This window comes from Ursus maritimus, unplaced genomic scaffold, assembly GCF_017311325.1.
Source record: "Ursus maritimus isolate PB19 unplaced genomic scaffold, ASM1731132v1 scaffold_12, whole genome shotgun sequence".
In the NCBI taxonomy this organism is placed as follows: domain Eukaryota; kingdom Metazoa; phylum Chordata; class Mammalia; order Carnivora; family Ursidae; genus Ursus; species Ursus maritimus.
In genome coordinates, this window is record NW_024423564.1 from 68994833 (window position 1) to 69238324 (window position 243492).

The following is a 243492-nucleotide window of genomic DNA, read 5'->3' on the forward strand; positions in this document are numbered from 1 at the left end:
CCCCCCCCATCCCCTGCCCCGGGACATCTCAATGGTTTGGTGCTCTTCTTCCTTTCTTGAACCAAAAGTGACCAAGAGTAAATGGGTAAATATTTAAGGCTGACACCCACAGCAGCTAAATGACCCCCCAAATCCTGGCTCCCTCATAAACTCTGCCTTTTTTCCAGAAAAATCTTACCTACTGCTTTGCTCCTGGAATGCTCCTCAGGGTCTTTGCCTATAACGGTAAGATAATGGATGAATATAAATAAAACTACAACTTTTAGAGATGGTGGAGAGGGCCTAGTTTAGCACCCAGAATCAAGAATTAAAATTTTTATTGGTATTTGTATTACAGTTCTTTTTTTTTCAAATCATTTTATATCATTTTTTTAATTCACCAAGGACAGAAAGATAAATAGGGGGAAATGGATGGAGAACTAACATTCCCTGAGTGCCTTCTAAGAGCTGGGTTACAGGACTAAATGCCTTTACATAACCTCATTTAATCCTTAGATTAATTCTGGAGATAATGTTATCATTGTTTTATATATAAAATAGGAAACTGAGGTTGAAAGGGTTTTGCAATTTGCCCATGGAACATGGTTAACAAGTCTAGGATAGCAGGTACTCCTAGCTCTGAAAGCAAAGCCCAACCAAAATCTAATCCTGGTTTAAGAAATCATTCCTTTGTTTGTGGCTCAGTTTCTGAAACCTCAGATTTCCCATCTGAAGAAAAGGGGGGGGGGAGTAGGGTACATACTGATAATCCACTCAGCAAAGAACCACATGGGATTACAAACTGTCTCTATAAAAACACAGAGCCCTCAGAGTCTCCTTCTTGCTGTTACTGCATGGTCCTTTTTTCTTATGCTTAACATTAAGGTAGCATCTACCCGTCATGTATGTTTAGGTGTACACGTGTGGCTTGTATTGCAAAATTTTAATTAGCAACTCTTTGAGTAAATGGTTGATTGATCAATCTGGAGTTCTATGGTTATGACTATTTCTGTATCTGTAATTCATGGGATTAGGGTTGTTTGTTAGGAGGCTCTAAGTCTTTTTTTTTTTTTTTAAGATTTAATTTATTTATTTGACAGAGATAGAGACAGCCAGCGAGAGGGGGAATACAAGCAGGGGGAGTGGGAGAGGAAGAAGCAGGCTCCCAGCGGAGGAGCCTGATGTGGGTATGGGATCACGCCCTGAGCCTAAGGCAGATGCTTAACGACTGCACCACCCAGGCGCCCCGGGAGGCTCTAAGTCTTAACCCACATTTAGTCATTCATTCACAGCAGCATTTATGGTATTAGGTGTTATTCTTCCTATTAGATTATTCTTTCCTGCTGAATTGTAAGCTTCCTGAGGGCAAGAACCATTTTTGTTTTGTTCAACATTATATCCTCAGTATCTAACAGGGGCAATCTTTTAGTTGAATGCATACATGAGGATATAAAAATAAGATGAACAAACAAAATTTCTGCCCCCAAAGAGCTCACCATCTGGTAGAGGAGACTAGAGGTGGAAGGCAATTTGATGGCTGCTATAATTGGGATGACCATGTAATTTATTGGTGTGAGACAAGTCTGATAGGGAAAAGGAGCACTATTAATAATTATGCTGCGATGGTCAGTATGAACAGGGACCATCCTCAGCTGGGCAGGTTGAATGGTCACCCCAGGTATATGGGGTGTTTCATCCATTCATTTAACAAGCATCTGTTGAGAATTGTTTTGTGTGATATGTTGAAGGAACTATAAGCCACTTGATTTCCCTAGAAATTGAAGTATGAGGCATCGAGCAGCAAGAGATAATCAGGACAAGTAGAACAAATCACAAAAGACTATGTATACTAAGTTAAGGAGACTGGACTTTATCCTATAGCTGATGAGAAACCCCTAGAGGGTTTTTCAGGGGTGTGACATGGTAAGATTTCTGCTTAAAAAGCGTACTAGTTACTGGGTGAGCATGGTGGAGGTTAGACAGGAGGGTTAGGGGTTATTACAGGGGTGCCTGGGTGGCGCAGTCGTTAAGCGTCTGCCTTCGGCTCAGGGCATGATCCTGGTGCTCTGGGATCAAGCCCCATATCAGGCTCCTCCACTAGGAGCCTGCTTCTTCCTCTCCCACTCCCCCTGCTTGTGTTCCCTCTTTCGCTGGCTGTCTCTCTCTGTCAAATAAATAAATGAAAAAATCTTAAAAAAAAAAAAAAAAAGAAGTTTATTACAGGTAAGTCAGTTGGGATCTATAGGGCCTGAACCAAGGTACTGAGGCAGTGAAAGGAGAAGAGGGGACACATTACAGTGAGATCTAAAAGGTGGGATCAACAGGATTTAGGGGTGCCTGGCTGGTTCAGTCGGTAAAACATGTGACTCTTGATCTCAGGGTTTAAGTTTGAGCCCCACATTGGGTGGAGAGATTACTTTAAAAAAAAAATTAAATTAAAATAAAAGAAGACAGGGGTGCCTGGCTGGCTCAGTCAGGTAAGCCTCCAACTCTTGATTTCAGCTCAGATCTTGATCTCAGGGTCATGAGTTCAAACTCCCCCCCGCCCTTGGGCTCCACACTGGGCGTGGTGCCTACTTAAAAAAAAAAAAGACAAAGGGATTTAGCCACTTTCTGTGGTAAATGAAGCAGAAGGAAGACCCTATATAAATCTGAAATAGGATTTTATTATTTATAGGACAAGATGCTTGGGAGGGGACAGTACTTTAATGTTCATTAGTAGTAAAAGGCTTCCTCAGATCAGCTTCTAGAGTTCTCATAAATCCAGTGGACATTCTCATAGGTAGATGATACAGATAAGAAGCCCTATGTCAGTCATCACGCCAAACATTTTTAACTGCTACCATGTTCAGTGCTCTGCACTATGATGCAAGTACTTAAGAATTAGATGAAATAATGAAAATATTAAATCCACAAAATCATAGCAAAATTATATAATGTAAAATTGAATATGTAATACCTCATGAATTCACGGGTCATTGTCCAGCAACCTCAGCTATCCAAAACACAATGGGCCAGGAAATAAGCAAAAAGGGTCCCAGAATAGCCAAAATAAACATTACAAAGTCCTTGCACTAAAGTTAACACATTTTACTCCTAGGAGAATTCCTCAAGCCTTCACTCAGAGCTGATACACTCTTTCTTAGGTACAATTCTAATAAGCTTGATTATTTGGCTTTCCCATTCACAGCTGATTAAGATTGTCAAATTAAAAGGGGGCAGCCATTAAAAAGAAGGAGATAGACTTGGATGTACTGACACGCAAGATACCTAATGTGTATTGTCAAGTGGGAAGAAAAGCAAGTCGTATAACAGTGTACGTAATATGATTGGATATTTGTATGTACCCAAGTATGCACACGTATTGACAGAAATGACCTGTAGGGATATACATTAAACTGCCAACAATAGTTATGCCAGGGAGTGGGAGTGGGGATGTGGGTGAGTGGGTGGGGGGAAGCAGGAATGAACAGGGACTTCTTGCTTCAAATACTTCTGTTTGTTTGTGTTTCAGGGAACATATATTAGTTTTGTAATTTTAATATCCATTAAAAAGCATATAAAAGGAGCAAAGGGCAATGTGGTTACAGCAAGCACACTTGTAGCCAGAAGTGGTGACCAATATACAAGAAGTGAGCACAAGAACTCAAAAACCAGAAGAGGATGGAGTTCCTCCGTCTAGAGGCAGAAAGCCCTATCCCATCAGTGGCCCCAGAGGATGTCACAAATTCCAAACCAGCATAACCCTAATGCTTTCAGGGTAAGTCATCAAGGAACACATTTTGTTCTGTATATTTTACTTATGAGAGTAAGCAAGTATGTAAAAACTTAGAAAAATAAATTCCCATCCGAGACAGATTTTGATACTTTAGGAAGTAAATTTCAGTTGTCTGGAAAATATACATTCACGGAACACATCATTCCCTGAAAATGAGAAGTAAAGGAGATATTACTTTAGGTAAGAGCAGAGGTGATGAAGAGTAAGGAATGGTCCATATAAATAACATTCAACAGACACTTACTGTGCCAGACACTAAGGACACAAAGACAAATTTTAAAACAGTCCATCCCTGCCCTAGAGAAGCTTACAGTTTCAGCAGCAGAGACAAGTGAGGAGGCAGCTAGTGAGCGGGGCTGTACAATGTGAGCAGTGCTCTAATGGAGATTCTGAGTCAAGGATGGCGGGAGGCGCTCACTCTGGAGCTTCTAGGAAAGGAGGCAGGGACTCAAGGGGGTGTTCAAAAAAATAACCATTTTAAGGACACCTGGGTGGCTCTGTTGGTTAAGTGTCTGACTTTGGCTCAGGTCATGATCTCAGAGTCCTGGGATCAAGCTCATGTCTGGCTCCCTGCTCAGTGGGGAGTCTGCTTGTCTCTCTTCCTCTGCCCCTCCCCCTGCTTTTTTGCTCTCGCGCTCTCTCTCTCTCTCTCTCTCTCTCAAATAAATACATAAAATCTAAAACATTATATGGGATGACATTTAAATTATATTAAGAATGACTATATGAGGGGGGTCCTCGGTGGCTCAGTCAGTTAGGTGTTGGACTTATGATTTCAGGGTCATGAGACCAAGCCCTGCGATGGGCTCAGTGCTCAGTGTGGAGCCTGCTTGAGATTCTCTCTCTCCCTCTTCCTCTGCCTCTCCCCCACTCTCTCTCTTTCTCTCTCTCTCTCTCAAAAAAAAAAAAAAAAAAAAAAAAGGACTACTGTGGGATGACACTTAAGTTGGGCTTTGAAAGGTAAGTTTACCTAGGGAGGAGAAAAGTGAGTTTACCTAGGGAGAAAAGTGGGATGGGCACTCTAGGATGAGGGAACAGCATATGCTAAGGCAGAGAGACATGAAAGTTCTTGGTGCATTCAGATAGTGCATTTCAAACTTTTCTACAAGAAAGGGGTGATGGTGGATAGTGGTGTCTAAGGGCAAGCCTGAAGTTTATGTATCAGGTTTTATCTTGAAAAAAATTAATGGAAAATTTGCCTTCAACTCCACAAATATATTATGTTCAAATATAAAACAATGTTCTCAATGATTTATCAGCTGATAAAACTGATGCTCCGGGAAGATGCACCACGTTTGTCCAGTACTTTCTCATATCACATGTGTAACACTAAATAATCCAGGGGTTCTTATTTCTACTTTGAAAAACAAAGGCATAGAAGATACAGGGGCACACTAGAAAAGTAGATCAATAGATTGTGAAGGGTTTTGTTTGTCTGTTAAGGATCTGGGTGATGCAATATCTAGCCAACTCCTATTCATACTTCAAGCCTCCACTTAGGCCTGGTCTCTTCTGGGAAGCTGCAGTATCACCGTCCTCTCTTTTCCTCATTCTGTGTTATTGTATCATCCTATGTGTTTATCTGTCCACTTACCACATTGTGCTGGAATCATCGACTAAATTTTCAGGCACCTCCACTAGACTTTGATCTGCTTAAAAGCAGTTGTTTTGCATAGGACTTAGCACAATAGATACTAGTATCTGTTAGATTGAATTGATTTAAAGCTAAGGACAAGATTCAGGAAGCACTACCTGGCTTTCTGAGACAGGACAAGGTGCTCCTCTATACACTCCCACAGAATCGTGTGCTTACCCTGTCAAAGCTAGTATTAAACAATACTGAAACTGGCCGCTTACGTGTCTGTCTCCGGTCCGAGACTATAAGCTTCTTTTTTTTTTTTTTTTTTTAAAGATTTTATTTATTTATTCAGCAGAGATAGAGACAGCCAGGGAGAGAGGGAACACAAGCAGGGGGAGTGGGAGAGGAAGAAGCAGGCTCATAGTGGAGAAGCCTGATGTGGGGCTCGATCCCATAACGCCAGGATCACGCCCTGAGCCGAAGGCAGAAGCCTAACCGTTGTGCCACCCAGGCGCCCCCTAGACTATAAGCTTCTTAAACGGAAGGAGTGTTTGCTCACCACTGCATCCCAAACACTTAACAACACAGCAGGCGGTCGATGATTATATAGAATGAATGAATGAATGAATGAATGAATGGCCATTAAAAATTCTCATGACAGAAATGACATGATCAGATCAAGGTTCAGAAAAATAGATTTGGAGGCAATTTTAAATGTAGGCTGGAAAGGGATAAGACTGGAGACAAAGAAATTAAGAAAAAAAATGGAAAAAGAAACATGGGACATACTGGTAAAAGACTGTCCTTTCTTAATAAATGTCTTTCTAATTGGTTAATTTGATTAGATGTTTATATGTATTTTACAAGGCTGACCTCTTTGGTCTCTTAGGATTCCCTAAGGGAGGATATTCAGCTGCCTCGTTGAGGAAGCCTTCCCTAGCCCCAACCCCCACCAAGTTGGTGCCTTCATGCACATCTGGAGGTCATTGAGGGCAGTGACTACGTCTTATTCATCTTAGTATCTCCAATGCCTAGGACATGACTGCTCAATAAATGTTTGCTGAATGAATGAACACATAAATTGATCTATTAGTATACTGTACTCAAGCTCCGACCAAGACACAGAGGACCTAATGATCCCTAGTGTGCAGGTTTCTGGATACAGGAAACAGAACAAATAAAACAAGACTAGATACGGAGGTACACCTATTCCACAGGTAACACAGGGTAAATTTCTGTCTCTGACCCCTCCATCCTCATTCTGAAGAATAACTCTCATTGAGTGAAAATCAATAAAAGTCATTTTAAGGGAAGTAGGTTTAGAAAAAGGCTCTGAAGGAGGAGAAAGAAGGAGGGGAACTTCAAGTTCAACCAATTTGGGCTTTTTTTTTTTTTTATAAGAACTTGTAAGCTGCAAAAAACCTTTACAAAATAAAAAGTCTGCTTTTCTACAGTCCCTTTCAAAGGAACGCACCCTCCCAATATACAACATACAAACCAATAGTCTTTTTGAGATTCCCAGTTTTGTGACCAAAAAAGAAAAAGAAAATCCACAGCAGAAATAATAATAAATCCTCCATTTTTGAGATTGACATCAACAAGAAACTTTCTGAAGTAGCTGCGGACAGTTCTGAGACATTCAACCAATATCTATGGTGGGACTGACCCAGTAATCTCTGGCAACAAATACTGACTGCAAATTATGGACAAGGCATTAGGAAGAAGTTTTAAAAGATATTTAAAAAGGAAAGCAAGAAAGCCAGAGAGAAAGAAAAGAAAAGAGTAGAAGGACATAAGATGTATTTCCTATCCCCCAAGAAGCTTGTGGAATTGTGGTGTTAAGTGATAATCATAAGAAAATCCTATGAAAAGTTCAAGAGAAAAGTTAATATTCTCAATTACAGAAAATGCAGGGAAAAAAAATCATCAGACGAGTACCACAAACTGTTATAGATTTTCCAAGGACAGAGAGACCATCTGGGGTTGAGGTGTCCTGAAGTGTTTAGGGAGAAAGTAGGATTTAGACAGCACATTAATGGAGATAGGATTTGGATCTTGAAGAGTGGCAAACATCACAAGAAGAAAGCAAGCCCACGGCACGTCAGGGAACATTTTACTCATGACCGCACCATGAAGAGTGTCTACAATGGTAAGAGTTAAAATCTGAGATGGATCCATAGCACCGCAGTTAAGAACAACTGAAGGCGGATCTGGGTTTGAATCCTGTTTCTACCACTGAACGGTTGAGTGGCCTTTATCCTCTCCGAAGCTCAGTTTCCACCATCTTAAAATGGAGACGGTGTTAATTACACTAGCTCCTAAAGTCGACATGAAGGTGAAATGAAAGTTACTCTCCACAGATGTTGGCAAAGAAGTGCTCAGTAGGTGATAGTTCCATGCTCTCCCCCCAGAGTCGGAGTTTGTGCTCTCAAACTTCTAGAGATCGAAAAAGAATTTTTAAAATTAAAAATATAGAACAAAACAGACCTGTACAGAACAGTCAGCCTTTTTGCCTTCACGTCATCCAATAGAGTAGTGTTTTCCTTTCTGTGTTCCATTTGGAGCATGACTTTAGCGTACTTATTGTTTGATTTTGAAACATTGTTTCCGAAAAGCATTCTTCCTAAAGGCACTCTTCCTAAAAATACTCTGAATCCTGCTCACTCTGAATCCTGCTCACCTCCGTTATCATCTCCATGCTTTTCTAGACAACAGAATGCTTCTGGAGGAAAATAAGAAACCCTGTGGATTTCAGATTTGTGTTACTTGCATTTATTCATCCACTGACCTAATAAATATTTATTGAGTACCTATTTTTGAAAGATGTAAATCCATCAAGGGGAAGCCACTTCACTTCCCACCTCCTACTTGCACCTGTAATTCCCTTTCCTTGTCCTCTCCTGTTGCAGAGAGGGAAGAGCCCCTCCTGCTTTTAAAAGCTGGACCCTCCACCTGTGCTGTGGAACCCTGAATTTCATTGGAGGCCTTTGCGCTAATATTGTCTCTTTCCTGTTTCTAACCTCTTCCTCTTTGATGGTTCCTTTCTAGTCAATATTTAAACATACTCAAGTATCCCTCATTAAAAGAAACAAAAAGATAAATCCCTCTTAGTCTTTCATCCACATCCTTCTCCAGCTCTTATGCTCTCCCTCCCCTCCTTCCCAAACGTGTGTAAAGTGTTGCCCACAGACTCTGGCTTGATTTTATTAGCCACCCCTTACTCCCTAACCCCATCAATCTGGAATTTGTGCCTGCCATTCCTCAAAAACTGCCTCAGTAAGATCATCAATTTTTATTTCTCCCTTTACTTGACCATTCCCTGTTTGAAATGCTTTCTTCCTTTAACTTCTGTGACATCACACATTTCTGATTTTCTTCTCTCTTCTCTAGATGTTCCTTTTTGACCATCTTTGACAGATCTTCCTTTGTGCAACCAATAAATATTTTTCACATTCTGTTCTCATGCACGCATCTCTTCCTACTTCGGCTTTTTCCTAAGGTAAATGCATTCACTCCCACGGCCTTGTTACCATTGGCATATCTACAATTCTCAAATCTATACCTTCAGACCCACATATCCACTGCTTCCATAAGCCCTCTACCTGAATTTTCCACTGGCACCTCAAAATCAGCGTATCCAAACCTAGACTTAGCATCTTCATTCTCAAACCTGGTCCTCCTCTTGTGTTTCTCAACTCAGTACGTGCTAGTACCACCTGCTTTGAGAGTCATCTTCGGCCATTCCATCTTCACCATTCATTACAAATCAATGACTAATTTTGTCATTATACTTTCTAGATATTCTGAAAAACATCTTTTTCTCCATTTTTACCACCATCATCTCTTATCTAAGCTACTGCAACAGCCTTCTTTTAAAAAGGGCAAATCTGTTTATATCATTGTCAATGCTTATATTATGGCTGTCCATTGACCTTGGCATAAATTTCAAAATCTTTAATATGGTGTTCAAGGTCTTATATGTTCTGATCCCTGTCTGCGCTTCCAGCTTCATTCTATGTCCCTTTCCCCACTTCTCTCCTCTGCAGATATGCTCGTCTCCCATCAGTGCTTCAATGTATCATCCTCTCTCCTCTTTCACACCTATCTCTCCTCCCCTCTCCTAGCAACCTCTACCCATCACCTAACTACTCCTATTCATCTTTTCAGCTTAACTGAAAGCAGAGTTGGTTAGTTCTCCTTCTATACATTCACATTATGCCCCAGTCTTTTTTTTTTTTAAACTTTAAGCTTTAACTTTTTTTTAAAGATTTTATTTATTTATTTATTTGAGAGAGAGAGACCACGAGCAGGTGGGAGAGAGGCAGAGGGAGAGGGAGAAGCAGACTCCCCGCTGAGCAGGGAGCCTGATGTGGGGCTCGATCCCAGGATCCTGAGATCATGACCTGAGCGGAAGGCAGATGCTTAAGCCACTGAGCCACCCAGGCGCCCACACATTATGCCCCATTCTTATCCTTTCTAACACTCCTCACTTTTATATTGTCTACCTTCACTAATAGTCTATAAGCTCCAGGGGCCATACCCTCGTGCTTATTAATGTATTCTTAGTACATAGCATAGTGCCTAGCAAATAAAATATATATTAATATATTGTCTAGCACCATAGTGTCTAGGTAATAAAATACATATTAATTCTTTCATGTAGTAAGTGATAGGTCAGCTTCCCCTTATTTCTGCAAAGTCTTCCTTGACTCCTTCAAGCAGCATTGATAACTTCCATGTTAACATCACTACTATACCAAAGATACTATCTATCTCTTATTTCTCTTTGTAACCCTAGCACTTTACTTGGTGTCTGGAACAAAGTGAATGCTCAATATATGCTTATAGAATTGAACTAACAGACTTTACCAACTGGCTGGATATGAGATCTGAAGGAATACAGAAAGTCAAAGATAAACTCTGAAGTGTGGGCTAGCCTTCAACAGAAATGGAAAACTTGGTAAAGGAGGGTGGTTTAGAAAGTGAATATGCACTTCTGAGCATAGGTATTGATAGTGGTAGTGACAGAGGGGAGAATTTATACAGAAGGTCAGTAAAGCAATGGAGTCTTAAAATGGCAACATGAAGATAATTCCCAGGGTAGAAAGCAGTCTGCTGTAGCCAGGAGAGGGCTAATGGATGGGATACATTCTAATTTGCCTAAGACAATCCCAGTTTACACCTGTTATCCTAGCATAATAACTGATGGTGCTGCCCCCTTGTATGCTTAAAAGTGTCCAAATAAATTAGGGGTGCCCAGCTGGCTCAGTTGGTAGACCATGCAGCTCTTGATCTCAGGGTCTTGAGTTCAAGCCCCATGTTGGGCATAGCGCTCACTTAACAAAAAGACTCCAAATAAATTATATGACCAGCCAACCAGAAGACCACATGAATTTGGAAAAGTTAAGTGAGTTAAGGGCAAGAACATTTAGGACAAGAGCATAGCAAGAAATTAGAGTGATTTAAAGATGCAGATAGTGAAGGAATGTACTGAACTGAATGACATTTTATAAAGAGCTACGAAATGAACCAGCTAGCCACTTCTGGATGAGCAGTGTCACAAAAACCCTGATAGGTAGGCATTTTCATCCACATTTTATCTAATCAAAAATTAGATTAAATAGCCTGCTCAGAAAGTTAGCTAAAACATAGCTTAAAAAGTAAAACACAGCACCTTTTTCTTGCTCCCAGCCATCTTGGCGGCTGCCCTGGGTTGGGGCCTGCCCACACCTAAGGCAGGAAGACAGCGGCTGCAAAGAAGATGAAAAAGCCACTGGTGTCTGTCTACTCTGGGCTCCAACTCATCATGAAAAGTGGAAAGTATATGCTAGGGTACAAGCAGACTCTGAAAATGATCAGACGTGGCAAAGCAAAACTGATCATCCCTTTCCAACAACTGTCCAGCCTTGAGGAAATCTGAAATAGAGTATTGTGCCATGTTGGCCAAAACTTGTGTCCAACAGTACAGTGGCAATGCTATTGAATTGGGTTTAGAATGTGGAAAATACTGCGGAGTATGCACACTGGCTATCATTGATCCAGGTGATCCTGATATCATTAGGAGCATGCCAGAACAGACTGGTAAAAAGCAAAACACGCAAAATTCTTCTTTAATAAAACTGGCCAGAGCTTGTTAAAACAAACAAACAAACAAAAAGTACAACATAGCTAGAAAGGAAAACTAACTAAATATAAAAAAGTAATTGAAAAAAGAAGTCAAAGAAGAAAATACCTGGGAGTCACGAGAGGTCCCTTCTCTGATAACTTGTAAGCATCTGGAGTGGGAAGGGAGAAATAAGGCATTCATATGATGACTTCCCCATAAAGGAGAGCAACCACTACTACCAAGATCCTTGACTATAACTTGCAAAATTAGTGCTCACTAATGTTCCGGAGTAATGAGCTTTGTTGAAAGCCACCCTTCTTTTCCCAAGAGAGAAGTAATTCCAGGAAGCAACTTTAGTGAAATGGAAAACAGACACTTCTACCCTGGGACACACCTGACTTCAAAACCAGGTGGTAGGTAGAGAAAAATAAAAAATTCAAGGGCAAAAGGAAGTTAATCTTGGCTAAAATGGATGTCAGAGAAGATATCATTGCAATGAAAGCTAACGCAAGAAAGGGATAACCTAAGGAGAGCCTGGAAATAAATGTGTGGGAGCAAAACTTACTCCGAAAGTCAAATCGAAGCAAAGCAGTGGAGTGATCCCACAGCCACATGGGCAGAGGAGCTAAGACAAAAGGATATAAACATTTCAAGAGGATGACTTAAAGGTTCTAAGTCAGAAAACGAGTTGACACTTGTGATGATTCCTTCAAAGTGAGTGAAAATTGCATTTTAGTAGTAAATATCCTTCCGTCTTTCCCAAGAGCCAAATAAGGTGCTCTTTACTATGTAATAATAGGAGTTTCACTTTTTACTGCCTCCCTCATTGAACGGTGCCTACTGAGCAATTATACTTCAGCTATGCTGCATCTTTTCCCTTTCTCCTTTTCCCCTTCTTCTGAAGTCTAGAAAGAGATTAATGCAACAGCACATAAGCAGCGAGAATTTCACTTTAAGGCAATCAGTTTTAAGAAGCACTTCACACAGGGGCGCCTGGGTGGCACAGCGGTTAAGCGTCTGCCTTCGGCTCAGGGCGTGATCCCGGTGTTATGGGATCGAGCCCTGCATCGGGCTCCTCCACTAGGAGCCTGCTTCTTCCTCTCCCACTCCCCCTGCTTGTGTTCCCTCTCTCGCTGGCTGTCTCTATCTCTGTCAAATAAATAAATAAAATCTTAAAAAAAAAAAAAAGCACTTTGCACAAATACGCTGCATTTAAGAATGCTTTTGGTACATCTGTCTTTCCATGGGACAACCCAGCTCAGTGTGAAGAACAAGTACTATAAACCAAGAAACCAAGACTGACTAGTTGTGGAACTTAGGTAAATCATATACTTTCTCTATTATTCATTTTTTAAAGTTTATTTATTTAAGTAATCTCTATGCCCAATGTGGGGCTCGAACTTACAACCTTAAGATCAAGAGTTACATGTTCCCCCACCTGAGCCAGCCAGGTACCCCATAAAGTGAGCGGTCTTTTTTTTTTTTTTTAAAGTAACCTTGAAGCCCAATGTGGAGCTCGAAATCATGACCCCAAGATCAAGGGTCGCATGCTCTATGGACTGAGCCAGCCAGGCACCCCTCTGTTATTCTAATAGTCATTTTTCCCCTGTATATATTGCATGGTTGGTTATTGTTGTATTGTTGTTTTGGTGACAAATTCCACACAAAAGTAAGGTAGGTATTGTTAAGGAATGCCTTGTAAATATTAAATCCATTTTTAAATCATTATACAGGCAGATAAATTATTACGCTTTCTTTATTCCTTTCTTCTATTTTTTTAACAGCCTAACATTTTATTGAATAAAAGACTCATGAAACTTAAGAGTTTGAATAAATGCTGGAGGTCAAGTTAAAATTAGTATTTAAGAAATAATTCAACTTGTATGACCTCTTCTTAATTTACATATCAGTCAATCAATAAACAAACATTTGTTCAGTGCTTCCTGTGTGTCAGGAATTATGTTAGGCTGTGGAGGGGAGGGATGCAAAGTACTATATTTCACCAAACCAAAGACAGTTTGGATTATTGGACGCATCTCAATTTTCTGAGCTGTTAAAATGTGAAAAAATATGCATCTAAGAAGTGATTATATGTGGGTAAAAAACAAAGAACTTCCAAGGTGAAAAAACAGAATATATGCATAATAGGTACCAAGTGAGTGCTAGAAACAAAAAGCATCTCCAGAAGTTTAGTGCAGCAAGAAGTCCCAAGGAGCTGAGGGTGCTGAGGGAGGCGCTCTGTGTATGACACTGGCCTAGTTCTGCTAATGTATTTTCTATCGATTCTATAAAGGCATTGGCAAGAAAAGAACAAATTAAAAACTAAGATTTATACTTTCCCTCCTGAAATGTGGCAACTTTAAGTTTTGTCAAGACTTCTGAATTCTGTAATTATACCGACCTGAAACCATGATTTCTCTTGTGTTGGAAAATTCAACTTACCAACAATTATGTAAATTATGAATTAAGCAAATATGTACTTTGCTAAAATAAGAAGGAAACTTGGGGGAAATGGCCCAAATCATTTAAAATTTGAGCCTATAATAACGGATGAAATTACTTTGAGATAATAGTTTTGGCATCATTTCTATGCAGGGAGGGTGAAAATAAAAATTGTTCTCCAGTGGAAGTTCTAAACTATATCTGCATCTGTAGCTCTAGGCTCGGTTCCCGGCCACTCCTAAGTCCCTGCTTCCCCACCCCCTCGCCCCAAGCTATAACTACCCAGACCTCCAACCTCTGATTAAAGAGAACATCAGTTGACAGCACACCTAAGAATTTAATCTTAGGACCACTGTTCATTCCTCCCCTCGAAGAACTTTGATCTTCAAGCTTCTTAGCTCCCACTGCTGTCCTCTGCTGCATCTACTGTGACTAATCACCCTTCTGCATGAGAACAAATACTTGCAGGACCTTCCAGACCACAGCTGACTTTTATTAAACCTTTGTGTCCACTGTTCTCCAGGAGTCAGCGTGACTAAATCTGCTAAGCTTCGTTTCGGTTTTCATAGGTCAAAGCCCCAAACAGAATTACCTGCTCTCTTCCCAAATTTATCCTCTGTGGAACTGTCATTCCTAAAATGCTCTATACTTCCTTAAGCCTAGTGTAATCCCTTTCCTCTCTTCCTACACAAACTCTCCATTTGTCCTCTGGAATTCCAACTCCTGTACACACTCAATCATTTCCCTGAATGTTCCTTCCACTTCTGTACTTATTTAAACCTGGCCTTCTCTAGGTCACTTCCCCAGCTGCTCCCTCCGGTGAGGTCTGCTCATATTTTTCACACCTATTTAGTGTCAGGAGACCAGAATACTCCCCAGTGCTAGTCAGAGTCCACTGTCCACCGCCCTTTTGTAAAAATCCCTGCTACCCTCTCCCTGGTCGTTCACTATAGTCCACCTGCCTTCTATGTACTCATAGTTCACAGAAGATACTGGCACTTGCTTACTGTGCTCTCTTGTCCTGCAAGTCCTGCCATCATCCTAAGTGAGTTTGGAGTCCTCGTGAAAGACCCACCTAATCTCCAATGTCCTCCTCCAGTGCTACTTGATCACCTACCTCCCACAGTCACTGCCTGGACCTTGTCATTATCACCTAAAACTCCTCTACTTTCTTTATTTCTAAAATCACTAATTCTTTTCCCCTCTCCCCTAAAAATCACTAAATCTAATAGTCCACTTTCTGACCACAATCACCTATACTTCCAGCTCACTTATTACACCATCATGACTGCAATTGTCCTTCCCTTTGTTTGAAAAGATTATCGATCACTTCGCTTCCTTTCTATTACCTCCTTCCTATCTGTACTTCTCTATTCATCTAGTTCATGGTCCATCATTTCACTCACTCTTAGAATTACCCTGAACTCTCTCCTTGAGTGCACTCTTTCCTTGTCTTCTAAGACACCACACTCTCCTGGTTTCTCTTACTTGTCTGGCAGCCTTTCACAGACATTTTTACTGGCTTCTCCCTCCTCTATTACTAAACATTTAAATGTTGGAGTGTTTCAGGGATTTGTCCTAGGAGCTTTTCTTTTTTCATTCAATACCTTTTCCTTAAGTAATCACAGCTCTTCCTATGAGTTCAATTACTATCAGTATGCATATGCTTCTCAAATTCATTCCCTAATCCAGAATCAGAATTGTTTGAGTTCCAGATTGATATACCTGTTTACCTGACATCTTCAAATGAATATCTCCAAGGTATCTCTAACTCAGTGTGTTTAAAAGTAAACTCATCACTTTCCCATTAAAGCTATTCCTTCCAGAAACCTGACTCACCTTTAACATCTCTCTCTCTCACATCTCCCGTATTTAAATAATCTCCCTATATTTATTTTTTTAAAAGATTTTATTTATTTATTTGAGAGAGAGAGTGAGCATGAGAGGGGGGAGGGTCAGAGGAAGAAGCAGACTCCCTGCTGAGCAGGGAGCCGGAGGAGGGACTTGATCCTGGGACTCCAGGATCATGATCTGAGCCGAAGGTAGATATTAACCAACTGAGCCACCCAGGTGCCTGTCCCCATGTTTAAATAAGATCTGTTAATTCTATCTCCAAACTATTTCTCAAAACTTGTCTACTTTTCTCCATCTGTACCGCCACCTCTCTGGTCCAAGTCATTATCATTTTCATTCAATAGGTGTTTACTCAGTATCTACCATGTGCCATGACCTGTAAGTGCTAGAATATACAGCTGTAAAGGAGCCTCTTGCCTGGATCACTTAAATAACTGGTCACATTGAAATCCTTTTTTCACTCTATTTTCCACTTTGGAAACAAAGTTTTATTTTGCTTTTTAAATACAAATCTGATGTTGTCATCTCTTGATGTATGGATTAAACTAGATTATGCATGTGAAGGACTTAGTACCTGGCACATAATAGTCAATAAATGCTAATCAGCGGATATATGTTGAATAATGATTTTAGAATAACTGCCAGCCATTTAGAAAAACTACTTTATCCCTACCTCACTCCTTAGATCCGAAGTACGTGGGGGGAATGAAACCATACAAATACTTGAAGAAAACATGGGGAAATATTTGTATAATTTTGGAGTTGAAGAAAACCTTTCAAAACATGCCCCAAAAGTTAGAAGCCATAAAGAGAATCTAGTAACCACATGCCAATGTAAACATTCTGCATGGTGAGAAAGGCCATAAATAAGACTGGAAGACAAATAGCAAATAGTGAAAATATTTATAATACTTAATTAAAAAGAATTAATAACAAATATCTAACTAGCTCTCATAAATCAACAAGAAAATATTAACGACACTAGCAAAAGGTCAAGCTGCATAAATAGAAAATTCACAGTCTAAGATCTATAAGTGTCTAAGAGCCTAAAGAAAATGTGAATAAAACAATAAGCTATTACATTTTACCTATAGGTTGGCAAAGATTAGAAGGATTGACTATATCCCGTGTAGGTAAGGGAAATGGGCACTCACCTGCACTTTGGTGGAGCATAAATTTGAACAATCTGGAAACAGTTTGGCAATGGGGAACATAATATGAAATGTGTGTACCTCTTGATACAGTAATCCCACTTCCAGAAATTTACTTTTAAGAGATCATTTAAATGGTTCAAAAAGGTGTATGCTGAGAATGTTCACTGCATAATTAATAAAATTGGAAATAAATATTTATTGAAACAGCAATGGTCTTCGTTGGCGCTGTTCATGATACTGGGGACACAGAAATTACAAAAGAGAGATAAAATTCCTTTTCTCACGGAGTTTGCGTTCCAAGGGTTAGAAAGACATTAAACTAATAAACAAATAAGATACTTTCAAATAGTGACACATGCTTTGAAGACATAAAACCGGGTGCAAGAACGCCACAAATTAAAAAGAAAAGGTGTTTTAATATATAACAGGAGAAATTTCTCCTTATGTGAAGAGCTGTGGAATGCTGAATCTACACATGAAAAGGACATACTGTGTCACAAGGAAACCAACGAGGAACAATTAAAACCAAGATATATCCTGATTAAGTTCTTCAGCTTTCAGGATGAAGAAGGAATTCTTCAGTCATACAGGAAGAAAAAGCAGATAACTTATAAGAAGGAAGAATCAGGCTGGTCTCAGACTTCTCCACAGTGGCATTCAGTGGCTGCAAAGTTTCTAGGGAAATAAAGTGAGCCCAAGAATGTAATATCTGGTCAGGTTGTCATTTAAGTCAACAAGCCAACAACACACATTCTCAAACAAGTAAGAACTTGGGGACTAAATAATATACGATCCTTCCCGAAAAAAAACAACAACTTAAGATGAAATCAAGCCAACCAAGAGACGAATGAAAATGCTGGGGTAAAAGTAAAGCAACATTCAATGTCAGAAAAACAATCGAGCATGACTTCAAGGGTGTGAGGGGAAGCAAATGCAACCCATGAATTTTATTCTTAGTCAAGCTGTTTTTCAAGTAAGGCATACCTCGTTTTATTGTACTTCTTTTTATTGCATTTCATAGTTTTTCATAAATTGTGGCAACCCTGTATTGAACAAGTCTATTGGCACCATTTTTCCAACAGCATTTGCTCATTTTGCATCCCTACGTTATACTTTGGTAATTCTTTTTTTTTTTTTTTTAAGATTTATTTTATTTGAGAGACAGAAAGCCTGAGAAAGAGGGGCAGAAGGAGAGGGAGAGAGAATCTCAAGCAGACTTTATGCTGAGCATGGAGCCCAACGTGGGCCCAATCCCACAACCATGAGATCACAACCAGATCTGAAACCTAGAGTCAGTCACTTAACAGACTGCGCCACCCAGGTGCCTCTCATTTGGTAATTCTTATAATATTTCAAACTTTTTCATTATTATATTTATTATGGTGATCTGTGGTCAGTGATCTTTGAGGTTACTATTGTATTTGGGGCACAATGAACATGTATTATGGGGCACCATGAACTGTGCCCATATAAGATGGCAAACTTAATCCATAAATGTTTTATGTGTTTTAACTGCTCCATCATCTGGCTGTTCCCCTGGTCTCTCTTCTCTCTCCCTCTTCTTGGACCTTCCTAGTCCCTGAGACATAAAAATATTGAAATTAGGCCAGTTAATAACCCTACAGTGGCCTCTAAGTGTTTGAGTAAAAGGAGGAGCTTCACATCTCTCACTTTAAATCAAACGCTAGAAATGATTAAGCGTAGTGAGGAAGGAATGTCAAAGCTGAAATAGGTCAAAAACTAGGCCCCTTAAGCCAAATAGTTAGCCAAGTTGTGAATGCAAAAGAAAAGTTCTTGAATGAAATGAAAAGTGCTACTCTGGTGAACACATGAATGAAAAGAAAACAGAAGAGCCCTATTGCCGATATGGAAAAAGTTTGAGAGGTCTGGATAGATCAAACCAGCCACAAAACTCAAGTCAAAACCTAATCCAGAGCAAGGCCCTCACTCTCTTCAATTCTGTGAAGGCCATGAGAGGTACGGAAGCTGCAGAAGAAAAGTTAGAAGCTAGCACAGGTGGGTTCATGAGGTTGGAGGAAAGAAGCCATCTTTGTAACAAAAAAAGTGCAAGGTCAAGCAGCAGGTGCTGATGTAGAAGCTGCAGCAAGTTCTCCAGAAGATTTGGCTAAGATCATTCATGAGGACGGTTGCACTAAATAACAGATTTTCAATGTAGACAAAACAGCCTTACGTTGGAAGAAGACGTCATTTAAAACTTTCATAGCTAGAAAGAAGCCAATGCCTGGCTTCAGAGCATCAAAGGACAAGCCGACTCTCTTGCTAGGGGTTAATGCAGCTGGAAATGTCAAGTTGAAGTCAATTCTCATTTACTGTTCTGTTTGCAACATGGTTTACTGAATATTTTAGGCCCACTGTTGAGACATACTACTCAGGAAAAAAGATTCCTTTCAAAATATTGCTGCTCATTGACAATGCACCTGGTCACCCAAGAGCTCTAATGGAGATGTACAATAAGATTCATGCTGTTTTCATGCCTGCTAACGCAGCATCCATTCTGCTGCCCATGGATCAAGGAGTAATTTCAACTTTCAAACTTATTATTTAAGAAATACATTTTGTAAGGTTATAGCTGCCGTACATAAAGAGTGATTCCTCTGACAAATCTGGGCAAAGTGCACTGAAAACTTTCTCAAAAGGATTCACTATTCTAGATGCCATTAAAAACACTTGTGATACATGGGAAGAGGTCAAAATAGCAACATGAACAGCAGTTTAGAGGAAGTTGATTCCAACCCTCATGGATGACTTTGGGGGTTCAAGACTTTAGTGGAAGAAGTAGCTGCAGATGTGGTAGAAAGAGCAAGAGAACCAGAATTAGGAGGGAGCCTTGAAATGTGGCGGAATTGTTGCCATCTCATGATAAAACCTGAATGGATGAGGAGTTGCTTCCTATGGATAAACAAAGAAAGTGGTTTCTTGAGATGGGAACTTCTCCTGGTGAAGATGTTGTGAAGATTGTGGAAATGACAACAAAAGATTTAGAACATTACATAAACTTAGTTAATTAAATTTGGAAGGATTAAGTCCAATTTTGAATGAAATTCTACTGTGGGTAAAATGCTATCAAATAGCATTGCATGCTATAGGGAAACCTTTTGTGAAAGAAGGAGTCAATCAATGAGACAAACTGTCCTGTTGTCTTATTCTAAGAAATTGTCACAGCCACCCCAGCCTTGAGCAACTACCATCCTGACCAGTCAGCAGCCATCAACATCGAGGCAAGACCTTGCACCAGCAAAAAGATTATGAGTCATTAAAAGCTCAGATGATGGTTAGCATTTTTTGGCAATAAAGTATTTTTTAATTAAGGTATGTGCATTTTTTAGACACAATGTTATTGCACACTTAATAGACTACAGTATAGTATAAATATAACTTTTATATGCATTGGGAAATCAAAAATTCATTTGACTGGCTCTATTGTAACATTCGCTTTATTGTGTCCTTTGCTTTATTGGGTGGCCTGGAACCTAACCTGCGATATCTCTGAGATGTGCCTACATAACAGCAAGTCACATTCGGATGTATCCTTCCAAGTGATCCTCCAAAAGCCATACCAACACATATCCCATTAACAGCATTCGAAAATATGTTTTCTTATACCCTCATCAGTTAAAGACACTAATAATTTTTCAATTAAATAGCAGTGATACACCCCTCTCATGTAACTTTTAAAAATTATAGCAATCTTATGGAAGAGGTATATCACTACTATTTTAATTTCATTTCCTTAATTAAAATGAACTTGAACCGTTATCAAATGTTTGTGAGACATATTATTATTAGACCTATTTTCTGTAACTTTTCTAATTCATATCCTCTGCCCATTGTTCTACTGTGTTGTCTTTTCCTTATTCATTATTAGGTTTTCTTCATATATTGTGGATATTAATCCTTTCTTTATTATGTAACTTGCCAATATATGATCCTAGTCTATCATGTCTTTCAAGTTTGTTGGTAGTGTTTTTCTTTGTATAGAAGTTAAGTCTTTTACTTAGTTAAATCTTTTCCTTTATAGATTCTAGATGGTATGTCTTACTTAAAAGGAGCATTCCAATGACATGAATAAAAAAAACCTTTCTGCTGTATTTTCTCCTGCCTCATAAGTTTTATTTTTTTCACTAAGATCTTTACTTCATTATCAGATTCACATAAACTAAGATTGTCAGACTCACATAAAGAATAGAAATATTTCAATTGACTGGAATTCTTGAGACACTATCAGAGGTGCCCCATCTCAATCTGTAAATACCTGAGAAGCAGAATTAGTAAACCAGTACCCTGATGGGATTTCCAGACCTAGTAATTAAAAAGGGGGGACTATTTTCATCCAGGAGATCCAAGACGACAAGCATGCTGAGTATCTTTACTAGAGACATACGAGGGAAGAGGACTTCTCCTGGCCAGAGGAAATAAATAGCCCTGAAGCCTTGAAATGTTCAGTTTCTCCTGTTTCCAATATCTTTGTCCCATGGTCGGTGCCGGATGCGTTCAGCTAACGTTTAGCTCTGTGGCTTTCCTCTATTTTGAGTTGTATTGCAGACCACACTGAAGCTTTCTTTCCTTAGATGTGTTCATACCACTGATTAGTAATCAAGTAACCATTCCCAAGGGCCCAGGAGACCTTAGGTTCCTTTCATCACCTGCCCATTAAGTTAAATTCTCTCAGGGGCAACCTTATTTTCCTTATTTGTAAGTTCTAAGTCCTAACTACAACAGTTTTATCTGGGAAGAGAAGTCTGAATTGAAGAAAGATTGCTGAACAGTTCAAGACAGTATATAACGGAGAATTGTGTAGTACGAGAGTTATCGAAGGTTTTCACACATGGAAATGATGGAAGGGATGCAGACTGGTCGGCCAGTCACAGGGAGGTGGTTGCTGGAGCCAGGAATCCTCGGGGGACAATGAAGGTAGGGACACTAGTCGGGAGGCTGCTATAGTAATTTGGACAAGTCAGCTCCAAATTCTAGACCACAGAGTCTCTACCAAATTGCTTATCCCTTAGCCCAAAGTGAATTCAAACCTTCAGGTACTTTAAAATATGTTGCACCAAAATATTGTTTGTGATATTAACTTATTGAAAGTCTTAATTTGACTTAGCGATACCTTTCTTTGTAATGATATCAGCCATTTATAGGGGCCCACAGTGTGGCAGACATGGAAACATTTTTCTATAATCCTTTAACAACCCTATAATGATTTACAGATAAGCAAAGCAAGGTTCAGAGAGTTTTAAGACACTTGTACAAGGTTTCACAGATAGAAAATGACAGTCCAGACACCAAATAACATATCACAAATTAAGAGAAGTGAAGTTTTATCCTATCACTTTTCTGGAAAACAGTAATTATTTTTGACAAAACTCGAGCCACAGATAAGCTGAAATAGTGGTCTCCAAACTTCTTGACTGTGCGTACTTATCAGTAAAAAATATGTGTATTTATATCTAAATTACTACTATCGGCTAATATCTCAAGGTACAATACATACTTAGGGCAGAATTCATTATAATGTATGTAAATTCATATTTCAAATACTCTTCTTAATAATTTCAAATAATTTTTGCTGACTTCTTGTCAGATCTGATTAGCTTATGATTATCTGATAACCTGTCTAAGAGCTCCTACTAGAAGTAGAAGTGATTGATTGTGCTTGCATTTTTGGGTATTATTTAAAAGTCATGTTTTCTTTGTAGGAATCTTTTAAACCCTCTGTCCATTCTATGAAGATGTTTAGCTAAAACTAGTTAATATGACTAAATCCCTTAACTGGGCACACATTAACTGCAACACGTCTTAAGAACTGCTGTCAACCCCCAAGTTTATAGCAGCAATGGCCACAATAGCCAAACTATGGAAAGAACCCTGGTGTCCATCAGCAGATGAATGGATAAAGAAGATGTGGTGTATATATGCAATGGAATACTACTCAGCCATCAAAAAGAATGAGATCTTGCCATTTGCACAATGTGGATGGAACTAGATGCTAAGCGAGATAAGTCAGTCAGAGAAAGATAGTCATCATAGGCTGTCACTCATATGTGGACTTTAAGAAACAAAACAGAGGATCATAGGGGAAGGGAGGGAAAAATAAAAGACGAAATCAGAGAGGGAGACAAATCATAAGAGACTCTTAATCATAGGAAACAAACTGAGGGTTGCTGGAGGGGAGGGAGTTGGGGGCATGGGGTAACTGGGTGATGGGCATAAAGGAGGGCACGTGATGTAATGAATACTGGGTGTTATGTAAGACTGATGAATTACTGACCTCTTCCTCTGAAACTAATAATACACTATCAGTTAATTAATTGAATTTAAATTAAAACAAAACAAAACAACAAACAAAAGCAGAAACAGACCCCTAAATACAGAGAACAAACTGTTGGTTACTAGAGGGGAGGAGGCTGGGGGGATGGGCAAAATAGGTGAAGGCAAGGGGGAGATACAGCCTCCCAAATATGGAGTGATTAAGTCACAGGAATTAAAGGTACAGCATAAGGAATATAGTCCATGGCATTGTAATAGCGCTGGATGGTGTGAGGTGGTAGCTACACCTGTGATGAATGTAGCATAAGGTATAAACTTGTCCAATTCCTATGAGGTACACCTGAAACTAATGTAATGTATGTCAACTGTACATCAATAAAAAAATTCCATTATGTGTTTATAAAAGAATCTCTGTCAATCCTCCATGTTGTTGAATTCCCCACTTCCCTTTAGGATACATCGTGTCCCTTCACAAAAGGTGCACAGGTGACCTACCAAGTAGGGTGCACATGGACATCTGGGCCTTTTTGTTCACTCGCATGGTGGGTGAGCCTACTCTGTCTGGAGGGTGGGGGAGGACCAGGGTTTGGCCTGTTCATCTCAAGTCTAAGGTTCCAGAGCTTAGAAGAGTCATAGCAAGACCGTAGAACTCAGGTCTGCTCCCTCATTTTCCTTTTTGCGACCATAGGAAGAGACAGAATCTCATACAAGCTTGCTGCTAGAAAAGGCTTTTAGGGAAGCTTGTCAGAGCTCCTTGTTTTACTTTAGAGGGAGATGTGGGATGAAGTGAACAAGCCTCCCAACTCCATGGCCTGGGGCTTTCCAGGACCTGGACAAAGGTCAGGTTTCCTCACCTATTGAGCTCATCTCCAACCCCTTACCACTTTGGGTCGGGGCCAAGAACCAGGATGTACCCCCTTCCCTGGAGTGGTCACTGCTGCCTCATCCCCCTCGAGTTTCTAGGAGGCCCAGATCCTGGAGGCAGCAGGGAAGGCAGGAGGAGGCCAGCTAATTAGCAGGTCATTGTGGTTAGCCATGATAGCCACTCTCCCTCCAAAGCCTGGACAGTCAGGCAGGAGCAGAGCAGGGGTGCAGGACCTGCCCACCACACAGATGTCCTGCCCCTGGGACAGTGCCTGCAACCCCACTCCTCCTGCTCCCCTGGCTAGGCCCGTACGGTCCTCCCTCCCATTCTGGACTCCCTACCACAGGTTTCCTAGACTGTGCTCAGAAAGGCAAGAGAATAGTCACTCCCCCCACTACTCTGAGGCGTAACATCTAGTTTTGTCAAAGGGGGTGCCAGGCAGCCCCTATTCCTTAATGCACACTGAAAGGCTGTGGGTCATTAATGACCTGGAACCCAGCCCTTTCCCTTCTATGACCCTTTTTTTTTAAAGATTTTTATTTATTAATTTGTTAGAGAGAGACAGCCAGCGAGAGAGGGAACACAGCAGGGGGAGTGGGAGAGGAAGAAGCAGGCTCCCAGTGGAGGAGCCTGATGTGGGGCTCGATCCCAGAACGCCAGGATCATGCCCTAAGCCGAAGGCAGACACTTAACGACTGCGCCACCCAGGCGCCCCTTCTATGACCCTTTTGGAGATGGAATTGTCTGGACTTCACCAGGAGTCTCCTCAACACCCCACCATACATACCATTCCTGCCTAAATCTTGAATCCCTCTCCTCACCTCCCCTTCATTTTGAATGACTTAGAAATTGACTTCCAAACACCCAGTTTGGGCACCACAGCCATGCCAGGCCCTCTCAAGTCTCTTCCCAATAAGTAACATTAGCTAACCTTTAAAGAGGACTTACTAAATGCTCAACACTTTATATAGATTAACTCATTTAATCCTCACAAGTCTGTGAGGTCAACATTATAGTTATCCACATTTTATAGATGAGGAAATTAGATCACAGAGAAGCTAAAGCCCTCGCCTGAGGTCACCTCAATGGTTAATGGTGGAGCTGAAGTTTTGAACCCAAGCAATACAGATCCAGAGGTCTGCCCTTAATCACTATACTATGCACCAAGATAAATCTTATATAGGGAATTGATGTTTCCTCCACTTTTGTAAAGAATGACTTAAAGCATTAGGAAATATTGCTCTGCATCATAGAAGCTACACAAATTCAGCTTCAAGTCCCTCAGCTGCCTTCCAGTCAAATTGCTGCTGCCCCAAAGGCCTTCCTACATACAAATTCTGGAAGTGCTGCTGTAAATGCCCTTCGTTTTGCTCCTTCTTGAGACCCTTGATATCCTGTGGACACCTTCATTGGTGGTCTTGTCTGCTCTCAATGATATTCCTTTCCACTCCTCAAGGGAACACCTGCAGTGCTCACTAGCTGAATGTTTACTCCTTTTTCTGGAAGGAAGATGAAAGCGAGCAAGGAGAGCTGGGTACACAGACATCCATCAACCGGGCTTTTGATCTCTCTGCCCCGGGAAGCAGATTTCACACCCAAGCCAACTGCAACAAGTTTTACTAGTGAAGTTTCCTGTAATATCCCATCCAGTCTGGAATAGAATCTGCACCGTGGTGAGTCCCCTCAATACCATGCCCCCCAAGGGCCTAGGGCTTGCTCTGGTGTGGGTGCAGTAAGCGCTCAGCAGAGGATATGACAGGACAAGCCATCAGCTCCTGTGGAGTTTGAGCACCATCAGACCCTAAACTCAGAGTTCCTACTATGTGCAGAACCCATCATGTGTCCATACTTGTCACCACCGCCAGCACGGGAGAGAGACTTGCTGGACACCAAGGCCAGCCCTGGCCAGAATTCTGATGCAGGATCAAGTAGGGAACCTGGGCACAAGGGAAGAAACTGTCTCCTGGCTCTTAGACAAAAGGGATTCGGTGAACAGATGAGGGGGCTGCCAGGAGGGGCTGCCAGGTGGCAGCTGGAGGGAAAGAGGAGACCAGCTGTGGCAGAGGCCAGACAGCTGGCCGGCCAGAAGAAACCCTTTAGGATGGCGTTCAGGCCTGAAATGCGCCCTCGACAGGGGAAGTTATTGCGACGCCCTTGCAAATATAAAGTGCTGTACAAACACTAAATCTAAAATGGCTAATAATTTTGTTATGTTAAAGCATTCGTGTCAGGTAATTAATGTACTCATTGTGATCATTTAATTTTATGGCAGGTAGTGTAGGGCTGGACAGAAATAGGGCTCTTTGGCCCAGTCCTCTCGTTTCTCATTAGATAAGCCAGCAGCACAGTATCCCTGATCTCCTGCACCAAGGTCCTGCTTGAGGGGCTGCTGCGGGGGGCTCAGTGGTGGGACCTGGGTCTCCATGCTTCAGGGATTTCATGTGCCTTGGCCCCTGGTGCCTAGAGGCCCTAGTGCCCCCTAGTGGTGCCTGAGGTACCACTATTTCCTCAAAGGAAATTCCTAGCTGAATTCGGCAGGAAAAGAGAAAATTGTGATCTCCTAATGGAAACTTCTCCCTTGACAAGTGTGCCTCAAGGCTACCAGGTGCTACGCACAGTAAAGGGGGAACGGGTGTTGCTGTGTGGTGTTCCTTGGGGGGCCAGCAGAGCAGGTTTTGTAGCAGTTGGAGCACCTGGAAGGAACCAAGAGGCCCAGCCTTCTTGCCCCAGAAAGCCCCAAAGGGAGGCGGTTCAGGCTCCTGCCCCCAGTGCAGGCCACCATGGTGCTCTGTGGAGAGAGCAACTCTCGCTGCTCTTTGCTCAGGCTACCAAGGGTGCAGCCTGAAGCAGTGACTCCATCTTCCCTCTGCTCTCTCTATTCCTTCTCCCTGCTTCCCACCCCTCTGCCTCCTCAACATACCCTGAGCCAAGGCAACTATTCCCATTCCTTTCCCAAAACCTTTTCATAATTTCGTCCATGGGGAGCCTTTCCTGGTTAAGTAGGTTCCAAAGAAGAACCTCATCTTCTATCAGCTCCCAGTTCCAGTCTGTAAGCTACCCTGGAGTAAGGCTCAGGAGGGTGTCAGGCTGGCCTTGTCTTGCCCTGAATGAGCTCCCAATCTCAAACATGTCTACATTCACACAAATGCACAGAAAGCTATCTCCATCTCGACCTTCCCATTGATCCCTGTGTGCCGAGACGTGGTAACCAGAAGGCTTCTCCACACTGGAAATATTAAGATTGGCTTGGTTATATACTGAGTTGTAACTTAGAGAGCCCTTGAATCCTTCACTGTGGTCAATGCACACTCTTGTTTCTCTCTCTCTTCTCTTCACCTATTCTCTGCTAGACTTACCTGTCACTTCAAGAGATTGAGGATATGGCAGCCTGCTTGCCCAATAACTAATATATTTATTGCTGACCCAGAAAGGTTTGGGATATATCCTTCATAGTGGCTTTCTTTGCTAAAATCAGCAGTAGCTGCCTAAATGACCCATAAACTCCAGGTTACTTGTAACCAGGTGGGCGGGGCCACAGGGAAGACAGTGAGTCTAGCCAGTGGACCATGGTCTTGCCAGTCTCAGAATTAGTGCGTGCTAAGGCAGCTCTCTGTGTGGTAGGACCCTACCCCACTCAGCTGAAGGAAGGATATGACTACTGCTTCCAGACCTGTATTTAGCCGAGAGCTCCATGCTCATTAGCACGAGTCTCACAAAGGAAAATCACAAGGCTACTATTATTGAGGCATCACCATGTGCCAGGGACTGTAGAAAAGCACTTTATATATATTGTCTCATTTAATGCACCCAAGGTTCCTATGTCATTGGTGCCATTTATGGCTTCATTTTACAGATGCAAGAAGTAAGTGTCAGAGAGGTTAAATAGCTTATTTAAATCCTATGGTTGCTGGGGAGCAGAGCTGGGATCTGAACTCAAGCAGTCTCTGGCAAGAATCCACGTGCTAAGCCACTACTCTGTACTGCCTCCTTTCGTGTCATGTTGTCTGGGGGCACTGGCCTTCCATTCCGAAATAACTATTGTTGTCTACTCTGTGCTGGGCACTGTGCTGAGCCCTTGGGAGAGATGGACATTATATAAGAATGATTGGTTGGTTGAGGTTTCCCATTTGAAAGTCACTGTTGTAAGTTGCACTGGAGAGTCATTTGTACCGGCAAGTGAGTAACTGCCACATCGACAGCTCCTTGCTAGGAGAAGGGGCTCTGGGTGCTTCCTTCTGCAGAGATGACCATGCTTTGTTTCAAGCGACTTTACTACTCCGACCACAGCTAACTGGGTCAGGGATGGACATGTGACCCAAAGGCGGCCAATCCATTCGTTGGTCAGGAGTCCATGAAGTGGCCTAGCAAGAAATTCTGCTCAGTGGAGTTACTGACTGGGATGCGACCAAGCCAATTAGACCCTTTTCCTTGGAAAATAGAAACTCATGTTAATTATAAGTGTTAGGTGCTGCAGAAGCAAGGACAGAGTACTAAGTGACTATACTGGGGAAAGACAAGAGTGGAGATCAATGAATGCTCACTCAGAGGCAGCAATGAAAACACCTCATTTCTAGAAATGCACTGTATCCGGAACAACAATGTTCTTAGAGTTTCTATGTGCTCTGTGAAGTCTCATGGTGTCTTGACTTCCTTATTACTTTCTATGTCCTCACAATGATTCCCTATTACCAACACAATCTCGGTGTGTCCTCATGGAATTCACAATTAAGCGGGTAACATAGAGAGACGATGAAGCAATTACAGCAGAGTGTGATAAACGCAACCATGGCGGAAACCCAGGAGACTGTGAGGTCACAGAGGAGGCATCAGGAAGAGTACATCTAGCCAGAGACAGTCAGGGAGGGCTTCCTGGAGGAAGATGAATTAGACACAGTTCTCATTTTACTCAAAGCAAAAATCATCACCCTTAAAATTACCCTACATAACCTGACCCTCTAACCCCACGTTGCCTTTCTAATTTCTATTCCTGTTATTGTACTCCCCTTTGTTCACCCTATTCTAACTTCACCGGCCTTCTGGGTACTCCTGTAACACACTGGCTCCTGCCTTAGGATCTTTGCTCTTGCTCTTCTCTTTACCTGGAATGTCTCCAGATACCCATTTGTTTAACTCTCTTACTTCCTCTAAATTTTGCTGAAATCTCCTCTTCTCAATGAGGCCCACTTTGGCATCTGATTTAATACTGCATCCTGTCTGCCAACTCCTATACCCAGGCAGTACTGATCTCCTTATTCCGCTTTACTTTTTCTTTATTCCTTAGAACTTATCATACTTACCATCTTCCAACATACTAAACGATTTACTTACTTATTCATTTATGGTTTTTGCCCACCCACCCACCCCCGCCAGAATGTAAGCTCAACATGGATAGAGGTCTTATTTTGTTTATTGACTGTCATATGTTGTGTTCCCCAGAAAGCAGATTCTGAGACAAAGATTAGTATGAAAGATGTTTAGTAGACAGCTCTTGGGATCAGCACCAATAGAGGGAAGCACGATTAGGCTGAGGGAGAAGCTGAATTGTGAAGCAGTCCTAACAAGGCCTCAGCCAGTCCCATAGGAAGCCCTGGAGCTGGGATGGTCTTTCAAAATTACCCAGAGTTAGGGACAAGTGGGCTTGATCTTTATGTCCCAGTATTGATCAGTCATTGACGCAATTGCCCTTAGAAAGAGGCAGGACCTTGAGCAAAAAAGTTTTCTTCAGCTGCAGCCATCCCCCAACAAGGCTAGCCATTGAGGGCTGCTAGCAGCACTCCCAGCAACTGGCAGAATCAGCCCTTCATTCCTGAAGGGGGAACTAGGCAGCAGATCACTGCATTCACGGCAATCAACCCTGGTACTACTTGGATTCACTTTCTCATACTGGTTCTGAGAGTACCTCCTCCAGGATTTCCACAGGCCTCTCTTCCCAGGGGAAACTTAGAAGAAGAAGGTTTGAAGAATTAAATATAGACCCCACTGTTGGATCTAGTCTCACGGTCGCAGCTTATATGTATTACACTCCTCTGCTCACAATTCTAGATTCCTTTCACCCTCAGCTAGCACATCTGTTGGTCTTGGTAGTTTAACTAGTGGCATGATGCAGACTCTCACTCTTGGGGGATCTCAGACTGGTTACCATTCCCTTCTCAGGTTGGGGTTGTTGCACTTGTCCTTAGACCATCAAATTAGGAGAAGGGAGTACCAATAGATCAAGTATCAAGGGGATCACCTAGCTGTTCCCATTGTGTAACAGCAGCCCATGATCTGAGCCAATTACTTCTGCCAAGATATAGTGACTTTTCTCCTTGCCTGTTGTCCATGGCATGACGAACCTGAAGAACCCAGGCAGCAGCCATATCATATAGTTTAATGGGACTCTTGCTGTGTCTTCTTTTTTTTTTTTTTTTTTTTTTTTTAAAGATTTTATTTATTTATTCGACAGAGATAGAGACAGCCAGTGAGAGAGGGAACACAAGCAGGGGGAGTGGGAGAGGAAGAAGCAGGCTCATAGCAGAGGAGCCTGATGTGGGGCTCGATCCCATAACGCCGGGATCACGCCCTGAGCCGAAGGCAGACACTTAACTGCTGTGCCACCCAGGCGCCCCTTGCTGTGTCTTCTAACAGAAGTGTTCCCCTTCCTCTGAAGGGAATCAGCTCTTCTAAATTTGCAAAGCCCAGCATTGTATATTGCACACGTAGATCGCGGGGAGTAATTATAAATGAGGCTTTGGTTTTTGGACCCCACTGGGGACACATCTCCATATAAAGATCTTTGATTTAAAATGTATAGTGTGTCCTAGGGGGTGCCTGGGTGACTCAGTAGGTTAAGCGTCTGACTCTTGATTTTGGCTCAGGTCATGATCTCAGGGTGGTGAGCTCGAGACCCACGTCAGGCTTCGTGCTGGGCGAGGAGTCTGCTTAAGATTCTCTCTCTCCCACTCTGCCCGCTTCCCTAAAATATATATACTGTGTCCTAGAACAGAGTTTCTCAATCTTGGCACTGTTGACATTTTGGGCTGGGTAATTCTTTATTTGGGTGTGTGGGGGAGGAGGAGAGGTTGTCCTATGCATTGTAGGGTGCAAGCCCTTAGCTTCTACCTACTAGATGCCAGTAGCACTACCTCTCCTTCTCCCTTCCTCCCGTTGCAAAAATGAAAAATGTCTCCAGATATTACCCAATGCCCCCTAGAGGGCAAAACTATCCCCAGTTGAGAGCCAATATCTGAAAAGGCGGCACGTCATTCTCATAGAGTATCACCTCCTAGCTGGTCTCAGTTGTGCCTTCAAAGGGCCATTTCATTGTACAATTAGGCTAGCAGCTTCTGGGTGCCGTAGCATGTGATACAACCAATGGACCCCATGTTTTGGGCTCACTCTTGCACCTCCATTGCTGTAAAGTAGGTCCCTTGGTATGACATGGTAGGTAGTATATGAGATTTATGCAGATGGATCCAACACTCTGTAAGCCTTCATCTGGTGGTGCTGGCTAAAGCACTGTAGGCAGGAAAGGCAAACTCATAACCAGAATATTATCTATTCCTGTCAAAGTGAATTTCTACTTCTTCCAAAATGGAAAGGGCCCAAAATAATAAACTTGCCACCAACTGGCTGATTTATCTCCTCAATGGATGGTGCCATCCTGGGGACTTAGCGTTGGTCTCTGTTACTGCTAGGCTGAACATCCCACAGTGACAGTAGCTAGATCAGCCTTGGTAAATGGGAACCCATGCTATTGGGGCTGTGAGAACTTCCATCCACCCCTGCCATCATAGTTACTGCATCCATGCTTTCATCGTACTGGCACCCGGGTAACCAATGACAGAAGCTGCCTGATGTCAATGGGCTGAGTTATTTTATTCACTTGATAGTTTAGTGCCCCTTCCTTGGTGGATATTCACTGGTGGGCACTAACATGTCATACGAAGATCTTCACACTTTATGCCCATTTTCATATGTCCATTCGCTGGCTACTAGCCCAGACCTCCTCGTCTGTGATCTTTCAGTCTTGCCCCTTCCAGTCAGCACGGTCATTACCCACTGTCCGTGAGCCCATAAATATTCTCTCCTCGAATCTCTTTTCTTTCCACATAAAGTGGGTGACCAGGACTGTGCCCATTGGGAGGATTTTCCCTCACCACTGTCTTTCAGTGTAGCCACTGTCCATTTCAGCTGGTACCCACACAGTGTCAACCCATCCACAAACTAAGGTAGGGCTTTTCCCTCCTATTTCCTTGTCATAAGGAATCCCTCCATACAAGGTAGGTGTGAGCAGAGGAAAAGCACTGGTGCACCACGGGAGCCTGGGATACTGCCCTACAGCTTGCTTGTGCCCTCCATTGCTGCTTATGCTCGACCTCACATGTAGTTCTTCCATCTTAGGATGGACTGTTACTGGACCTGCCTAACCTCATGACTCAGTGGATCTTGGAACTCAGTTTTGGTGAAAGGATGAAGTTTTAGTACCTGCTTGAAAAACCATGCAGCAGCAGGGGGAGTATGGGCCCACAGAGGTTTTAAGGGATACAAAGTGGAGGTGAAGGGAGAATTAAGATGTTTTCTCTACTACTGTTTTAATTTTCTCTACTTTTTTAATACTATTAAATCCTACTCCAGCTATGTAACACTTTCTGAGAGCCAGGCACTGTACTGTCTTCACATGAACTGTTATGAATTATTAATTTAATCCCTACAACATATGAAGTGGACACTATTACTATTATTCACATTGTTATTATTCTCATTTTACAGAGGAAACTGGGACTTAGGGGGGTTAAAGAGCACAGAGTTGGTAGGTAGTGGAGCAAAGTCTGAATCCCAGGATGGTCTGGCTCCAAAGCCTAATCTTTAAATAGCCACATGATCAGCCATTCTCTTCACGCCACCTGCCTTCAGATAGAATGAGGAAAGAGGGTGCGTGTGTGCATGTGCGCGTGCGTGCGCATTCTTGTGTGTGTGCGCATTCTTGTGTGTGTGTGTGTGCGTGTGTGTGTGTGTGTGTGTGGCGGGCAGGAGAGATTTTTCTAGGTCTGGCTATGCTCTGCTATGCTGAAGAGCCTCAGGATTTTTACTAGTTCATCCATCCCTTCACCCAACAAACATTCAATGAATACCTAATTACTACAGAATAATAAGGAGTGAAGCAGATGTCTTGCCACAATACCCTTGCTACTTCCCTTAGGGAAGGTTCTCCTATACGGGGAGGGCCGCTGCCCAGGACAAGAGTGGGAAAGGGAGGGCCTCTATAGGGAAGGCTGTACTCATTGGCCCAGATAGCTGAGGGCTGGAGGAGGAGTAAGATGACTTGGCTATTTGGCCCAAAGAGGCAAACTGCTTTCCTCTGCTTCAAGAGCTACCCCTGATGGGTCTGGTCAGAAGTGTTGATGGGCTAGTCCTCAGAGTTCCTTCAGTTATAGCCTATGTGTCATCTTCCCCTTCTTGGGGATCTCAGTCCTGATGTCTCAGCAGCACCCTGTCCCACTGCATCATTAGAGTGATTACTTTCTGCCCCCTGGGCCCAAGTTTCTACCTCTTAAGTAACCAACTTGTCTGCTTGCCCCCTGTGAGCACTTTGGAGCCTCAATCCTACCCCAGCCCAGGGTTTTGTTTTTGTTTTTTTCGTTCAGCCTGGAAATATTAACTACCAAAATACTAATAATTTACATTTAGTAAGCACGTACTGTGTGCCAGGCCTTGTGCCAAAAGCTGTACAGATGACTTCATTTAATTCTGCGTCAACCCTACAACGGAGGTCCAGGCCTCCTGTTAGAAGTAGAGCAGGAGGTCAGCATGCAGAAGGGGCTCTTCTGGCCAGGACTGTGCTGCTCCTATGCCTGTCCTGCACAGTCAGACCATGACAGGACCACCACAGCACCTGGGCCCACCTAACACAATGACTGGGCCCACTGGCCTCACAGAACACCCAGTGTCCCCAGCTGAGCCCTGTGGTGGAGCACACAGGGAACACGCAGGCCTGTTCCCTTCTTGGCTCGGTTCCACTTGCCCCTACCCTTCCCGTACGGGCATCTCTGCCAGGTCAGCTCCCGTTCCCTTGGCTTCCTTTGTGCTTTTCCTGGCCTTGGCTCATGCTGTTCCTTCTGCCCAGAATCCCTCTTTTCCTTTTACTGCCTGGTAAAATCCTTATTTTTCAAGCCTTGCTTTAATGTCATCCTGACCTCCCTGCCCTCCCCTGTCAGAATTAATTGCTCCCTCCTTTTGTGTTGCTCAACAGCACTTATCACAGCGAACTGTAGTTACTTGTTTCACCACTCAGCCTGGGGGAAGGAGAGGCAGAGGCCCGTTTTGATTCACCTCCTGGTCTCCGGGGCTCAGGGGCCGCCCCGTAAGTGTTTGCTGAGGCCCACTGGGACTGGGGCAGGGGGCTGTGAAGCTTGACTGTGAAGCTGTGACCTGACTGGGATGCCCCTGGGACGAGACCTGGGTTCTCCCTGAATCCCTGCTGTCTGTCTAACCTCTTTCTAGCTAGCTGGCCCAAACCGGATTTCAGAGACTATGACAGGATCTCCCCTAAGCAGGAATATGTGTGTCTTCTCCCCCCTCCAGATGACTCCCCTTCTTCAGCGACCAGCCTGCCTGCCTCCCTCCTGGCACCCCCTCTAGACCGGTGCTCCCCACTCTCCCCATTTAGCGGCATCTGCGGATTTCATTAACTTGCTACTTAACCCCTCTCGCTCAGAGCAGCTCTGAAGATGATAAATCAGGCCCAGGGCTCATCCCTGCAGCGGCCAGCCTCTCCACGCCCCCCCTCTAACGAGGATCTGGCTGCCCCTATTCATCACTGGCTGCCCTCCCTTTCTCCTGCAGTTTCATTGCTCGTACCCCCCACGCCCCCATGCCAATGGTGTCAGTGGTGTTACAGCCCAGCCACTTCGGGTTGAATTCTGGATGTAGATTCAGGACAGACCCTGGAGCTGGTGAGCTTCCTAGGCCAGACTGCCCTTGTCCCTGGCGGGCTGTGGGCCTTGGCTTCCCTGGGTGGTGGGGGGTTAGCCCAAAGGCAGCACTCAGGGGCTGCAAGAGAGGGAGGCCCTGGCCTGGAAAAGGATGGGAGGGCTAAGGGAGCAGAGGGCTCCCTTCCTAGCTATGGGACTGCCTTTATTTCTGGGGGGGGGGGCGGTTAGAGTGGATGGACCTGACTTCTCATTCCTTCCTTTCTCCCTCAAGACCTTCCACTCCTTCCCTGCCTAGATCTTCCCAAGAGCCCTCCTTTAAATGTCCTTCTCTGTCTTGCTGCCAGTCTCCCAGGCACCCCCCTCCCCCTTCTGTCCTCTTAGAGCATGGGTGGGAGGACTGCTGCTGCAGCAACCCAGTGGCAGGGGTGCAGAGCAGCACCCAGACTATTCCCCATATAGCTCCCCCACAGTGGCAAAGCTGCCCTGGCTCTGGGACTCCTTTCTCACCCTCATCTTTCTGGCTCCCCCTCCTATTATTTCTTTAGGCTCCTCTACTTAAGCTCAATCTGTGACCCCTCTATCCTACTGCCACCTGTCACAGAGGCTGCCATTCTGCTCACTGGCTGGGTCACCTGCGCCTCAGTGGAGAGCTAGAGCTGGTCAGCAGGGTGGTTTTCCTCAACTTAGTAAAATGGCCCCTTTCCCTCCCCTCCCCCCCCAGCTGCTTCTCAAAGCCCTGCCTAAATACCATCTTTAATTTTCATTTCTCCGTATAGTTACCTTTCCCTCTCTCCCTCTGGCCCCAGGTCTCTCTTCCTGACTTCTTTCTCCTTCCCTCCCATGCCTCCTCTCCTGTTCCCTTCTCCCGTTTATAGGCATAGGTTCCCTAAAAGGGACCACCCAAAATTTGTCAGGGACCTAGCCCTTTTGTAGTTCTCATCGGGGTCCTTCTGGTTTTCTCTGCCTTTAGAGATCTCTCCTCTCTGGGCCCCTTCCTATCACCTCCATGTGCCCTCATGTGTCCCCTCCAACCCCCATTCTCACCTCATTCCAGCCTTCCCAGGGGACAGTGTCATGCCCGCCCCCCACTTCCCTCCCTACCCCTTCCCAGGCCCTGCAATGATCTCCTGTCCTCCTCTCCTTTGGCATTCTTCTTCTCAAGGGGTCAAAGCCATTGGATGTTCACTCAGCAACCCCCCCCCCCCCCCGCCAACGTGTGCTTTTGTCAGGTGCTATTTCTACAATGTCTTCATTACCTCCTAATTGGCCAAATCTCTTTTCTTTATTTTTCTTGTTAAAGACAGATTTAAAGAACGAGTTCAGTAGCTCAGCCATTTTCAGACCATCATTAATTTCCCACCTTCTTATTTATTAATGGGGCAACTTCCTTGCTGGTATTTCTTGTTCCCTGGATATCTCTGTAAAAGCCTGCCTGGCTCATGCAGCCCCTGGGACCAGCGCTAACTCACTCTGACTTTGTGCTGCCCTCAGCTGCTCTGGCGTTCCCTCCACAGCCCCCCTGCTCTTGCAGCCCTCCTTGGTCAAGACCCCTCCACCCATGCCCCCTGCATTTAGGCACAGAGCCTTCCCTCCTACACATGGAGAGGACAGAGACTCCCAGCTCTCTCCTCCACCCCTTCTCCCTTTCCACAGTGTACCAGGTTCTACTCTAAGCCAAACAAATGCATGCGTGCTGTCTCATGGACTCCTCAAGATCCTAAGAACAAAAGAACAGACTAAAGCTTGGGGAGCAGCGCTGACTTGAGCAGGGTCACTTTGTTTAGAAGGGGTTGGGCCAGGATGTGAACCCTGTTTTACCTAGTCCCATGGCTAGGGCCTCTCCTAGCCAGCCCACATCAGGGAAATCGGCAGAGAAAGGTCATGCTTAGGGTAAGTGGTGATCCAGAGGGAAATCCCGGGACCAGGAAAAGGCAGCAGCACAGTGGGAAGAGAAGTCAGTGGCCCGAGGATTAACAGGGCTGCGGTCAGCAAACAGTATTGGGTGAGTGGTCTCCTTCTTTAGGCCCTGACCTCTCTGGGTTCCACTTTCTTATCCTCCCATGCTGGTTAGCTAAAGGACTTGAGTTCTAATGGGGACATTACTAACACGTGGGAGCAGCTTTCTGGGGACTCTTTCTATGCCTCTGAAGGCTGGGTCTGGGCCCATGCTCTTTTTTGAGGCCTTTTGATTCTAGTTCTCCAGGAGCCCCAGTCCCTCTCCCCAGGTGAGGGGGTTGGTCCTGCTGCTGCCCACCAACCTCTGTCCATGCACAGATGTAGGTGAGAGTCAGTAAGCACTGGGCTCCTCTGGCAGACACAGCTTCCACCCTAGAACCCAGGCCCCAGGTCCAAGCATATGATGACTCCACCAATGGCTCCTAAACCTTCTTGAATATGAGAGATGGAGACTTCTGGTATGGTCTTGTTAAGATCTTTCCATAATCAGGAATATTCCTGTTATCCCCTAGGCTCTGAGCCCCGACTCCAGGTGAGGCCCTAGCATGAGGCCCAGTGGCTAAGGTTGTAGCTGTTTCCACATTGCCAGCAAGAGATGAGATAGTGATGAGGATAGTGACCCAAGTCGGGGTGCAGGCCTTGCCACTAAATGCCAAGTCATTGCTCTTCTCTTTGGAAAAGCAAGCTCTGGGCAGGCCCATAGCAGGATCCAGGGAAGGAAAGGGAGAGAACTCAGGGCAGAGTCATCCTTTCTGTTCAATCTGGGGCCTCAACTGGGCCTCTGGCCGCAGTAGCTGGGAGCAGCAGTGGCGCAGGGGAGGAGTCCCCTGAGGCCAAGCCCTGGGAGCCATGTTTTTACACTAAAAGACCTTGTTTCTGGTCTCCTCCTGGTCATAACCCTGCTTAATAGAGACATTAAGATGAATGATTGAAGCNNCCTCTTTCCCTGCCGCCAGAAGGAGGGGCAGCCTGGGTGACCCTGGACAGAGGGGACACTGTGTGGGATGGGGTTGCAGTAGGAGGGGATCCACAAAGCACCCCTCCAACACAGAGCCTCAGTTCTGTAGGCTGAAACCTCCTGTCCCAAAAGTGCTCCCCAAAGGCTACCTCATCCAGCAGCACTTCACTGCACTGACCTCCAAGGCTTTATCTGCCTCCCCAGCATTAGGGAGGGGCTGATGCCTGTAGGAAAAGCCATCACAGGTGGATAAGGGTGACAGTGACTTCTGTTTATACAGACTTCTGAAAGGGCTTTGATAAGCTTCTAGACACACAGGTTTTCATATTTATAAAAACAATGGCTAACAGTTACTGGGTGTTCTCCGCACGTTTCAGGGGCTGTGTTTTATATGCATTGTCATACTGATTCTTACGACAGCCTCGTGATACAGAAAGAATTATTATCCCCAATTTACAGATGAGAAGACTGAAGCTTAGAGATGTTAAGCCACTTGCCCAAGGTCACCTAGCTAATAAGTAGTAGGGCTGGGCTATGAATCCAGACAATCTAACTTCAGAGCCGGGGCTGGGAACCGCTGTCATCACACACTGCCTCTAGTCTTAAAAACTGTCATAGTCTGGGATTCGGAGGCGGGCCCAGAGGATGGGGTTTTTGTGTCAGATAGGCAATTGATTTAGAGGTCAGAGACAACTGTTAGGGATAAACAGGCTCATCTCTGGATGGGGCTGCAGAAGCGGTGGGAGCCCCAGGGAGCACCACTGAGACAGGCCTCATTTACCATGTTTATGACAGGTCTGGCAGAGGGCAGCTCAGGGAAAGCTGCCCCTTCAGAGATGCCGACACTTTTGGGCAGGAAAATGTCTTGCTTTTTGTTTTTCCCCAGCCTCCCCGTCCCCCCTCCCCCCCGCACCTAGTCCCACACTGGGCAGGCATGGAGCAAATAAATATTCAATAAACAGCTTCTAAACGATAGAGGCTACTTAAAAGCGAAGAGCCACAGCAGCCTTGGACCATTTTCAGCAGAAAGGAGAATGCTCTGTGCTTGCAGATGTGAGTGGTTGGGGGAAGGTGGCAAGGTGGGCCAGAGGGATTGCTACTCCGTGTGTGGCCTGAGGGCCAGCATCATCAGCATCACTGAGGAATTTGTTAGAAATGCAGAATCTGGGGCCTTTCCTAGACCCCATTATCACAGTTTGCATTTTAACAAGATTCCCAGGTGACTGGAATGCATGCTCAAGTTTGAGGAGCAATCCTTTAATATGGGACAGACCTAGTCATTGCTCTGCTTTAAACCCTTTGGCTCTCTATTGCCCTCGAACTCAAGTCCAAACCCATTAAGAAGGCTTACTTTAAGACTAGGCATGGTCTAACTCTTGCCTACTTCAAACTCCTCTTTCACCACTGGCTCTTGTCACACTTTCTGCTCCAATAGCACTGAGTTTCTTCCCATCCACATGGGAGCCATTTCTTTGCCTCATGGCTTTGCTCATATTATTCCCTTTGCCTGGAATGTCCTCTCCTCTTCACTCTTTTCTCACCCCCCCCCTTGGCCTGGGAAATTCCTACTCAAAAAAGACGTGACTTCGAAGCTAAACCTTTCCAGCTGTGATCAGTGCCTCTTCTTCAAACTTTCATTGCAATTGGTTTGTCTCTTTGATCACAGTTACCACTCTGAGTGACACATTTCTTTACCAGTGTCTCCCTCATTTCCGTGTAAGCTCTATGAGGGCAGAATCGGGTCTATTGTTCATGATCTTGTCCTGTGCTTTCAAGAAGCCTAGCACAAAGCAGGTATTCAAAGAGTGTTGTTGAATCTTGAAAAAGTATACACTTTGAGAAGGACGGGCTCAAACTCTTAGTTCAGCTGGGGTTGCTGGAGGAGATCCCCTGAAGCCTTCGGATGTCTCCTAAAAGCCCTACCACATTCTCAGGTCCTGTGGGGTGTGGTCAGGCAGTGCCTACAGATTAAGAATGCTGAGGGGTGCCTGGCTGGCTCAGTCAGTAGAGCATGTGACTCTCCATCTCAGGGTTGTAAGTTCAAGGCCCACATTGGATGTGGAATCTACGAAGAAGAAGAAGAAGAAGGAGGGGGTGGGGGGGAAGAGAAGGAGAAGGAGAAGGAGAAGGAGAAGGAGAAGAAGAAGAAGAAGAAGAAGAAGAAGAAGAAGAAGAAGAAGAAGAAGAAGAAGGAGAAGGAGAAGAAGAATGCTGAGCAAGACCCTGCCCCACGGATTAGTGAACTCCACACTGGGCAGGACACACAGATGTGGCTTGGGGGCTCAGAGGAGGGAAAGGAAAATGGGGATCAGGAAATGCTTCCTGAGGCAGGGCACATTTCTCAGGGGTTCAATGGTAGAGATGGAAACAGGGAAGGTACTCCTAGTTGAGAGAACACCACCAGCAAAGAAAGTCTTAAAGGCAGAGAAGTGCAAAACACCTTGAGGAGAAATAATTAGTCCTTTTGGCTTGGAAGAGAAGGGGAGGTAAAGAACTACTAGGAAATAAGGCTGGAAGTGTAGGTTGAAGCCTGAGTGTAAAGCACTTGAAGCCAAGTCAATATCAGGAAGGAGGAACTAGGAAATCACAGGGGGTTCAGCGGAAGGACGAGGCTATATTTGTCTGGGAAGGTCGAGGAAAGTGGCAGCAGTACAAGTTTATTCACTGAATCCTGGGGGGGAATATGAAGTGTAACGGGGGTCCTAGTGAGTTGGGGCTGATACTGGGCTACATCCACTGTGGGGAGTTAGGCAACATCCCCTGACTCAAACATCCATTTGAATCTACTGTTTTACATGGAGCTACAAAGCCAAACAAATACATTTGAACCAAGCCTGAACCACAAATGGACCAGGTATACACCAGCATGATTACAGTGGGGGTATGTGGACAACCCAATGGATACCATATTGTTAGAAGGGCCAGCAGAGCTTGAGAGAGAGAGGCCTAATGATAGAGGGAGGAGGCTGGCAGATGAGCCAGTTTCCACAGTAAGACTGGTGATTGAAGAGGACCATGGCTCTGGTTCAGTATGATGGTTCTTACATAAACTCACCCAATCCTGGCTACTCTCATGGTAGTAGGTATGCAGAATGAGAAGAAAAAGGACTAGTTGAATAAGTGCAAAGAGCTGTCTCTGAAACACTTAAGAGCTTCACATCCTGAGCAGGGCTTCACATCCTTGCTGAATGTAATACGGATGGATTCTTCTTACTTTGTGAAAGATGCTGTGTTCTCACACTGTCATGGTATCACGAGAATTGAGCGCATCAGGCAGAGGCATTCAAGGCCAGCATCTATGGTGCGCTTAGTGACAGAAGCCAGTGCAACACAGTAGCTTGGATGGATCCGTGGGCCCAACTGCAGCTTTTAAAAGAAACATTGCCGGGGACTGGTATTTCTACAGGAGCAGGTAGGGGCCTAGCATTAGCAAGACTGGTGTATGAGTGTTAACATAAACTCATTGGTACTGCCAGCTGGAATAGCCTTGCAACAGACAAACTACAAGGCCGTCTAGGGAATAGAAACAGAGCCACGAGGAGGCAGTAGTTTGTGAGTGGGTTTGGAAAAACTGAGGAGGCCTGGTCCGGAGGAGAGGAGACATCAGCACCACTCCAAAGGGTCCAGGGTGAATGCTGGCATCTGATCAGTGAAGGGAAGTTCTAACAGGCAATAGGAGAGAGCTGATCTTGAAGCTGAGATGGGAGCAAGCAAAAGGTGGAAGTGCTGGTAGCTGATGACCAACCTCAAGAGAAACCTGATGAAGGAAACTGGACTCACTGAGCACCTACCTTACATTGGGTGGGTACTGTGGTAGGTGCTTTCTTCGCTTTATTGGTTATGCAGGTATTATCTCCATTTCATAGTGGAGGAAACAGGCCCAGATAAGGTGACTTTGCTTATTCATCAAATATACACACTTGGAATATAAAGATGATTAAAACACAGTCCTCTTCTTTGAGGACCACAGAATACTGTGGGTGAGACAGAGGCAGGCACGAGGTACAATGACACTATGAAAAGGTTCCCCCAAGTCACAGAGTCAGTAAGTATCAGAGCCAGGATTCAATTCCTGGATTGTCTGGATCCAAACCTTAGCACCTGCCATTGCTCTAGCCGCATGGCAACAGTTGTCGGCTTAGTCAGAGTCCAAGTTCTGAGGAAGGGCAGTAGCTCTTGCTGCTGGCAGGGAATTTGTAAGAGCAAGAGAAGGGCATTGGGAATTGGGATGGGACATGTACAGGTGACCCAGCGGCAGCTCAGGTTCAGAAGAAGAGATGACAGTGGCCTCAGGGTTACCAGGTCATGGAGGCCCTCCCCTAGGAATGGACGGATTCCAGCGCCTAGAGGTGGCAGCATGTGGTTCGAGTTATGGGAGCCACTGGAGGCAAGAAACCGGGCTGGTTCTTAGAGACGCAGATTGGGACTAGAGAATGCGGGAGATCTCAAAAATCAAGCTGGGATTGAGAAGAGAGGCCATATTGGGAGCGGCTGTGGGGAAATGGGAATGAACTCAGACAATTTTGGGGCTGGAAGGAAAACTTGCCCAGTTTCTTTTTTGCTTCTGTTGAATTCAATAGATTCTGACACGATTGTCTGTCTTTTTGAAAACAACTCTTTTGCTTTAAAAACTTATCTTTTCCCTCCCCCATGAGCACCAGGTCCACAAGAGGCCTGGGGCCCCAATCTTTTCTAGGGATGCTTTGCCTCTGACTAGAGTGACTGGATAGCCCAAGCCAAGCTTCCATAGTTGGGGTGGGGCTGTGAGCCAGACCTCTGGGCCATGTGAATCACCACACTCTCTGGAACAGTGGACAAGGCAGGGAAAAGTCTGAGGACGAGAGGTGGGGAGGCTAGGACAGAGAAGAAAGAATGAAATAGCTTGGGGAAGAGAGCCTCCCTGGGCAGGTGGCTCCATTTGATTTCCGATTTAAAGGGGAGGCTTAGATGGCCAAGAAGAAAAAGGCTAATAAGAAAAATATTAAACTGCAGTGTGTGTGTCCCCAGGGACTTCCTGTTGCCATGACTGACCTCCCGGAGAGCGCCATTCGTTCCCGAGCATGGCAGCTTTATAGGCACTTGTAGGCCTGCAAAGAACACCAATTTGCTGCTGCAGTTTGTTTTGATAACTGAAACTTTCAATAAATCTATATTAAAATCAAAGGGAAAATTAACTAGGCCCCAGTGAGGGGCACGGAGATAAGGGAGCACATTACCACCCTGGCCTCAGCCACCCCACATCCATCTCTTAGTTCAGATTCAGGTCACCAGGGAGATGAATGGCTCAGGCTCATGGGGAACACCCCTGGGGAAAGCAGGGCACAGAAGGCATGGCCAGGTCTGGCTCCCACTGTTCCTGCAGCGGAGGCTGTGGGGGGCGGGGTGTGGGGGTGAGAGAGGGGGGTGGTGGTGATCATGGTGGAAAGAGGAGTTGGACAGAGGCATGGGGGAGGGGTGAGAATAATAGCAATAACAGCCAATATTTACTGAACTCTTAATGCTGGATGCTATATTTAATTCTAATAAGTAGATACTAGTATTATCTCCACTTCAGAGATGAAGAAACAGAGTCTCAGAGAGGTCTGTGGTTTGCCTGAGGTCACAGATGGAGCCAGGACCCTAACCTGAACAGGCTGTCTCCAAGCTCACACTTGTCCTAAGTGCATGATGCTGTCTTATGCAGCTTACAGGGACTGTGAATGGCAGAAACAGTGTTCCCAATTCTTAGATCAAATGGTTTCAGACCCAGTCTGGGTTCTCTCAGCTGTGCCAAGTTTGAGGGCTGTCATGCCTAAACTGTCCTTTGGTCCTGGATTCTCTACCCTTCTACTGCTGGTTAAGGTCCCAGCTTTGCTGGCCATCTGGCTTTTTCCCTTGTGGTTTCACAGGGCAGCAGAACCAACTTGGCCCTCTCTTTAATTCCTGCTCCGTGTTCACTTTAGCTCAGTTACTTAATCCATTAGGCAGGAGGCTGCCCAAGGTATATCTGTGTCTGTGTACTGGACTCAGTTTATCTGCCTCCAAAGATTCACACTTGCCCCATCTGTATCCCCACCCTGGGCCTTAGCCACTTGCTTTTTGGACAGCCCAGCACCATTACTATCATCTCATTTATGAACACATCTGGTTGTATAAGCCTTTGCGGGAGGAGGGTTAGGTTTTGACAGTGCCTCCAGTGTGCCTACTGTGGTGGGACTGCAATGGGCCTAACTTGGCCAAACCAGGGGCCATGACTTCTCTCATCACTTCTTGTCTCAGATGAACCACTGTGCTTTAGGGTGTGGGAGTTGGTACCCCCTGTGTCTACCGGAGTGGTGGAGTAATACAACCTCCTTTTCCCCTTATAAGTGATGATTCTGTATGGCCTCAATGACGGAGCAGCTAGCTGTGTTTTCTCTGAAGCTCTGGTCAACTATAATATACAAACTTATATTTTCTTCCTTTTCTTCTCTGCCTCACTTTCCTTTGCCCTCTCAACTCTTGCTGCCCTGGGATTATATTTCCCAATGAAGTTTTACCACATAAGCTTTACCTCAGGCTCTGTTTTCTAGGAAATCAGAAAACAGAGGGAATCACAACAGAGCCAAAGGCTTGAGGGAGCCAAATGCTGGGTTAGACAGCAGTGTAAGGCACCAAGTATATACTGATCTCTTAAACTGTTCTATTATTTGAATACATTTTGTCTTTGTCCAAAAAGAGCTTATATATACCACAGTCCGGTGAGGTCCTGGAAGCCGTAGGGGTGAGCTCTAGAGCACCAAGGAGGAAAGAGCACATTCTGGGGAAGTTAAGGGCACCATGGAAGGCTCCATGGAGGATACTGATGCTAGGCCTTAAAGGAAGCCTCCAATCCAGACAGTGTAGGTTGACTTCATTCTTAACAGCCAAGAAGGTTGGTTGTGCCCTATTCTTAGGCCAGACTCAGGACATATGAACGCCAGGGACAGGAGAGACCATCTCAGAGCCTCTCATTTGTCTAATTTAGTTTATCTATATACTTATTTGTTTATTGTCTGTTCTGCCTCTCCCTTCCCCTCCCCATTATAAAGGCTCCTCAAAGATACAGGTTTTGTGTGCCTTATTCACCAATGAATCCTTAGCATCAGAAACAGCGTCCAACACCTAGCAGGGGCACTATAAATATATGTTGACTGACTAATCAACTGGGATTAATGTCTAGATGACATTAACAGGACGAGGAAGTCCCAATTCCAGCCCCAAGAATCAGATAGGAAGATGTGCCATTTTACTGACCTTGGGTTAAGTGACATCTGTCCCTGCTGATGTTTATTTCCTCATCTTTCCACAAACATTTACCAGATTCCTGCTTTATATTCGGAACTGTGCTGGGTATTACTGATATACTATGAACAATACAGAAATAATGCTTACCTTAAATGAATTTACAGCCCTGGGGGAGAGACAACAAGGAAATAGACAATTATAAAACAACGCAATAAATTCTGTAGGTGCAGAGTAGAATCACCTAGCCCATTATACAGGATTAAGGAAGACATTCCCTAATATGGGTATTACCAGACATTCCCAGTCCAGGCAGGAACCATTATATTAAGGTCAGATCTCACAGAAATGGTGGGCCCAGAAACGACACCATTTTCTTATGTGAAAATATCAGATGGCAGGCAGAGGGTTTGGTGACCAAAGCTGGGCCCAGAAGATGGTTCCTGGCTGACTGGGAAGCTGTCAAAGCCATCACTGGTTTACGCAAGGCCAGGCTTTCCCACCTCAGAACCTCTTACCCATGACTTCCCAGAGCCATAAGCCAGATGAAGAAACACATCTCTGGCTTTAGCCAGAGTTCTCTCCAGATGACAGAATAGACTGTCTGCGGTAGCTCCCTATAGTTGAGGCCAGAATCCTTTCAACTCTGACGTTCCCTCTGGAGCCAACCCAAACAAGTCAGTTCCCTCTTCTGTAGGAAGACCCTTCAGAAATCTAAGGATTTTCTTTTTAGACTACAATCTGCCTCCTCTCAGCTCTCCCCAGGCTCACCTCAGAGAGTGGCTGATAATAATGACTTGTTGAATGAACAAATCCTGAGGAGTTATCTAAATATAACACGTCAGCTTATGAGCCTATACTCACCTCATGAGTATATTGGGAGATGGGAAAACGGAAGTGGGGGACCTGGGTAGCTCTAGGCCTTAGAAAGTTTTCGTTATTTAAAATATTTCTTTCCCTGCTCGGAAGGGAGCTCCCCCTTCACTTTCTTCTGAGTACGTGCCACCTCGAAACTACAAGTCCCATAAGGCCAGCCGCGGGGAGTCACCATCTTGACACACCTTAGCGCGCATGTCGGCGGGAGAGCGAGCATTTGGGGAGAAGAAGCCCCGCCCCCCTGCAGCCCATTGGTAGGAGCAGCAAGCGGCGGGCTCAGCGGTTGGCCACCGCGCCCGCCCGTCAGTCGCGTCGGCCGGGGTCAGAGTGCGCGGAGGTGAGTCGGTGTGTTGTGGACTCGTGGTGCTGGCTGCCGCTGTTGAGGCGGCCGGGAACGGGCGGTGGGGAGCGGGCGGAGCTGGCCTTGCCTCTGCTTGGCCGGCGCCGCAGTCGGCGCGGGTCGCGCCCGCCGCCGTAAACTGCCCTGAGCGCCTGCTGAGGCCGAGGGAGACGTCGGGGCCTGCACCTGGAGGGAGCCTGCCGCGCTGGCCCCGAGGAGGGGGCGTTGCCATGGCGACAGCCTCTCCCGCCGCTGACGGGGGGCGGGGGCGGCCCTGGGAAGGAGGGCTGGTCTCCTGGCCCCCTGCCCCTCCCCTTACTCTCCCCTGGACTTGGATGGGCCCGAGTTGGGGGCAACACCCTGGGGTGGGTGATGTGGAGAGGCCCCCCAGATTGGGCCCTGGTTAATGCATGCGGGGTGAGGGTCGCGGCGCGCAGTTTGTGCAGTCTGGGGTGCTAGCCCATGTGCTCACCCTGGGTGCATGATCTGAGTAACGTTCTGGCCGAGTGGGAGCGGGGCAGGGCTTTGCCAGACCGACTGGGTGGGGTGATTAAGGATGCTGACTTTTTACTTGGGATTACTAGGGAAGAGGAAGAGAGGTTTGACCACAGAGGATAGAAACTCAGCAAAGAGGTAGTAGATAGAATAACCCCATTCTTCCTTCTCCAGCACACACACGAGGTTAGCATTTTACCTCTTTGTAAATCTGTAGCAGTGGTAGTAGTGATGGTGGAAGGAGTGAATAACGGGCCTAACCTAGCTAGCCTTCTGTTTGCTTTTCCTGCAAATGTTCCAGCAACAGGTGTTCTCTTAAAACAAAAAAGCATGAACTTGGACTGAGGCTTGACTGTGAGTTCTTGCATAATGTAACTTCTCCTGGTGGACTTGGAAGGTGCTGCATGTGGCCCCTTCCTGGGGGTTTGGATTCGGCCCTTAGGGCTGGGTTTTGCAAACTGATAATGTCCATCATTGTCTCTGCGCTAGGTTTCTGGCCACCTCGATGGTATTAGCTCTTACCAGACATTTTATCATTCTCGGAGCTGAAGGGCAAAAAACCACGAATCCCATTGGCTAAAGACTATACACTCTTTGAACTATAGTAGGTTGTGATTGGCTGAATGATTTTTGATTGTAGAGTTTCTACCAGAAATTGGCTTCATCAAATTCTGCTTTATTCTGACTTTATCATACATGGCACGCCTTGTTTTAGTGGGTTCGTTCCTGGAGCTTAAGTATATTATACCTGAATCCCCTACCATTTAAAAGCCAATTTATGAACAGGGACTTGGAGTGTGACTCCACTAATGTGTGTGTCTGTGATCTTGGTTAGAAACCCACTTGGCTGCCTTTCGTCAGAGAGGTGGGGTGTGGGGGAAGGGAGCTGCCGGGAAGTGATTGATAAGGTTTCCTTTATGGATTCTGTGGTGCTTCACTGGAGCTCAGAGCACTTTGGCAACTTAAGCACTCCAAATTAAAAGCTCATTAACAATTCCTGCCCAAAGATCCTGTAAATAATCGGCTAGCTAGGTCCTAGAGCTTGGCTGAGAGCTCTCCTTCCAACTTGAAATTTCCAAATAAAAGTGCCTTTATTCGCTTTCATTTTGAAAAGTGTTTTCTTTGTGGTGGGGTAAGTCTGTGAGTGGTCTTTCCCAGGGGATCTGAGTAGCATAAAGTCTTAAATGTGTAAAGTGGTAGACAGGAATAGATTGGTTCCAAACCTGAGTGTTTTCTCTGTGCAAAGGGCATTGCTAGCTTACAAGAGTGCCTCTGCAACTTCTAGTCTTTTGGAAAATCTGAACTAGGTGATAAATACAATAGGTGTCCATTAATGCTTTGACTTAGGGTTTGGTTACGCTTTGACTTTCTTAGGACTTGAGGTAGACCTGGAAGTATACTGCAAGTGTTTAGTGGTCTGTTTGGCCATTTGCAGTATGGCCTGTGGGTTTGTGGCAACCCACCCCTCCCACAATCCTGGCCTCAGTTCCTGAGTTCTGAATATTGTCAGCCTTACCAGTGTCTCTTCCTTGACTAGGATTCTGGTGTTATCCTGAGAGACACCATTTCCTGGCCATCTTTCTTAGTCCAAGCTCAGATAATATAAATATTTAGTGTTTCTAGGAGATAACCTCCTTAGAAAGAAAAGTATGCTACTAGAGAACATGAAATTCATCATTCCAAAAATATATAGACCAGTAGCTTCTGAAAATTCTGTTTAGGCATTGTTCTTCCACATAGATAACTGTTATCCCAAAGTAGTTTGAGTTTAGGAGTTTGAGGTTTGGTGTGGTCCTTAAATTGTCTGAAATAGCAGCATTCCCCTGGGGATTTGATCCTTTATACTGAAATAGACTTGTTGCAGAGATGTGTATTTATCCACAGCATTGGGGCTTTCCAGCTCTCACAGAACCTTCAGCATCCCCAGCTGGTGGTCTTGGCATCTTCGAAGTAAGGAGAGGTGAGAATCTTGTTGCATGGTCGAGTTTGGCTTGACTTCTTTCTTATGAGTATTTGGGTTTGGAGGGTGAGGGGGTGATGGTGCAGATTGTACTACTGAAGTGTACCCAAAGTCTGTAAAGTAATGAGAATTAGAGGTAGGGTATCCATACTCTTAAGTTCTGTTATGATTTCTTTGTGGGCATTGCATGAGTTCCTACTTTAGGTTCAGGTAAGTTGAATAGAGCTGGAATAGTCCTTCATCCTGAGAAATAACACAGCTTAAGATAATAGGAAGGAACACATTGATTTGGCTTTTGATAATGCATTTGACCAAGGCCTTTGGGATCTTGGTTCGATTTGGGTTGAGAGTCACCATTGGGTGAATGGTGAATCCCAGCCTGTCTCCCATTTAACAAGGATCAGGGCTGGCTGAGAAGGCAGACTCTGATGATTAATATCCAGGATCTCAGAAGCTGTTTAATAACAAAGGGCCAGACACTTTGGTAGGACTGGAATTGTAGTGGTGAACAAGACAGCTGCTGTCTCTAATGCCACAGGGCTTATAAATTCATGGGAGAGAGAGGTAGTAAGTAAGCAGTTCTGTTACATTCTGGGAGTGCTATAATAAGGTAAGTTTAGGTGCTTTGGGAGTACTCAGAAGGGTCCACAACCTAGACTTGGAGGCTCAGAGAAGGCTTCTCAGAGGAAGGAACTGCCTCATCCAGAATTAAATGAAGACGTGAGGGACCAAGTTTGAAGGTCAGAGTTTTGTTGAGAAACTGAAGTTCAGTGTAATAAAACAGTGTACTCAGTGGGCAGGGGATTGGAGAATATGGTGAGAAACGAAGCAGGAAAAGTAAGCAGAGGCCAAGGCTTTATAAGCTCTTAGGATTGGGTTAGACTAGGTCAGCAAAAGACTAGGTCCTTTTCCTGAAGGACCAGATAGTAACTATTTAGGCTTTATGGGTCTCTATCACAACTATTCAGCTCCATTCAACTTTGCTATTACAGCACGAAAGCAGCCATAGTATGAAAATGAATGAGCGTGGGTATGTTCTAGTAAAATTTTATAAAAAACAGTGGCCAACACCTGGATCACACTATCATAAGAGCAGTAAGAAGCCATTAAAAAGTTTTAAGCTGTAGACTGATAATTAGATCTTTTTTTTAGAACGTTTGTTTTGATTTCGGCGTTAAGAATGGACTGAAGGGGACAGTACTGGAGGCAGAGACCAGTTAAGGAGCCTGTGACAATTGCATGGGTAGTATTTTATATTTACCCCTTTGAGGCAGTATTTTGACACTTAAAAATTGAGTATAACTGAATTTTAGCATAATGTATATACTGGTTATTTTTATTAATTTTCTGGCCATCGACTAGAGCTTAAAGCATGTCTACCAAAGAATTTGTTGGTAATACCAGCTCCTGTTTTACAGACTGGAAAAGATATAGGAAGGGAAAGTAGATGTAGAATGAATGAAAAGGTTTGGGGAACTCTTTTCTAATCAAAGAAGTGGAGAATAAATGGAGCCCTGGTAGGTTTGTTGGTCTTAGGGCTCATAGCTTAATGTCAATTGCTTTAAACTTTTTGAACTATACAAAGAAGGACCCGTTTTCCTAAGTTTTCTAAGGAATTGTCCTCGTTCTGTTACGTGTCCTACTCAGTCTTAACTTTCCTTGCTTGTAGCAAACTGGTGACCTTTTTCTGGTTTGGGGACTGTCCCCTCATTCACGCATGATGGTATATGCCAGGCACAGTAGCCAAAGTGTTTGTTGAGTGTCTGATGAATTGTCTTCCTCCTCCTGCAAGCCTACTTGCCTTGCTGGAGGGAAGCCTGAAGGTTTCTGATAACCTACGTTATGGTGTTTACGTAACCTCGGCAAGTGACTTACCTCTCTGAGCTTTACTTTCCCATCTGTAAAATGCAGATAGTGGGACTTAAGAGGGTTGATTAATGGATAATGAGGTAATGTTTATAAAGCTCTTAGCACGGTGTTTTAATAACTTTTTAAACTAATAGTATTTTACGAAATTAATGATTTTTTAAAAAAGCAGCCCACAATTGGGTGAGTTGGCTTTTGGCTTAGTATGTTTTGGGTCCCCACAGTTGTCATTATGGCCAAATGATAGAAACATAACCACTAGTGGTGAGAGCCAGTAGACAGAAGGAAGTTATGACTAGCGGAGGGGGCCACTCTTCATAATGGAAAATTTTCAGACATCACGAGTCCAGAAAATCAGAACTTTCTTCAGGGTAGACCTTAGCCCCAATACCATCAGTGAAGTGAATTGAGTGAGCAGCTATCCGAAAGAAATTCACCAAAGTGTGACCAGTCATTTCTCCCAGTTGGTCAGGGTCATTTATTAGTGTTGCCACCCTTGTGGCCCTACATCTTCGTAAAGTGCCTCTTGAATGTTTTTTTATTACTTTTCACCATCACTCTGGGAATGAGTCAGGTGGTATTATTGTCCCTGCTTATCCCTGTGAGGAAACTGAGGCCCACGAAGGTTAAGTGTGTTACCCAAGGTCACACTGTGAGGTACTGTCAGAGCTGGTGCAGATTTGCCTCTAGATGAAATTGTGGTAGTTTATTGCTGTGATTTCTCTTTCTTTGAGTGAGAGATGTATAGTCATTGCAGAACTGCAGACGGATGCATGCTTTGTCCAGATGTGCTAGGAGTGATTCGGGTCCCACTTTATCCGCTTGGTCCTGTTGGGTTTTAATTGATGAGTGCTTGGACCAGGGAAGCAGATTCCCTTTGGGTCATTATTTTTAGCCCCTCCTCCTTTGGGGACATTCTTGGGGGAGGCTTGAGTTACAAGAGATTGCTTTGATATGTTCAAAATTGTGCCTTGTGCCCCACAGCTACAGGTAAAATCAAAAGGCGGATAATTTATGGGAGTGTCAGAGCTGGCCGCTGGCACCTCAGGAGGCCATTAGTATGCCTGTTCAGACCCTCTGTGTCCTTGCGATTGATTCCTCTTTGCATGAGCTTGATTTGGGAAGCTGTAGATCTGTGGGTAGTGATTGGATGTGACAGTCCAAACACCGGTCCCTAAATTAATCCTTTTAATAGTATTCCACCACCAAGGCAATGTGGTGTCTCTCTCTGTCTTTAACTGGGGAGGACAGAAAGGGGTGGGCTAGGAAGAAGGAGAGAAGGAAAAAAAAGTGGCTTTGCTTGGTGCTTAGGGTCGGCTCTGTTCTAACATGTTCTGATTCCAGAGCAGTTGACATCAGGACTTTGGGCATATTCATTCAACAGACATTGATTCACACTAACTTTGTGCCTGGTCCTGTGCTGGGTGCTGGGAACACAGAAATGAATACAATGTGGTCCTTGCCTTTAAGGATCTATGTGAATCTCAGTGTTTCTCAGAGTTTTTAAACTCATGTGCTATTTAGGTGACAAAATTAATCTGATGCTTTTCTTTAATGCTACTTGAAATTTTAAAATGCATTAAAGGATCTGACACAAAACAAGTCAAAGAAATTATGCTTTTTTTACACGCACGCACACATACCTATACCTGCTATCTTATAGCCTTCTCACCTAACGCTCTGAAAATTATACTAGGAGAAATAGATTAAAATTTTACAATATAGTGAGGCAAAAAGTTATGAAATAGGAATAGAGTGTGTTACTGGATCACACTTAAGCAATTAACTTTCTAATGGAGTATCAGAGAAAGCTACTAAAAGGAAGTTTTAAGCTGCATTTTGAAGAAGGAGCTGGTGAAAATGGAAATAACATTCCAAAGCAGGGCAATAGCGTTTGCCAAGGCACCGATTTGTAAAAGGAAACATCATTTGGGGACCTGAGCAAGAACTAGTCATCACCCTGCCTCCTGCCGGTTTCTCTGCTCCTCTGGAATTGTGTTTGAGAAGAGGCTTTGAGTTTCTTGTGCTGCGGTTGTTTTAGTCCAAGGTACCCCTTCCTGTTTCTGTTTTTTTGTACCCAGGGCTGCAGTTTGTTTTTCTTGTTAAAATGTGATAAATTAGGGAAGAAATGAAATTTGGATGATTTGGACAGACTTGATCATTGCTTATGGTTGAGTTAGTTAAAGTCACACCTCAGAGGAAAAACTGAAGTTGATATGTATTTTTAGCCCTTTGGTGAATAGGGGACTCAATCAAGTGGGAGATGTGGGCTCTCAAACACAGGAGAGGAGAACAGGGCCCCGAAGAGCTGAGGACCTCTGAGGCTTAGTTGTTTCATGTGTAAAATGGGAATACTGTTCCCCATTTTGCTTGAGAGTTAGGAGGATGAAATATGTAGATCACTAATACAGTGCCTGGCTTTTTTTTTTTTAATGATTTTTTTATTATATTATGTTAGTCACCATACAGTACATCCCCGGTTTCCGATGTAAGGCTCGATGATTCATTAGTTGCGTATAACACCCAGTGCACCATGCAATACGTGCCCTCCTTACTACCCATCACCGGTCTATCACATTCCCCCACCCTCTTCCCCTCTGAGGCCCTCAGTTTGTTTCTCATAGTCCATAGTCTCTCATGTTTCATTCCCCCTTCTGATTACCCCCCCTTTCTTTATCCCTTTCTTCCCCTACTGATCAGTGCCTGGCTTCTAATTGTGTTTTCCTCTCCTCTTTCTCATGCATTAACAATAGTAGCTCCGTTCTGTTGAGTGCTTAAACTGGTACAAAGTGCTCTATATACATTGTGTGGTTGAACTGAACCCCAAAGAGATAGGTATTATTATTATAGCTGTTATTAAGAATATGTGGTAGAGGGGCTGGCTCAGTCGGTATAGCATGCAACTCTTGATCCTGGGGTCATGAGTTCAAGCCCCATGTTGGGTGTGGAGCCTACTTAAGAAAATATATATATGTGGTAGAGTCAGGATTTGAACCTAGACTTGTCTGATTCCAGTGTTTAAACATCTGGGCTGTGTAACTCCTTGTTTCTATACCAGTTCCATCTTGGAAGCAGGGGAGTGGCACATTCTTGGTACCTCTCCTCTGGGATCAGATGCTGTCTATAAGTGTGAGAGGTCCTTAAAGGGATAAGAGTACCGTACTCTGCCCTTCCTTCATTTCTGTCCTATTTATGGTGTGTTAGCAACAAACCTTTGCCCCCTCTCACGTGCGATGGGTGTCACAACTGACTTGTAGGACTTTGCAAAGAGATGTCTCCCAGCTTTGGCCCCTCGAAGGAGTTTGCCCAGACTACTGGGTGTAGTGGTAAGTTAGCAAACAGCAGGCACATCACAGTCACCTCTTTTTATGTGCTGTCTTGAGCTGCTGAGACGGCTAATTAAAGAGGAGAGTAAGCCTCCTGTGGCCTGTGATGTTGCCATCAGAATGTGGTGTTCATTAAGGTCTTTAGTGACTGTAGCTCTCCTGGTAATTTAGGGTTACCAGCTGCTTCTGATGCTGAGAATGCTCTCCCTCGCCCCACCTTGAAGCAGAAGTAGCTGTAGCTACAGGCCAAGGGAGTAACAGGTTGTAAAGAGCAGGAGAGTGTTTTGTTCAGGTGAGGACCCAGCTTTAGAGTTCCTGCTTCCACTTTACTTTGGGGCCATCAGGAAGTTGTGTAGAGAGGTTCCAGGGCATGTCAAACTTTGTTCTGCCTCAACCTCTAACTTTCAGCAGACTAGGCCGAACCCTCAGGCCCTCGGCCTGTACCGTGAGACTGCAGAGAAGCTTGGGAGGTGAGCGGTGAGGCCTGCTCCATGTGTTGGGGCTGTGGTCTGAGACCCTGGTGTGGGAGTCAGGAGCCCTGAGTTCTGTTGTTACTTGCTCTGTGAGTCTTGGGCAGTCCTTTTCTCTTCCTGGGGCTCATTTTCTGTGGCTGGCTATACTGTGTCTCCCCTTAGGTTTTCTTTCACCTTTGACAATCTGTGATTTGTGCAGAAAGTGCTCTGGCAGCAAGGATGCCTTCATTAGCTTGAAGATTATGACTTTTGAAGGCATGCAGTTTATTTAGATTTTTCCCAGGCTATTTTTAGCTGCCTAATACAGAGTCTGTGACTGAGTGGTTCCACACAGGTGTTACTATGCTCTCTGGTGATGCCTCTGTGACTTGGGTACCTGAGCCCTTGTGATACTATTGGTCAGATTGGGTCAGGGGCTTGCCCTGGGTCTGGGACCTGGGAAAGCTGCAGCTCTCTGAGGTGCTTCTAGTCGGCTGGACTCAGAGCCTGCCTCTGGTGCCATAGAATTTCTCTGGAATGTGCTCCTGCCTCGCAGTCTGGTTTTTAATGGAATGGATTGAATCCAGGGATGGTATCATCCTAAACCCTCCCCAGGGATTCCAAGTACAGTTAACCCTTGAACAACATGGGTTCGAATGCCTGGATCCACTTACATGTCGATTTTTTTTCTATATGTACAGTACAGTACTGTAAATGTATTTTCTCTTTCTTACGATTTTCTTGACATTTTCTTTTCTCTACCTTTATTGTAAGAATACAGTATATAATACATATATAAGATCTGTATTAATTGACTGTTCATGTTATTGGTAAGGCTTCTGGTCAACAGTACTATTAGTAGTTAAATTTTTGGAGAGTCAAAAGTTGTAGGTGGATTTTCCACTTTGTTTGGGGGTGGGAGTCGGTGCCCCAACCTCTGTGTTGTTCAAGGGTCAACTGTATTTGCAGTTGGGGAGATGGGGTGGGAGTAGACCCCATATTTCATGATGGCCCTCTCTTCTTTCCTATCCCCCACGTTCCCGTGGCCTGTGTATGTGGATGTTAAAGGATGGCCCCCTCCCTTTGCTCTCTCTTCCCCCCTCAGTAATGGAAGGCTATAAAATGTCTATTTACCCAAGACACCAGAATGACTCCTCTGTGGTTCCACTAATCTGGTGATTTGGTGCTTCTCTGGTCTCTCAGGTAAATACAGATTGAGGCTTTTTATAAAGGCATATTATTTCCCTCATTAAATGTGTGTTTTGGCACATGCGTTATTTACCTGACCGACAGTAATGGCTGCAGAGGAGCCATTGGTGTCTGTTGTGTAAATACTCTGCACAGAGACCATCCTCCAGGGGCTGTGGTGCAGGCCTGTTTCTCCAAATCGGGCTGGCCCCATGGCAGTCCCTATTTACCACTCCCCTGTCTCCACTGGGGGCTGGTCCTTTCATTTTGAGGAGGGAATCATTTATTTTCCTCCTTGCCATGGGCTACTTACTACCTTTAATTGCTAGGAGAAGAAGAAGGGTGTCTGAGAATAAATGTGTATAAGTCTTGGTCTCTGATGAAAGACAGTGTGCAGAAATACATAGAGTCATAAACTGTTCCTTTTGAGTTCTGCCCCTTGACTAGATACTCGAAGTCCCAACTGATGATACAAGTTATAGGCTTGGAGTCTACAAACTTGTGACTGACGTATAAAGCAGCAGTAGGAAAGGGGAATCCTGAAGAGGCCAGAGGGTGCAAGGCAGGTGGGATGCCTCTGCAGGGAGCGTAGGGCTGTTTCCTGAAAAGGCTCTAGTGGTGTCAGGAGTGCTCCATGAGGGGGCATTGAGTGGGGGCTCTTATCAAAGAGACTTGATGCTTTAAGGGCTGACTTTGGCTCTTAAGGTAGGCCGTGGGCAGTATGGAGAGATTGAACCCTCACATACTGTCTCTTGTCTCTCTCTCTCCTCCCCTACCCCTCTCTTTTAAACCACATTGCAGCATATAGATTAAAAAAATAATTTTTAGGGGCGCCTGGGTAGCGCAGTCGTTAAAGCGTCTGCCTTCGGCTCAGGGCGTGATACCGGCGTGCCGGGATCGAGTCCCACATCGGGCTCCTCCGCTGGGAGCCTGCTTCTTCCTCTCCCACTCCCCCTGCTTGTGTTCCCTCTCTCGCTGGCTGTCTCTATGTTACATAAATAAATAAAATCTTTAAAAAAAAAATAATTTTTAAAAAGTTTGGAATAGGCCAAATTTACATACAAGTTGGAATTTACAGTACAAAGAATTTTTTGTGGAACTATTTGAGAGCTAATGCTGACCTAATGCCCCATCACTCTGAATACTTCGGGTGTATTTCCTACATGCAAGGACGTTTTCTTATCCAACTGTAGTACAACCAGCAGAACCAGGAACTTGATATTGGTACCTTACCTCCTTCTAATTCTGAAACCCCATTCAAGTTTGCCGATTGTCCCAGTGACGTTTTTTGTAGCAAAATGATCTAGTTCAGAATGTGCATTGCATTTAGTTATCAAGTCCCTTTAATCTCCTTTAGATTTTGCTCAGTACAGTTTCCTTGACATTCATGACCTTGATACTTTTGAAGATTATAGGCTGGTTATTATGTAAGCTCTCCTTCAATTAGGGTTTGTTGGATATTTTCTCATGATTAGAGTTCGATTATGCATCTTTGACAGGAGTATCACAGAAATGATGCTTTCTTCTCATTGCTTCTTACCAGGTGGTGCGTGATTTTGATTTATCCGTTGTGTTCATTTTGGTCACTTGATTAAGGAGATATCTGCCGGGCTTCTCCATTGTATACTTCCTATTACGATTAATAATCATTCTGTGGGGAAATAGTTTGAAACTATTTGAGTATCCCTTGTAACTTTAATTCATTAATTAGTGTATTTTAGACTCATGGTTTTCTTTTCTATTCAATGCAATACAATCTATTAATATCATTATTTATTGTCAGTGGGAGCTCCTTCAAACTGGCTTCTATATCCTTTTGGTTAATTCCCATCATTCTTTGGGCATTTCCTTGCTTTCTGGCCCCCAAAAAAGATGTTCTAGACTCATCTTGTACTTTCCCTGCCATAGTTGTGGAATCAGTCATTTCTTCAAAAAGCTCTGGTTCTTCCACTGAAGAATGTCATTTAGAAGGCAGACGGGTGCTAGGTGTGCTCATTGCTGCTGGAGTGTTGCTGCTCCCTGGCCCTTCAATAGACAGCTAGAAAATAGGTGTGTGTGTGTGTGTGTGTGTGTGTGTGTGTGTGTATTCATACTCACAATTACGTCTACCTTTTTTTTTATGTATTATATATCAGAAACCATGAGTTCACACTGTTTTCTCCAATTTCAGCTTGACACCATGGGTTTTTTTCCTCTTTCCGTATTAATTCCATCCTGTAACAATGAGAAACCTGGTTCTCATTACCCTTAATATACGCTCTTCTTTGATCAATCCCTCTGTATGTAACCAATCTCCCATTGTTACCATTGCTCCTTCCCCCTCTTGAGTGCCTCTTTTACCCTGCGTGTGACTCCCCGCAACAGGCTTGCTGCCCGCCTCCCCATGCCCTGCACACCGCACACGGGCTCTGACATGCTGCATCACACCTTCTTGCCTCTGTACAGATGCCTTCCTTACTCTGCTTGGCCTCTAATACCCTCCACCCCCACCCCCAGACTCCTCTGCTCCCCCTACTTCAACTTGTAGATACTACCTTCCTCTGCCACAACTAATGACTTTAAAGCCATAAGATTGAATTTTTCAGGAAGGGAGGAGGAAGAGCTGCCCTGTGTTTCTTGACTTGAGTTGAACTTGGTTTTTAGAAGTAAAGGAAGTATGGAATCCAGTGATTACTGACATGTGGAGGACTGATCTCCTACTATTGTCTATTCTCAAGACTTCCTGCAAGAGAAGCTTTTTGATGTGGGTGAGATCAGTTGAGAAAGCAAGACCTGCAGGCAAGACGAGTTCTGGTCATCAATGTGTCGCTAATGGAAGGGGATAGCGCACATATAGTATGCTGTATGGGAGGCCTAGAGCATTCTGGGCATGCAAGAGATTTGGATGTTACTCTCTGAGGTTGCCTTATGCATTAATTGGTTATATAGGCCCCAGGTATGGGGGTCCAGGCTTGGCCAGGTGGGCATAGCCCAATAGAATAGTAGTAGTAATAATAGTAAGCTATATTGAGCTCCTGTGTGCCAGACAGTGCTCTTAGTGCTTTACATGTGTCCTCTCTTTCATTCTCACTTACAGAGTAAGAGCTATTGTTGTCATTTTACAGGTGAGGGATGGAAGAACAAAGCTTGCTGAAGGTGCCATGGCAAATAAGTGGCTCAGCCAGAATTCAAACCTAGAAGGCCTCTTTAATCATGATGCTTAATTGCCAATAGTATTTGGCAGATGGGGTCTGGTTGATTACATATACTGTATACGTTCTATGAATATTGACAAACATCAGGACTCTAAAAAGTCCTTATCCTCGCCTGACTTCGAGGAGTTAGAGGAGAGTTCTGAGGCCCTGAGGGACTTTGGATCCAAACTATAATGCATAATCTGAACAGACTGGTGTCTCCCATCTCAGCAAGGCTTCCAGTACTGTTCAAGGAGAGGGGGTGGTGATGTGAAGTTATTTTGGATTCTGGTTGTCAAAGGAATGTTGGCCCCTTTGGCTTTCCAAGGGATTCCATAGTGAAATCCAACCCAGCCTTTGTCTACCCTGAGCTGAGGAGTTTGGGCTGCGTTCTTGGAAATGCTGTAAAGCCATGGTGAAAGCAAGCATTGTGCTCTGTAGGATCCATGAAGAACTTAAAATACTTTTCAGTCTTAGCACCTCTGAATTCCCATGAAATCTCACTACAGGGATGGGGAAATTGAGGACCCACATGTGTCCTAGTAAATATGCAGGCAAGTTATTGTAGGTCATTCAGCGAGTTAGGGAAGAGCCAGAAGGAAAAGTGATACTTGGCATTGTACATGTCCATTCAGGTAGTAGTGACCTCATTGCCTCTGAGTGTGCTCTGGACTTCACAGGCTGCTACCGGCCTCAGCCCTGCAGGAAGAAGCCAGTGCCCGTTTGCAGCCTTTCAGAGGCAAGCTTTTGGCTCTATTAGAATGGGGCTTCGGAAGGCATAAACTATGGTCATTTCTGCATTGAGCAGTGAGATTTCTCATTTGACTTTGAGACTTTGAGGATTAAAGTTGAGGGAGTTTGAATATTGGATGTAAGAGGGGTAAAAAAGTTTCTGCTTTGTTCCTTTTTTTTTTTTAGGGAAGCCTGAATTATTTGTGAGTAAAACTTAGGCTTTGATTTTTATATTTAGTTAACCCTCTAAGGAGCAGACATTCTGCAAATTTAAAGGGAAAACTTGAAAAGTGATTTGGATTTTTTTTTTTTTTTTTTTCACATGTTCACTCAGAAAACTTTACTAGACTTTTTTTTTTTTTTTTTAAAGCAGTGCTCCCATTACTGCCACATCTGGGTTTTCTCTTTTTCTTCCCTATTTAAAAAAAGTCCCGCAGTCATTCAGGGCCTCTAGTAAGAGTGAGTCTAAAGGCAGCAAATGGGAAGGCCTGAGGCTGTTGCCAGCTGTGCTCTCCAGGCGTCATTCATTCCCCCAGGGTGCCACTTACTGGTGTGTGTGTGGGGGGGGGAGCTGGGGAATCACCAGCACATCAGGAGCAAGCTCCGCTGTGATTGGCTGCGTTCCATTTCACCTTGGGAGACGGGAGGGAGGGTATGTGGAGGTGTGCCATACAGACTGGAAAGCCAGGGACAAATGGCTTGTAATGGAGCTGAGGAGAGAATCTTTGGCACTTTCCACTGTTTGTCTGAGGCTCCTTAGCTCTCAGGACTGATTGTGCAGCTGGGTCACCTCATGTTACTTTGGGAACCTTAGCTTTTCATTAACTGTTGCCACCTGAAAAATGGCCACAGAATTTTTCTCTCTCCTCTCTTTTGAACTTTAGAGCTCCATTTAAAGATGAAGGCCAACATGGCAGGTTGTTCTGAGAATGATCTTGGAGACTCAGAGCTGTCATTATGCTGCAGGGGCCAGTATTAGGGTCTTGAACTTCAGTAATGAATACTGTTGATTTAGAAAAGGGGTCCAGAAACACCGGGGAGTGGTTCATGTTGTGTGACTATTCCTGAAGACCAGATGGAACAGGGCCACCGTGGGAGGGGAGTAACCCAGGCTCTTCTTCTTTTTTTTTTTTTTTTCTTCTTTCTTTTCTTTTCTTTCTTTTTTTTTTTTTTTAAACTTTCCTCCCCTAAGTTTTAGATGCTTCTGGATGTTCAATGCTAGCACCTTTACAGACTGGAGCAGCTCGATTTTCTTCATATTTACTTTCAAGAGCAAGAAAAGTGCTGGGCTCCCACTTATTTTCTCCCTGTGGTGTTCCGGAGTTCTGCTCCATATCCACCAGAAAACTGGCGGCCCACGGCTTTGGCGCATCCATGGCGGCAATGGTGCCCTTCCCTCCCCAGAGGTATCACTACTTTTTAGTGCTGGACTTTGAGGCCACGTGCGACAAGCCACAGATTCATCCTCAGGTAACTGTTGCATCATTGCTTCAGAAAAGGTGGGGTGGGCAAGGAGGGAGGGAGGTTAGTCTTGCTTTCTGGGTTCCAGGGGAACTTTCTCGTGTCCTCCTGGCTTTTAGCTACTCGTTGGGAATTCCTGCCTAGGAAGCTGGACTTGGTTCAGGCATGCTAGGGTAAGGTAGACCTGACAAGTCTCTGGAGAGAACTGGGCATATTGTTTCTCTCTGGTCTAAGCCGTTGGGAATCAAAATATTTCCTTCTGTCCCATCCTTCCTCTCTCCTTTCCCTTCCCTCCTTCCTTCTCCTGCTATTGCCACGTGTTATTTTAAGGAATACTGTGGTAGTCAGCCTCTAAGATGGCACTCAATGATCCTTGCCTCCTGAGATTCCTGCCCTTGGTGTTTCTCTCCCACACTGAGTCAGAGCTAGCCTTATATAACCAGTAGAATATAGAGGAAAAGACATAGTGTGATTTCTGAGGCTAAGTCATAAAAAGCACTGCGGTTTGCCTTGCTCTTTTGTTTCACGCGCTCTGGAGGAAGCCAGCTGCCGTGCATTGAGGACTGTCAAACGGCCTGTGGAGAGGCACGTGTGTACAGGAACTGAGGTTCTTAGCTAAAAATCAATACCACTTACCATTCGTGTTTCTTGGTGCTGTCTTGGAAGTGACTCTGCCAGCCCCAATGGACGACTGACTTCAACCTCAGGAGAGACCCTGAGCCAGGCTTGGTTCGCTGAGCCACTCCTGAATTCCTGGCTGGCAGAAACTTCGAGAGATAAGAAGTGATTATTGATGTTTTGAGCCACTAAGTTTGGGGATGATGTGTTTTGCAGCATTAGAGAACCTGAAGAAGTACAACTGTTGGTCTGTTGGAAAGGAAAATTTCTTTGCTTGGTTTTTTTTCCTTAGTCATCAACTGTGTCCAGAGACCTTTTACCTTTCAAGGTAGTGCTACTAGGAGGTTTGGATTAGCAGCAGAGAGGCACCTGTGCCTGGAGATGCTGGCGCGCTTAGTGTTTGTTTGGGGGGAATGATTGGGGGCTGATGCGGCAGTTCGTTGTACTGTGGGGCCCTTGAGTATGCCCGGCTCTAGGACTGTAACTCTTCCCTGTGGGCCTGGGTTATTAGGGGTGTAATTTGGGAGCAGCTTTCAATGGTAGGGAGGAGGGGGAAAAGGGGATGGTAGCATTAGGCACTTGGGAGACAGGGAGGAGTGGGGTCCATTCAAAGATAAACTGAGTTCATTTCTCATGGTTGGTTTTTTTTCCCTTGAAGAGGTTCTGTCTTTAGAATAGTAGATTGTTTTCCATAAAGCAGATACCACCACCCTTTTACCTTCTCCCTTCTCTCTTGTGTTTCCTTCACGTAGTGGTCTGTCTTTGGGAGCATTGGCATTAGGCCTGTGGAGGTTTGGGAAGACTGAAGCAGGATGAGGACAATGTCCTGAGGGAAGGACCTTTGCATAAAAGGGAATATGGCTTGGGTGCTGCCTGAGTCACTTGTACTTAGCCTCTTGCTCCTGCCCATGCTGTAGAGTCTTCTCTGCCTCCCAAAACTATTGGAGATTCTGTGCTGACTGTTCCTGGGTGGTGGGTGGGAATTTTGGTTATATAGATTCTCCTAGGTTAGGAATCAGGGATCCATATCTTAACACACCATATTATTTCCCTTACTGATGTAGATTTCAATTATTGAGTAAGCCTAGTAGGACGTGAGTCTAAAATCCAGCACATCCCGATTGCATATGATTCATCCCTCTTCTGAACTCTCATAATCACTTGGCACCTCCTTTATGGCATTTTCTACATTCTGCTTTCTGGCACGTGCCTATGTATGTTTATTTCTAAACTTTTCAGTTAGATTGTAAGCTCAGATAATTATGTAGCTCCGTTCTCTTGTCCTACAGAGGGTACTGTCAGTGTTGCTGAAGGTGAAGTCTGGTTCATGTCTCAATTTGGTCTGTCAATATCACCTTCCATCTCTCTTTCAAGGGCATTGTTGGTTTTATTTATTTATTGCAATGCTGAAGATATAATGCCATACAGATTTAAATCACTCGTATCACCAACTTCCCACCCAGACTTAGGCACCAAGGCCTTCCTGACCTAGGCTGAGGTAGGACTTCATGCCGTTTACCGGGATCTGGGCCTGATTAAAGATTATCTCCAGAATCAATGAACCCTGATGGTGTGATTCCAAGGGCACTTAAAGAATTGGCTGCCCTGGTTCATTATTAGAAAGCATTAGCTGTTGCTTTAGAGAACTCAGGAAGAAGCATTCGCTGTCTTGCTTATCTTTAAAAGGGGAATACAGATGATCTTGGAAATTATAGACCCGTTAGTTTACTGTGATTCCAGAGAAGATACTTGACCTGATCGTCAGATAATCAATCAGCAAACAGCTAGAAGAGCATAGGGTACTGAGTAATAACTTACATGGGTTTGCGAAGAAGAGCAAATCCTGTCAGATCAATCTAACTTCTTGCTGTGACATAGTGATGGATTTGGGTGGATCTGGGGTAAGTGATAAATGTAATGCATCTCTACTTCATTAAGCCTCCACAATGCTGTGATCAACAGGTAGGAAGGTGAGTTGAGGGCCAGGCAGCTCTTTTGGACTACCCATTGGATCATTCTCAGGAAGGGATGGGTAGCTCAGCAGTGATTTGAAACTTGTTTGTGGCAACTTAAAGCCTCTCTTTAAACAAACAAACAAACAAAAAACTTCTCTAAAGTTTGCAAGTAGCAGGATCCTGATAGGATTCAGAGGAATTTTGGAAGATGGATTGGAGAAGGTGTCAGTCCCACATAGGATAGTGTCCTTCCACTGAGGTTATCATAGGTCAGGTTGTCATTAGAGCCTCTGTGCTGTGTAGGTTTTCTGGTCAGCAGGGGCAGTGGGGAAATTGGAAAAGCTCAGGATAAGAGGGGAAAAAAAATCATTAGGGGCACAAAAATAGGACTTAGAAAGAAAGAGAAATTGAATATGGTTTTAGTGACACATTTCTTATTCATACTAAATAAATTCATCACATGGGAGGTAGTTGTTCCAGGGAGTATACTGATAACTTGCTCTTCATTTTAATAAGGATAAAAAAAAGAAATGAATTTAAATGGAAACAGGAAAGATTGAGCTTTGGGATTAGGATGAACTTTTAGAAGAGACGGGAAAAGGACTAGAAGATGGGCTGCTAGCTGAACCCAGCCCTCCCTAGTGCTCTCTCAGAATAGCTTAATGCTGTCCACTTGACAGAGATGCTTTATGGGCAAGGTCTGTGTGCCTCCTGGGGGTGTGCTTGGGACTGTAAATAAGCCGTCCTCCTCCCTGGCTCCCAGTTGCTTTCAATACTCAAGGCCTCTACATAGTACATTTCCGATCCTTATGGGAGTGTGCCATTACCCCTCGGGGGTGTAAGAGGCAGAAACAAGTTTGGGGCCAGGATCTGTCTGGAGGCTTGGCATGGGGTTCATTCTTCTGACCTATCTGTGGTCTTCAGAAGTCCCTGAGTCAGCTTATTGGGGCTGTCCTTAAGGAATGGCACCATGAAAACTAACAGGTGTAAGCTCTGTTGTACTTGGATGAGTAACAATATTGGTTATAAACATGGTAAGACATCTGGTATTTTCCGTTTGTCACCATTTTGGCTGTTTATTTTTGTGCTTTGTTCAGCTAGGTGAGGCTGCAGTGGTCGGGTATCAGCAGTGGGCGTCACTTCTCTGGGTTTGCACTCATCTGGATTCAGATTTGATTCAGATTAACATGGTGGATATTGGCAGCATATGAGACTTTTGTATTTGAAACCATTTTTCCACTTAAATGTTAATTTAGGTGATTTAAATTGCTTTAGAGACTCTAAGTTTGAGGAATAGGATTCCTTTCTTGCTTTAGGAATTGTTTCCTGATAGGGAAGTAGGTTTTTATCTGGCTTAAGAGGATCCTGACTCCTCTCTCCTGGCTAGCTTTGGTTTGGATGCGCATCCAATAATGGTGGTTTGACCCTGAGGCTCAGGGAGCAGCCTGAAAGCTTTGGTGGGATCTTTAATTGTCCACCTTTAACCTGGGGGCAAGTTCTCTCACCACCTCAGTGTTTAGAAAGGAACAAAGCAAATGTAAGTGAGGACAGTGAGGTAGAGGCCACAGCACTTGGGGAGAAGGAAGTGACCTCAGCTACCCGGATGGCTGGGGAGAGGGCAGCCCTGCTCTCCTTGTGGGGGAGCGAAGTCCTGGCCACTGCCTGCCGTCTGTCCCTGAGCTCCCTCTGGCCGCCCATCAGGCTCCTGGGTATGGTCTTTTCCTCACTGCTGTGCAGCAGCCCTTCTCATCTATATTCAAGTGCCCATGGCTTTGGAGAAAAATGACCTTTGGGGTTGAGGTTTTCTAGTGTTTGGTCTTTGTCCACAGGGGCCAGCTGGTCGGTCTTTCTTTCTTTCTTTCTTTCTAGAAAACCTTGAAGAAACTCCATCTGCATTTTGAGTTAGAACTATGAGTAAAGGAGTTTCTCTTTTATAGAAAATTGTCCAGATGCTGGGTTATTTTGGGAGGGTAGGGTGGAGGAAGGTTAATGGTGACAGGAGAAGGAATACTAAAGAAGAGAGGCATTTGGAGGATTTCAGTATGACTTAGAACTGGTACATCATTATTAGTCTTTTGTGAGAAGGACATTTGGGGAAACTTTACAGGAAATTGTTAAGATCCCTACAAATCAAACTATATCGACTCCCTTCTCCATTCAGGGCTGAAAGGCAGGATCCCCCTACCCTTTCTCCCCTGCCCCCAACCAATATGCACACACACATACTGCTCTTCCTATGTATTCACCTTTTCTTATCCCTGCTCTTGGTTTCTGCACCCTCCAAGTGGACGGAAAGGCAGTTCCCTAGAGAAAGAACCCACCCTTCATGCCCCATTCACTTGTCCCAGTCACAACCCCTTCGAGTAGGAGGGGTTCAGCCAGGTTTTGTATTGCGAGGACCCAGTTGTTGGCTTGTGGGCCATCTGCCTGTGGCCCCAGTCAGCCTGCACTTTTTTCTCTACAGACAGGCGAAGGCGCTGACGCTATTCTTCTAAACTGGGAAATGAAATGCAAAACCGACGTTAATGTAACATTATGGTTGAGATTAAATGCACCAAAATCAGGAAATTCAAAGTTATGCTTCCCACAGCAACTATAATTCAGCCTCATCTGGCGTGTGTAGTATTTTGTGTTAGTGCGGATGGTGTTATATGTTAAGACATTAAAGTTAACACCATAAGCAGAGCACAAAATGCTTGAGGGGGCTGAGTTATGACGACTGTGTGAGCTGTAAGTGTTCTTGCACAGGCTCCCAACTCCTGGTATAATTTTTCCCTTGCCCATCAGACCAATTATTGCCTTTTTTTAAAGTTATATTTCTGCTTTAACACAGCTCTTCTTCCAGGGTCACCGTAAATGAATTCCTCTATTGGTGGCCAGTGATGGTGGTGGGAATGGGACAGCCCACTAGGCGCTTTTGTCCTTTTTGTTGCTGCCTCCATAAAAGTGGTGCTTCCCCCTCCACCTCCAAGAGCCCCCCTCCTTCACAGACCGTTGTTTCCTGGTGGTCCCTCACAGGGATCCCCACCCCCACCCCCGTTGTCCCTTTCCTCTGACTGTCACTGTGGCTCCTCACAACTGCTCCCTGAATGGGAACAAGCATTTGCTGTGTCCGGGTCTTGGCCTTGTTGTAACTTCACATGAAAGCCGAAGGGCCCTTCTTTATTTGGAGCAGACATAGCAATGTAGAAGTAAAATATACATCCCCGGGAGTGGAGCACCGGTGCATGGTGGTGCTGCCTTATGTGTTTGGCATAGCAGAGGCATAGATCGAACTGGGTTTATTTGCTCTGTTCACACTGCTTCTCTATCTTCCCCAGGGTTTATACCTTTAAGCTGCTGTGGTGTGTAGTTAGGGCTGTGGAGTTGCCTGGGGGTGGGGACCAGGAACTTTCCTTGGGGAGCACTGGGTCATTGGTAACAAAATCACCACATAATTTAGTACAAATCAGGAAACCTCCCCCTAGCCTCTTATTATCCTGGTGGCCTCCCCAGGGCTGAGACAGCTGTTGGAATGCAGATTTTGTTAGACACTGGGCTAAGGTTGGTGGTGGGGAAGAGCTGTAAAGAATAGGGCCATTGATAAATGATGAATGAAATCAGGGACTGTAAATGAACAGTGACACTGAGCTGCCTTTTAAGGTTTTTGTTGCATACGACAAAACCAACCAAGTAAGCAAAGGAATGGGGAGGACCTCATTGTAACTACCTTCGAGGCAATGAAAAGGCCTCTTTCTATTCTTTGGATAGGAACTTCAAGCTCTGTGTTAGATGCTGGGGACATAGAAACAAGTAAGAAATGGTCCCTACCCTCAAGGAGCTCATAGTCGAGGAGGGTAGACCTACATGTAACCACTGTTAAGCATTTGATTCTATCATGTAGGTAAGTATTTGGTGCAATGGGAGCTCAAAGGAGGGGAATGATCAACCCTGCTCACAGTGTGGAGGAGGGGTCTCATAGGCTTGATGTTAGAGAAATTTAGGAGACCCAAGAGAGCCGAGTCAGCCTGTGGCCTCTCAGAATTGTTGTAGCAAGAAGGAAAGAAGGTGCTCACGGAGTAAGCCAGGATGAATTGACCTAGGTCTGAAAAACTGACCTGGATTGCAGGGTTGTTTCTGGGAGTGTTGAAAATGAAGAAGAGAGGGAATGAAGACTTTGAACCTGGCAAATATTTCACCATTTGTTTAGTAGGATTATCTCTATTGGTTATATGGTATTTCTCACATTCAAGCCAGAAGGTGGGTTTTTTAAGATTTTTAATTTGTGGGGTTTTTTCGTTTTTGGTTTTTTGGGGTTTTTGTTTTTTTTTACTTTTTGTTTTTTTTTTTTTTAAGATTTTATTTATTTATTTGACAGAGAGAGACAGCGAGAGAGGGAACACAAGCAAGGGGAGTGTGAGAGGAAGAAGCAGGCCTCCCGCTGAGCAGGGAGCCCAATGTGGGGCTTGATCCCAGGACTCTGGGATCATGACCTGAGCCGAAGGCAGATGCTTAACGGCTGAGCCACCCAGGCGCCCTGTTTTGTTTTTTTGTTTTTTTTTTTTTTGAGAGAGAGAGAGAATCCGAGCAGTAGGGAGAGGGAGAGGGAGACTCCCTGGTGAGCAGGGAGCCTGGTGTGGTCTCGATCCCAGGACCCTGGGACCATGACCTGAGCCGAAGGCAGACGCTTAATGGACTGAGCTCCCAGGAGCCCTGCAAGCTAGAAGGTCTTAGTGGGATCTGTGAAAGTATAAAGGCTCAGAGAGGTCTGAGAGAATTTTAGCTAGTAAAGTGTGGGCAAAAATGTAAGGGTCAACAAAAAAAATATGTGAGCTGAGGCCTTGAGGCCTTGCCAGGGAGAGCTAATCAGATACCCCAGCTGCTATTAAAGGTAGCATGGGGTCGGGCTACTAGGCCTTCAAGGAGAAGGAAGGGCTGGAGAATGACATGGCACCTCCCTCTGACCCCCAAAAGTACTGGCAGTTTGGATCTGTGAGACATCCCTTGGGAAGACCTACCTTCCATAGACTGGGGCGGTTTAGATCTGTCAAACAGATAAGCAACTGACTGACTAATATGAAGGGATATGATGGAAGGATTAAGGAAGAGGCAGGTGGGCCTGGGTACCAAGAGAGAATGTGCTACAGCAAAGGTGACTGGAGGGCGTCGAGGTGGGGGGTGAGTTCTTCCTCTGAGCAGCAGCAACAGGTACACAGCCATAGAAGGAAAACGAGTAGTTTAGGATGGGGTAGTGAAGTGAAATCCAAAGGAGTGTTTAGGGTAGGTCCATAGGCTTCACTTCTCCCTGCCTCCATCCTGTCTTGTTTTCCTTCTCTCCAATATTGATTACATTTCTTATTTTGTAGACTGATCTCAGTTGTTTGACGTGAGGAAACTGATATTAGGAGGTTCTTTCTCCATCTCTTTGTCTTGCTGGGGAAAAGGATCCTGCATCATTTTGATTAAGATGCTTTTGGGGTGATTATTTTTTATTCTCTTATCCTGGGTGTTCACAATACTTTAAAAAAAACCCCACAGCTATACATTTATGTGATGAGTTTTGAGCTCTAGCTGTGAAAATTGAGTCATAGCCTAAAAGCCTGAAACAAGAGTGTTCCCAGATTGACACTAGCCCCCTAGGCTGGCAGGTCTGCAGCAGAAGGGTGAGCAGGCTGGGACAGGCAGAGAAGGGTTTGTGTGTATAGAGTGCTGCCACAGGCAAAGCCCCGTTTGGTGCTGAGAGAATCAGAAAGGAGGTAAGTGGACTCTGGAGGCAGAGACAAACAACAGCAAAGCTTTTAATCTGATGCGCAGGTACCTTGAAACACGCTGCTGTTTTGGTCCTATCTCTGTATGTAGTGGCCAGTGGGCGATCTTGGTCCATGGGCAGGAAAACACATCTGTTACGTGAACAGTCCACTTCTGTTCCAGTGCTGCGGTCAGTGTCTAGTTCTAGGGAGGCCCTTCCAGCCAAGGGTTGGTCTGAAGGCTAAATGCTGGCAGAGGCTCTTGTTTGGAGATGCTGATGTTGCTGAAAGGAAAGGAGCATACAGAGTCCACAGTGAGACTGGGGGCAAAGTTGGTGAGCCGGAAGAGGAAGTGTGAAGGTGTTGTTGAATGGAATGGAAGAAACAGAAGGAGATGTTGCAAGCCAGAGTTCATGGGAATGGTGGAGAAGGTGTTCCAAGGGGTTAAAAATGGACATGGGGAACCTGATTAAGAGGCATTATTTGAAAGAGTTGTTAGTAGGTTGGACTAAGGTAGTGATGGTGGAGATGGAGAGAAGAAGTTATGTGTTGTAGCTTTTAGATGTGCTGGAAAGAAGTGAGCTTGAGAACCATGCTTTTATTTTTTATTTTTATTTTTTTAAAGATTTTTTTTTTTTTTAATTTATTCGACAGAGATAGAGACAGCCAGCGAGAGAGGGAACACAAGCAGGGGGAGTGGGAGAGGAAGAAGCAGGCTCATAGCGGAGGAGCCTGATGTGGGGCTCGATCCCAGAACGCCGGGATCACGCCCTGAGCCGAAGGCAGACGCTTAACCGCTGTGCCACCCAGGCGCCCCGAGAACCATGCTTTTAAGTAGCTGGTGGCACCTTTGGATCCTGGTGGGCCCCTGGGAGTCAGTGGTGCTAAGAGATTTGTCAAGGAGTAAAGGTGGAACTTATGGTTGTTGTAAATGGGGTGCTCCGAACTGAAGATTCCTATCAGAACCAATAAGGTGATTTCCTTAGTGGTGTTGTAAGTAGGATCTTTTTGATGAACTGTTTGGCCACTGGCTTAGGGGAGGTAGGTAGGGGTGATTAGTTAGATAAGATGATAACTGGAAAGAAAGCTTGGATTCCAAAAGCATGATAGCAACTGAGAGCCATGGCGTGAGATTGTAAGTGTTTGAAAGTGGAGTTTCAAGGAGTCTGTCTGCATTGTTCATGGGTTGTTTTTTTTCTTTCCCCAGTGCTAGCAGCATTTGAATGAAAGGCCAACTGATGGACTGAAAGGAATTGGTAGTTAGTTGGGGATGGAGGAGGTAGGCACTGAAGAATGGGATATGGAACATGCCGTTTTGATAAGGTCTACTTTCACTAGAAAGGTAAGTGACTAGAGAAACAAGGCCAGGGGTAGGCCTTAAAAGGAAGTTCATGGTGATGGTGTAGAATGTGGCAGTTGGTTGACATTGGTGAGGAATCCCCAGCTTGGTGCTTTGGGATATTTGCAGGAATTGCTGCGATCCTGTTCCAGATCTGTGGCCACAGGTAGGTCTTTCTCAAGAAGTCTTCATTGGAGAGGTATCCAGAACTGCTTTTTGATTCATTTGAACAGAGGAAGGTGTTTTTCTGGAGAGGATAGTGTGAGTGCTCTGTGGGCAGCCGATGCCCTGATCTTGGCAGTATTCTTCAAGGGAGCACACATTGTCACGAAAGAAGACCTCTTGTTGGCTCCCTAGCAGAGAGTTGCCAGCTTGCTCAATAAAGCTCGGGGATGTGACATGCCAGTTTTTCTCCCCTGGATTGTGGCAGCAAGGAGAATGAAATGTCTGATGGCAAGAGCTAGGAGTGGTTGGCAGATCTAAAGGGCTTGTTCCAGGTGCTTGAAAGTGGGCCAAATAAGGGTTTGTTCTGAGAAAGAACTAAGACTGTGGCTTGGATTTTCACTTGGTCAGTATATCTGTGATAAGGAGGTAATTTCATAGATGTTCTAGACTGCACCTTTGTTTTTCAAAGTGTGGTCCAAAAACCAGCAGCATCCTCATCATGTAGGAGCCTGTTAGAAATGCAGGATATCAGGCCCAGGGCGCCTGGGTGGCTCAGTCGTTAAGCGTCTGCCTTCGGCTCAGGGCATGATCCCGGCGTTCTGGGATCGAGCCCCACATCAGGCTCCTCCGCTGGAGGCCTGTTTCTTCCTCTCCCTCTCCCCCTGCTTGTGTTCCCTCTCTCGCTGGCTGTCTCTCTCTGTCAAATAAATAAAATCTTTAGGAAAAAAAAAAAGTATCAGGCCCTGCTCCAGCGCTAAATAGAATCTGTGATTTTTCAAGATCTTTGGGTAATTTGAAGTCTGAGAGACACTGCTCTCGTCTAGACCAATGGTTCTTAAACTTTAACAATCAGAATTGTGATCAGAATCACCTGCAGAGGTGGTTAAAACACAGATTGCTGACCCCAACCTCAGGGTTTCTGGTCCAGCGTCTGGGGTGGAGGCTAGGAATTTCTAATAAATTCCCAAGTGATGGGATGCTCCCTGTGAGGGAACATGCTTTGAGACCCACTGACCTCCCTAGCTTTTTCGTCTATAAAATAGGTCAGTGATTCCTGCCTGCCTTACAGAGATGTACAATCAGATGAGCCAATGTGTGAGAAAAGTGTTCAGTGCATTGTAGGCACGATGTCAGTTTGTGTATTGCTTGCTCCATGGTCAGTGATTTTAAAAATCTACTGTCATGCCAGCACAACTGTTTCCCTGTCCTGGCTTCTGGCCGGCAGCTTTGTACAAAGAACGGGGAATCTATGAAGCACCCCATGGAAATAAGTCTTCTGTGAAGAGACCAGCAGCCCCTTCAGGAGCAAAGCCTCCTGAAACCCAGCCAGTTTCTCTGGTCTCCTGTCCCAAGTTTCCTGACCAGAACCTCTGTCTGTGTGGGTGGGCCTGGGCCTCTCTTGATCGCCTGTTACCCCAAAGTAGTGGATCTTTAGTGCAGTATTTTCACTGATTGGGAAAATGGTCTTTGACTAACCAAGCCTCTGATTCATCTTGTGATCCTGAGCGTGTTTCATGACTTTTCCTCACCTTACTGGTTGATGAAACGAACAGTCATTGGCTGCATGTGCCCAAGTCCCAGAATGTGGACTCTGGACCTCCAGAGTGAGGAAAACTGAGGGAGAGGCTATTCTGATGAGAAGCGATATAGCATAATGGTTCAGAGCATAGACTCCAGAGCTGGACTCTGGATTTGAGCCTGGTCTCCACCACCTACTAACAGTATGACTTGCCTTGGGCAAGTTACTTGTACTCTTAATGCCTCAGTTGCCCTGTTGGCAAAAAGGGGGTTGATAATACCATGAGTCCTGTAGGACTGTTGGGAGGATGAAATAGAAGTGCTTAGAACAGTGCTTGACATGCAACAGCTATAGCAGTTAGCTCTTACTAGGAGAATTAGTACTGTAGTATTCTTAATTGTGGCATCCTTGTAAGGTATTGGGGTATAGCAGGTAGCTGGGAAGCAGGTCCTCTTTGGAAAGCATAGAGAAAGCCTTTAGGCCCTCTATCAACATAGTGGGTAGAGCTGAGGCACCACCCAGAGAGATTTTTTTTTCCTCTACTGGAATGGTAAGTTGGACTTGGAACCCTTCCATTTCCATGCCCTCCCTTCGTCCTGCCTCTGGGGGGCCTCTCCTGCTCACAACCCTGAGATTTGCTTAAATTAATTTTATGACCAATATGTATACAGGTAGCTACAAAGGAATCATTTGGTTGTTTGCTGCCCTGGAGGGTCAGCTTCACAGAGGCCACTAATATCAGCAGTTATTTACAATTGCGTATGTAAAAATGCTTGAACTGAGGCGGGTCCAGAGTCACTTGAAGGTAGACACAGGCATGCACGCTTCTGAGTGAGGATGCAGTTTTGAAAACTTTTGGTCTCCTTCATTATCGGTATTATGATTTTGTTTTTTAAATTCCGATTTCAGTAAAAGTAAATTGTAAATCATTCTGCACACTGCCCCCCACCCCCCAATAAAGAATAGCAGTGTCTATTTTCAGCCTCTTTCCTACATTTTAATTGCTTTGGGGTCTATGGGGATAGTGCAAAGGGACATGTAGGTGAAAAATCAGCCTTTTAAAGCTCCGATTTTTTTACCCTTCCTTGTCCTGAAACTTAGAGCATCGGCTCTCATCTGTCACAGTGTAAATCAGCAATTAAAACCCAAACAGCCAAATGCCAAAGATGACCCGAAGCACAAAGCAACTGACAAACAAGTCCGGACAAATCGACGGGTAATTTATAAGCTTTGCCCTAAAATCTAATTATTTGGCAATTCGAATTTGCAGCCAGCCAGGGCTCGGCAATAAATTTAACCCGCCATAAATTATTTAGGAGCAGGCTGTGGTGTAAATCAAAACCACGAGTGTTTGTTTAAGAAATAAGCTCCTTGTGCATAAAATGTCTTTTTTTATTTCCCCAAGGGAGAAACTGTTAAGCAAACCGTGCCCTGTTCGTTGCCCGGTGCAACCCTCACTTTCCCCTCTCAACTTCCCTGTGGCCAGGAGGCTCCTTGATCCCTTGAGGAAGGGCCTGCCTTTGCATGCGACTTGTAGCCAAAAACCAAGTATTTGCATAAAACTCATGTTTTTGCCATATATTGCTTTTTCTACCTTGTGGTGTGATGTCACTTTTGAATTTATCAAACCTTTCTGTGCAGGGGTGTTGCACATTTTGGAATTTTCTTCAGAGGTTGGAAGGAAGGGATTAGATTAGTTGTTACCATCTTTAAATTGAAGGAATGCCAGTTCCTAGGCTGAGAGGAGGAAGCCATGAAAATTTTTTTTGCTGATTCCCTTATTTCAGACAGGACCATAGAACCATCAGCTCAGGCAAAGGAGAATCTGTGCTTTGGAGAAAAGGTCTGTAAGAACACGATACTATTAAACCTTCTGTCCCATTGTCAAGAAATTCCAGCAGTCTAACCTAAGTCCCTTCTCCTTAAAAATCCTTTTGTTGTTGTTGTTCTATCTTCAAATATAATCTTATCACTGAAGACACTTTAGTTGAAGGGAGTTTGAACACCCTGAAAGCAGCCTACACATTTATTTCTTGTAATCTACTGGTTGTAGGTGTGAAATTTCACTTGAGATGCTATTGCACTTTTGTCCTCAGTTAATCAAGACAATCTCTGGTGTTCCTCGTTGAGCAACTAGAAAGCAGCTGTGTCTAAAACCTTTGCTCCAACTTGTACCTCTGCTCACTTAAAAAGGTAAAAGAATATTAACTTGGTGCTTCCTTTTTATCTGTCTTCCCTCCTCTTAAAAAAACAAAGAAAGGTTTGCTGCTGGCATTTTATTGAGGGAGACAACAGACATGGTCGGTTTAGAACCCTGGATACTCCAAACAATCGAAGTTCTGAGGCTTTTGTCCTGAGTTGTCAAGTTGTGGCTAGTTCCTATCCATCATTAGCAGACCAGCTTTGGGGGACTATTATGCTCTATCCTTGGACAACCTAGCAGTGCAGGTAGTTTGTGGACAGTGTAGGGTGACCAGCTGTCCCAGTTTTAGCTCTGAAAGTTCTGTGTTCCAGGAAACCCTTGGTCTGGACAGACAGAAAACTGGGATGTTGGTGGTTTGTAGCGGTTGAGGGAGGATGAGAAGCCACGTAAAGATGAGAGACAGAAAGTGCTTTGGGGTGTTCTGTGTCCGGGTTTGAATTTTGGCTCCACCACCACCTTTACCCTGTTTATCCCCTTTAGTAGATCCCTTCACCTCCCTGGTCCTGTGGAGAGCTCTGTAAAAGCAGAGGTGTTTCTGTTAGAGCCACGTGCTTGGCTTCTACCTTGCCATCTATCGGCCCCCTCAGATGTTACTCACCAGAAGCAGAGAAAGTGAGGTCTGCATGTGCGGATGGAGCTGGCTGCTGGCGATGCAGACCTGAGGCTCCTGGTTCCCACCCTCCCCGAGCTCAGCGCATAGCGCCGTCCGCATCACCACAGCTGCTGTGGAGCCTGTTTGGCAGGGGTCGTCCAGGACTTTCTGCCCGGGTAGGCCACATTCAGTGTTCTTAGAACTCGAGAGCAGCCTCTTCCTAGGAGACAGCAGACTGAGCTTCCTAAAGAGCCTTTCAGCCAGGAAGAATCCACTCTTGACCCATCAGATTCTGAAAGCTGTGAGTCCTGTTCTCTTTAAGTCTCATTTCCGCATTTGGTGTCCCAGCTCTGCCCCTCACAAGGAGTGTAACCTCGAGCAAGCAACCACTTCTTTTTGGGCCTCAGTTTGCCTGTAAAATAAGGATCATAGCGATTCCCACCTCCTGAGTTGTTAGGAGGCTTCAATGAGGTCGTTCCTCTAAAGCATCTAGCGGAGTGTCTGCCATGTAGTAAATAACAAGTGGAAGGAATGAAATGATTCCATTTTCCAGTGTCCCCGAGGGTGTTGGGGCCAGCTCCTCTCTACCCTTTGCCCAGACTCCAAACCCCTCAGACAGAGGAGCCACATCTCATTGTATTTGTCTCTGTGTCCACACCCAGCCCCTGCCTGGTAAATAGTAGGTGCTTAATAGTGTTGGTTTATGAGCTGCTGCTGCTGATATGACCTATCTTCCAGGATTAATAAGGGTAAGATAAGAAAATGTATTTGCAAGCACACTACAAGTTGAAAGTCCTAACACTCAGTATGTCCCTCCACTAGGACATTTATCATAGCGTATTGTTCATTATTTGTTCGGTATCTTCTCTGCTCACTAGTCTGCACTTCCCCAAAGCAGAGGCTCCGTCTTCTCTCTAAATCCCGCTCCAACACCGGTACGGTGCTTTGCGCCCCGTAGATGGCTGCTCAGGTAGTTTCACTGAGTGCAAATGACATACGGATGTAGGGAGTTGGGAAACTGTTCTTAGGGGAGGAAGAGAGGGCTGGTGAACACCACTGGTTCTTCTTTCCTTCCTGGTGCTACCTCTGCGCAAGCAGACATTCAGCTTCTCCTAGAAACTTCTTCCCAGGGGAATGAGGAGATTGAAGGAGGGAAAAGGAGGAGGGGCAGGAATAACAGTTTCATTATTGGAGCAACTGCCTCCAGAAGCTAGCACGTAGGCACATCTTCCTAAGCTCCCGGCTTGGAATTAATGGGACCAAACTGTAACTTGGTGTTACCCATTCTGATCCTTATGAGCTGAAAACTGTTGAAGTGTTTGACCTGCTCCGGGTACACTGGCTGCAGAATCATGCCCTGTTGGCAGAAATTAGGGTTTCTCTCCCATGAATGGGCTGTTGGGGCCGATTTTGAGGTTCTAGGCTTGGTTGGGTAATATGGGAAGGTAAGAAGTAAAATCCTTTGTGCTCTGACTCCCCGGAGGGTCTTCTGTCAGAAGCTCCTCTTTTGCATCCTCATTGGCTTAAATGAGTATGCCAGCATGCAAGATCATTGTTACAACAGCTGCTGATGGTGCTGAGAAGGGGCCCACGCAAAGTCATGTTCTGAGATGGCTCTTGAAGTCCCTCTTCTCGGTCTTGGGGAGAAGAAGGCCTGGCTGATGGGCCAGCGATCTGGAGAGGTATGTTTATGATAGGTCCAATCCACTGTGTGCCTGGCTCCCAGGCCTCGGGGATCTCCCCCCTCTTTTTGCTTAGAGCTGAGGCAGTCTTATTCTTCCTCTCTGGGAGAGTGCCACTGAGTACAGGTTAGCTCCATTTCCCTGGGGGTGAGGAAGCCAGCAGCGGGAGAGCTTGAAGGCAAGCTGCAGTGGGGAGACCCAAGGCCAAGAATGCCGACTTGGTGCTGGTCAGAGCAGGAGCTGAAGCGCTTACTGTTTTATAATAAATACTGATGAAATTCCAGATCTATAATAACATTTCAGATATCTAAAACAAACCATGTGCTTGTAAAAAAGTGGAAAGAGATCAACTTTTAGCCATAAATTCTTGGTAATAGAGGGTTTTTTTTCTATTTATGTTTGATAGATATTTTTGTTTCCAGAGGAATGTCAACTCCTAATTTCATAATGTATCATGGGCTTAAGAAAATTGAATTTAATAAAAGCCAGAGATGAATGGCATCCTTAAAGGTCCCAACACTTGTCTTTATTAGCAGGACAAACTGCAGGTCTCCAAACACTGCTTCTCTCCAAATGAAAGTTTAAATGAAAAGTACAGTTGTGTCACAGGTTAAATTTCATTGTGGGCCCAGCTAACATTGTTAGTGAGGAACTGGCTGTATTTGTTTCTTTAGACACCAGGGCAGCCAAACTCACCAGGCTGTGGAGCTCCTATTGGGGAAGTGCTGTTTCTACACAGTGGGAGAAGCAGGATACATCCGAAATTCGGGCGACTGATGGGCACTTGAGTTAGTGCTTGGAAGTCTTGGATATCTGGTTTTTCAGGGGGACCAATGTGTATTTTGTGTGTATGTGTGCCTCCGTTTAATTTTTCAGCACAAAATTGTCCTCTACGAGGTCTGCTAAGGGGTGCTTTGTAAGGAGTGCAGGAGGCCCAGGGAATTGGGGGATACATCCCACCCCCCTTCAAGTTAGGAGGAAAGGTATCACCTAATCTAAGCAAAGCCGGGGCCTCCCTGCCATGCCCCCTCTGCCTCAGCTTTGTTGCCCTTCCTATCTCTGAGGGCTTCTGTCAGCTTCCCCATTCTGGGGGATCAGCTGGGGAGACCAGGCAAGCAGAACCTTTGGATTTTTCTGTCATGAAATCTGACTGCCTTGATTTGATCTTCAGTCCTGCTTTAATGTGTTGGATAAAAATAGATGCTTTAAAAACAAGCCCCATAGTCATAGGTGTGTTTGAGGGAGAGGCTACCTGGCTGCCCTTGGGACATCAAGGAGATTGGCCGTTTGTCCTGTCTTCCCACTCGTTCATGTCCTGCATGCGGTCAAGGTGTCAACAGCTTCCGTTCTGCTGCTCCAGGCTGTCCCTGGAGAGAACCAGTTTGCCTTGATTTTAGTGATACTAGAAAGGCCCCCTCTAGAACTGGGGACCTGGGGTAGGAATGCCGCTGGAGCTGACTACTCGGGCCACGGAGTGGGCAAAGCCCCCCTTCTCTCTCCGCAGTGGAGGCCTTTTCCACATGCTAATTTTACTCAGAGGATTTTGCTTTTATTTATTTTTTTTATTATTTCCTATTTGTCTCTTCCAGATGTTTTCAGGGCAGTTTTTTTGTGTTGTAAACTAATTCCATTCATGTTTTAAAAATTTATGAAAGCGCTAATAAAAATGTCAAAGTGGTAAAAATGTTAGCTTTTCCTCTGCTTTGATTAAATTTTGCAAACTGTTTTTGAATATTAAAAAGCAATAATTTTTTTTATTCTCTCTCCTCGCTTTCCCTTTTCTCTCTGGTGCGCGTGTGCTCTCCTGCCCTCTCCCCCCTCTGGTGCATTCCTCCCTTCCCAGGAGCGATGTAGGAGGCGTGCTGCACAGCCAGTGTTCTGCAAGCCTGTTTGCACACCAGGACCTTGGTGCTGTGCATCTCTATTAAATAACGGAGACAAATTAATCTTAGAGACACCAAACAAATTGTCACTCCTCCTCCTTCTCTTCCATTACGTTCCAGTGGACTGGGAAGGGCTGGCTAAGTGATTGGGGGGAGCAGGCTGGGGGAGGGTGTACTGCCTGAAAGAAAGGTGGGAGGCAGTAGCTCCTATTACTCTTACTCAGTTTTCTTCTTCTCTTTAGTATCCCCTTTGGCTTTATTTATTATTTATCTTTTTTTTTTTTTTTTTTGAAAAACGAATGAAGAAACTCATCGGTTCTGCTTAGACTTCAAATGCAGGAGGCTGTGATTGGTCTTATGGCTGGATGTCTAGGTGACTGGAGATCCAGGCCCATCCAGGGCAGAGACCTGGGCAAGGGGAAGGGGTGGGGCTGCTTTTATGGGCTCCAGTGAACAGGCCTCTGGCAGAGAACCAGTTGGGGAAACTGGGGCAGCTTGTACTACTGTCTTCTTTCTCCTTTCTAGAGACAGTGGGGGTGGGGTGTGTGTCTAGCCCCTGCCACCTGTGAGGGTGGTTGGTAACAGTGGGAAGGTTAGGATTAGAACTGAGCGGGCACCGTTTCACTCAGTCTTGGGTCTAGCCTGCAGGAGCTAAAAACAATCCCTCATTCTTGACTCTGAGTTACTTGAAATGGTTGGTTAAAAAAATGTATTCTTCTTTTTCTGTGTCTTTGCCATTCCAGGAAATCATTGAGTTCCCCATCCTGAAGCTAAATGGTCGGACCATGGAGATTGAGTCTACCTTTCACATGTATGTCCAGCCCGTAGTCCATCCACAGCTTACTCCCTTCTGTACAGAGGTAAGGGCCCTGGAGTGGGGCAGCACGGTCTTTTAGGTCACTGGTGCACTATCCATGCTGCTTAGGGGCAGCTCGACTCTTATTAATGGTTAAGGCAGGTGCACATTGGACCCAGGCAGCAGCTGGCTTTTTACAGAGTCTGCCAATCCTCTTGCACCACTGTGGTCATTGGGGACCAAGGAGAAGGAGCATAGTCTGTCCTCAGCTTCCCCAGCCCTTTCCCTCCCTTATCGTCCCTACCCCTCCTGGTGACTAGGCGCTTGGAGTGCTGCACCACTCTAGGCTGGTGCTTCTGGGATCAGCTTCTTTTCGGTTCCGTTTCCCTTGGGGCCTCTTGACAAGGGGTAAAGATTTCACCTTCTTGGAAGGAGAGGTTATGTTCAGGCTCTCTTAGCTTCTGGTGATGTTTTTCTGTCCTTGAGCAAAGTGGCCCTGCGTGAATCATTGGTTGAGTTTGTGGGAAGCACAACCCTATCATTGAGGAAAGAAGGGCAGTCCAAGTGGGATATGAGGCCGAAATGTCCTTATCCTTATCCTGTGCTGGTGTTGTACTTGGCCACCTTGCCAGCAGGTTAGTACTGGCCCATTTTACAGATTGTGAAATCGGGCTGAGCTGTTGATGCTTGCTAGAGGCTCAAGAGAGCTGGTAGCAGAGAGGAGGTGCCCCGTAAGAGTTCTTACTCTCGGGACCTTCTGTGAATGCTTTCCCCTGTGATGTGTTGTGTTATGCACCCTGTGGTAGCCATGGGCTGTGGTGGAATCACAGGTCAAGTATGTGTGGTAGCACAAGTAATGGGAAAACATGAGTGTTTCTGGAATCTTTTTAAGAATTTGGGGCTGGGATACATTCGAGACGTGCCTTTGTTTAGACATCTACTTTCTGCATATGAGTGAAACATGAGGAAAGAAGTTCTTGAGTGATCCCAAAACCATTGTCTTGGTGTGGGGAATGCGGGGCAAGGGCCTGCCTGCCACTGGTGGGAGGGCTCCATGGGCCCTGAGGCTGACTTAGCCCAGATATGAAGTTTTGGGGTTCGCTCCTGGGCTTGATGCCCAGTGTTTCCCACCCAACCCAGGCAGACCTTTTGGTGCAGGCATCCATCTGTCAAGGTGTGTAGTCTCTCACCCCCTTTGTTGTTCCCACTCATGATGTTGAGATTCTTGTTCCCTCTGAGATCTACGTTTCCCCCCCCCCTTGCCCCTGGAAATTACCTGTACCACCAGGGGGCGCCAATCTGTTCTTTTGGCCCCTTTTGAAAAAAGTCACCATTTTAATGGCAAAAATCCCCTTCCTTGTGGAAAGGGAAGATTTTCCTTAAGCCAGCTAGTTACCTGAGCCTCCACTGGCCTGAAAATGCAGTATCCTCTTGTCCTTCTCTTCCTCCTCTCTGTGTGCTGATTGCCCCCTGGGGGTCCAGCTGCAGCTAGACTGCCTGGTACAGCTGGGCAGGCCCAAATTTGGGAAAGGTTGCTAGTTGTTTAGGCATGGAACAGCACTGTTGGAGCTCAGCCCTGGGCAGGAGTGGGTGCTTGAGACTACTGGCAAAAGGGATCTTTTTTGAGATCAGGGCTGCTACTGCTGCTTTATTGGGGCAGGGGAGGAGGAATTGTGAGACTATGATGAGAGCTGTTTTTCTCTTTTCTGGAGAGTTTCAGCCCAGGACACACATACATAATTTGGAGGGCGGGAGGCACAGTGGGGTTGGGACCCTTGTCCTGAAGCCGTATCTGAAAGTGAAAATGTGACCGAGCTGTGGTACCGAGGGTGCCATTTCACCTCAGGCTTCCAGAGCCTCCAACTCTCCCTGACCTGGTCCTGGCCTTTTGGTCCAGCCTCACATCTCCCTGCTTCATGTCACCTCACTTTCCTCACCTAAGGTCACCCCCTCATAGTCTGCCTGTGCACCTGATGCTCCTGCCTGTACGATGCTTCCACTCTCCTCCTTCGCCCCTACTTGTCCTCTAGGACTTTGCTCAGGGTCACCTTCTCTGGGGAGCCTTCTCCAAGCCCATGGCTGGTCCCACCTCCCAAAGTGCTGATCAGATGCATTATACTGTATTTACTTATGTGTCTCCCCATTAGACCGTGAGTTCCTTGAGGGCAGAACCTAGGTCTGCTCCATCTCTGGCCCATCATTACGGCCTGGTGCCAAGTAAACACTTAACATGTGTTCTTTAAATGAATGAATATTGTCAAAGAATATTCAAACACACCTTGCTGCCTGCCGCCCTGCCCCTGCCCTGAAGTAACTGGCTTGCTAACTCGTTCTTTCGAGGAAGTGAAGTCTTCTTTGGAAAAACCTCAGATCATCTAAACATTGCCCTGTTTCCCTACCAGATGGAGTTGTAATGTAGAGAGAGGCATGGACATAGGATGGAGGCCATCACTGTGGGACCTCGTCCCGTGTGGCAGTGGCTGCCTTTGGGGTAGAGATAGAGCTCATTACCATCAGAGAGAATCTTCCCTTAGTAAGTGTGAGGAACAACCCAACACCTCTGGATTGTGCCTAAGCATCTCCTCTAGTAGGATTTTTCTCTTGTGCACAAGAAGTTCTTTAGAACCCTGGCCTGTGTGTGTGTGTGTGCACACACACATCATGACACATGAGTACACATATGAGCACATGCTTGTGGCGGTTGGGGGGGACAGGCTCAGTGCTGGGCAGCAAGAAGGGATTCTGCCTTGAGTGGGTCTGTAGCCCACATATAGACACTCTTACTGCTCTGTGTAATGGACATGTTAGTAGCCTTCTTGAGATCCTTTCTTCGTTTCAGTTGATAGTCTGCCTGGGGACTTGTTTCTGACAGAGATAGGATGGGATAACCTCTAGAATCTGCTCCAACCTGTCAGATCTCTGCATCTAGCAGCTGGGCTGGTGCACAGTCCCTAACCATGTGTAGTCTTTTGTTGTTGTTGTTGTCATTGTCTTAAAAAAACTAGAAAAAATACCAATTTTGCTAAATGCCAGTAAAGAGCTTTGTCTTGCACCTGTACTTATAAAGGGTGAGATTTATTGGTCTCTTTGTCTGAGGAGAAAGAGTGGGTCTGATTATCAGATTGCACACCAGAGACAAGTGCTTATGTAATCAACAAACTGTCTTGGTGTCAGAATACGATTGTGTTGGAGATAAACTGTGAAAGGAGAAAGCGCTGGATGCTGACATGCTATTGGCATTGAGTGTCCTGGGCTGCTTCCTCTAGTTGCTAGTGTTTATGATGAAGCCAGCTCGTTCCTGGACAAAGCCCTTGTGTGGGTAGGGGATCTCAGTAACCAGTCATGTTATCAGTCAGGGTCAAAAGCCCTTCGCCTTGTGGTTTCCGAGTCTGGAGAAGCGGGAGTTAATCTGTAATCCCTCGGTGAAAGGAGCCACAGAGCACACATTAATTCTTCCTCTCACCTCTCCAGCTTTAAGTGGTTAAGGTCTTTGAGCTCTGTTTAGCCTGTGAGCCCTGGTTCTCGGCTTAATAATACTTGGCTTTGCTCTAGTACCTTTCATTGTGAGGATGTGAAAGCTTTTTACAAATATATATTAACCCAAGTGGGATTGGGTTTAAACTGCGGTATGAAGGATTTAAGTTATGCCTAAGGTAGAACTTTCCAGTATTTATTTTATTAAATTACCTCTCTCCTTCATGGCTTCCAGTGTAAGTCTTAGAGATGTCTTATGAGTTGTCAATATCAGGTACGGGGACTAATTTCTTAATTTCACACTCTTCATCTAGTGCCTTGGTGGAGCTGATAAGATGTAGTCCATCGCCGGAAGGATTCATAGAGGGGAGTGAGGCCTCCCTGGAAGGATGCCTGTAGCTGAACCAATAGTTCAAGCCCCTGTGTCTCTGGGCGTTGAGTTCAAGCCCTTTAGGAGCTCAGCTGTAAGCTGTGTCTTGCTGAACCACAAGGGGTCTAGGAAGCCTGGAGAGAGACGGAGCTGGGCTTGCTAGGCTCCTCCCAGGCTGATGATTCTAGGATTGCTGACCATTGGACAGGAGTATGAGAAAGCCTCAGGACCCTGGAGCCCTACCACCTACCACCAGGGTGGAAAAGACAGGCCTAGTCTGTAGTGAGAGATCGTGCAGAGCAGTGCCCTGGTTTTCGTTTTTAGTGCAGTGACTTTCTCTTCCCACGTTAGTGATTTTCCTGGGGCCCAGAGCAGTTCTTGTGGAGTACATAGATGCTGACCTATGTCCCATCTCTTGGCAAGGCTGCCATTGGTTTCTTCTGTGAGTGAGCCTTTCTGGAAGCCCTTCAGTGTTCAGCTCATCTCAGTGACCCTTGGTGTAGGAGTCAAGAGAAGTGGTAGACCTAACCTTGCCCCAGAAGACTCAGACTAGACATGAGACTGGCACACAGATCCCAGAGCTTTCTAAGAAGTAAGAGTGGCTGTAAGTTTTCCAGGGTAGTCCTGACCCTAAGCCCCAGCTCTAAGCTTGGGGGTGTGGCTCGGCCCTGGAAGAACGAAGCAGAAGAGAAGCGGGGCCAGGAAGGGTTGTGGTGGGTGCATGGGTGCTTGTCAGTCATCTGCGTGTTGCACATGGAGTCAGCAACAAGCCTGCTCTGGACTCTGCCTGCTCAGTGCGGGGCTCTGGAAGGTGTACAGGCTTTGGGTGCTGGCTGGGCTGGACATAGAGGGGGCTGCCAAGAAGAAGACAGATTCCATGAGGGCAGGGATTTCATGTTTTTCCTCACGGCTGGATCCCTAGTTCCTGGAATGGGGCCCAGTACATTATAGGCTGTCCGTGAATCGTTGTTGACTAAATAAAAGGAGGAGTCTTAGCACTCCAAGATTAAAGCTGCTGACCCAGAGCTCTTCCTCACCCCTCACCCCCCAGGCGCACCCCTAGCCATCTGTGGACCAACTTTTCTTCTCTTTGGCTCAGGCCCTCCCTCTGCTGGGCAGTTCTTTGGTCTGCCAAGCAAGGAAAGGGTGTGGAGGTGCCAGCCGGGTGGGCATGCTGTGGGTTAAAGCCTTGCGAAACAACAGTGTAGTTAATCTTTCTAATTTATTTTCCTTTTAGACCATGGGAAGTCTGTAGGCAGCAGCTGTTACCCAATTAAAATACAGATTAATATAAAAACAGTTTCTGGAATATAAAATAGAGTGGCTGTGTCCTTACACTTCCTTAAAATACCACCTAATAATGACTTGATGAACTACAGAAACCCACCTAGAGGAACTCAGCGTTCTTAAAATGAAAATTTCTTCCCTAAAAGGTGTGTATTACCATTCCATGTAAGTCGCTATGAGAAAATAACCTTCCCTCTTAGAGCCAGCGGTTCCTGTGAGTTGGGTATTTGATATTCATTAAATGTAATTATAGTTTAATTGGAGTTTAATCCCCCCCAACACTTAAAAAAAAGAAGAAGTTGTTCCCCAGCAAGCATGAGATGCTGCTGTCTGTAGAAGTAGCCAGGGGCACATTGGGCATAGTGATTTCCAGCTGGGTCCAGGTCTGTGGAGAGGACCTTCCTACCTAAGATCCCCGAGGCAGTCTGTCCTAGTCTGTTTTCAAGGGATATTTTCACTGTGAAACAAAACAAAGCAAAGCAACAAGTTTTTTAACCTAGGCCTGACCTGGGTGAGTCAGAAATTCTCTAGACCGGGTTCCTCTATTAGGCCTTTTCGTCTGAGTTTCCCCATCAGTTAAAGGTGTCTGTTTCTTGCTTGCCTTGTTGGTATTGAGGGCCCAGGTATTCAGGGTAAAGGGTGGATGCCTGTGGGTCTCCCCTGGCTCTTCTCTGATGTTAGAGGGGGAAATGCTGGACATCGAGACCCAGAGAAGGGGTGGACTTGAACCCAAGTGTGGCTGTCCTGTGTGAACATTCCTCAAGGTCTACAGAAACCTCTGTGAAGCTTGGAGGTGAATTTTCTTTAGATTATAATTTGTAGGGATTTATTGAGCCTATTAAATACAAGACACATGAAATTTTTTTTTTTTTCTTTTCAAAGTGAAAGCTGAAATAGGTATGAAACACACCCTGTGGTCAGCACAGAGATGTGTTTCCCCCTCTCAGGGCAGGATGTTGTGAAGAAAGTTCATCTTGTGTCGTGGGGCTTCATTCGCAAGGCTTCTGGCAGGTTCTGAGCTGAAAGCAGTGCAGGCCAGAGTCTTTCATGGTAGAAGGAGAAAGGAAAGGATCCAGTGCGGCTTTGAGACCCTGTGCCCTGCTCTTCCACCTATTGGCTAATTCTCTTTCCTTTCAGCTCACCGGGATTATTCAAGCCATGGTGGATGGTCAGCCGAGCCTGCAGCAAGTGCTGGAGGTAGGTTGAGTGACCTTTAATTCCTGACCTCTGACCCTTTCCCGCTGCCTTTCTCTCCCTCCCCTCCTGAGAATGTAGCCGTGTAATTTGACTATGATTATGGCTTGATTAGAATAACATTTGCTGTCACATCAGTGACATGCTGTTGAGCGTATTGAACCATTGATCTGTCATCTCCAGTGGTTCCCGTCAGGGTTACCGGCAAGATGTCCAAGCACTGCCCCGAGTTCCAGCCAGGGCCCCCACCCCCTCCTGGCCCCTGGCCCTGGGCTGGGCAGCTTGGGCAGCCGGTGCTGGGCGGGTCGGGGAGGAGGGGAGCTGAGCTGTGGCACCGCAGGGCCAGCCCTGGGGACTGAAGGTGTTTTTGTTTAGCTTTCGTGTTGGCTTCCTGTGGCATGTGAGCACTTCATTAACTCACCCAGAACTCCCCATCGATGGCTTTTGTTTGCTGCCAGCTCCTCCAGGAGGTGCGGCTGGGCCCGCCTGCCCCACTGCAGCTTGCCGCTGGATGCATTGTGCCTGTCAGGGGTGCAGAGGCTGCACTGGGTAATGATTCCTAATCAGAATAATTACAACAATTGCCTATGTGAGGGAAATCAAATTAAAGGCTTTGGAACCCTTGGCAGAGACCACACTTCTAGGATGTTCTCCTCAGGGAGCTGGAAAAGGTTAAGATGCTGCTTCTTGTGCTCCAGCCTGAGGGAATAAGGAAGGGCTGTGCTTGGCCTCAGCTTGTCTCCCACCCTTTCTGGCCTGGGGGTTTTCACCGAAGGAGAAGGTCCCTTTCCTCCTCCCTCCTCTCTAGGGGGAAGGGAGAAGAGAAAAAGCCTGTGGATCTCATTAGGTGTTTTATTTATCTTTAAGACCAGTAAACCCAAAGCGCAGCCCCTATCAAAGCACAGGAGGAAGCAGAGCATGGGGGGAATAGCAGGGCACACCTGCATTGGAGGTAGTCAGCCTAGAGGAAGTTGGGTGGTAACAGGGAGAGGGGGAAAGATGTCTCTGTATTTAGCCAAGAGGGCCTGTCCCATGGGAGAGAGAAATCAGACTGAATTTCCTGGGGCTTCTCAGGATGGAGTCAGGTTCAGGCTCACCCGGTGGCAGGTATGCTCCCTGCCTCTGGGAGTGTACAAGCCTCGGTTCTGTGACTGGTTAAGCTCTGGGTAGGGTCAATGTTAGGGTACCTGCAGTGGGTTGGGAGAAGAGAAGATGAGCTCTGAGGTGTCTCCCAGCCCCACTGACCCTCTTTTTTTGAGGGGCGATTCACTACTGTGATTGAGGGAGCCCCTCAGCATCGACTGCTCCCTATAAGACCAGACTCAAGGAGAAAGAGGGGACTGACCCATCCTTTCCTATGTCCCAGCCAGGGTCTACCCCCTGAGGGAGGCCAGACAGCAGGCAGCTAGCTATTCCCTGGAGTGTCTCTGGCCAGGATCCTAGGAGGAGGATGCCTGCTGTAGGCCAGCACCAAACCAGAGCTATTGAGGTTATGGGATTTTTTTTTTCTCAGTGGTGCTGGTTGACAGAGATCTATGGTCTTCAGGAGGCTTCCTCCTGCTAACCTCAGGCCAGCCTGGAGCAGGGTGCTCTGGGGATTCTGAGTCTTATCCACGAAGCTACTTTCTGCTACTTCAGCATACTTTGTGGGTGAAGAGGGAAGATTCCTGACATCAACCTGAAGGAGTCTCTGGCAAGGAGACCAGAATGGGCTCTGCTTTGTCTCATTAGCCCTGAGTTGGTCGTACAGCTAAAAAGCTGACTTCTTGTCCTAACCAAGGCCCTGAGCAGATGGCCAGCTAGATGTTTGCCTCACTCATTTGGCTCAGGTAGATCTCACGCTAGACCTTCAGTAGCTGGGAGGGCCAGCCCAGCTGATTGGGGATTGTCTTGGTGATTCCTCTAACTCTTCATCCATTTAAGCAGAGAAGGGAAGGAAAAGGACAGGCTTTATTCCAAATGTAGTATCACTGCCCTGGACAGGCTTACAGTAGAAGGTTCTCACTAAATGTCTAATGCATGAGTGAATGGCCTAGGTCCTAAGCTTCCAAGGGCCCCGTGAGTATTAAATGCTTCTCATGGGGAAGGTCCTGCTGGGCATTGGCTCCTAACAATCTTGTCCTACTCTCTTTTCCAAGACCACTTTGTAGGAGTTAGGGCATTGGGGAGCCCCCCTAGCAGATGGGGCACTTACCTTGGGTATTTCAGGCCAGTGAGCTGGAGCAAGGTTAGATGACATAGGAAGCCCTAGGTTTGCCTTACTTCTTTTTTTACATAAAGACTTGGGAAAGGATACATGAGTGTGAGTGTGTGCATGTCCTCTGTGCAAGTGGGCCATAGTGGCTGGGGAGACAAGCCATTCAGCAGTGGAAGGTCCAGAATTTAGCTTGTTGGGGAGACTCTTGGGCCGAGGGGTATTCTCTGGTGTACAGACTGTGAAGAGGGTCTGCACAGTCTGGCTCAAGGAGCAGCTCCCTATAAGAGAGCCTGAGCTCCTGAGAGGTAGGACTGTTGTAGCCATGGAATGACCTAGGATCCTTGGCCCTACTCAAAGACTGCTTTGGCGTGGACCAGGCCTCCAGGATTCTGAGATATCCCAGGGAGCCAGCCTACACCTGCTAGAAATAATCTTAGTTCACAATTTCATTGGGCTGTCCATTACCTGCTGGAGTCTTTACATTCTGGCCCACCTAACCCCCAGAGTCCTTTCCTGTCCCTCCTTTCAACACACTGGACATTGGTCACACTATTCCCTACTCATATTTCAGTCAGCAGGTATCTATTGAGAAGACACTGCTGGGTTAGGGACTTAGACAGTGAATTAGGCAAATAAAAGTCCCTGCCTTCATGGTGCTTATAGTCTGGTGGGGGAGGCAGACATTGAGCACATAATTGCTTCTCAAATACAAAATGATTGTGTCTGTGCCTCTGCCCGTGGTGTCCTTTGCTGTGCTGCACGCAGTCAGGCAAACCCAACCCCCAAGTCCCCTAGTTCGCTTGTCATCTTTGTGAAGCCTTCCTTTCTGACTCCTTTCTCTGTAAAAGGTAGAGCTAGTCATTTCCTCCTCCTGGTCCTATAGCATTCTGGTCACTTCTCCATAGCTGCATCTATTATATTGTATTATGATGATCTGCCTTTCTTGCCTTCTCAGCCTACTGTCTTTCGTGGTAGGCACTTAATACATTATTACATTTAATTCTCAAAACAACCCCGTAAGGTTAGTCATCCTACCTCATTTTATAGATGAAGGAAACTGAAGTTCAGAGAGGTTAAATGACTTTTAAATGACTTCCCATCAGTGACACAACCAGGATATGGAAGAGCCAAGGTTAGAACCCAGATGTGTCTGACTTTGAATCCTGCATTTCTAGCTACTTTGCGATGTAGCCTTTAAAAACGAATCCTTCTGTGTGAGTGGCGCGGTGGTCATCTGCTGTACTCTTCACCCCATGCCTGGGATCTTCTGAAAAATAGGCAGTGCTTCGGGAATGCTTTATGAGAATTCTCTCATTATACACTGATTTTAGTATTTGTACTTCCAATGTGAGTACAAATAATAAAACTGATCAAAGGGATGAAGCGAAAGAAATACTTAAAGTGTGTTTAAGAGCAGTTTTTATCCCTGTCTAGGAGTTGAGCTCAGCCTTCAAAAGATTCCACTGAATTTGAATCCTCAACCAGGAAAGGAGAAACATAAAGTCTGGGGCCAATTTATGAGATTTCAGGGCTGAAGCAGGCAGTACCACCGCAGGGATCAAGGTGGGGTTCCAGCCCAGCAAGGGAGCTTTTTCTGCTAGACTCACAGTGAAGATTAACTTCACCATCATTTAGGGAATAACCAAATTCATAAATTTGGTTAATAAACCTTTGGTGGGAAGGTGAAATGAATAAATGAATGAATGAACCCGTGGATTGGAGTCCTTGCTTGGGGCCTCCTTCCAGCCTGTTCTCATGGCCCAGGGCATCCTGTGTCTGTGCTAGGCTCTGCTTTTGAGGACCGACTTACCGGGATATGTCCTTATTCCCTCTGGGGCAGGCTGCCAGGCAGTGGGGCAGTGGAGGGGCTCCCTCCCCCCACTCATTCGGTCTTGTGGGTCTTCTGCAGGGATCATCCTCCTGGTGCCCCCACAGCCCTGAGCCCAGGCTGAGAGCCCAGAGTGGAGCCATGGCTGGATAAGATTACAGTTTTCCCCTGCTCTGATTACAAGCAGCTTATCTGCGTTTCACTGGTGTGGCTCTTCACAGACTTGGGAAGGAAAAAAAAAAAAAGGAAAATCTCATCTGTTCTTGTTGTGTACTTTTCAGAGGGTCGATGAATGGATGGCGAAAGAAGGCCTCTTAGATCCAAACGTCAAGTCAATTTTTGTCACCTGTGGAGACTGGGACTTGAAAGTCATGTGAGTATGAGAAGGACTACTTTGCTGGCAGGGCTTGGAAGCTATGGGACCAGGTCTTGCGTTTCGCAGGCTTACATGTCCAAGCCTACAGGGCAGCTGGATCAGGGAGTCCCTGGATCTTTGGGGCTGCCACAGTGAGAAAAGGCCTGGGAACCCTGCCTTCTGCCTCTGGAGCTGGGAGTAGACCAGTCAAGGACCCTACCAGGACTGCTGTTGTCGGGGCCTTCCTGCCTTTCCCAGGTCGCACTGCTCAGGACAGCCCTTCCAGTTGTGAGGCTGCATGTTATTGCCCTGGAAGGAAGGAGTTAAAAGAAGATCCTTTTTTTTTTTTAAAAAAACCAAATATCTAGTGTTTACTACCCTTAATGCTTTAGAAATAGTAATTCATTTAATAAACCTTGGTACTTTAATTCCTGTTTTATAGATAAGGTAATTAAAGCACAGAGAGGTTAAGTAACTTGCCCAAGAACACACAGAGCCAGGATTCAAACCCAGGCAACCTGGCTCCAGGGTCCTGTCTCTTAACCATTCTGCTGTCCTACCCTCTTATCTGGGGTACAAGGCCCTGAGATTCAACTGCAGGCCCAGTGGTGGGATGAGAGAGGGCTGCTTCTAGAGCTACCTGATTCCCCAGTCTCCTTGTCCCTCCTTTGTCCCCAGTGCTTTTTCTCCTTTGTCTCCAGGTCCTGCCCTGGTTATGGAAGACAGAACTGGTTCCTTTGCTGGGTTGACACTTTTGCCTCTTGTCTACCCTCATGGATACCTGGCTTCAGACAGCCCCCAGGGAGCTAAAGCGGGGTGGAGGTGGTGGGGGCACTGTTTGCTGAGGATTGATAGAATCGATACCTCTGTGTTCTTTGTGACTGAAGGCAGCTGCGAGCATTCTGGGTATGTGTGTGTGTGTGTGTGTGTGTGTGTGTGTGTGTGCACGCTTTCGCGCATAGGTGGTGTATTGGTGGGGGGTGAGGAACAGCGGCTCTGGAGTGACATTGCCTACCGAAGTAGGCATTATCTTCTCACCAACGTCCTTTTTTATGCCTTTGGATCCTGGGTGTTGAGGTGAAGTCATGCACTCAGGTGGGTGTCAGGCCTGCTACTGGACACCAGCTCCCTAGGTGAGACAGGAGGAGGGACAAGTCCAGATCACATAAACACCCGCACGCCTCACGTCCACATCCCTCAGGTCATGTACACGCATTGACTGCACACCTGTAGGGTGCACACAGGACTCCCAGAGCTCCAGAGGATCTCTGTGTTCCCAGATGACACTCGTGTGTCAGGGAAATTATAGAGGCTGGACCTGGAAGCAGAAATGAATCAGGGGAGTGCTCCATGGAGAAGGTGAGGAGGAGGAAGGCTGTTGCTCTTATTTATGGCATCCTGGGCAGGTCTGAGTACTTGAAGCAGAGAAGGGATTTAGGTGGAGCTCCACAGTGTAAGAGAAGCTGTTTGGAGTGGGCACGGTTCAGGCTGATACCCAGCGTCTCGGGCTCATGTAGCCCAGTCCAGAGGCCCACTTTCTCCAGACAGCCTCCCAGGAGTCCCACTCTTCCAAGTGGTTGTCACTCTTTGGTGTGTTTATAACCCAGACACCCACATTTCAGAATCTTCTTCATTAATTGGGAATGGCATGTATATATGTGTGTAGACAAAAACTTCCCTGTGCGCCCATGTGGGGACTGTCTGGCCAGGCCTCCTAAGTTGGTTTCTCCATGATACAGAGGGAATCTCAGAGGGTGTCGTCTTTGGGTCTGGCCCATTCTGGCCGGTAGTACCAGCTCAGCCCGGTAGGCCTGGGACACATTTTGGTGACACAGGAGGCTGCTTTGCATCTTCACAAGAACTGATGTAATCAAGAAGAGGGATTGGGTCATTGAGTCCAAACATACAGAAAAAAAGTTTTTGTTTAAAAGATTTTATTTATTTATTTGAGAGAGAGAGACAGCATGAGCTGGGGGAGGGGGGTGGGAAAGGGGGAGAGGAAGAGAATCTCAAGCAGACGCCGCACTGAACGTGGAGCCTGAGATGGGGCTCCATCCCAGGACACTGAAATCATGACCTGAGCCAAAGCCAAGAGTCAAACGCTTAACCAACCACACCACCCAGGTGCCCTGAAACCAAATTTTAATGAGCATTTTCCATATTTCATTCAGTCCTAATTATCTTCCCTGGTAGAAGGTGGTATCTCCCTTTTATAGATGGAAGAAACAAAGCAAAACAATTTAAAACCGAAGCCCAAATTGGTAAACTCATAGCTAGACAGAAGACCATGTTGCTTCTAAAAGAGATGGGTTGGGCAGACTTTGGTAGCTGGTTTGGGTTTGTATTGAAAAGACCAGTGAAGCTCTGAAAAGGAATATGCAGGAAGGAAGCAGATGTCAGGTGGCAGGGGCTGGGGGGGAGGAGAGCTTTGTGGCTGCCTTTTAGAAGCAGGACTCCGCGTAACTGCTGGGAAGGCTCTTAATTAAATGTGTAACAAAATAAAAACAGCCAGAGAGGAAACTTAAGTAGTGCTTCGTGACAGTGCACAGCTTATCGGTGTTCCTGGAACCTCTCGTCAGATGGCTCTCGTCAGAGCCATCACCTTTTTATGCGTCTGGTAAAGGCTGCTGAGGAGCCTGACAAGGGTGGTGTTAAATTGACACCCGCAACTTGTTAGTATGGGGCTTACTTCTTATTTTGACATCCATTTTCAGATTTAACTAAGTCTAAGGAATTCAGCAAATATTTTCATTTCCCACTCTAGTTTCCCAGAGCCATGGCTCCTTCTCATTGCTGCCCTTCCCCTCTCTCCCAACACCCACCCCCAACCAGCTTCCCATCACTTTTGTTGGAAAGGGCCTGATTAGTGAGGCATTGAGAAATGGGAACTGAAGTGGCTGCGGAAATCCCACTGGAGAAAAGGAATCTGCTCCGGTCCCGACAGAATCATTTTGTGTCCATCTTTTGTCAAAGCCAGATGAGTTGATACTGTGTGGGCTTTGATGCTGTAGTCACAGATCCTGCCGAGGTGGGTTTTAATTTAGTGGGCCCGGATTTAATTTTCCTTCTCCACTTGTTTAAGAAATGACACTTGTTATGGCTTTGGCCCTTGGTCAGCTCACCTCCCCTACATGACCCACCTTTCCTTTGCCTCACCTCGTGGTTCTTGAAGCTCTTTATGGCAGTTAGTGTTCTTTCTCCAGTTTTCTCTCTCTCTGCTTACCCAGGCAGGGAATGTCTCTGTAGAGGGGTTCCATCTTTGACATGGCAGCAGAGATCCTGCTGGAGAAAAGCAGTCTGCCCCCTGAACTCCAGGCTTTCACATCCAACTCCCTATTCTGTATCTCCACCTGGATGCCACAGGCCCCTTAAAGCTCAGCTGTCCTCTTTCTCCCAACACCTAGTCCTCCAACTTGCTCTCAAGTTGTGACTAGAACCACTGTCTGGTAGTTCTGTCAGAAACCCGACAATCATCCTTGATTCCTTGTCTCTAGCCACAATCAATTAATTGCCAGATCTTGTTGATTCTTCCTGCCAGAGGTTTCTCAGAGTCGTTGCCTTCTTTCCATCCTTGCTATGGCTGCCCTAGTTCAGGTCACCAGATGCTTTCTTTTTTCCTTAAGATTTATTTATTTATTTGAGAGAGTGAGAGTGCGAGTGGGGGCAGGGGCAGAGGGAGAGGGAGAAAGTCTCAAACAGACTCTGTGCTGAGCACGGAGCCTGATACGAGGCTCAGTCCCACGACCCTGAGATCACAACCTGAGCTGAAACCAAGAGTCGGACACTCAACCGACCGAGCCACCCAGGAGCCCCTCAGGTCACTGTACCTTCTTGGATTACAAAAGTCTTCTAAGTCGCCTCTCTGACTCCACTTTTACCTCCATGCCATTCTCCTGACTGTAGCAAATTATGTCACATGCCTGCAAAACACTTTCAAGGCTTCCTTTTGCCCTCAAGGCAAAGTCTTGCTGTTTACTGAGCCCTCAAGGCCCTTGCTTACTTCTCGAACCTCGTCTTTTAATACACTCTGCATTCCCTACCCCCAACCCCAGCCGGATGCTCAGCTGGCCAGTGCCTCATGATCCCTCTGAACGTCAATTTCTAGGTGTCTTCCTGTGTGTTTCCAGAGCACGTGTACTTACTTATACGTGAAACCGTATTATGTCTGCCTCTATTTGTCTGTCCTCTCACTAGATTATGGGTACCATTATAATCCTGGACAACGTTTGGTGTGTAGTAGTTGCTCAATAAATGTTTGTTGAATAAATGACAGCTCAGGAATGGAGTGAGCCTGTGGAATCCGTACTCAGGAAGAACTACAGAGGATCAATGGAAGGTAGCTTCAGGGAGAATGGAACAGAAGAGGAAATCTTGGGCCTTCCTGCACCAACCTGAGTGTGAGAGGTTGGAGAGCCGGAAACTCCTGGATTTTCTCACTACCAGCACTGGGTTTTTGGGTCCTCCCTCCATGGTAGTACTGGGTGAGATGGCCTACAGGCCTGGACTGTGGAGGAGTTTGGTCCTAGGAGCTGGCCAAAGGGCTCTCTGAGAGGTTTGTGCCTTCTCAGACTGGGGGCTGGGATTGCTCTGGAGGCATTTACATCAAATAATAAAGATAGCCAGCGTGTATCGAGCACATATTATATACCAGGAGTCCTGCTATGCTATTTACACATCATCTCACTTAATTCTACCACAATCCTGTGAAATACATTCTTTTTATAACTTTTTTTTTTTTTAAATGATAAGGAAACTGGTGTCCAGAGAGGTAAGTAATTTGTCAAGGGCACACAACCAGTTTGTGGCAGAGATTTGAACCTAGACATTCTGACTCTAGAACCCGTGTGTTTAACCACCATGTCATCTGCCCATCTGCTTCTGCCCTTCATGGCCCATGGCTTTGTGATATGGTGGGAATCCCCTTCCCTCTTTCCTTTGTTTTCACTGTGTGGCAGATGTTCTCTGACACTCTAGGCTGCTGATACCCAGTCTGGTGTTGGTGGAGGTCTGGACTGTTCTATTTATTTTGATACGGGGGCATGGTTGGCCAGGAGGTGTGGCGAGGGGTCTTTGGGGCGTCCGAGAGCCTCCTTGATGAGCTACAAATGAATGAGTCCTCAGATCTGTTTTAAGGAAACCATTGCCAGTATCATTTTGGATACCTCTATCCTATAGTGTGTTTGGAAGTATGTGGGGGATCTCATCATGTCACTAAGCTCATGAAAGCCTTGCCCCTTGCCCGTGGGTGTGCCAGTTGGTCCCAGCTCTGAGCTGCATCACCTCTGATTAGCAGCCTGCTGGGGGAAGGGGCTTGAGTAAGAACTCCCTGGCAGTCCTGACTTGTCTCATTTCCCGATACTTTTATCTGTCACTGCAAGTGCTTGGGCTCCCCTCCTGAACTAATTAAGTTTGCATGTGTTTAGACACATTGCCAAATAGGGCTTAGCAAAGCGGAACTGAGCTACATCTCTTTCCGAGCAGGGAAGGAAGGGTAAATGGATGCTCTTCCACGAGGGCCAGGGAGAAGCGTGGATGACATGGAGTCGGTGTGTGTACAGATGATAGGCATTCTGCCCTGGCCCTCCTAGGGACCCGGCAAGCTTGCAGAGCAGCCTTCTGATTGGCTGGCAGGGGCAGGTGAGGACCTACTCTCCAGCTCTCTTAGTGACTTGGGCATTCTAAGAGGGCTGAGGGTGGATAGAGGAGAGGCTGTGATGTATGATTTTTATCTCAAGCACAAGCAAGACTGAATGTCCAATTCAGTGGGATTTACAGGGGGAATTTGTGGGGCTGTGTCCTGGTTGCTGCCAACCTGAACCTCCCTAGTCCCCGGGCCTAAAACCACCTGTGTGAATAGCAGCGTGCAGGGGAGCCTTCTTTCCAAGTCTCTGAGAAGTACACTGGAAATGTGAACACCTTTTTGCCCAGAAGACCCCAGGTCCCCTGCTCAGTCTTGTGATCCCTATGAGATGTCCTCAGGGGGAAGTGGAGAGAAGGAGTAGTATTGTGCAGAATCTTTCCACCTTAGAGGCTCACTATGGTGAGGTGATAGCTGACAGCATGTTTTTATGTCAGACCAATGCCTGCCTTTTCCCTAGTGCTGGGTAGCCTGAGGTCTGAGATGCCCTGTGGCAGAATGTTCTTGGATCCTGTCCAGACAGCAGATGCGGGGGCATTACTATGTTGTGTACTCCTTCTCTGAAGTAGGGAGGGGAGGGTATTTCCTACACAAAGTAGTTAGGAAAGCCAGCCGCCAGCCATGGGCATTCTTGTAGCTCGGAGGCCAATGTGTCAGCTTCCTGGCCGTGAAGAGGCTCTCGGTGGACAAGACTGGCTTAGAGTCAGGCCAGGCTCCCAGTGCACACTGAGTGTGTGTGGCGGCTGGGAGGGGGTTCTGGAGGTTGCGTAGGAATTCTGGGCCTTCGAGCTGTAGCCTAAGCCCAGAGAGAACAAGAACCAGACCTTCTGCCCTCCCTTCAGCTTCCCTAGAGCCCTCTCGTCAGCAGAGGTGCATCGGGTTAGCCCCAAGAAGGCAGCTTGAGTTGATGGGGTCATGTTTCAGCTGCAGCTAATCCAAGTCACTCGATATAAATCTCTCCCCGCTGCCTCTCCCCTCCCTCCCATCCCCAACCCACAGACAGGGAAATGAATCCTGGCCCTCGCCCTGAATACATCATGGCAGGCCTGCCTCTAATGAGAGAGGGCCATTCATTGTAGGGTGAAGCTCCCTGCAGAGCCTGGGATGCCATTAATTAAAGAAGAGCCACCTGAAGCCAGTCGTGCGGTGCAGCCTGCCACGCTCAGATGGAGTGGCGGTGGGGTAGCCTCGTTAGCCTGACAGCTCCTTGGGCCGAGAGTTCTTGGGCTCTGAGGAGTGAGGGGTGCCCCGCCTCCCCCCGAGAGCTTGCAGGCCTCTGGAGCCAGCCTACTCACAGACACGTGAGAGTTCCCTCTGGCACATGTCCTGGTGCCTCGCACTAGTGGCAAAGGGGCTTCTGAGTGTGGGCTTGGTGGGATTTTCCATTGCCTATGGGCAGGCCCCAGGGCAGGAGCAGGTTTCTGTGGAGTCCACGGGGACTCCTAGGTCCTTGCCTGAGCCCCCTTTCCCCTCTTCTCCATGTGGTCCTGGAGCTGCAGGTCAGCAGGCACCTCAGAGCCTGAGTTTGGGGCAGTTGGTCTGCTCCGGAAGGACTTTGGACCTGAAGGGGCCCTGGGGAGAAGCTCTGTTGTCTGATCACTACGTTCGGCCCCTCCTTGGCAGGCAGAGAGTCTCTGGTGATCCACTTTCTGGGCACTTTTAGGCTGAGTGATGGGACTCTAATGTTGGCCTCATCTCCTCATCCACTAGGAATGGGTCTGAAGCACTCTAGTGATTTTTTGGAACCCCTGGAATGGCAGTTTTGCTTGGTTAAAATCCTGATAAAAGATAGACATTTGTGTGGTAACTGATCAGGCTTCGAGATGTGTGTGGTGGTGGGAGCCTCATGCTTTAGCCTGCGACAGAGCCTCTGACTGGATGGCTCTCTACTGTTTCATTGGTCCTGAGGCAAGTATTGCTGCCCAAGTACTGGCCCCCAGAGTTATACTCCCCTTGACCATCCATGAGGGTCTTATCACCTCCTTCTTACTGGCAGAGGGGCTGTAGGCATCGAGACCTTTGTATAGCCCAGAGTTGGGGTAGCTCAGCCAGTGTCTGCCTGACTTGTCAGGAAGACAAATTGGTACTGTGGCTCTTTGAGACGGTCTCGGGAAGTCTGTTTCTGTGCTTTGTGGCAGTATCCGACAGGCTGCTTCGGAGAGCTTCAGAACCAGCTGGGGCCATGGCTTGACCATATGTCCATCTCTGCTTCCCCACAGCTCACCTGGTGCGGAACAGAGGCTCTTACCACCTCCTAGGCCTGGGACTTGGGCTACACTCCTTTGTGTTTTGAATATTTCTGGACCTTCCCAGGCCTTGGCCATTTGTTTGGGCTCCTCTGTCCTCTGGCAGCTAGAGAGTGAAGGCTGGAGGGCTTGTCCCCTGAACTCCCAAGGAGAAGGAGACACTGTTGCTCCTGGAAAATGTTTTACTTTGGGTGAGATATTTTTGTGTTTTTTAAAAAAAACTCTGACTCTTGAGACCTAACTTTTTTTTTCCTAATGTTTTTAGAAATCGAGGTCTGAAGTAGGCACAGTAGGATACATAAAGCATACAGAGGTGAAATGCACAGCTCCGTGTGTTTTCATGCAAGTACGCACCTGTGCAGCCACCCCCAGATCAAGATAGTCAGCCTTTCCCGTCGTCCTAGAAATCCCCTTGTGCCCCTTCTCAGTCAGTAATGCCCTCCGCCTGTCAGGTAACCACTGTTCTGACTTCTATTACTTTTGGTTCGTTTTGCCTGTTCTTGACTTCCAATAAGTAGAATCATAGAAAATGTACTCTTTTATGTCTGACTTCCTTTGCTCAACATAACGTATGAGAGAGTCCTCTAAGGTGGTTGTATATGTTAGTAGCCTTTTCATTGCCGTATAATGTTCCATTGTATTTCTATACTGTACTTCATCTCTTCTCCTTTTGTTGGACTACTTCTACATACCTTCTTTAGCCCTTCTGTACCTGGTTGTCAAATGAGTATGTGAACGTTCAATCTGATATGAGAATCTCCCGAGACCTATCAGCTTGTCCAAATCCCTCATCCTTTAAAACCTAACTCCAGTCCTTTGGATATGTGGTCTCCCTGTGTCTTCTGGAATCTGCACTGGCTTCCCTCTTCTCTGAACCCCTGTGATAGGGAGAGGCTGGCCCCAGGCCTGTGGAAGTGGCCTTTGAGCCATACTGACCCGTTTAGTTATTCTTTCAGCAGATGTTGATTGAATACCCACGCTATTCTAGGCATTGAGGGTATAGCAGTGAGCAGAGATAAAACTTCTAAAACATTCTGCCTTCATGGAGTTTACATTCCAGTGCATGCAGCCAGCACTGCCCTCTGTCCTTTATACCCTCGTGCCAGAAGAATCTTGGTTTTGCCCAGGCTCCTCTATCTTGTGGGCTTCTGTGGGAGCTGGGTGGCAATGGCCCTTGCCCCCTCAACAAGGCCTCTGTAGGGGCTGTGGGCTTCTGCCTCCCTCTCCTGCTGCTGCTGCTTGGCAGTGAAAGGGTTTCTCAGTATTGGTGCTTCCCTTCCACTGTCCAGGAGTCTGATTCCCTCTGTAAGAGGAGAGAATTAATCTCCAACTTTCCATGCCTGTAAGGTGAGTGACCTCTGTTTTGTCAGTGCTTGCCAATCTGTCCTCTAATTCCCAGCCAGGGTAATGGAGACATTACTCTGTGCTAAAGCAAACCACCGTACCAGACCGATCCAGGCTCTGGGAACGATGGGGCAGTCTGTGGGGATCTCCTCACAGGTGATGGGCGTCTGGAGACTACAGGGGCATTGACACCGGAGCGGCTTTGGTCCTGAACTGTGGTTGGCAGATTCAAGGAGGGAAGGTGCCCTGTCATCATATTCGCTTCAACCACCATCCGTGCCAGTGGGGCAGCCACTTCAGTTTGGTCTGAAATAGGTTTCCTATATTGGGCTCCTAAGAGCACATGAGAGGCTGCAAACACCGCAGTGAGGAAGAGGAGTCAGGAAGCAGGGGTCTTGGAAGATGAAGGCTGGGGAGCTCGAGGCTATAGCTGGTGTAGTGGCCTGTGCCCGAATGATCTGTGGACTTTGGGGGCTTAGCTCTGTAGGACGTGGGAAAGATGGCTGTGAGTAGGTGGGATAAATTTTTGGTGTCCCTGGCTAAAGGGCGACATACTCAGACTTGATAGTTCTGTAAAACTGTTTCTTCCAAAGCCTGCAAGGATGTTGGTTTGGGGAAGAAAGCCAGCCAGCCCAGAGAATCCCGGGAGCCTGACAGGCCTTTTTCTCTGCGATTCTTTCTTGCAGGCAGCCCGAGGCAGCCTGTCTCTTTGTTAACAGAGTGACAGCAATGTGACACCATGGAAATAATTACTAACAAATCACGGTGCTGACTGCAAACAGCTCTCTGTCTTCAGAGGCATGTCAGGGTGCATTAGAGCAGGACTGGAGGAGCGGCACATGTGGGGGCCGAGGCGCAGCCCGCACTCAGACGCTCTCTTCTTCCCCCAGCCTGACCCCTTTCTGCTATGGCTGACTCTCCTGCTTGTGGCCTTTTCCTAGAGGTCAGCTGAGGAACCAGCCAGATGAGTGACATGTGGCTAGTCCCACTTCCTCTGGGCAGGTAGCTAGGACTCCCATCTTTGCTAAGGAACACCTGGGTAGTGATGAGATCCAGGAGTTTTTCAATTTTGAAGCCCCCAAAAGGTGGAGGAATGTGCCATTTCTAATTTACTCTGCCAGTTGGGTTCAGCTTCACCTGCCAGTGGCCTTGGGGTGATGGGAAATATTTGCTCCAGCTGGACCCAGAATGTGGGGGAAGCCTTGCATCTCACTGTTGGCTCAGCTCCCTTCCCCCACAGCCCTGGTTTCTTCTTCAATTGCCATAGTCAATTTTTGGTAAGTCGACTTTGTCCATTCCCTCTTGGTTAGCAGAGTGATTGCTCTGACTGTCAGGGCTGTAAATAATGTTCCTGGTGTGTGTGGCTGGAGGCAGCCGTGTGGGGTGGGGAGCAGAGTGGAAGGAGGAGCAGCACTCTGAGGGCTCCCTGGCTCTCCCCCTCCCCTCTCATACAATATTTATCCAGGGATGGGAGTCAGATGCAGCGACCTCAGGGGTCACCCAGTTAAATAGCTTCTGAACCTCCCTGCATTCTAATTGCTGCAGTTGTCCTTTGCTCTGGAGACTTCTCCTCCCCATTGTCTGCTGAGGCACACACTAATGGCTCTCTTCCCTGGCCCTGCTGGGAGGCATGTGGTGGGGGGGTGGCGCGAGGGAGAGGGCTCATTGCTACCTTCCTTTCCCCGGGGATAAGGGAATCTAGGGCCTATTAACAAGTGGCTTTAGCTAGGAGGAGCACAGACCCCTGCCTCCCTCCTGCCCCTTCCCCAGAGCTGGCTGGAGAAGGAGGCCAGGCAGTGGGCTTGGCTTATGGGGCCAAGGGGCTTGACCCATTTCCGGTGCTATAAGCGGAATTGTGAGACTAGTGACTCTTCTGCAAGGCGACAGACCCTGATGAGCATCATCTTGTGTTTCCATGGATGGTCCCACCTTCAGGGTTTGGAAACTTATAATGAGTGATATGTCCAGTTGGAATGTCTGCATTTTGCCCAAAGATTGGCCATTTGTGAAGTCTCTTTGGTTCCCCCAGAGGTCGATTTGGGTGATTGATGATGGTAGCGGGTGTGCCCCACTTGGTGATTTAGGAGTGGCATATGCCACATGTCTTCATCAGGACTTTCTTTGTGAATGTCAGTCATCCTCCACTGCAGCCCTTCTCTTTCAAGAAGTCTTTTGGAAACTACCCCTGAAGGTGCTGACCACTGCGTATGCTGGAAGTGCCGGTATTCCAGCAGTAGCCCAAAGTCAGCTCCCTCTGAGAGCTGCTGCGGCCGGGAAGTCCTGTGCTGGGGACTGTCAGGAGCACAGGTGATCGGGACAGGAAGCAACTTGCGTGTAACTAACTACAGGCTGAGTGAGGCGGAGGATGAAGATACAGAGAAGATACAGAACAAATGCCGTGAGAACGCAGAGGTGCACAGTAGAGAGACTGAATGGGTAGTATATCTTAGCAGGAAACTTTAAAAAAAAAAACCAAATATTAAAGAAATCCCAATATTACAAGGTATATAAAAGTTGAGCTTCTCTGGTTGAAGCTGGGGCAAGGCCCTGCCATTCTTCCTCCTATTCTCCCAGTCTACAGGGTAGCTTCATGTCCCTTCTAGAATCCTAGAACCCCATTGAGCACAGTTAAAAACCACTAGCCTATTCTAATGCCCACCCGGCAGTGTGACTCTGTGTAGGCCGAGTGCTTTCATGTTTTGAGGGAGTCAGGGAAGCTGGGGTCAGGGCAGAGGAGATCAGCCCTAGAGGGTAAGGGAAACAGCTATGTCCTTGAGTGCATCAGAGCAGAGATCAATCGACATCCCAGAACCTGACCGCTTGCAGGATGCCTCTCCATGGAGCCTCCAGAGGGCATTGTAGGCCACACAAAAGCAGCCCAGGCAAAGGGTCAAGATGGCCACAGGCCAGGTGGAGACTAGTGGGGGACGAGTGAGATATCTTGGGAACAGCTCAAACTGCTAAGGAGCTCTTGAGTTCCTTGGCCAAAAAAGAGAATAGCTCATCAGCTGAGACACTGACCAAAGTGCCCTGGAAACCTCCTGTCACCTCCTCTCCCTCTACCCTCCTCCCTGCTGCCTGCTGGGGCCTCTCCCATTCTGTCTGGGAAAGAGCTCTAGCCAGGACCTAGTGGCAGCTCTGACACTTCCCACAGTCACAATAGGTGGGGCACCGTGCCCTTTCCTTGGAGGAATTGGCCTTGGGGAGACCCTGGAGAGACACTTGTCTTATTGTTTCACTGGAGAGGGGCTGGGGAGATAGAAGGTATTTGACTTCCTGAACTATCTGTGGCACCGGGGAAGTGCATATTATACTTAATACACATCTTAAACACCACAGGGTTCTTGTAGCACTTGTGTTCTTCTTGTGGTCATGGGCTCCCTGTGGGAGAAATGGTTGGTGAGTGGGCCGGCAAGCAGTGGAGCAGGGAGGTGCCATTTACATGTCAGTGCCTTTCGGAGGCTTCGAGCAACTGCTTGGCAATGGGGATTTGAGGTTGGTTTTCTCGGGGACGACCAGCAGCCTGGCCTGTGGGGCGTCCCTCTGCTCTGCCTGTGTTCTGGTTTCTGTTTGGGAACTCTCCAGAGCAGCATGTCTGGGAACACTTCCAGCTGTGCCGCCAGACCCAGACGCAGGTGACGGCCTTTCGTCTGTACCATAGGGAAACCAAGAGGAAATTAAATGTCATTTGCCCCCTGCACAGCAGGTCGCTGCCAGATCAGACACTGCTGATCAGAGCTGTGCAGAGGGTACCCGAGGGAAGGCTTATGCCTGCAGCCATGCCCTCTGAGCTGTGGAGACTCCCAGGTGATGGTCTGGCTCACTCCCAGGGCTTTCTCTGCCAGGCTGGGTTCACCCTGGCCTGGAGCCCAGCCCTGTGCTACGTGACAGCTGTGGCCTATGCCAGGCCAAAGGTGCGTGTGTACCAGTAGGAGGGAATGGAGGGGACGGGCAGGGCCTGGGAGGCAATGAGGTGATCAGCCCTTCCTCAGAGAAGCTGCATGGTGCTCTGGAAAGAGATGGGCCTTTAGAATTAAGAGACTTGGGTTCGAGTCCTGACTGTACTACTTAATAGTTGTAGGATCTTGGGAAAGTCACATTCCCACTCAACCTCCATGTCCTCATCTGTAAAATGGAGATTATGATAAGCTCTGGCTCCTGCCACCTGTGGTGGAAGTACTTCCTGTTGGATCTGGTGCCAGAGTTTCCTCCCCTGTCTCCCCTAGATCTGGAAGGGAGCCCCTGGAGTCCATTACCCATGGGCCTCCCTGTGAAGTGAGTTGGCTGAAGTTGATGGGGAGTGGGATGGACAGTAAGTCTGGCCTGGAAGGCACAGCCAGTGATCTCCCCCCACCTGAGGCCTTTCCTTCCTGTCCTGGTCCTCTCAGCTAGGTAGCCCAAGGCCTTTATAAGATGAACATGGGTCATGGTGGTCACCTGCCCAATTGCAGGACTTAGCTGGCCCCCTCCAGCCTCACACTTGGCATTCTCCTTCTGTTGGGAGGACCTTAGGGCTTGTCCCCACCCCTCCCTTGCCTTGAAGTCCTAGCAGTCGGCCGTAGTTCTCGGCTCTGCAGTGACATTTATTAACAGGGCTTTGGGAAAAGATGTTTTAATACTGCGAGTTCTCTCTAGAAAACTCCCCACCTCCACCTCCCCCCCATCTGAAGCATGGCTGCTGGTGGTGAAATTCATTAGTGTTCCCTGACAGGCAGTGGCGACAGGGGCGCTCGCTGTCTGCTTCCCGCTCCCTCGCTCTCGTGCTCCTGCTTCACGCACACTGATATTTAAAGCTGATGGGCTGCTTATAGACTTCTTGTACCATGACAAGTTTGGGGAGGGGGGTGGGCGAGGAAGAGACAGACAAGGAGCCAGCTGTCACGCTGGTATTTCAAACAGTACTCTCTCCTGACCCTTTGCAGGCTCCAGCAAGTGTATCATCTTTCTGAAGCCTGTGGTTGGAATTGTAACCTGCAGCTGTCCCAGAGGATGGGGGCAAGTGTGGGAGCAAAGTGGGCTGAGAAGTCGGCGCTCTCCCAGGGCTGTGGGCCGGCGAAGAACGAATGGAGGGACAGAGAGGGAGAGAGAGAGAGAGAGAGAGTGTGTGTGTGCGTGTGTGTGTGTGTTCTAACAGAGGGGACTGAAGCAGAGTGTTTGTAAGTGCTCCCCAGCAGTGCTCTCCCGTCACCAGAAATAGGATGGCCCTTTCTGTCGTCTTTCCTGGCGTGATCATTATGTTTCATGCTGTGATTATCTTCTGGGTGGTCTTGGAAGCTCCCTGAGTCTAGGAATCAGGTTTGATTGGCATCTGCCCTTGAGGGTCCTGGGTCTCAGTGATACCGTTAAGTCTGTGGTAGCAATTGAGGTAGAATGTTCTCCCATTTTGTGTCTAGACTAGGGCCTTGATTTTTTGTTCCCTCCTATTTGTGTACTGATTCTTTAGATTTGGAGAATGAGTCCCAAGGTGCCGCCTCCTCCTTGCACAACTCCTCCTCTCATCCCCGGGCTTCTTGGAATTCATTTTTTGCCATTGTTCAGTGGTTTTAGACTTTCCCTTTCTGTGTCATCCCTAGCAAAGCTTCTCCAGCATATTTTTCCTGAGTAAGGCACTGTCTTCTCAAGGCAGGTGGTCCGGAAGCCTCTCCAAAGGCTGTGGCAGGTTTGGTCACAGCTGACCTCCTTATAGCCAGATTTCCCTTCTATGAGTGCTTATGTAGGAATGTGTTTCCCTTGGCTGGCTCCTACAACCTTCATAGAGCAGGGCATGGAGGTGATGCAACTTGCTGAAGGACACGTGGGCACTTGACCAAGTTGTCTCTTAGTGCGACAGAGCCGTGTGCTGGGTGGGGATTGTCCTGCACTCTCCCTCCCCCTGCCCCCCTCTAGCTCTGAGGGAGCCGTTGGGGAATGGGCCTGACTGCTCTACTCCTGGCTCTTTTAGCCTTGTCATTGCCGTCAGTGCTGCCAGTGGCTTCCTCAATTTCAGCACAACTGTGTGTGTGTGTGTGTGTGTGTGTGTGTGTGTGTGTGTGTGTATCTGTCTCGGGGGCAGAGAAGGGTTACTGGACACCGCTCTAAAAGCACCCTGGACGTTGGGTGGAGAGTGGAGCCAGAACGCCTCTTCTGTCCGTAGACTGCAGCGTATTCTTGAACTGCCCAGGACCATCTTTAATACTTCTGCAACACCTCCCCCTGGCCTCCGTCCTTCACCCTACCCTGCACTCTATCCTGTAGGCTTCTAGGAGGGCTTGCTGGCATGGGGCTGCTGTCTCGGGCAGCACCTTTGTCTGCCTTCCTGAGCTTGCTGACCCCCGCCTGGTCTGAAAGCACTGGGTGCTCAGCCCGCCAGGGTGGCCCAGGCCACGTCTTCTGCCATGGTGCGCCTCGAAGGTGAGACAGAAACTAACCGGCTTTGATAAGTACGAGGCTCCAGCATTAATTTTTTATACATCAGCGGTGGCCAAGTGAGTGAATTTAATTATGAGTCTGCTTTCTGTCCACCCTCCTCCCCCCAATGTGGTGGTTCAGAGCAGAGACTAAGGAACCTGTTGAAATGAGAAACCCCTATTTCCTGGCTTGACCCCCTCACTAATTCGGGTTAAATTGCTACGCTATTGCAGTGGTGACACATTGTGCCTGCCTCTGTTTGTACAAGAGGATGCGGTGGGGGAGGAAGGACCAATTTGCACAGAGATAAAGGTGTCGCGGCAGATAACTAACGTCCCAGCCATGTGCCCGCTGTCATTGTAGCTCAATTTGCTCTGTGTGGAAGCCCAGCCTTCCCCTCTTTCTTCCTTCCCTCCCCTTGCTCATATTTTACCTCGATGCCACAGTGTAATGATGCCCTGCGTAGTGGGGGAGGAGATAGGCACCTCTGGCTGACAGCCCTTCCCGATAACCAAATTCCAGCCCATCCATCACTAGCTACTCTCCTCAACTTGAGGAAAAGTGATCGTGAGAGGCGGGCCGTTTATCACCCAGGGTCTGTTTATCTCCTCTGGTGGGGGGGAACAGAAACAGGAGAGACAAAGAGCTGTGTCCCTAGCTAAGTGCTGCCTCGGCTGGGATAGCCTGCCTGTGCTGGATGCAGACTCATCACAGGCTGTGAAGGCTCTGACTGGGTGCACTTCCCAGACTGGGATCCATTGGGAATGGGACCTTTCCCTCGGCCTCGGAAACCTGGCAGCTCTGAAACGCAGGACAGCCAGTGACAACATTCCACGTGCATGTTTGTATCAGAGTGAGCAAGCGTAGAGACCCTCCTGGAAACAAGCCCCACTCCCCTTCATAGGTGTCCCTTTGGCAGGAACATCCACCTGGCTGATTGGTTGGGTCTGTTGGCCTATTCCTTGCCCAGGCTGACTCTTCTGGCCCTCCGTGACACAACTGTGACTTAGGAGAAGACCAAGCCTTTCTCCCTACTCTTGCCTTTGCTCCTTAATACTCCCCGTTTCTGCATATCAGATGGGACAAAATAGTTTGCCTTTGCAGGTGAGCCGTATGTGCCTTCCTGAGCTTTTGGACACCAGGACTGACAGCCTACATTACTTCAAGATCTGGGCCTCATGGCCTTCCCAGAGAGACAGAAAGATCATATACGGCTCCAGATCTGGCTGGCCTCCTGTTCTTTAAGGGTTCAAGTCTGGTAAAAGTGAGAGTGGCCTGGATCTCCCTGATTTGGAGTTGCCCCTAAGACTTAGAGAGGGAAAAGCACAGAAGGAATTGGCGTGCATAACTTTTGCCAGCCCTGGTGCCTGCGCTCCTGCTGGTCCTGGCTGTTGGTGTCTGCCAGTCTGTCAGACCTCCATGGATGCTGCTGGCCTCCTCAACTCCAGCCTAGCAGTTCTAGCAGAGCCCCCCAGCTCTGCGTCACCTAATCTTCAAAGCTGAGCTCCTGTTCACAATGGCTTCATCCTGCCCCTACCTATTAGCGAGGGTGGTGTTCCCTTAATGAGCTAGTCCCCTGCCTTGGCTGGCGCCGAGCTGGTCACACCTGTTTGCCATCAGGGCTGTCTGGGCCCAGCCCAAGCACTGGGCTGCAGGTGGTGGGGCGGGATGAGGGGTGGGTGGGGAGGGCCGGGTTCCTTATGCTTTGTACCCTATGCTTGTTGGAGGGGGCAGTTTCTTGTACCCCTCTTCCTCCCACACTGTTCTTTCTAAGTGGGGGAGGGCTCTCTGCTTTCTTTTTTGTTATTTGGAAGGAGTAATAAGGGAACTTGAGGAATACCCCATCTTTTCTAACTCCTGCCTGGAGTTAGAAGTAGTGAGGAGCTGGTCAGGCGTCTTTGAGGAGGGTTTGATGTTCCGTGCTGATGACCCTAGGGCCCGGTGTGATAGGAGCAGCATCACGTGGTAAATGCTGAAGGCGGATCCCCTCTCCAGCCCTAGGCCCCACAGTATTTGGAAAGTGATCGTAATCCCTTGGTTTAGAGCCCACGGCAGGACTGGGGGGCCTTCCTTAAAGGGGGCCCCTTAAAGGGGGCCCCTTGCATTCATGAAGCTGAAGGAAGTTTTGATTTGGTTGAAAAAATCTCATTCCTTTTTATGGCCTGGACATAATTGGCTCTTTTCTATTGGCCATCAGTGATGTCATTCCGACCCTCATAAAGAAGGGGAAATCACACCTGTGGACTTGGTGCATAAAATTTCATTGGGCAACAGTAATAAGCATGGCCAGATGATGTTTGGGCAGTTGAGGAGCTCTGTGCCCAGTGATTCCAGCTGCATGGAGACCTGGGCACCATAAACCTGCCTGCACGTTCATGCCCGTGGGCTAGTCCAGGGCGCACTGCCAGTGGCTCTTTTCCTGGGATCAGTATCTGGTGGGAACTCATGTGACCCTTCGTGCCGGGGGGACTTTTGTCCTCTTCTTTTCCAAATTGGTGGAACCATGTACCCCCTGGTACCCACAGACCCTAGCCTTAGGCTCCTAAGAACCTTGGAGCCAGGTGTGACCTTGGGCAGTAACCACCATGCTTAGCATGCTACCTGCCTCTCTAAGGCTCCAGCCCTTGCCTTCCCAGGGGCTGTAAAGAACTCCGAGTGCATGTGCATGACGGATGCCTTGTGCAGTCGGAAGGCTGAGATCCTACTTCTCGTTCTCCCCTTGGCTTGTTGTGTGATCGAGCAAATCCTTTTTCTCCTCTGGGCATTACTTTCCTATTTTATATAGGGGACGACAACTGCTCTGACTTCCCTTTCTCACAGTTTCTCTTGGTGCTCTCTGAGCTGGGTAGGGTTCTGTCATAGAGATGTGTAGCTGTCTTCCCATGAGGCACCTGGAAGTTCAAGTTCTGGCATTTGGCTCTGTGTCTCTTGTGAAGATGGGCCTGGACCCTGCTGGATCTCGTCTGCTTGTGTCTTGGAGTCACAGGGCTAGGAGCAGCCACAGACTGGAGGACTCAGCAACCCGAATGCCTGTGAGTCTGCAAACTGCATGTGTACCTGCAAGTCCTGGATCCTGAGTGAGAATTACAGTCCCGTCTTCCTCTCCTTCAGTCAGCCACGGGGTACAGATAGTGTTCAGGGCTCCCGCTGAGCCATATCTGAGGCAGACCAACGCGCCTGATGGTCTGACTAGTCTGTCTTTGACACAGCCCCCCTGGTATATATAGGTCCTCCTCCGAGAGGATTGGGTAGGATTCTATTATGCCAGACCCTTCCTACCTGGGTAGAAATGTCTACCTTTGAAATCTTGCTGAAGAGGTAGCCGCCACCCCTCCCCCCCACCCTGCGCCCCCCCACCAGGGTTAGCCACAGCCAATAGGACTCCTGGTCCATGTCATCTAAAAGAATTGGGGCACTGGGAGTGGCTAAGGGAGAGTACGATAGGTGCCCCAGGACCCCTGCCTTTTGCTGGCCGGTCCCCCAACCTATTCCTTTGCAGATTCTGCTGCTTCTGATGGCCCCTTCCCTCACAGGCCTTAATGCGGTTTTTCAATAGCTGAGCTCAGCAAGCATTTTCACAAATAACAAGGATAAGGAACATGAAAGAAAAATGGAAGGAAATAAGAAAGTTATCCAAATGATACAGTTCTCCTTAAGCAACCACATTGTAGCTCCTAAGGCTGTCTTTCAGCCTTCAGAACCTTGCCTGGTGTCCTTACATTCTTGGTCCTTGGTTTCCACATGGGGATGTGCTACCTGGATAGTCCTTCATCGTGGTCTCAGCCAGAATTCCCTTCTGGAAAATTGACTGTTTGTAGTTAATGTCCCTGCACCACCTGGATATTTGAGAGGAACCTCCCCTTCAAGTAAGAGATCTTGGGTCTTAGAAAAGTAAATCCTTACTGTACTGCCTGAAACATGGGGATCAGTTTCCCCTCAGTGTCTGCCAAATAATGGAGTAATGGAGGGAAGGCTGGACTGCCCTGGAACTTTCTGGGGTGGAACCAGTCATCTTAACTGGATTTTTACTACCAGACTTCCTCAAAAAGGAGTTTATACTGTGGTCTCCACTTCCTTATCTCACTCACTGTTTGACACGTTGCATGCTGCCTTCTGCTCCTGCCAACCCACTGATGCCAAATTCATTGGGTTTTTCTCAGCTGTCATCTTGCTTGACCACTCCATGGCATTTGACACTAATGACCTGTAATTGAAGCTCAAAAATCAGTTGTATATATTCCAGAAAGGGGAAGTGTGCTTTTAGGTTGTTTAGGTTGACCACAGGTTGATATAAAGTGAGGTCAAAAGAGCATGTGTGACTCTGGGTATCTGATACCCTGAAAAAGGTCCAGGAGCTCTAGGAATGAGGGTGGGTTGGGTGCGTCCTGACTCATGGTACGTTATCTCCTGTGGAATTCTGGAAGGAGCTGAGAAGGGACCTCTGGGGAAGTTTCTTGGGCCCTCAGATCTTGGGAGTACTCTGTAAGGAAGAGATGGAAGTCTCACTCTCTAGTTTCTAAAGACTCATGGGTAGAAGTTATAGAGAGACAGATTTTAGTTTAGTATTAAGAAAAGATGTTCTAGAATTGAAGGAGTCCAAAACTAGAGCTGATTGCCACGTAAAGTGGTGACTTCCCTGTGTGTGGCGATGGTCTTCTGGGGGTGACCTGATTTCATTTTTGCTCAGTAACACCTCCATGACATTAGCCTGGGCCCTCTGTTCATCTCACTCCATACTGTTCCCTGAAGATCTACTCTTTTGGCTTTAATTTCATTTAAATTACATTAACAATTCAGCAGTTTATATCTCCAGTCCAGACCTCTGCTCAAAACTGGATATGCAGGGGGCGCCTGGGTGGCTCAGTGGTTGGGCGTCTGCCTTTGGCTCAGGGCGTGATCCCAGCATTATGGGATCGAGCCCCACATCAGGCTCCTCCACTATGAGCCTGCTTCTTCCTCTCCCACTCCCCCTGCTTGTGTTCCCTCTCTCNAAAAACTGGATATGCAGCCGCCTCTGTAGATATCATCACCCTGCCACATGTCTTCTAGGCACTTTGAACTCAGCAGACATTGAGCGCCCACCATGTGCCATGCACGTACATAAAACTGCATTCTCAACTTGCGCCTCCTTCCAGTGGTGCATCAGGGATGAGGCAGTGAGCAGTCCACCGTGACTTGGGCAGAGAATTTAAAAACAGTCATTAAATTGACTAAATACTGGTCAGTTCTGAGTGTCCGATATCCTCTCTGTGCCCCTGCCTCCCTCTCTGTGTCTAACTCAGGGAGTAGCATGAAGCTCGCCAAGCCACAAACTTTGAATTGGGCTCTACCGCTTCCTCTCATTGGGTCCCACATCCCATCCTGCACATCTCATATCTGTTCCTTGCTTGTTATTTCTACAGCCTTTGTCTAGCTCTGGGCTACTACCCAGCTTTTTCAGGGTATTGTTTTTGTTGTCCCCAGAAAAATCTTTGTAAATCACAGCTCTTCAGAGGCTTTCCATTGCCTATGGCCAAGCTCTTCTCTTAGCAAGAAAGTTCTATGTTCTTTTCCAGCTACTATTTCTGGTATCTTCCTCCATGTTTTCATGTATCCCAGTGCTCCCAACTTAAGGCTGTTTAGTCTATTTCTTTTATTGTCTGTCCCACTGAACAAATTGTGAGCCCCTTAAAAGCAGGGGCTAAGTCTTGCGTTTTGAGTCCTAAGTGCCTGCCTATTATTAAACTTCAGTAAATGCTTGGTTGAATGGATTTATGCAGGTACGACATCCTATTTAGAGGGAAAGACCATTTATAAATCATAAGAAAAAATAAGAATGGGCTCTTGGTTTAAATTCTGATCTCTTATCCTTTTGCATGGTCTCTTCTCTGTCGGCAGAAGACCTCTTGCTAGAAACTTAAATGTGAACTGGAGCCCCTGCCCAGCGGGATCACCAACTCACGTGCTCTTCTCTCTCTCCTCCCATCTTAGATCCCTGCCTCTCTGCTATAACAAAACAGCTACAAACTGCTGCATTGGAAAGAACGTAGGCTTTGGGGTGAGATAGACCTGGGTTCAGTTCTTGGCACTATCAGTTTTTAGCCGTGGGACCTTAGGTGACCCCTCAGAATTTCATTTTCTCATCTGTAAAAGGTAGGCAACAATACCTCCCCGCATCATGCTGCGGAATCACGTGCCAGTGCAAGTAAGATCCTTAGCATGCTGCAGGCCATCAGAAAATAGTAGCTGCTGGTGTTATTTCGAACAGAGGCTCCAGGTGCTCCCATTTAGGTCTGGAGCCCAGTGTCCAGGGTGCTAGAGGTGGGGTGCCCTTCTTGGGCAGGGTGGGACACGTGGCTAATGGGTTAGCCTCCGGAGGAGTTGTGTTTGCATTTCCTAGATTCAGACTTCATACCTGGGACATGGGTGTTCCCAACTTGTTCTCTTTTCCCTTTCTTGTAGGCTCCCAGGCCAGTGCCAGTACTTGGGCTTGCCGGTGGCGGATTACTTCAAGCAGTGGATTAATCTGAAAAAGGTACTGTGTCTGAGCCCCACTCGGGTGCTTCCTCCGGGTCTCCTGTGCCTCAGATCCCCTCCCCCCTTGCTTTCTTTATTCATCTCTGTTCTCCTCTTTTTGTTGTCATCTCTTTCCATTTCTTTTGTTTTCTTTTCTCAACATCCCTCCTTCCTCTTCCCTAACTAATATGCACTGGAAGGGTGTGGACCTTTCTGGGAGTGGGGAGCTGCTTGGGGACCAGGCTGCGGGGTAGACTATAACATTGTCCTATGCGGTGTCATCCAGATGTGTGGAGAAGTCCCAACGAAGGGGACTTTCTAGGTTCTTGCTCAGAACTGAATCACTGGGCTGAGCTGCATTGTCTTTAGGAGAGATATGGCACTAGCTGAGCCTCTGGGAAAGTATCCTTCTTTGATGTGATCATGAGTGTGACCTCTGACCATCCTGAGTTGCCCTGGTATCTCCCTCTGGTTGGGAGGTAGAATTGGTTCAGGCTGGCTTTGGTCCTGCCTCGCCCCATCAGAGCCTTGCTCATGTGAGAAGGACTGTGGAAACTAGAGCCCGATTCCCTTTGAGTATGAGGAAGGAGACTGGCCCTATTGAAGCACCAAGTACCTGGGGAGTGGGTGCTGGAGCTGTAGGCTGGGGGGGACCCCGTGCAGCTACGAAATTGGGGCCTGGCGGAGAATGAATTACCCAGAAAACTGTACTTTCCTAGGATGTGCTATGCTTTCTAGGTAAGCAGAAGAAGGGAAGTGTAGGAATAGGCTCCCAAGATAGGGATCCTTCCCATCCCTCTGTTGGGATCCTTCCTCCAAGAGTCTGAGTCTGCTAGAGAGACTCACCCCTGTAATTCTGATGTAAGGGCAACAGCCCTGGAGCAGCCTTAAGAACCCCATGCCGCTGATCAGGTTGGTGACTCCCAGGAAATAAGAGAGAACACGCCAGGGGTCAGAGTAGTGGCTCCCACAGGGGCTTAGAGAAGAGAGAGGTCTTGATGGGTAAGACAAGGTATTGTGAGGATTTGGGTCATGAACTGGGCACTCAAGGGAGGTGGAATATGAATCTGAAGAGGAGAGAAGACTTTCCAGGCAAGGGGAGCAACATGCTTTTGGTGTGTGTATGGGCTGGGGCTAAGTGAACATGTGGAGGAACAGTAGAGGAGAATGACCTTGGACTTTGTTCCGTCAGTCTCAGAGCAGCCATTCTTTGTGGCAACATTTGTGAACTCCTTTGCTTTCCCCTGGTACTCAGGTCCTTTACACTTGGTCCTTAGCTTGTTTGTACTTTGACCCTTACCTGCCTCTCCAGCTAATCTCCCTTGGACCTGAGCAGTAGCTACTAACTACCTTCCATCTTTGGCTAAGGGGGCCAGGCTCTGTCCTACCTTCAGGTCTCGGACTGTGGCCTTACCTTTGTCTGAATCGTCCTCCAGTCATCTTCATAAGGCACGTTCGCTCTTCTTGAGGATTCAGCTCAGGTATCACCTCTTCTGAGAAGGTCAGCAGTCAGTCTCTTGTCTTGAGACTCCTTGACCCTTTGGATATCAGTGATCTTTGACTATTGAAACTGAGTTCCTGTCTGTTTCCTCACAGACCTGTCTATCTGGAGCACAGAGACAAGCTGGTTCCTCTCTGTGTCTGAGGTGTCCCAGTCAGCACTAGGTACAGAGTACGTGCTCAGTCAACAGTCAGTGGCTGACTGATGTTTGAGAGCTGGCTCCACAGGCCCTCTCACGCAGGGCTTGGCGGGGCTCTACATGAGGCTGTGGCTAGATCTGTGCTGCTGGAACATAATATGCCAGCTGTCAGAGTGCATCTGAGGGTGCTTGCTGGCCTCAGCAAATGCAATGTGAAGGCCCGGCCAGGCAAGGCAGGCGCTGACCATGAACAATTGCTCTGTGAAGTTCACTAGACTTTTTGGTGTCTGGGTAGTTCCCTGCCTCCAGGTTCCTTGGCAGAGAGGCAGGAAAACAGCCGACCCATGTGTTAACATGGCCACTCAAGGCTACCTTGATGCTGCTGGGGTTCAAAGCAAGCTGTCCTGAGTCTGTTCATTGTGGTTCTCTGCGGACTGTGCCGAGCCGTAGGAGGAAAATGGGTACAAGTGAAAACTGGAGACTCTGTTCCCAGTTGGCCTTGTGATTGCGTCTTGGTAGGTAACCTGAGCAGGTCTAGGAGAAACTAGAGTGCATGAGGCGAGTGGCATTAGAGGGGTCTAATCCCTTCCTTTCTGCCCTCCAGCCACATCAGGTTCCAGATGCACCTGAGGGCCCAGCAGGAGAGATGACTCAGTTCCGGACTTTGGGCCAGTTTTGCCAGTAGCCAGTCAAGAGAGGCTGCAGGACCCTGGAGGTCCAGGGACATGGTGGTCTTTCTGACCTTTTTATGGCATGAGTTAGTGCAGGGTGCACAAAGATTCCTGCTCCCTTAAAAAGAGTAATAATAAGAGCAAGCCAGAGAGGTCATTGCCAGGGTTGCGTGGGTATTGCGTAACGTCTTACTCCGTGCCCTTCTTTCCCCCTGTGTGACCCAGGCCCTGGCTGTCTCTAGGGCCCTCTCCTGTCCTTTTTTTTTTTTTAAGATTTTATTTATTTATTTGACAGAGACAGCAAGAGAGGGAAGAACGCAAGCAAGGGGAGTGTGAGAGGGAGAAGCAGGCTTCCCGCCAAGCAGGGAGCCCGATGCGGGGCTCGATCCCAGGACCCGGGGATCATGACCCAAGCCGAAGGCAGATGCTCAACGCCTGAGCCACCCAGGCACCCCTCCTGTCCTTGATCTTATTCTTTCCTCCCCGTTTTCCTTCCTTTTCCTCTCCTCAACTCGGTGAGCAGAACTTTGCCCATGGAAAAAGTAGGGGGGGTCTTGGTCTGCTTGGCTGCCAAGACCTGCCCATTGAGTCATCTGGGACTGAATTTACCATCCCCATTTCTTAAGGCCTCTCCTGTCCAGAAATGGTGTGCACTGCGTCAGGGAAGAGCAGCTTTTCAGTGGCCAGGCTGCCACATCGCCCGCCTCCACCCACTTCCCCTGTAGCAGAGTGGAGCAAGCCAGTGTTTGCTGACATTTGGAGTGTCATTGAATGATCTTACACTCTTATTGAACTGTCAGCTTAGAGAAGACTTGGGGCCCTGCTCCCAGCTCCCTCCAGGAGGTCAGAGCTGTCACTGAGGAGCCAGAAGAACACACACACACACACACACACACACACACACACGTACATGAATATACACGTGTTTACTCAAGTGAATGAATATACCCAAGTAGGCATATCCAAAATTGTATGTGTGTTTCCATTCATACGTATGGGTGTAAATACATAGTCACATATTCACTTTCAGAAATATATGGAAATATACACAGGCACGAATGTTTATACATACGTATTCATAAAGCATGAAGACATGGATATATATATAAACATACACATCTTTGTCAGTAAACACATATTCTTGAGTGCCCTCGGTGTTCCAGGTACTGTACTAGGCCTGGAAATACAACAGAAAAGATGGATGTTAAATAATTCTAATTACGTTATAACACTGCTAAGTCCAGAGTCGTGGCATCATTTCATAAGGGGGCCTGACAGGGGGGCGGGATCAGAGAATGGTTCCCTGAGGAAGGGTGTCTAAGCTGAGATCTGAAGGATGAGTAGGAATTGGCTGATAAGCATGTGGCAAGGCCCTGTGGTAAGGAGAAGCCTGGCAGCTTCATGGAAGTAGAATGTGAGTTCCATGAGAGTGGAGAATATTTGTCTCCTCCGTTCACTGTTCTGTCCTCATCATTTTGAATAGCTCCTGGCACACGGTGATGTTTAGTCATTATTTGTTGAATGAATGACTACCTGGAGCATAGTGAACGTGGGGTAGAGAGGAGAGTGGCGAGGGATGAAGCTGGAGGGGGAGGCCACAGGTTAGATTTTCCTCCTTATCCTTAGGGTAAGGGGAAGCTATTGAAGGGCACTAAACGTAGGAGAGGCATGATCTGCTGTGCATTTTGAAAAAGCTCTTTCTGGCTACAGTGTAGAGAGAGCTGGGTGTTGATATGGGGGGGATCAGTACTGGTTTTTCTTAATGGGGCTATATTTGGCATCTTGAGGTGGAAGAAATCATTGTATGGACAACATTGCTGAACTTGTAGCATTCTTGTCCCCCCTGTTCACTGGATGCTAGTAGTGCCTCTTTCTAAGTCATTGCGACAGCTGAAAACGCTCCATCCCCGCCATATGCACATACATTTCAAGGGGCCTAGACAGGGGTGGGAGTGGGGAGGTACTGTCCCTGGTTGAGAACCACAGAATTAGACCATTGCTACAGCCCAGGTGAAAGATGATAGTTACCAGGATTGAACTGATAGCAGTGGAAATGTAGAGAAATGGATTGATTCTAGAGTATTAAATGGTACAGTCAGTTCTCCTATAATGCAGCATAGACCTTCTTAAAAATCACCGTGCTATGAAAAGTTGTAATAAAAAGTTGCAATAAAAATGGGGTTAGGAGCACAATACTCAAAAACTTCATCAGTGACATATAAAAAAAGATAGGAATCTAATAAAAATTGTAGCATAATTTTACACATGTTAAATGGCTAAGAAATACATAAATACTACAATAAATATTGGCACTCTACCTTGAAAAAACCCTGGAGTTTGGTTGGCAGTGGGCATGAGAAAAGGTTGTAGCTTGTGAGTTATTGCGAAGTGGTAGAAGGCGAGTTCTCTGGAATCGGTTGGAAAGTTGTAGCCCGATGGATGTGGCTTATGATACAGGTAGTGTTCTAGGAAGCTGCTGTATGTTTGAAGTGTGCATTCTGCGTATTCTTACACAGCTCTCTTCAGCTGGGTAGACTTTCCTCTGTTTATCTGGTATTGATTATGGACCAAATCACACATAAACAAAGGCACAGTTTGCATTATGCTAAACTGTTTCCTAATACATTGACTGCATTGGAATGAAGGTGCTCTTTCAAAACAAGTATTATAGCAGCACGTACTGTACAATGGACAGGAAAGAGTGATTGATTGGCTCTGAGGGTTGATGAGGAGGAGGAAACCATGATGACTCTTAAGGTTTATGATTTGAGCAACTGGATGAATTGGAATGAATGCACTGAGGTAATGGAAGGAAGAGAAGTTTGGGGATTAGAAGACAAGATGAATTGGGACACATAGAGTTTAGATGTTTTCAGACATTCTTGTGAAGCTATGGAGGAGGTAGTCAGATGTATAGGTCCAGGGCTCAGGGATAAGGTCTGGACAAGAGATACAGATTCAGGGGAGTCGTTGGTGTATGAATGATCATTGAAGTTATGGGAGTATAGAATATACAGGGTGAGAAGAAAAGAGGGCCTAGGATGAGCACTGAAAAACACCAATACTTAATAGGGAAGGAAGAGTCAGACATAGAGAAGGAGTGGTCACTGACAGAAGTGATAAAAATTCTCATTTATTGATTGCATTTTGTGTGCTAGACCTGTGTTGTCCAGTATAGTTGCCAATTTTTTTTTCATTTTAAAGTTTAATTAACTTAAATGTAAATAAACTTTCTTGAAGAACTTTAGAACAACCTGTGTGGTGAGTTTACATTTTCAACTGTTAGCTATTTAAAATTTAAATATAGATCTAGTATTTCTAATGAAGATTTAGCATCTGAATTGAGATGTAGTTTAAGTGTAAATTACACATTTAAAAACAATTGTTTATTAAAATGTTCATTAGTAATTTTTATATTGACTACTTCTTGAAATGATAATCTGTTATTATTTGCATATCTGTTTTTCACATTTTAAGGTTGAGAAAACAGGCACATAACGAGGGTGCAACTTGCTCAGTGTCCCATGTTGGTACCCGGCAGGGGTAGAACTGAAATTCAGTTTTGCCTGACCCTTTGTGCTAAAGAGAGGGTAAAAATGAAAGAGTAAAGAGTGGTAGAGAAGGGGTAGAGCAGGATGGTGTGGTGCCACGGAAACCAAGGAAAGAAAGAATTTTCAGGACAAGATGACCAGTCAGCTTGCAGAGAGCCACGTAACAGAAGGACTGAACAATGAGCACCTGGGGTGGAAGGGCCTCGGCGACCTTGGTGAAAACTCAGTGCTGTGAGAGGGACTGGAGCCAAACTGGAGTGAATTGGGGAGTAAACGAGGCGACAGAGAAATTTTAACCTTTTCAGAAACATGGCTTTGAAGAAGAGAGAAAGGACAAGAACTGTGATGGGGCAAGTGTGGGGTTGAGGCAGGTGGCATGTTGTAAGATGGGAGACGTGCTTGGTTGTAGGCACTGGTAGCGAAGGAAAGTTTGAAAATACAGGAGTGAGAGAGGTCTCTGAGATGGTGAGGAGATGGGGTGGAGAAAACGATGAAAATCAGCTCTCTGCAGGAGGGGGAAGGGGGATGTGGTAGAGGCAGAAGCGTGCGGATTTGACGGCAAGTTGAAGTAGCTCCCATCTGATGGCTTGTCGTTTTCTCTATGAAGTAGGGGAGCCACTTGCTAATAACTAATAGGGGAGGGCTGGGAAGGTTTGTAGAAAGTGGAAAGGGATTGCTATGGTTTTAGTAAAGAGTAGAAATGTGAGCCAACTTGAGAAATAGAGTAGGATTTCTAGGCAGTGTGGAGGGTCCCGTCAAGGTTGATGGCATTCATTCATGGTGGAACCACTCTGTTTAGTTGTAGGGCTTTTCTTCAGCAGAGCTCAGCTGCCTGGCTGTAGGCATGCCGAAAGCAGACATTTAGATTCATCCAGGGTGGAGACTTGCGCAAGAGGTGTGATGAAAGGAGCAAAGGAGTTGTTGAAAATACCGGCCAGACGGTGGTTTCCAAGAAGGGACAATGAGATCTCAGCTGGATATTGAGGAAGGAGAAGACAGCAGGGGGCCTGATGGTTATGGAAAAAGTAGCTAGGTCCCAGTAAGGTGAAGAAAGGTGTATCACGTGTCATTGAGCATCCACATGGAAAGATAAGAGATCATGGTTAGTGCAGGATGTCTAAATTAGTGATTTCAGAGATGGGGCAGTTCTCCGTGTTGGCAAGTTCCGAGATGTGCCCATGGGAGTGAGTAGCTAGGATTGGGTGGAGGAAAATGTTAGCGTAGATAAGAGGTTAAGAAAGGGATAGGTCAGATGCGACTTCCATAAGGAAGTGAGTCTATGGATGCACACATGCACACATAACGTATATATTCTCTCTGCGTATGCATGGACACATAGGGGTAAATGTGTATACAAACATACGCCCGCATGTATGCGTATACAGTTCATGTACATCCAGACCAGCCATGCGAGTGCATGCACGTACACTCACAAATGGTCTCGAATTCCCTCTGGGCCTGTTTAGGTGGGCTTTGGGGGAAGCAGACAGGCAGTCTTAGGAGGATTCTGAGTCAGTCCTGACAGACAGGGCTCAACTAGTCATGCTCAGAAGTTGTAGGGAGGGGATCACCTAGAATTTAACAGACCCAGATGTTCCAGGGTGTGAAGACTGCCGTTCCACTTTTCCTCTGCCATCTGTGCTATCTGCCTTGCTGTAATTTCTGGGTGCTCTGAAGGGGGTGGAGTTGGGACCAGCTGTGAAAGAGTGAATAAGGAGGAAGAGACCTTCTCGGGTCCCTCCAAGAAGGAGAAGCATCTCTCCAAGAAGCATTTCTGTCTTCCCCTCCCCTGGGAGCGGACAGCAGGAGAAACTGCTGAAGGGAAGGTTGGTGTCTACGATTGAGTGTGACTTTTCCTGACCTTGGAGCATTCAGAGTCCCAATCAGTGCAGTAATAAATTAAGGGCTTATGGAGGAATAAATTCTTGGCCTTAATGAAGTTCTTTGCTGGGGGCCATAGGCAGGTCAGCAGGTCGGAATGATGCAGATTGGAGGCTCCAGCGAGTGGGCTCAGCTAGCTGGGAAGCCATCAGGAGTGAAAAGATCTGAAACTCTGTTGGTCAGGTCACTGTTTCGGAGCTGTGGGGATAAAGCTGCCCAAGTGATAGGCAGCCTGACAGAGGCTGGGACTCTCTAGAATGGTGGCCATGTGGTGCCACCTGCAGAGCCCCTCCATTGGGGTTATTCAGAAGCTAATTTGGAAAAAAAAACAAGAACAAAACAGAACTGAAAACCAAGAGAGGGGTGTGAAGATTTAGGGGCCCTGCAAGGTGTTTGTTTTATTTCAGAGGGTGGAGGGCAAGAGGATTTGCCCCAAGACAGATGCTTCTGTATCACTTGGTGGTCAGAACCAGACGTGCCGTGGTCCAGGTCTTTGGCATCATCCAAAGTACAGAGCACTGTCCTTGGGGCAGTGGGCAGTTATGGGCCACTATCCTGGTGGGGCCAGCTCTGAGACCAGGGCCTCTAGCTGTCTTAGGGAAGAAATATATGCACAGAGGACAGGACACAGAGCACCAGATATAAATGAGGGAGAGGTGGAGAAACAGGCATGGGACAAGGAGGGGGCGAGTGGGAGAGCAGCCTGCAGTGCTTGCTGCTGGGTTTAATGCTGAAGCCCTGGGAGGAGCCCGTCTTGGGGGCTGGAGGCTCCTTGATCGTAGAGCTGAAACTAGAACCCAGGCCTTAAGACTCCATATCCTTAGCTCTTTCTCCTTTCATCCCACTCTCTGCAATGTCTGCCCTTGGGCATGAGCTCTTGGGATGTGGTCCAGAGGTAGCAGAGGGAACAGTGCTGTGTTTGGAATAGGGCAGCTGGAGCTGGAGAGAATGTCTCCTTTCTTCGCATCTCCCTGCCCCCATGGTGTAGTACCCTGCCCGGCTTTTCCTTTAAATATGTCTTACAGCTGTCTGAACTCTGAAATTTCTTTCACTCCTTCCCTCGCCTTGTTAACATGTGTTGCCTTTGGGGTAATCAGGGAAAAAATATTATGTCCTTTTACAATTACCGGGTTTTGGAATATTAAAATGTCTCGCTGCATCGGCACTGTTATTTTGATTGGTATTCTAACCTTTGACTAGCCCATAAAGCGCGCCGCTCCTGAAGCCAATATTGCAGGACTGAAATTTAATTCCGAAATGATTCCAGATAATAGGGAGACAGATAATATATGCATGAAGGATATTATGTTTGGACTAACTGCAGCAGGGCCAGGGCTGGGGAGCTGAATAATAGCCCAGAGTGAGTTATAATCTGTGGGACAGAAATGCCTTACTGTCAGGGCCAGGAGAGGAACTCTTAAATCAAAGGCACAGGAAAGGGTGCGATTGCAGTGTGCTTGTTTTGACAGGAAAAGCACTGGAGCCAAGAGGGTAGGTGTGGAAGGCTGTCGCCCTTCCTTCCTCTTGAGCAAAGTATCCAAGGCCCTTTGCAGCATCCCTAGCTTCGTATCTCCTGTCCCTCTAACATTCTGGCCATATCAAACTTCTTGCCATTCTTCAAAAACACTCTTCAAAGGGACTGTTTCACTTGCCTTTGCTCATTCTGTTCCCTTTGCCTACATTGCCTTTCCCTTTTTAGTGTGTTGAGAAAACTCCTGTTCATCCTTCAGAACCCTCTTCTGTGAAGGATTCTCTGACGTTCCTTGACCCCTGGTAGAAATAGTCGATCACTTCCTCCTTTGTATGGTTTCAGCACTTTGTAATAAGCGTATCATATGCTCTTGTCATTATCTGCTCACACATTTGTATTTCCTAGTAGACTGTGAGCACTTTGAGGCCTACGTGCCGCCTGTCTCTGTATTTCTAGTGCTCAGCACTGGACTGGGCACACACTGGGTGTCGTCAAGAACTACTTGAACCCACACTGGACTAATGAGCTCCGCAGTCCACATGCCTATCCCCCTGCCAGATTTCCCAGACAAATAGGCTTAGAGAAGTTAAGTAAGATGCCTGAGGGAACGTAGCCAGGAAGAGGTAGAGCTAGGGTTTGAACCTGGGTAGGGGTGTTCTGTTCCCCAGACCATATATCTTAGGCAGGTGGGCAGGGAAGGAGTTGGAGGCCAGGGTTGGAAAGACAGAAATTCACTTCTCTGACTCCTTCCTTCCTTCCCTAGCTCAGGACTTGAGTCCTCATTGGTTCTTAACATTCACAGGTTTCAAGTCTGGAAGGGATTGTGCCTTCTGTCACTGCTAATGAACTTTGGACAGTTACTCCACACAAAAGACACTACTGTGTGTTTGTAACTAAGGATCGGGGAAGTGCCTTGACAAAGTGCCTGCCCGTGGTTTGGGAGAGCTCTTGAGGTGGGCAGGCAGAGTACATGGAGCTCTTGGTAACGTCAGAAAACTTCACAGACGTTCCTTTTCCCCCTCAGCACTTGGTGGAACTGATGTTTTGGGTGTTCAGAGATAAGGGAGGTACATAATGAAAAAAGCTACAGGGAATTTGGTTGGCTTTTAAATGGATTTGTATTTGTTAATTACAATACAATGGATTTGTATTTGTTAATTACAATACTATCAGCCTAAACCTACATAAACAAATGGCCTGGCTATATGTGAGATGGACCCTTCACCTAATCTTCAGGTGATGCTTGGTGTGGACACTGACCCCCGTGGGGATATAGCTCACAGGCTGGAGACCATTTGTGCAAGAGAAAGCTTTAGAATCAGACGAGTCTGGCTCAGATTTCTAACATTGCTCCCAACTACCTATGTGACCTGAAGCAAATTCCTTAACCTTTCTGAACCTATAGAAGACGATTAATTCCTGACACACAGAAGTAGGCTCCGGGGTCCAGTAGGCTTGGTTCAGAATCTTGATTGTACTTACTAGCTGTGGGGCTTCAGGAAAGTCACTTCGTTCAGCTTCAGTGTCATTCTTTGTAGAAGAAAAATAGTACCCACTCCTAGAGTTGTCCTGGACATGAAATGTCCTCCCTTGTCCTGGTACTGGCCATTCGGCCTGAGGTGACTAGGCTACGGGGGTGAAGGAGAGAGGCAGAATTCACGGGCATGCCAAGGAGGAGGAGCCTCGTGCCATCTGTGGACGAGCTCACCCTGTGTGAAGGTAGTGAACAGAGTTGACCATATCATGCTCTTGATTCCAGCTGCCACAGCATGGCTGGTGTCCAGTGGCGTGCAGAGTCACATTTACCTTCAGACGATTCCTGGCTCTATCACTACCTGCATCTTGACCTTGGACAAGTTACTTACTTTCTCGGAATCTTGGTTTCCTCCTTTGTAAAGTAGAGGTAATTAGAAAAATGAAGAGGTACTACTCTAAATGTTTTATATGGATTAGGTCACTAATCCTCACTTCTATGAGATAAGCACTATTATTGGCATATTACAGATGAGGAGGCTAAGATCCAGAGAGGTAAAGTACCTTGCATGGGGTTCAACAGCTAGTGAGTGCTGGAGCAGGTATCTGAGTCTAGGCAGTAGACTCCAGAGACCATGCTCTTACTGCTCTCTTGCCTCCAGCGCAGAGGAGGTAGGGGTCATTTTCATCTGGGGTGCAGGAGAGAAAGTTAACAAAGATTCCACTGAAACACTGAGTTGGGCCTTCAAGGTGTTGAGAGACCGGGTGGGAAGAGCATTCCCGGTGGAGGCCGCAGTGTACGCGAAGGCCTGGAGGAGTGCGGCAATGCCGGATTGGGGAACTCCGTATAATAGTTTGCAGAGTTTTCAAGCTACTGATGTGGGCCAGCCATGTGTATACCTTCTCCCAGAGAAGCTAGAGCAAGTGAGGACAGGAAGGTACCATTGCCCGGTGTCTAGATGGAGCCAGCCTAAGCTTCCTTCTAAGCGTGTGGCAGTAGCTCCAGAAAAATGCCACGTTTATGTCCATGTGAGGGAAGAGTCTATGGGCCCAGGATAGCAGGAAGGGAAAGATGGCACCATGCTTTGTGGCATTGTCCGCTCTGGGCCGTCTGACACTGCTTTGCCCATGTCCTTAAAGCAGAATGTGGCAAATTACAGTGAGTAATCGGGGTGCCTGGTGGCTCAGTCACTTACGCACCCAGCTCGATCTTGGCTAAGGTCAGGATTTTAGGGTTGTGAGATCAAGCCCCGCCTCAGGCTCCTCGCAGGGCATGGAGCCTGCTGAAGATTCTCTCTCTCTCCTTCTCCCTCTGCCTCTCTGCACCCTCTCTCCCTTGCTCTAAAAAAACAAAAACAACACAATACAGTGTGAGGAATCAATTAGGTGATGTGTGTAAAGCTTTTAGAAGAGTGCTGGCACTTGGCGTGTGAGTGGCTAGCCTAGCACACTCTCCGCCAGGGGGTTAGCCTGCCTTGTTCTGCATCCCCCATGAGTGTGGCCACAAGGGGAAATGGAACAAATGAGGCAGTCAGCTCAAGGCAGCTGGGATGCCTTCTTCCTCCATGAGGTTCCCTGCTGCTGCTACAAGACGACCTCTACCCTGGAGTTGCTTGCAGTGCCCTCCATGGCAGGTCTTTGCAACGAGGCCCACCGCGTGGTCTGCCTCTTGCTGGCTGCTGCTCAGGGTCTGCGTCCTGTCAGCTGATGCCACCTCTTTCTCTTGGTCCCACTGTGAGCCTCCTCTGTCTTTCTCTTGTGTCCTTGAGGAAGTGAATCCTGAGAACAAGGGAGTGTGTGAGCTCTCCTGGGGTGTTTGGAGCTTTAAGCCTAGGCATCCCGACTGTCGAGCCAAGACTGTAACCCTCGGGCTAGCCTCTAGGACCCAGAGTAACCGAAGGTCCACGCCTCTCAGTTATTTTGTGTGGCCTGGTCTGTCCCTGTGCAGGACCATGAGCAACTCAAGCATAGGGACTAGATCTTGTTCTTGAATCCAACAGAATTCTCAATCCACAGAGCTAGGCCAGCAGAGGGGGTGTCGAAGACACTGCAGAAGCACAAAGGGCTGCTGGGGAGAGAGGTGAGGCGAGGGAGAGGTCGACTCATCTACACTCTGTTAAGTCTGAGAGAAGTAAGGGAACCATTACTCTGCCTTCTCCCAAGTTTTTGTTTTGTTTCGTTTTTTTTCTTTTTGTGTTCTGTTTTGTTTTGTTTTGTTGTTGTTGTTGTTACTGTTACTCTGGACTCTAGAAACTGGAAGGAGTTACGGAAAAGGAGAGAAAAGGACAAAGAGACTTTCTTGAAGGCAGGAGGCACAGCCCTGCCTCCCTTCTCCCTCCCATGTTGCCCTGCTGGAAAAGCAGGACTGACCACGTCTGTCAGTGTCAATAGTCGAGCACCACCATGTGGAGCCCCAGTGGGTGCCAGCCTCTGTGCGAGGTGCTTTACACACGTTCGTTCATTTCATCTTCACGGCTACGCAGCAAGGGAGGGGCTGTCGTCCGTGCTTTATGGGTACTGAAGTAGAGACTGAGAGAAATTAAGCTCGCCCAAGACCCCATGACCGGGGTATAAATTCAGCTTCTCTCCTTTCGTGGCTTCTTTCTTGTCACTTGTCCCATAGCAGATACCACCTAAAGGCAGTTCCTGTGGTCTGGCCTGGTTGGAACAGGAGGCTGGGGCAAACACATAACCAGCCATTCCTAGTTGTATGATCAGTGAAAGGCAGTGGTTGGGGAAGGATGGGGATTGGCCTCATAATCCAGGTCTCTTGGGAGTGGCACCTTTTAATGGGGATCTGTGTGTATGGGAGTGTGCCTGGGTGTACGTGGATATCTGTCTGTGTTTAAAGAAGTGTATTTGTCCATGTGGGAAGTTTGTATCTGCGTATACTCGGGTGTTTGCCCATGCCCACGTGTAGGACTATGGTAAGGGTGTAAATATGGGGTATGTGGAAATATATGCCCACCTGAAGGTGGCCGATGAGGCCTTTGTCTCTAGAGGACGGTGTGATACAATACAAAGAACCCTGGGCTGAACTTGAAGCTGGAAGATTAAAGACATGGGCTCTGGTGTTGGGTCACTTCCCTTTTCTGAGCCCTCAGTTTCCTCATCTAACAAATAAGGGGCTGGAGAAGGCAATCTCTTCTGCCTTTGCCATTCTGAGATCATTTATGGTACCTTAGATTTCCTCTTTTTTGTTCTCAGCAAAAAATGAGACAGACTCAAGGAAAGTGAGAGAACCCTTAAACCTTTGCCTACTTTGATCTCCAGCCTTGGGACTACTCCACTATCCCACTAGGAAAAGTTGAGGGTCCAGGGAAGGCAGAGCATTGCCTGGCATCAGCTCAGGAGAACTGGGGCTCAGGTATTAGGGAGGGGTTTGGATAGCTGGTCCTGTCACAGTTTGGGGTGGCCTGGACTAGAGTTGAATGCCATTGAGGCTTTGGGCTTCTCTATGAGAACATGGGCTGAGGTGAAGCTTGTTGTCTTCCTACTTCTTTCGGGGGGGGGGGGATGTGATAGGAAGGGGGCCTCTCAATACCTTAAAGGCAGGGTGCAGCCCAGGCCTTTCCTCTGGCCTTTAATCCCCTTTGTTGATTGTCTTGGCAGGTGCAGAGTGATGGCCAGGTAGAGACCAGAACAAATAGCTGGACATGTGTTCACATTCCTATGGAACCTGCTGGTTCAACCCAAAGCCTTTGTGTGAGCTCACTTGGCCTGCTGTCAGCTCTTTTGGGGGAAGAGTGGCTTACGGTTGGGTGCTTGAGTTTTCCCCAGCTGATTCCTCAGAGCTGATTTGGGTGGCTTCAAGATACGGGACCTTTGGCCATCTCAGTCTTGAAATGGGATTGTAACAGTGTTTTGTCTATTCTTTTTTTTTTTTTTTTTTAAAGATTTTTTTTATTTATTTATTTGACAGAGATAGAGACAGCCAGCGAGAGAGGGAACACAAGCAGGGGGAGTGGGAGAGGAAGAGGCAGGCTCATAGCAGAGAAGCCTGATGTGGGGCTCGATCCCAGAACGCCGGGATCACGCCCTGAGCCGAAGGCAGACGCTTAACCGCTGTGCCACCCAGGCGCCCCTGTTTTGTCTATTCTGGCCCATGAATTAGCCATCAGTTTCCTGAAATTTCTGAATTTAACTGGCTGGATCACTAGAGAAGGAACGAGCATTGTGTGGACTCACAGGGAGGCGTCCTCAGTGCTGGGAGGACGTCTGTAGGTTAAGCTTAGATCAGCCTGGACCTAGTGGCCTGGACCTAGTGACCCTGCCTGCGCCAGGACCTCTAAATTCACATTCAGCCACCAGTCACTCTCTAAAGCCCTGTGTATCAAGGCATTTAGACTCTGAAATAAATCAGGTCTAGTCTTTACCTATACAGGGCCCCTAGTCTAGCAGGGAAAATGGGGAAAAATACAATAGAGTTGGTTAAGTACAGAAATAAGAATTATGTGTATGGTATGTTTAGGTGTGTTTTTAAAAATAATTTATTTTGAATTCAGCTTTGACGAGTTAGAATTCACGAAGGAGAGAATCCACGTAAGTGTGTCCTTGTGTTTATATGTCCCTTGCCTATGTGACTCGAAAAGCTCAGAGCTACCTGGGTGAGCTCGTCCTGGCTGCAGCTGAGCCAGTGACTTTTTCAAGGGCCTTAATGCAGGGCCCTCGAGAGATCCTAGGCTGCCCTGCCCTGCCCTGCCCTAGGAGTGGTCCTTCTGGGAAGATGAGGTCCAAGCTAGCTGCTTGGGAAATGCTTATGTATGGGTGCGGGCAGCTGTGCCTGTGAGTGTGCACGGGCATGAGCCCAAGTGTGCATAGGGCAGCAGCCAGGGGTCTGTCTTCAGCACCATGACCAGGGCTTTGATGCTAGGCCCGGGCTTTGCACCTACTTGGCTGCTGGCAGGAGGACAGGCTGCAGGCAGATCCCAGGGCAACCCTGAGGCCTCCCCAGTGGTGTGTTTGCTGTGCCTAATTACCCGGCAGTTGTTTAACTATGCAAGCTGCATGCCTGCCTTTATTGCGCTGTGATTGCCGAGCTGCCTATGGGGAGTGTCATAAAAAGATATAAAATGCCCATTATCTGTCTGACGCCCTCCTCCTGGACTGTGGGTGTTTGTGTTTTATTTTATTTTTATGGCTCAAGGGAAGCTCTGCAGGAAGGAAAGGGAGGGAAGAACAGGGAGGGGAGGGGAGGCCCTACAGGAATTGGGGGCTGGGAGACTGAGGAGCCCCCTTCATACGGTGGTCAGCCATGAGCTGAAGGGCTCTCCTGACCAGAGGGGAGAAGTGGAAATGGTGGATCTCTGGGGTCAGGACAGGAAGTAAGGCCCAGATCTCCTCCTCATCCCCCTGCACATCCTGCAGCTCGTGTTCCCACCTTACCTCTGGGCTGGCCTCCTCCTGCATGTGGGCCTTGGGTGCAGGGTAATCTGCAGAGGATGCTGCCAGCGGGCTGTGGGAATGTGGGCCTCTCATTCCCACTCGGGTCCTCACCGGCTTTAATAACTGGAATTGCTGACTGGCTTCCTGGAGCACCATGGCTTGCTGTGGGACGAAGATCTTGGATACCGCCACCTGCTCCTGAAGCCCTGCACCTCTGCAGCCTCAGCTCCCCTTTTCTCGTCAGCCACTGCAATGTGTTCGTGCCACACCTATCCAAGATTCACTGGGTCTTAGGGAAATCTCTAGACCAGGAGAAGGAGGGGAATTAATACAATTTGAACACTTGTCCTGTGCCAAACAGAACCCATGTGAGTCACTGAGGCAGAGATCAGACAGGGACTCTGCCCATGAAGAGCTCGCACTGCGTAACCAGTGCGAACTTCACAGTAGATGTTAAATCAATGTTTGTCAAACGGGACTGGATTCAACATATTCATTCATTCATCTTCATTCAGTAAATGGCTGTTGACCACCTACTAGGTCAGGCACTCTGCCAAGCACTGGGAATAAAATAGCAAGCAAAATAGACAAAATTCCAGCCCTCATTGGTCATTCAAGTTTATTGGGAGAAAAATTGAAGGATTTAAATGCTGGATATGTGACTCCAGAAACCATGGCCTTTCACCTATGACATGTTGTCTCCCATGCCTAAACCGTCAAAGCCCAAGCTATTCTTGTACTGATTGTTTGACTCCTCTACTTAAAAAATCTTGACGTCTGTTGTGTGCAGTACAAGCTCTCTGGCCTACCTCTTGAAACCCCTTTGGGTTTTCAGCTGTACCAAGATAGCCTGCATGGTCACTTGCAGGCCTTATTCATATTTGTTCCATTTACCTAGAATGCCTGCCTAGTGAACTTCTGCTTATCCTTCAAGACCTAACTCCTTTATGTCCTCTTTGAAGACTTGTTGTGTTTCCCACGGGCAGCTTTCTTCTCTTTCACACACCTATTTATTAAGTGCCTGGGTACCGTGGTAGAGCTTTCTGGCTTTGTTCACTTGGGTGGGCCTGCAGTGGGCTCTTTGCACTTCTTCTGTGGTAGTGTACTTAAAAAAAAAAGTTTTGTTGCTGTAATTCACATACCGTACAACTTACCTGTTGAGAGTGTACCATTCAGTACTTCTTAGCATATTCCTAGGGCTGTGCAACCGTCATCATCATCTGAGTTTAGGACATTTTTGTCTCCCCCTGAAAGAAACTCTGTTAGCAGTCACTTCCCATTTCCCCAAAATGCCCCAGCCCTAGCCAACCACTGATCTACTTTCAGTCTCTAAATTTGCCTATTCTTGCAATGATGGGAATTTTTTATATTTATCCATTCATCAGTTGGTAGACATTTGGATTGTTTCCACTTTTTGACTATTATGAATAGTAGTGCTATGAATATTCGTTTACAAGTTCATTTTATTATTTTTATATTTTTGCTCTTTTGTTTGTTTTATACCTGTCTTTCCAAGTAGATTGTGAGAGCTCCTAACAGTGAGGGTCACTTCTATGCTGCTCATTGCTATATCCCCACCACTTAGCCTGTGGCTAGCACTTGGTAAATACCGGTGAATGAATACATGCATGCTTTCTAATTCTCTTCCCTCTTGGGGTGTAACAGCAAATTCCCCAAGCCGCGCTGCCCCCTGTATCTGTATTCGCATATCTACCACCCACGCTGAGGCATAAGTTCATTTGTCAGTGCCCCAGACCGTGCCCTTCTCATTCCACTGTTGGCCTCTCTGGTGTAAGTCCTTTGCCCAACAACAGCTAATATGAGAAGCTTTCCTGAGTTGTCCCCTTGATGGCCAGTAAGGCCAGTAAGGTCTCTGGCTAACTCAACACTGAGGCAGAGACTGACTCTACCCCCCACCTCTTCTCCTGAGGGGCCCTGGATTGTTTTATACAAGGAGGGTAGAATCTATGGAAAGACCCTGGAGGGAGTGTTGAGCTGGGTGGCCTCCTGGCCCTAGGCGAGGCTGGCTGTGTGACAGCTCCAGATGCCTGGGTATCTGAGGAGGAGAAGAGGTTGCCCCTGCCATTCCAGTCAGTAGCCTGTATGAACCAGGTCTGTAAAAGAAAAGGAATTTCTAGAACCAATAGCCTCTGAGAGATTAGTAAAACCAATATTTCTCTTTTCTTTGCATTTACTCACCCTAATAGTTTGAGCCCATAATTAGAAATGGGCTTTATTAGGCTAATTAGGAGGTAGGAATGATGGCAGGAGGGCATGTGGAGATGCATCAGGGTGGTGGGCTGTAAATCTAGGGTTTTAATAGGTTTGTTCCGTAATCAGGTGGTCTTAAAGGCTGACTGGGTGGCTGGGCCCCCTCCCCTCCCTTCCTTCTATTCCCATCACTCCTTGAAGTGGCCTTCACACTTTGCCGTCCTTGTCCTCGATACTGGCAGCGGCGCTGGGATATGGGGGGACTCAGGAGGGAGGGAGGAGACCCCACCCGGAGCTTCATTGCCTATGCACGCGCCGTCCAGCCTGGCGGCATGATTACCTTGCTGAGAAATCCGTCCAGGCGCAGGGCTGCTGATAGCAATCATTGATTAAGAGGGTAATTGTCCTGAAAATTCAGATTGATCAGAAGGCAGAAATGATAACTTGTGTAACTGTGTTTAAAGCCACGTCCTGTCAATAGACGAGACTGAGATGTATCGCGCCAAGAGGGGGGCAGAACGGATGGGTGTGTGCGGGCGGGCGGGCGCTGCCATCCTTCTCTCAGGGCTGAGCAGGATGTTTCTTGTCAGTAACCTGGACTATTGGAGATTCAATCACTTTTATCTCCCCCTCTCTCTCAATCCAAATGCCTTTTCATATTAGGAAATTAGAATCGGCCCTGCTCATGCAAGATTTATTAGCTCTGCTGAGCAGTCACACCGAAGAGTAAATGATTTTGCTTTGCTGGAGCTTTTTACACATTAGGACCCAACTTCTTCCCTGCTCTATGCCACTGGCTGCCTGGAGGAGTGGGCTCTAGAGCTAGACACTCCGGGGGTGAGCTTTCAAAGTCTGGTTCAGGGGAAAGCATCCCTGGGATCTAGTTTCTTGACCTGCCAGCACCCTGTTGTGTCTGGCTGACTTCCTTCTATCTGCTCCCCAGACGGGTCCCTTACTGGAGTCTAGGTTGTCTCTCTCAATTGAAGGGGTCAAACCGCTTGAAGGAATGAGGTTCATCCCTCAGAGTTGGGTGACCTGGTGGAAGTTTACCTAGAGGGTTGGTGCTGAGACTATATATTGAGTAAGGATTGACAACAGAGGCAGAGGATGGAGGGGCTGCCATGACTTGACTTCTCAGAGCCTGTGATTGTCCTCCTGTCTGGGGTGGGGCTGCAACAGCTAGAGCATCTTTCTGAGCCTCTGGGGATGTTGTCCAGGAGGTTGCCTAGGAGTTTAGAGTATGGGAGCTGGTTAGAGCAAGTTTTAGGGGTTTCTGGGCCTGCTGGCTGCCTGTGTCTACAGGGCTGCAGGAGGGTTGACTGGTTGAGGCTCTCTGATCTGCCAGTAATGTGGGCTCTTAGGGAAGGAAGGGGCCGAGATCCATGTTTCTGGAATTCTCCTGTGGCCTTAGGCTTGAAATCAGTATGGGCCTGTGTGCCAGCTGAACCTAGTCTGCCCCGGAGATGAGGATACCAGTGGGCTAGGTTGATTGTAGGGAGGACCATTCTCCTTCACTGAGACTGTATGATTCTCCCCCTTACTCACCTCCTTGGGTCACTTGGACTTACAGACAAATGTCGGTCGCTGTCATTCTTTCACCCTCTCTGTTGTAGGTGTTTGGTCTTGGAGGCCTGGTGGAGCAGGTGAGTGTGGAGAGTCCTGATACAGGGCTGAAGGAAGGTAACAGATTTTCTGGATTTTTTGTGAGAGGGCTATGATCCCAAGGACTAACTTCTGCCCACTTGGCTCTTTTAACTTGGTCCTGTGAAGCCTCCAGTTCTCTGAGCTTTCAAATTCTTTCCCCAAACCTGAGGGTTGGCACTGGAAGTGATGGGTTCCCCAGGAATGAATGGTGGGAGTAGGTAGCAGCCATTTTGATCCAGAAAGAGGGCTGTGTTTTGGGGCAGGGGATAGGGGGAGGCTTTTTAGAGGAAGGTAGCTGGCAAGTGTCTGCAGGATATTCCCTAGATAGGACTTGCCTCTAAACAGACCACAAGGCCACCAGCTTTTTCCAGCGGCTCTGCTTCTCTCTACCATCAACCTCCATCCTTGGAGAAGCCTTGACTCTCTCGGACGCCTCCTCCTACTAGGCTGGGTTGGGCAAGATAGGCCTTCCTTCTGCACATGTGCCACCCCACCTCCCACCATAAGAATTTACTAAGGGATAGAATAATCTGAGGAGCTTGATGTAAAAAAATTTTCAGATAGATAAAACGTATGTGATACAGACACAGTTTTCTGTGTAAAAAATTCTGTACAACTTTCTGTACAGTATTGATTCTCATCTGGCATATTCCAGTCAGGTTTAAGTCAATAAAGTTTTTGGATTGTTAAAAAAAAAAAATCCACCTTGTCCCATCTGATGGATTGTGAAGGAAGTGGATGCGCAGAGCCAAGAGGACTTCCCAAGATGCAGTGCTTCTGCCCCTGCCTCTCAGCTAGGCTTGCAGGCTGCCTAGGAATACTTTGCAGTCCAGAGGAAGGATCACCTCTTGTTTGGCTTAGCCTTCGGCTAGGGCTAGTTTGGGCAAAGTCAAGAAAGAATGAAAGTGCCATAGGTAGCTTGGACCTGGGAATAGAGAACTCAGAATTCTGACAGACTCCCAGTGGAGTGAAGGAGACAGATAGTCACTACAGGGTGATGTAAATGGTTTTGCTTTCCAGAGCCCAGAAGAGGGAGTGCCTGAATTCTTCTGGAAGAGCTCAGACGGGCATCCAGAAGAGGGTGGGGCTCTTGAACTGAGTCTGTGAGGAGGATGGGAAGTGTGCTATGGAGACAAGTATGGGCGAGCCTCTGGGCAGAGAGAACAAGGAGAATCGTCACAGATGAGTTGTGTTAGGGCTAGAGCTGGGACCCAGTGCGATTTATTTTCCCAGGCACACTTCTCCATCGTAATTTGATGGTATGGGCCACACCTCAGTTTTAGCAAGCCTGAGTGATGCCTACTTTCACCATCTAGCTGGGCTGCTAGGGGCTAGGGGCCTTGGACTGGACCAGCCAGAGCTTCAGGTCAGAGAGACGTACAGGGCAGAGCCTTAGGAAATGGACGCCAGGCCCTTGCTCTGCTCTGTTTCCTCTCCTGGTCAGCCTAAAGAGCAAAGCAGGGGGCGGGCTAAGGCAACAGCTCTGGGGAAGCTTTAGGCCGGCTTGCCCCACCCTTACTAAACCCATTCCCAGCCCTCCCTGGGCCTTGATCCAGCCCGGCTGCCAGGGGCCCGATTGGTTGCCTGGGCCTGGTAGGGAGGCTGGGAGGAGCCCGGGAAGCCGGCAGACTCATTTTCACTAGAATTTGACCTAAAGCAGGATTGGAAGGGAAGAAAAGAATCTGAACAAAAGTGCAGGCAGGAAGGAGCTGTTAACGAGCCTTTCTTTCTCTTCAGGGACGGAGCGGAGCGCATAGCGGGGCGCAGCGGCCCGCTCTCCTCAGCGGCTCTCTGAGGTAGCTGTAGTCTCCGGCCGCTGCCTGCTCTCGCTCGCTCTCCTTTTTTCCCTCTCCTCTTTCTCGGCTCTCTCTATTATGGGGACTTGCTCCAGCTCTTTCTCTCTCTTCTGTCTCTCCTTTTGTTCTCTCTTTGTCTATTTATCACACTGTGAAGGTTGAAAGAGATGTTATTAATCTGGGAGAATGAAGGCAGGATTAGTGGTATGAATCGGATTTTGAGAGGTGTAATGATAGAAAGACTCGCTCGGCTGGCGGCCTGCGTGAGCTTGATAAATGGGGAGCACTCCAGACTGACTCGCGCCTTCCCCGCGCTGTGCGCCCTGCCCGCTGGGGCGTGCCGCTCTCTCAGATCTGCCAGCCGGCCCACCCCGCTCCTACCTGAACCGGAGCAAAAAGCCAAGGGTAAAGCAGACACAAATATCTCCCATCGCACTTGGAGACATCATTGCTTTTAGCACCCTTTTCAAGTAGAGGCCTGTCGAGTTCTCAAAGGACTGTGGGCAGAGGGAGTGGGGACCCAGACTTCTGCCTGCTTCTAGGACCTGCAAGAGTAGAGCTCCCTCCTGCCTCTGAAATGGATGTCAGGGGTCTGGGAGAGTCAAGACAGTCCCCAGACCAGTCAAGTAAGAGAACCAGACCCCATGTAATATGTAATTAAGCAAAGTGCTGTAGGAAGAACCATAGTATGAACTGTGGAGGTCAGGGTGGGACATGGGGGAGGGAGGAAGAGAAATCAGGAGGGGCTTCCTGGAAGTGGTGTCCTTGCAGACAAGTAGGATTTGGAGAAGGTGGAGGAAGGCCAGTGTTTTGGGGGTGAAATAGCATAAGCAAAGATGTGAGATCAGAAATAAGCCTGACTTTTGTGGGAGGTTCACCTAAGATCCAGCGAATTTCAGATCAGGAAGAGACCTAAGAAATCAAGTAATTAAGACCCTCACTTTCCAAAGAGGAAACAGGCCTGGGGACTGGAGTTGCCTGCATCATTTCCTGAAGTGATTTCCTATTTAAGCCCTGTTGCTTATTCTGAAGGTGCTCCTTCCATCATCCTGGGATGATACAGTGAGCCTTTCCCTCCTCTGCCCTCCGTAGCTTTCTTTGGTCGCATCCTTCCAGCCTTCATTTGTGCAACCAGAAGATCCTGGCTCAGTTTCATTGCTGCTCGCTCTCCAGCCCTTCCTGGGAGCCTTGGCTCGGGGTCCTCCTCATACTCTGCCCCCAGCCCCATGTGCAGTCTGTGTAGGAGTGCTTGTCCCAGCCAGCCAGGAGTGCTTGTCCCTTGTCCCAGGAGTGCTTGCGCTGAAGAGAGGCCCAGGAGGCAGCACACCTATTCTGGGCTCCAGATGCCTCTGGGCCCGAGCACTGTCCTCCTTCGTAACACTACTGCAGTTCTCACTGACCACTTTGTCACGGTGACTGGCACTTCGTGGCATCTGTATTCATTTCCCTGCGAAGGACTGTGAGCTCTTGAGGACAGGGTGTACGTGTGATTCAGTTGAGGTGCCAGGGTCTGGCGGGCCTTCAGTGAATGTGTGAGTCTTCAGTGAATAAATGAATGAGTTCAGCTGCCTATGCAGTTTCTCTTTCTCCTTCCAGCAGAAAATGATCTTGGTTCTCTGTTCGCTTTTCCCAGGCCTGACTACCCTTAGGAATAGGGAAGGGTAGGTGTGCAAAGCAACTTTTGACTTTGGTACAGCACCCTAAGATCACATCGCATGACAGTGGTAGACCCTTGGATGGCCTCCCATCACCTTAGGAAACAATAGTGAAACTCTTTATTGTGTCCCCTGAGGCCCTCCATGGCTGGGCATCTCCTGTCTTCCTCATCAGCCACATCTCATACTTGCCTCCTGTGCTCCAGAGATATCAAGAGTTTGATTCCTTCCAAGTGCTGTTACCGTTTGTCTAAAGGCCTTAGGCATCATGCCCTTGACCCCAGACACCTCCCCCTCCAGTCCATCAGTTCCTGCTTCCCTGTCCTCAGGGACGTGCTCCCCATCTAGGTCAAGTTCCTGTCTTCAGTCCTAACAGCCTGCCTTTCTTCTTGGAGTCCTTACTATAGGTATAACTAGTGGTTATTTACGTTGCTGTTTATTTAGCATCCGTTTTTTCCAACAGACTGTGAAGCTCTCTGAAGACAGTACTGTGTCTGTATTGCTAATGTGTACATGTGACCTGGCATATAATAGGCTGTCAGTAAATGTTTGTCACGAGCGAGTCAATGTGATTGCAAAGCCTGCACTCTTCCATCAGACCACATCCAGGCAGAGTGAAGGTGGCGGTGACAAGGGCGTACAGGGGGCCAGGATGGTGGGCGTGCCCAGAGAGGAGGCTCTTTGGGCGTTGGTTCTGGAGGCTCTAGGGTTTCAGCCTTCCATCTCTCCGCCTTTCTCTTTTCCCTCCAAACATCAAAGAAGAGAGGGCCTCTTCTGACCCTCAAAGCTTTCTTATTCTCTTTCTGGGTGATCTTACCTACTCCATTTCAAGTGCCACCCATACACATTCTTAGGACTTCCTTATCTCAGCTTGGACCTCTGAACCAAGCTCCAGGCCCACATGTCCACCTTCTCTAGGCACCCCGCCTTGGATGTCCTACTGAAGGACACATCAGTCTTGTAGCTGATCTCCCTCCAGGCCTATTTAGGGTTTCTGCCTCAGGGCTCCTGTTGCTTGATCTCAGCCCCCCCACCGCATGTCAGTTTCTGTGTTTCTCCTAGCTTGGAAGCTCCTGGAGGGCAGTGGCCTAGTCCACTTGTTCTGTGTGTCTCCAGCACCTAGCGCAGAGCTTGGCACATGGTAATGGCTCAATAAGTGTGTGTTATATGAGCAAATGGATGAAGATTGAGGGAGGTCTGGGATGAAAGTTTTGAACATCCTTGTCATTTTTCCCAGGGAGAAAGAAAACGAAGGTCTATGTGCTATGTGCAAGCAGGCACATGCTTTCGTGTGTGAGGGGTTGGTGGTGGTGGCGGTGTCACATGCTCAGTAAAAGATTATATTTTAATTTGGAAAGCACTTTAGAAACTTAAAGTGCTTTGCCTAAGTGCTGACTGCTATTAGTGTCTCCTTTTTATTAGGAAAAAGGACATGATTTTTCTCTTTTATCTTCAGGCCTGTCCAACTTCTGAGAGTCAAACTTAGCAAAATGCCTGCCCCTCACTGAGGACTAGTTACATGCCAGGTTCAAAGCTTTGGACTTGAAACACAGAATTCTGCTTTGCAGACTGGTTCTGACACCCCTGAGGGGATTAGCCCTCACAGCTCAGTATCGGGAAGGGGGGGAGGTGGGAGAGACAGGGTCATTTGACATAGTTCAAGCTGCAGTCTCAGGCCCCTCCCCTCTCCATATAGGTCTGGGTGGAAGGACGTAAGAACCTGGACCATTTTGGGGGATGGGGGAACAACCCCAGTGGTTATCAAAAACCCACTTGTCATACAATATGAAGGGCCAATCTTCAGAGAAAGAATTGGGGAGGAATGGCCCCAGGAAGAATTGGGTTTGTTCAGCTCAGGGATTTTAGGACCAAGAGGCAGCGACATCACAGCTGCTGGACCTGGTGATGTTAAGAGCTGCCACCACAGAGGGCTAGGTCAGAGAGAGGGAATGTGTGTAGCAGTAGCAAGAGGAATTCTGATCTAGGAGACCATGAGGCAGGAATTTGCCTTGTGCCTTGCAGGCACCTTTGAGAGCCTTGCTGGTTGGAAGGAAAGATAGCACCCCTCCTCATGGAGAAGATTTGGTGCTGCAATGACTGGAGGTCTAGAAGGCCCAGCTGAGCCTTGTCATTGGGCCTCTCTGTGTGGCCTCTACCCCAGGCTCTTTACTGAGCATCTGCAAGACCTCACACTGGTCTCATTCTGTTCTATCTCTGCCAGCCCTGGACGCTGAAGGCTCTGCCTGTGGCCGAAGCACTGGGAGGTGGGAGCTTTGGCCCATCATGCTAGCGCCCTGCAGTTCCCAACTCCTAATCGGGCCCTAATCTGGGGAAGCTAGGGCAGGGATGGGGTGAGGGGAGTACATTGAGCCTTCTGCCTTAACTGAATTTCCATACCTCCTGTTGTTAATTATAGAGATGTAATAATGCGATTAGTGCACGATTAAAAAAAATCCCTGATATGATTACCATGGATTTAATATCACATGATATATCATTATATCGTTATGCAGTGACAGATGTAATTGAAATACACTTATTGGAGCCGGGGGTGGTGTTTCATTCAATCCCCAGCACCCCGGGGAGGAAAGGGCTGGCTAAAAAGAAGCAATGGGAGAGGAAATTGTAATGAAAACAAAGAAAACTCACAAGGTAGCTCTCACCCTGGGCAGCTGGCTGAGACCTGCTGCCTTTGACTCTGTGACAGTGCGTGTGGAGCCCCAGAGAGGCCAGCCTCTTCCGTGGGGGCTCAGGCAGCGTGGCTCAGGAGCTCCTTATCTGGTTCTCGCCTCAGAAACCTCGGTGTCCCCAAGTCCCCTCTGACTCAGCAGTGAAGCAAAGGCTCTGGATTACTCCACCTGAAAATAGACTCGGGACCCTCATGGGATCAAGCTGAGTAGGCAGCTGTCTTCCCAGTGCTGCAAACCTGGCCCTGTGGTGCAGCCCCTGCCTTTGCTGTGGTGGTGGTCCAGCACACCCGGGGGCAGCCCTCCTGTTGTGGGCTGTGTGCAGAAGATTAAGTACACAGAGACAGTAATCATCCCGCTCAAGTTCTGTGGATGGACAGAGGCGGCGGCGGCTCTGGGGTCCCTGAAGTATGTAGGTAGCCAGGGAATACCACGAACATGCAGAACTACCCACCGGGGGCGGAGAGGATGGGTTTTGTCCACTGATATGAGTGTCCATCCTTCTTGCTGCTGTAGTTGTGCTGGCCACGCCCCTGCTGGGCCACAGGAATGAAGCGGGAGCTACCCATAAAGCTAAAGAGCTCAGAAAAAGAGAAGGGGGACAGAAACAGTCTCCCCTTCTCTTCTAACACAGGCGGCCGAGCCCCCAGTTTTAAGGTTAGCTGTGGGGGGATTGCTGGTCTGCTGAGCTAGAACAGCAGTGGGTCTTGAAGGAGACCGGATAGGGCCAACAGGAGCAGCAACTCTGAAAACCAGGCTTTCCTGCTTGGCAGAATTAGGCCCAAAGAGATGTCTTCGTTTCCCTCCCCTCAATGGAGACCATTTAGAGAAACAGCAGATACAGCTCCTGCCCTTAAGAATCTCCCAGCATCGCCGTGGGTAACAGTTACGTAAACTAATCTGGTGTTACAGAGGCTGTTCAGAGTATGGATGGGTTTAAAGAAGGGACGAGTCAGGGAAGACTTGGTAAAGGAAGGTACTTGGAGTTAGTGGTGAAAGAAGAGTTAGAATGTGTTCACTTGGACAAAAAGTGGGAGAAGGCCAAGGGTATTCGAGGCAGGCTGAAGGAACTGCGCAAGTCGAGTCTTAGAGGCATGAGAGAGCAGTCCCAGGACTCAGGGGCAGTAAGCAAGAAGAAGGAAGCACAGTGGAGGGTGCCTGGGTGGCTCAGTTGGTTAAGCGACTGCCTTTGGCTCAGGTCATGATCCTGGAGTCCCAGGATCGAGTCCTTCAGCAGGGAGTCTGCTTCTCCCTCTGACCCTTCCCCCCTTACACTCTCTCTCTCTCTCTCAAATAAATAAATAAAATCTTTAAAAAAAAAATGAAACACAGTGGACCCCACATTTCTGGTAGACCACAGAGATGATGACGGCTTTCACTGGGATGTGGGAAGCCAAGAGAAGGATAACTTGGGAGAGGAGATGTTGAAACATTTTTTTGGTTTTGGGGTTTTTTGTTTTGTTTTAATGTTTGAGAATGAGGTACCTGGCCAGGTGCATATGTCAGGTAGGCAATAGACTATATGTGTTTGATACTCAAGTAGTGGCAAAGAGTATCGATTTGGAAGTTGGAGAGGTGGAAGACAGGAAGTTGAAAAAGTCACCCAGGGAGAGCGGTGGAGTGTAGACAAAGACAGGAAGTGAGAGCACCTGAGCCCGCGAGGAGGATGGTCTGCGTGCAGAAGGGACTACAGGGAGTCTGAGGAAAGTGGCAGGGCAGAGAGAGAAGAGAACTCAAAGAGAACCAAAGGAGAAGAATGTGGAAGCTGAAGCCGGCCACAGAAAGGCAGAGACAGCAAAGCTCTGAAACTGTCCCTACGTGTGGGCAGCGTGGTGAGGACTGTCGGCTTTAGCAGGAGCTGAGTGATTCTGGTCAGGCCAAAAGCCAGACTGCAGGGTTTAAGAAGCAATGGGGAAGGTAAGCAGAGGCGAGTGGAGACAACCTTGAGAAGTTTGGTTAACAGGAAAACAGTCACCAGATGGGGATATGGAGTGAATGGAGGGCTTTAAAAATAATAATGTAGGGGCGCCTGGGTGGCACAGCGGTTAAGCGTCTGCCTTCGGCTCAGGGCGTGATCCCAGCGTTGCGGGATCGAGCCCCACATCAGGCTCCTCTGCTATGAGCCTGTTTCTTCCTCTCCCACTCCCCCTGCTTGTGTTCCCTCTCTCGCTGGCTGTCTCTATCTCTGTCAAATAAATAAATAACATCTTTAAAAAAAACATAAATAAAAATAATAATCTAATACTGACATCACTTTCAGAGGGCCAGGCGTTGTTTTAAACACTTTACACACAGTAATTCATTTAATCCTCACATCAACTCTATGGGGTAGGAACTGTTATTACCCCCATTTTACAAAGAGGAACCTGAGACACAAGAAGTTATGTAAAGTGGAGAGAGATTCAAACATTTGCTAAAATGCTAGTGGAAAGGAGCCAGCAGAGAGCGGAAGGTTAAGGATTTAGAAAGAAAGAGGATCCCAGATGGAGCAGGACTAAGCAGGCAGGAGAAGGGTGAGATGTCAAGCACGAGTACGCAATTGGCCTTAGACAAGAAGCGAGGTGTCCCTTCTGGTAGAACAGCGTCGCTGGAGGAGCAGGCAGGGAAAGGTACAGATGAATTTGTAGATGAGGGGCATGCAGTTGAAAGAGTTCTGTGCCACAGCTTTTATTAGCTTTGTGAAAGTCAGAGAAGAGTAGGATTGTTGCGTACCACTGAGAATTGCTCAGGTTGCGATCTTGTACCCACAGTGGCCGCTTTCTATGCATCAGAGTGACTTTCCGGCATCACTGAACGCAGGTGCAAGTGTGCAGAAATGGAGTCATCACTGGGTTTTTTCAGGGAAGGTGTACGAGGATAAGTGGACAGGGGGGTTGAAGACTGGGGAATGGGTGCTTGCAGTGATAGATCCCAGGGCTCTGGGCCTGGTAGAAAAAGGATCGAGCCCAGAAGGGGATGGACTGACTGGGAAAAGAGCAAGAGTAGAGGGTACAGAAGCTGAAAGGATAGGAGGCGGGGGTCAGAGTGAAATCTGTCATTGTAAGATTTCTGAGGGAGAGCAGTTCTGGGTGATAACAAGGCCCTGAGTGTGGCCGTAGGGATGGATGGCTGATTTAGATAGGTAGAGGAGAAGGTCTTTAAAGCACAGGAAGTTGAGAAACTGAAAGGCAGGGTTCATGGGTGGGCTGTCCTGTACATACTAGAGTTACCCAGTGTCATGCTGACCTGGAGTGGAGTCCCAGAGAGAGGGGAGGAATGACAGTCTCAAAGCCGCAGGAAGTTGAAGGTATTGGCAGAGTACATCCAAAAGTGAGTAGGTATTGGTTTTCTAGTTAGTATTGCTGCATAATTAGTCACCCCCAAATTTAGTGACTTAACACAACAGCAGCTCTCTTATTATATCTCATGGCTTCTGTGGGTCAGGAATTTAGGAAGGGCTCCATAAGGTGGTTCTGGCTTAGCCTCTCTCATTCATTTGGAGCTAGTCCTTGGAGCTGGCACAGGGATCCGCGGGGGACTGGCTGGGTTTCTCTCTCTCTCTTTGCCTAGTCTCATGGCTTCTGTATGTGCTCTCTGCACAGACTAGTTTGGGCTTCCTCAGAAGATGGCTACCCTGGAGCAGTCTGGCTAGTTACAGAGCCGCTCAGGCTCCAGGGCGAGTGTTCCAGTGAATGAGGAGGAAGCTGCCTCCTCTATTTCTGCAATCGCCTTGAAGTCCCATTACTTCTGCATTACCCTCTTAGTTGAAATAGTTGCAAAAGCGTATGCTGTTTCAAAGAGAGGGACATAGACTCCCTCTCTTGATAACAGGGGAGTCAAAGTCACGTTGTAAGAAGCGCAGGTGAGACGGAAGATGGTGTTGCAGCCATCCCTGGAAAACAGTCTGCCGCAACTGGTGCTAGGCTGAGCACAGGAAAGGGAGCGGGAGCAGCGTTCTCAAAGGCGGTGTATTTTGGTTGACAGCACCAAGACTGTCTGGAGGTCACAGCAGGAGTGGACGTTCCCAAGTGACCTCAAGTATCCCTGGGGAAAGAACTATAGACCCACGGTGTAGTATAGGAGACAGGCTCAGAGACTTTTGATAACTCCTCCCAAGTGACCGTGCTAATAACTGGCAGAACTGGGAACCAAATTCGTGTTCGTCTGGCTCCTGAGCCGGACCACACTGCCTTTCTCTGAGGCCTGGGCTGCTGGGTCTGCCATCCTCGTGTTTACCTGTGTCCTTGGTACTTGGTTCGCCAGCTGTAGAAGTGCTGGCCAATTAGATAAGGAATTAAGTAGTAGTTATGTCTGTCTGGCTTTCTCTCCCTCATCCGCCAGACTCTCACCCTTACAGCTTCGTCTGTTAGGTGTATGTGGGAATGGCAGGTGATTTGATTTGGTTCCTCATCTTGGGAAATGACCCATCAGCCTTAGGTCCACCAGGTGACATGTCACCCAGAGGTCTGGTTAAAGGCCTGCTCCTCCCCATCTCATGAGGAAGCTGGATAGGTCCGATGTACCGGTTCCAGCTTGGAAGCTCTGGGTTTTCTGGAAGTTACAGAGCAGTCTGTGCTTCTGTGTATAGTCTGGGTTCTAACGCCAACCACTGACCTGCCCACTCAGTGGCCACCCCACCCTCCGAGCCCTGGCAGGTAGTGAATGGGTGGGCAGAGACGCCCTAGCAGCCATCGATGCCTCTTCCTTCCTCCTTGAAGGATCTGATGCTGCTGCCGATGAGGGCTACTTCATCTATTAAACCCAATACACTTGTCGCAGCTGCTAAGCCCCCGTAAGCCGCCGGGCGCCGTGTTTGTGATGGGACTGACAGTGCATGGAGGAGGCTGATTATACACGATTCCATTTCGCGGGCCCAGCAATGTAATTTCACAGGGCGATCAGCGTTTGCATGTAATAGCAGGCTGTGCTGAGGTGTCAGAATATTAAAGGCGCTAATGGCAAAGCTCCCTGTTACACAGGGGGCCACCCGCCGCGCCTACAGCAGGGCTGCGCGGCAGGCCCGTCGCAGATGGCTGGCCACTAAGCTAATGGGGCAGCAGCCAAGGCGGGCAGAGCCGCGAGAGAGAAGAGCCAGCCGGGAGCAGCTCGGCACCTGCTTCCCCGCGCATGGAAATTACAGCAGCCCAGGGGAAGGAAAGTGTGCGTGCCTGCCTGGCACAGGGCTGTGGTGGGGTGGTTTGGTAGACCCAGCATCTTTCACCCCAACTCCACCTGCCCCACTCTTCGGCCAGGAAGCCACAGCTGGGCAGGTGGGCCCTGGTGGCTGGGAGAGGTGCAGCTGGAGAAGTGGCACCCCAAGAATTTGGAACCAGTGTGGGATAGGGGCTTGGGCACAGGTTTTTGGCGAGAGCTCTTAAAACAGATTCCTGCCCCGCGCTGATTGAGGTCAGAAAACTGCTAGGTCCCTTACCCCCACACCCTGTAGGCTGGCAGGAGAGAGGGAGGGAGCAGGGAAAGGAAGCAGGCGGGAGAAAGGGGATGGGCAATAATTAGGTCCCTTGATTGATGCCAGTGCTGCCATTGGTACACAGAGCAGGGAGGTAGCCCCTCAAGATAGGCTCTTTCCGTCCTTGTGGGCTGCCCCAGCCACACCCAAGCCCTTGCCCGCACTCTCACGGAGCTTGCTCCTGCCATTCTCCTTTGTCCTTGCTGTGTCTCCTGCCTGGAATGTTGTCAGACCCCCGCCCAGCCCCCCACTACCGCTCCCTCCAGGAAGCTTTCCTAGCTGCCTCCAGCCCCACACAGGCTGTTTCTCTCCGTTGTCCCTGTGGGCAGCCACAGGGGACAGCCTCCCTGATCCGCATGTTCTGCTGCTTCCCTGGGTCCCAGCCTTGACTTCTCAGTCAGACTCTCTGAGGCACAACCCACATCAGCTTGTCCTGAGTGGGCTCCTGGGAAGGCTCTGCTCAGATTCATAGACGGATGTAATCTTCGGGAGGACGTCTGGAGGGAGTGGGGAATGGAAGGATGCGCCAAGTAACCTGAGGGAGAGTTTGGTGCCTGTGTGGGTGTGCACACTTGCTGGTGTATGTATCTGGTAGGGAGGGACTTTAGAAGTGAGTGCTGGGGGTGGTGGGCATGTGGGTACAGGCATAGAGGGGTAGCAGGTGTGAGGATCCAGACCACAGATTGCTGTAGGACCCTGTGTTCTCTGGGTGGCTTTCTGCATCTGCTGGCTGTGACCGAGGGGTCCCTCAGATGGCAGGCGTTGGAGAGAGCTTGTGGGACTGTGCCCTGGGACTGTGCCTGTGGGGGTTCCTTGAGGCTGGTGGTCACTTCTGAAGGTTCAGCTCTGCAGGGGTGTGTGACAGTACCTGGGGGAGACCTGCCAGGGTTCTCAGCAGGGGCAGCAAGGGGAGAGCCCAGGCTGAAGGAGAGCAGTTTTAATTAACCGTTTTTAATATCATTTTGGACTTTGGCTGGTATGTGAAGGCCCCGCTGGAAGCAGCATTTGTAAAAATTAAATCCCTCTTATTAGGAGCTTGGCAGACCCATGTGCACGTGCTGCCCCCTTCCCCCCGCCCGTGCCCCCTGAGGAAGTGCTGGATGAGGCCATGTCACGGCAGCAATTGGTTATCATGCCTTATCTGGGAATATGAAACTGTGCGCATGACACCCGCGGCCACGCTGGAGACGCCAATTCATCTCGCCCTCGCTCTGACAAGCTAGGCTGCCCTTCCTGAAAGGCATCCGTCAGGCGGGACCGGGCTACTGCCTTGCCTGCTACCTCTGCTTTCCTGCCCGGGTTCCAGCTTGCCCTCGTCCAGCCAGGCCCAGCCCGGCCCTCCTGGGCTCTGCCACCCTCTACCCCCCTTCCATATGTCCCAGCCTAGGGAAGATCTTGGGGAGTCATAATTATAATAATAATCTAATCACAGTGACGCGTCAGGGCAAGCGTCTAATGTTATCTGAAGTGGTCTTCCCGCTTAGCTGCGATAAGACTCAGGATGACGTGCAGATAACGTTGAGCTGCCCTGTCCCCAAGCCTCGAGCAGAGCAGAGGGGCCTCAGCAGCCCGCTGCCCGCCCGCCGCTTTAAGCCGGGAAGCGGCAGCACCTGCTAATGCAAGTGTTTAATATTTGATGGGCTGGGATAAAGCAGGATCACCTTCGAATTGAATTGAGTGTCAGCCGAGAATCTATTACTGAAATTCGGGTGTGATTTGACAGCAAAGTAGACGATGTTATTCTTCACTAGTTACTGCAATCTTCTCCCCGACATCACTTAAATATTTTTTTCTTTGCTTGAGTAAACACACATTATCCTTCTTTTTTCCCCCTTCCTTCCTTTTTTCCTTTTTAGAGGGGAAAAAAAACCCATCCAGCTCGCCTTCTCCAGGCTGATAGGGTAGATTGTTATTTCTTTATTTGTCCTATTAAATGGAATTTCTGATCGTTTAATCCGGCCTTTGTAAGTGATTTTAAAGTACTTGAAAGCCGGCCCGCCACTGCTCTCTGGCCCACTGCGCTCCAGCCATGGCCCTGACCACGCTCAGCGGCTCATCCAGCTGTGCACCACCCACTGGCTCCTTTCCCTCGCTGCCTGCGTTTCCCCAGCTCTGCCCTGGCTGCAAGCCAGCGTTCTCTCCCCTGCCCTTGAGCCTCACACTCAGCCCCCGATTTGTGGGTCCAGCTGCGGCCTGGGAAAGTGTGGGAGGGTTGGCTGGGACGTTGAGTTGTGGCTGGTACCCTCTGTGGTCAAGGAAAGCAGCTTGGGACGGCGCTAAGGTTGAAGCACCTGCAGAGCCAGGGCTTGGTTCCTGCAGCTGGGAAGGAGGGGTACCAGCCCCTTGGCCTCAGCACGGACTCCGCGTCCAGCCTTCTGTCTTTGGTTTCTGACCTGGGGTTAGGCCCTGCCTGCTGCGAGGGAGTCTCTAGTGGGATGAGGGCCTCCAGGCCGGGGCATGGGTCGGGGCACTGCAGTGCCTGTCTGAACGTGGCTGCAGTCACCTTAGTTCCACTTGTGGCCTCCCCACCTAGCTTCTGGGAACTCCCCCAAGCTACATTCCTATTGACCATATCCCATATGCTTCCTGCCACTGGGAGCAGGGCAGCCTGGGCTTCCAGGACTTCAAAGGTGAGGGGATGGGTAATGTCTGAAGGGCCAGCCAGCTACACAAGCCCCCGGTAGAAGCCCAGGACTTTGCTAGCAGGCTGAGCAGGAATTCAATTCCCACTGGGCCACTTAATAGCATTCTAACCCTTGTAAGTCTCTTCTTTCTGGGCCTCAGTTTCCTCATCTGTGACGTCAAGTCGGTTGTGCCTGTAAGGGACCGTGAAAGAAAAGTTCCATCCCTGGTCCTGCCATATACCGCCTCCCACCATTGAGGTTGGTGGCGGTCAGGTGGCGTGAGTAGGGGATGGAGGGGGGCAATGAAGTGCTAGGGGCTTGAGCAGATCGATGCCCCCAGCACTTCCTTCCCCAACCCCAGGAAAACAATTAAGTACAGATCGATGGGTGGCCGCTTTGAATATGCATAAGTGAGCACTTGACCTTCAACAGAGATCTGTTCCCCCTACCACACACACATTCTCTTTCTCTCTCTCTCTCTCTCTCACACACACACACACACATACTCTCTCTCTCTCTCTCTCTCTGTCTCTTCATGTGTTCCCCTCACAGCTGCTTGAGTCGACCAGGTGACCTTACCCCTTCTCAGTTGAGCCCACATATGGTACTCAGCCTTCGACAACCTGGCCTGCTTCTCGGTCTAAAGCAAGTAGACCAAGGGCAGGTGGTTAGCCCCCTCTTGCTTCAGTTTTCCTGTCTATAGAGTGAAGTTTGGATATGTTGGTCTCCAAGTCCTTCCCAACACCAGGCCTTATGACCACCAATGCTGTGGGGCGGGGCCCAGCACAGTGCTGGGTACACTGGAGGGGGGACTCTAACAGGGCTGCCTGGTGAAGGGGGTGCCCTGATGACAGGATGGTCCTGAGAAGGAGGGTCTTAGTAAATGGGAGCTCTCTAGAGGAGCCTGGCAAGAGGGCACCCGTTGGGGGCTGGAGGTCTCTGATGGGGAGCTGCCTAGAACAAAAGGAGCTCTGAAAAAAGAAGGGATTTTCTGATGGGGGCCCTGGTGGAAAGGGGACCCAGTGAGGGGACTCTCATGAAGGGACATAACGAGAGTAAGCCCTTAGTGGGAAGATTTGGCTGGAGGGTGGAGGTGGTGAGTATTGGGGGTCAGGGCCTCTGTTAACCATTCTTGCCTCCTGTCTTCCAGGCTTACAGCTTCGCCATGGGCTGCTGGCCCAAGAATGGACTTCTAGACATGAACAAGGGCCTCAGCCTGCAACACATAGGCCGGCCCCACAGCGGCATTGGTCAGTCCCTCCACATATACCCCTTGGCAGCTCAGTCAGCCCCTGCCTGCATGCCCCAGTCCCCTGGCACACAGAGGGGTTCTGTGGCTCATTCTCTGCTCTAACGGGGTGCTTTCCATAGCTGGGGGGAGTGGGGAAGAAGGGTGGCCTAGGGGAGAGTGGAACCAGACCATTGGAAAAGACCTCTCAAAACACTGTTTAGGAGGAGACTGGGGTCTGGGCTTTGGGTGGGTCACAGGTGGCCTTGGATTCAGGCCAAGATATCCACAACCCTGTCTGCATCTCTGCTGGGCGATTTCCTCAGAGGGGTGGGCACATGTCAGCTTACCCACCCCCGTGGAGCTAGAGGAGGCTGTTTAATATTGTTTCAAGTCTGTGGCGACTAAACTGGGCGATCAATGGGAGTTAAGGAGATGAATTATTTAAACCTCACCAGCTTTTAATTAGTCGGGGTCCTTCTGACCGATGGCTCCGTCCACAGGGTATTGACTCCCCCGCAGGAGCAGCAGCCTCCATTGAGCGGTGCCTGGGTTGGGAGGGGCCACTTGGGGTATCAGGTGGGGCTGCACCCTCAGAGGGATCCCTGCTTGGTGGGGGGGGGCTGGAGTGGCTGTGACTCTAGGCATTGGAGGCTCTGCTGACTTCAGATATATCAGTATTGGGGGGTGTGTGAGTGAGTGTAATAATATATCTGGGTTGATTTTCTTGAGGTCGTTTGTCTGTATATGGAAGCAACCATCAACCCGTGTGTGTATCCACAGAAAGTGTGTCTGTTCATTGCTGTGTATCTGATTTTCTGTGTGTGAGCACACATCATGCAAATACTTGACAAGCATAGACTGTTCCAAGTGGGGAGGAGCGGGGTAGGGTGGTATTCCTGGGAGGTGGTATGACATTATCATAACCTGTGTACCTTTGGGGAGCTGTGGCCGCAGAGGGACCAGCAAGATACACCAAAAGGACCCAGTTACCTGTCACAGACCAGCCCTTCATCCTTTCCACAGAGCTCACTGGTGCCTGGTGGGTTTTGGGCATGTTTAGTAGATATTCTTGTCCTCAAGGAGGTCACGTCCTAGGATAAGATAGAGGCTGAACTGGGTACCCAGGGTACTAAGAGCTGTTAATAGGAACACCTAGGCTGCCCCAGGGGAGGATTCCCATGTCCTCAGGTGCCAAAGTGACTTCTGCTGCTTTATGTACATCTCACTGACTTCAGGGATGCCCTGTATCATTCTTGTTGGGATACCCCAAAGTTGTTCTGGGGTCCAGGGTGGGGGGGGAAGAGGAAGCAGTCAACAGGTCTAAGGAATTGGAGGTACCCCACAGCAACTCCTATTCCCTTCCCTAGGAGCTATTCTGTACAGCCTAGAGGAGACCACAAACCTAGCAAGGTGAGATGCTTGGGAGCTCAGCAGGGAGTTTCCTAGAGAAGAAGACACTTGAGTCAGGAAATCCTTGAAGGATGAATAGGAGTTTGCTAGGTAGAAAAATGGAGGAAGGGTTTTCTACTTAAGGGCAGCTGTGTGTACAAAAGCACAAGGGCACGTTGAGGACAACTTAGACGCCTACACGTAGTTGGCTGTGACTGGAGTGGGAGGGACACTTGGGTCAGGGAACAGCTGGAAAAGAAATGGGGAAATAAGTGGGTCTTGAATGCCTGGTTAAAGGGTTGGCTCTTCGATGAGGTTCTGAGGAGACAGGAGGTTCATGAGCGAGAGGACAGCACTATCAGATCCCCTCCTAAGCACTGACGGGGCAGTGCACACTGCACACGCCAGTTCTTAGTGGACACTTAGTGAACACTGGGGTGGGCGGCTGAGTGAAAGAGTGAGCAGATGAATCCGTGCCAGAGAGACGGGAAAGAGAAGGGCCAGAGAATGAGGATCAGTGAGAAGACTTGCACTGGCCCAGGCGGGCAGGGGTTGCCAGTAGTTGAGTCTGGCTGCTGGAGGGACCAGCGGGGCTGGGTCGGCCTTGAGCTGGGTGCCCTGTGTCTGTGGATGTGTCCCAGGGTGTGTTTGTGAGAGGAAGAGGTTACTTCTTCCCTCTCTGTTAGGACTCCTGAGGTGTTCCTTCCCTCTCCAGGGGAGAAGGCTTTTCCATCCAGCTGGGACACAGGGGACAGTCCAAGGTTACAAGTGACAATGGAGCAAGGGCTTTGGAGCCAGAGGAAGTTCTGGCTGTACCGCCCAGAGCCCTGTGACCTCAGACAAGGGACAGTGCCAGTGCCTCTCAGGGCTGGTGGGGAGGTTCAAGTGAAGCTGCCTGTGTAAAGGGCTTGGGCAGTGCCTGGCCCAGCACACAGTGGGTGCTCAGGCAGGCCCCTCCTCTGTGGCCCTGCCAACACCATGGCCTCCCCAGGGCACTGGGGGTTCCTGGCACTGGGTCTTTGTATCTTTGAATGCAGAGGGCTGCCCGGCCAGCTCCCAGCTGGCTCTGAGGTGTGGGTGAGGGTGTTTGGTGGGGAGGGAGATGCAGGGCATTAATTGGGCTGGGAGAGGCGGGGAGGGGAGGCGTTGGTTTTGAGCAGTGAGGTTAATGGCCCTCGCGCCAAAGAGACAGCTTTAATGAGCTTCAGCTGGCGGTGCCCCGAGTTACTGTGCGTGCTAAAAGGGTCGCGCTGTAAGAGTTTGATGTGGACTGTTTCCCAGCCCTGGGGTCAAGGGTCATCTCCTGTCACTGGCCACTCAGGCTGGTCCTCAGTGACATAGTGCTAATTAACTGCGTGAGGAGCTGCCAGCCTGAAGTGGGGAGTGGTATGTATATTGGTGGGGGGGAAGGCATTGGTGATGCTGGGCAAGGGTTCCACAGATCCCACAGCTTAGCCATCTCTGGGATCCGCTTGGCTCTCCCATGATGCCATGGTGGGGGGTAGGCAGTGGGTCTGTGTGCAAATCACTGATGATCCTAGGCCCTAGGGAGATCTCCTGAGCCTCCTTCTAAGGTATGGGTGGCAGGGGGAGTTTGTGGGGCCTACCTGGTGGGGATTCCTGCTGAGAACTGGGTGTGGTGGCACTGAGAGAGCAAGGGGCAGGCATGCTGGAGGGTTGGGCTGCCAGCCTAGGGCTGGGAGGTAGGCTGTAGAAGGGGAGAGGGCCCACTGGGATGGATGTGCATGGTTGAACTATTTGCAGGGGAGCCGTGGGGGCATCCTGGCAGAGCAGTGACCTGCTCAGAATTGGGCTTCAATTCAAGCCGTCTCAGAGTTTGTGCAGGGAGGACTAGCAAGGAGAAACTGCGGAAGGGGCAGTTCCATAAGATGCACGGAGGTGATGGTTAATTCAGAGCCAGCAGTAGCCGTGCGAATGGAGGCAGAGGACCAGTCAGTGAATGCTTACCTTGCACCTGCTGTGTGTCAGGAACTGTGATAGGTGTACTGGTGAAGATGACAGAGAGCCCTGCCCCCACGGAGCTCAGGTGCGGTCGTCAGACAGGTACAGTTGGCCCTGGCAGCTGAGGGAGAGGTAGGTTCAGGAATGGAGGTGGTGGAGCTCTTTTTCCAGGCAGAAAGGGGGGTGTCGTGGGCTGTCAGCATGGCCTCTTAGTCAGGAGAGGGACACTTCGTGAACAGGGTGGTGTGGAGTGGGGTGGGGGAGAAGAGGGACCGCGCATATGCACAACTGCTGATGTCGGGGGTCAGCGGACTCCGTCTGCATCCTTCCTGTGGACCAAAGGCTTTGAGGCAGGATGACCTCCACGGGGGACTTGAGACTGCTGTGTTGTGCTGCTTTTGTTTCTGCAAAGGGTCAGCAAGTATTTGGGGGTACTTTTTATTAACTAATGTAATTTTCACACCAGTTTTATGGAAGGCAGGCATTATCATTCCCATTTTATAGACTAGGAAGCTGAGACTCAGTTAAGTGCCTCGCCTGAAGTCGCACAGCCCCTTGAATTGAAGAGCCAGGACTCAAACCCAGGTTCATCTGAGGGCAGAGTCTGTGTTCTTACCGCTGTGCTGAACTAGGAAGCACCTTTTTGGTGTCGGGCTTTGTGCTACCAACAGAGACGTGAGGAAGAACAGAAGCTCACTTCCCTCTTTTCCCTCAGTCAGTGTGAAACCTGTATACAGGCCTTGACAAAGCCTTGTCAAGGAAGAAAGGAAGGGAGGCATTGCCACCCTTTCACGCCTGCTACAGTCACCCTCAGAGCCAGAGCATGGCAACTCTTGGCTTCTGACCTCCTTCTGGCTCTGAGAGTTCTTACTCTGATTTGTTTGCTCTCCACCTCATTGGGAAAATCCTGCCCGTTTTCCAGGGGCCACCTCTTTTGGGAATCTTGCCTGGACTTCCCAGTGTGCATGTACAAACTACATCCTTGGACCCCACTTACAGTTTGTTGGGGGTGATTTTCAGGCCCTCCATACTTGATCTCTCTAACAGCAGGACCCAGAAATCTGCACAGGAAATGTCAGTAAAAACTCACCTGTTGTTGGGACATGGAGGCCGCACAGAGTGCTGATTTCAGCTGGCTAGGAGAATAACTGGAGCCTTCCCTGATGCCCAGCTGGGTGGTCCTGCCCTGGTTCTTTAACCCCTCTGCTCAGGGCCTGAGGAGGGTCCCTCTGAGGCTCGTGGTAAGAAGGGATGGCCAGACACCACCAAGTGGACTCTCAGGATCTTGTTGCCCAGCATGGTTTGGCAAAAACAGCTGGGCTGGCAGGAGGCAAGGTGGGGGCCTGGCCCCAGGGGGGCAGTACTGGCCTGTAGTCTCCCCTGAAGGACTAGGGTGTCTATCAAGAGTCCAGTCAGAGCGCATTAGCTCTGTGACACGGATCTCATTAGCTCCCGTGAGAGGTGTCACTGCAGGAGAATCGTCGGCTCAGGGAGATGCTTGTACCAAAAGGAAGAAAGGACAGTGACAGCCTTTTCTCTGCCGCCTCTGCCGCCACGCTCCCTGGGCCGCCCGCCCTCCTCCTCGTGGGGGGGGTGGGGGTGCTGGCTAATGAGCTCGTCTACAGTACAGCTTTGCCTTCCCCTCCTTGAAGTTCCCCAGGTCCCTCTGAAGACCTCAGGCCCAGGATTAGCACACACCAAACGCCAGCCCCCCTCTTGCCCAGCAGGGAGTTCCTTCTGATCACCCTGCTCTGCTACCATCGGCAAGGGAAAGGAGGTGGGGCCGAGACAGAGCCACCGTGGCTGGCAGGAAGGGGGCATTCACCCTTGGAAGGCTCAGGCCCCTCTGCCTCCCTTGACAGAGTGACCATGTCCACTTCTCTGCGGTGGGTTCTTTCTTTCCAGAGTTGCAATCTTATCCTCCCCTCCCCTTTTACCATTGACATCAGTCTGGGCAGTGCCCCCATCCCTATGGGGAACCCTTCTCCCAGGGCACAGAAGAATGTAGGGATGGTGGCCGAGGGTTCAGCAGGTAGCATTTAGATCTGATCGGATCTAAGGCTTTCTGGCTGAGCTAAGGGGCTTCAGAATCAGCTAGAAACCAGTCTGGGTTTTGGAAGACCTGAGGGTGGTGAAGTATTGATATAAGGCCCCTGCAGACCCAGTAGCCCTCTCCCTGGCTGTCCCAGAGAGGCAGAAAGGTGCTGCTCGGGCCACCCCTGCCCCCTCCACTTCGGCCATCTTCAGGGCAGGTTCAGGGGGAGTCAGCACAGCTGCCTTACAGGGAGAGGGCAGAGACGCTGGAGTATGTGCTTCCTCGGCACTACCCCCACGCCCCACTCCTGTCTAGTTCTTTCTGGTGTGGCTCAGAGAAAGTGAGCCGCTGGGGGACGGGTGGCCATGAGAAGGTATTACTCTCCAGGCATCGACAGGGGCTCCACTGGCCTGCCTGGAGGCAGTATTCACCTGGAGGGGTACTCACTCCTTCCTTCCTCAGCTGGCACCCTTGGAGCCCCGGAGACATCCGAGGAATTGGTCCTTGCCAGACCCCCGGCTCTAGACTTCAGTAGCAACCACAGGTGGCAAAATGGATAGACAGGTAGACAAGTGGACTGCCGGAGGGATGGGGGAAGGTTCTGGTATGTGTATGTTTGTGTTCTGTGCGTGTGTGATGCACTGGGAAGTACAATCTTTGTTTCCCTACCTTCCTAGCCCCGGGCCCGGCCTGGCCTCCCCTTGTCTCTCTCTGTATCTCCTGTCAAACCGTCGCAGACGTAAATGACAAAGAAATCAGAAAGACAGATCAATGCCGGCCAAATTAGCACTTGCAGATAGACTGTGCGGGGATGTCAGCGCCCTGACCCCTGGTGATCTTGCAGCCTCCACTGCTGATATTATGCAAATTGCATCCATCTGGCAGGACCTGCGTGCTGGCTGCTCCTACTCAGAGGAGTAATGGGCTGGGGGTGGGCGGGAGTGTTGGAGCAAGAGTCGGTGGAGTGAGTGTGTGCGTGTGTGTGCATGTGTGAGCATGTGCTTGAGTGTGTGTGAGGGCGTGTGGTGCCCACCGAGCACTGGGCGGTGAGGGAGTGATTGACAGGGCAGATAAGGGGCTGCATTGGATTCCTTTGGGCTGGGGGATTAGGAGCAGCCACAGATGGGAGATAACTGGACTTCATTTCAGTTTATTTTCCTCCTTATCCCCGCTCCCCACCTTCACTCCCCGAAAAACACAATCTCTGTAGTTTGCGTTTTCATCAATATTTGCAAGTCATTACCACTGGTTTAAGGTGAGAGACAATGTCAGGGCCCAGACCAGGCCAGCCCCTCCCCTGACTGCATCCAGGTCTGGCACCCTGAAAATGAGTGCCGTGCATAGCCAGACAGCCTTCACTCTGGCGGTGCTCACAGCATCCCTCCTGCCAGGCCCACAGTACTCCTGGGAGGGGCCACACCTCATGGACCAGCCCCAGACCTCCTCCGCTGACCTAATGCCCCCTGACAGTCCTTAAGCTGGGCTCTGCCCCTGCCACCTGAAGCTGCTGTGTGACATCCTTGCCCCCAAGCTTAGGCTCCAGCATAGGTGCTTCTGCCCCTGGTATTATCCCCTTCCCCACAGCTCCTCGTGTCCTTGACACTGGTGACCAGGGCCCAGACCCCACCTGGGCAAAGTGGGGCTGTGGCCTATGGAGGGGGCAACTTGATCTGAATCGCCCTCCAACACCGGTATCCTTCTACATTTGCGGAGTGCCAGGTGTAGTACAGAGGAGTTCCCATCTGTCATCTCATCAAGTTTCCAAACCCTGTGAGATAGGGGCTGTCAGCACTACTGTATGTGAGCAGACTGGAGCTCAGGAAGGTTACCGTTCACCCAAGGCTGCAGAGCAAGGATGTGGGAGCGCCAGAATTTAAACATCTCTCTCTCTAAGGTCAGAGCTTGAAACCACCAAGTTCTGCTGCTTCAGTGTGGCTGCGGCCGCCCCAGACACTCGACACATCAGCATGCCTGGGCCCGTGGAAGGGAGCCACCCTTGCACAGTGGGCAGACGCGTTCCTTCCGCTCCCAGCCTCTGAACACAGACCCTGACCCAGACCAGACCCCCTGCCAGGCTGAACCAGACCAAAAGGGACAGGATTCAAACACATGCCGCCCTCAGGAGCAGTGTGTCTGAGACAGTCGGGCTGTAGCAAGAAGGACGCACAGAGGACAGAACGCACCCCGCGGCTGAGCCAGCCCCAGGATATGTCACCACATGTGGCATCCAGGCCCCTGCAGCTCAAGGAGAGGGGCTGAGCAGCTCAGTCCAGGAAGCTGTGGTGGCGGAGGGTATAGCTGACCCAGGGGCCCCTCCAAAACTGGGTCCCCACTGTACCCTCCCACCAGGCAAGGTTGGGAGCTGAGAGTGCTGGGGACATGTCCGGGGACACGTGTGCAAGGGGAGCTTGTCCTAATGAGGAGAACATGGCTGCTAGTTAGGCGAGGGGCGGGCGGGGAGCCGCAGAGCTGATTGAAGGCAGGGGCAGGGGTCAGACAATTAGGCCCAGATCCGGCCGTTTGATGTGAGTTCTGAGGCCTCAAAGCCTCCCTTCAGCCCGCTCCCTCCACTCCCTCCTCTCCCTCCTCTTTCCTTTCTTCTTCTGCCCAAAGGCAGGAAGGATGGAAACGCTTACTCTCACTGTTACTATTATTAAACTCTGCGGCAGGCCAGCCAGACCCCAGGACTCCTGCCCACAGGGGGCACCCCAGGCCCCCAGGAGGCTTCTTGGGCCCCAGGGGGCATCTGGCCAGAGGCCAAGACCAACCTGAGGGCAGGGATGAGCTGAGCGCCCGGAACAGGGTAACCTTGCTCCCTTTCTTGCTTCTGAGGCAGGAATGAATAGGGCTGCCCAGTGGAGATTTGGGCCCAGGGCTGCTTTGACCATCACCTCCTGCAGCCACCTAGTTCTTTTCTGTTCTGTCTGGGGTTTGAGGGTGAGGGTGTGGTTCATTCACACACATACCCCATCACACATAGTTGTCTGCAGCAATCACACCAGAACCCTGCCCTGCAAGGTAGAGCTACACAGAGCCACACAGCCCTACAGTACTGTCACACTCACACACCAAAGTAGAGTGCCTCCCCCGCCACGTCGTAGTCACACAGCATCACAGGGTCCCTTACTTTAGTCACACCCAAGGTCTTGCACAAAAGACCTGTCTCCTGCAGCGGGGCCCTGGGAGCTAAGCCCCTCCCCAGAGTGTCTGGGAACAATAGTCAGATCTTGTGTCCAGGGTGGATGGGTGCTGAGCCCTTCCAGCCCCCCATCCTAGGAAATAAGCCTAGAGAGCAGGTACTGACCAGAGAGTGGGAGGAAGCCAGATTGGGGGGGCAGCGGGGAGAGGGAGGGTGGGAGCAGAGATAAATGTTAGCTCATTTCTTCCGTAATTAGTTACTCCCTCATCCCCGCGTTGTAATTGTGAACAAGCTGTAATGTTTAATTAGTCTGTAAATGAAACCCCAATTTCATAATGGCCTGGCTGACAGGGCTAAGTGAGCAGGGGAGGAGGCAGCGGGGAGGTAATAGGGAGGGTCCGTGGGGGGGGCATGGGGGGCTACAGGGGGGATGGCTTGCAGGATTACCTCCTCTTCCCTTCAGCCCGAGCCTGGGCTCTGTCTGTGGAGGCTCTGTGACTAGGTCTAGTACTTGCACCCCCCCCCCCAAGGTCCTCTCCACCAGCCCTCCTTACCAGAGAAAAGAGGGGAAGGGAAGACTGCTGGCACCCTTCTGCCCTGCTCTCTGCCTGCCCTCCAAATCTCTGGTTGGGATACCACAATCGCAGTCCGACCTACGTGCTTCTGGTTGGAGAAGCTGGCTCTGCGGGCCCAGGCCTTGTGACTCCAGCAAGGATGTTGCTGCCTCCCTAGGTCCCACCTTCTTCCTCTTCAAATCATCCTCCTGGGAGGTCTTTGCTCAGCACCTGGACCTCAGAATCTGGTCCTCCACCTAAAGGAGCCAGTGATTGGCACGGGACAGGCCCCTCCCCCTCCAGTCCCACTGCTAGGCGATATCCTGCATCCGTGCCAGGCTCGCACCCCAGGCAAGACCTTGCTCTCGGTGGGTATCACCGCAGACTGTGATAAACTGGAGCTGCCGCAGGGGGGAGCCCCCGGCCCCACCGCTGTCTCATCGGTCTCCCTGTCTCCCCCACAGCATCCTCACCGCCTGCACACGCCCCCGCCCCGCCTGCTGCAGCCATAAATCTCAATTTACGAGGGCGGCTCTGGTGGGGGAGGAAGGCAGCACCGCTAATGACGGCTCCTCAGCCGGATTTTTCATGTTGCACAGTCATAAATTTTTAAGAACAGCATGGGCAGCACGTTAGCGAGTTATCGAGGCTGCCTCCGTGCTGGCTGCCTAGCTCCAAGAGAGCAGGGAAGCAGGCAGGGCAGAGGCAGCGTTTGGGGCAGGGGTGGGGCCCCGCAGCCAGACTAGTCTGAAAGCAGGGGTACCGCTGGGCCACGCAGGCAGGCCAGAGTGAGCCTTCGCACAGGGCCGGTAGTACTGCCCGAGCGGCTGGGAGCCAAGGACAGGCACGTGGGTGGGAAGTGGCGTGTGGGCACACAGACCCTGGTGTTGGGAGGTGCTGATGGATGCCTCTGCTCCAGGACTTGACACCGTGATGTACAGGGAGCCTGAAGACATATGGATTTTCAAAGTGGCCACTTTGAATAGAATTACCAACCCTGACCATGCGCACAATGAAGCCTCTGCCCTGGCTGAGCTACATTTGGTTCATAAACGAGGTGGGACCATTTTGGGATCATTCTTGAGAACTAGGGTCCCTGGAGCCACCAAGGGAGATCCTTGGGGAAATGCCCACAGAGGGGCAGACCTATGGATGTGCTGGAGCCAGGAGCCTAGAAACAGGATGACCTTGTTCTAGTTAAGGCTCATCACTGCCAGGTTGTGTGGTCCTGGGTAAGTCACTCGCCACTCTGGGCCTCTGTCTCTTCCTCTCTAAAATGGGGTTGATGGTGACTCCTACCTCCCAGGCTTACTATGAGGAGAAAGAAGGTAATGCATTGGAAAATACTGTAAACCTGCCTCCCACCAAGTACCAGTTAGCTCATTTGTCTATTTTAGATCTCTGTAAAAGTTTTGAAGAGAGTGTCTGAGGAAAAGATCTTTGTGGAGGACTGCGGGGCATTCATTCACTTTTGTTCATTCATTCAGATGTTTGCTGAGGTCTTCTGGGTGCCCAGTCCAGTGCTGGATTTCAGAGGTGAGGGAGGCTCCTTCCTGGGAGGTGGTGTGAGCACTTGTGGCTGAGGCAGCTCAGTGTTCCCAGCCCTGTGCGTGGTCCCCACGTAGAGTCAAAAGGCCAGATCCAGCCCGGTCCTGCCATGGGCACACCCAAGCTTCAGGGTGCTGAGAGGCCCACAGAGGCCTTCTCATAAGCCCCAGGCTGAATGCACCGGAGGGTCCTAATCTGTGCAATTGAGGGTTAATGATCTTGACCATCTCTCAGGAGCCACAGCAGAAGGTCAAGAAATCGGATAGCAGAGGTGCTGTGAGTGTGCATATCAGGTGTTCAGGACGTGTCCGTGGCAGTCCACCAGGAACAAATGCCAGTCGTTTAGGGAGAAGAGCATCCCCAAGCTGGGCTTTGTTGGTGTAGTGGCAGTCCCCTGCTCCTTCTCAAGCCACTCTCCTCGTGCCCTCTGCATTCCAGCACAAGACCCTCCCCCGTTTTCTGGCAACTGCCATTCTTTCTCTGACCTCAGGGCCTTCCCACGTGGCTTTATGGACCTTGGGAGCCCCCCATTCCCATCCCTTGGCCTGATTAACTCCTGCTCATCCTTCACTCATCCTTCGGGGAGCAGCTCAAAGTTTGCTTCCCCAGGGAAGCCTTCCCTGACTCCTAGACTTGGTCAGGTCCTCCCCTGTGCACATGTTGCTAACACCCAGTGCTTTCCCTGCACAGCCTTTCCTCACGATCCTAATTAAGAAATAGTCATTTAACGCCTCTCTCCTCAACTGGATTGTAAGTTCCCTGAGGGCAGGAACTTATGTCTGTTTGTTCAGCTGGTATCCCCAAAGGGTAACCTTGTGTCTGACTCGTGTAAGCAGGTAGTAAATAAAATGTGTTGTTTTGAATTAAGTTGAGCTGAGGTGGGCCTGGCCCACCCCTGGGTGCCAGGGCAGGGGGAGGCAGCTAGGGCAGTGCCTGGAGCTGAGGTGCTTCCCATTAGTCCTCATGATTAATTCACAGCCACACTGTGATGGAGTGGGCTTGTCCCCAGTCAGCGCCTCCGCTGGGGCCCACCTGTTAGCGACAAACAAACAAAGGGGATAAATAATGCATTGGGAGCTGAGCCAGGCAAGGCGGCGGTATTGAAATTAATAGGGATTAGCTGAGCAGCTTGAAGATGAAATATTTACCAGGTGGGACTGGGCTTCGGGAGGGCAGCCCCCCTCGCAGAGTCCCCAGGCAGAGCCAGGCCCTTCTCCAGGGCATCACTGCTAGGACTGGGGAGTCCTTCCACCAATACTGCTGCCCCCAGTTGTGTCAGTTTGCTGGACAGACTGGTGGCCAGACTGCTGAGAGCTCAGGTCCCAGCCAGTATCCTGGCCCAGCAGGTCTTGGGGAAATGAAGATACTAGAAGGGAGTGGAGGTGGAGAAGGGGCTGAAGTCCCCAGCACTTGGGAAGCAGAGGACAAGGACCTTGACTAATCTTCAGGGCCTGGGCAGGTCTCGGCTTTGGGCAACGGATGTCAGGGCTGAAATAAGTTTGCCTGTGACCTTGTCTCCCATCCTTCCCTCTTTCTTTTCTTCCAGTTCTTCCTTTCTTCCACTTAATACGTGTTTACTGAGGGCCTCTGCACAGGTAACATTAGTGCCCTCGGGTTTGTGATCTAGCAGGAGGTGACAGAGGCCATCACAGTGGAGGAACACTGGGTGCTGTGAAACACATAGAAGGATCCCTAACACACACATGAGGGCCCAGGTAAGGCACTTGAGGAAATGATAGCAAGGGGCGGGGCTTTCCAGCAGAAGGAGGGCATGCAGAAAAAGCTGAGAAGCAAAAGAGCCTGAACTCTGGGGTCTACAGGAGAGTGGGGAAGACGAGGCCTGAGGGGGAAACTGGGCAGATCCCCGGAACTTTATAAAGAAGTTTGGACACTATCCTGAGAGCAGTGAGGTGCTGTTGAAGTGGTAGTTATTTTAATGATTAACTCTTAAACTTTTTTACTTTGAACCAATTTTACATTGCAGAGAAGTTTCTATACATCTCTTAACCCAGCTTTCTCTCATGTTAGCATTTGACATAATCACAGTACAATTATCAGCACGTAGGAAATGAACGTAGGTACTATACTGTGAGCTAAACTGAAGGTCTTCCTTGGATTTCACCAGTGTTTCCAATGCGGTCCTTTTTCTGTTCCAGGATCATTGAAGGGTTTTAAGACAGGGAGTGAAATGACCAGATTTGTGGCTTAAAAAGATACCTTGGAGATTGGCAGGGGCACTGCTGTCTCTTAGGTGAGAGGTGGTGGTGCCCTGGACCAGGGTGGTGGTAGTGGGAATATAGGTTTAGAAATCACTGGGACATCTAGGGTAGGTAAAGCTCAGGGCTGGGTAAGTGTGCCGAAGGAGAGAGTGGAGAGTGAGAAGGGGACCAGTGGCAGCTCTGAGCAACACCCACTTTGTAGGGACAACCAGAGGGAAGATGTGTACAAAGAAGCTGGAGGCATTGGACAGGGAGGGAAGGTGCTGTCACCAAAGCCAGGGGTGAAGAGCTTCAGGGCACGAGTCAGTCCACTGGGTCCATCTAAACCCCTGGACTTCAGCCCTGTGAGGTCGGAGGGATCATTCGACAAAGTGGTTGGGTAGGACGCAGGTGGGGGATCAGACTGTAGGGTAGGAAATGAGGGAAGGAGGCCTCATTTACCGGGAAGTTTGGCTAGGAAAGGGAGGAGAGGTTGGGTACCAGGCGCGTGGAAAAGAAGTTAAGGCGAGGTTGTTTTTAAAGATGGGAGAGATTTGATATGTTCACATGCTTATGTGAAGGAAGCAGTGCAGAAAAACAATGGAGACTCGCTCTATCGGAGAGAAAGGGGCTTGCTCCTTACTCAGGCCCCCGGAAAGGAAGTGGGATGGGGAATCCAGGTAGAGTGAAGGTGGGCTTTAGAAGTGCCATCAGGATGCACCCTCTCTCCTCCCTCTGTAACAGGTGAGAGGAGAGCGCCTCCTGTGTCTCCTGTGGGAGAGGGGTGGGGGTGGGGGACTTGAGAATGGTGGGAAGTAGAGAAGACTCTGCGTTGCCACTAGGGATAGAGGGAGAGAGCTGATCAGGAACGGAGGTGGTTGGCTGGGCAGTTTTATACACCCAGGTGAGCTTGCAGACTCCGGCTTTAGGAGGGGCACAAATCTGTATGGTTTTGATGTTCTCTAGTCACCCTTAGCCCAGATGCAAGCATAGAGAAGGCAGTTTGGGTTTTTCCAGGCAAGGGTGATGGAAAGAAAAGGGAGCAAGCGAGTTGAGAATATTGTCAAGAAAGGACTGAGATGATGGGCCACGGAATCCAGGCTCCTGTGTGAGGTGTGTCGGTTATGTTGCTAGGACGACAACTGCTTGGTACATACCCAGTATCCATTGTCTTCCTTCCTCACTAAATGGAGCCCTTGTATCACTAGGGGCAGCGGTGCGTACCCAGTTAAAACACCACTTTTTTTAGTTCCTCATACAGCTATATATGGTTATGTCCCTGAGTTCTGGCCAGTGAGGTAAAAGGAAAAGCATTGTGCAAGACCTCCAGGAATGATACTTAAAAGGAAGTGACTCAGCCGGGAAGTACATTATTCTTGCTCTTTCCTTCTTCCTCTTTCCTAAAATGTGGATGTGATGCTTGGAGCTCCTGCAGCCATTTTGGACCAGGAGATAGCCTGGAAATTGGAAGCAACATGCTGAGAAGGGCAGAAAGAAGAAGTCTGAGCCCCTGATGATTTGGTGGAGCTGTGGGAATTTCAGGCAACTTAGATTGCAAACCATAGACATAAAAAATTTTTCTTCGTTCAGTTGCGTTTTCTTCCCTCTCTGTTTTCATGTGGGTTCCCATCAAAACTTGACTCTTTTAGCCTTTTTACTAGTAACGTGGCCTGTGTCTTGCGATATAGCAGGAAACAATTTGGTCGAATGTTTCAAGAGAGCGTAACAAGAGTTACCAACTTCCTGGCTTGAAATAATAGTGCCCTCATTGCCCTTTGCCCTCTCTCCTCCCTTCAGCCAAGTTTGTATGATAGGGCCCATTTGTTACGTCATTCTCTTTCCTGTCTTTACATTCTGTATCAGTTAGTATGCTTCTGGCTACAAGAAAAAGAAAACTCAATGCAAGAGATCTTAAAAAATAGGATTTATTACCTCACAAAAGTTTGGAGATGAGGTGATCCTAGGATTAGTTAATTCAGCATCTCAGCAATGTCATGAAGGACCCAGACTTTTCCCATGTTTCTGTTCTGTTATCTTCAGCGTGTTCTTCACAGGCTAACTCCCCTAACGGTTGGAAGGTGGCTTCTGCAGCCCCAGACATTATGTGCAGACACGAAAACATCCAGCAGAATATAAAGGACTATTTCCTCCTCGTGTTTCTCTTCATAAGAGTGAAGAAGTTTTCCTTGAAGGTCTTTCAGAAAGCAAACTGACCCTCATTCTCACTAGCCAGAACACGAGGCCACCCCTAAACCAATGGCCGGCAAGGGGGATAGGATCACCACAGGTGGCTCAGACCTGGAGGATTCACCCTGGTCACAGGAGGGAGGAGTGGGCTCTGCCAGGTTGGCAGCAAGGGAATGGCTATTGGGTAAGCAGTCAAAAGTCGACAGGGGAGGAAGTAAAGAGAGGAGGCAGGTGGTGTATCTGGAGAGGGTAGAGGTATTAATGTTTCAAGGTTCCACTGAGTTGAAAGAAGAGTGTATTATTGCCAGTAACTAGGGAGATTTGAATTTAATACTTCAAAGGAAGAGCAGTGGAGGATGTTAAAAAGGTAGAAGGTGTGACTGTGGAAATGAGTGGAAATAGGATACAGTGGAAACGATCGTTAGTGCTGAGGTCAAAGATCCAAGAGGCAGGCAGCAAGTTTCTCAAAGGACAGGTTGTAGAGGCTGTGACAGGCAGGTCTCTTGGGAAGGAGGCAGCCAGGATCTGATTGCTAGCACATGCTCACAAGAAAGGCCTCAGAGAGGCTGCTGGCACATGGGTCTGGGGCCAGGTCACAGGTGCCTGGGCAGTACCAGCAAGTGGCCTAACCTGTGTAGCCCAGTGTTGGCATTTTGGGAAAAAATCCACCCTGGTTGGTCAGGCCATTCTGGAAAGGGGTAAGGCCCTGTCACCTCCCTGTTAGAGCCACTCAAGGACCCTCCAAGGATAGTGCCACGGGAGGAGACCTCTAGGCACAGGGTAAGGTGGAATGGGGCAGATGTGTTCAGCTGCTCTCTGGAGCTGCCTTTTCCCCTCACCCGACCCCGGCCAGGTCCCCTTCGCTCAGCCCTAGGTTATCCGGCTAACCCTGGCGCTTCCAGCTGTAGTATCCCTGAGTCAGGAGGAGGGGGGTGAGGCTTCTGGGCCCCTCTACCTGGATGGGGCCTTGGCTGGGGGTGAGTGGGGGAGGCGGGCACCCGTTGTAATGGCCAGAGCAGCCGCCCTGTTACTACGGCGTATTTCACTTTTAATTCTGACATATAATGTAATGATCTTTTTTAAGGCCCGATGATATTATCTGCCTGACTAGATTATTGAGTCTTCATCATCTCCAGATAAATTTATGGCCAGGACGAGGCTCAGGATTTATCATCAGTCAATAGAGCTCGATACTCTAACAAGGCGTGTAATAAGATATACATATTTAATGATCCAAGGGGAGGAGCGCTAATGGGAGCCCAGAGTGAGTGGTCCACAGGGCCGGGCTCTGCCCTAGGGCTGCCATAGCTGTAGGGGCATGGATGTGGTCTTTGCCCTGTGGTCCCCAACTCCGGCCTTTTTCACGACCACCTCAGTGTCCTCCTTGTTAACATCCAGAGGGAGAGGCAGACGGGGAAAGGAAGAGGAGGCAGTAGGAAAAGTGTTGGAACTGGGGCCTAGGCCTCTTCAGCCCAAAGGGTGTAGAGACACCCCACCAGGGAAGTCCTCTCCCTGCTTCTGGACCTGGGGTGGGGGTGGGGGTAGTGGTGTCCTTAGACCTGTACACCCAGGCCCCTGAGCATTAGGGCGGGCCCACAAGGGGAGGGAGTGCCGGGGCTGCGTGCCCAGGCCGCGCTGATGGTGACGGATGGTTTTTCATTACAGCCTCTCAGGTCCTGCCCGCGCCCTGTGTGGAAATTCTATTTATTCCCTAATTTGTAAAAATTCCCTCTTTATCTGATCCCAATCAGGGCGGGGTAATTGGCTCTCTGGGGCAGCGGCTGGGGTCCTTGATGAAGAGCTATGTGGATGTACCCAGCCCGGCCCCCACCCAGCCCGCCACCAGGGCCCACAATTAATAATGATTTGCAAATGGCAGACAAGCAATAACACAGAAAGATGTGGCGTCCGCGCTGCCTCTTCATTTCCTCCCCTCGCAGATATAAATGGCCACAGAACAAAAACCCAGCACTATAAATTCTGGAATTAGTTATTCACTGGGATAAATGGGGCCTGGAGCCACCAGCCCCTCTCCCCCCACCCTTCTTGCCTGCTTGCCCTGGTCCAGGTGTGTTCCTGGGCCTGACCCCTGACTCTTCTGTTTCTTTGGCTCATGGCCTGGTTCCCCAGTTCCCACCCTTCCCCACCCCTGTAGCTAGCCCTTCCTGTGTGGCCCAGAGTTGGGAGCGGTCACCTGCTCTGGATCTGTGGCTTCCTCAGCCTCCGCCTCCTCTCATTGACCTCTCTTGGCTGCCCAAGCTGGCTTCTGTCCCCACTCTGCACCAGGGTTTGAATGAAGGTGACAGGTCCTGCTCGGCCTGGGAGTCTGGGTCAGGGTTGGTCTTGGGTGTCTTCTATGGCGTTTGGAACCAATCTGGTCATTTGCCTGGCCAAGTCTGAGTTGGGCTCCTGGTGGCCAAATGTGATGTAAGTGACATAAGGCTTTGACGCCTGCTCTCTGGCCAGGCTGTTGTGGGATGTTGGCACAGGCGTTTCCGGGCACTATGCCCTCTCGGCCAGGCACATCCTCTCCCCGCCCCCCAAGTGGCTGTGAGCTGGCGGGTAATGGGCGTGTAATGGCCTCATTTCCATGCCCGGCCTCCAGGAGCGGCGGTAAGTGTTTGATTGCCTTAATTTCCAAACACATCATTATCCCAGCTTTACCAGCGCTTAATAAACACTTTATGAGGATTTTTTTAAAAACATCTTCGGTCCGCATACTTCTCTGAAGTGATAAACTCTAATTAAGTCTAATATTTAAAAATATGGTAATGGTGAGTTGTTTGAATAAGTGGACTGCATTTCTGTAATTTCATTATTACGTAAAACACGCTAATTATTTGGAGCGCGCTTATTACGGAGAGAGAAATCGCCCGCTAATCAAGATGAAATTGCCTTTTCCCCTTATTGTGGAACCACCGTCATTCTTCACCATCAGCCCTGTGGCACCTCCAGGCACCTCAGTGGGGTGGAGGGGGCAGAGGGGAGGGGCTAGAAGAAGGGGTCACTTCGGAGTTGAGGCTATAAGGGCCCTGTCTGGGGGGGACGCAGAGGGAGTTGTGAGAGCCGTGTCTGGGCAGAGTGGTCTATATCTGGGGGTGGTGTCAGGAGGGCCAGGGTAGCCCTGTCTGGGCACCCAGGGGACTGCGTGGGCCATGTCTGGGATAAGGAACGGGCTTGTGGGATATCGGGGTATTACTGCTGGAATAATATTATTATTGGATATTATTGGAATAGCAACCACAATAATAATCACTAACCCAGCCACTGTTTTAAGCACTTCACAAATAAAAACTCATTTCATCTTTTCAACAACCCTTTGAGGGAAGTAGTTGCTATAATTATCATTATTGTTCCCATTTTAGAAAAGAAGAAACCAAGACACAGAGAGGTGAAATAGGTGCACCGTAACTTGCTCAAGTTCACAGTTACGAAGTGATGGAGTTTGGATTCAAATCCAGAATCTCAGGATATCCAGGGCCTTCTGCTGGTTCAGTCCTAAATCCACTGCCTGGGCTCCTATCTTCCTTCTGAGCTACCCGGTGCTGTTGTACCCTGAGGTGTACCCAGCTGTAGCTTGAGATGCTGGCCCCCAGCATAGAGCTGCCCACTTAGCAAATAAAAATATAGGACACCAATTAAATTTAAACTTCAGCCAAAGAACAAATAATTTTTTAGTATAAGTAGGTCCCCTCTGGGGCTGGGGACTTATTAATCTGGCAGTCCTCTGTCAGGCAGGCTCAGCATTGACCTGCTGGCCCTTGGCTCTCAGGCATGATGCTGCCAAGATGTGCAAACAGACAGAAAGATGGAGCGGCAAAATGAGGTTCTAGAATGTCAACACACCAGGGTTCTTGCTCCCTCGTCCTTACCAAGGTTCCTGCTCCCAGTGCTGTGTCCCCATCCCGTCTTTGCTGGCCCCTGCTCCATGGGCTCTGGCCCCCTTCCTCACCTGCTCCTGGAGCTCACTAAGAAAGTGTGCTTCCCAGGCCAAGCTTTTTAGGCGTGAGGCCTCAGGTTTGTCTGAATCTTCCTTTAGGCCACACCACCTTGCAGCCCCATAAAGTCAGCAGCGTGTCACCCTGCTGCCCCTGATGTCTCCCAGTCCAGTTTGCCTCTTTGATCATTTCATGTTCATTCTCTTTCTTCGCTCCAACAGACCCACGTATGGGAATTGTATATATAATAGAGGCATCATTTCAGAAGGGTGGGGAAAGTGTGGACAGTTCAATCAATGGTGATAGGACAATGGCTATCCACTAGAGAAAAAAAGTAAAGTTAGATCTTCTGTTTCTCACCATATACAAAAATAAATTCCAGACAGATTAAAAAGTTAAATATAAAAACAAAGTATTAGAAGAAAATATATGATCGTTTTCTAATAGCACTGGGATAAGGAAGGCCTTTTTCAGTGAGATACAAAGCCTAGAAGCTGTAAAGGAAAAGCCTGATAGGTTTAAATGTCCCGTAGGAATCTCAAGATTTAACACTAGGTTCTCACTGCCCCAAACCTACGCCACCTCGGGTTTGCCTTACCTCCGTGAGTGGTACTAAGATCCTAGACTTACCCCACTACAGCCTCACACCCTAATCTGCCCCCATTAAGGCTTGATCATTGTGTTTCCTTAAAATCTCTTGCCTCTGCCCATGTCTCCACGCTCGATACATCCCCACCTCTGTCTCCGCCGCCACTGGCCTGGTTTCTGGGCCACCGTTTCTGGCCTGGACCCAAAGTCAGTCTGCTCATCAGTGTCTGTGCCTTCAGGGTTAACCCTCCAATTCCTGAATGATAATTCTGAGACACAGACGTGGTCCTGTCTTGCCCCTCCTCAAATTTGTGAGCGTCTCCCCGTCAGTCCCAGAATAATGAGCTCTGAAGCTCCTTAGCTAAGCCTCCAGTCTCCAGGATGTCCTCTGGCCAGTCACTGCCGACCTGGCCAGCTTCATCTGTCCCCACTCCCCTGCCTCCTACCCTTCATCACCCCCACCGCTGCTAGACTGAAGTGTTTGTGGACACTATGTTTCCCCTCCAGCAAGGAGCCCGTGCTGCTCACTATGCCAGGATCATCTCCCCACTCCCAGCCCAGCTTGCTGGCCAGCCCCCTCCCACACGCCCTCGGACTTCGGCCTGGCTTTGTCCTCCGGGGAACCCTTTCCTGACCCTCGGTGCCTTTTCTGTGCCGCCTTTTCACGTAGCACTGCTCACACCGCACCACTTATGTGTCTGCCTCTGAGCTCCTTGAGGGCAGGGAGCGACAGAGTCTGCAGCCAGGCCTGTGACCCGGCACGGCCCGTGTGCACCCAGTACACAGAAGTGTCAGTGTGTATTTGCGGAGCGGATGAGTGCACAGATAAATAAATGGTCCTCCAAGAGTTCCCTTGGGCCCTTTCCCTCCTGAGGGTGGTCCTCGCCCAGGCCCTGCTTCCTGCCCTCTACTGTTCAATTCCCAGACTAGTGCAGCTGACTGGAGCATGGCAGCCTCAGGTCATTGTCCTGTGTAAGCCCTCACTGGGTGTCCTAAGTGGTCTGAGCCACCCTTCCACTAGCAGCTTTGCCAAGCAGATATTTGACTACCCTTGGGCCCGGCCAACAAGCTTATCCTTTGTCAGGTGCTAGCCCCACTCACCTCTCTGAGGGATTTAAGCAGCTGCACATCTCCCGTCATGGTCTTGGCAATATGAAAATATTTCCAACGTTAAGAATATTAATGCCCCAAACAGAAGAGAGTCATCTTGTCACACGCTGATAACCCTGCAGGAACATAAAATTAGGTTAGTCTTCTAGAATTCGGAGGTAAGGAAGACCTACCTCGGAGGCCTCCATTGTGGGCACAAGGCTGTGTGCCTCCCACCCCTTACCCTCTACACCGTAACGGCTTCAGGCTGGCCTCATTAGCTCAGTGAGAGGTGCCAGAAGGGGGGACTGCTGACCCATGTGGCCCCAGGGCTTCAAGCAGAGGACTCTCCCAGAGGCCATGTTGTCACCAGCCTCACCCTGCTGCTGTCTCTCTCTGAACTTCTGGCCTGTTAACAGGCCCAGATTTGTGTCTCCGCTTCTGCCCCATTTCCTCATTTTCTAACTGTGCCATTGACTTTTTAAACTGACCAGTAGGTTGCACTGACTCATGAGGTTTCAAGGGCTAGAAAAAGAGCCTGGGCTGGAAGCCCATAACTGCCGTACCGTGGACTTGGTGAACTGAAGCAAGCGTCTTCCCCAGTCTGGGTGTCTCTCTTCGTTGTAGTGGACCAGTCACAACAAGTTAGACTCCAGAATCCTCAGTGAGGATCAGGAGTCAGTGTGAGCTTATGCCGTGAATGCCACTTGGTCTCATCAAGTGTGCTGGCCTGTCGTCCGTGCCATGGATTGTGCAGTCTGTACCTTCTCACCATCGGGTCACCCGGGAAACTAGCATCCTTGCCTTCCCTCCAAGGAGAGGAAGGATTCCAGACCTAAAGCACCGACAAAGACGGGCTGTGGAGGGGTGTCACCTGCTCGGTGCTCACGGGTAACACAGGTAGCGTCCCTTATCACCCCTAGTGGAGGAACCTGAAGTTCAAAGAACCATAGGCACTTGCCACAAGCACATAGCCCGTGGGCAAAGGTAAGACTAGAAAGGGTCTGTCTCTGTCATTTTTAGAAAACAGTGGTTCCTGGAGATTGGAACACAGGGATTGGGGGTAGAGAATGGCAGAGGTGAGACCAGAGAGAGCAGGGACCTGTTTTTACCGGGCCTTTACCTTTAAGTCCTATTAAAGAGTGTAGGCTTGATCCTGAGGGGAGCACGAGCCATTGAAAGGATTTAAAGAGACAAGGATGTGATCAGATTTGTGCAAGAGAGATCACTTGGGCTACAAGAGAATGGATTAGAGGGAGAAGAAAGAGGATAGGCTGTGCAAGAGCAAGAGATGATGGGGTCTGCACTGGGGGGAGGGGCGGGGGGCTGCCGGAATGAAGGGAAGTAGATGATTAAACAGAGTAAGAAGATAAAAATCCACAGTTGATACTTGAGATTTGGGGAGGGAGAGGGCAAAGTGTCAAGCCCAATTCTGAGGCTTCTTTGGGAGCGTTTGGGGTGTTGGTCACCGGGATGGAGAACACTGGGTAGTGAAGACGTGGGGAAGGAAATTGGTGCATTACTGGATGTTTCGAGTTTGTATGGATCTGGAAGGAGATGTTCCAGAGCTCAGGAGAGGTGCAGGTAGGAGACGGCGATCTTCAGGGCTTGCTGAAGCTCAGGGTGTGGATGAAGCCAGCCAGTGTGTCGAGTGCAGAGAGGTCAAGGACAGACTGGGCCAGGCACAGGTGGGAGGTCAGTGCTGGCCCACTGGATGGCTGGTGGCCTGGGGGGGAGGGGCTGGGCACATTCACTTGGGCCAGGGGAGGCAGATTGAGCGATTTGTCCGGCAATGAGGGAGGAGCCAGATGAAGTCAATAGAAAACTAATTTTTTTTTCTGCTGGAAGAAATGAGGTGTGTGGCCGCTGGGTAATTGCAGATAACGAGGGGACTTATTCTTAATATGCACAGCGGCCATGGTCCCCAGAGTGCAGGAGACAGGAAGGATTGGAGGTACCCTGACAAGGCCAGACTTCTTTGGGAAGAAAATCACCCTATCGTAGCCCTTTTGACGGTGCCATCACGGCCTCTGGACCCTATCATAAACCCTCCTGCTCACAGGGCCCTTCCTACCCCATCTCCAGCCTGCCCCTCCTACACAGATCTTCCTGTCCCCTTCCCCTTCCTGTCAGCTGCCTCACTCATGTCACAGCCCCCTCCCTCCACCCTCTACCCCTACAGCACAGGCATACACACTAAGGGAGACAAATGACGGGGCCTCAGCTGAGCGGGGCGTGTGTCCGGCCCATAAACCACGGGGACGGGTCACGTCTGGAGTTGCCATGGCCGCCACTACCCACCCATCTGTCTTCCCACTGTCCTGCCTCCAACCAGCCCTTGTGGCTTCCTGAGTCCCTGGAGGAAAAGGGTGTCCCCGTGTCTGGGTTCTGTATCACTTTTCCATGCCCACATCCCCCTTGGGTACATTCATGTTGAGGTCTGCGAAACAGGACCCTGTGTGTGACTTGCCTGCCCTGCACAGGACTCAGAGAGTCATGTCTGGCTAATGATACAGGACCTGGGCTGGCCAAGACTCCCACTCCCACCGCCCTTTTCTAGCTCTATTGGGCCCCATTTCCTAGTCTAAGGTTCCAGCATGGGCAGGCTGGAGGGCTTAATGGAAGGGGTTGGCCCTTGACAGATGCAGAGGCCTCCTGACCCCACCTTGACCTTACCACCGCCCCACACCTGATCATGACATGGAAGTATAATGCTTCTGCAATCACAGCATCGATCCCATGAGGGCTGGTAGCGGCTGAGGTCCTGGTTATGGCCCAGGAGCATCTATGGGAGGTGGGAGAGAGGTGGGGGAGAGGCAGCCGAAGGGATGGGGAGCTGGCTGGTGTTCTGGGCAGTGGAACAGGAAAAACCCTGGGCACTTGGGCCATTTCTGTCCTTGGCTTTCTGTAGAGGGACAAGTGTTGGGCAGCTACACCTCCTGCTGGTGGCGTTAGAACAAGCCCTGGCCTGTGTCCATGATACTGAAGGCCTGGAGTATCTGCTCCTGCAGCCGCCAGCGTTCCAGGAGTTTCTTACAGGGACCAGTGCTGGAGAAACTGCTGTGACAGGGTCTGGCAGGAGCAGACATTTAGAAGCAGCCAGAGACAGGACTGAAGCCTGACTGGTCATCAGCCTGAGCCTGGTGAGGTGGGAGACGGCAGGGCTTAGACTGAGCACACAGGCATCTCTAGAAGACTGCTGGCCAGGGTACCAAAGGACCACAAACCTGGACCCTCTCCACTGGTCTGGGGCTACACAGGAGCAGGCGCCAGGCAGGCTGCTGTTGGAGCACACAAGCCTGGGGCCCAGGGCAGGCTCCCCAGGCCCCCAGCCCAAAAGTGCCAAGGCTGTGCCTCGTTACCAACGATTATGGCCTGGGCCACATCTCTCTCTCTCTCTCTCTCACACACACACACACACGCACGCACGCAAGTGCCGGCAAAGTCACCCTGGCCGTGGGCGTGATGAATGGCCGCACAGTAATGAAATGGAGACATCAAGGCGGGTGGCGGGAAGACGGAGTGTGGCGGACGGGCCGTCCCCACGCGGCGGCAACAAGAAGGATCGCCCAGCGGCCGGGGGCCGTCAAGGGAGAAATTACACATTTACTCTGCCTTTTTCTTACTGCGACGGCGCCCATACATCACCGCAGGGGCTGGGGCGGGACATGCCGGCCAATTTCCAGCATGAATTATGGGACTGAGCAGCATTGAGACGACGCTTCCTGCCGGCCCAGCCTCATCCAGCCCAACCTGAGGCTGGAGATGTTGCCACCAGCAGACAGGACCCCCTGGTTGAGAGCCTGTGGCTCTTGAATGTGGCCCTGTTCCCCTCCCCCACCCATGTAAGAGCACCTGTGGGCACAGAGGGGAAGGATCTGGGACCCATCTAAATGTCTTCTCTTTCTCTTCTCAGATGACTGCAAGAACATTGCCAACATCATGAAGACACTTGCATATCAAGGCTTCATCTTCAAGCAGACATCAAAGCCGTTCTGATTGGCCGAGGACGGGATGGGGCAGGACAGGGTAGCTGCTTGGCCCAGCCCAGAACCCTCCTTTCCCTCACCAGAGGGGAAAAGGGAGAGTGGCACAGCTCTACATCCAGAGTGTCCCCCAGCCTGCCCTGTGGGCTTGTGCCCTGGGTAAGGGCTTGGCCACTCGGCCCCTCTGGAGCAGACACTTTGTGCCCCCCACCCCAACCCCTCAACCTCAGCCCAGTATTAGCCCCTCCCATTGTGGGCCTGGGCTAGGGGGACCCAGGCACTCACCGCCTCTTCCCTGGTACACAGGCTTCTGCTGGGGCCACTGAGCCCCCCTGTGCCCCCTCCCATCTGTAGTGCATGGTGTGTGGTGCCCCCAGGGCTCCAGGACAGATCAGGCCCCACCTTGTGTCTACCCCCATCCCCGCTGTGAACGTGCCACTGAATAAAGTCGGGGAAACGAGACTCTGAGTGTGCGTGGACCAGGCGCTGCTGTGCCTGATGCCGTCCAAGGTGTACGAGGGTTAGAGCGTGTTCCAGGCTGCTCCGGGCTGAAGGCCACCGGTGCAGCTGGCAGTCACTGGAGCACCTGGGAGACCCTCCCTGAATGAGCACGGGGCCATGGGGACTGTGAGCACAAGGCAGTGTTCGACGTGGCTGGTATCTGAGGCCACTGCGATGTGTGAGCCATCTTGAGTGCAGAACCGAGTACAGATGTTTGGGCAAAACTGGCAGTGGTGAGAGGGCTGCTAAGGGCCTCCACGCAGGCAAGTCCCGATGCCACCCCTGTGGCGTGGGTGTGGTGGCCGCTCCCACCACTGCCCCCCCCCAGCCATGGGCATCACAAGTGGTGGGAAGGAAAAGGAAGCAGCCCAGTCCGACTCAGCAGCTCTATTTACACAGCAGCACCCACACCCCGTGTGGCCTCTCACGGCTTCTTGGCTTTCTTCACAGAAGAGGAACTGGAGGCCGATTCCCGTCGCTTCCTCTGAGAAGACACAGAAGGCGACGGAGTCAGTGGCCCCCAAAGCTCTATTCGGGCTTGGTGCATGCACTTCACACGCAGGGCAGGTGATGCGCTCGGGCCACCCAGTCCTACTCAGCCTCAGAACCCATCGGAGTAACCACGCCCACTGCGGGCACTAGAGGGAGCGAAGCCGGTACACGCCCATGTGTGCGCTCACACGCAGGGCCAGTCTGTGCTCCCCCCGTCCATCCAGGCCCTTACCGAATTGGGCGTGAGGGGTGCGCCCACCACATCGATGATGGTGTCCTTGGTGGGGTCGGGGCCGAGAGTGGGGTCGGGTACCGCTGGCTCGGCAGAGGCCGGGGCCGGGCCGGATGCTGGCGCCGCGGGGCCCCCCAGCACGCCTGCCCTGGCCAGGGCCTCGTGCCGGTGCCGCAGCATCTGCAGCTCGTACTCGCAGTTGGCGCAGGCCTGCTTGAGCTCGTAGAGCAGCACCAGGTCACTCCGCAGCTCATTGAACATGTGCACCAGCTCCTCGGTGGGCGTCGGGCTCAGCTCTGCAGGCGGCGGGTGGAGGGCGCGGGCAGAGCCAGGGTGTGCAGGAAGGCCAGCAACAGGAAGTGCCCTCCCCCACCCAGCCTGGATCGGCAGCCGCGGGGGGGTAGGTGCTGCGGGCCCAGTCCCCACTCACCCACGCCAAGCTCCAGCAGCATCTGCTCCAGGGCCTTGATCTTCTTCTGTCCCACAGAGCTTGGCAGCTTCATCTGCAATGACCCAGGCTGCTAAGCCCTCTCCCCGACAAGTGGTTAAGGATGAGGGGGACCAAAGCCAAGGGGAGCGGGAGAGAAGTGAACCCCTGGAGGCAGCTCTATGTCCGAAAAGAAAATAACCAGCAGGTGGAACAGAGCAAGAGCTTTGACCTCAGCCCAGCCACATCCCTGAGACCTCTCTCTGCAGCACGTGGCACCCCCTTTCCCGGGGCTCCAGTGCCACGGCTGCCGCACAGGCTGTGGGGAGCCCAGGACCCCAGCATGGTGATGGAGGTGACACGTACCCGCTGGCTCCGCAGGGTGACGCCAGCGGACTTGAAGTCAGGGAACTTGATGCCTGCAGTCTCAGGAACAGCCTGGGGGAGAAGAAGTTATGGACACCGAGGTGTGGCAGCGGGAAGGCCCAGGGTTAGTCCTGACACCCCACTAGTTCTAGTGCTCTCGGAGCCCTCCATCCCAAGCTGGGCTGACTCCATCTCCGCACCGGCTTCTCTGCCTCCTTTTTCTGGGGTAGCTTCTTCTTGGGGGCTTTGCGCTCTGTGCGCCGCTGCTCCGCGGTGGTGTCTGCTGCTGTTATCAGCTTCTGCAGGTCCTGGCTGCGCTTCTCCCGCTCCTTCTTCCGGGCCTCGATCTTGCGCAGCTCCTGCAGCAGATACTCCTCTTCCGCCACCTGGGAAAGCAAGATGCCAAGAAGTGTGAGGGTGCCTGGGGGCGGGGGGTGAGGGCAGACGGGGACGTGCAGGGCCACTGGGCTGTCTGTGAGGGGCTCTAAGAGGAAAGAGGCCACGAGGGAGGGGAAGCGGTGTGGAGCAGGGAGAGTGGCTAGTGAGGAAGGCAGGAGAACCTGGAGGGGAGGGAAATGAGAGTATGCAGGATGGAGGCAAAGGGCTTCAGGGCAGGGAGGTCGTGAGGCTCCGGCTGACCTGCTCTGGGGTCCGGTTGTAGAGACGCTCTAGTTGTTCCTTCCGCCGTCGCTCGTGCCCAGCATCAAATACTGGTATCTTGAGGTCTGTGCCTGGCACAGCCCGCACGTTGGCAAGCTTGGCACAGATGTGGTAGTACCGCTCCTTCAAGTCCTCCACAGAACGCTTCTGAGGATAAAGCCGTGGTGGGAAGGGAGGATGAATGCCCAGAGGCATAGGGAAGGGGTCGCATGAAGGCAGAAAGGGGCCTGCCGGGCGCAGGAGTTGGGCACACATGCAAATGCATGACACCGGCTCACCTTGAACTGCTGGTGGTCGTACCGGTCATGGATGACTACAAAACGTAAGTCAAAGCGGCGGCTGAGGTCAAAGAGATGGTCCGTTTCTGCCTTAGTCCAAGCGTCATCGTGAAGGTACAGCTGGTACTCCTGCTCTGAATACACGGGAACCTGCACAGTCTACCGGCACAGAGGGGCAGAGTGGGGCACACCGCATCAAGTCACGGCCGGCGAGCTCCAGCGCCCTGGGATCGCGGCCCCTCCTGTGTACTGCCAACCCTGAGGCCGGACCAGAGCAAACCCTCTGCCTGGGGCCCTGCACAGGGCAGCCTGGAAATGAGGCTTCCAAGCGAGGAACCACACTGCTGGCCTCGAGACCCTGGCGGGCTCTAGGACCGCAGCCCGCCTCTGGATTCAGTCCAGGAGCGATTTCACCATGCCTTCAGCTCCAGAGCCTCAGTAACAGGATGCATGCCCCTGTCCCCAGGGTTAAGGTGAGGGGCTCACATGTAAGTGCTTCTATGGAGTCCAAAGGTTAACTCTGGAGCAGAGCAGATGGCTAAATACTGGAGAAAGCCCCAGGATCCCAAAGTCCCTGGAACCCTTGTCTGAAGCACTCCTGCCACCCAGTGGTCACAATGAGACTTGCAGCTCCCCCAGAGCAGGCCAAGGTCTCTTCTCTACAGAAAAGGGGCCTCAATCCTACTCCCAGCACATGCACCCCTGCACAGTTCCTGCCTCCCCTCTGCCACACCCCAACCCCCAGACCTTCCTCGGGGAAAAAAAGCACCACCAGCAGCTGGCCAGTCAGTCAGAGACCCCAGGAATGCGTCAATGTTAGGCTGGACTACAGAAGTCCCTTTTCTCTATCAAAGACCATCTTGGCTCTACACCCGCTCTCAAGACCTATTTCCAGCTGCCTCCTGGACTTCTCCCACTGGAGGCCCCACATACGCCTCAAACTTAGTATGTTCAGGTGATAGATGTTAGCCAGGTTTACTGTGGTGATCATTTTGCAGTATACACAAATATGAATCATGTTGTACACCTGAAACTAACAGAATATTATATGTTGATTATATTTCAATAGAATTACATGCGTGTGTTCAGTACTGAGCTCATCACCCTCCCTCAAACTTCTAGCTTTTCCAGTTCAGTTCTCAGTCATTATCACCATTAGCCAACACAGGTGCCCAAGCCAGAAGACCAGAAAGCATTTTTAACTCCTACCTTTACCTTTGGCCCCTCCCCTTCCACAAAGCTGTGGCGTTTACTCCAGGATCTCTGTCTCCACCTGTCCCATGGCAGTCCAGACCACCACCACCACTGCCTGCATCAGAGAAGCAGCCTCCCCACCGGCCTCTCTGCCTCCCTCTGATCCTCCTCCAAGCAATTCTCTATCCGCAACCAAGATGTGATCTCTCTGACCAGTGCTACCTAAAGGCCAGCATGCAGACCAGTGCTGTTTGCAAACTGGTACCAGTGGTCTACGTAAGCATGGAAAGTGAGAGTAGGCATTTATAGAAACCTTTATGAAGGGGCGCCTGGGTGGCTCAGTCGTTAAGCGTCTGCCTTTGGCTCAGGGCGTGATCCCAGCATTATGGGATCGAGCCCCACGTCAGGCTCCTCCGCTATGAGCCTGCTTCTTCCTCTCCCACTCCCCCTGCCTGTGTTCCCTCTCTCACTGGCTGTCTCTCTCTCTGTCAAATAAATAAATAAAATCTTAAAAAAAAAAAAGAAAAGAAAAGAAACCTTTATGAAATTTCACAGAAATCACATATGAAGAAACCTGGGGGGTCGCCTGGGTGGTTCAGGTCGTGATCTCGGGGTCCCGGGATTGAGCCCCGTGTTGGGGGGGGGTTCCCTGCTCAGCGGGGAGTCTACTTCTCCTTCTGCCCCTCCACCCCCCTGCTCATGCTCACTCGTGCTCTCTCAAATAAATAAATCTTTAAAAAAAAAACACACAGACTTGTATTTTGTCTTTTCTTGTAAACTTACTATCAGTCTCTGATGGATTGGAAATATTTTTTAAAGTCCTTCATCGCAGATAATTTGAGAAGCACTGTTCTAGAATAATATCTGATCATGTCACCCAACCATCTCTTACTAAAACACTCAGAAGTTCTCCACTACACTAAAAGTGCCTTCTAGATAATTCACAAACTCCGCAAGAGCAAGGATTGTCTGGTTCATTTCCTATCTTTGGGGTTCAGCAGAGGGCCAGGCACACTCTAAGTATCAATGAATATTTACAGAATCAACCAATGAACACAGGGGTGGATGACCCGGTCTCTCTGCAGCCACTGTCCCTCATGCACCCAAAGTTCCAAACAAATGACTAGCAGTGTCGAGAACATACTAGGCTCTCCCCTCAGCCTTTGTTGTTCTTGCCTAAAGTGCACTCCCACTTCCACATTCCTTCCCACATAGATAACTCCTCATCCTTTTGATCTCTTTCAGGCATTAGCTTCTCTGGGAAGTCTCTTGGTTTCCCATGTATTTCAATTGCATTTAATTAAAAAAAAAAAAAAAAAAAGCTCAGGAACTGTATAGCCAGTTCTGCTCTTAAGGAGCTCACAGGCAAGTGAGGGAGACACTCATTCGTTTAACAAATATTTATCCTGGGCCTGCCGACCTATGCTGGGAACACAGTGCTGAATGAGACAGACAGTGGTCTTACCTTCTCAGAGCTCACAGTCAGCTGAAAAAATAATATAGTCCAATGTGGCGAGTTTGATGCCAAAGGTACACCTAAGGCTATAATGAGTGACACCTGATCCAGCCCGGGGACAAGGATCGGTCCGGGGAAAAGTGACAGGAGACAATAAGGTTACTTTGAAAGAAGAGAGTGAAGTGATCATCATTCTGTTTTGTAAAGACAACCCGGCAGCAGTAAGGACAGACGGGCTGAAACAAGAGCCTGGGAGGCCGGCTGGCAGGTTTTGGAAACAATCCAGCTGAGAAGTGAAGAGGCCTGAACTAAAACAGTAGCAGTGGAAGGTAGACAACAGGGCACAGACGTAACTTTGGTTAAAACCACCGGACTTGGCACTTGGACATGAGGGTGAAGAAAGATGCCGTCACAGGTGACCCCGTGTCTCGGGCTTGAGCAAGAGAGCAGCTGGGGAGCCACAGACTGAGAGTGGGGCCCAGGAGCAAGCAGTACTGGAGCGAGGACCATGAGTTCATCTTATTCCGACTTCATTCTCCACCTGTGCTCACCATGATCTTTCTACGACTTGAATGGGATCCTGACAGTACTCTATTTAAAAATCTGTCAGTCACTACCCAAAGATATCAGAGCCAAGCCCAGATTCCTCTCAGGCCGTACCTTCCACCATGTCCTACCCCCGGCTTTAGGCTCCATCAATAGGGAAACGCCTGCAGCATACCAAACATGTGACTGGTTTTCTATCCTTTGCTCCTGCTCGCCCCTCTGCCTGAAAAGTCACCATACTCCTTTGCTGACATCGCCTGGTGACATCCTTTAGGATGCCAACTCCAGCTCTAACTGCTCCAGAAGCTCCCACGGCCTTCAGGTCCTCCCAAAACAGCACGTATCCTACCAAACTGTAATTGCCTGTGCCTCTCCCCACTCCCTCCCCAACAATATGGAGAGTTTCTTACGGGCAGATATTGTTTCTGGTGCATTTTTGTGTTCTCAATGTCTAGGGCTTGCCTTGGCACGAAGCAGCATTTATCAAATACAAAATGAACATTCTTTCATCTTCCTCAAATTGTGTCATCCAACCTTCCCTCCCATCACCTCAACACCTCACCTCTTGGTTGTCCCATCTCAATCCTACACCTCCAGCCTCTCCCTCCGCTGGACCTGAGGGGGGCTGAGGATTGTGGTGAGATGGAGGAAAACCAGGTCTCTCCAGGCTGGAGAAGAATGGTGGGTCACAGCCGGACGTGCTCCATCCGCAAAGCCTGTGAGCCATCCAGGCAGAGCTGTGCAGGTACAGTTGGCTACAGTGGACTGAGGGGGAGAAAGTCGGGACTTGGAAGTCCTGGGATCAGGCCTGTGTTTTCAGCCTCCAAGACCAGGCTGCTCCAGGCTGCAGGGACTGTGACAACGTAACATATATTGGCTTGAATAACAGCCTAGGAAATCCTAGCCTAGCCCAGCTCTGCCTCTCACCAGCTGGGGGAGCGTGGATAAGGCCCTGCTCTGTCTGAGCCTCAGTAATCTAGACCAGAGATGATTCAGCTTGGACTAGGGTGCCAGCACAGGGAATGAAGAATAAAGGCAGACGTGGTTTATTACAGAAACAGAATCAGCGGGACTCAATGATTAGATGTATCACTGAGATTTAGTTCAAACGCCACCTTCTCAGAGAGGCCCACCCTAACCACATTATCTAAATTAGGCCTCCACTATGCCTACAAGTTCACTCTTTAAAACTCATTTCATATTCCACTCATACCCTAGTTTCATTTTACTGATGGCTCTTATCTGAAAGAATCCAATTTATTTGCTTACATGTTTGTTTTCTATCTTTTCCTACCTTCTTTGTCCTATTGTTGACTGAAATAATTGGCGACTACAGGAGAAGTTAAGTCAAGGATGAGTCCCAAGTTTCTGGTTTGGGTAGCTGGGTGGACAGTGGTGCCATTCACTGATATGGGTGAGGAAGAGAGGGAATGGATGAGTTCTGCTCAAGGGTACCTACTTGAAGTACTTGTGGGGCCTTCACGGACAGACATTAAGTAAATGATTGGATGTGCTCTGGACTAGAGATATTAAGTGGGGTCACTGGCATATAGCAGGCAACTGAAGCCATAGAGAAAATGAGACACACTAGGGAGAAAGTACAGAGAGACAAGGACACAGCTCTGAGGAACAGCCACATTTGGAGGGCCAAGAGAAGCCAACAAAAAACAGACCAGATCCAGGAAAGGACAGAATCCCATGGCTGGAAGAGACCCATGAAATCTCACCCTGCAGGTATCTGCCATGTGGACTGAATGGATAACCATGGTTGATACAAAGACTGACCGTGTCTCTGGAGCCAACCCCAGGAGGCTGAGAGCTCCCAGGAGTAGCTGAGAGTGGCTGAGCAACCTTGGCTTATGTCCAAATGGTGACGGCTCACCTTATTGAACCTGGCGAACGGGTAGTCCTTGCCCTCCTCAGCTGCCCGTCGCCAGTGGAAGAACATAGCTCCATCTTTGCGGGCTGGGTTGGTGAATGGCATCCACTTCCAGGGCCGCACCTTCTTAGAGCCCAACTTGGCTTTCACTGTGCGGTAGCCTTGACCAGTGTCACTGGGTAGCAGTGGGGGTGCATCCCTGGGAGCAGGGTTTGGAGAGATGAGAGGTTAGAGTCAGAGGTGTGCAGAGAGCCTCTGGGACCAGGCTGATCTACCCTAGAGCAAGGAAGTCATATCCTTGAATGACAGGTCTGAGCTCCTCCTGCATCCTACTAAGAAAGCAGGAGCCCAGACTGAGGAGGGCGGCAGGAACAGAACTAGCAGAGAAAACCAGGAGACAGGGCATGCAGACTGGTCAGGAACCAGAACCTGGGGGGTTTGGGATTCTAATACTTGCTTCTTGTCAGAGTAGAGCAGTGCATAGACCTCTCGGTGCATGCCCTCAGGCCTCTTGAAGGTCAGTGTCTCAGAGGACTTCTTGGACTTTTTCTGCGAAGGGAAACCACAGGATAGGAACCACAGTCTAAACTCCTTTCCCTGAAAATTCTCTAGCCCAGCTCAATCCCTGAACAAAACGTGGCACCTACAGGTACAATGACACGCTGCGAAGGCCCACTCACAGGGGCACCCCTAGTTGGAGCAGGTCATTCCCCTCCCCAACCCCACCTCACCTGTGTAGAGCCCCGACCTGTCAGAGTAGAAGATACTTTTCCACCGTTTCTCAGAATGTCACACTGACTTGGTGCCACCCCGCCCCCCCCCATATCCTACAAGTGTCTCACTCTTTTGGTGCTCCCATCTCTTATGAGTGTCACACTCTCTTGGTCCCCACCATTTCCCATGGGTGTCCCACCACTTCCATCCCAACCCCATCAAGGTAACACATGTTCTCTGTCCCGTTATGTCACACCTTTCCGCCCATCTCCGTAGGAGCGCAGCACTCCACCCCCCACCTGTCTCCCCCATCTCTCTCCCGTTGTCTCTGCTCCCCACCACTTCACTCCCAGTACCCAAGGCGCCCCTGCTACCTTGTCCGGGTTGATAATGTCCTTCTTGCTGATGGTCCCGGAAGCTGCATCCCCCTCTGGACCTCCGAGTTCTAGAATGTCCCGCACATCCGCGCCTGTAGCCATCGCGCCTGACGGGGGAGCGCCCCGAGGTCAAGGGTCAGTGCCTGAGAAGGGACCAGGCTCAGGCCAGGGGGCGGAGCCACTTCAGCCCCAAGTGAGGCGGAGTGAAGGGGCGGGCCGCTAGGAGGACGGCAGCCCAGTCGGGTCGGGGGTTCCCCCTGTGTCCCGCCGTTTGTGTCTCCCTAACGGCCCGGTCTGCCTCCTAAGCCCCAGCGCCTCCGCACCTGGATTCCCCGACTGCCAGGGCCACCGCTCCCCTATCCCCGCAAAGCCGCGGACAGAAACTTCCGGTCGTGCGCACTCGAAACGCGGCCGGCAGGAACACTTCCGGTCTGTGCTGAGCGGAAATGGAGCCGGCTGGCAACCCAATGAGAAAGCGGCTGACTGTGGTGAGCCTGTCGCCGGCCTTGGCTCCCACGGGCTCGCCAGTGTTCGGGAGGCTGCGTGCTTTCTGGCATTTTCCGCTCTACGTTGCTCTGTTGCATCTCGGGCAATAAAAACAGCGCAGAGCTTTGTGACCTTGGAAGTCTCTTAATTCTTCTGAACATGTTTCATTTGTAAAATGGAAATTGTAATGACACCTGCTTAAATGAAGTACCGATAATCCATGCAAAACATCAGCAAATTGCCTGGAACATTTAATTTTTTATTAAATGAATTAGTGGTATTAATGGCCCCTGTTCATTAAATGCTAAGTGTGTACCAGGCACTGTGCTAAGCGTCAGAGATGAAGAGCTAAACTAGTCAAGGCGGAGCATCCCAGGATGACTGCCAAGATGGAGTGAGGTCTGGAGCTTCACTTGCACCTCCTCTGATGGAGCTCCCCTCCCATGGGGCTTTCCTGGAGCCAGCTTCCTGGAACTAAACTAGTCTTGGAGCTAACTGCACTAATGTGGGTTACAAAGAGGCAGCCCCAGGCAGGAAGCAGCTAGAAGTCTCTCTTAAAGGAAGAAATTTACGAATCTTCCTGGAGAGAGCGAGGTCTATAACAGGAGGTCCTGAGGAAGGGCAGAAGGGACAGGGAAAACAGCTCTCAACTTCAGTCTCTGCATACCAGCCTGCAAGCATGGAAGACACATAGCCATTGAGCATGGGGCCAGGGCTTGTTAAAGCATTAAGGAAACCAGACCCCAAGCCGGCCTGCGGAAGAACCAAGTGGGGACTGGAGGAGCACACAGCCTGCACAAGTTAGCTATCAATGCTGCAGCCTGGGGCCCCTGGGTGGCTCAGTCGTTAAGCGTCTGCCTTCAGCTCAGGGCGTGATCCCAGCATCCTGGGATCGAGCCCCACATCAGGCTCCTCCACTATGAGCCTGCTTCTTCCTCTCCCACTCCCCCTGCTTGTGTTCCCTCTCTCGCTGGCTGTCTCTCTCTCTGTCAAATAAATAAATAAAATCTTTTAAAAAAAAATGCTGCAGCCTATTCTGGCTTGGAGGGGACAAGGACACAGCAGCTGCAGGCCTACCTACACCCCAAGGCTTTGGAGAACTGGGCCTGGAGGTAGAAACCTTGCCCTTTTCCAGAGACCTGATTTCTGGGTGAATCCTCTGGGCTCGAAACAGTTTCTAGGCAAAGCCAGGGTCTCATGCAGAAACTGCCCACAGGGTAAGGGAATAGTCCTTGGAGCCAGAAGTGGACAAAGCAATGGGTAAGAGTGCTGCACTTCTGCCTCAGACACTTGACTCTACTTGTAGTTAGTTGTGTAATTATTTGTTTAATATATATCTCCCCTAAGAGGTTTTTTTTTTTAATTTATTGTTTTGTTTTGTTTTTTGAGAGAGAGAGCACATATGAGTGGGGGTGTGCAGGGGAGCAGAGGGAGAGAGAGAATCTCAAGCAGGCTCCATGCCCAGTGCAGAGCCCAACGCTGGCTCAGTCTCATGCCCCTGAGATCATGACCTGAGCCGAAATCAAAAGAGTCGGACGCTTAATCAATGGAGCTACCCAGGCGCCCCTCCCCTGATAGATTTATTTCTATGAGGATCATTGTACATAAAGGTATGTATATATCAAGCATTGTTCTAGGCTCTGGGGGTGCAGTGGGTGAATGAAATACAAATGTCCCTTGGTGGAGCTTTTATCTAGTGGAAGAAGAGAAACTCTGAGCATATAAACAATAAAATAGTGTAAGTTTTGATGGTGACAAGAGCTGTGAAAAAAATAAAATAGGGTAATAGGTTGGGGGACTACTTATGTAGTATGGTCAGGGAAACCTTCCCTGAAATCTGAGCTGAGGCTTAAGTGATGGAAGCAGCCACAGCATACCTGGGGAAGGAATGTTTCAGACAGGAGGAAAAACAACTACGAAATCCCTAAAATGGAAGGAACTCTATATATTAAAGGCACATAAAGAAAAAAGGCCAGTGTGGTGGGCGGTGAGTGAGGAGGGCGAGAATAGGAAGACTTGAGATCAGAGGTAAGTATAGGAGTAAGGAGTTTGGGTTTTACCCTGTGAGCAATTAGATGTTTTCCTTTCTTGGCCACAGTCTAGATTCTGTCCTCATCCTTGGAGTGCCACTGTAGCTGCTGTCATTGGGAAATTCCCCTAGATGACTGGTCCAGAGCTTCTCATCCCTTGGGGAAACGGAGTCCAGGGATTGGGAAAAGGGGACAAGAGAAGGATGCCTCTCTCAACCCATCTGAGGAGCCACTGCCCACACTTCCTCGACCAGACTGCAGGTGGCAACAGGTCCCACTGTGAGAACGGAGAGGGGCTTACTCTTCCATACTCACCCAGCACATCCTTGGTGGGAGCACGGCATCACTTCTGGAGAGACTCTCTCACAGCAGTGACCTATTGCGGAGCCAGGGACAGGGACTTCAGGCCCGGACACTCTGGGGCTGCAGGGCAGTATGAACCCATGTAGGGCACGTGGGAGTGGGCATGATGGCCTGCGGGGGCGCGGGGGGGGGGGGGGGGGGGGGGGAGGCGGAGCTAGAGGCAGGAGAACCAGGTGCGAGGCAGTGGTAGCATCCCCTGGAATTAGGAACTGATTGGATGTGGCCATAGGAAACAGCATTTGAAAGGGACCCAGAAGCGCATCCCTCCTCAGCTTGTCTATTCACATCTGGGCCCAGAAATAGTAGACTGGGGCTCCCAAGGGCCGGGCCTGGCTCTCTCCTTCCTTTCTTCTTCTCCCTTTGCCCTCCCCCCTCTACCTCCTCACCGCTCCTTAGCAGCGGCATTTTCCAACTAATGAGGGTAATTTTCCCACTTTTTAAAATTTCCCACTTTTTAAAATTGGGCAAAGAGCATGGTAAGGAAAGTCCCACAGAAAGTGCTACAGCCAATACATGGACAGGTAAACATGCAGCATCACTGGTATACAAAGAAATGAAAAATTGAAAACTATAATGAGATACCAGTGTTTGCCTTCTCAGGTAGGTAAAAACCGTAAAATAATCATTGTGATACCTATTCTTGACGAGAGTACTCCTGCACTAGTCACCAGCCTACCCTGTTGATGAGAATGTCAGCTGATCTGGTTTTGATCATTGGTTCATTCAACAAGTTGTTTAGCGCTTACTGGGAGCCACTTAGAACTGCGGCACTCGGGAAGCCTGGCTGCTCCAGTCAGAGAAGCATGCGACTTATGATCTCGGGGTCATGGGTTCGAGCCCCAGGTTGGGTGTAAAGATTACTTAAATAAATAAAAAATTTAAAAAAAAAAAAAAAAAGGAGGAAGCGTGGCGCTCTATTCCAGGCCCTGCGCTAGCCCTGCGTATACAGCAGCAAAGACAAATGTGATCCCTGCCTTCAGCGGGAACAGTTATTCCTCGATCAGGAACAAGTAGACGGAGCCGGAGCTGCTGATCAGGATGGCCCCTCTGCAAGGCCCTGAGACTCCCAGGCGGATCCCCTGGGGGGAAAGCCCGCGGGGAGCTGGCTGCAATCAGGAAGTCGGGGGCGAGAAGTTGGAGGACAGGGACTCTGAGGAGGCTTGTGTGGGCCGGATCGGTTTTGTGATCGAGAGCGATGAAGACCTCTTCCAGGAACGACTGAAGGACGCCGGCCACGCCAGCAGCCCCCAGTCTGAGAGTGGAGCGAGGCCTTCTTGCGGGGCTCTCTGGGCAGCCCCCAGGCCCCAGCAGTGAGTCTACAGACCGGCAGCCCAGGGGGCACTCCTCCCCCATCCACCACAAAGGAAAGGATTGCTGTTGGTGCCCTCACCTCCACGTACTCCAGGGTCTCTCAGGCGCTCTCTACCCTCGCGTTTCAGTGTTTCTGGAATTCTCTCTCCTGCATGCATCCCCCTTCTCTTTCCCTGCCAGTGTACTACCCACAGTTACCATCTTTTCAGAGTGGATTCCGGGCTCCTTCCCTCACCCCACCCTCACCTCTGGACTGTCTTGTGCCATTCAGCTTCTTTTTCTTTTTTTTCTTTGCAGAGCAGACTTCCCAGCTGCCAGAACTGTGATCAAATAAGTTTCTATTGTTTAAGCCACCCAGTCTGTAGGAGTTCTGTTAGAACAGCTCCAACTGAGACATTTTTCTTTTAAATACATGTTCATATTTGGCAAGCCAGTCCTTCTAAAGTCTGGAGTCCCTTATAAAACTTTTTTGCAAGTCAATTCTTTTGCTTTTCTAAATTAACCAAATGAATAAAAATCAAAGTCAGAGACAAGACATCCCACCTTGTACCACTCACCTCATAGAAAGTATTACAAAGCTCGGTGGTCCTCTTTGGGATTGGAGGCCACATGCCCAACATCCGGGCCTGCTGCTCTGACCCATTTACCGGGTAACCTGTAAGGTCAGAGAGGAGCCTGGCTCAAAAAGGGGTTCTCCAGTAGGTCCAGGTTGCAGTGCAAGCTGTGTTGGCAATTTGGCCTGATTATCCAACAGACCCAATGGTCTGGGAAGTATCTTGTGACGAGGATCTTATATATACGTTCAGGCAATCTCAAGGGGAGAATCACAGTACCGGCACCCAGGATTCCGAAGTAAGGCTGTGATCCCACCTGCAAACAAGCCGCCATCACTTGAAACGCAGTTTCTGGCTCACAACCGGGCCCAGTAGACACTGAATGCCTGACCATGAGACACTAAGTAGGAGACTGGAACTGCCCAACATGAACTGAGAATTATCCCATCCCCTGAGCCATCGAGATGGGGATGCAAGTCAGCATCTCATGCTAAAATGTTAGCGGTACGTAGACCTTTCTTCTTTTCCCTTATAAAGACTTAATGCTCTAAGTTTCACCATAATCACTGTGTTAGCTGCATCCTGCAAATTATGTTACATTTTCATTATCATTCTAATTTCCCTGTGATTGTTGCTTTGATCCATAGTTCTTAGAACTATGTGGCTTACTGTATTTCTAAATATTTGAGAGCTTTCTAGGTATCTTATGATCATTGATATCTAATTTGACTCCACTGTGGCCAGAGAACATGTCCTATATAATGCCAGTCCTTTTAAATTTACTGAGATTTGTTTGACGGCCCAGCATATGATCCATGGGTGAACATACCATGTATACTTCAAAAAAATGTGTGTCCCACAGATTAGTATAGAGTTCTATAAACACCAGTTAGGTCAATATGATTGACAGTATTGTTCATAGAATCTCCTTTATTGTCTTTTTTTTTTTTTTTTTTTTTTTTTTTTTTTTTGGTGTATTGTATCAATTGCCGAGGAGGGTTTAAAATCTCTAACTATGATTGTGGAATCATCTGTTTCTTCCTTTAATTCTGTCTGTTTTTCTTCCGTATACTTTGAAGCTCTGTTATTATTATAACTGTTGTATCTTCCTGGTGAATTGACCCATTTATTATTATGAAATATCTATCTTTATCTCTGGGAATAGTCTTTGTCTTGAAGTATACTTTAGTTGATATTATGGCCACTCCAGCCTTCGCAAGCTTGCTGTTTGCATGATACATCTTTTTCCTTCCATTTTCTTTCATCTTTTTGGTAGGTTTACATTTTAAGTGCACCTGTTATACATATTTGAGTTTCAGTCTTTTTTGTCCCTTTGGACAATCTCTACCTCTTGAGACCATAAGTGTTGGATGGGTAGCAAAAAAGAACAAGCTTAAGCCTGGCCTCATTTGTACCCTTTCTCCTCGATGATGAATGCTAGCGGACACTACAGGCTTTGTAGTGGACCAAATAGTTTGCAGGCTGTGTTGAGCAGTTCAGTTTGCAAGGTCACCTGGTTGGCCCATAGACAAGCATTCGGTCTCTATCAGGGCCCCGCCGTAAGATAAAGCTGTTTCTCAAAGGGAGGTCAATTATTTACCAAACAGGGCCCAGCTTCCTTCATAAATCCCAGGGGCTTCTTCTGCAGTGTTCCTCCCGGGCTTGCTACAGACTCCATCAGCATATGGGACATCAACGTGATTGGAGTTGGTGGGTCATGGAGACCAAGTGGCCTATTTACATGGCAACCAACTGGGCAGTTTTCCTTTGTTCTGGATTCCTCTCAAAGCTGACAGCTTTTCAGGTCACTCAGTAAATGAGTGGGGTGCAAGACACCCCAATATGATGTATGCTCTTCAAAACTCCAAGAAAACCACCAAGTGCCATATTTCCACCAATCTAAGTCGTCATCAACTGAGAAGCACACCTTCATTTATATTCCACTATGAAGAAGTTTTTAAAACACTCTCAATTAAGCCATAATATACCATTAATTATAAGATGAATTCTCATATCAGAGATGTCAAAATGTGAAGAAAAAAAACATTGTGAATGTACTAAATGCCACTGAATTGTTCATGTTAAAATGGTTACTCTTATGTTATGTGAATTTTACTTCAATTATTTTTTAATGTGAACCAATGAAATGGTATTCTGCCCCTTTCGTATGTTAGGAGGTTATAAGGTGAAGCAACATGTACTTAAGAAATGTGTTACCTCCAGAAACATCCCTGCAGTGTATTTTCATGGGGCTTACTTTATTTCATTGAATCTAAGATGCTGTGATCCTGGCACATTCTTTTTTTTTTTTTTTAAGATTTATTAATTTATTTGAGAGAGAGATTGAGAGTACAGGGGAGGGGCAGAGAGAGAGGAAGAGAGAATCTCAAGCTGACTCCACACTGAGTGTGGAGCCTGATGCCAGGCTCAACCTCACGACCCTGAGATCACCACGTGAGCTGAAAACCAAGAACTGGACGCTTAACAGGCCACACCACCAGGCGTCCCCTGGCACATTCTTGATTTGAGGCTTTCACAAACTGCGTCACTGTTCCCTCCTGCTGACAAGGATAGTCAGGAGTCACTCATTAACCTCAACAGAGGAAGAAAGAGGAACTTCCTCCAGCAAGGGAGGTTCAAGGGGGTCGAATTATGGACGCTCCCAGTCATCTGAATGCTTTCTTTCTAACCAGTGCTCCAGCATTCCCCTAAGAGACCTGGCAAGACTGTCACTTCAGCCGATACAACTCTCAGTATCACACTTTAGATTTGATTTTCAATTATAATCGGCCCCATGATTATAAGTAATTTTTATCATAGACATAGAAGGTCAATGGTTTGGGACTTGTCTTGAGCCAAAATTTCAGGATATTGAGCTCCACATTCTTTTTCTTTACTCTGTCCAGAAAGAAACTGCTCTGCAGCGGCTCCCAAAGCCCCCTGCTCCCATGCCGCTCTGTAGCAGAGGCCATTGGGTTCCCCGAAGCTTTGCCTTCAGTGCAACTTTCATTCAGGTGATAATCGATCGCAGGTGATCATCTATTAGCAGCAGGTCCAGGGCTGCCTTTGATATTAGCTGGGTTTTCGCTGCCCAAAAATAAATACCGAATTCATGACTGTTCTGATATCGTCTTTATCAGTTAACGGCATAATTTTTAGTTATGTTTTCTCGTAAAAACAAGCAGCCAAAATTGTTCCAAGAAGAATTAGGAAACCAAATAGAGCCATAACCATAGAGAAACTAAAAATACTGTTATTGAGCTACAATTTTAAAAGGTAAGAGGCGGAAAATTGCGAAGAGATGTTCTAGTTGATCTTCAAGGAACAGAGTATTTCTCATTTATTCAGTTGGCTTTAGAGCATATAAGAAATTGAAATTTTTCTCAATTCAAATTATGAAAATAGCACAATATCAGAACCTAAGCGAGGAACCCTTTGAAGAATACATAATTCTCACCTTATATAAACAATTTAAGGAAATAAGAAAAGGCTGAACATCACCGGTCAGGGCGCATGGTGGGGCAGAGCCGGAGGCGGGACAGGCAAGCTACACCAACGTTGGAAAAACCATGCCAGGCAAAGAACTTGCACCAAGACCAGGACTGAAGTACATTCACGTGGGTGATTCAGCTCAAGAAGTCTGATCACTGGGTGTCATGGGGTCTGGTGAGATGGCTTCTCCCAAGAGCATGCTGAAAGACGTACAGATGATGGCTGAAATCCTGAAGGATATGGGGGTTACAGAATGGGAGGAAGACTTAAAAATCAGGTGTTGGAGTATGCCTTATAATTTAGGGGCGCCTGGGTGGCTTAGTCAGTTAAGTGTCCGAGTCTTGATTTCGGGTCAGGTCATGATCTCAGGATCTTGAAATTGAGCCTGGCCTCAGGCTGCACTGGGCATGGAACCTGCTTAAGATTCTCTCTCCCTTTCCCTCTGCACCTCCCCCTGTGCTTGCTCTCTCTCTAAAATAAATAAATAAATCTTCAAAAAAAAAAAAAAAAGAAAAAGAATGTGCCAGAATCACAGCATCTTAGATTCAATGAGCATGCTCACTCTCTCTCCCTCTTTCAATATGTATATATATATTTTATATTAATAATTTTAAATTTTTAAATATGACTGTCTTAATAAATTCAATATCCATGAATGATCTCAAAGAAAAAAAGTCTCCTAGCAAACTAGGAAAAGAACAGCCTTAATTTGATACACTATTTGTTCTTAATAAAGCAATGATAAAAACCTACAGCAATGGGGCACCTGGGTGGCTCAGTCAGTTAAGCATCTGGGTCTTAGTTTGTGGCTAGGTAGTGATCTCGGGGGTCGTGAGATGAAGCCCTGTGTCTGGCTCCACGCTCAGTGTGGAGTCTGCTTGGGATTCTCTCTCTCCCCCTCCTTCTGTCCCTCCCTCCCATTTGCGCACTTGCTCTCTCACTGTCTCTAAAAATAAAGACTTTAAAAACAAAACAAAACCAACAACAACAACAAAACTCACAGCAAATGCCCTCCACACTCACTGGTGAAACAATAGACACATTCCAATCGAAGTCAGGAGTAAGACAAGAATGACCTTTATCACCATTACTATTCAAAATGGTTTCAGGTGTTCTCTCCAATTCAAGAACGGAAGGAAAGCAGTAAGAGGTATAAACATTAGAAAAGAAAGAGGCAAATTGTAATTATTTGCAGATGACACTACCGCTTACATAGAAAAACCTAGAAAAATCAATTGATACACTATTAGAATGAGTAAGAGAATTTAGCAAGGTGACCACATACAAGATCAAAGGGCAAAAATCAATAGCCTTCCTATACACCAGCAATAACCAATTAGAAACTGTAATAGCAAATAAGATTACATTCACAATAGCAACAAAAACTATTAACCACCTAAGAATAAACCTAAAAAATAGAATTTATTTCAGGCCCTTAAGGATACAACAAAATTAGGAAATCCATCAACCTAATTAATCACATTAATAAAATCAAATTGAAAGTTATACAATTATATTATATAGCAGCTGAGAAAATTCAAGAACCATTTCTGGAAAAAACACTAAGTAAAACAAGAGGCGCCAGACATTTCCTAAATATGATAAAGAGTTAGTCTATTTTCCTTTTCTAAGAAACCAAGAGCAAACATCATATTAAATGGCTAAATGCACTGCCATCAAAGTCAGGATCAGGGAAGGCAGCGATCATCGCTGTCCCTCAAAATCTGTTTTGTGTAAAAGTGAAACAGAGGATTTGAAAACGGGAGTAACAGGAGCATGTGGGTGGCTCAGTCAGTTGAGGGTACAACTCCTGGTTTCAGCGCGGGTCATGATCTCATGGGTTTTGGGATCAAGCCCTGCGTTGGGCTCCGTGCTCAGTGGGGAGTCTGCTTGAGATTCTCTCCCTCTGCCCCTCCTCCCATGCACCTGTGTGCTCTCTCTCTCTCAAATAAATACATAAATCTTTAAAAAAAAAATAGAAAAAGAAAATGGGGGTAACAACTTTAGATAGCAGATCTCATTCCAGAGTCTGCCAAAATATAGAGGGGAATGCTCCCTCTGTAAACAAGACTACTTTTGGTTTCATATTATACAAATAGGATGGAAATTGAAATCACATTTGGAGACTGATATTGATCAAAAGGCTCTTACTTTCTCTTTTTTATTTTTATTTTTAATTTTTTAGAAGATTTTATTATTTGAGTGAGAGAGAGCGAGCAGGCAGAGGCAGAGGGAGAAGCAGACTCCCCGCTGAGCAGGGGGCCCAGCAGAGGCTCTATCCCAGAACCCTGCGATCATGACCTGAGCTGAACACAAACACTTAACTGACTGAGCCTCCCAGGTGCCCCAAAAGGGTCTTACTTTCTTTTTTTTCTATTGAAGCCATTGTCAAGCACTATCCAGATTTATTCATACCGCTCCTGTCCTCTGCTTGAAGGAAAGATTTTTAAATTACCCAAATGGTCCTAAGACCTAGAGCTGGTTTGGGCGATGGGGCAATGGGGACGATAGGGTGATGGGGGCTGGTGGTAGAAAGGAGGGTCTGAAGTGCAGCCAAGCCCTGAGGGCACAAATGCTGTCACACCAGTGGAGGTGGGCTCTGGCATCTTTCCCTACTCTTCTCATGCTCACAAGTGGTGGCACCTTTTTTTTTTTTTTTAAGATTTTAATTATTTATTTGACAGAGAAAGAGAGAGAGAGAGAGCAAGCACAAGCAAGGGGAGTGGCAGAGGGAGAAGCAGACTCCCTGCTAAGCAGGGAGCCCGATGTGGGGCTCCATCCCAGGACCCTGGGATCACGACCGAGGCTGCTGAAGGCAGACACTTAACCGACTGAGCCACCCAGGTGCCCCTCTGGCAACTTTTGAAATCCTATCTCAACTCTTACCTTGTTTTAGATACTGGAGTCTAGGTTTATTCCTTTTTTTATTAGTTTTAGACAGAGACAGAGAGAGTGGGGTGGAGGGAGCAGAAGGAGAGAGAGAATCTTAAGCAGGCCTGAGATCAAGACCTGAACTGAAATCAAGAGTCCGTTGCTTAACTTACTGAATCACCCACATGCTCCTGTTACCCCAATTCCTTTTTTTTTTAAGAACAAGAACAGAAACCCCACCAAGATGGATTCTAAACAAAGTTGGGGGGTGGGGCTTTTAAGCAAGGGGTTTACTGACGTCACACATTTGCTTTCCATCTCTGAGAAAGAGCAAACATAGGTTGCATTAGAGCAAAAGAGCAGAGTCAGGTGGAGGTGTGATGAGGGGCTGTTTTGAGTTTCTGCCTTAGCCCTCATGAAACCGGTACTGTGGGTTAAGGTCCTTGAGAAGCATACTCTGAAGCAGAGATATTATGATATCTGTTAGATTGTACTCTTGGTACCAATATCTGTACAGGGAAAGGGGAAAAGTGGGTTTGGGCTTCCCTATTATTAACATTATTGTATTAGTTTGAGGGAAAAGTTGGACTGTGATAAAATCCCAACAAGGCCTCGGTTGGCCCCACGAAGTGCTCTGAAGGTGAAATGACCCTTCAGAGTTGTCTCTAGATAGAGTGAGGGGACCAGGCCCTTGTATTCCCATCCCAACAAGTCATCATATGTGGGCTATCCTGGGGAGAAGAATGACCTGAGTGAGACAAGAAGACGGAATTACTTATAAGTAAAAGGATATCAGTTTTGCATCAGTATTTTCCGCCAAAACACTTTATACCAGAAGACAATAAAGTAACATCCATAAAATACTCAAGAGAATATGGGCCAAGCATTTTATATCCAGCTAAAATGACCAGAAAGTATAAAGGCCATAGATAAGTTGTTATGAACATGTGAGAACTCAGCAAATGTCCCCATGAGATCATTCCTGAGGAATCTACTAGAGAATGACCTTCATACGACCATGAAATAACTAGAAAAACTTCAGCGCAAGGGCTGGTGGTGACCACTGAATTTATTTAGTTGTAGGACTAAAAGCAAACATCAAGGGTAAGGGTGGCATAATGGCTTGTCCTTGTCATATGCTCTGACAATGTAGATTGAGTGCATATCAAAAACGGGAAAGGGAGAATATGTGAAAAATAGGATAAACTCACCAATTGCCTTACAGTGATTAAGAGTGAATAATAATACATCACTTTAACTAGATGTCAGGGAGAGGAAGCAGAAGGTGAAGAAGTTGTAACTTGTTAATTTTAATATTGCTCGAAGTAGGGACCAGTGGACTATTATCTAAAAAAAGGAAGGAAATGGTATTTCTCAAAGGTATTATGAAAGTAACAATTAGAACAAAATATGGAACTATCCAATGGAAATATTTTTTTAAGATCGAGAGAGAGAGGGAAAAAGCAGATAACCATATAGTGAAATATTTTAAATTGAAAAAGAAAAAGCGTGTTGGTCTTTATCAACAATATAAATGAGGCAAACTCACATGTTAAATGAAAGTATTTTCAGATCGTCAAACGAAGCCAAGTCTAACGCCGTCACATACTGAAGGGTTACATGTGTACAGAAACACTGAAAACAAAGAGACTGAGACTGTTTAAAAATAAAAGGATGGACAGAAAAACAGATACCAGGCAAAATACAAAACACAAAAAATGCAAGGGTCCTGTCTATCTGTCAAGTTAGAATTCTGACCAAGAAGCATTCAAAAGAAAAAGAGGGGCTTTTTATAATGCTACTGGCTAAGTTAACAATGGAGATATATATCCGCTTCATAGCACAGCGATCAACTTTTGTAAAGTAAAAACTACAGGAGGAGTAGATGGACTAGAAACGCATCAACAAGAGAAAAGTTTAACGCGTGACTCTCAGTCGAAGACAAATCAAGTGGACAAAAAAAACAAGTAAGGGTTTAGGAAACCTGACCCAGTGCTACCGAAAATGTGGTTAGAGGCAGGTGCCTCTTTATAATACTTCATATATATATATATATATATATAAAATATATATATAATACTTTATAAACTGTGGTTATCAGACAGTGAGATAGGAAGCTTGCCCCAGAATATCAGTCAATGTGCCACTTCCTTCATGGAGAAAGTCTCGCTTCCAAAGCCGGGGGGCGGGGGATCAGCTGAACTTTTATGTGCTTATAGTGACACAGTAAACTGGCTACTTTGAGTCGCGCCGACCTAAGGCCATAATCAACATGGTAACTCTTACAAATATCTCAAGCTCTGAATCCCAACGTAAAGGAATATACCTCACTTTGAAGTGCACATGGAATGTTCGTGCGGATATCTCAGGCCGTAAGGAAAACCGCACTAAAATGCAAATAACACGAACAGCGCTGTCTGCCTACAATGCTGGAAACTGAGAGCGCTAATAATCAAGCTTCTTCCCCTGGGCATTTTGTTTTTTTAACGTACATACTTTTAAGTGATTCCTGCAAAAAAAAACGGGGGTGCGGGGGGAATGAAAAAATAGAATTCTTGGAAATACTACTACTAATAATGAAATCATCACATCTGAACAAATGTCCTACAGTAAAAATCATTATCAGAGGGAAATTCACGCGCTAGATACCTATATCAATGAATGAAGTTAAACAAAACATTTGATAGAAAAAGACCAAAGGAAAGCATACGGAATTATTAAGATAAGAGTGAAAAATTAGTGCATTAAAAAGCAGAGACAGACCAAAGCAGTACATACATAAGAAGGCTTATTATTTGGAAACACTAATAACGTATACGAACTGTTAGGTAACTTTTGCTTGAAGAGAGGAAGTACAAATATACTAACTAAATGATAAGGGATATGTAGCCGCCAAAACCTAGCCTACTAATTTGTGTAATTTTATGCAAATAAATATGAGAATCTCAATGAAATAGATAACTTTCTAGGTAAATATAATTTACCAAAATTGAACCCAGTAGAGCCTTAAAGTCTCAACGGACAGAAATATGTAGAAATACAAATTTGTAAAACAGAAACCTAACAAAAACATATCAGACCAAGATGGCTTCACAGAGGATTTATACTAAATCTTTAAAGCAAAGATCATCTGAGTGTTACTTCAGCAATTATAGAGCCTAGAAGGTGAAGAAATACTTCTAATTTCTTTTTTGTGAAACAAAATATAATACTGATAGTAAATTAATACAAAGGGTAAAGCATTAGCAAACATAACTCAACACCTTAAATAAATACATAACCAAGTGGGGTTTATTTCAGGAATACAACGATCATTTAATATGAGGAAATCTGTTAACATAATGTATCAAATTTATACATGTAAGGAGAAAATGAACTGATAACCTCCACAGACCCTGAAAAGGCATTGGACAAATTTAAAGCCCATACATGTTAAAGACTCAATGAAATAGAAATTGAGAGATACTTCCGTTATATATCTTGACCCCAAATTTAGCATCAATATTAATGGGCAAACAGTCGAGTCTTTCCTGTTTGTGATATAATAAAAAATAAATTTGTTTTTTGTCCCAGGTTCCTGGCACAGAGCTTCAAAAACCCTTGAAATTTCCTGAATGATAGAAATGTCTCATTATTCATGAGCCCCTTGATAGTGGAGTTTATAAACTCAATACTTTATAAACTCAATACTTGAGTTTATGCTAATAAGATGGTTCGTGGCAATGATTCATGGGGAGAGAGTTTGATAGCTTCAGGATGGGGGCTAAGGCCAGAGGAACCAACCATGCTATTAGAGGGTTGGAAATCTCAGCAACCCCCCACCCAACACACACACACACATACCAACCTTGGGGAAAGGGAGAGGGACTGGGGATAGAGTTAAGACAATGATTTAATAATCCTGGAGCACAAGGGAGCTTCCCGGGTTGGTGAACACCTTGATAGGCTCAGAGGGTAGCAGGCTCGGCTTCTGTAAGGAGAAGGCATGGAAACTCTGTGGCCCAAGTTCTTCCCCTCAAGATCTTGCCCTATGTACTCTTCATTTGGCTGTTCATTAGTATCCTTTATAATAAAATGGTAACTGTAAATAGTGAATTACCAACCTGAGGAGGTTGTAAGGAGCCCCCAGTTAGTAGCCAGCAAGGCAGAAGTACAAATAGCTTAAGAACACTACCCAGGATTTTCAACCAGCGTCCGATGTGGGGCCAGTCTTGTGGAACTGAGAACCTTCACCTGTGGGGTCTTCACAGACCCCCTGTGGGTAGTTACTGTCAGAACTGAACTGAATTGTAAGACGCTCAGTTAGTGTCACATAATTGGTTTGGAACTCACTGCAAAAATCAGAAACAAGACAAGGATGGCCACTATTTTAATACAAGAAAAAGCAATTAGAGGCATAAGAATTTAAAAAGAAGAGATAAGATTACATACACGTGCAGATGATATGTTTCTAGGAAACTTACAATGAATGAAAACCTCCTATGAATAGTAAAAGCATTTTGTAAAGTAGCAAGATAAAAAATTAACATACAGAAACAGTTTTCATAACCACTTAGAAGAAACAGTAATAACAGTAACTTGGAAGAAATAATGGAAAAGAATGCCATTAATCCCAGATGCCATTTATAATAGCAGAAGCAAAATAAAACAAAACGTAGACACAAAGTTAATGAGAATTGTGTACAACTGACAGGAGAAAATCCATAAAACACTCTTACAGGACAAAAATTAAACTTGAACAAATGGAAAAAGATGCCATCTTTTTGACGAGAACAATCAATATCAGAAAGGTACCAACTTTCTCCAACTTAAAATCTATAAACCTAATGTGATCCCACTGAAAATATCCAACTTACTAATTTTTTTTCTGGAGCCAGACAAGCCAATTATTATTTATTTTGGAAAATAAATACAAGACTAGTCAGCAATCTCCCCCATGCCCCACAAAAATAGCAATGGGGGACTACCCATACATTGAAACATTTATAGAGCCCCTGTAATTAAAACATTATGCTATTGGTACATAAATAGACAGATGACTAATGGGAGAGAGTATAAAATCCAAGATAGACTCCAAAGGCATATGGAAGTTTAGTGTTTGACACAAACAAATGGCGTTGGCATAACTGATAGCCATGTGGATGAGGGTAAAACTGGATGCGTCCCTCACACCTCACACTAGGGCAAATTCCAAGTGGATCCGATATTTAAACGTAAAAAGACTGAGTCATACAAACACTAGAGGAAAGTATAGGTCAACTTCTTAATGACCTAGGAAGGAGGAGGACTTTCCTAACTGTGATTTTATACCTGGAATCAATAAAGGAAAATGGATAAATTTGTCTACCTAAAATTTAAAAAAAAAATTAAATGTCTGCCCAAAACACCATCAGCAATGCCAAAAGTTAAATTAAAAAATGGGACAAAATCGTAACTAATATCCCAAAGGGCCAATATCTCTAATATATACACATTTTCTAAATATTGAAAAGAAATTCAAATCCTAGTCTAACAACCCAGTAGAAATATGGGGAAATTACAGAAAAATAAATGCAGGGGCACCTGGGTGACTCCTTTGGTTGAGAGTCTGCCTCTGGCTCAGGTCATGGTCCTGGGGTCCTGGGACTGAGTCCTGCGTCGGGCTCCTTGCTCAGGGGGAGTCTGCTTCTCCCTTTCCCTCTGCCCCCCGCTTGTGCTCTCTATCTCAAATAAACAAAATCTTTAAAAACAAAAAAAAGAAAAATATTGACTACAAAGAATGAAATACAGGGAATATATAAACGTCCATGAGTACATAATGATAACAGTTTTTTGAAACCTCATTGCTACAAGCTGATCCTTTGTGACTCATTGTTTTGAATACCTATTGTGGCATAATAAGCCTACCCCAAAATGCAGTGGCTTAAAAAAAACCAAAAACCTCATTGACCACCCCTGGACGTTGCTGGAGTATGATCTCATTATTCCGAAAGCTGATTTTTTTTTTTTTTAAGGGAAGGATCCAGGTGCCTTGTATTTCAGGCTATTGGAATCAACGATGAAATAAAATAATTTATAGAAAAACCACAGCCAATAAATGCAAAAAAAAAAAGGTGGAAACAGAAAAATCACTATTTTGCACTCCTTTTTGAAATGATGGATCTAGGCAATGATCACCAATTATTATTAGAAGTTTTGGGTGAGGACGCCTGGGTGGCTCAGTCGGTTCAGCATCTGCCTTCCGCTCAGGTCCATGATCACAGGATGCTGGGATCGAGTGTGACGTCGGGCTCCTTGTTCAGCGGGGAGCCTGCTTCTCCCTCTGCCTGCAGCTCCCCCTGCTTATGCTCTCTCTGTCTGACAAATAAATAAATAAAATCTTTAAAAAAAATAAAAGTTTTGGGTGGAAAGTTGATGACAAACTTTAAACCAGGCTGGAAACTCCTGGACGCACTGATGGATGTCAACCTCAGTACAAGGCAGTCGACGCCCCGCACCCCCGACCTGGTGCCGCAGAACCAGCAGCGCACCACTTACGAAGTATTCGTGACGAGAACGAAAATCGTCAAGCGTCTAGATGCAGGTATCAGTTTATAAAGAATATGGAGGATAGAAAAATATGTTAAATGACATCCCAAGACTACAAATCCAAATCCATAATGTAAGAAATCCCACATGACAAAGTACCCAGTTTCTTCAATAAATAAATGGCATAAAACAAAACCAAAATGAAACCAGTAACAAAGAAATAGTGGCCATTCTATTTGATTGAAAGAGACTTACGAGTGGCCAAGTTCAGGCCCAGCAAGATGGTGGCCCCCTTGGAGCTCACTGCTGGGGACGTGGTGGAGGGGGGTTACCACTGTACACAGTGAGTCACTGATGGTGATGGTTTAGGACAAATTTTATGGTGCACTCTTTTCTTGTTTAAAAGATTTTATTTATCTGACAGAGAGAGAGCCAGAGAGCACAAGCAGGGGGAGCGGCAGAGGGAGAGGAGAAGCAGTCTCCCCACTGAGCAGGGAGCCCTATTCGGCGCTGGGATCATAACCTGAGCCAAAGGCAGCCGCTTAAGCAACTGAACCACCCAGGCGTCCCCAGGGCTCTCTTGAGCCTCCGTATCATAGACCATACACAGAGGGGTTCAAGAGGAGAGGAACCCATTTTGACCACCGACAACTTTATTTCTCAGCTGGCAAGAACACTAAATGTTTTAAGAACACAGATGCAGTTCTGACTATGAACTCTTGGCAAAACAGGGGCAGTTGCACTGGCTTACATTGCCCTCCTAGAAAAGAAGCTGCTTCTAGCAGTTTCTTGACATTCTTGATTGGGACTGACAATTCTTTACTGTGACAAAATTTGGGGCTTTGCTTCATGAATTCCTTTTCTCTTCAGTTTGATCCTGCCTGGAAAGATGTCTTAGGGAGCACTGTATTCTCCTGATCCCAGGAGAGCCTCCCCTCATATACACAGACATGCCAAGGGGTGCCTAAGCCTTCTAGCAAACAGATCGGGAACATCTCTGTTTTTCTTTGGAGATACGCCTACTCTGGGTACCTGCTCGTTCGGTTTTCTTGCACCTCTTTACAAAGTGTGCTTTCCTAAAGTTCAGTTATCAGAACGTTTGAAACAGCTCTCCAGCCTGTCGCTTTTGTGATGCTATCCTAAGCGGTCATTTTAGACTAGGCTTTGGAGATGGATGACAATCTTCGCCAAAGCCTTCCACCTCCTCCTGGGAAACTGCCAACACGAGAGTGGCTTGTCGCACAGGAAGCAGTTCCTTACAATGACCGTCACCCTGCTCTGCTGGGCGCCCAAGCGGTTGCCCCGGAGTCACGTGATTCGGCAGTCATCTCTTACACTGACGTATGCGAGGGCCCAAAGGAAACGCTGCCTGTGTGTGTGAGGAAGCCTTTTTGTACGTGTGCCTAAGACTTTAAGCCAAAGGAAACTTCCTACGCCATCTTTTTTTTTTAATTGCATCAAATACCCGTTAAACTTTTACACTGTATTTAAAAGCTTGTATTCTAGTTTGGCGATGCACTTTATATAATATCAGGATGAATACTACATGAACTTGAAGGGAAACAAAGAAAACACATAGTGTTGTGTGTATATATATATATATTAAAGATTATTTATTAATTTATTTGTCAGAGAGAGAGTGGGAGCACAAGTGGGGAGCCGCAGGCAGAGGGAAAAGCAGGCTCCCACCTGAGCAGGGAGCCCGATATGGGACTCAATCCCAGGACCCTGGGATCATGGCCTCAGCTGAAGGCAGATGCTTAATGACTGAGCCACCCAGACATACCTATTTTTTAAAAAATAAAAAAAGACTTCTCTTCAAGGAGGTGGCCTTGTGGCAGACGCACACTCGCAGATCCTTGTGGAGACCTAGCCCGCAAGACCGTCACCCTCCAGGCGGAGCCCCGTGACACCACTGAGAATGTCAAAGCCAAAATCCAAGACAAAGAGGGCATCCCGCCGGCCCAGCAGCGTCAGATTTTTGCAGGCACACAGCCGGAGGACGGCTACCCTGTCTCAGATTACAATATCCAGAAAGAGTCCACCCTGCCTTTGATGCTTCGCCTGCGAGATGGCATCATCGAGCCTTCCCTCCACCTGCTGGCCCAGAAAGACAACTGCGACAAGATGATGGCCGAAGTGTGACGCTCGCGGCACGGCGCTGTCAGCCCGCCTCAAGGAGTGCAGCCACACCAGCAACCTGGCCGCAAGGAGAAGGTCAAAGAAGCCCCCTGCACCCCCTCTTCCTTGGCTGTGGGGGCAGCCTCCCGTCCGAGCCCCAAGGCCCTAGGGCCTCCGTAAAGTTTTCCTTTCATTGACTGGAGCAGTAAAAGATAAATACATAAATAACAATAAAAAACCTGCCTTCGTCTTGACAGACTTTCGCCTTTGGTTCACGGGTCTCCAACTAAAAGCTACAGTTCTGTTCTGAAGGTGCACCGTAATGTATTCTGATTCATTTACTCATTTATCCGTGTTCTTGCACCGGTCTGAATGTCTAATACATGGTTCTTTCGTGAAGGCTTTTGTGTTCAGTTTCGAAATGTGATGTCTATTTTAGGAACTAGGAAGAAATACAAATTGCTTCAATAGAAAGCTGTATTTAACTTTTTTAAAAGAGAGAGAGGCTAAAGATACCACCAACCAAATGCAATATGTAGATTATGTTTAGATCCTGATTTAAATACGCCAACTATAAAAAGACATTTTGAGACAATTGGGGAAAACTGAACATGGACTGATTTTTAGATGAATTAAGGAATTATTAATGTTGCTGCATATGATAAAATTATGGTTATGTTATGGTTATAAATTTTGTATGTGTTAAGAGATTTTTACCCAAGTATTTACAAGTGAAATGATATGTCTTGGATTGTTTTAAAATACTCTAGCAAAAGGGAAAACATAGTAGCGAGAAGGACAAAATATAAATAAGACGAACAGAGTGTTTATAACCATGGAGGCTGGGAGATGGATGCGTGCAGGCTCAGGATTCCATTCTCTCTGTGTGTGTTTGAAACTTCCCATAATAAAAGGTCTGAATTCCCTCACTCACATCTCCCCTGGTGAAGCCATTGAACTCAAAAGAGCAAGATCAAGTGTTAGATCAAATAAAAGTTTTATAATATAAATTGCTTTCTTTAGGTTGCTTTCTTTGGTCTTGAAAGGCTTTTAACAGATAGAAGTTAAAATATTATGGAAAAATAAAAGACCATTGTCACAGTCTGTTAATCCCATATGCTTCCCGTGAGAAGGATAAATACTTATATGGCAGTTTTATGGGATCCAGAGCCCAATATAGGAAAATTTCCCAAAGGACTCTCTAACCCTCCATCCTTTATTTCTTCTTCGTTTTTTTGTTGGTTTTTTTTTTTTAATCAGTGGGTGGGGGGAGCAGAAGGGGGGGGGAATTGAGGCATGAGATAATCTCTTATTTGACCAGTTAGAGCAAAGTCAAGATGGGGGCCGGTGGCCTTTGGTTTGAGATACACTGGTGTGATGGAAACCTATATACATTAAGGCCAGGAGGACAATCATTAGAAATTGCCAGGTGAAGCTAGCTTTGCCCTCATAGTGTATCATTTAGAAAGCAACTCTTCAGCAAATGACTCTTTCGAGAACTAGCACCTGGTTTGCTACTGGACTCCAGGACATTATAAAAACACTTAACCATGAAATATTCGGTGACTATACAGCCCAAACTGATCCCAAACCATAAACTAGAGTGCACATCATCCATTAATTACAAGTGGCACTTGTAAGACCAGGCCCAAGTTTGAACATACAAGTAAGCTGCGAGCTGCTTCTGTCCCCAGTACATCCACTCCTGTCATATGTCACCCATGCTCAGCCTACACCTAGGACCTCACAGACAGCTTCCTATGATCAGTGAGCTAAGAGGGAAAGCCTTTAGCCTTTGTAGAATACTTAGCACAAGACAGGGTTTTTTTTGCAGTGGCCAAAAGTATACTATTATACTATATGTGCCATTATATTATAGTTAGTGTCCTTGAAGGACTGCAGAGAAGAAACCTCCTTCTAGTGGGTGGAGCTTGACGTAGCACGTTGTTGTCCACTTTCCCTACTAGGGAAGCACGCCTGAGATAAATAAGGTCCTGTGGTGATACAAAAAGGGTGGCGAATTGTTAGCTGTATGGTCAGGGACTTGAAAGGGGCAAGATAAGAAAATGGATGACAGGGAAGATGGGAGAAGAGGTATGTGGATGGATTTAACATCCTCTTAAAATGGGGCCAGACTATAAAAGTATTTATGCATTTTGTGAATCTTCAAAATGGAGAAGGCTTTCCACAATCTGGAAGACAAGAGGACCTGTTCTGTGGGTGTTGGTCAGCCTCCTCTCCCAGTCACCCCAGAACTTGCTCAATGGATTCATAAATAAAATGGGCTCAGTGACATGGACTTCCCGTTAGCAAGGCTGATTGTGCTTACTGCCATTACTGTTGCCTGATGTGCCAGCAAAGCGACCAACTTTGCACTTGGGGACAGCCAGGCACCTTGGGGCAGGTCGATCACATCATAAAGTGGTAGTGATTTGACCCCAATGGAATAGACACTTATTCTGATTTTGATTTGTTTCCCTCGCTCACCATGTCTCTGGAAGAAACACCGACTAAGGCTTGCTAAGTTCTGGTATCTCATACTTACCAATAATATTGACTTAAATGCAAAAATTCTTTTGAATATGGAATTCCATTAGCCCTAGCTTTCTCTTATTCTTATTCATGAAAGGAAAAGAGAACTTTTCCAATCATACCCAATAAAGAGTACGTCTGTGAGATTGTAGTATGTCTGGATTTCTCTAAAATAGATGTTTCTTGTTTGCTGTAGAGATGCTGTTCCCATGCAGAGATATTATGTTCCAGGCAGTGGACTCCGGGCACCATAACTGTGATTTTTTTCACAAAAGCATTGTGGCCCTTTTAGGCTACACAGGAAAGATGGTTGTTCTGTTTGCGGGCATCTACTAAAGGGAAGAAGAGCAATAGGTCATCATTATGTTGAATGAGACTAAGCAACCAGGAGACATATTATTTAAAACTTTTAAAATCATTTGGTAAAATAGATAGGACTTGTAATGTTTTTAATGTAGATTGGAACAAGAGGGTAGAATCTAAGTCTGCGATTTTGAAATACTTAGCAGTTGCTGGCATGTTGGGCAGTGTTGTGGCTGAACTACGGGCAACTGGAAATGAGGGCAACATCGTTTCATTAACAGAGTAGAAACAGTGAATTAAACTGTATTTTTACTAACTTTGGGTCCTTCTACAAGGTATCCAGGTACAGAAAGGCTCTCGTTTGAATTTTGTTTTGTTTTGTTTTGCTTTAAAAGTGATATAGTTACAGAAAGGACACCTTCTTCTGCTTTCAGATGCAAAGGATACAATTCAGTTTGTTAGGGCTGCCATAGCGGACTGGGTGGCTGAAACAATAGAGGTTTGTTTTCTCATAGTTCTAAAAGCTAGAAAAGTCTGAGATCAAGGTGTTGTCGGGATGAGTTTCTTCTGAAACCTCTCTTCTTGGCTTGTAGATGTCCCTCTTCTCCCTGGGTCTTCCAGGGTCTTCTCTGTTCTATCTGTCTGTATCAAAATCTCCTCCTTATAAATATACCAGTCAGGTTGGACTAGGGCTCATCCTAATGTCCTCATTTTAACTTACTTACCTCTTTAAAGACTTAGTCTCCAAATACAGTCATATTCTGAGGTACTGGGGGTTAGAAATTCAGCATACGAATTGGGGGGAACATAATTCAGCCCTTAACAGGTACTTTGAGAATAGATTATCTGCAAGAAGTGGTCACTGCAGGGCTCCCCCTGCCCATGCTTTCGGCTCCCCTTTATCAGCTCTGCGCACCCTTCCTCCAGCTTCTGCATGCTTTGCTATTAAAAGCTTACCCTTACTTGCAGCTTTCTGAGGATTGCCCTTGAGCCCTGGACGTCTCCTGCCCCTCCCCCCACCACACTCCATTCCACCCCGCCCCACCATGCAGAGGGTTGGAAGTGCCTGGGAGTCTTAAAAGTCCACTTGACCTCCCACCCCAGATGGCCCTTAACCAGTTGGAGTACGAAAGCCTATGTCTTTAGGACAGAACAAACTCTGAAGCCTAATTGTTGCCCTAGAGTTCCCAGCAGGACCAGGTGTGTCCGAGAGATCACCTGCAAGCTCACTCTTGCCTGGTTCCTGCCCCTTTGGGAATCTACTTCACCGTTCCCTCACTGGTTCTCCTGAGAACCTTCCTTAATAAGCCACTTCCATATGGGTCCTTGCCTCAGAGAGGGGTTCCAGAAGAATCCTACGCAAAACCTATTTTGGCTGGTGAAACACAACAGATAATGTGACCTACTATGTCAACACCAGAAGGAAAGAGGCACAGAAGGAAGAATTCTTGTTGTTTAAAGATCACTGAGACAGGATTTTTACACTGGAGATTTAGTCAGAGCTACTAACACAGAAGCCTCCTGCCCTGGGGGTGTGGTGTGTCCTCTAGAAATTTCCACCAGGTCTCCTGATGGAGATTTTTAAAGGGAATTGTGACTCAATGGGTTGACAGTAAAGGAAGGATTTAATTAAAAGCAGAGTGGCCCTAAGGGAACATTTGCATTGAGAGAGGTAGAAGTCACAATTTAATTAAAAACTCCCTCAGCATTAAAATTTTCTGAAGAGAGACTTATCAAAACTTACCAGAAATGGAACATGGGGACAGTGCCTTAACTTAGGAGTCGCCTAGTGTGTGGAAGACATGAAGACCAGAGTGACTGAGGGGTTCTGCCACGTGGAAATGACCTTTCAAATAAGCAGACCCAATTCATCCATGCTTTTTTTAAAGATTTTATTTATTTATTTATTTGTTTGTTTGTTTATTTATCTATTTATTTGAGAGCGAGAGCAAGAATGAGTGGGGGCAGGGGAGCAGAGGGAGAAGCAGACTCCACACTGTGCCCAGAGCCAAACGTGGGGCTCAATCCCATGACCCCGAGATCATGACTTGAGCCAAAATCAAGAGTCAGGTGTTGTTTAAAATCCATGGTTTTAGGGGCACCTGGGTGGCACAGCGGTTAAGCGTCTGCCTTCAGCTCAGGGCGTGATCCCGGCATTATGGGATCGAGCCCCACGTCAGGCTCCTCGCTATGAGCCTGCTTCTTCCTCTCCCACTCCTCCTGCTGTGTTCCCTCTCTCGCTGGCTGTCTCTATCTCTGTCGAATAAATAAATAAAAAATCTTTAAAAAAAATAAAAAATAAATAAAACCCATGGTTTTAAAACATACACTCAGAATAGAAATATTATCACACATTCCATCCTGAACTTAAAAAAAAAAAAAAAACTGGGGCGCCTGGGTGGCACAGCGGTTAAGCATCTGCCTTCGGCTCAGGGCGTGATCCCGGCATTGTGGGATCGAGCCCCACATCAGGCGCCTCCGCTATGAGCCTGCTTCTTCCTCTCCCACTCCCCCTGCTTGTGTTCCCTCTCTCGCTGGCTGTCTCTGTCTCTGTCAAATAAATAAATAAATAAAAATCTTAAAAAAAACAAAAACTATATACTTTACCCAGAATTTTCCTCCAGAATACATAGTTTCCTACTGATGAAGAAAGGCAACATATTTCTCACCAATAGGTTTCCTTCTAACATAGGTCAAAGATCCACTTTGGTTTATCTGTAGTCTGCCAAAGCACCTCTGACATGGCAGTTTAATTTCAGTTCTTACAAGGAAGAAAACTCAAGTCCACAATCAGTAGAATTTTATAGTATGATAGTGGTTGCTGCCTAGAACTGATACTTCCCAGACCTCCCTCTAAACATCAAATAGAGGGGCGCCTGTGTGGCTCAGTCAGTTAAGCACCTGCCTTTGGCTCAGGTCATGATCCTGGGGTCCTGGGATCCAGCCCCAAGTCAGGCTCTCTGCTCAGCCTGCCACTCCCCCTGCTTGTGCTCTCTCTCTCTATCAAATAAAAAAATAAATAACATCTTTAAACATCAAATAGAAAATTGAGAGCAAATAAAAACACCCAGAACTTATCCTTATAGTGTAACTCATAAACAGGAAAGACTACACTTCCCAATTTAAGAGAATGGGAGGGAGATAAATGCCAGAGACCAGCAGAATTGGGGCTGGAGCCCACATAGATGTGGCTGTGCAAGAGTGGAGAATGCGTGGGGTCCTACCAATGGCAGAACATAGGTAATATCAACAAGATTCACCCCTCAAAGGAGAGGAACTCAAGCTGAAGGGAACTACTGAGAACAGGTCTGAGACTTCTCTAATAGAGAAGTCACAGGAAGTGGCTTGGAAAGTGCCAGCAACCTTTGGAAGGTACTACTTCTTGGGGAGAAATAGAAGCCCCCTGAAAGATATCAGTGGCCCCAGAAGACCTCATTAGATGGTGAAGAAAAGGAAAGAAGTAACTCAGAATAAGGATTCTTCTTAAATAGATGAGACCTACGGATCAGAGAAAGCTTGATCAGAAATAAAGGTACCCCACATCAAAGAAACAGCCCTACACTATGACAACAGAAGAGGGAACTCTTGAGCTGAACATTAGTAAAAATACTTAAGCCTTCCCTCTTTACCCTCCAGAAATTCCTCCTTCAAATAAATGGTCCAGAAAAACCCAACACATTCCAAATACAAACAACAACAACAACAAATCAAAATCGAGCATACACACAAAGATACAGTAAGTGTTAAAAATGAACATCAATTATGCATTGTTGGATGGAAACACTCAGAAAAGTTCCTATCATACAGCAGAGTAAAACTGCTGAACAATGATCCAACCTGAATCTCTAATACTTTAAAAAGCAATTGTAGATATGGCTGGAGTCAGTGGGGCAGGAAGGGGAGAGCATGGATCACAAGAAACAGAAATGCAAAAAATACAGAATGGACCAAACCAGAGGACGATGTAAAATGATTAGCTCAGGAAAGAGACTGAAAAAGGTAAAATTATCTCAGAAATGAAGATTAAATTATAGGATGTCCAAGGGAGAATGAATTAGCTGAAAATACAGTAAAGGATATAGAGAATATAAGCGGAAAAGAGCCAAGGAAATATTTCAAAAATAAAAAGTTTTTTTTAAAGATTAGAAAGTTAAATTAAAAAATGTTTCAAAGTTCAAAAAAGCAAATAAATAAAAAGATCAGAAAGTGATCGATACAGAATACAGGCAAGGAGGATCAACAGATGTATAATTGGAGTCTGAGAAAGAAAAGCAAAAGAGTGGAATGGAACTAATTTAAAATTTCTAATTCAAAAAAAGTTTTGAAAATAAATAGGATTCAAGTGTATATATTTTATTATATTTTAAAAGCACCACATTTGCCTGGAGAAATTGACTCAGGACAGGTAGAATTATTAGACTTTAAAGATTAAAAAAAATTCTTAGGGACTCTAAACAGAAAGACCAAGTCACTTAACAAAGGGAAAATCAGTACAACATTATGTTTCTGACACAAACATTCAGTGTAAGAAAATAGTGGAATAGCATCTACAAAAGGAGAGATATTGTGGGACAGTTTGCCTGTAATACCAAGGCTGTAGAAAAGCAATTTTAAACATGGCCCAACTCAGGCAATATTGTTCTCATTAGCTCTTCCTGAAAGGGGAATGGAGTTGCACAGGAGCTCAGTTTTTATATGCTATTGAAGTTAAGCTGGTATAAATTCAGTTAGAGCATTAAAGCTTTGAGATGTTAAAGATAGTCCCCATGGTAGCCACAAAGAAAATACTTATAGAATATATGCAAAAGGAAACCAGAAAGAAATGAAAACCTATAAAAAAAATCAACTAAATACAAAAGAAGACAGTAATACAGGAAATGGGGGGGTATATAAGACATATAGAAAACAAACAGTAAAATGGTAGAATAAAATCCCTTCTTGTCAGTAGTTAGGTTAAATGTATTAAACTCTCCAAAGACAGAGATTAGTAGAATGGATTTAAAGTGTACGATGCAACTACATGCTGTCTACAAGAAACTCACTTCAGATCCAAAGACCCAAATAGGTTGAAAGTGAAAGAACAGAAGAAAGGGGCTCCTGGGTGGCTCAGTGGATTGATGGTCTCCCTTTGACTCAGGTCATGATCCCAGGGTCCTGGGATGGAGCCCCACATTGGGCTCCCAGCTCAGCCAGGAGTCTGCTTCTCCCTCTCCCTCTGCCCCTCCCCCACCACTTGTGCTATCTCTCTCTCTCAAATAAATGAATAAAATCTTGAAAAAAAAAAAAGAACAGAAAAAGATATTCCATACACACAGTAGGCAAGAGGGAAGGGAAGTTGCTAAACTAATACCAGACGAAAGAGACTTTAAATCAAGGGCAGTTACAAGATGGGACGCCTGGGTGGCCCAGTCAGTTGGGCGTCCAACTCTTGATCTCAGCTCAGGCCTTGATCTCAGGGTTGTGAATTCAAGCCCGAGTTGGGCTCCACATTTACAAGAGACAAAGAAGGATGTTACGCATCAATAAAAGATTTAATACAACAAGGAAATATGACAATTATAAACATTTATGTATGTAATAACAAACCAAGATATATAAAGCAAAAACTAAAAAAGTGAAGGGAGAAATACAGTTCTACAATAATCGTTGAAGACTTCAATACCCCACTCTCAGTGAACAACCAGACAGAATAAGTGAGAGGACTGGAACAACACACACAAAAAACCAGTTCTAGCTATTGAATATTTTACCCAACAACAAAATACACTTCCCTTTCAAGTGCCCATGGGACGTTCTCCAATATAGACCCTATATTAAGCCACAAGTCAATTCTCAATAAATTTTCAAAAATAGATATCCTATGGACACGTCACCTGAGTGACTAGTCAGTTAACCATCTGCCTTTGGCTCAGGTCATGATCCGAGGGTCCTAGGATCGAATCTCACATCGGGCTCCTTGCTCAGCAGGGAGTCTGCTTCTCCCTCTGCCTGCTGCTCCCCTGCTTGTGCTCTCTCTCTCTCTGACAAATAAATAAGTAAAATCTTTTTTTAAAAAATAGATATCCTACAAAGCATTTTCTCTGACCTTGACAGGATGAAGTTAGAAATCAAGAACACAAGGAAAATTGGAAAATTCATGAATTTGTGGAAATTAAACAACACATTCTAATTTCTTTAAGTCCTGTAAAGTCCACCCATGTCTTAAAATCATTGCCTTAAGGTAGTGCATCTTTGCTTTAGCTCCCGCGTTTATTAGAATCGCCTGGTGAGCTTATCAACACGCAGATTCCCGGGCCCCAGCTCCAGAGACTCTGAATTGGTAGGTCTGGAGTAGGCCCTGAGAATCTGAACCTAACAGGCTCTGACAAGATGCTGCTTCTGTGGACCAGTAGGCTCTTTTGTGTGACTCTGTCCCAGAACAAGACCTATTAGTTCATTTTGTTTTTAAACCAGTTTAAAGCTTTGAATAATATCATCATTTAAACTTATTGTTTGATGTGACTACATAAATACATATAGATAGACGTACATATGTAAGTGTCAACATGTAATCAAGTTAGCGATGATAAGAAATGTATGAAAGAGAGAGACTGGTAGCTCAAAGGAAAAAGAATTGGGCTCTGGGTACAAAATCGGTGCTCAAAACTAGGTAGAAAAATGCTCTTTTTCTTCTCTTCTGCCTAGGTGGCCTCACCCAAGCACCTACCCTAGTTTCCAGCATGTTACCATCTGGACTGACTGGCGTTACATTCCTGGATAGTTCAGCTTGAGACATTTTGTGAAACAAGAAGGCTTCTCACACTTGAAAGAGTAGAAGTGGCTAATGATCTTGTTACTTTCTGTCTGGATGTAATAAAAACTGCGACAAATAACACAGGCAAGGGTATAGCCATTTCTCATCCTCAGTCACCTTTGCTCTCGGTTGTAAAGTGGTGAACTGACTGTTTTTTCCCTGGTGACTTTTCTTTATCCTGCCTTTCTCCATGACCGAGCTTTCTCTTGCTTCCAGATTATATTTTTGCCTCTGTCCCCACCTAGATAGTCACTGACTATCACCAAAGGTTTGTTCCTCCTCTTGCTTGGGTGTCCTAAGGCAGTGCCTCCTTAAAAACATTTTAGAAAACAAATTTGCTTTTACAAGAAAAAATTGCTATGCTCCTAATTCTTCCAGTTGTCCAGCAATGCAGGAAAACTGCCTTGTTTGCCACCCACAATGTGGGGGAACTGTCATGGCAAAGAGAGAAGCTTCTGTGTTGCCGCAAGAGAATTTCTACCCAGAAGAGAAACAATGTTCATACCATGTACCTCTGATAGGGCACTTTACCTCTGGATCGTCTTCTCAGCACAGAAGTCTGCTTGAGAGTCTCTCTCTCCCTCTCCCTCTGCCCCTCCCCCGGCTTGCTCATTCTCGCCCTCTCTCTTTCTAAAATAAATAAATAAATCTTAAAAAAGAAACCCAAAAAACAAAACTTTGACCCTGTTAGTACAGTTAGCATTATTCCATAGGCTCACATAATTTTCATTTTTGTGTGAGATTTACAAGGATAAAATTTATAAGGATACTAGTTTTGTTTTAATGGAAGCATAGTTGACACACAATGTTACATTAGTTTCAGGTGTACAACATATTGATTCACAAGTCTGTACATTGTCTGTGCTCACCGCAAGCATAGCTACCCTCTGTCCCCATGCAACGCTATCACAGTATCATCGACTATATTCCCTATGCTGTGCCTTTCGTTCCTGTGACTCATTCATTCTCTAACCGGAAGCCTGTATCTCCCTCTCCCCAGCACTCATTTTGCTCCACCCCCCCAACCCCCCCAACCTCCAGTTTGTTCTCTGTATTTATGGGTCTGATTCTGCTTTTTTGTTTGTTCATTTGTTTTTTTAGATTCCACATATAAGTGAAATCATCTGGTATTTGTCTTTGTCTGAATTATTTAACTTAACATAATACTTTCTAGATCCATCCAGTTTGTCACAAATGGCAAGATCTTGTTTTTTTTAAATGGCTGAATAATATTCCATAGCATGCGTATGCCACATCTGCTTTATCCAGTCATCTGTTGATGAACACTTAGGCTGCTTCCATATAAAGCTACTGTATATTAAATTACAATTCAACTTAATTGTACCCCTTTGTTTACATTTAGAATTCTTACATATTAGTGTAAATAATAATGAACTATATGCCTCGTAAGGCAATTTTAAGGAATTTAGGTGATTCTTTTAATCTAGCCTTTTTATTGAAATCAAATCCAGAGTCTTACATAAATGAAACTGTTGGCATGTTTATTTCTCACACAGGTAAAATCTAGAAGTCATACAGCTATAGTTTAAACCCCAGATTCTGTCCCGCAGGTGGCTCAGTGGGATGAGAGACTGCCTTCCGCTCAGGTCATGACCCTGGGGTGGTGGGATCTAGTCCCAGATCCGCTCTGTGCACAGCAGGAAGCCTGCTTCTCCCCCTCCCTCTGCAGCTCCCCCTGCTTGTGCGCATGTGCGCTCTGTCAAATAAAATCTTTTAATAAAATAAAATCTTTTCAATAACTTAGTTGTTTACGTAGTTATTTACATGAAGTTCTAAATATTTATTAGAGTGTGATGTTTACCTTTTAACCAAAGTTTTAGAACTCATTCTAGCCCAATTTACTTTCTTCACTTGCCTGGCACTTTTTTTTTTTCCTCTCAACTAGAGATTTAGGAGATTAAGATTCAGGGTACTAAAGACTAATTTCTTCAAACTATTTACTGTACTTCTTTAATAGATCAATACAAATTCAATCAGCAGCACTAAATTTGAGGGGTTTCCGCCCTTTACTTTCCAAGTGGACTGGCCTCCCTTATTCAACGGTCATTTCCCAACTTCTTCAAAGGTAGCCTCCAGAGGAACCAGACTTTCCTTTGCCTTGGTGGTGTGCTCACACTAAACGCTTCCCTACTTCCCTTGCTTCAAAATCAGAAAAGCTGGTCTCTCTTGGGGACCCTGAGACGCCTCGGAGGCTCCTCCTCATTTCTCTGTTCATACAAGGGACAAAAGCAGCAGTTAAAAGGCGAACTTCCTATCCACGTGAATGGTTGTCAAGACATAACATCCAGGGAAAAGAGGTCAATTTCGAATAAGTGGTGAATAATGACACTTACCTGACTTTTTTTTTTAATGTTTTATTTATTTATTTATTCATTCATTTATTTGACAGAGAGCGAGCACAAGCAGGGGGAGCGGCTGCAGAGGGAGAAGGAGATGCAGGCTTCCCGCTGAGCAGGGCGCCCCAATGCGGGGCTCGATCCCAGCACCCTGGGATCAAGACCTGAGCAGAAGGCAGACGCTTAACCGCCTGAGCCATCCAGGCGCCCCCAGTTATATGAATTTAAAAGCACGTAAAAACATTAGTATAGTGAGAGAACGCAGATTAGTACCTGCCTGGAGATGGACCGGCGGGAGCGAGAAACCAGTATGCATTATAAACGTATCCATGATGGCAGCTCCTCAGCGAGGCCTTCCAGCAGCCGAGAGTCCGAGCCAGGGTCTGGGAGTCCCTGCGGCCCCTCTCCCCTCACCTCTCAACCCATCTCAGGCCCCAGGCAAAGGGGCTTGGGCCACTTGGGTTAAAAATTTTAGAGACCTGAGACTGGAGAGGGGGTGGCCCTACGGCGGGACTTTCTGGGAATGGCTAAAGCCCCAAGGCTAGTTGGTGACGGCTGAGCCATCGGTGGTGGGGACCAAACGGAGACCTAGAGCACAGTCCGGAGGAGTCAGAAGTCACTCACGCAACCCCAGGCGTGTGTCACTTCGCTGGGGTGAAACAGTCTCCGGGACTTGAGGAGTGGGGTAAGGGAGATGGGCATCAAGAATGCCATTACCATTTCTAGGTGACCTGATCGAATCTAGAGCTTTACTCTGGAAGTAATTTGATTAAATTTACAGCGAAGAGATGGTCTCTGCAGACCTGAGGGGCTGATTGGATTAAGGGTTGAAGCCTCGTACGTTTAAGGGCCGACTACAAGCGCAAAACCATTTGAGTTTAAATCTAGTCCTAATCTCTGCGACTGACTTTCCTTTTCACTCCAGCGAATGACTTAACCTCTCCGAGCTTCAGTTTTCCCCTCGTATGATGACAATTACAAAACCCAGCTCACAGGACGGTTGTGAGGATGAATCGGCTAGCGCGTACCAATCCCGTCCTCGCCCAGTGAGGACACTTGGGAAATGACTGGAACGACATCCGGAGGCGCCTCGCAGGTAACGCGATCAGCCGCAGTCCCGAGAGAGGTCGAGACCGCGCAGGTGGCGGGATGGGTGCCCTGGGCTCCGCCCTCAAGGGCGTGGCCGGCCAAAGGCGCGAATCTGCCCGCGGCGCGCATCCGGCGGGGCCCTATATGAAGCCAGGCCCCGCGCGCAGCCTCGCAGTGCTGCTTCGCCCGGGCCCACGACAGCACGCTCCGCTGTCCACGCGCTGGAGCCACTTATGGTGAGTCTGCACCTTCAAACGCAGGGGCAAAGGTCCGGCTGCCGGAGTGGGAGGTCCGAAACCCTTCAGGTGGACAGTCGGGGGAGTCCTAGCCCCTCAGCGGGAGGAGGGGTCGAACATCCGAAATGGTTCGCTTCTTTGGGGATGTGTTTCCTGAGCCTTCCACCCCCCGCCCCCGCGTGCCTGCCCTGCCCAGGGGATGCCCTCCTCCAGACGGCAGCGGCCTGCGGAGGAGACACTGTCAGGGCTGGGCCTGCTGGTTGCTGTCCCTGAAGTCTCGAGCGCATGGCCGCTCCCTGCCTGGTGCCCCGGAGGCCCCCGACCACCGCCCTGGTCCTGGGCCACTGCACACATCGTGGAAGAGATGGAAGGATGGGCAGACGCGAGGCCGAGGAGGCCGAGGAGGCCGAGGGGCCCGGGCTGGTTCGGTTAAAAATTAGCCAGCATCTGGGGACAGAGGCATTGAGCGGGTGGAACTGAGTCCTTCTTTCTCTTTCTCCTTTCCCGCCATCCTTCCTCCTTTCCCTTTCTTCCTTTTCGGAAAATCTGTTTTATTTTCCCCAGTTTTATTGAAGTAAATTGACAAATGCGAATCTGTTCAAAGTGTACAACGTGATGAGTTGATGCGTGTACACGCTGTGAAATGATCACGGCCATCACGGTGATTAACACGTCTATCACCTCACGTGGTCACCTTTTTGTGTGGGTGAGAATCCTTCAGGCCTCCTATCTTAGCCAATTTCAAGTCTACAATACGGCGTTATGAAGCACAGTCACCGGGCAGTACATTAGATCTTCAGAACGTCTTCCCCTTATAATTACAAGTTTGTACCCTCTGACCAACCTCTCCCACTTCCCCACACCCCATCCCGTAGCAACCACCCTTCTACTCTCTGAGTTCAGACTTTCCTTTTTTATATTCCACATAAAAGTGATACAGTATTTGTCTTTCTCTGTCTGACCTACTTCACGTAGCATGATGCCCTTCAGGTTCACCCAGGTTGTCACAAAGGACAGAATTCCCGTCTTTTTAATGGCTGAATAATATTCCGTTGTGTATATTATACACCACATTGTCTTTATTTATCCGTTCCCCCTGTCAGCAGACACTTCGGTTGTTTCTACATCTTGGCTGTTGTGAATAATGCTGCAGTGAACACAGATGTGCAGATATCTCTGAGATCCTGATTATATTTCCTTCAGATAAATACACAGGAGAAATGGCTGGATGGTAGTTCTACTATTTATTTTTTGAGGAACTTCCATACCGTTTTCCATAATGACTGCACCAGTTTACGAATTCCAACAACAGTGCACAAGGGTTCCCTTTTCTCCACATCCTCCCCCAACTGTTATCTCTTGTCTTTTTGATAATAGCTATTCTGACAGTTAATGAGGTGCTTATCTTGTTGTGGTTTATATTTGCATTTTCCTGATCATTAGTGATGATCAACACCTTTTCCTCTACCTCTTGGCCATCTGTATATCTTTTTTGGGAAAACGTCTATTCAGTTCTTTTGTCCATTTTTCAATGGAATTGTTTGGTTTTTTGCCATTGAGTTGTATAACTTTCTCATATATTTAGATATTAACCCCTTATCAGACAGATGGCTTGCAGATATTTTCTCCCATTCCGCAGGTTGCTTTTTACTTTGTTGATAATTTCCTTAGCTGTACAGAAGCTTATCAGTTTAGTGTAGTCCCACTTGTTTATTTTTGTCAAAAATTTTGTCAAAAATTTTGTCAAAAAATTTTGTCAAAATTTTGTCAAAAAATTATATTTTGTCAAAAAAAAAATCTTGAGCTTTTGGCATCACATCCAAAAACTTGTTGCCAAGATCAATGTTGAGGAGCTTTTCCACTATGCTTTCTCCTAAATTTTATGGTTTCAAGTTTTACATTTAAATCTTTAATCCATTTTTAAAAATATTTTATGTATTTATTTCAGGCAGAGAGCGAGCCAGAGCAAGCACAAGCGGGGGGAGGGGCAGAGTGAGAAGCCGGCTCCCGGCTGAGCAGGGAGCCTGAAGCGGGTCTCAATCCCAGAACCCTGGGATCATGACCTGAACTGAAGGCAGACACTTAAACGACTGAGCCACCCAGGCGCCCCAGTCTTTAATCCATTATAAGTAAATTTTGCGAGTGGTGTAAGAAAGGGGTCTAGTGTCATTCTTTTGTGCGTGCATATCCAGTTTTCCCACAATTATGGAAGAAACTATCTTTTCCCCATTGTGTGTTCTTGGCACCCTTGTCAAAGATTAGTTGACCTATATGTGTGGGTATATCTCTGTGCACTCAATTCTGTTTCATTGGTCTGTGTGTCAGGTTGTATGGCGGTGCCGTATTATTTTGATTACTAAAACTTTGTAGCATTTTGAAATCAGGAATGGTGATGCATCCAGCAATGTTCTTTTTCAAGATTGCTTTTGTTATTTTGAATCTTTTTATGTTTGATTTTAATTTTTGAACTGTTTTTTCTATTTCTGTGATAAATGACATTGGAATTTTGTTAGGGATTACTTTGAATCTGCAGATCATTTTGGATAGCGTGGACATTATAACGATAATCCTCTCTATCCAAGAACAGGCGATAGCTTTCTGTTTGTGTCTTCTGTTTCTTTCTTCAGTGTCTTACAGTTTTTGGAGTACAAGTTTTTCACCCTTGGTTAAATTTACTCCCAACAATGTTATTGTTTTTGGCGTTTTTGTAAATGGGATTGTTTTTAATTTTTTTTTCAATAGTTTGTTGCTAGTGTATTTTGTGTATTGATTTTGTATCCTACAACTTTACTGAATTTGTTTATTCTATCAGTTTTTTTGGTGGAGTCTCTAGGGTGTTCTATATATAAGATCATATCATCTGTACACAAAGAAAATTTTACTTCTTCCTTTCTGATTTGGGTGCCATTTCTTTCTTTTTCTTGCCTAATTGCTCTGGATAAGACTTCCAGTACCATGATGAATAGGAGTGGTGAGAACGAGCACAGCGTTGTCTTGTTCTTGATCTTAGAGGGAAAACTTTCAACCTTTCATCATTCAGTATAATGTTAACTGTGGGCTTGTCATATATGGTCTTTATTATGTTTTGTTTGTTCCTTCTTATTTCAGACTCAGGAAAACCAACTGAGAGGCAACTGCAGGCTTTTAGACAAGAGATGATGGTGGGGTAGACTGGGATAGGATCAGCAGAGATGGAGAGGAAAGGTATATGGAATTGGGGTTTGAGCTGGGTAAGACCTCTGAACTTCTAACTTTTTTTCCAGGATCCCACAACGGAAGATCTAGTTCAATTATCCAGCAACAGCAAAGAGAATTCCACGGACTCTTTCCTTCAAACAGTTGAGGAAATTGAGGAGTTTCTCAAGGACGTCTTTGAGACACATCAGGAAAGAACCTCAGCTGCACCAGAACCGCAGCTTGATATACCTCAAACCACCCATGGTGAGGACAACCAGCATGCGTCAGCCCAGGAGGTGATGACTCCTTTGAGGTCCACAATGATGATTTCTGCATGTTCTAACATCCCTGGGACAATCCTTATTCAGAACTCAACATTACCCACCGTTAAAGCCCTTGAGATGCCCCCTGAAGACCTAAGTGAAACTTTTCCCATGAACCAAGAGGTGACCTTCTTTGATGAGAGAAAACCCATAACAACCTCCTGGATGACAGATATTATTGACAACCCAGAAATATTCACTGAATGCCAAAAGGTAACTGTCACTGCAAACAAGATAGCAATCCCCAATGAAGGTAGCCAGATGAAGATGATGACCAGTGATGACCAAGTCCTCTGTGAGAGACAGGTGATAACTCTTAAAGAGGGCCATATGATGACCGTTAGTGGTAACCAGATCTTCACTGAGGGCCATACAGTGACTTCCAGTGGTGACCATAGCCTGAATTGGAACCAAAGGACAACCCTGTGTGAAGAGCAGACTAAGACCCCCAGTGGTGACCAGACCCTCTATGGAAACCAGAAGACCTTCAGTGGGGGCCCGATGGAGACCTACAGTGGTGACCAGACCCTCTATGGAGGCCAGATGACCTTCAGTGGGGACCAGACCCCATATGGGGGCCAGATGAAGATGCTTTGTGATGACCAGACCCTTTATGGAGGACAGTTGACCTTCAGAGGGGACGAGATCCTCTATGGGGGCCAGATGAAGACACTTAGTGATGGCCAGACCCTCTATGGAGGCCAAATGACAACTCTTAAAGGGGGCTATACAGTGACCTTCACTGGTGACCAGACCTTCACTGGGAACCAGATGACAACATACAGTGGTGACCAGACCCCCTATAGAGGTCAGATGATGACCCTTAAGGGGGATTATATGACAACCTTCGTTGATGACCACACTCTTTATGGAGACCATATGATGCCACATCAGTCATCATCACTGCCATACCCGGGGTTCCTATATTTTTCAAGTTCTCATTTGATCCATGGACAATCCCTAGAAAAGCAGAAGTGCAACATTAAGACCCAGAGTCGTCAATTCCAGAAGAATCCTGACTCTTTGAAGAACTACACTTGCACGTACCAGGACTGTGGCAAATCGTATACTAAGCCTTCCCATCTCCGCATCCATGAGCGCAAACATACTGGTGAGTGAGGGCTGAGGGATAGGGATGTGCCTTTATAAAACTTTGAGATCATCTGAGATTGTTGACACCTCTCTCTAAGTCTGGGACCTCAGAAGCCTAGTAAAGTTTGGCCTATTTGAAAGGCCGTATAAAGCAGTCCCAGAAACAGACTATATAGTTCTGGGCCAGAGTCAACCTGGCTGCAGCCTTCTGTGTTGCTACCTGTGCTGGGATGAGGGGAACAAGTGGAAGGATTTGTTTGCCCTCCTATGGTTGGTTTTGACCCTACCTCTACGGGGAGTGACACGTCATGGACCTCTCCTAAGGCCCAACAGATACCCACCCCTGACCTCCTTATTCCCCCACTGACTTTCCTGCTGACCCTTGCTTTTCCTATTTCTCTTTTTCTCTTCCTTTCCCTCCTTCACATTTTTCTCTTGTCCTTCTAGCTCACGCTGCCTTCCTTGTCTTCCTCTTTCACTCACCACCTCTGGTCTCCTCTCCTCTCCCTTCTACTCCAACATGCTCAAACCCTTTATCTTCTCTGTTCACCTTCCACCTCCCTGACCCATGCTACCCGGAAGCATGACAAATCTCTTTTTCTGGCCCAGGGGAGAAGCCATACAAATGCAATGTGAAGGGATGCCCATGGAAATTCCCCCGTTCAGATGAGCTCAACAGACACAAGAGAAAGCATAGTGGGGAGCGACCCTACCTGTGTACTAAATGCAACAGGAACTTTGCGCGATCTGATCACCTGAAGCAGCATCAAAGAATCCACAAATAATACTTGCCCATGACTATGAACCCATCAGGACATGAGGAAATGAGTGCAGCTGAAAGATTCTCTCTACTAAGTCTTTGTTTCGCTCTGTACGTAGCGCTGTGCCAGCATATAATAAGAGCTTAATATTATTTGTAAGCTTTTAAGGCTTTCGTTTATTTTTTTCTGAAACATACAAGGAATACATGTACGTGTTTAAGTAGAATCAGAAGCACTTTTCATTCACTCCCCATTCCAAGGGTCGCTTTTGATCCTGTTCTATCAATCCTTCTAGATCTTGCTCTGTGCATTTCCCTCTATCTGTACCTGTAAAAATGTATATATGCAGATTATTGAAATTTATGCATAGTTCCGGTGTGTAAAGAATGTAGCATTCTGTATCTGAGCTCATGTTTTCTGGGTCTGCATTTTTATGCAGTTAGGAGGAGGGAGACACGTGGTCACTTCTCGTGTAAAATGGCCTAAAATTAAACGAAGTGCATTTGCATGAGTACTGGATCTATTCAAAAGTTGAACTTCCTGTCATGACTGTTCTTCTCTCAGGCAAAACGTCAAATCTGCCCTACCTTCTCCATATGCTGTCAGGATACAGGGAGTGATAGCACTGGAACAGGGGTGGTCATGTGATGGCTGCCCGGGCAAGGATCTGTCCTTGCCACTGGGCTTTGGGCCCTTTGGCCCGTTGCTTCTGCAGGTGGCGTGACCTGCAGTCTGTTTGTCTTTGCATGGGCATGATTTGATAACTGCTTCAGAGAAGCTCCGCCATCTTTCCCTGCTGACTAGGTCCTTCTCCAGCTCTTAAAGTTTCCACCCTCTTAGGGCTTGACTCCTGTCCAAACCCCAGCTTATATAATATCCTCCTGGCAAAAAAGTCTGGGTAAAGTCAAGGATGTGATCCATCCCACTCCTGGTTTCTGGAAGGAGCACTTTGAAAATCTCTTTCTATCCAGAGCCCGAAAAGGGAAGTGGACCGCAAAACCCCAGGGCTTCAATTGGCTCTGCGGCATTTGAGGAGCTTCTTGGCCCACACACTTTCACCTCACCCCCAGACACTAGATCCCTGAGTCTTTAAGGGACTCAGACAGCATTTAAAAAATTCTATCTTAATGTTGTATTTGGTATTATATGAAATAATCAATGTAAGTTGGAAGTATAAAACAGTGAACATCTGTGAGAGCCCATCACCCACTGGTATGCAGTCAGGTGTCACGATGGTCAATGAGGACAGTGAGCCAAACTGAAGGTAACAATCAAGCCTTTACTTACTTCCTGCTACAGAGAAAGCAAGATGCAAAAAGAAGAGGTACCAGCTCTCCAATGTCCCATCTTTCCCCATGAAATAGCACCAGGCAAGGGTTAAGGGACATGCAGTGCAGATGGGGGGAATTCTCTCACTGCCCTAAACAAAAAGATTCTCCTACCTTTTTATGGAAGGGATAATAGGAGGAGGAAGAGGGGAAAGTGCAAGGATTGGAAAAATACTGAGTCAGACAGGAAAAAAAGTACCTCAGCAGATTCCCCAGTAAAGAGGCTTCTGAATGGAGGTGCCCAGGCTGGGAATGCAGACATGCATATGAGCAGGGCTGGCTTGTGTAGTGACTTCTTGACAACAACTCCCTCCGGAAAATTGTGGTGCACCCACTGTGCACCAAGTCTGGTGTGGGGAGGGCGGCTTTTCCCCATGAGGACTGGTAGGCAAGGTCTTATAATTACCTATGGTTGGGCCTGAAAGATCATAAACAGGATTTTGGTCTGGAACTGGACTCCTCAGCTCCACCCCTCGGTCCTTCTGGGCCTCAGCGAGAAGCATGGGCTACTCCATGATGGACTCACGTGAGCCAGACGTTGCAGTAAGTCTGGTTAATCAGTCTGAGGGCCATGATCAAAGTCATTCTAAGTAGAATATCAGGACTGCCCAGAGGAATGAATAGAGCCGTGAGCCCCAACAGCTGCCAAGCCAGAAAAAGATTCATAGCTCATTAGCATCCACCCTAGAGAGCCAGAAGGCCTTCCATCTAAGCCACCTAATGGACTATTCTGTTTTGCCAGGTTCATTGATCCAAGTTGTTGGCAATTACACAGACCCTCCTCCGCTGGCCAGCAGGAAGCCAAGGACTATGCAGTTAGCCAACACTACTTGGGCCAAGGAGTTGAGGCTGAAATAGTAATAATCTCAACGAGGAGCAAAGACAGATAGTGTACAACCTTTTCTAATTGGAGGACAATGAGAATAACCACATAGGCTTTATAGGGCAGGAGTGAGTGGAGGGAAGAAGGCCACCCCCACTGTAGTGGAAGTAGCTCTGAGCCTGCACTTCCCTCCCAGATGTTCTGGCTGCTTCCTTCTCTGACGGGAGTGAGTTTACATTTAGGGAGGTATTTTGCTCCTGTAGAATCTGGTTGTGGCAATGTATAATGTCCGAATTAATTAGGTTGGTGCACTTGAGGTACCAGAAAGACCCTAAGATAAGAGACCAAATGTGCCTCTGTAAGAGTGCACGCCTTTCAGCCAACTCCAGGAATTTATGGATTCAAAAACCAAGCGGTGCGACTAGCCCATGGCCCTGTTCTGCCATAGGCTGTAATCAGTGAACTCAGAGTGTGCAGAGACCTGTAACTCAAAGGTAAATGTGGATCCATAGGGACCAGGAGAAGGTCAACCAGGGTGGCCCATTGGAGGGCCTCCAGGTATTTTGTTAAAGGCCCCACTCTAAGGTAGCAGTCTTTGTGGTAACCCAATAGATGGGTGCCACCAAGATCCCTACATTGATTATGCAAGAGCACCGTTAACCACAGCGGCCCACTAATCACTAGGCCTCCTTAATGTTTGTCAGAGCAATCGTCTCTGGAATGAGACATCACACCCCTTCCAAGATAATGTCCGAGAATTTCACTGGGTACTAGGTCATCGTGCTTGCCTGTGTGAATGACCCACTTGTGTTGTTGCATGGTGGTCGATAGGGCATCCAGTTCTTGTGGGGCAGTGCCCTTGGGTGAGCCTACTGGGAGGATGTTATCAGTATAGCAAAGGTGAGTGCTCCTTCCGGGAGCAGGACTTTTCCAGGTCACATTGATGGCAGAGAGCTGGAGAATTTAGGCAGCCTTGTAATGGGACATTAAAGATATATTGCAGTGCCCTGCACATAGGGGTGGATTTAATCCTGATCATCTGGGTAGAGAGGGGATGCTAGAAAAAATATTTTCCATATCAGTTGCTGCATACCAGGTTTCTTTAGCTTGGGCAATAGCCTCTGTGACAATCATGACACCAGGTACGACAAGGACTATGGCACTGAGCCTCCTCTAATCAACGATGAGTCTCCAGATATCGGAGGCCTTGTGCACAGGCCAGCTGGTCTATTGAATGAAGAAATCATCTCGTGGAACTTTGGCTCCCTTGAGATGGGCGATGTGGATGGTTATTTCTTTTTCTTCCTCAAGCAGCCAGTATTGTTTTGGATAGACAGTGGTACCAGGTGTTGGTAGGTGACCGAGTAGGTTCATCCACATGCCCCACTAAAATGCAGCGGTTCTTATCAGGGATTTGGGGCAAAGGCAAATTATCTGTACACACAGACAATACTTCCATACCAACAGCACATTCACTAGTGGGAGCCATAGCAAGGGAAGTTTGTAGGGACCTGAAAGGACCCACCCATAGCTAGGCACGGGCAAGGTCCCAGCGGCAGAGCTTTATCTGTTTCCCCCTCATCCTGGAGCTAGGATTTCAGGGATCACAGTCACCTGTGCTCCAGCAGCCAAAGACTCAAGAAGTGCAGCTCTCGGGGCGCCTGGGTGGCACAGCGGTTAAGCGTCTGCCTTCGGCTCAGGGCGTGATCCCGGCGTTATGGGATCGAGCCCCACATCAGGCTCCTCTGCTGGGAGCCTGCTTCTTCCTCTCCCACTCCCCCAGCTTGTGTTCCCTCTCTCTCTGGCTGTCTCTATCTCTGTCGAATAAATAAGTAAAATCTTTAAAAAAAAAAAAAAAAAGTGCAGCTCTCCCCCACATGCCTGTTGAATCTTGACCTTGGCTTAGGGCCTCTGATGCCCCGTGGGAACAGACGGGCCTTGGCCTGTCCCTAAGTCTTGTTTGTTTTCGAATGCCAAGAGGTCCAGGTAAGATTAGTGATACTTCCCGAATCATCTCCAGGCTCACTGGGAGGGCGCTGCTACTCAGGTGCCCCAGAGGCCCCGATTCTTGCCCTATCAATCTCCGCCTTTGAGACTATCACAAAGGAACCAAATTCAGAGATCTTTCTGGAAAGGCCTTGCCCAGGATGCCCAGGAGAGGGCGCTAGGTTATTACTCTTAACGCCATTCTTTCTCCTGGTCAATTTGCTTTCCTGCCAGTGGCTGCTTTTTCCGTGTCCAGGAATTTGTCGGTTAAGACTTGGACTGTATCATGGGTGAACTGACCTGATCTCACGAAGTGGTTTAACGAAGCCTGGTGGGTGACCAGTGCCAGCAGGGGTAGCATAAACAAACTTGGACATTTGAGTCAAACAATCTGACCATCCACTGTTCTCCGTCCCTCATTGTAGACCCAAGGGACCACATGGATGGTTTGCAGGGACGTTAGAGCCTCTGCAAGTGTGGTCCAAACAAGGAACTTGTCACCGGTGGGACAAGCCTGTGGAGCCACATGGTAACCATTGAGGAAGGAGGTCTCGGATGTTTGCCCACAGTCAGGGCACTTCCAAAGAGGGGTCTGTAGCAATGCACCCCACAAGGCACCTCTCTGTATCACTGCGTTTAACAAGATGATCTTTTTCACTGTGGAGGCAAACTCACCAGGTCTCTAGGTCTCTTAGGGCCACAAGACAAAGGCCTCTACACTCCTTCGCTGAAGGCATGAGTCTCAATAACTATGTGGCAGGATGTCCCTTGGCATCAGCAACCTGCTCAGAGCCAATAGTTAGTGGGTGCAATTCAGCATGTGGCTGCTCTGACAGTTTTTGGTCCCATTTCTGGAGAAGCACGAGCAGCGGAGTTCCTAGAGTTCCCTTTGTTGCATTTCTCATCGACCCACTGGGCAAGCCCAGCCAGGGAGTGCAGGGCTAAAAGGGACCAGTGATTTCCCCTTAGAACTGAAAAGTTTCTGTAAATAAATAATCCACTAGCACCCCCAAATCCTATTGGTATAGCTGTGGACGTGCCCCGTGGGGCCCTTGGGTGTTTTATTCTCCCAGAATGACTTTGGGCTCAGTTGGCCCCCCTGTCTTGCTGCATCAGTGTGTTGAGTTGTCAGGTGCCAAGATGGTTAATTAGGACAATGAGCCAAACTGAAGGTAAAAAATCACGGCTTTATTTACTTACTTTGACAGTGCAAGCAAGAGATAAAAAGGAGAGGTGCTGGCTCCCTAAAGCTCCCAAGTCAAGTCAGTTGGATACAGACAGGGGAATTCCCTCACTGCTGAGGAGCCCCGAACTGAAAGGCTCCTGCCTTTGTATGGACGGAGAAGCTGAGGGAGCACGGGGAGGAGGGCTTCGAGTGGGGAAATACCGATTCCGATCACCAGAGCCCCATAAGGAAGCCTCTGCATGGAGGCCACTGGGCTAGAAATACATATGCACATGGACATGTGTGGCCCATTATCAACACACTGGGGTGGGAAAGGGAGAGACCAAAGAGCTACGAGAGTCTACTTGGATCTTATGTTTAATGCATTTGCTGGAAATGTATTTTACCTCTGTTGTCTTCCTCCTAGAAATACATCATTTACCTCTAGCCAAATCATGCAAAAAACCAAATCCAACCCAGGGACATTCTACAAAATATCTCACTAGTGCTCTTCAGAACTGTCATGGTTGCCAAATACAAGGAAAGTGTAGGGACGCCTGGGTGGCTCAGTCGGTTAAGCATCTGCCTTCGGCTGGGATCGAGTCCCACATCGGGCTCCTTGCTCAGTGAGAAGCCTGCTTCTCTCTCTGTCTGCTGCTCCCCCTGCTTGTGCTCTTTCTCTCTCTGTCAAATAAACAAATAAAACAACTTTCTCAAGCATATAACATTGTTTCATAGCAAATGAGCTGAACATCCTGCAACAGAAGATGGGTGAAATAAATATAGCACATCCACACAATGGAATTCTATGCATCCATTTAAAAGATTCTAGTATTTCTCTATTTGCTTACACCAAACAGTCTCCAATATGTACTGACGAGTGAAGACAGCGAGAGACCCAACGGTGTGAATGATCTGCTGTTTATGTATTACAGTTAGGTTCTGGAAGGCACATAACCAAAAGCAGCATCACTTCCAAGGAGACACTCAAGAGCAGTAGGAGGACTTTTCACTGAATAATATGTTCTGCCTTTTGAATTTTGTACTACGTGTACGTATTATCTATTTAAAATGTTTTTAATGAACCAGGCAAAGGAAAAGGAGGACGGAAAGGGAAGAGAAAACTGAAAGGCAGAGGCCCTGTTTCTCTCATATCCCAACACTTAATACAAGTAACAGTCTGATTCATTGTTGTGAGGTGTGAGTCAGGCAAGGGAGAATTGAGTGAATGAATGAACATCTGAAAGCCAAAAGAAAAAGACTTATTGGAAAAGCCGCTCTTTTCTTGCTACGTCATATGCAAGAGTGGAATAGATGTGCCAGTGTTTTCTCGAAGCCTGTTTACGTGTCATCCCTCCTTTCCCTCCCCACCTGACCCCTCACACCATTTCTGGACCCACTCAGGCTCCATTCTGCAGGTGGCTTCCATCCCCATTGGCCTAGAACCTAGGATTCTCTTTTAAAGCTGTCTCCAGTCTCTGGAGGGTGGCTGAATTCTACACCAGCCCAGACAGAGGATGGGGTGTTCTCGTTTGGACCCAGGCCAGGCCCAGGGAAGTTGCCTCTGGGAAGGCATTGGCTGCAGTCCGAGAGCCTCCAGCCAGGCAGCCCCCCCCCACCTTCCTGACAAAAGCAGGGTCGTCAGCAAATGCACCCAGTGCAGGACGGGTTGCCAGCACAGCTAGCCAGCAGTGGCTGGGGCTGGGGGTGGGAGGTGCCCTACAGAATGCAGTCAGGAGTTCTTTTCAGCTCGCATACCTTATCCAACCAGTTCTCAATAATCTGCTTGCCTGTGCAGACCACTAGCCTCCACCTTCCCCAAATGCCATTGCATAACTCTTCAGCTCAGAATAATCCATCCATTCTTCACTGGAGGCAACCAAGATGGGCTTTCCAAATGCAACCGTAATCATCTGTTTCCGAGTCAGCCTTTCCTGCATTTAGCTCAGAGCTCCAGGAGGAGCTAAGATCCAGTTGACCACTTGGCCTCTGTATCCCCATCACTGAGACCCCTGGGCACCCACTAGACACCCAGTACATTTTTTGATGAATGAAAGAGAATGAATACAATGCAAGTTCTAGCACTGTGCAAGGGCAATGTTCCAAAGACCTTTGCAAAGCCTTCCCACATCTTATTTTTTATTTCCCATCCTTCCCCCAAGCTCCCTCCCAAACTAGCCCACTGTACTCTCTGAAATTCTTCCATAATCCGGGAACTCCCTACATCTTCCAGCTCCTCCAAGAAGCTATCTCTTCTGCTTGCCTTTACATCTTGCCACATTTCTACCTTGTGAAGACATGCCAATCCATCCCACCCACCTTAGGGTTCATTCTCCCATCCCATCTACCTTAGGATCTCTCACTACAGTGTTACTCAAAAAAATATATTCTCCCAGATATTTGCAAATTATATATCTAACAAGGGGTTAATATCCAAAATATATAAAGAACTTACACAACTCAACAGCAGAAAAACAAATAATCTGATTTTAAAATGGGCAGAGGACCTAAATAGACATTTTTCTAAAGAAGATGCACAAATGGCCAACAGACACATGAAAACACACCCAAGCAGGCATGACATATAGACTTGTCAAATCACTGTTACACATCTGAAACTAATGTAACATTGTGTGACAACTATACTTCAATTAAAAAAAAAAGAAGAAGAAGAATGAAGAGCACCTGGGTGGCTCAGTTAAGCTTTGGACTTTTGGTTTTGGCTCAGGTCATGATCTCAGGGTAGTGAGATCAAGCCCCATGTCAGGCTCTGCACTGACCATGGAGCCTGCTTGGGATTCTCTCTCTCTGACCCTAGCCGCCCCCCCTTCATACTCTGTCTGAAAGAAAGAAAGAAAGAAAGAAAGAAAGAAAGAAAGAAAGAAAGAATGATTAGGGGTATCTGGGTGGCTCAAAATCCAGAGAGGTGTCCCTTTGAATCTTTGACTAAGTACTGATCAAGCATGAGAAGAAATTACTCAAGACTAAGAAAAAAAAAAAAAAAAAACCTGAAAAGTAGGCAAAACAATTCCTAGATCTCACACAGGATGGGACATAGTCTGTTTTCACCAACCAGAATGCAAAAACATAAGCTACAGACCAGGAAGAATCCTCAGAATGTTGCCTTAGTAGTGGGGTTAAATTAGCCCTAGGAAAAATGCAGTTCTGGGACTGTTCTAAAAAAGCTTAAACTGTAAGTCTCAATAAATAAAAATTCCCTAAGGAAAAAAAGGTAAGCTTCAAAGAGATCCAACTAACTCCAAGAAAGTAAAATGCATGCCAGGAATAAAAATAAAAAAAAACAGGGGCGCCTGGGTGGCACAGCGGTTAAGCGTCTGCCTTCGGCTCAGGGCGTGATCCCGGCGTTCTGGGATCGAGCCCCACGTCAGGCTCCTCTGCTGGGAGCCTGCTTCTTCCTCTCCCACTCCCCCTGCTTGTGTTTCCTCTCTCGCTGGCTGTCTCTATCTCTGTCAAATAAATAAATAAAAAATCTTAAAAAAAAATATGTAAAGGAATAAAACAAAATCCAGCAACCAACAATGCACATTCACAACTGTCTGGCATCCAGTACAAAATTATCAGCTATTCAAAGAAGCAGGAAAATAAGGACAACTATCAAGAGAAAAACCAATCATTAGACTCAGAAATGACAAACATGATGGAACCAGCATCTGAGGACATTAAAACAGCTATTTTAACTATGCTTCATATGTTCAAGGGAGAGAAAATATGAGCATGGGAAGGAGAGAAATAGAAGATTCTAAAAAGATCCAGATGGAATTTCTAGAGATGAGAAGTACAGTATCTGAAAAACTGAGAGCAGATTACACCAGAAGAAAAGATCGGTTAGCATGAAAACATCTAAAATGAGAAAGAAAAGACTGAAAAAAAATGGACAGAGCATCAGTGGCCTGTGGGATGACGGCAAACAGTCTATTATATGGCAGATTCTTTGTCAGGAAGAAAAGGGGAGGGGGACAAAAAATTGACAAAACATGGCCAAAAAATTACAAATTTTATTAAGACTATAAACTTTTAGATGGAAGACACTCAATGAACACCAAACAGAATAAACAAAGTTCAAAACTACATGAAACAGACCACTGTGTGGTTTAAGAATAATACATATGTTAAAAACAAAGAAAAGCAAGCACAGATTCACTAAAACTCAGGATAGTGGTAACCTCTGTGGAGGACGAGGAATGTGGTGAGAGGGGAGCACGAAGGCTGCAAATCTATTAGTATGTGCTTTTTTTGAAGTGGCATAAAGGGTAAATAAGTTATTACTTTAAACTGTATATAAGCAAACTTTTGTGCATATGGTAGACATCAACAATAAAAATACAGAAAAATAATTTGATCCATTCTCCTCCCACGTCACTTAGAACACAAGCTATAAACCTGGGAGTTACCCTTGACCGCTCCCTCCCCGACCAAATCCGGCTGTATCAGGGTTGATTTTCTCTTAAGTCTTCCTGCTCCTCTGTCTACACTACCACACCCCGTCCAAGCCACCTTCCACGCTCGCCTGAACACTCCCTTTCTCTTTAAGCAGAAGAAACCTTTTTTAAATGTGACTAATTCTCTCTTCAGTTTGAAGGTGTCAATCTTGTCCCACTTGCTATCTGATGCAGAGATAAGTAAATTGCCCAAGGCCACACGGCCAGGAATTGGCGGAGGCAGGATTCAACATCTATTAATCTTACTTGGGAGCCCACAAGGTCTTTACCCCACCCACTATCCTGCCTGGTGTTGAACAGGGTAATACGGGGAAGGCTTAGCCATGGCCTGCCATAAGGTAACCTGGAAACTTTTTCTCTTCCAGTAACTTCCTCACCTCCTTATCTGCCTCCTACTTAGTCCTTACCTCTGAGCTCAAACCATATTTCCTTGAGGGAATGCCTTCCTAACCCCCTTGTCCTATTACAGGCAAGTCCCTGATAATTGTCCTCACTGCACTCTGTACATATCTATCATCCTTCCTCCACTAGATTGTGACCTCCACAGGGCAGGGGCCCATGTTGCCCCCCACTGTAGTGTATGTGGCACACCCCACCCACTCTGGCTCCTTCCAGTTACATTCTTTGGTGAAGGTGATGCGTCACCAACAGACCTCTCTCTTATGTCCCAACAAGCAACCTGGCCTTCTGACCCTACCAGCAGGAATGTGTGTGAGCCAAGTAGGGCAGGGGGTGGAGACCAGCCCTGGCCCACTGAGCATGAGATGTTCTGCTTCACAGAAGGGACCCAGTGCCCAGGTGGGAATGAAAGAAACTTCGGGCACTTGAGACCTAGGGCCACTCACTGGGTCACAGTCAGGTACCCCTGCCCTTATTTATCATGCCCACTCCCCTCACTCAGAGTTTGGGTGGAAGGCACCTGACTGCCTGGCCCAGGTACACTGGGGCCACTAGGGGAATAGACCAAGGTGGCCATGCAGGAGGAGGTGAGGGTGGGGATGGGGGTGACAGGCGTCACTACGTCTCTGGGACTTCCACAATGCCCAGAATAAGTCTGTGCCCCCAGAGGTTTGGCTCCTCTCTTTGGCAACATTGAGTGCTTTCAGAATGTTTAGCTGTGGTCTTAATGCCCCACAGCAAGGCACCGTCATGCTCTCAGTCCTTAGTGTCCAACACAGGACATGACCAAGGGTACACCTCCAGGAAATGGAGGTCTAGCTAACCCGCATGAGTCCTTCAGGATTGACTCAGGCACCTCTTTGAGAAGTCTTTCTTCCCTGACACACCCTTCCAGTTTTCCGGTGCCCCCCACCATGAGTTCCCACAGCTGGGATGCTCTTCGTAGTGGGCTCAAAGAACATTTGTTGAGGGGCGCCTGGGTGGCTCAGTCGTTAAGCGTCTGCCTTCGGCTCAGGGCGTAATCCCGGCATTCTGGGATCGAGCCCCGCCTCAGGCTTCTCTGCTGGGAGCCTGCTTCTTCCTCTCCCACTCCCCCTGCTGTGTTCCCTCTCTCGCTGGCTATCTGTCAAATAAATAAAATCTTAAAAAAAAAAAAAGAACATTTGTCGAATGAATGGAAGCTTGCTGGTTGACTCTCCTCTGAGCAGCTGTGTTGGTCCTGCAGTCTGTCCGGAATTCTTTTCTCTTCATTCACCTGCTCAGTTTATTCCAACATTTAAGGGAGTACTAGATGTTAAACATCCTCACCGAGCTCAAGGATGACTTCCCCCAGAAAGCCTTTCTGACCCTCCCGTTTGGTGCTTCTCCTCTCCATGGCCACCACACCCAGGTGGACTTCTCAGCCCCTAGACCAAGGTGATCCCTTGGACACTAGAACTGCACGTGATTCATCTCTTTGTGGCCATCACCGGGCAATGCTTGGCAACACCTGCAGAAGGTATCATCTCTAGGGTTGAGAGATCCTGGTTGGGATCCCAGCTCTACCACCTGAGTTTGGGAAAGTTCCTTTCTATTAGTTTGCTGGTCAGTGGAATGGTTGGCTGAGAAGTCCAGAAATGAGACTCAAAACTACCTGAGTACCCAGGATAGTCTTTATGCTCTCAACCCTACGGGAGGAAAAAGGACAGGACAGAGCCTTTAATATCTGGTATTTGGTAGCCCAGGTACCTGGGCTCAGTTAGGGGAGGAGAGGAAGTTACAACAGGCTTTGTCCTTCTCTGTTCCAGTCTAATGTCCTCCACCTACAAGGCACCTAGAAAACAGAGCCTAAAACAAGAACTAAGTACTGATGTTTTTATTTGAGAGGTCCAAACCCAGGGCACTGAGTGAGAAAAGGGAAGCAAGACAGGCAAGAACTGATGGTAGTGCAAAGTGATAGCAGTTGGGTCCTGCTTCATGAAAAGCCTTGAAAAACACAGCAGGTGTGTCCAATGGCGATCTCTTGGTGGAACTGTTTGGAGAAACAGTGCCTTGCAGCAATTGAGAAAAGGGAGGGAAGAAGGTATTTAACTGCCTGACTCTCTCCCATCTCCCATTAGTCAGATGTTATCTCAGGAGCATTAACTCCCCCACATTTTGGGGTTGCTAATAGCAACTTGAGATGCCAGATTCCATGCCCTGCAGTGGGGCATTCCATCCAAGTCTGGAAGCTATAGGAGTGACAATCTCTGGGCATGTGACTGATGAGCGCCAGAGAGAATTTAATTCAGTACGTAAGACGTGTCCAAAACAGTCCACTACTGTTTTTCTCATTTACCAGATGTGGAAACATGGCATAGTAATCAAAGACCTCTTCCGAGGTCACATGACTAGTAAGTGGTAAATTTAGGATTTAAACATAGTCTGGCTCTGGAAACTATAGAAGACCAAGATAAGGAAGTTGGATTTTACGTAGCAGGCAAAGGAGAGTCACTAAAGAGTTTCAAGCTGGGGAGTGACACAAGATAAAGAGCTTTTCGGTAAAGCTCCCAGTCTCCACTTTCCTCCATTTTCCCCCATTTTCCCATGTGGCTAAACTTGGCAAACGTAGGTGGCCCCAGGGAGGCGAGGGCGTGCAAGACAGTTTTGAGGAGTCTCAGACTGGGTCCAGAGCTCATATAGGCTTTAACACCATCTCATAATCTTTCTCTGTCTCCATCTAAGCCTATACCTACCGAAGACTAGGTGGTCAGAGGCAGACAAGATCTGGGTAGAGAAGCCAAGATGAGAAGAAGAGGAGATTGGCCTAAAGACCAGGAGCAGGAAGACCAGCCATCTGTCCATTGTTGGCCTGTGAGCCTGGGGATCCTGGCCCCCGTTGATGAATCCTTTGGTGTTGCCTGAGATGGTCAGATCTCATGAACAGTCGGCCGCACTGATCACATCTATGTGGTCGATATCCGGTGTGTATCCTCATATGTCGTCCAAGCTCATCAGAACGGAAGAAAGACCACATACAGCCTTCCCATATGCATTTATAGGGCCTTTCACCTGTGAGGAGGTGACAAGGGACAGAAGATATTAAGTAGAAGAATATGCCAGCAGGTGCAACGGGAGGGGTCTGACTCTATTGAGGAAGAGCAGTCAAGGCTGAGAAACCAGAAGAAAACCAAGGACCAAGGGAAAGTGGTGAGGAGGCAACACAATCAGCAGATTCTGGCAAGGCCACATGGGACGGTGGGAAAGCAAAGTGGTGGGGCCCATACAGCTTGACCCCAAGCTTGAAGGATGGCCAAGCGAATCCCAAGCCATTACAAACCAGTGGTCTAGCACAAATCTAAAGCCTAGAGACTCTTCTACCCCACCCAACACTACCCCACCTGACACCTCATTCACCTGTGTGTTTGCGTTGGTGACTCACGAGGTGGGAGCGCTTAGTATAAGCTTTTCCACAGCTTTCATATTGGCAGCAGTAAGGCCTTGAAACCAGGCCTCTCCTCCTGAGAGCCCTTTCCTGGGCCCTGGAGTTCTGCTCTGCTCTCTGTGGAGCATGCATGGGTTGCTCGGGTAAGGGGTCTTCCTGGGAGCCCGGTTGGCAAAGAGAGTCCTGGGATTCTAAAGCCAGAGATGATGGGGACCCAGCAGGGTTCATCCTAAACACATGGGATTCTCTAGGGGGCAATATTTGAGTCAAAGAAGGGAGCATTGCCTGGGCTTCAGTAGAAGGCATGGTTGGGGCCAGTAACATCTTAGGTATTAAAGAGTCTCTGTTAGAAGGTACTGTTAGGGGGCCAGAATAAGGCATTGTTGGCACATTGATGGGGGATGTCACTGAGATTCCATTAGGAGCTGAGACTGGCAGCCCACTGGGGGGCATCCTTAAATTTCTACCAAAGGTCATGGCCAGCCCTGGAGTACTGGGCTCTCCTAAGGGCATCATCTGGGGCCCCTTGAAAATCATCATTCCTGGCTGGGCGGGAGATATTCCCTCACAGTAAATCATCTGGGAAGGAGTGCGTGTCACTTGGGAGCAGTAGCTCACACCATGTTCAGGCAGCGACATACTGAACTGTGGCCCCATTTCACTTGCATTCTGCCTGGGTGCCTCAGCTAAAGCCAAGGGGATCCTCTCCAGCTCTGTGCACTGAAGAAAGTGTTGAATGCCTGATGCGCCATCATTCCAAGAGGTGTGCACTCCACTGCGTCTAGGAGATGGAGACATGTCCAAGATGGACATTGACTTCTCGGTATCCTTGAAGAGAGAACAGTGAAATTCACCCTAGTTCAAATTCCAGGTCCACACGTCCCTCCTTTCCCATCTCCAGACCCAAACCTAATCCCGCCTCCAATATCTCTTGCCTAAATTATCCTACCTCCAAGACATTCTCCAGTTTGGATGTTCCAAGATGCAGGTCTGGCTGATAGGAGCACAGTGGAGCCCTAGATGTGACTCATGCCATTTTTCCTCCTTGTCATGTTTTTGTTTATTTCATAAAAAGCAACAAAGAGAGCAAATAAAATACTCCACAACCTACGCCTTCAGCAAAACTTTGATCTTTAAGTGTGAGGGTGAAAGAGCATCCAAAATCAGCAGGAGTGCAGAAAGCCACAAGAGTAGGAAGAACTGAGAGTTCAGATGGGTCATGGCTCTAGGCAAACTTAAGAAAGCATCTGCAAATATTTACTTTCGGAAGACAGTCTCAGCTCAGTTGGAACTGGAAGAGGCGAGGAAAAGAGGCAGACTTTTAACACAGGTAGGAGACTGGCTTGGAAGTCAAGAGGCAGTATTCCTGGGTGACTGAGTGGTGTGAAGGGAAGCAGAGAAGAGACTGGTGGTGGAACCTCTTGAAACAGGACAGAATCCAAGAATCATATTTTCTAAAGCTGGCCATCACTGTAGCATTAGAGAGAGCTCTTGAGCTGAGAAACAGGGAAAGTCACCCCATAACCTCCCATCTACTCCTCCACTGTGACAGTCCAGAAAAGACCAAACCATTCAAACATGAAAACCAAAACATAAGTTAAAAATACAGTATCCATAAAAGATACTAAAACATCAACAGAAACTGAAGACTGCAATCTCAAAAAAAAAAAAAAAATTTCAGGGCTCCTGGGGGGGGTTCAGTCAGTTAAGCATCTGCCTTCAGCTCAGGTCATGATGGGGCGGGGGTCCTGGGATGGAGCCCGGTATCTTTCCCTCTGCCCCTCCCCCTTGCTCATGCTCATGGGCTCTCTCGCTCTCTTTCTCTTAAATAAATAAAATCTTGTAAAAATTCACCAGAAAAAATGTTGCCACAGATCAAGGAAAAATGAGCAACATTCTCTCCCTCTCTCTCTCTCTCTCTCTCTCTCTCTCACACACACACACACACACACACACAAAGAAAGCAAACTTAAGAAAGCAATTTCGGCTCTTACACCAATTACAGAAACATCACAGAGCAGAAATAGTGGAATTCAAAGAAGTTAAGTCCAGATAATAGGCTACAAATTATATTAGAGGGGAGGGAGGGGACAATGATAAGGGGCATTGGAGGAGCTTCTGTGGTGGTGGCAATGTTTCACAGATCTCCACTTTGTAATAATCCATTAGGCTGTACACTTATCTTCACTTCTCTGAGTGTTATTTTTCATTAAAATAGTTTCAAAATAATACTGTGAGAAATCAGGATTTTCAGCAAGTGAAAAATTCTATTACAAAAATCAGAGTAAAAATCAAGTAACAATAATGGTGAATTTAAATAGGAAATATTCTATACATTTTCCCACCTAAGAGGGAATTTATAGCTATAAATGCTTATAATAACAAAAAATATACCAACAACCTAGCTTTACACCTTAAGGAACTAGAAAAAGAAGAATGAACTAACCCCAGAGCTATAGATATTAGAAGGAAATATTAGAATATCAATGAAACCAAGAGTTGGTTTTTGAAGAGATTAACAAAATTGCCAAACCTTTAGCTAGATTGACCAAGAAAAACATGAAACTGAGGACATTACTACCAATTTTACAGAAATTAAAAAGATTATGAGAGTACCATGAACAATTTCATGCCAACAATTTGGATAACCTAAATGAAATGGATAAATTCCTAAAAAGAGAAAAACCTACCAACACTGAATCATGAAGAAATAGAAAATCTATACAGACCCATAACTAGTAAAGAGACTGAATCAGTAATCGAAAGCCTCCAGAACAAAAAAAAAGCCTGAACTTGATGGCTTCATGGTGAAGTCTAAACATTTAAACAAAGGTATCGACGCTTCTCAAATTCTTCCAAAAAACAAAAGAGGAGGGGCGCCTGGGTGGCACAGCGGTTAGGTGTCTGCCTTCGGCTCAGGGCGTGATCCCGGCGTTATGGGATCGAGCCCCACATCAGGCTCCTCTGCTGGGAGCCTGCTTCTTCCTCTCCCACTTCCCCTGCTTGTGTTCCCTCTCTCGCTGGCTGTCTCTATCTCTGTCAAATAAATAAATAAAATCTTAAAAAAAAAAAAAAGAGGAGGGAATATTTACTAACTCATTCTAGCATTGCCTTGATACCAAAGCCAGACAAAGACATCACAAGTAAAATAAACAACAGACCAACATCTTTCATGAATATAGATGCAAAAAATTCCTCAAAAAAAATTTAACAAATTAAATCCACCAGCATATTTTTTTCCACCAGATATTAATCAGATTATACAACATGACCAAGTGTAATTTATTCCAGGAATGCAAGGCTGATTCAGCATCTGAAAATCAAAGTAAAATAAAGGGCGGGGGAGCAGAAAAAGCATTTGGAACAATCCAATACCCCTCGTGATTAAGGTAAAAAAAAAAAAACTCTCAAAAAACCGAATAGAAAAAAAACCTTCCGGGGCGCCTGGGTGGCACAGTGGTTAAGTGTCTGCCTTCGGCGCAGGGCGTGATCCCGGCATTACGGGATCAAGCCCCACGTCAGGCTTCTCCACTATGAGCCTGTTTCTTCCTCTCCTACTCCCCCTGCTTGTGTTCCCTCTCTCGCTGGCTGTCTCTATCTCTGTCGAATAAATAAATAAAATCTTTAAAAAAAAAAAAAAGAAAAGAAAAAAAACCTTCCAACTTGATAAGGATGCCGGCTTTTACCATTTTTATTCAATATTGTATTGGAAGTTCTAACCAGAGCAATTAGATAAGAAAAACAAAGGGCATCTATGGGGGGGGGGAAGTAAACTATCTGTTCCCAGATGATACGATCTTATATATAAAAAACCCTAAGGATTATACATACACACACACACACAGGCCTATTAGAACTAATAAATTCAGCAGAAGTAGTAAGATTCATTTTTATAAAGATTTTATTTGTTTATTTGAGAGAGAGCACGTGCATGTGAGTGGCAGGGAGGGGCAGAGGGAGAGGGAGAGGCTCTCAAGCAGACTCTGCACTACCCGTGGAGCCCAGCTCGGGGTTCCATTCCACAACCCTGAGATCATGACCTGAGCTGAAACCAAGAGTCAGACACCTAACCAACTGAGACACCCAGGCACCCCAAAAGTAGTAAGATTGAAATTAGAGACATGAGTAGATACTTTTCCAAAGAAGACATACAGATGGCCAACAGACACATGAAAAAATGCTCAACATCACTCATCAGGGAAATACAAATCAAAACCATGATGAGACACCACCTCACACTTGTCAGAACGGCTAAAATTAACAACAGAAGAAACACCAGGTGTTGGCAAGGATACAGAGAAAGGGGAATCCTCTTGCACTGTTGGTGGGAATGCAAACTGGGGCAGCCTCTCTGGAGAACAGTATGGAGGTTCCTCAAAAAGTTAAAAATAGAGCTACCCTATGACCCAGCAATTGCACTACTAGGTATTTACTCAAAGTATATAAAAATACAGATTCAAAGAGGGTACATGCACCCCCATGTCTATAGCAGCATTATCAACAATAGCCAAACTATGGAGAGAGCCCAAATGTCCATCGACTCATGAATGGATAAAGATATATATATATATATTCTATTCTATTGCATATATATATGTGCAATGAATACTACTCAATCATCGAAAAGAATGAAATCTTGGGGGCACCTCTGTGGCTCAGTCAGTTAAGTGATTGACTCTTAATTTCAGCTCAGGTCATGATCTCAGGGTCATGAGATCAAGCCCCATACTGGGCTCTGTGCTAGGTGTGGAACCTGCTTAAAAGTCTCTCTCTCCCTCTCCCTCTGCCCTTTCCCTCACCTCCCTCTCCCTCTCATAAAAAAATAATTAAAAAAAAAAGAAAAAATCTTGCCATTTGCAATGATGTGGATGGAGCTAGAGTGTATTATGCTAAATGAAATTAGTCAGTCAGAGAAAGACAAAAACCATTATGATCTCATTCATATGGAATTTAAGAAAGAAAACAGATGAACATATGCGAAAGGGGAAAAAAAGGAGAGAGGGAAAAACCGTAAGAGACTCTTAATGATACGAACAAACTGCGAGTTGTTGGAGGGGAGGTGGGGGGGTGGGCTAGATGGGTGATAGATATTAAGGAGGGCATTTGTGATGAGCACTGGGTGCTGTATGTAAGTGATAAATCACTGAATTCTACTCCTTTTAAGATCTTATTTGTCGGAGGGCGAGAGTGAATATGCAGGGGGAGCAACAGGCAGAGGGAGAAGCAGGCTCCCTGCTGAACAAAGAGCCCGATGGAGGACTCCATCCCAAGACCTTGGGATCATGACTTGAGCTGATGGCAGACACTTAACCGACTGAGCCACCCAAGCGTCCCTGAATTCTGCTCCTGAAACCAATATTGCACTGTAGGTTAACTAAAATTTAAATTAAAAAAAGATTCAAATTCAACACACAAAAATCAGTTGTTTCTATACACTGAGAATGAACTATCTGTAAAGGAAATTAGAAAATCAATTCAATTTACAATAGCATCAAAAAGAATTAAGTGCTTAGAAATAACCAAGGAGGTTAACTTAATCACTGAAAACTATAAAACATTACTGAAAGAAATTAAATACATAATAAATGCAGAGACATCTTAATGTTGGATTGTAAGACTTTAATAGTTATGATGTCAGTGCTAGCCAAAACAATCTACAGATTCCATACGACCCCTACCAAAATACCTTTTTTTGCAAAAATAGAAAAATCTACCCCTTAAAATTCATATTGAATTTCAAAGGACTCCAAGTAGCCAAAAACAATCTTGAAAAAGAACAAAATTGGAAAATTTACACTTCCTGATTCAAAACTGACTACAAAACTAAGTCATCAAAACAATGTAATATTAGCATTAAGTACAGACCTATTCACTAACAGAAAGGAACAGAGCCCAGAAATAAACACCCAGACATATGGTCAAATGATTTTCAACAAGGGTGCAAGATCGTTGAACTGGGGAAAGGAAAGCCTTTTCAATAAATGGTGCTGGTATAACTGCATATCCACATGCAAAAGAATGAAGGGCCCTTACTTAATACCACATACGAAAATTAATTCAAAATAGATCAAAGACCTGAACATAAGAGCTAAACTCTTAGAAGGAAACATAGGAGAAAAGCTTCTTGACGTTGGATTTGGCAATGATTTCTCGGATATGACACTAAAGGCACAGTCAACAACAAAAAGAGATGAAGTTGGACTTCATCAAATTAAAATCTTTTGTGCATCAAAAGACACCACCAGCAGAGTATAAAGGCAACCCACAGAATGGGAGAAAACATCCGCAAATCACATTATCTAACGGAGACTAATATCCAGAAAATATAGAGCGCTCCTAAAACTTAACCTAAAAACAAACAACCCGATTCAAAAATGGGCAAGGGACTTAACTAGACTTTTCTCCAAAGATCTATAAATGGCCAATAAGCAAAGGAAAGATGCTCAACATAAAGCATCATCAGGGAAATGAAAGTCAAAGCCACAAAGGGTACCACCTCACACCCATTTAACATGATTGTTATCAAGAAACAAAAAAAAACAAAAACCCAAAGCTTTGGCAAGATCTGGAGAAATTAGAAACCTCGTGCACTGATGGTAGGAATGTAAAATGATGCGGCCACTATGGAAAACAGTATGACAGCCCCTCAACAAATTAAAAACAAAATTACTATAGGATGCAGGAACTCCACTTCTGGTATCAACCTGCAAGGACTAAAAGCAGGGACTGAAACAGACACTTGTACACAGCATCATTCACAGTAGCCAAAATGTGGAAGATACCCAAGTGTCCATCAGCAGATGAATGGATGAACGAAATGTGGTATATACCTACACTGGAATATTATTTAGCTTTAAAAAAAAAAGAGGAGGAAATTCTGATACATACTTCAACATGAATGAACCTGGACGACATTAAACTAAGTCAAATCATCTAGTCACGAAAGGACAAAAAATGTATGGTTCCATTTGTATGAGATATTTAAAGAAGTCAAATTCAAAGACACAAAGTAGCATGGTGATTGCCTGCCAGGGATTTGGGCAGGGGGGAATTGGGAAGTTACTTTTTACTGGTTAAAGAGTTTCAGTTTGGACGGCAGAGGAGCATAGCGGAAGGGAGGGAAAAATGAAACAAGACGAAACCAGAGAGGGAGACAAACCCTAAGAGACTCTTAATCATAGGATACAAACTGAGGGTTGCTGGAGGGGATGGGGTGCGGGGGGATGGGGGAACCGGGTGACAGACATTGGGGACCGTATGTGGTATAAGGTATTATATAAGATTGGGTATTATATAAGATCGATAAATCTCAGACCTGTACCCCTGAAACAAATAATACATTATGTATTAATTAATGGAATTTAAATTAAAAAATAAAAATAAAAAATAAAAAAGTTTCAGTTTGGGAAGATGAAAAAAGTTGTGGAGATTAATAGTGGGGATGGTTGCATAGTAATGTGAATATGATTAATGCCACTAATTATACACTTAAACATGGTTATAATATTTTTGTTATGTAGATTTTACCATACTTTTTTAAATGTCTAAAAAAGGACACAGAAGGGGTTCCCACTGGCCAAATTTGTGACAATTTGAGAATCAAAAAGAATAATGACTATAGGTTTCATAGAAGCTTTGACCATTGTGAATTGAAGTGAAAATTAAGTGTTTTTTTAATCTCTTTCTGGTAAGAAACGTATTTCAAAATCACCAAAAGAGTCCGGTGGTTTAAGAAAAATCCTACTTTACAGAAGAACACAAACTAATAAATGTGGAAGGAATGGCAGAATTGGAAAATCATTATTTTACCACCCTTACTAAAACTTTTGATTAAGGAAAAATTAATAATATTTGGTTGACATTGGTAGGTGAATGATTGCTTGGGAACTGGGCATTTGGGCGTATCCGAGATAATGTTACAGGGATTACTTTCTGACCACAAGGCTAAATGTTAAGTTTGAATAGAGAGATCAGTCAGGCTTTTCACTACCTTAATTCAAGCGCCAAGCCTAGTGTCACCCAAATGTGGGAAGCCAGATGTGTCTCCTGATGAAGACGGAGCCTACGGTACCTCTGAGACCTTCTCACCAACCATGAGGAATCCAATGAAGCTTTAAGGTTCTAACTTCAGCTTAGAACTGACACAGAGCTACGAGATCAAGCTAAATTATACCATGAGAACGCGATGGGATATATCCCAAGAAGGAACCGTCTACAAGACAAAAGTTAGGATCATGAAAAATGGAAAGTCAGGCAGTCAGGAAAAAAGAAAACTATTCTAATTTCAAAGAAACTCAAGAGATGTAACCACCAGATGCAGCGTGTGGTCTTAAATCGGATCCTGGTTTGGATGGATTAGTGTAAAGGACGTTTTAGGGACAACTAGGGGAATCTGAATAAGAATTACATTTCAGATGATATTAAGAAATTAGGATTTTGGTAGGTTTGAAAATGTTTTGACTACGGAAGAAAATAATTTTCTTTCACCCTAGAAGGGTCGGGGAGGTCCTGTTTTACTCACCACTAGACACAGTCGCATGAAGCAGGCACGGGACAGGCTCCAGGTAAGTGTCTACCGGATGGGTAGCTCGGGGGGGCTCAGTCCCTTTTTCCTCCCTCTCAGTGATGGCCCTCTTTTATTTTTCCTGATCCTTCACAGGCACACTTCTTTGGAGATGCTTAAAACACACACCTCCACCACTACCCTGCCTAATTATTCCTCCAAATCCAATCTAGCCCCCATTTCTCCACAGAAACCACTTCCATAAAGCTCATCAATGACCTTCATTCATGTCACTAAGTCCAAACATTTGTCAGACCCCGTCTTGCTTGACCCCTGCGGAGCTCCTGAGACTACTGACCACACTTTTCTTGAACTGTTTTCCTCCCTGGGCCTTGGGGACACATTTTGTCACACTTGCTCGGTTTTTCTCCTTCCCTTCTCCCTGGTCCTCCTCCTCAGTCACCCCTACAGGTTTCCCTTACGGGCTACTTTCTAGGCAATCTTTCTCATGCTAATGATCCATTCAGGTTTATAGTCCACTTATTCTTAAACCAGTAGCTCCAGGGCAGACTTCTCCTGAATCTTCCAGCTGCGGAATGCTCGGTCCACTTGGATAGCCCAAAGGCACTTCAATGGACTGATCTACAATTCCTGCTCGTCCTTACTCGCCCACCCACAAGAGTAAAAAACCAGCCTGTTCCTTCTCATCCTTTGGTCTCTCACAAAATGTCACTACTCTTGCCCAACAGTGCAAGCCAGAAATCTGGTAAGGTGTCCTGGATGGCTCCTTCACCACCTAGTTGCAAGTTAATTATCAATTCTTGTGGTGTCTACCTCCAAAAACATGTCCAAGTTCTATTCGGTTTTCTCTCTCTCCACACTTCCCTCCCTCATTAGGCTGCCATTTTAGTTCTCACCTGGATCATCACAGTACCTTTCCAACAATCGCCTCGAATTCTGCCCACCTCTATCAGGGCACTCTACAAAATCAAATCTAATCACGACTGATCACATTTAAATTCCTCAGTGGCTTCCCACTGGCTCGAGCCCTGTACGATCTCTGTAGTCACTCTCCCATCACTCTCTTGGCCTTCATTCTTGGTCCAGCTTTCACTTCCTCCAAGCTGGAAGCTTACTGTCTCTGGTCTCAGCCCTGCTAACCCTTCACCCAGCCAGTTCCCCAGTTCCAGACCAAATCCTCAGCTGTCTTCTTGACCTCCTAAATCAGCTCAAACACATCTGCTATTTGCTCCTGTGGCCCCCGTCCTTCTCCTTAATAGTAATTTATACACTTCCAATCATTCAGCTCTATATTAATAAAATGGCATAATATCTTATAGTAAGCTCACCACTGTATTCCCAGGGTCTTGGCCAAGGTCTGCCACTTAGTAATTTTTTCCTCCCTGCCTGCTTCCCACTGACTTCCTAACTTTGTCTTCTTTTCTGGATACTCAAGTCCCTTGACAGGGCGTTACCTGGGCCCTTTTTACCCGCAGAGCGCAGCACAGGTGCTAATGCTGGGTGAATATTAATTGCATAAACGACACATGATTTGTCCGCGATCTCCCATCCCTCCCCTTCCCAACCCTATCCCTCACACTTCTAATACCTCAGATTTCTGCTTCCCTTCACCCCCAGCCCTCACCCCCC

General features: G+C 47.3%; 3 protein-coding genes and 3 pseudogenes across 8 annotated transcripts; 4 read left to right on the plus strand and 2 right to left on the minus strand.

The window, feature by feature from the left end:
• The first annotated feature begins 7466 nt into the window (after nt 1-7466).
• Nucleotides 7467-12362, plus strand: LOC103670902 (annotated as a pseudogene).
• Nucleotides 12363-46305: 33943 nt separating this feature from the next.
• ERI3 (ERI1 exoribonuclease family member 3) lies at nt 46306-172717 on the plus strand. 5 transcript variants are annotated; one of them, XM_040627386.1, is made up of 9 exons: nt 46382-46695; nt 48710-48785; nt 60721-60992; nt 79409-79525; nt 85730-85789; nt 90093-90184; nt 112223-112295; nt 147562-147661; nt 172186-172717. In XM_040627386.1, the coding sequence occupies exons 1-9, from the start codon at nt 46561-46563 to the stop codon at nt 172266-172268; spliced, it is 1008 nt and encodes a 335-aa protein (XP_040483320.1). In that variant the 5' UTR covers nt 46382-46560; the 3' UTR covers nt 172269-172717. The 5 variants fall into 5 exon arrangements, with proteins under 5 accessions (XP_040483324.1, XP_040483322.1, XP_040483320.1 ...); XM_040627385.1 differs by having other exon boundaries at nt 46383-46695; nt 60715-60992; XM_040627388.1 differs by lacking the exon at nt 147562-147661 and having other exon boundaries at nt 46366-46695; nt 60715-60992.
• Nucleotides 172718-173128: 411 nt separating this feature from the next.
• On the minus strand, nt 173129-181790 carry DMAP1 (DNA methyltransferase 1 associated protein 1). 2 transcript variants are annotated; one of them, XM_040627384.1, is made up of 11 exons: nt 181701-181790; nt 181375-181520; nt 180744-180835; nt 180290-180485; nt 175212-175370; nt 174913-175080; nt 174474-174659; nt 174274-174345; nt 173911-173983; nt 173481-173776; nt 173129-173240 (listed from the first exon to the last, which is right to left on the minus strand). In XM_040627384.1, exons 2-11 carry the CDS (start codon nt 181477-181479, stop codon nt 173181-173183), a joined length of 1407 nt encoding a protein of 468 aa, XP_040483318.1. In that variant the 5' UTR covers nt 181480-181520; nt 181701-181790; the 3' UTR covers nt 173129-173180. The 2 variants fall into 2 exon arrangements, with proteins under 2 accessions (XP_040483318.1, XP_040483317.1); XM_040627383.1 differs by having other exon boundaries at nt 181375-181772.
• Nucleotides 181791-198919: 17129 nt separating this feature from the next.
• LOC121099767 lies at nt 198920-200169 on the plus strand (annotated as a pseudogene).
• Nucleotides 200170-200252: 83 nt separating this feature from the next.
• On the plus strand, nt 200253-201281 carry LOC103670903 (annotated as a pseudogene).
• Nucleotides 201282-232965: 31684 nt separating this feature from the next.
• On the minus strand, nt 232966-235036 carry KLF17 (Kruppel like factor 17). Its single transcript, XM_008699312.2, has one exon. The coding sequence runs from the start codon at nt 234150-234152 to the stop codon at nt 233304-233306; it is 849 nt and encodes a 282-aa protein (XP_008697534.2). The 5' UTR covers nt 234153-235036; the 3' UTR covers nt 232966-233303.
• Between the last annotated feature and the right edge of the window lie 8456 nt (nt 235037-243492).

Coding starts and splice junctions, on each gene's coding strand:
- DMAP1 (XM_040627384.1), bottom strand. CDS start 181,479: ATGGCTACAGGCGCGGATGTGCGGGACATTCTAGAACTCGGAGGTCCA. Junction 174,660..174,912: donor ACAACCGGACCCCAGAGCAG/GTCAGCCGGAGC, acceptor TTGCTTTCCCAG/GTGGCGGAAGAGGAGTATCT. Junction 173,241..173,480: donor CACCCCTCACGCCCAATTCG/GTAAGGGCCTGG, acceptor GTGTCTTCTCAG/AGGAAGCGACGGGAATCGGC.
- ERI3 (XM_040627385.1), top strand. CDS start 46,561: ATGGCGACAGCCTCTCCCGCCGCTGACGGGGGGCGGGGGCGGCCCTGG. Junction 48,786..60,714: donor CATCTTCGAAGTAAGGAGAG/GTGAGAATCTTG, acceptor TCCTCCCCTAAG/TTTTAGATGCTTCTGGATGT. Junction 147,662..172,185: donor CCGGCCCCACAGCGGCATTG/GTCAGTCCCTCC, acceptor TTCTCTTCTCAG/ATGACTGCAAGAACATTGCC.
- KLF17 (XM_008699312.2), bottom strand. CDS start 234,152: ATGTCCATCTTGGACATGTCTCCATCTCCTAGACGCAGTGGAGTGCAC.